This window comes from Hippopotamus amphibius, chromosome 2 (assembly GCF_030028045.1).
Source record: "Hippopotamus amphibius kiboko isolate mHipAmp2 chromosome 2, mHipAmp2.hap2, whole genome shotgun sequence".
Taxonomy (NCBI): Eukaryota; Metazoa; Chordata; class Mammalia; order Artiodactyla; family Hippopotamidae; genus Hippopotamus; species Hippopotamus amphibius.
The window spans coordinates 87,964,145-88,252,502 of NC_080187.1; the positions used below are offsets into that span (position 1 = coordinate 87,964,145).

At 39.7% G+C, this 288,358-nt stretch overlaps 1 protein-coding gene and 1 pseudogene across 2 annotated transcripts; both read left to right on the plus strand.

Annotated features, from left to right (window-relative positions):
* The first annotated feature begins 55,457 nt into the window (after positions 1-55,457).
* On the plus strand, positions 55,458-187,106 carry TTC39B (tetratricopeptide repeat domain 39B). Of its 2 annotated transcripts, XM_057720491.1 has the most exons (20): positions 55,458-55,692; positions 88,459-88,493; positions 124,497-124,592; positions 136,991-137,101; positions 139,440-139,571; positions 140,549-140,625; positions 145,475-145,542; positions 148,939-149,003; positions 156,914-157,019; positions 158,108-158,173; positions 159,720-159,828; positions 160,395-160,462; positions 160,552-160,611; positions 162,052-162,213; positions 163,381-163,472; positions 168,313-168,439; positions 171,405-171,513; positions 179,082-179,199; positions 181,691-181,807; positions 184,775-187,106. In XM_057720491.1, exons 1-20 carry the CDS (start codon positions 55,651-55,653, stop codon positions 184,863-184,865), a joined length of 1,851 nt encoding a protein of 616 aa, XP_057576474.1. In that variant the 5' UTR covers positions 55,458-55,650; the 3' UTR covers positions 184,866-187,106. The 2 variants fall into 2 exon arrangements, with proteins under 2 accessions (XP_057576474.1, XP_057576475.1); XM_057720492.1 differs by lacking the exons at positions 55,458-55,692; positions 88,459-88,493; positions 124,497-124,592 and adding an exon at positions 133,345-133,470.
* Positions 165,227-165,345, plus strand: LOC130847566 (5S ribosomal RNA; annotated as a pseudogene).
* Positions 187,107-288,358: the final 101,252 nt, after the last annotated feature.

Genomic DNA, 288,358 nt, shown 5'->3' on the forward strand with positions numbered 1-288,358 from the left:
TTACTCTCTCCCCTGATGAGTCATAGCTGATTTACATAACCCCTTCATTTTTCATTAAAAGCTGACATCTACTGGGAAAGAAAGTCAGAACAATAGTCAAGGTGGGAAAGGGTTGCTCTTCAACCAACACCATATTGATTTTCTGGTTTAAGCTTCTAATTATGATATCAGTGGGAATTCCCTGGTGGTCCAGTGCTTAGGATTCTGCACTTCCACTGCAGGGGGCCCAGGTTTGATCCCGGGAAACTAATCCCACAAGCTGTGTGGCACAGCCAAAACAAACAAAAAAAGATTTTGGTTTCTCCTGAGGGCATGTATAAAGCGGTTAAATTTTAAAATGTCAGCCAAAATTTGAAGGATGGGATAAACTGGCTAGTAAACTAGGTTTATTAGCTATGTCACACTGAACGGCACACTCAACCTTTTAAACTTGTGTGAGAATACATTTATTTCCTCCTAAGGTTGATACTTGGAAGTAGAAAACACTCTCTGATATTTGTTTACGAAGTCCTGAGGATAGTACTAACACTTTCTTTATAACCCCAGTGCTTGTGGCAAATAGTACAAGTATTGAATAAATGAATGCTTTTAATAAATTACTCACATGAACACTCATACATTGCTCGTGGGAATATAAAAGGGTGCAGCCACTTTGGAAAACAGTTTGGTAGTTTGGCTAGGTAACGATGCCCAATTATTTGGTCAAACACCAGTCTAGATATTGCTATGAAGATATTTCTTAGATGTGATTAATATTTATAATCAGTAGACTTTGAGTAAAGCCGATTATCCTCCATAAAATGGGTGGGCCTCATCTGATCAGTTGAAAGCCTTAGGATCAAAGGCTGAGGTTTCCTGAAGGAAAAGTAATTCTGCCTCAAGACTGCAATATAGAAACCCTCCCTGAGTCTCCTGCTTGCCAGTGCATGCCCTTAAGATTTTGGACTCAAGACTGCAACATCAACTCTTCTCTCTCTCTCAAGAAGGATAGTAGGTATAAATGTAGATAGAATTTCCTACTGTTTCTGTTTCTCTGGAGAGCCCTAATATACCATACTATTCATCAATCCTAGTCCTCGGCATTTACCGGTGAGAAATGAACAATTATGGTAAAATAAAGACCTTGAGGGAATGTTTCTATCTGCTTCACTCATCATCGCCAAGAATGGAAACACAACCCAAATATCCTGCAACTGGTGAATGCAGAAACAAACTATGCTTTATCCACGCAATGCAATATTACTCGGCGACAAAAAGGAAAAGACTATTGGTACACATGACAACCTGGATAAATCTCAGTCATCCTGCTGAACAGCAGAGCCAATTTCAAAAGTCTGCATGCGTCTATGCATATGAAATTCTGGAAAAGGCAGAACTAAATAAATAGAAAACAGATCAGTGGTCACCAGGGTCTGGAGTTGGGGGTGGGATTGCCAACAAAGAAGCATGAGGGGGACTTCCCTGGTGGTCCAGTGGTAAAGAATCTGCCTTCTAATGCAGGGGATGCAGATTCGATCCCTGATCGGGGAGCTGGGATCCCACATGCCGTGGGCAGCTAAGCCTGCACGCCACAACTACTGAGCTCACGCGCCTCAAGTAGAGAGCCCAAGTGCTGCAAACTACAGAGCCTATGTGCTCTGGAGCCTGCGTGCCACAACTAGAGAAGAGAAAACCCGAATGCCACAACTAGAGAGAAGCCTGTGCACCACAACAAAAGATTCCACATGCCTCAACCAAGAGCCTCTCAAAAAAAAAAAAAAAAAAGCATAAGGGAATTTGTTGGGGGTGATGGAACTGATTTAATCTTGATTGTGGTTACATGACCATATGTACTTGTCAAAACTTATAAATCTATACACTAAGAAGGGTAATTTTACTGTACACAAATTATACCTTAATGAATCTGATATTAGAAAAAAAAAAACCCTCAGTCCTCTGGTCATTCTTGTAATCTCTTATTCTGTGGGAAGACATGGTAAAAAAAAATAATTCTAATAAATCATTGCATTTTTCAGGGAGACAGAAGTACTTGATGGACTATAACATAAAACATTTTTTCTGGGATAACGAAAATTTTCTGTGAAATAGAAATTCTCATTTATTTGAGATTTATTTATAGATTATTTTAGAACAGGAACATTTTGTAAGTATTTAATGTAGTGGAAAAAAATCAACACGTGAATGGTAGGTTATATTTAAGCTTAACTGAAGTTATGTTTAGTAAACAGAGATTTGCTTTTTAAGTACCTGTATCCTTTGACCTAGTGATTTTCTACTTCGGAGTGTATTCTAAGAAAACAGTTTGACAAGAGTAAAGGACATTCATGGAAGTTTTGTTTATAGCAGTGAAAAATGATGAATAACCTAAATGATCATCAGTAAAAGATTGGTCACTTAAGTAATGTTGTATCCATTAAAAAGCTACAGGTCTCCCAGCATCAAGTAAATCATAGAAATAAGCACCAATTCATGATATATATATGTATCAGTAAGCAAATATGCCCAAGCACTAGGTATAAAACACTCATTGTTATGCTCGAAATTACTATAAGATCAGAAAAAGTGACCTGAAGATATTAATTTTATGAAGAGTCCTTCTGTATCATAATGTACACATACAACATGATCAAGCATTCTCTAAAAGTAAGTGTATGGTATTTGAAGACAAGAACTACACCTAATTCTTCTTTATGGTTGCCACTGAATACAAGTGGTTCCCTGGCATGCAGGCATCAATAAATAAAGTTTTTAAATTGAAAAAAAAAAAAGAAAAAAAAAAGCTATCGGTCTATATTTATTAACACAGAAAGAGGGTATGATATGATAAGTGAAAAAAACAGGCCACAAAGCAGAATATATGCTATGATTTCCTTTTTTAAAAAATGCATGAGAATGTCTGTACATTTTATAAATATATTTAGGAAAAATTTGGAAGTTTAGAACAACAAACTATGGACAGTAATAAACTATTTACTCATGGTGGGATACAGAGCCAACACTTTCCATGTTGCTTGCATTTAAAAAGTTAAAATACTTTACAGTTAGAAAAACAAATCTATTTCCACTTTGTAAAAGAAATGAGACTTGTCTACTGTTGCCCCACCCATCACCAAATCATTAAAAACACAAAAGTAATTACATGGAGGTCCTGTTAATGAAAAAAAAAAAAAAACAGTTTTATGTGTATAAACATAGCTAATCCAGGCAGTGTACTCTTCATAAATATGAAATGTATAAGACGGAGGGAAAAAAATTGGAGAGGGGTGCAAGTTTTCAGCGCATGCAACAAAGATATGTAAAAATAACACAGTGGCCCAGTGACCTTAGAAAAATGCTAGCAAAAATATACTCTCTGGAAGTAAACACTGCAAATAGAAAGGCCAGAAAACCTCAACTCATTCCATAATGAGTCATCACAGGAGAGCTGGCATGACACCAATGCCAAGATTCTAAAATATAAAAAGTGAGAGCAGCAAAGCTAACCAGAGAAGGTTCAATTGAAAGCAGTGGTGAAGAAAATCACCTAATATTGTGCTATGAATTTTTAAAAATCATAAAACATGGCTTCTCTAAAGGAAAGAGATGGTGAGAAAAAAGGAGGACATGGCCAGAAAGCAGAAGGAAATGAAATATGGGTTGGAGTTTATTCTAGAGCTTTGAATATTGGAAATGTATTAATCAATTGTATCATATTAATAGATTGGAGGAGGAAAAGCACATATTTATCTCTGTAGATGCTGAAAATACATCTGACCAAATTTAACAACTATGCTTCATAAAAATACTGAATAAAATATAGATAACATGATAAAATAAGTTGATTTCAGCTTAAAACCCAATGTCATGCTTAATGGCAGAACTTTGAAATATTTCCGATAAAGTCAGGAACAAGACAATGATGTCCACTGTCACTACTATTATTTAACAGCGTGCTGGAGATTTTAGCTAATGCAATTAGATAAGAGGAAGAAATTAGAGGTATAAAAATTGGAGAGAAGAAAGTGGAACTATCACTATTGGCAGATGTTATGATTGCAAAACTTGGGAAACCCAAAATAACTGAACAAGAAACTACTTTACCCAATACAGTAAATGTTAGGTATAAGCATAATAGCTTAACATATGTACAAATCACAATCAGACAAAAGGTAGAAAACCCCATTTACAACAGCAACAACAAGAAGAAAACTAAAATACCTAGGAATAAACTAAACAACAACAACAAAAAGTTGCAAGAGCCATATGAAGAAAACTCTTAAAGATGCAAGAGAAATCTTGAACAAATAGCAGGACAAATAATGATCTTGGATGGTAAAAAGCATTATGAATACCTTAATTTTCCTTAAGGTAGTTTATAAACTTAATTCAGTCCCCACAAAAATTTATTTTCTTGAAAATCTTTTAATTTTGGAAACTTGATCTTAAATCACGTATAAAAAATCAGCTAGGAAAACCTGAAAAGAAAAGCAGTGATAGGACTGGATATTAAAACATATTAAAAAGCCTCATAATACTGGCATCTGGAAAATGTAAACATAGCTTCATATTTCACAGCCCATCCCAGGATAAATTCCAAATGGTTGAAAGATTTAAATGTGAAAAATAAAACCATGAAAGTTCTAGAAAGAAACAGAAGGAATTCCTTTAATACCTCAGAGTGAGAAAGGCCTTTTGCACTTTGATTTGAAATCCAGAAGCCATCAAAGAAAAGTTTGATGAATTGATTATATATAAAAGAAGTTTGAATTAAAATAAAACTAAAAGCAAAAAAAAAGTATGTAAAATAAAAAGACAAATGGGGAGTAACATTTGCAACTCACATTATAGACAATAGGCTAGTCTTCCTAGTATATAAGGAGTTTCCAGAAATCAAGAAGACAAAGACTAGTTATCCAACAGAAGAATAAGCAAAGAATGTAAACACCTGGAAAATTGGCAAAACTCCCAAAATTTGGTGATGTGTTCTATGGGTACCTCTGTGTGGACTGACATTCTCATACAAGGCTGGTTGTGTGTAAACTGTTACAATGCCTATAGGTGGGGTTTGGTAACATCTACCAAAATGACTAAAGCATAGATCCACATACAGCCTTTGGCTCAGCATTTCTACTTCTAGAAATTTATGCTGCAGATATTCTTACATATGAAAAAAGAAAAGATATGTACAAGGTTCATTATTGAATTATTTGCAAAAGTAAAGTGTAGAAAACAACCAAAGGTCTACCAGTGGTGGATTGGCTAAATGCATCCATGCATACACACATACATAAAATACAATGAAATGGGAAAGCAATTAGGAAGTTGTTTATGTGCTGATGTGCAAAGAGCCTTAACATATACTGTATGTGAAAAAAAATGTGGAGAATATCTTTTTGGAAGAAAGAGTGACAAATAGGAATCTATATTTATATTTGCTTGTATATGCATAAACAAATTTTGGAAAATACATAAGAAACTAAGAAAAGGGATGTCCTACGGAGTTGTGCAGATGGGGACATGGGGAGGATATTACATGCCTCCTTTCTACTTTTGGTTCTTGAACCATGTGAGTGTATCACCTGTGCAAAGAAAAAAAAAAGAAAAATTAGAAACGTTTAGAAAAATAGAGCAAGTAAGGTTTCTGTTAATGGATTTGAAGACTGAAAGACTAGATTGGCATGCCATCTGTAAAGATTACATTCAGTGAAGATAAAGACCCAATCATTTGGCATTCTGTAGAAATAATTTATAACACTTGATGTGATATAAAACTCCAGGCTGTAATTTGAGTACAGCAATTGATTCTCTTATCAAAAAAATGTTCCATGTTCTTTGAAGAAGATGGGAAAACATCGTACAGGGTATTGTTTCGTTTTGAAGCTATAATATTATTAAAGTATGATGTTGGTTGGTACAAATATAAAGTACAATATTGGTACAAGGATAAAGCATGATATTGGTTGGTATAATGTGACCAACAGAATGGAAAGAAGACCTAGAAACAGATCCATTTGCATGAAAATCTGACATGTGACAGACTTGTAGATCATTGGCCTGTTTCAAAAATGGTGCTGGAGCAATTCCTTAAGTATATGGGAAAAAATTAGATTCCCACTTCATACCACAAGCAGATAAATTATAGAAGGATTAAAGACAACTGCTAAATGCAAAACTTTAGGAAATTCAGAAGTTAAAAAAGGAGACTATATTTATGTCCTCAGGGTAGGAAAGGATTTTTTTTCTTGGTAATTTCTTTTTTAAATTGAAATACAGTTGACCTACAATATTATGTTAGGTTTAGATGTACTACATAATTGCTTGGCGTCTGTATCTATTCAGTACTGTGAAATAGAGGTCTAGTGACCATCTGTCCCTACACAAAGTTATTACATTACTATTCACCATATTCCTTACACTCTATGTTACATCCCTGTGCCTTTTTTATTATAAACTGGATGTTTATACGTCTTATTCCCCTTCACTTATTCCCCCTCTACCCACCCTCCCCCCGACCCCCACCCTTCTGGCAACCACCCAGTTGTTTTCTGTATCTATGAGTCTGTTTTTGTTTTCTTTTGTTTTGTTTGTGTGTTTTGGTTTTTAGATTCCACATATAAGATCATGAAGTATTTGTCTTTCTGACTTATTTTACTTAGCATAATACCCTCTAGAGTCATTCATGTTGTCTTAAATGGCAAGATTTCATTTTCTTTATGGCTGAGTAATATTCTAATGTATATGTATGTATCTATATCTATCACATATTCTTCATCCATCTATCAGTGGACACTTATGGAAGGTTGCTTCCACATCTTGGCTATTGTAAATAATGTTGCAATGAACATTGGAGTGCAGCAACTTTTTAAATTAGTGTTTTTGTTTTCTTTGGGTAAATATCCAGAAGCGAAATCTTCACATCCTTGCCAAAACTTTTTCTGTTCTTGTCTTTTTGATGATACCCATTCTGACAAATGTGAAGTAGCATCTCGTCTTGGTTTTGATTTGCATTTCCCTGATGGTTAGTGATGTTGAGCATATTTTCAGGTGTCTGTTGACCATCCATATGTCCTCTTTGGAAAAATGTCTAATTGGGTACTCTGACAATTTTTTCAATTGGGTTGTTCTTTTTGATGTTTGATGTTGTATGAGCTCTTTGTATATTTTGGATATTAACCTCTTATCTGATGTATCTTTTGCAGATTTCTTTTCCCACTCAATAGCCTGCATTTTCTTTTTGTTGATAGTTTACTTCACTAGGCAAAAGCTTTTTAGTTTGATGTAGTCCCATTTGTTTATTTTGCTTTTGTTTCTCTTGTCTAAGGAGACATATCCAAAAAAATAGTGCTAAGGCTGATGTCAGACAGCATGCTGCCTATGTTTTCTTCTAGGAGTTTTATAATTTTACGTCTTATATTTAAGTCTTTAGTTCATTTTTAGTTTATTTTTGTATATGGTGTGAGAAAGTCCAGTTTTCACACCACCACTTACTGAAGAGGCCCTCTTTTCCCCATTGTATACTCTTGCTTCTTCTGTCATAGATTAATTGACCATATAAGTGTGGGTTTATTTCTAGGCACTCTATTCTGTTTCATTAATCTCTGTGTCTATTTTTGTGCCAGTACAGTACTGTCTTGATTACTGTAGCTTTTTAGTACAGTTTGAAATAAGGGACCATGATACCTCCAGCGCTCTTCTTTTTTCTTGGCTATTTGGGGCTTTTTCTGTTTGCAAACAAATTTTAGAATTATATGTTCTATTTCCATAAAACTATCATTGGGATTTTAATAGGGATTGCACTGAGTCTGTAGATTGCTTTAGGTAATATGGACATTTAAACAATATTAATTCTTTTAATCCATGAGCACAGAATATCCTTTTATTTCTTTGTGTCATCTTCAATTTCTTTCATCAATGTCTTATAGTTTTCTGAGTACAGTTCTTTTATTCTTTTTTAAAAAGAATAAAAAAAGAATAAAATAAGTGTTTTATTCTTGATGCAATTGTAAATGGAATTGTTTTCTTAATTTCTCTTTCTGATAGTTTGTTATTAGTGTATAGAAACACAACTGATTTTTTGTATATTAATTTTGTATCTTGCAAATTTACTGAATTCATTTGTTAGTTCTAACAGTTTTTGTAGCATTTTTATGATTTTCTATATATAGTATATGTCATCTGCAAATAGTGACAGTTTTACTTTTCCTTTCCAATTTGTTTATTTTTTATTTTTATTTATTTATTTTTTATTTATTGGCTGCATTGGGTGGCTCCGTTGCTGCATGTGGTGGCTTCTCTTGTCAGAGCATGGGCTCTAGGTGCATGGGCTTCAGTAGTTGCAGCACGTGGGCTCAGTAGTTGTGGTTTGCGGGCTCTAGAGCACAGGCTCAGTAGTTGTGGCACACAGGCTTAGTTACTCTGTGACATGAGGGATCTTCCTGGACCAGGGCTTGAACCCGTGTCCCCTGTATTGGCAAGCAGATTCTACCACTGCACCACCAAGGAAGCCCTTCCTTTCCAACTTGGATTCCTTTTATTTCTTTTTCTTGTCTGATTGCTGTGGCTAGGACTTCCAATACTATGTTGAATAAAAGTGGCAAAAGTGGGCATCATTGTCTTTTTCTGATTTTAGAGGAAACGGTCTTTTCTTTTCCACTTAGTGAAGTACTTTTAACATTTCTTGTAAAGCTGGTTTAATGGTGCTGTTGAACTCTTTTAGCTTTTGCATGCCTGTAAAATTCTTTACCTCTCCAAATCTGCATGCTAGCCTTGCCAAATAGAATATTCTTGGCTGTAGGTTTTTTTTCTTTACATCACTTTGAATATATCGTGCCACTTCTTTTTGGCCTGCAGAGTTTCTGCTGAAAAGTCAGCTGATAGCCTTATGGGAGTTTCCGAGTTGCTTTTCCGTTGCTGCTTTTAAGATTCTCTCTTTAACTTTTGCCACGTTAATTATAATGTGTCTTGCTGTGGACGTCTTTGGGTTCATCTTGTTTGGGATTCTGTGATTCCTGGACCTCAATGTCTGATTCCTTTCAGTTATTATTTCTTCAAATAAGTTCTCTGACACTTTCCCTCTCTCTTCTAATTCTGGGACCCCTATAAGGCAAATGTTAGTACACTTGATGTTGACCCAGAGGTATCTTAAACTATTTCCATTTAAAAAAAATTTTTTTTTTTCTGTTTAACTTGGGTGATTTCCACTATTCTGTCTTCCAGTTCACTGCTCCATCCTCTAATCTACTGTTGATTCCTTCTAGTGTATTTTAAAATTTCAGTTATTGTATTCTTTGGTTATGTTTGATTCTTTTTTATTTAACTCTTGGTTAAAATTCTCACTGTTTGTCCTTTCTTCTCCCAAGTTCATTGAGCATCTTTATAATCATTAACTTGAATTCTTTATAAGGTAGATTGCTTATCTCCACTTTGTTTTGTTCTTTTTCTAAGGTTGTGTCTTATTTCTTCACTTGGAACATATTACCCTGTTTTCTCATTTTGCCTAATTCTGTGTTTATTCCCATGTATTAGGTAGGTCAGTTATATTTCTCAATCTTGGAGAAGTGGTCTTATGTGGGTGTCCTATGAGACGCACTCCCCTCTGGTCACCAGAGCTTTGTGCTCTAGGGGTACCCCAGCAAGGGTTGTATGAGCTCTTCTGTTGTGTAAGACTGACTACTGTCAGTATGCTGGTAAGTGGAGCTGGCTCCCAACTCACTTGGCTGCCAGGCCCTGCCTCATGTGGTAGCTGCTGGCATGCTGGTGGGTGGAGGCAAGGTTGGGTCCCAGGTGGCTGGTTTCAGGGCCCGGGGGACCTGATGCTGGTGCTGGCCCTCTTTTATATATTCATAGAAAAGAATACTGAGCAGTGGTGAAATGAATGGCCTATAGCTACATGTATTAACATGGATAAATCTGAAAACAATGTTATGAAAAATTGTGTACATGTGGTAAACGTTACCCTTTAGATAAAGTTTAAAACTCACAAAATAATACTATATATTGTTTATGGATATACAGATATAATAAAAGAGTAAGAACTTGCATGAGAAGTATAAACATCAATTCATGATAATAGTTACCTTTTTAGTGGGAGTGCACAGGGGGCCTTAACGGTATCTGTAATATTTCATTTCTTATTATCTGAAGCAAATATGGCATAAGGGAAAGATCTGATAAATCTGGGAGTTGGATCCACAGATATCTTCTATATTATTCCCTATATATTTTTTTCTGTGTGTTTGGTAACCTCATTATAGGTAACCACATTTTTATAAACTTTGTAAAATGCCTTCCTTTGAATCTACTGTCTCCAGAAATGATCATTCCTCCCCCTTTACTAATTTGGGATCCTCCAAGCATAAAATACTGCTTGAATAACAGCTATTCCCATTGATTAATGTGTCATCAGTTGAAGTCTTTTTATCCAATGGGTATACTCTTAGCTTTATTGTACTGAATCACATTCTTGAATCTATAAAGCATCCAATTTAGACCTTGTTTTGCCTGATGCAGGCCTCTAGGGCCACTTTGTTTAAAACAATACTGGAAAAAACAAACATTACATTGACTGCTTTGGTTTTGCAAAAATGACAGATGGTTAAAATGACTTTTAAATGGTAGCACCATTGACCAATTTTTTTCCCTCTTAAGTTAACAGTTCTTCTGTTCTGTGAGTGAGCTCTTTCTACTCTGGCTGCCCTCGGATAGTTAAAAAAGAAAAGCCAAATCCAGCTCAAACCCAGAAAAACTGAATTAGAATCCTTGAGATAGGGCCAATTGGGGCTTTTTTAAAAACTCCCATATCAAACTCTCCTGGTTCCTCTTCCTCCTCTTTCTTCTCATGAATTTTAAAAAACAAAAGTTGATAATGCATCTGAAGCTTGTTGTGTAGCCCTCCTACCCCTACAGAGGTAACCACGATCCTGATTTTCTCTTTTAACTTAGGAGATTTTTACAGGCCTTTTGACCTACAAGTCTGACATACGAGTCTTGTCCTCCTCTTTGCTGCCCTCCGAGCACAGCTCTTAAAGCTCTCAGCTAGAGAGCAGCTGTAAAGTTACTGTACTTCCTATTCTGAACAATGTCTACCGACAGATGACCATTGTAATCAAAAGCTGTTGCTTCTACTAAAATTTGCTTACAAACTGATTTGCTATATGCAAATTTATCCCAGGCTAGACTTGTTATTTTATCCTCCATAGCTATTTTTGTCCTATAATGTTATTTAGTAGGAATAAAATTGAATAAAGATATTTTAAAAGTAAATAAAGACTCCTGAGAATTGTTGACATAGTTGGGAGTTTCTCAACTCAGGGTTGAGAAAGAAATAAAGAAATAAACTTGCAATGTGGCTTATGGAAATCAAGGAGGTGTAGTCACAGCGGGAATGTGACATATCCTGGGTGCTCTACCTCCTATGGTGAATGGACATGCATAATCGATACGAATAATTGAGTTCCACAAGTTATTGACATTTGAATTAAGGAATATGGAACTCTGTGCAAAATTAACTGCAAGTGAGACACCTGACACTTTGAAAGAAGATAATTAAGATGAAAAGTAAATGTCTATAACCAACATAAATGATTGAAAGAAAACAGGGAAATTCTTTTTGAAAGGATGGTGGGAAAGACGGCTATGATACCGTAGCAAGCTCTTCTCTAGATGATTAATTATGAGAGTGAAGGGGGTCAGAGTATGCTGCCCCTCATATGCCACTTTGGCATATTTATTTTGAGCTGAAGACAGTTGAGAATCATCAGATGCAGAAAGAAGTCTTAGAGCTTCTCTGTCTGACTAAAAGCAGAAACTTCTGAGAAATGAGTACTGCCAGAAATCCCCTCTCCTGGGGGAGTTTTCTGGCCATGAAGAAGATGGGCACCAAGATGGACCTGTACAAACAAGCATTATTAAAATAATACCAAAAAAAACCCACCCCACATAGTTCGGGAATTCCCTGGTGGTCCAGTGGTTAGAACTCGGTGCTTTCACTGCTGGGGCCCTGGGTTCGAGCCCTGGTTGGGGAATTAAGATCCCGCAAACCACGTGGTGCTGCCCACCAAAAATAATAGTGATACTTATTTTCCATTAGTTTCTGCATATATTTACCTACTATCCCTAGAAGCTAAAAACTCTTTTCCTTTGTCTTGTCACCTCTCTACAAATTTATTGCCCTTTGTTAAAATGATGTATAAGCCTCTGAGTCTGACTGCCTCTTTGGGGCTTTCATTTCAATTCTGTAAGCCCCCTGCTATATGCATACATAATAACCTTTTTTTTTCTCCTGTTAAGCTGTCTTTTGTCAGCCTAATTTGTAGGACCCATTCACTGAACATAAGAGGGTAGAGGAAAAAGTTTTTTCCTCCCCTACAAACATGAAGACTAAAGAATTATCTTTTAAAATGAACCACAAGAGCTAAATTTAGCTAAATAAATTTTTGTTCTGAAAGAAAAAAACAAACAAACTTGAGTGGGAAAATATTTCTGTGAGGATTTGACCATTCAGCTAAGTGATGAACAGAACAGCCAAGAATATCCTTCTCTTCTATTAAAGAAAACTGGAAAAAAGTTGTTTGTTTTTATATATATATATATATTTTTTTTGCAGTTGGCAGTAGGCTTGATTTTCTGCCATGACCTGGAAAAAACATATTGAAGTCTGTGGCAGAACACTACTCCAAACCACCAAGTTGTCAAAATCATAGGCAGAATAATTTGCAGCAACATGCATACAACTAGAGGTTATCAAAATAAGTGAGGTAAGTCAGAGAAAGACAAATATCGTATGATACCACTTATATGTGGAACCTAAAATATGGCACAAATGAATCTATCTACAATACAGAAACAGACTCACAGACGTAGAGAACAGACTTGTGCTTGCCAAGGGGGAGCGGGGAAGGGAGAGGGATGAACTGGGAGTTTGAGGTTAGTAGGTGCAAACTATTACATTTGGAATGGGTAAACAACAAGGTCCTACCATATAGCACAGGGAACTATATCCAATCTCCTGGGATAAACCACAATGGAAAAGAATATAAAAAAGAACATATATATGTGTATAACTGAGTCACTTTGCTGTACAGCAGAAATTAGCACAACACTGTAAATCAACTATACTTCCATTAAAAAAATAGAGAATAAAAAAATGTCACAGGCAGAATCCATGTTGAGGAGCTTCTATGACAATCAAAAATTCATCCTGTAAGCATAATAACTGCTCAGACCATCTTAATGGGTCAACGCAATGGTTTTATGAGTAGAAGCCAGTATTGAGGAAAAAAAAAAACCCACAGTGGCATCCAGGCTCACTGTCTGGCTTTTCTGAAATTGTTTTGGACCCTACCAAGCTTTTCTAAAATCAGCTGTGAGTGACCTCTGGCTTTTTCCAAAATGAATAATCTTAAAGTAAATAATCCTTAGCAAATAAAAGACAAAATTTCAAGGGAGTAATCTTGAAGAGGAATGATTAAGATTATATGTGGTGTAGCAATAAGGTTTTGAGAAATGGTGTATTACCTCTTAAAACAAATGTGTGGGCTAATCTTCACTGAACATTTTTTGAGTATCCACGGCATGGAGCAAATTGCAAAGTTCTGGAAGAGACGAACACTCATTGGATGTGTCTTAACCACTAGTATGTGGCAAAACTGGTCTTGGGACCCACAGCCACCCTGACGTGTAAGCCAGGACTAGATTGCTAACACATGTTTCAGGCGCATGGTCATTGCTTGATCTTTCTCACTAGTGTTTCTCGACAACCATTTCTTGTCTATGCCAGTCCGCATACTTCTCTGTTCCCATCTCATCATTTTGTCTGTCCATGGACCACTATTCCAGGTCATATACACATGTTCACCAGAGTAATGCTTGTCAATGTACATATTTCAAAAAGGCATTGTGAAAAACACATTAAAATATGAATCTTTATGAAATAATGAAGTATCCACACATGTATTTAACTCCTTACAAAGATGCCAATCACAGTGTTGCTTAAAAATAGGGAAAACCTGGGAACAAATGACATGTCTAACACCCGGGGATTGTTAAATAAATATGGTAAATCACAACAAAGGAATACAGTGCAGCTGTTTAAAATGATGTTATAGAAGGGAATATCTTGATGTGGGAAAGCTGTTCATGATTTATAAAATTGTGAAATGCAAGTAGATGATAAAAATGCATGCTTCCTACGATCCTAATTTTATAAATTGATACATATGAATATCATTCATTGGAAAAAGGTCTGGAATGATAAATTCCAACAGATTTTATACTTTGCTCTGAAGAACTCTAAGTGCCAAGAGGTGCTTCAAGGCTCAACTTGGGGGTTGAGGGCCAACCCCTTGGACTTTCAGGCCACCACCCTCTATCTTTAACCTGTTTTACATATTGATCTCCTACATAAGATTCATTTGAAGAAAAGGTTTTGCAAATTTGAAAAATGTGCTAATCACTAATATATGCTGTGAGATTAAGTAGTAAATATAAAACATCACTAGATAGATGTTTATTTTTTATTTAAAGCCTCAAGTCCCAATAGACCCATTAGCAGGAAGTCCAATTATCTCAGGAATAACTTTCTTTTCTTCTCTTTCCTTATCTGCATTTCCAGATTTTTTTATAATGCAAAATATTGCTTTTGTAATAAAAAAGCTTATTTTAATTTTAAAAAAGCGAGTGAGAGAATAGCGATGTGTAATCCACTTGACAGTGACATTTAAAGATATTAAATTAGCAAAGCACTCAGTGAAAGGAGTTGTGAAGGGAGTTCTTATTACTGAACAGAGCACATGGTTTGTTTGGTATCTGTGGGTTTGTTTCCATAGCAGCAACTGAGGGCAATTGAGAGCAGGTGGGTTGACTTCTGTTGAATATGCAGTCTTATTATCTTGTAAATTAAGTTCTTGTCCTAATTGGCTAGATAGTACCAATGACAGGGAGAATCTGAACCAAGCTAGAGAGTACTCAGAGAACAACATAATCAATGCAAAACTATGAAAATCTTTAACAATCCCTTTACAAATAATTACATAGTATACTCCCCAATTTGTCCAAGTGTAAAGAATAGCAAAATGTTATCATGGATATTTCTGAAGTGCCCAGGATAGAGAATCCTATTGCACCGTCTTCTTTATTCCTTACATAAATAAGAAATCATCTACTAACAGATGAGTCTCATCCTGTTAAAATTTAAATGTCTCCTCAATGCTTTCAGGAAGTTAATAAAACACTGGTTCGCACTCAGCTTTTAGGAGCGATAGTGAAAGAAGTAAACATGTGGAATTGGTTAAAGTAAATCTATTTGTCTTGAAAATGTTTATCTTTTGACTTTCTGCCATCGGTGCCCATATGCCCAGGGCCAGCTACAAGGTTTTTTTCTGCATTCATTCAGCAGTTATTTATGGCGAGCCTCCTAAGTGGAAGATCAAATGTCTGTTGAGTGCTAATAATGGAGTAAGCACTGCATGCGCGGTGTTTATACCTTCAAAGCAGATCTGAGGAATCTGACGCTGACTCAGCTTCACAACTGTATGCTTAGCCACTTTAGGACTTTTCCCAGTAAAAGTGAATCCTGAACCCTTAACTTGATTTGGTAAAGAGCGTGGAACCATGTCAGCTCTTTGGGGACAAGTTTTCTGTAACTTACCTTGCCTTTCTTCCTTCTTTGGAAAAAAAGTCCTTTTTTTTTCTTTTTTCTTTTCTTTTCTTTTCCTCCTTGTTCAAACAGAATCCCTGCACTTCTGGTCTCTTAATGGCAACCAGTTCAATGAATTCTCATTTACATCCATCACACTTTATTTAACACATGCTATGCATTGCACACTGTGGCTGTAAGTGAGGTTCAAAGATAAAGACAAGGCGCAGACCCTCAAGCAGCTCGCAGAGAAGTTTGATAAGTGCTAGGAAAACGGGAAATTGGAAACAAACAGGAGGGATAGTTGAGGTGGAAGAGGGAACCCAGGGAAGGCTTCCTGGAAGGACTGAGCTGCTGTACATCAGCTTTTGCACCTGGTTTTTGTACGGATTTTAGGGGGCAGATATGAAACCCTTCAAAATGAATGCACCTAAAACTGAACTCATTTCCTTCTTCCCCTAATCTGTCCTCCTAAGTTTCCTTCCTGGGAAGCCATCATCTGTTGTCAACCCCATCCACCTGATCTTGTGAGAAGAAACCTAGGTATCAGTCTAGGTCCCCTTTCTCCCTCATCCCTGAGCTTCTTTAGACGCTGCAGCCAGCCTGCTGGGAGCACTGTACAAGTGTAGCACTGATCTCCAGCTTGGTCACAGCAGGAGGGGTGTTTTCCCACGGCAACATAGCTGGGTGGAAAAGTAGAGTCTGTCAAGTGTTTGCAGCTAGAAAAACAGGCTAGAGCACTGAGGCTGAAGCTCATGGCAATAACAAAAGCTGGAAACAAGGATCAAGGTTGGTACCTGGGAGGTTTGAAACCAAGATAGTATAAGGAGTGAACATCAGGCTGAGAAGAGTGGATCAGAAGTGAGATTTTTAATGGTGGATAGAAGATCTCAGCTCCCCTTTTAAGTAATGGCATTACTGGGTAGGCACAGTGGCATAAACAGTATCTCCACATCCTTAGTTGTGGTATTTAAAAGAAGCTGTCTGGATTGGTAATTGCTCTATGTACACAATAATTACTTTCTTTTTTTTTTTTTCCACTATATTTTCTTAGATTTGAGAATAATTGAAAAAAAAGACACAAGCATAATTTAAATGTTCTGTTTAAATTAAAACATACCAGCATATCGCAAATTTTGATATAGATTTAAAACTCTCCCTATGAGTTTGGGCCTGCTCTTGGAATTACTTTCTTACTTGAACCATGCTTTTAATTTCCACTAACACCAAGTGCTATTGGACAGGGCTGGCTGTCATCCAGATACCAAAAGGCCATGCAAAGGCCACAATGCTTTTCTTTCCAGCCTGACCTTCTGTCAGTCCTTCATGCTCCCTCTAGGCTGAAGTCACACTAATAGTACCACTTACATACCTAAACCCAACAGCTATTCATATGTCACTGCATTTGTACATGCTTTTCCCTCAGTGGGACACCCTTTCCATTGAACAGGGCCTGGTGAACTCCTCCAACTCAATCCTTTTTGATCTAACACACTTGACAATTCTCCTTGTCTTTCGTGATTCTCCCAGACATAGACACTTGTTTTGCTCTCTTTCTTCCAACAGGTCTGTGTACATAAGTGCCACAAAAACGCTTTCCACATCCTCTTTTCTCCGGTAGATTGAATTCAAGAGGGCAGGAACCACATCTTACCCATCTTCACATTGCTAGCAGCAAACCCAACTCCTGGCACATAGCAAGTTCTTAATCAAGGTTTATTGATGCGTACTATCTTCTGATAGCTCTTTAAGTGCATGTACATCTTGTGCAAGACTAGGTTCCATTCATGTGACAACCAAGAGGCTCTCTTGGGAAGGGAGGCAAGACCATGACTGGATGGGGAAGAGAACTGTGATTGTGGGCACAAGGGGGCAGCTGTGCATTTACTGATCCTGGTCTAGATTGGATTTTTTTTCAGTTTCCCTCTATGGTTACTGAACAATGCTATAATATTTGGCTCTAGTCTAAATGATATCACATGCAGGGAGACAGATTTCTCACCCTAAATAGTAATGTGACCGGTTAAAATGAATTTCTCTTTCAGGTGTATAAATAAATCAGTTGCTTGATACCCTGGCTACACATTAGAGTCATCTATAGAACTTAAGCCTTTTTAATGCCTGGGCCCCACTTCAGACTAAATGAATCAGAATCTCTGGAGCAGAACCAGGCATGGATATTTTTAAAGACCTTCCCAGGTGATTTTCATGGCCAGAGGGGCAAAGCACTGAGTTACATTGTTTGTATCTTGTCATTATCAGCTCAGATGTGAGCTTTTCTTAGTCAATTGCATCCAGAACATGGTGATGGAAGAAAATGTCAAGTCGCTGTTATTGCCAGTGGAGGGTAGCTGCTTTACCAGCTGTGTTTATTGCATGACTAGTGAAAGTCAGAGAAAATGACAAAGGTCAGCATGGGTTTATTTAGTATCTTTGGTGAAAGAGGAGTTAAGATCAAACTTGAGACTTCCAACATACCAAATTGACTGTTGATAACACTTACATGTCTCTGGTATGTGCTCACCACTTCCACCAACTCTGGGTGGGAGCAGAATCAGTAGAGATGAGATTTCCGTGCTCAAGGGAGAAAGGCGAAGGGGAGGGGAGGTGACAAAGATTTATTGCTGTGTTTTCGGCACCTCCTGTAGGTCATCGCGTGTAAGCCTCATGGCAACCTGGCACATTAAGTGTGACTATCATCACTTTACACATAAGAAAACCGATTCTCTTAGTTCCTTCTTCCTCAAAATGGGAATATTAATGGTTTTTACCTCCTTTCTTGAAGATTAAATGAGTTAATGCATTTTAAGCTCTTACCATTATTGGAACATACTACGTGCTTCACAAACGTTAGCAATTACTGTGATTGCCCAAGATCCCCAAACTAGCAGGTGGTAAGAGAGAGGGTTAGAAGCTAGGGCCATCTGATTCCAGAACCATGACCTTTCCTCTCTGCCTTGCAGCACAGGTGGGGATTGAACAACAATGCCATGATTCTGCAATATGAAGTTAAAAAGATGCAAAACACAATGAAGTGTGAAAGGCAGGTAGAGGAAAGAGCATGAGATCTACACATTTGTACTCAGCGAAGGAAGCCCATGAGTGCGAAGCACAAGAGGAAGAAATAAAAAATCTGGAGGTTTGGGTGGTGGGCGCTGCTGGGCTTCAGCTTCCGGTTGTGGAGGGTGAGGTGGCGGAGACAGCACCCTGGCACCCTGTGCCCCCCTGCTGAGGCCCAGATGGAGGTCATCAAGTGGGTGGTGGTGGGAGATGGAGCTGCAGATAAAACTTGCCTACTGACTTGGGACCCATTTTCTGGAGAACAGATCCCCACTGTCTTTGATAACTATTCTTCTAATGTTATAGTAGATGGAATCTGAGCTTATGGATACAGCTGCACAGGAACATGATGACAGATCACATCCCTATCCTCTCCACAAACAGACATATTCTTTTTTTTTTTAAACAGTGGCTCTCTTACTCGTTCACTCATTTTTTTTAAAAAAAGAAGTTGTGCTTATTTATTTATTTTAAAATATGTATTTATTTATTTATTTTGGCTGCACTGGGTTTTAGTCACGGCCTGCAAGATCTAGTTCTCTGACCAGGGATTGAAACTGGACCCCCTGTATTGGGAGCCACTGGACCACCAGGGAAGTCCCAAACAGATGTATTCTTAATTTCTTTTCTCTTGTGAGTTCTGCATCTCATGAAAATGTCCATGCAAAGTGGTATCCTGAAGTGTGACACCATTGTCTCAATACCCTCATTGTCCTAGTGGGAACTCAACTTGATCTTAGGGATGATCAAAAAAAATGACTGTGGAATTGATGGAGAGGCCGTCACGTATCTGACACGTATCCTCAATGCGTAGCCACGGTTGAGGACATCTGTGCTTTGAAACACCGGGAGTGCTGGGCTCTGACACGGTGAAGCTGCTCCATGGTGTTTGATGAAGCTCTTCCAGCGGTTCTCTCCCACCTCCCGTAAGAGGATGAGAGAAAGCCTGCTGCTGTAAATGTCTGAACTTCACTCCTTGCCCCATCCCCCCAATAACTTTTGTACACTTTGCTCTAAACACTGTGCTCTAAAACTTTGGCACCTTTGCACTGAATCCCAACTTTTTGTTACAAACTAGCTTCCCCATAAAACCATTCTGAAACAAGCAGTAACTTTAAAGTTTTGTTTGTTTAGGGGATAAGATTTCAAACTTCCATGTTCTATTAAAATTTAGCCCTAAAATGGAAAAAAAAAATCTGGGTTCAAGCCCTACCTTTACCATGTATTAGCTAACTGACTTAAAGCTTATTACATCTGTAGTGGCCTCAATTTCTTCACTTGCATAAAATAGGAATAATAATAGTACCTATTTTGTGGTATCTTTTTTTAGAAAAGATCATCTATACACAAGACTTATGCTAATTAAGTTGGTTTCTCAGTTAGGTAGAGGAAAGAATTTGAAGCTAGGACAGAAGAAACATGGGTCTGCCGTGACCTAGTTCATTTGCTTTGGGCAAATTCCCTGATATCCTTGCTTTCATTTCACCCCTTGTTAACTAAGGTTGGTAAGCAGGTAGCCGATGAATGTGGTAGGCATTCAGTAAACGTTAGTGCCAGCTTTCTCCTTCCAGTCTCTCATAAAATGAGGTAATCCAAATGGGTTACTGGTTTACAACCTGGCTAGTTATCAGAAAAATCTTCAGAGTTTAAAAAAAAGAAGAAAGAAACCGATCAGTCAGAATGTGTGTGTTCAGAGCCATGGACTAGATGATCTAAGGGATTCATTCATGGTCTGATGATTGGTTATTTTTAACCTCATGAAGAAAATATGACTTGTGTTTGATTTTAAACTATTTGTTTATTCTTTTTCTACAAATTATTTGAGCCCATGTATAATATGACATAACAATAAAAGAGACAACATATGAGGATCAGGTAACCTTGAAGGGTTATTGTGAGAATGAAATGTGATAGTGCAGGCAGACAACACAGGGCTGGTCAAGGTTGAGAATCAGTAACGGCAGCTATTGTTAAATGGGTGAATAGATCAATTATTGCTCTCCCTAAACATCTCTTTGAAAGATGGGTTTGGAAAACAGTGGGTGACTAATGGAGGTTGTGTTCTCTAGGACACAGATATTCTGAAATATTGATTAAGAACAATGCAAGGAAGTGTAGAATAGTGGGGGAATAGGACTTTCCAGAAGAAGGGACAATTTGGATGGAGTTCCCAGCTTCTACCTTGGTGTGTCTGGGTGATTGATGGGACACCCTGAGAGGTGAGGGGTGGGGTGCTGGGAAGTAAGTTCAGATTACAGAGGCCTTGAAGGCTGGGTAGAGAAATGTAAATCTGGGGGACCTCTTGAAGCTTAGTTTGATGACTTTACGGCTACAGTCACCTCTCACAAACTCATAGAGCTCCTATAAGAACATCTTGTATTTCCAAAGCAATTTTAAGGACATATACCCAGGAGCTGGGAAACAGAAGGCACTCGGAGGCAAGCCCATCTTCCAGGGGAAAGAAAGTAAAAAGAACGCGTTCAGGACAATGTGTTCCCCTCAGGCACGGTGTGTTCCTCTAAAAGGCATGATGCAAACTGTCAGACATACGTTCCTTCTGTGAATTCATGTTGGTGATGTGAACGAAGAATGCCACCTGCGGTATCATGTTGCAGCCATCAAGCCGCCACATTACAGCCACCCCAACAGCGAGTCCCGAGGGAACGCAGGATGGAAACAAAGAATGCCTGCCACCCAGCAGTAAACTCTTGCAGCCACCCCCCACCCCCATGGTGCGCACTGAGGAGACTTGGGATGAGAACACACACACACGATACTGTCCCCCCCAATAGCTGAGGTGCATATCAAAGGAACGGTTTCAATAAACCCAGACTTTCCATCTTCCCATGCATAGAAAAGCTGCTACTTTCATTAACTTGAGATGTCTGGTTTTCTTTTTATTAACAGTAATCTTTCGATGTTCCGAATACCTGGTCTTTTGTTGCTAAGACTCCTTTATCTCCTGGCTCCCTGTGCCCCTTGCCTCTTTAGAGCAGTCTCTCAGAGTTATTTGAGATGCTGTCTCCTGGGCTTGAAGTCCTAAGAATGTTCACCAAATAAAACATAACTCTCAACTTTCACGTTGTGTATTTTTTTTTTCAGTCAGTAGTGACAAGCCCTGTGCCCTACCCCCAAGTCACCCCAGAATGACAGAAGCCCGTGGCCCTCTCATAGATGCCTGATCCAGGTGCCTGCCATGGCGCAAAAAACACCTGCGTAATTGTAGCTCGTTTAAAGCTAGCTATTGGGAAGAATGTCACTGCTCCACCTGGGCACCCATTATGACGTGTGACTTCAACTTCAACAGTGGCCTGGTGGTTCTTATCTTTTTGTTTTGTGATAGAAGACTCAATTTATTAGGCACTTCTTCTGTGGCAGCTGCAGCACAAAATACTCTATACACGTTGCCTCATACAGTTTTTACAACATGAGGTGTGAAACATTGCCATTTACAGGTGGGTAAACAAACTGATATGCACAGGGCTTATGTAGATAAGTCATGGTCATACAACTCTGGGGTCGTTGATTCTAGATTCTAACCCACAGCTGCCATCTCCAAACACCAGTGTCATCCTCCTGAGACTCTGAGGCTGAGGAAGCATTACCGATGTGTCTCAGTAAATTTCACCCTTTACCCACTCTGTGACCTTGTGCAGTTGATTACCACGGATACACTTTGAGCTCCTCAGGTGTAAACACATCACTCTAACACCCTATTTAATTCATATCACATAGTTTCCTTATCTTTAAAATAAAATCCTTTATGTTATGATTTGTACCACTCCCACTCCAGGAATTTTCAAGTGATTTATAGTCTGTGTCCACATCTCAAGCACACTTTTAGGGGAGGGTCCATTGGGATTTCCTCCTTCCCCCTTTTGCCTCTTGTATTCTCATTAGTGTTCAAGAGCCTTGAGGTTGAAACTGAGAAGGATGCTGTAGGGCGTCCCCAGGGACAGACCCCCTCCACCCCGCCCTCCACCACCCACCCCTATCACCCACCTCTTGTTTGTAGAAAAGCCTTAACCTCCTAGGCCTTCCCCAAGTTCCAAAGAGCAATTTTAATCAGAGAAGTGAGAAAACGCAGAAACAAAGGAAAACAGTCAAGCAAGACAAAATAATAATAGGTTAGCCATAAGACAACATCAAGGACCTTTAGTTCCTCCTCAAGGGCTATAGATAATATCCTGAGCCATACCCTTGAGTCGTTCTGCAGAAACTAAAACCCTCAGCAGGTGGAAGAAGTTAACTGCACGCTGACCACAACCATGTAGACCCCAGACCAGTTGATGATGTTAACTCCTGAAACACCACCCTGTTACCTCATCATCAACCAATCAGAAGAATGTTCACAAGCTGATCAGGCACCCTATGACCCTCGCCGCTAATGTTGCCTTTACAAACCCTCCCGTGAAAGCCATTGGGGAGTTCGGGGAGTTCGTGCCTTTTGAGCATGAACTGCCCATTCTCCTTGCTTGGCTCCTCATCGGGTGCCTGGCAATAAATGCTGTACCCTCCTTTACCACAACCCAGTGTCAGTAGATTGGCTTTACTATGCATTGGGTGAGAGGACCCACGTTTGGCTCAGTAACAAGGTGAGGGACTGAGCTTCACTCTCCTTTCACCTGCCACTGCACTTGCCACCACACCAGCCACCAGGCTGGCCCAGACTGTGTGCATGAGACCGATAGCTCCTTCCACTGGGATTTTCACAGGCGTCTCTAGCTTACTCAGCACAGAAAATACACATTGCCTTGTCATTTATAATGAACATGGAGCTCTTTTACAGAGGATGACTAAATTTCAGTTAGCAGCCAAACTCCTGCTCTTGCACAGTGATGGTTGTTATTTTTTCTTTTTCTCAGATTAATGCTTTTTTCCACTGCCATTCCAAACTCCACTCACAAAGCTATGTGGAAATTTTAGAACAGCAAAATGAATGATGAGCCTGTAAATGCCTGTGGGTGGTATGTGCATGTGTATGACACTCTAAGCTTCTTGGCTAAGAGTTTGTGACTGTGTTGGTAGTTTGTGAGTGTGTTGGTCAGAAGAATGATCAAAACACTTAGTTGAAACTACTCTTCTAGTCATACTATGTTCATTCCACACCTTAGAGGTATAAATTGGAGTGGCACTAAACATTATAAATGATATTCAGGGATTTTTTTTTTTTTTCTTCTAAAGCCAGGTCAATTTGCTACTGATATTTTCAGGGATGGTTCCTCCTGACAAACAAACACAATGTATCCATTATGTCACTCTTGGTCAGTTTTTGTCATTTCTAGTACAGGTTGTCTCTACTTTCCTATATCACATGTTCTTGGAAAGGTGTTTCTAAGTTGAGTACCTGAAAGTGAAGTGACAGACTCACTTGTTAAAAAGAATGTTCCATTCCCAGAGACTCGAAACAGGTCAAGTTTATGCAGGGGCTCCTTTCCTTGGAAACAGGCAACTGGGCATGAGTCCGTCAGATGCTCCAAGGGCACCATGCCCTGGAGTGAGGGGAGGGACAGCAGAAGGTGAAAGGGAGATGCTGGACTCTGTCAAGTGATTCTAGATGGACTCCCCAGAGCACAGTGGGGTGGCAGCTGGGAGAGTAGGCAACAGGGTTCCAGATGTCAGGCACTGTGGGGTCTGCAGGACCCTTCAGGTAAAGGATAGACAGGAACTTGATCATGATACGACCTGAAGAAGGGGTGTCTGTGCTGACCTGAATGACCATAAACAAAGGCAAGTTTCCCTGACATCTTGCCTAAGACTGATGCTCCACAATGAAAATAGCTTATAGGTGGTGGCCAGTTATCATTGGCCAGGTGAAGTAGGAAGACTAAATCCAGGCAGATGCTTTACCAGTATGAATGCAGTAAGTCAAAGACACTTGGATGCTGCTGTCTTAGTCCCTTCAGGCTGCTATAACAAAATACCTCAGACTGATGGTTTATAAACAACAGAAATTTGTTTCTCACGTATCTGGAGGCTGGAAGTCTGAGATCAAGATGCCATTGGGGGCCCTTTTATGGGTTGCTGATTTCTTACATGGTAGAAGGAGCATGGGAACCCTTTGGGGTCTCTTTTATAAGAGCACTAGTCCCACTCAGAGAGCTCCACCCTCAGGACCAAGCAAGCGCCTCCCAAAGACCCCACCTCCTAATACCTTCACATTGGGCATTAGGATCTCAACATATGAATTTTGAGATGACACACTGAGACCATAATAGCCGCTTATCATGGAGTTTCTTCACATAACTGAACATCAGTCTTGCTATATGTAAAGAAAAATAAATATATTCCATAATTTGTGACATTTTGTTTCTATAGATTCCTGGATGAGGTTGCATGGGGAAACTATTTCAGAAAATTGCAACCCAAAGAGAAACACATCCTGGGACTTGAAGTCATTCAGAGACACGGAATATATTTATCCCCATGCTCAGTTACAGGTGTGCTTTGCTTCATGTAATGGGTGTTTTCCAAGTTAGTCAGATATAGAATTTTAACAAATTGAATCCTATGTTAGAAAAAAGTTTCCTTGTTATTTTAAGGAAAACTTTAGTGAGTGCTTGTGTTACCTGAATTTTTATGCTTATCTTTCGGGTAATTTTAATTTTGTAAAATATTAAGTCCAGTAGCCAACTCTAAGATGGCTCCTAGTGACCTTTGCCTTCTGGTATTCATGTCTTACATTGTCTCCCCTCACACTGAAATAGGGCTGGCCCTGTGTGACTTCGGAGGCTGGGTAATAAAATGCATTGTAGCTTTTGCCTTCATCTCTTGGACCACTTGGTCAGCAGAAAGTCAGCCATCACGTGGCTCAAGCAGCCCTGCAGAGAGGCCAGTGTGGAGAGGAGCCGAGGCTCCTGAACAATAGTCAGCAGCGACCTGCCAGTCATGTGTGTGCGTCCCAGGCAAGCCTTCAGGGAACTGCTCCGGCTCTCACCTGATGACAGCCACCTGGAGACGGAACCACAGCTGCTGAGTGAGAAACTTCTGAATTCCTGACTCACAGAAATTGTGAGAGAAAATAAATAATTATTATTGCTTTAAGCCACAAAGTTTTGGGATGATTGCAAATTAGCAATAGATAATGAACATATTAGATTTCTGAAAGTAGAAGATATCTGTGTTATTTAGTCAAACCATGAGACGTTTCTTATTATTTTTGTGATTTGTTTTACCTGAGAAGTTTAACCTTCTTAGATCTGCGGGTTTGTTGTTTTCTCCAAATTTGTAAAAATTTTGGTCATTTTTCTCAAGTATTTTCTCTATTCTCTCCTCTCCATCCTCTCCTTCAGTGACCCCAATTATACATATATTAGGGTGCTTGACGTTGTCCTGCTGCTTACTGTTGCTCTATTTACTATTATGTTTTTCCTTTTTGTGTTTGTTTCATATCATTTTTAGTGCTGTGTCTTCAAGGTCACTAATATTGCCTTCTGCAGTATCTAATCTGTTATTACTATCATCTAGGGTAGTTTTCATCTCAAACAATGCATTTTTCCATCTTTAGAAGCTCATTTGTGTCTTTTGTTCTGTCTTCTATGTGTCTATTTTACATGCTTGATCTACCTTCTTAGATCTATGGGCTGTCATGATAACTGTTTCAATGTCCTTGTCTATTAATTCTGTCATATATGTCATTTCTGGATCTGTTTCTATTGATTGATTTTTTTTCTCTGCATTATGGGTCCTTTTTTTCCTACTTCTTTATATGCCTGCTAATTTTCCATGGTCATGTGGCAGACATTTCCTTTCTAGTTTTATTGAGATGTAATTGACATACAGCACTGTATAAGTTTAAGGTGTACAGCATCATGATTTGACTTACATACACCACAGGTATTTTGTATTTAATCTGTTGAGTGCTGTCTATATTAGTATTTCTATAAACATTGTTGAGTTTGATTCTGGGACACAGTTAAGTGGAAACATCCGTATACTTCTGGGTCTTGCTTTCAAGCTTTGTTAAGCAGGACCAGAGCAGCATCTGATCAAGGGCTAATTATGGCCCACAACTGAGTCAATTCCCTTCTAAGTACTCTACTTGATGTCCTATGAATTATGAGGTTTTCTACCCTGTCTGGTGGAACATGAACTATTACTGGTACTCTGTGATCTCCCAGGATTATTCTTTCTAATCACAAATATAGTCATGATTAATGAGGATCTTCTGCAGATTTCCAGATTTCTCTCTCTCTGCAACTCTCTTCTCTCTAATACTCTGCCCTGTGAACTTAAGCTACTTTGGCCTGCGCATGCTTTCATCTGTCTCCTCAATTCAGGGAGGCTACTGGGCTTCCTCCAGTTTCTCTCACTGTAAGCTGAAGCCTGAAAACTCTTTCCATATAGTAAGGTTGGCCAATTATAGGGCTTACTTGGTTTGTTTCCTTTCTTTCAGGGACCACTGTCTTGCACTGCCTGATGTACAATGTCTAAAAGCCATTGTTTTCACACGTAATTGTTACACGCATTATTTTTTAGTCATTTCAGACAGATGGATAAATCTAAGCCTTCTTACTCAATCTTGTTGAGAAGAAGAAATCACTTCCTTACTGTTTTTGAGGTTGGCATATATAATGGAACTGCTCCATTTGAGCTGCAATGTGTATATATTTTTATGTTTGTTGATGAAAGTGTATGATAAGGAAGAGGGATGGGACGGTCACAGAAATCAAGATCATTTGTTTCTTTTAAAAAATAATTTTCAAATGCATTTTTGAACAATAGTAAAAAAAGATATGAAAATAATACAAACAAGTAAATAATATAAATATAGCACAGATAATAATGTGGAAGTTAATCTCTTAACTGACTCACAACTCTATCATTCAACCCCACCTTACTCCTCAGAATAGATTGCAGCTAAGTGTTTTTTGGTGTATACTTACAGAAGTGTTTCTGAATGGGAATGTAGTGTTATGTTTTCATGAAATACAATACAATCAAGCACAGTATAGTATTTTTGACACAAATAATCTTTAGAGGTATCATTTAAATTCTTAATATTCTGAAGAAAAAGAAATAAAAGGAATACAAATTGGAAAAGAAGAAGTAAAATTGTCACTCTTTGCAGATGACATGATATTATATATAGAAAACCCTAAAGACTCTACCAGAAAACTGCTAGCACTAATTGATGAGTTTAGTAAAGTAGCAGGATACAAAATTAATGCACAGAAATCTCTTGCATTCCTATACACTAACAACGGAAGAGCAGAAAGAGAAATTAAGGAAACTCTCCCATTCACCATTGCAACCAAAAGAATAAAATACCTAGGAATAAACCTGCCTAAGGAGGCAAAAGATCTGTATGCAGAAAACTTTAAGACATTGATGAAAGAAATCAAAGACGACACAAACAGATGGAGGGACATACCATGTTCCTGGGTTGGAAGAATCAACATCGTGAAAATGACTGTACTACCCAAAGCAATTTACAGATTCAATGCAATCCCGATCAAATTACCAATGGCATTTTTCACAGAACTAGAGCAAGAAATCTTACGATTTGTATGGAAACGCAAAAGACCCCGAATAGCCAAAGCAATCTTGAGAACGAAAAATGGAGTTGGTGGAATCAGGCTTCCTGACTTCAAACTATACTACAAGGCCATAGTGATCAAGACAGTATGGTACTGGCACAAAAATAGAAAGGACGATCAATGGAATAGAATAGAGAACTCACAAGTAAGCCCAAACACATATGGGCATCTTATCTTTGACAAAGGAGGCACGAGTATACAATGGAAAAAAGACAGCCTCTTCAATAAGTGGTGCTGGGAAAATTGGACAGCAACATGTCAAAGAATGAAATTAGAACACTTCCTAACACCATACACAAAAATAAACTCCAAATGGATTAAAGACCTAGATGTAAGGCCAGACACTATAAAACTCCTAGAGGAAAACATAGGCAGAACACTCTATGACATCCATCAAAGCAAGATCCTTTTTGACCCACCTCCTAGAATCATGGACATAAAATCAAGAATAAACGAATGGGACCTCATGAAACTTAAAAGCTTTTGCACAGCGAAAGAAACCATAAACAAGACTAAAAGGCAACCCTCAGAATGGGAAAAAATAATTGCCTATGAAACAATGGACAAAGGATTAACCTCCAAAATATACAAGCAGCTCATGAAGCTTAACACCAAAAAAGCAAATAACCCAATCCACAAATGGGCAGAAGACCTAAATAGACATTTCTCCAAAGAAGACATACAGATGGCCAACAAACACATGAAAAGATGCTCAACATCACTCATCATCAGAGAAATGCAAGTCAAAGTCACAATGAGGTATCACCTCACACCCGTCAGAATGGCCATCATCACAAAGTCTGGAAACCACAAATGTTGGAGAGGGTGTGGAGAAAAGGGAACTCCTCTGCACTGTTGGTGGGACTGTAAGTTGGTACAGCCACTATGGAAAACAATTTGGAGGTTCCTTAAAAAACTACAAATAGAACTACCATATGATCCAGTCATCCCACTCCTGGGCATATACCCAAAGAAAACCATAATCCCAAAAGAAACATGTACCATAATGTTTATTGCAGCACTATTTACAATAGCCAGGACATGGAAGCAACCTAAATGCCCATCAACAAATGAATGGATACAGAAGATGTGGCATATATATACAATGGAGTATTACTCAGCTATAAAAAGGGATGAGATGGAGCTATATGTAATGAGGTGGATAGAACTACAATCTGTCATACAGAGTGAAGTAAGTCAGAAAGAGAAGGACAAATATTGTATGCTAACTCACATATACGGAATCTAAAAATGGTACTGATGAACTCAGTGACAAGAATAAGGATGCAGATACAGAGAATGGACTGGAGAACTCGAGGTATGGGAGGGGGCGGGGGGTGAAGGGGAAGCTGAGACGAAGCGAGAGAGTAGCACAGACATATATATACTACCAACTGTAAAGTAGTCAGTGGGAAGTTGTATAACAAAGGGAGTCCAACTCGAGGATGGAAGATGCCTTAGAGGACTGGGGCAGGGAGGGTGGTGGGGACTTGAGGTGGGGGAGTCAAGGAAGGGAGGGAATACGGGGATATGTGTATAAAAACAAATGATTGAACCTGATGTACCCCCCCAAAAAAAAAAAAATTCTTAATATTCTGTCACTTCTTCAAGAACTAATATACTTAAAATAAAATTTTTACTTGTATCTTTTAAAATCTGCTTTGATTACATATTTTGAGGAAAGCTGAATAAAGCTACAGCAATTTCCATTGCTCTATTCATTAATGATTTAGTCTTTATGTTACTGTATTAAAATAGTAACATATGCTCATGTGCTCATTTGAAAAATTAGAGAAATATAAAAAGGAAAAACTATTTTGAATCCTACCACTCAGAGATGACTTGACATCTATAGCTGTTTGATAATTTTTTATCAATTAAATTAGCAGAAGACATCCTCATCTCTGATTAATTATATGACATAGCGCATAAGGATTATTTTGGTTGTATGTGATATTTACCTAATAAGTATTTCTTTCTCTCTCTCTCTTCTTCCCTCCCTCATTCGCTTAAATTGTGTTCTCCTGATAGGTACATGTGATGTTTAGTAAACATATGTTGATAAACTAATTAAGTAGGGCAGTTGATTTCATTTATTAATTCAAAATACATTTGTTGAGTAAAATAGTTATAGTCCCTGCGTTCATGAAGCTTTTAAAACTCAGGAGAGACTGATATTAATCAAATAATTATGCAAATAAATATACACTCACAAATTGAGATAAATGCTACTAAAGAAAAGGAGGCTATAAAATAGTAAAGCAAGGACCTGACCAAGCTAGAGGGACCAGGAAGGTTTTCCTAGAAAAGTGATTTGTCAGTTGAAAAAGTCATCCTGGGACTCCCCTGGCTGTCCAGCGGTAAAGAATCCACCTTCCAATGCAGCAGACGTGGGATGAATCCCTGGTTAGGGAACTAAGATCCCACATGTCACAGGGCAACTAAGTGCCCGTGCCACAACTACTGAGCCCACATGCCTCAACTAGAGAGCCTGCGAGCTGCAAACTACAGAGCCCACGCACTTTGGAACCTGCCACAACTACAGAGCCCATGTGCCCTGGAGCCTGTGTGCCACAGCTAGAGAGAAGCCCACGTATTGCAGCAAAGAGTCCTCGCATCACAACAAAAGATTCTGCATGCCTCAATGAAGATCCCGCAGGTTGCAACCAAGACCCCACACAGCCAATAAATAAATAAATAAATAAATAAATAAATATTAAAAAAAAGAAAAAGGAAAATTCATCCTGACAAAGGATGAGGGCAGGAACATGTTGACATGATATATGCAAAGGTCCCAAGGTGGGTGGCAGATGAACCTGGGGAAATAGAGAAGGCTCATATGCTGAGGCACTGAGAGTGGTTTAAGAGTCAGAGAAAGATCATACTACACTGGGCCTTGTAGGCCATGTTAAGGATGTGAGCTTTTAGCCTAAGGGTGGCAGGAAGCCAATGAAGGATTTTAAAAAGAGAAGCGTCAATATTAGATTTATGGTATGAAAATATCCTTGACTGCTGTATAGAAAATGGTTGAAAGGAAGCAAAAATTAATGTAGGGAGATTCATTAGGAGGCTGTTGAAGTAGAACATGTGAGAGAGAATAGGGGCTTTGACTGGAAGGGCTGTGGCCGAAATGGAGGTAAAAACCATGGCAATGGGACAATGTGCGGGCAGGGAAGTGTTAAGCGTCACACCTAGGCTTCTGGATTTCAAAAGTGTGTGGATCCACAATGTATACAAGGAATTAAACCCATGACCAAGTGGGATTTATTGCAGGCTTGCAAAGCTGGTTCTGCATTCAAAACCAATCAATATAATCTATCATATCAACAAGCTAAACAGGAAAAATCATGATCGTATCAATTAATGCAGGAAAAACATTTAATAAAATTGAAAATCTATTCATGATGAAGGGAAATTACCTCAACTTGATAAAGGGCATCTCTAAAAAGCCCACAGCTAAGATCATATTTCATGATAAAAGACTGAATGCTTTCTCTCTAAGATCGGGAACAAAGCAAGATGTCAGCTCTCACCTCTCTATTCAACACAGTACTGGAAATTCTAACCACTGCAATAAGAAGAAAAGTAAAAAAGGAAAAAAGTGTAGAAAAAAAGAAATCTGTCTTTAATTGCATATGATGTGATAGTCTATATAGAAAATTCCAAGGATTCTACAAGAAAACCTCCTAGAACAAATAAGTGAATTCAGCAAAGTCACAGGATCAACACACAAATCAGTAGCATTTCAATATACTCACGTGAACATGCAGAAACTGAATTTTCTTTAAGAACTTTTATTGAGATACAGTTAACATACAATGAACTGCATATATTTAGAGTGTACAGTTTGGTATCCCAATCTCCCAATTCATTCTGCCCCAGCACTCCCGGCTTTCCCCACTTGGTGTTCATATGTTTGTTCTCTACATCTGTCTCTATTTCTGCCTTGCAAACCGGTTGATTTGTACCATTTTTCTATATTTTGCATGAAACTGAAACTTAAAAACGCAAAATCATTTACAGTTGCCCCCAAGAAAATGAAACGCTGAGGTACACACTTAGCAAAACACGTACAAGATCTATATGCTGAAAACTACAAAATACTGATTAAAAAAATCAAAGACCTAAATAAACAGAGACACATACTGTGCTATGGATTGGAAGAGTCAACATGGTAAATATGTCAATTCTCCCCAAATTGATCTATAGGTTTAATGCAATTCCTATCAAAATCCTAGAAAGCTTTTGTTGAGATAGAGATGAGGCTTTTCCAAAATTTAGGCACAGGTCCCAAAATAGCTAAAACATTCTTGACAAAGAATACAATAGGAGGAATCACTCTACCTGATATTAAGGTTGCCTGTATATCTGCGGTAATTAAGACAATGTGAGGAATTCCCTGGTAGTCCAGTGGCTAGGACTTGGCACTCTCACTGCCAGGGCCATGGGTTCCATCCCTGGTCGGGGAACTAAAATCCCATAAGCCATGTGGTGTGGCAAAAATAAATAAATAAATAAAATTTAAAAAAAGACAATGTGGTATTGGTGGAGGGATAGACACACAGATCAATGGAACAAAACAGAGAACCCAGAAATAGACCCACACAAAGATACCCAACTGATTTTTGATGAAGTTGCAAAAGCAATTCAGCAGAGGAATGATAGACTTTTCAACAAATGGGGCTGTAGTTATGGGACATCTATAGTCAAAAAAATGAAACTCCACCTAAACAAAATTCAATCTAACACCAATATTAACTCAAAATGGGTCACAAACTTAAATGTAAAACATAAAACTGTGAAACTCTTTGAAAAAAAGATAGAAAAAAAATTTTTCAGGATCTAGGCAGAATTTTCCTAGATGATCCATGAAATGAAAAATTAATCCATTTCAACTCATCAAACTTAAAAATTTTTTATGTGAAAGCCCATGAGAAGAAAGTGAAAAGGCAAGCTACAGAATGGCAAAAATTGTTTGCAAACCACATATCCAACAGAGGACAAATATCTAGAATACCCTCAGAATCCAAGAGTAAAGATACAAACAACCCAATTAGAAAATGGGCAAAGGCATGAACAGATATTTCAGCAAATAAGATGCATAGGGGGCAAACAGACCCATGAAAAGATGCTCAACATCATTAGCTGTCATGGGAATGCAAATAAAAACGACGGTGAGTTATGACTACACACCTTTCAGATTGGCTAAAATAGAAAATGATGATAACCTCATACACTGGAGAAGGTGTGGAGAGACTGGATCCCTCATACTTATTGCTAGTGGAATTGTAAAATTGCCATTTCTTATAAAATTAAAGATCCAATTACCATACAACCCAGAGATTGCACACTTGGGCATTTAATCCAGAGAAATAATTTATGTTCACACAAAACCCTGTACACGAATGGTCATAACAGCTTTATCTGTAATAGCCAAAGCTGGAAACAACCTAGAATTCCTTCAACAGATGACTGGTTAAACATGCTGTGGTGCATGTATTTCCTGGAATACTGTTTAGCAACAAAAGAACAATTGATTGAGACATGTAAGAACTTGGATGAATCACGAGGAAGTCATGTTGAGTGCAAAAAAGTTAATCCTTCAAAATTACATACTGTATAATGCCACCTGTGGAACATTTTGAAACAATAAAATTTAAAAAATGGAGGACAGATTATTGGTTGCCAGGGGTTAGGAATGAGGACTGGGGGTGATGTGACACGGCAGGGAGGTGGGTGTAATTACAAAAGGATAACACGAGGTATCTTTGAAATGCTGATACGGTTCAGTTTCTTCCCTGCTGTTGGTGGTGGATCCACACACCTACAGATGTGATAAAATTGTTTAGAACAAAATACACAAACACACACAAATGAGTACCAAAAAAGCTAGGAAAATCTGAGTAGGTTGGTAAATTGTATCAATGCTAATATCCTGGATGTGATTTTATATGAGGTTTTAGTGTGTGTGTGTTATGTGTGTGTGTGTGTGTGTGTGTGTGTGTGTGTTTGGCTGCACCACATGGCTTGCAGGATCTCAGTTCCCAAACAGGGGATTGAATCCAGGCCATGGCAGTGAAAGCCTGGAATCCTAACCATTAGGCCACCAGGGAACTCCCCATATGAATTTTATAAAATGTTAACCACTGAAGGAAACTGGGTAAAGTGTATATAGGATCTCTTTTAAGAAAAAAAGAGGGATAGTGGGCACATTACTGAAGAGAGCTGTAGCCTGAGACGACTGGTACCAGGATAAACTCCAAATTCCACAATACAGCATTTTGCACTTGATGATAAGGTCCCAACTTATATTTTTAGGCTGTCTTCCATGACTCACTTAAGCAAACTCAGCACTGCAGTCCTCTGAGCTTACCACTTCCCCAAATGCTTAGCACGTTCTATACGGGAGGGTGTATGGCTCAGGGCATGGGTCACCCAGCCGGCTGTGTGTCAGAGTCCCTCCTTTGCCTCACCCAGTACAGGGGAGAGACTGTGATATTTGCTTAAGTGTGTAGTCACCCATGAGCTTGAAGTTCTCACCCTTAATTTTAGTAGCTTACCAAAGCATTTTCCTAACGAAGAATGTCGTCTCCCATTCTGGTGCTAGCGATTAAGACAAAAATGTCACCTTTTTGTCTTCTTTTATGGCAGTACCTCTTCCTGGCATTTCCTGCCCCCAGCTCGTCCCCTCCCTCTGCTACTACTCTTAAAGTGACTTCCTTAGTTACAAAAAAAAAAAAAAAGGAAAAAAATTCTTGTCAATTCAGCCAGAGAAAAGTGCTTCCTTCTTTGAAATCCCAAAGCCCTTTTGTCAGTAGTTTACGTTCTGTGCTATATTTTGGTTATTCATACAGCAGGTTAATGTTTCCACTAGACTATGAATGACTTGGGGGCAGAGCCCATCATCCTGTAGTCCCTCAGCTAGGTGCTGTGGAGACACACATCAGTGAAACGGGTTCTAAGTCCTTGAGGATCTCACAACCCAGTGAGGGTGATGGTTTTATCAATAAATCCCTCTACTTTTCACAAGCTGCGGAGGAGCCAAAGATTAGGGCCCCATTCAATGTTTTCTGAAGCCCTGTCACAGTAAGAGGCAGATTAAGTCGTCACTCATTGATTCTCTCTACACATTACTTTGTGCTGTTGCTGCTTCACTCAAGCTGCTGAAGCCAGAAACTCTTGGGAAACAGGAATGGCCCACTTGGGAAAAGAGATGTGCAGGGTAAAATGGCTGATGGGGGAGTTTCACCCCATCTTGGAAGATAGCAAGTCTCCAAGGCTTTGATACATGAGGCAAAAAAAAAAGAAAAGAAAATATAAACATGCATATTCATGTGGGTGTACACACACACACACATCTCCCCCACCCCCAACCCAACAACAGGAAAGGAAAGAAAACCATTTATATTGTCATACTTTTTTACTTTTAGATTTCACTTTGATAATATGAATAATGTAAAGGTAATTTAAACTCACAAAGCTCTGACTAATTTTAGAAGCCTACCACACATGGGCATGGTGGTTAATGGGAGTGGTATGTAGCTGAAAGCTTACTATTTTCAACCTTACAACGCACTCAGAAGAAAGATGGTCCTTTCATGGTAAGGCAAACTTGATAGGTTTTTATCTTATTATTGGGACTTCTTCATATAGTTCCTTATCTGGTCACATATTTTGTGAACATTTTATTTTTACCTATCCTATGTTCATTCACCCTGCTTTTGGCAGCAGTACCTTGATTTTTCCTGGGGAACCTCTACTCCCCTGTCGTAGTCCATATGTCTCCCCAGAATCAGCACACAACTTGAAGTTGCCAATCAGAATATGGTATTCCTCTGGTCACTGTAACTGGTTCTGTGGGTGGGTTTGTGACTCAATTTGGTCCAATTAGAGTGAATGCTAGGACTTTTGCCAGAACCATTGAAAGAGAGAATTACTCTTTGAGCTGAAGTTGCTGTAAGAGAGAAGAGTGTGATCCTGGAAGTGCCGGCAGCCATTTTTTCAGTAAAAGAGGAGACTTTGCCAGAAAACATTATCATACACACACACACACACCCCCACCAATAACCAAAAAACCAGAGTTGAATTATGGAAAGAGCAAGACTGAGTCCTTGATATCTAGCTTAAGCCTCTGTATCTAGCAGGCCCAGTGCTCACTCTACTCTTGGACTTTAATTTACGTAAGTTAATAAATTTCCTATTTTGCTTAAGCCAGCCTCATTTATGTTTTTTTAAAAAGTCACTTTCAAGTAAATGCATACAGAGATAATAGCTTTGAAAAACAAATGAAAACTACAGATATTTTTCGTCCCTGTGTAACTAGAACTTTTGGTGTTTGCTGGTCCATCTATTTTAGGAGATCTTACATGTGTTAGGGTAAATCACCAGGTTTGAGCAGTGAGAAATGAGGTGTTCTGTATTAGTCAGAATAGAGCAGCTAGGTTCTGCTGTGATAATAGCCTCAAAAATCCCCTAAGTCTGAGTTGCTCACACTATGTATCCATTGCAGAGTGGTATGGGACTCTGCTCTGTGGTCACTTAGATGGACTTGGGCTATGAAGACTTCACCACCTTGTAGAAGCACCATCTGGAACACATGGCTTCCTTGGTCATCAGATGGAAGATGAAACACATCAAAGTCTCATACCTAATTTTCTATATTTGAGCCCATTTATTAGAACTAGTCACATAGCCTCACTAATTGGAAAGTGGCTAGAAAGCGGTCTTCCACATACCTCAAAGGAGGAAAAACCAGGATATAGTGTGTTCTAATAATGTCTAACACATGGCCAAGCTTGAAAATATTTTTTAGATCATAACTCTGATAAGAATTATGATAATAACAGGTAAAACTATTAAGCATTTCTATGTACCAGGCATTTTATATAGATTATTGTATGTACTCCTTACAGTATCTTTATGACTTGTAATTGCCTCCATTTCCTATATGAAGAAGTTGAGGTTTAGTTGAATTAAGTGGCTTGCTAGGAGTCACAAATCAAGGGATCTGAGGTTCTGTTGGAGCCCATGTTGGAACTTGGCTGCTTACTCTGTGCCATGCTGCCTCCCTGATGTGAAGGATCCATTGATGAGACACAGAACTGGTCTCAGCAAGATCAGCTGAAAATTCAAGTGAGAGATGATGAGATGCTGTTACTCAGAGCCTGGGTGAATGGAGAGAAGAGGCATTACCAAGTTGAAATGACAGGACTTGGTGGTTGATTAAATGTGGGATTGTGGGGCAGCAATGAGTCAATGATGACTGTGTTTTCAAGTAGTTAGACTGGGAGGGGTTTGACATGCCATGAGAAATTATGTGGGAAGGGATGTCAGGCTGGCAGGCAAAACACAGATTTGGAGCTGGTGTGGAGATGCTGATTTGGCAATCCCACACTTAGATGATATTTTACCTCAGTGGTGAATAAGATTATCCAGGGTGAAAACACATCTATCAGTTAGTCTCAGGCCTCTGTCTCCATGACAACAAGGACCTCACCAATAGCAAATTCCCTTTTATGAGAGGATGTTCATCTCTGTTTGTTAGAGCATGTCCTAGCTAGGATTTTTCCATTAAACATAATCCCACCCCCCCAACCTGGATATTAATAAACTCTGATGTTGTTTTAATCTCTTGGACTTTAAGAATGGGTATTCAACTGAAAGGATTAGAAACCAGTGAATCTAAAACACAGGAGAAAAAGAATGTGACATCTTTAACATCATAGGTAAGACAAAAGTAGGTGGTCTATACTACAAAGCTACAGTAATCAAAACAGCATGGTACTGGCATTGAAACAAAAATATAGATCAAAGAAACAGGATAGAAAGTCCAGAGATAAATGCATGCACCTCAGATCAACTAGTCTATGACAAAGGAGGCAAGAATATACAGTGGAGAAAAGACAGTCTCTTCAATAAGTGGTACTGGGAAAACTGGATAGCTACATGTAAAAGAAAGAAATTAGAAAACTCCCAAACACCATACACAAAATAAACCCCAAGTGGATCAAAGACCTAAATGTAAGTCCAGATACTGTAAAACTTTTAAAGGAAAACATAGGCAGAACAGAACATTCTCTGACATAAATTGCAGCAATATGTTTTTTGATCCACCTCCTAGAATAAATAAATAATAAAAATAAAAACAAAAATAAACAAATGGGGCCTAATTAAGCTTAAAAGCTTTTGCACAGGAAAGGAAACCGTAAACAAAATGAAAAGACAACACACAGAATGGGAGAAAATATTTGCAAACAAAGCAACTGACAAGGGATTAATCTCCAAAACATACAAACAGCTCCTGATGCTCAATATAAAAAACAAACAAACAAACAAACAAAAAAAACCCAATCCAAAAGTGGGCGGAAGATCTAAGTAGACATTTCTCCAAAGAAGACACATAGATGGCCAAGAAGCATAGGAAAAGATGCCCAACATCACTAATTATTAGAGAAATGCAAATCAAAACTGCAATGAGGTATCACCTCACACTGGTTAGAATGGCCATCATCAAAAAAATCTACAAACAATAAATGCTGGAGAGGGTGTGGAGAAAAGGGAACCCTCCCACTTTTGGTGGAAATGTAACTTGATACAACCACTATGGAGAACAGTATGGAGGTTCCTTAAAAAGCTAAAAATAGAACTACCTTATGATCCAGCAATCCCACTCCTGGGCATACATTCAGAGAAAACCACAATTTGAAAAGACACATGCACCCCAATGTTCAATACAGTGCTGTTTACAATAGCAAAGACATAGAAATGACCTAAATGTCCATCAACAGAGAAGTGGATATAAAAGATGTGGTACATATATACAATGGAATATTACTCATCCATTAAAAAGAATGAAATAATGCCATTTGCAGCAACATGGATAGACCTAGAGATTGTCATGCTGAGTGAAGTAAGTCAGACACAGAAAGACAAATATCATATGATATTGCTTATGTGTGGAATCTAAAAAAAATGGTACAAATGAACTTACTTAGAAAACAGGAAGAGAGTCACAGTTGTAGAAAACAAATCTATGCTTACCAGGGGAAAAGGGAGGGGGAGGGATAAATTGGGAGATTGGGATTGACATATACACACTACTACATATAAAATAGATAACTAATAAGAACCTACTGTAGAGCACAGGGAACACTACTCAGTACTCTGTAATGACCTATATAGGAAAAGAATCTAAAAAAGAGTGGATATATGTGCATGTATAACTGATCCACTTTGCTGTCCACCTGAAACTACATAACATTGCACATCAACTATACCACAATTAAAAAACTAAACAAAACAATGGGAATGGGGTGGCTTTGTAAACTCAGAAATTCTCAACTGGGCAAAAATTCCAATTCTTCTTCCATCTTTTTTTTTTTTTTAACCATTCTCTTTGTTGACTTTTCTTAAGCTTTAACTGCTCTAGGAAATATTCATCGACTAAAGCAAAGCCATGTCCTCCTCAAGCTCCCTTGGTACTTTGAACCTATTTCTAGAGAACTTACAAAGTGTGTGTGTCCAGAGGCAGATTAACATTAATACCATGAAGCTAATGAGATTTAAACGTTTGGATCTCTCACTTGCTCAGGCTACTGTGGGTATTGGGAGTTGCTGGGAATCATAGGGTGTTTCTAAGTGGGAAGGGGGAGGTCAGGTTGCAACCAGGAAGCATTTCTATGAAAGCTTTTCTTTTTTTTTTTTTTCTTATAAATTTATTTATTTTATTTATTTATTGGCCGCATTGGGTCTTTGCTGCTGCACACGGGCTTTCTCTAGTTGCTGCGAGCGGGGGCTACTCTTCATTGTGGTGCACAGGCTCCTCACTGTAGTGGCTTCTCTTGTTGCAGAGCACGGGCCCTAGGCACATGGGCAACAATAGTTGCGGCACATGGGCTTAGTAGTTGTGGCTCATGGGCTGTAGAGCACAGGCTCAATAGTTGTGGCTCACGGGCTTAGCTGCTCCGTGGCATGTGGAATCTTCCCAGGGCAGGGCTCGAACCCGTGTCCCCTGCATTGGCAGGCAGATTCTTTACCACTGCACCACCTAGGAAGTCCCTATGAAAGCATTTCTGATAAACTGCCTAAAGAGACGTTAGAAGAAAGGGATCTGAATCTCTAAGCCTCTGGTGTTTAAAATGATTTACTTTCTCATTCTAAATAAATACTCATTTTCGGGACTTCCCGCGTTGCGCAGTGGTTAAGAATCTGCCTGCCAACGCAGGGGACACGGTTTCAATCCCTGGGCTGGAAAGATCCCACATGCTGCAGAGCAACTAAGCCCGTGGGCCACAAATACTGAGCCTGCATGCTGCAACTACTGAAGCCCGAGTGCCTAGAGCCCGTGCTCTGCAACGAGAGAAGCCACCAAACACAGAGGCATGCGCACTGCAACAAAAGGAATAGCCTCTGCTCAACACAACTAGAGAAAGCCTGTGCACAGCAGCCAAGACTCACGCAGCCAAAATAATAATAATAATAATAAATAATAAATAAAATATTTTAAAAATACTGATTTTCATACATAATTTTGTACCCCCAATTACTCTGTTGCTTAAGGAGGGCTCCCCAATCTTTACAAGTTTCAGGCCCACCAAACATGGATCTTCTGGGTGTGTGCCATTTTTATTACCAGTCACTAATGAGTAAATTGTCCCAATCCAAGCCCCTTATCTTAGCCATCTTTAACCTACAGATTCAGCATGGTGCCTTGCTCATAGTAAGCTACAATAGATGTTTTGTTGAATGAATAAATGTGGGGGATCAAATTATGAGTTAAGAAAAACCCAGAGTTTGGGAGAGGCAGTATGGTCATGGGTCCTAAGAGGCATGACAGGATGTCAAAGTACATGAACAGCTCTGTGATGGGTAAAGGTCAACTAATCTTTTAAGTAAATTTCAAGAAGTAGCCGTACAATGCTTATGTTTACATATCATTGGCTATATCTTATTTTTAAGGTTGTCACAGTTGGAAAAAAAGAGTCTGAGAAATGTAAACCTCTATGTTGGTTACTTGTGCCCAGCTAAAAATTGGACTTTCTATTGCTAAGGATGAAGAGGAGAATGGATATAGGGGTGGTAACCTCATCCTCTGCTATACCTTTTTAAGCTTCAGTTTCCTTTCCTGTAAAGTGAGAATCAAAACAGTATCTACTATGTAAGCTTTCATATATAGAATGGATAAACAACAAGGTCCTACTGTAGAGCACAGAGAATTATATTCAATATCCTATGACAAACCATAATGGAAAAAATATTTTATAGAAGAATGTATATATATGTATAACGGAATCACTGCTGTACAGCAGAAAGTGACACAATATTATAAATCAACTATACGTCAATAAAAAAAAATTGAAAACAGTCTCTATCAGATAGGATAAATCAGATGATGTAAGTAAAGTGCCTGGTACATTGTGTATGCTCAACACGTTAGCAGTTATTTGTGGAATATAAATATGTAATAAAAACTGCAAGTTACCCATCAATATTCAGTCCCAACTTCTTCCTTTTATTTATACAAACCTCTGAGTTGTGCTTTGAACACAGCTACCCAGATAGAGATTACATTTCTCATTTTCCCTCTTGTGTGACTGCTACGGCTAATGAGATGTGCGAACTGATGTGTAAAACTTCTAGGTCGTATATTTAGAAGGGTACTGTGTGCTCTCCCCTTCCTCTGCTCCCATGCTGCAGACTGAAACATAGATTTGATAGTGACAATCCAGCTTTGAGCAGGTGGACTAGGGCAACCCCCTGGAGGATGAGAAAGAAACGAAACAGAAGGAACCTGTTCCCCTAAGTGACCTGGAGGATCTGCGCCACTCAAACTTTCTGGACCACCTTCCAACCTAGACTGTTAGTCAGAAAATAGCAAACCCTCTGTATTATTTAATCTGCTGTAATTTTGCTCTTTGTTACAGCTGTCAAAATCAAGATCCAAACTATTATCTAGGAGGATAATCCCGTGTGTGTGTATGTATCAGTCAGGATTCTTAGCTGCAAGCAACAGAAACCATTTCTTGCTGAGGCAGGAAAGGAATTCATTAAAAGGTTATTAGAAAGATTGAGATTGCCATATATACATTACTAATAACAAAAAAATACCAAATTTTACACTCTAAATATATGCAGTTTATTGTCTGTTAAAAAAAAAGTTGTGAGAAGGATGTCTTGCTTGTTTTACAGAGAACCCTTAGAGACTTCACAACCAGAAATAATGTCCATTATGCCACAATGTGTGTGCCGCTGTACACAGACTCTGCAGCTCATGTTGCCAATGCTAGTGACACTAGATGGACATTGACCACCTTCACTTGGACTGTTTCTCTAGCTGCTTTTGGAAATGGCTTGTAGCAGTTTCCACTGTCACTACCCACACTGATATGGATTGTGCAGGATACCTGCTGGTTCATGGACAAGCTTTGAATTCAGCACCTGAGTTGGGCTCTTGTGATTGGTAGACCCTAGTTCACAGCTTGCATTCTACCTACAAAGGGGGCTGGGGAAGAAAGTCTGGCATTTTCAGCTTTGCAAGAGGGAGGTAAACTTGGCCTTAGGAGTTCTCTTAACACAGAGTTTTAGATGCTGGGTGGCTAAAAACAATGACAGATGATTTTAAACAGCAGAACTTCTTTACAGAATTGGGGATAAGTTTTTGTGGGCCCTGTAGTTTGTCATTAAGAGAAGTGGGTGGTGGTGAGAAAAGGATATTTACTAAGCATGCACTATAGGCACTTAGCCAGCTGTTGAGTATTTAGTTATGAATGAGAAATCATCCCTGTCTTCTAGACCTCAGAGTCTAATAGCTGAGGCAAAACTTACATAGCCAACGTAAAAAAATTTTTTGTATTACCATCTCAAATGGTGAAAATAGCTATATAGTGTAACCTCATTATTTGTGGATTCAGTATATTGAATTCACCAACTTGCTAAAATTTATTTGTAACCTCCAAATCAATACTCAAGGCACTTTTAAGGTCTTTCCTATGCTCCCCTGAACCAGCATTACTATCCTGCTGGTTCCCTTATAAATGAATTAAAGAGATTTTTAGTGTGTGCTCACGATGTGTATTAGTCATGTTTTTAACCTTCTGACTTTCTAAAATTATAACTTATAGAACTTTAACGTTATATGTTCTAAATCATAATGTACAAAGCAGTAGAAAATTTGAGTCATCCAATGCTCACGTTCCCAGCTGAAGTTAAAGGAGGCAGTACTTTGCTTTCTCATTTCACTGTCATGCTGAAAACAAGTGTCCTTTTTGTAGTCTATTTCGCGCCTTTTTATTTTTTTTCTTTTTGGTGAATCTACTGTGTAAACTGGCCCTCAAGCACAGTGCTGAAGTGTCTAAATATATAGATAAGCTTTGTTCAGGTGTAAGTTATAGGCCCATTGGCTGTGAACTCAATGTTAGTGAGTCAACAATATATATTAAATGAATGTCTTTAAATAGAAACACACATAAAACAAGGGTACCTGTACTGATCAGCCGACAAAAATGTGATGAGAAGCTTGCAGGAAAATAACCGTATATTTCCCCTATGAGCAATGGCTCAGTATTCGCTAATTCGGTATTTGTGGCAACTTTATAGAACATTATTACCATGAACAATGAAAATAAACTGTATTATTTTTCCCCATAATTTTAAAAGTGATGCAAGTCCATTGTAAGGTGATGTAAACAATAAAGGAAAGTATTTAGAAGAAAGTGAAAAGCACTTTACGCACCCCTCAGAGAAAAACGTTTCGGTACCCGGTCTGTCTTCCTGATGCGCAGGAAGCCAAATGCTGTGATGCCAACGTTTGCAGCAGGGAAAGGGTTTACTCTCCAGCAGTCAAGTGATGAGATAGGAGTGCAATTCTCGAATCCACGTCTCCTAAGGCAAGGGGCTCGGGGTATTTTTGGGAGAGAGAAGCAGGGGGGTCTAAGGCATGGGGAGCGTGGGGGAAAGGGGATTGGAAATAAAAAGGTGTGGTAACTGTCTTTCTATGAAGGCATAACAGCTACAGGCTTCCTCACTGGACACATGATCAGCAAATAGTGCATTCACATGTTCTGTGGGTGAAATTTTTGGCCCTCTGTTGTCAAAAGATCACTGGCACACACCTTGATGGAGGGCCGGTGGTCCTAACCAGTCTTAACTGGCTTGAGCTTGAACTGGACACAGCTGACTCCAAATTCCTAAAAAACAGAACAAAACAAAAAAACAAACAAAAAGAGCAAAAACCTCAGGCAGACATCTTATTGTCTAGGCTATGTGCTGCTTGGAGGACATGCAAGTTTTTTGCAGCAGCGATTAAACCAAGCTTGATCGATGAAGGCAGGTTCCAGATTTAATGTGTCTAACTGATGATTACCCTCAGTTTCAAAACCACTAATGTTAACTATTTTGGTAAAAATTATTTCAAATATTTCTTTCTTTTTCATATATGCACATCACTTAATATAAATGGAATGATATGATTGTGGTTCTAAAGTTTCTTCATTCAACATGTGAATTATAATTTTAGAATTTTCAGAAAGTTAAAAACATGACTTTAAAACCTACTGTGAGCACGTGTTTAAAAAAGTATTTAATTCATTAATAAGGAAACCAGTAGGATAGTAACACTGGTTCAAAGGAGCATAGGAGAAACTTATGTATTTATTACAGCCATAGAAAGAAAGAATATAAAATGAGGTCGATAAGCAGGTGTAAAACTGGTTAATGAACTTCAGGGCAATAAAACTCTAACCTTTGGGGAAAACTTTTCTACTGGACCGAAATTCTTAACTTATCAATCATTTACAAGTAGATATCTAATTGGGACCAGTCATTAGTTAAATTGTCAAAGAAAAATTACAGAGAAACTTATGTTCTTTAGGTAGGACTATGAAACATTGTTCTAGTAAGTAAAATATTAAGAAAAATTATAATGCAATAAATATCTACCCTAAGCTCCCTAAATTTTGTAAAATATAATCAAAATACTGTTAAACGAATGGTTTTGTTATGATAAAAAATGCTCTGTGTCACCAAAAAATTAACATGGTTATAAACAATATTTGTTTTGCAGGCAGATGTATCTGAATCAGCACCATCTTTGAGGCAGAAACCTGGTACTGATGCTCAGTACACTTTTCAAAACCATTTAAGTGAGATTCTAATATTCTACCAATTGTTTTTGGACTATAACTTAAGACTTTTTTTGAAAAGTATTTGGGGAATGTTAATATAATTTTTTTCTTATGTAAATGTTGGCTGAAAAGTGTATTGAGAAATATACATCCAAAGAAGTTTAGATATTTAAAACTAAGAGGCAGTCTACCAGAAAAGAGCAGAGACATTTTTGCAGGGTATCTCTTTACTATATTCTGAAAATTCTTCTGTCCACTCTTGTGTTCACCAACAGACAATTTCTCTCCCTGCAGGCAAACAGTGTTATCTGTTTGAAGACCCAAAGGGCTAAAAATAAAGTGACATGTGCCAAGGACCCTGGCCTTCACCCTTACAGGCAAGGCAGGGACTAGGCCATCTCTGTAGCACATGCAAAGGGAGTGAGTTCCCAAATCTGCTTTGTGACCTCGGGTTATTATCCATTTCAAGGTGGTGCAAGAAAAGACCAAGAATTCCTGAGAGGTCATTGGAATAATAAGAGCAAAGCTGATTCTAGGAGAGAGAACTGTTGTGTCCTCTGCAAATTCTCCTTCTACCCCACTCTGGAGGAAGAGGACAGGGGGATGGGGGTTGTTCCTTCCCTTCTATTCAAACAAAGGAGTTTTCAATAAAACCACTCAGAAAACTTGACAGGCATCCACCAGAGCTTAAGGCCAGAGGGATTGGTGTCTGCCTATGCTGGGGGAGATCTAGGTGAAGCCTGGCTGGGGACTTAGTAGGAAGGAGGGGCTTCGTTAGAGGTAAGCTGAGTGTCCTCTGATGTTGGGGACCAGTGTGTGTTTCTTGGACACCATTAGATAGGACGCTCACAGACAGAGCTGACTGTAGGTTGTCTTTAATAGGATCTTCAGACATCCTCTGGGAATACATGGCGAAGGGTGCCCCCCCTTGCCAAAGAAGCATTTTCTCTGGGAAGCACTGGGGATGAGGGAGGCTAAAATCCATACCTGCAGAAATCTCCAGACAACCCACAAAGGCCCCCTGTGACAGTAAGGATCAACATTTGTCATTTGTCCCACAAAGAGGGCACCAGTACTAGTCAAGTGAGAGCTTTTGTGCCCTTTATCTGTCATTCCAACCTTGGAGGGTCACCACATTTAAAATTTTTATTTATTTTTATTTTGACTTGAAATGTATTTGACATATAATATTGTGTAAATTTAAGGTGTACAAACAGGTTAATTTGATACCTTTACATATGGTAATATGATTGCCATTGTAGCAATTGATAATTAGCACCTCTTGTGTTACATAATTGTCATTCCTTTTTTAGTGGCTGGAATAATTAGTTCTAGTCTCTTAGCAAGTCTAATAATTATAATGTATATTGTTGTCAATATTCATTATACTGTGCATTAGATCTCTGGGACTTACTCCTTATTACAAGTTTGTACCTTCCAACATCTCTGTCCTATGAGGATCTCAAAATTGTAGCTAGTGATGGAGGCAGGGAGGAAGAGTGAGAAGGGGGAAAGAAACAGGCTGTCTTCTCTTTCCCCTCTATAGAAGCTTGAAATGGGGTGCGGGAAATTTTAAATTGAATGATATTTGGATTTTTATAATTATTAGGCTGGGCTAGACTGTAGAATATCCCAGAGTGATATTAAAAGCTATGGTACCTGCCTGAGTTTCCACCCAGGAGCAGAAAATAACATGACCAGAGGGGGAGGTTGGAAAGAGAATTAAATTGCTTCCTGATCGTATCTTTTTTTTCCCTGCTTGTTTGATCTATTAGGACTGTGGGTGAGTGCGCTCTGTCCTGCTGCCTGGTGCCATGTTCAGGAGGAAGGAAGCGGACACTGGGTGAAACTTGCTGCTCTTTCTTTCTCTATTTGAGGGGCAGGCATCCAAATTCTTTTTGCCCACTAGCACATAGGTCTGGGCCTGGTATTGGAGGGGACTCAAAATGGAAGAGAACAAAGGTCTAGGACCTGAAGAAAGTGAGAAGGAAAAGAGAGGCTGGTTAGGTGAAATCAGTGTCAGTAAGGGAAGCTTCAATTTCTGAAGTTCCTTCTTGTTGGCATTGGTACCTCTGCCTGTCCTGGTGTCCAGGTCATTTGTGGGTCCTTTCTACCTGTCTCTGGATCCAGCAGGAAGCTGGCATCTGGCATCTGGGAGGGAGCACGGTGCAGCCAAAAGTGTGCTGTACCCATTCGTATAGTACTTGCTGCAGTGCAAATTGGCACAGTCTTTCTGGAGAGCAGTTTAGCCGGATCTGGCAAAGGCCTTGCAGTGTTTATACCTGTGTAAGAGGATTAGATTCAACTTCAAATAACCCAAGACCCCAAATAACTGATTTTACCAAGATGGATGCTTATTTTTCCCTGATGAAAATTCTAAGAGTATGTGATCCAGAGCTGGTACTTGCCAGATCTCCAAGAAGGATTCAGGTTCCAGCTCAATCATGAACCAAGGTGAGAGAATCCATGTTCTAGACAGTGGGATGAAGTGTATCCAAGGAAGGATGTGTCCAGTGAAGACAGGGCAAAGGTCACAGGATACCCGTGTCTAAGGAAGGGTCCTGGAAGCTGCCACATAAGAGCTTCGCTCAGACCTCAATCCCATGGTGGCACCAAGCTGCAAGGGACACTGGAAAAGGCAGTCGATTCCAGAGGAGGAAGTTTCTGGCTGAAAATTTTGCAGGAAGTGTGAAAGAATATTCGAGAACAATGAACACTGGTTTGTGCTTTGCTTATTTTACTTAAAAATATATGTTGGAGATGATTCAATATCAGCCCTTAAAGAGGTTCCTTGCCTTTATGTATTTTATTTTTTAAGGCTGAATACTACTCCATTATTTGGAAGTATCACAAGGTATTTAGCTAATTCTCTGTTGATGGATAGTCAGATAGATGTCAATATTATTTTATTATAAATATTGCCAGTGAGTAACCTAGTGCGTTAGGAGTTTTACATATATGTGAGTATATCTACAGGATAAATTCCCAGCTGTGGGGTTTTGAACTCTGGATCCTCGTTGATAAACTTTTCAAAGAAGATGTGCTCATTTTCCCATTCCTACCTACAATGCTTGAAAGGAGATTACTTAAATAGCTAGGAAGCAGCTAGAAAGATAGTTTTGGAATCAAATATGCTGGAGTTTGAGTTGGATTTTTTTAGATCCTCTGAACAGTATTGAATGATTATTTTTAAAATCAGTTAATTTGAATGAACACAAACAAACACTCTTTCCCCTGACGTGAGTGGCTGCTGAGATTCCAGTTCGGTTCGTTTAACCTTATCTGGGCTGCTTGCAGTTGGCCTCACATGTGCACGGGTCAGGGGTCAGCCAGAGATTTGGGCAGGAGTTTATACTCCCAGGAGTTAACCTCCCCACCTTCCCTTTCCTGGGTATCTCTTCTCAATTTCCAGCTGCTGCGGTTGCCTTGAACTCTGTCCTCAGCTTCTTTGAACCGATTAATTTGCACAGGCCCTCCTCAGGCTAATGCCATAAAAAAAAAAGTAAGCCGCAGAGTAAGTTCTCTCTCGAGTATGAGACCCCAGCAGCCTTCAGAATCTACCTTCTTTGGGTCTCTCTTCAGTGCCTTCAGGTAGGTTTTTGGTGGCTGAAGATTGTTACCTGCAGGAGGTGCTCCTCTGGACTTCTGTCAGCCTTCTTCACAGTTTGACATTTATGATTTTTATAGATCCCTTGCGCACGATCAATGCCACAAAAATACATTTTGTGTCCACCAAGGGTCTGTCTCCAAAGGCTATTTTTTTTCCTTCCACGCAGCATATGGGATTCTAGCTCCCCAGTCAGGGATCTCACCTGCACCCCTGCAGTGGAAGAGTGAAGTCTTAACCACTGGACCACCAGGGAAATCGCTCCAAAGACTTTGGAATTGTCTATAATGACAAAATAAATAGCCAGCGGGGTGGGAGAGTGAGTGGCAGAGGGTTCACAAGTTTGTGTGGTATGTTTGTTGTACTGAGGCAGATTTTGGGGTATGTGAGTCTTTCCTAATTTCTCCAAAAAACAGCCTCCAGGCCAAAGTTGTATCCTTTATAATATACCTTTCAGAAAAGAGCTTTAATGTGTGGTTTATCCTTACTCAGTAATGACTTTGGGAAGGTCATCTAACATCTCATAGCCTCAGTTTTCTCATCTGTAAGATGTAAGTCCTGCCCACCTCACAGGGTTGTTGTGAAAATGCTTAGGATAAAACAGTTCAGACATACAGAAATAATACCACGCTGCCTCTGAGCCCAGATATAACTGCTGAGCAGAACCAGAGGTTCCCAGACTGCACCTGAGGTCCATCACCCTGGAGCTATTTTTCAATATTTAAACATGTTTCCAGAAGACGATTGGAAATTCCAAGTCAGCTAGAAACATCAAAAAGCAGTGATGGTATATAGATAGTATAGAGAATAGTGTAAATTATTTCCCCTTAAAAATCTCCACACACCCCCCCCTTCCCAAGCATATTAACTAGTATGACATTTTGGGGGAAATTACTTGAGATGCCTGGTAATTTGGGAACATGTAAAAGCACCTCCGTGGCTGCTCCCAGTCACCACATCCCACTCTCTGTCATAGCTGTGAGTCAAGAAGCGCTTCCTTCACTCCAACTAAATCCCAGGATTTTAGTCTTACAGATATGGAAAATCGTGTACTCATTCTATATTGGGCACCACAGAAAACCTGAAAAGAGTGAAGTGGATAGTTCAAAGATCAGAAATCAGGGTCTAAGGAGGTAGGAGAGGAGGCTTAATTACTGAGGGTCCAGTATCCGCGCGGGAGTCAGGCTCACCTGAAGCCTGTGCGGACCTACCACTTTTTCATGTTGGTCAATTGGACAGAAAGAAAAACGGATGAAAATGAAATGAAAGTGGTTTTATTCAATCACACAAAAATAAAGCTACAGTCTCACCACTGAGATTGTTTTCCTCATTGTTGAAAGAATACCATGGAGAAAATGGTCACAGCTTTTTGTTTAGATGGAATGTTAGTGGTAGTCCTTGTGTGCTAAGTAGCCGCGCAAAAGCACTTTTCTAGTTTTTCATCTTGAACGGTTAGCGGGTGGGCTATATCTGGCACGTAGGCGACTTGTGCCTGGGGGACTCAAGTTGCTGGCCACGATTTAGAGCAGTGGTTCTCAAGGCCTGGCTGTTGAATTAGCAGCAGCGGCCACAGCAACAAGCGAACCCCACCCTAGACAAATTCTGGGGATTGGAGCCAGCCATCCGTGTTTTAACAAGCCCTCTGAGTGATTCTGATACATGCTCAAGTTTGAGAGCCATTGCTTTAGAGACAATTAGAGCTATGTTGTACAGCTGAGTCAAAACTGATTTTAGAATGTAGATGTTACTATGTGTACGTCGTATGGTGAAGGTTTGTATCCGTGACTCCTCCTGGTGAGTATAGGAACTGCCTAATATAAACTCAAAGTGCTCAATCAGAAGTGTGGTGAATACTAGGCCTATAAAAGTCTATGAGAATAGAATTGCTGAAGATGGCCTAAAATGATTATTGGTTTACCAAAACTATGCATGAAACACAATGAGAATATCAGGGAAAAAAAAGATGCTAGTATTTTTTAGAATGTGGAGAATATTTGAATTGTAGGACAATAATGGATTCTAGCAACGTGAGGGGAAACACGCCAGAAAAGAAGGCACAACAGAACGCTAAGAGGACAAGAAAGAGGTATCTTCAGGAAAGAAGGTGTACATTGGCTGCAAAACTGATGTAAGTAGGCTACTCCAATCCAACACTGAGTAGAAGTTCCAAATGCTTCAGCTGAAATCATTAGGAAGGCATATGGGAACCCAGAACATCTAATAACACTTTGAATTAGATACTTATACATATGGATTTAAGATTGTTTGCATCTCACAGAAAACTCAGTATAATGTTGACTTAAGATAGTAATTGAAATTAATATAATTAATAGTAATTGAGAATAATAGAAATCTGGAGGTTGGTAGTCAAGTACCTGTCTGGCAGCTCCACAGTCATCAGGAATCTAGACTCTTGTCTTTTTTGTTCCACTACTCTAGTTTACGGCTTCCATTCTCAAGGTATTACTTCATGGTCCAAAGGGGCAGCAGGAACTCCAACCATCATGTCTGTTGTTGGAAGGAGGAGAGGCAGAAGGGCAAAATTGCCGCATGCCTTTGTTCAGTCATTTCCCTTTAAATAGCCTTCCTGGAAGTCAAATATAATATATTTCATTGACTGGAATTTAGTTACGTTGGCCATTCCTAGTTCTAAAGGAATTCTTAAAAAATGCAGTCTTTTAGCTGGACACCATGCCGCCCTAAAATCAGGTTCTCTAACCAATAGAATAAAGGGAGAACGAACAGCAGGTGGCAACAGCAGACTCCGCCCCAGGTTCCTCATTTATTCTTGTTTTTAAATCCTCAGTACTGCACTCTGTTTCCTATTGCCACAGTTAATCTCTGTTCTGCTTTTCTCTCCTGTGGGTCTCTCTTTCCTCATCTGAAAAAAATGATATTAATCTCACTTAAAGAGATACAGTGAAAATAAGTAGGAAGGTGTTTGGAAAAATTATATATATGTGTGTGTATGTGAAAATGTGAACAACTGATAAGGCAAAATGGGTGTTTACCCAGCTCCAAATGCCTAGAGCAGGGATATTCTTAAGGGAGGATTTCAGCCTCCACTAAATGATGAGGTTTTTTTCCCCTAGCATTTAAGCCTCTCCCAGGGATGTAAATTAATCCCCTTTAGGTCACTGAGGGACCTCTAAAGTGCTTAGCTCTTGTATAATTTTGAAAAAAATGAGTAGGCATTAAAGATAGTCATCATGCCTGCCACACTACCTAAGTAAAACAGTATTTCCCTTCTAGACTTCATGTAATTTGCATTCTTTAATCTCCCTCATTATTACTGGTTTTCTCTGTTTTTAAAAAAATCATTATGCTAGAGCATTGGCATTCCTAGGTCTAAACAAAAAACTCTGTGTACTATGAGCTTTACATATTTTCATTCGTTCACTCAATAACCATTTATGAAATCTCCATTAACAGTTGGGCACTGGGGTTTTGTTGTAGACACAATACACAAGGTTCCTTCCCTCACGGAGCTTACATTACAGTGTCTGTGTGGATGTTGTTGAGGGAGATAGACCATAAGCAAGTAAAGAGATAAATGAACAAGATATTTCAGATAGTGATAAGTGCTAAGAAGGCATCAGGAAGAGACAGTAGTGGGTGATAGAGAGGGAGTGGTAATTTAGAAGGGGAAGTTCTCCTTGTTGTGCTAAGATATGAATGTTAGACAAAGCCATTGACAAATGCATGCCTTACAATGATACAAGCATCTAAAATTTTGCATTTCTAAATGCAAAATCATTCTCTCTCCCACTATGGAAGTGAAGATGCAATTTTTATCTGACTCAAGTTATCAACAAAAAAAACTTTACATCTGCTAAGGGTAACAGGTTTAGGAATACTAAAGATGAAATTGTCTGCAATATTAGATTTAATTTGAAATCCAAACAGCTCCCAGTAGATGTATTTTCAAAATAAAAAAAATTCAGATGCTGCTTTTGCTGAACCCCTATGTTAGCTTCTTTGGGAAATGGAATGTTTGACTAATCTCACTTGACTGATAGAGTACAGCATTTTTATCACCAAACTGGCAAGGGGAATTCTGTTACAAAAATGAATTCATTCTAATTATTCTTTGAAAAAAAAAACTATTTTATATTTGTGATTTATAATCTTGTAGAATCACACATGTGTGGCAAGGGGAACTTGGCACCTGCCATGAGCACAGCAAATTTGATTAGATGTTCCAGTGGCTAGAACACACTTATTCATTCAGTGTCCATAATTGGCTTCCTCAGAAACAAGAATGTTACTCATCTAGTGACGTGAATTTAAAATACATAGGGCTTCAGATTTGATCTCTGATTAAAAAAAACAACTTTTATCTACAGGAATGATTTCTGAAAAATTAAACTTGATTCTCACTATACCATAATCAGCCTGTTAATTAGAACCAAGTTCTTTTGTATCTCTTCAACATTTGAGGAGTTGAAATTTGAAAGACAATAACAAAGCATACAGGAGAGGAAGAAGCAACCACAAGATGGTTAATGTCAAAAAATGTGATATTAATTTAGGAGTCAATGAACTTTAAAAAATGGAATCATGCATGAGTAATACAGAATAGAATCTGGACCCAGACAGGAAATCCAGCCTCAGAAAGTGAAGCATAAACAGGAGGTTGGGGGAGGAATGGAAAATTTCAGGGGTATTGGAATTAAATGACCCCTAGGTCCCTTCTAGCCCCACATATCTGATTCTAAGAGCACTGAAAGAATGTGTTAGCCTGTTATAAAAAGTGGCGTTATTGAAATATAATGACCATAAAATCCACCCATTATAATTATACAATTCAAAATGACCATAAAATCCACCCATTATAATTATACAATTCAAAATTTGTAGTAAATCATAGAGATGTGCAAACATCACCATAATCTAATCCATTTTTTCCATGTTGTCTGTGGGGTAGAAACCATTTTATTTTTCTAGCATAAAGATACATAGTGACTCATTAAAATTGTAGAGTTTCAAGGATGCAAAGGTGAATATTCACTGAAAGTATGTGTAAGAGACATGTTCAGGCAGCTGCTCTGCTGAAACAAATAGGAAAAAAGAAAGCAAAGGTGGTGGCTGGAGGTAGGTACAGAGCAATGGTTACCACCACTCCCTAGAGTCAGATTGCTGAAGTTCAGATTCTGGCATTCTTACTTCCTTAATAGCTGTCTGACCTCAAACAAATTATTTAAACTCTCTGATATCTGTAAGTTAACAGTACCTACTTCATGGGGTTATGAAGGATAAATGAAATAATTTATGCAAGGGGTTCAGCATAGTCCTTTCACATAATAAGTACTCAATAAATGTTAGTAGCTTTTATAATGGTCACTGGATGATCATTAAATAGCCCTTCATGAGCCATACACAAAAGACCATGTGCTCTATGACTGAATTTATGTGAAATTCTAGAAAAGGCAGAACCGGATAGTGATAGAAAGCCCATCAGTGGTTGCCAGAGGCCAGGGAGTGGGGGAAGGAAACTGACAGCAAAGAGGCACCGGGAACTTTTCTGGGTGTGTTCTAAATTTTGATTGGAATGGCGTTTTGTAAACATTTGTTATCAAAGTATAGACTTAAACTTGGTGAATTTTATCGTATGTAAAACAAAGCTGACCACCTCCCCCCAATACCCTAAAAAATGTAGTTTATAATTTTCCAGTTGGATAGTTTAATTATCTTACATGTTAGATGCAGGAATCAATTTTTAAACGAAGCCAAAAAATATTGTTGAGCACCTACTACATGCAAGGCCCTGTTCTGGATACTGGGGATATAGCTTTGAAGAAGACAAACAGCATCCCTACCCTCATGGAGCTTATAGTTCAAGCACGAATTATGCACATGTGTTTGGGGTTACAAAAGGGGTCGTTGTGACAGGATGCTGGGAGGAGGGGTAGAGGAGCTCTAAATTGTATAAGTACCTGTCCTGTGGTTTTCTTTTATTTTTCAAACATACACAGGAGCAAACACAGCATCTCTGTATCTGAAGACAATATCCCTGACCTAGGGTCTGGGCACTGGAATGACAAAGATCTTTGGGTGATAGGTGACCTGACTCAAGGCTGCTCTCTGCCCTCACCATTTGCGACACCCAGCGCGCATCTGGCGAGGGAAGGGGACTGGCATTAGCCCAGGGACCAGGTGGACGCTTCAAACGGGCCTCAGGGAAAGCGTGGCTTTGACCTTGGCCTTGTTAACCCGGCGCTCTCTTGGCTCCAGGCATGCTAGCCTCCTCACAGAGCGCTGGAAGCAGGTACCCTTAGGTACCTTCCCAGAGGGCGGGCCAGACAAGCGAGGTTCTAGAGTGACCCCGCCCACGAGGTGACTCCGCCCACGGAATGACCCCGTCCACGTGGATCCGAAGTGGATGCCTCTGGAGGCTCAGACCCGTTGCGAGAATCTGATTGGCTGCTCTAGTTAGAGCCCTGTAGGGGGCGGGACGAGGCCTGCAGGGGGCGGAGCTTGTGTCGAGGCGGGCAGCCTGGCGCCGGCTATAGCGAAATGGATGCTCGACTGGTCTGCGGGCGCCGGGGGCGGGGTGCTCAGCTGTGCAGCTGGCTCCGCCCGGGGCCGGGAGGGAGCGCGGAGCCGCCCCCTTCCTCCCTTGCTGGCGCTGGGCTGAGCCCGGAGCCGAGAAACTGAGTTGGCTCCGAGCTCCCTGTTTGGTTTTGGGGCGGCGGCAGCCGGAGGAGGAACATGGCGCTCGTAGGCAACCGAGCAGAGTTGGAAGCGGACGAGGTACTGGCCGGTGGGGAGTGTGGGCACTGTCCCTGGAGCCCGGGAGGGATGAGCGAGCTCGTCAGGGTTGAGCGAGCCCGGCAAGGACGGCCAAGGTCCCGCCCCTTTGGTTCCCTGTCTGGGACCTGCCGCCTCCCGCCCGGAGGAAGGGACAGGGGTTGCGGGTGCGGACACCCGGCCTTGGGAGGTCTGTACCCGCTGGGGCGAGGAGGGTCTCTGCGGCTGTCGGAGCGGAGGCGCTGCTGGAGTTGCGGGCGCCGGCACCGTGGGGTCGTAGGGATCCAGGGCACCACGCCCGGCGGGCGGGTGGATGGGCGCGAGCGCGCGGGAGCGCAGGACCCGCCGTACAGAGCACTCCTGAGCCTCACTAGGGACGCCTAGGCTTTATGAGGTCTGACCCTGAAGTCCCGACATGGGCCCTTTGGAGTTTGTGGAATCGTCTCCTGACCTGGGAATCTCACCTTCTATGGAAGTTTCCGGTGGCAGAACCGAAAGGCTTGCAGTCGAGGAGGGGGACCGCCGGAGGAAGAAGGAGCCCTCGGGGTGTCTGCACCAGCGGGCAGGGCTGCCCCGGGGCTGGAGGGCCAGGGGCCCGGAGCGAAAGCCCAGAAATTGGTGCTTTCCCCTCCGTGTTCGGGGCCCGGGCCTTTTCCCAGCAGGTTCCCGGTGTGGGGGGTAGACGGAGGGAAGGCGCTTGGAGGACCGACTCCGGCCTCCAGTGGTCTCAACTGTCTTTAAATAATTAGCCACTTCCTCTTGCGGCTGGCGCGCCTAGGTCTGAGCACCCTCGGGCAGGCACGCAGGACCTGTTGATTTACCGACTGCTCCTTTGAGCAGTTGGCAGCTCCGGAGACGCGCTCTCCTGCGCTGGAAGTTGAGGCCAGCGGCGGCGGCGGCGGCAGCAGCACCAGCACCAGAACCCACAGCTGCAGCTGCTGCCATTTTACCTGACTTGAATTTTACAAGTCGCTGCCTGAGGAGGCTTAGTTTCAAATGACGCAATAGTGGAAGATCTGGAGTTGGCGGGTTAAGATCCCTGTCCATCTCTTCAGTGTTGGGAAACTCCTGACAGCGAATACCCTGTTTTAAATGGAGCCCTTAAAAATAACAAAACAAAAACCGAACTCCAGCTCCTTTCTTTACACGACTGGCTGACAGGAGGACAAGCTGCACTGTCCAGAAGCTTCCTTACAGCCTATACCTTTCAAGGAGGGTCTCAAGACCACACATCAATGAACTAGACCTTGCATAGCTGCATCTATTGTTGACACTTTTAAATTACACATAAAGGCAAATGATGATAGCACGTTTGTTGCTATTTTCATCTGTGACAACCCTCCTTTATTTACAGCTTTAGCTGTCTTTTTGGTATGAACTGGAGCCAGCTTTTTTCATTTCTTCTGTCTTGGATCTTTTCTGTAATCAAGGTCATAGCACTTTCATGGTGCTTTGACCGTACATTCACTTTCTCCCTTAAAGATTTTTATCACTCCCTGCCGTATATTAAATTAAGTATCTGTGTTCTTGGCATGCAAGTTTCTCTACAGTGTGGTCTCAATCTGATGTTCTAGCCTTGTCCCCAGCCAGTTTTCTATGTATAACCATTTAGTTTAATCAGTGTTATGTCTGTATTAGAAATGAGGAAACAAGACTGGGAGTACAGAATTCCCTGGTGGTCCAGTGGTTAGGACTCTGCCCTTCCACTGCATGGGGCATGGATATGATGCCTGGTCGAGGAACTGAGATCCTGCATGCTGCACAGCACAGCCAAAAAAAAAAAAAAAAAAAAAAAGACTGGGAGTAGCTAGTAAACGTGGAATGAAATTTTGAATCCCTGGGCTTCTTGTTGAAAAAGATTTGCTACACTTAGGGCTATATAATTGTCTAGACCAGGGCACTGTTGGGAGAGAACGCTTGGACAATAGGTGTAAACTGGGACTGTCTTGGGTATATTGAACATATGGCTACCTTAGCTGTACCCACTGCCTGCAAGGTGAACTGAATGCCACGCGTTTGCTAGGGAGCAGGGCTCTAGCTCCGTGGGGGGAAATCAGGTTCCAGAGCAGCAGCAAGCCTGGTGCACAGATACTCGGTAATACATATTTGTTGGATGAACAAATGACTACAGAATGAAAGACAATGCTTAATAATTTCTCAGTTTTTGCCGTATCTTTCATTTGTTTTTTAAAATTCCGTAACTGTTAGACTCCTGTTACATGTTAGGTACTATACTGGTCCTTGTAAATGAGCAGAGTACAAACAATTTTTTTATTCATGCCAAGTCCAGTTTTGTCCCTCATGGTGCACGATTTCTATTGGAGTATATTTTGCAAACATTTATTGAACATTTGCTTTGTGCTTAAACTTGGTAGGTGCCTTAGAAAGGGAAGGCAGTTTTGGCTCTCTACATTTCTCAGTCTGGGTAGAGAGACATGGCACGTGAACAGGAACTCTAGAAATGAGCTCAAGGCAGGGTAAGCAAGTAAGAAGCGTTGCATTGTCGACTGGGTACCCTTGACTTATTTGTGGAAAGTACCTCACTTTCAGTGGGCTGAAGCACTCTACCACAAGTGCACAAGACCCTGCTCTAAACACTTAATGTAAATTTGATAGTCTTGGGGCTTCCTAGGTGGCGCAGTGGTTAAGAATCCGTCTGCCGATGCAGGGGACACGGGTTTGATCCCTGCTCCAGGAAGATCCCACATGCTGCGGAGCAACGAAGCCCGTGCGCCACAACTATTGAGCCTGCGCTTTAGAGCCTGTGGGCCACAACTATGGAGCCCATGTGCTGCAACTACTGAAGCCCACGCACCTAGAGCCCATGCTCCGCAACAAGAGAAGCCACCGCAATGAGGAGCCCGCGCATCACAATGAAGAGTAGCCCCCACTCACCACAAGCAAAGAAAGCCTGCGCACAGCAAAAAAAGACCCAACACAGCCAATTAAATAAATAAATAAATAAATAAATTAATTAATTAATTAAAAAATTTGATAGTCTTCGAGGCCATTATTTGATATACTAGGGAAGTAAAAGGGGACAAAGTAGTGTAGTTGGAAAAGTAGTAGGTTAGGAATTAGGTGAACTGGGCGTTCAGCTCTGTCACTAATTTACCTAATAGCCATTCATTTATTAAGTGTGCAAACATCTGACTGTGTTATGTGCCAAGACTGGTGCTAGCTTGGAGATACAACAGTGACCCAGGCTGACAAGATCTCTGTCTATAACAATACAATGACCTTGAATGACCAGTCTCTCAGCCTCTTAGGGCTCTTTTAGGTTTCCTCATCTGAAGATGGACAGGCTTTATGAGCCCTGAGTGTTCTTCCAACTTTTAGAGGTGGGGGGCTCCTTTTTTGGGAGAAAGGCTAATAATATGGGAATCCCTTTTCTTTCAGAGTACCCAGGGAGATGATGGTAGTAGAGAGGCTCTTATGATAGTTGTGGGATGCGGTGTTTTCTGAGGTAAACCGGTGTTTTTTTATTTTTTTCTCTGTAAGTGCTAGGAGGATAAATGGGAACACAGAGGTTAGGGCTTGCAACCTCACGGACAGCAAAAATTGTTTCTGGAGGGAAGCAGAAACTTCTCAGATGTTCCAGTGGTTTGTGGCCCTTCAAAGCTTGATGGACAAAATCTTATTTCTTAACATTTAAATTTCGCTCATTGTTTTTTTTTGGGGGGGGTATTACACAAGCGACATTGACATCGAGTTCATGGAAGATAAACAGAATATATGCAAGGTCATTGCTACAAACCTATGGCAAATAGATGACTGTGACTGGAGGACTTTCGGTCCATCAGTAGCTTGATCCTGAAGTCATATCTCTCTTGGTGACCTTCTTATACATATGGGCTGCCTTGGGCTGCCTTGTGGATGTTAAGTGCTTGTGGTTGGCCCTCACTGCTTTGTGTGTGACTTGGGATTTGAAAATTAGTTTATATTTTATTCTTTAATCCTATTAGAGTTACTCAACCCACCAATAACTATGTCAAGTATTGAAATGAGAAACTATTGACTATATCTGAATGAATATCTAGAGTCTGGATAAGTTAAAAATTATTATATAGAACAAAAGTTAAGTACATTAAAATAACTTTTAAGAAGTTTTTTTTTCAATTGTTTTACCTTTTCTGGAAAAATAGCAGTTTTGAAAGTCTGAAAAATTTGGTTATGTTGCTATTTTGTAGAAATTGGCAATTTTTATGTGTAATTTGATATGTCACTTTTTACATTAAAGTTACATTAAAAGTTACTCAGCAAATACAGTTATAAAATTTAATAGCTTTAAATTTTAAAATTTAACAATTTTATTGTCATTTTGAACCTATTATTGAATAAGAAGAGTAAATTTTATACTTGCTCTTTTATGTATATAGTACAAATATATCTCTGTGCTATTAACATTTCATGGGGGGTATGGTTAGGAAAAAAATGTCTAAGAAGGCTCCTGGGGCAGGGGGACAATATTGCAAAAAAGTTGAGAAACACTGGATTAGGGAAAGAAATGGTTTGGGTGACAGATGCTTTCATAGTCTGCATTTTTGGCCCAGGATTTTTTTGATCTAATTCTGATTTCGAAAATTTCCCCACTGGCATTTTAGATTAAGTTTAGATAAAACTGATTGCTACAATTTTCTTTGGATCAGATTCATTCTTTCATTCCATCAGTGTTCACTGAGCACCTACCCAGGTGCGGGCAGTCATCAGATTCTGAAAGTCACACTGAGATAAGATGGCTTGATTGTTCTGGAGGAACACATGCTCTAGCAAAAGACACAGTTTCACAAGTAACGAGTGCTGTCTTTGGGTCAGGGTAGATTTTAGGTAGGAAGGCCATATAATTTATCATCCACAGCAGGGCTCTGGCAAAGTCAATGTGGTGCTTTCAGTAATAACTCCAGGACAACAAGTGCAAACAGGAATGGTTGTTGTCCTTGTTTAGGGGCTGGCAAAGACTTTAAAGAAGAGGTGGCATTTGAACTGGGTCTTTTTAAAAAATTTTTTTGTTGAAATTGTTGATTTACAATGTTGTGTTAGTTTCAGGTGTACAGCAAAGTGATTCAGATATATATATGTATATATATATTCTTTTTTTAGATTGTTTTCCGTTTTAGCTTATTGCAAGATATATAGTTCCCCGTGCTACACAGGAGCTCCTTGTTGGTTATCTATTTTATGTATAATAGTGTGTATATAAAGGAAACGGTCCCATTTACCATTGCATCAAAAAGTAAAATACCTAGGAATAAACCTACCTAAAAAGGCAAAAGACCTGTACTCCGAAAACTATAAGGCTCTAATGAAAGAAATTGAAGATAACACAAACAGATGAGGAATGTATACTGTGTTCTTGGATTGAAAGAATCAATATTGTTAAAATGACCATACCACCCAAGGCCATCTACAGGTTCAATGCAATCCCTATCAAATTACCAATGGCATGTTTCACGGAACTAGAACAGAAACATTTGAAAATTTGTGTGGAAACACAAGAGACCCCAAACAGGCAAAGCAATTTTGAGAAGGAAGAATGGCGCTCCTTGAACTGGGTCGTGAAGGGTGTGCTGGGTGGAGCAAGGGCCATACGGCACAGGTGTGGGTGGGAGTTGAGATGGGCGGGGATGAGAGCACACGCCGGGATCAGCAGGGTGCTCAGCCTGTGGGGACGAGAGCCTCTGAGGGCTGAGATCTCCCAGAAAATGAGGACCCAGAGGACTTTTTAAAAACTAGGCAGGATACAATTATTTATTTCAGGAAGCTAAATCTGGTGACGTTGGTGCAGCCAGACTGCGGAGGCGGTGGCAAGAAGGCCAAGAGGCTACTGTGACAGTTTGAGTGGGAGGTGGTGAGGACTGGAGTGGGGCTGGAGAGGGGAGGCCAGCCTGGAGGGACTTATCAGTGAGAATTTGGAGGAGGAACTGGCCTGGTGGCCTGTTCCCCAGTTCCAGGGGCAGTGGAATGGGGGGAAGGGAGGAGCCGGTCCGAGATGTGTCTTGGCTGGCCGGTGGTGCTGTTACCTAAGGAGACGAGTGGGTAGGATTCAGCCTCCAGGTGGGTGAGGGTGGGGAGGGACCTCATGCAGAGTAAGCTCACCCGCGTGGCTCACTGTGACTTTCCTTATTGAGGGAGCACGGCCATTTGTTTATGAGTGGATGGATATAGGCATCTAGGAAAGGATGTTTGTAAATTGGTCCTGCAGATGAGTGAGAGGAAAAAAATCGCATCGGCTTACCATCAGCCTGGACGCCAGGTTAATGAACAGGCAGTTTTCCTGAAATGTTCCATTTTGAATCATTTGAAAGCCCATCTGTTCTGGGAATGCTACTTTCTCAGTGAAACTCGCCCTCATTTTCTGCTCATGTCGCCTTTGCCCCACACCTCCTACCTCCCCCACAAGTCCAGTGGTGCAGGTGTATTTCTTAGCCTGGGTTAGCTGTTGCTTTCCTTCCTATCTTAGATCCCTGTGCATGGGTGCGGTTACTAATTATCCACTGTCTGAAATGGATACTGTGAATTCTGTGAGGCTTGTGGTCTCCATCTGGCCATCTGTTGACAGCGCCCTGGCCCCCAGTCTCAGGTGCCCTGGTGGCCAGCTCAGGCAGGTCTCCTGAAGTCACTGTGTGCTCACTTCCTGGGAGATGAGTACCTGGGGACTCACCTGAGCGCTGAGAGACTTCTGGGGGAGAGCTTCCCTTCATCAAATCTCCCCTTGGTCACTGACTGTGTCAGAATGTTCCTCTTCCATCCCTGTGCTTAGTTGGAGTCAGTCACACACCCGGAGCTGCTCTGGCCAGTCGGCCGTGCTGGCTAGGTCACCACACCTCTTTAAAGGGACTCCTCACATGGTGACTGCCTGGCAGTTCATAATGTTATTGTGCATCTTCAGCTCTTTATTGAAAGACTGGGTGTGTAGTAAGAGCTTTTTTTTTTTTTTTTTTTTTTTTTTTTTCTGAGATCTGTGGGCCTGTATTTTAAAATATTTTAGTGAAAGTATACACTGTGTATATTTGTTGGATCTGATTGTAACTAGTGAAGGAGAAGGTTATTCAGTGGAACTTAATGTATCGGGTTTTAATGCCAGGTGCTTCTGCTCTAAGTGATGGTTGAGTGCAGCAGTTCCCAACCTTTTTGGCACCAGGGACCGGTTTCGTGGCAGACACTTTTTCCATGGGGGGTGGGGTTCAGGCGGTCATGTGAGCATTGGGGGGGATGGTTCAGGTGGTAATGTGAGTGCGATGGGGAGCGATGGAGAGCAGCAGATGAAACTGCTCGCATACCCGCCGCTCACCTCCTGCTGTGCGGCCCGGTTCCTAACAGGCCCTGCAGTGTACTGGTCCACGGCACAGGGGTTGGGGACCCCTGGTCTAGTGGGAGGTGGGAGCAAGTGTGTAAACAAATAGATGTGATTCTCTGTGCTAAGAACTAGAGAGGAGTGATGCCAGGGTGCTTTGGGAGGACAGAGGAGGGCATCTCACCTGGAGTCAGGGGGAGGGAATGGGTAACCAGGGATGGTTTCCTTGAGGAGGCCATTTCTTAGACATCCTGGATCTTGCGGGCTGAGTAGGGCTTAGCCATGTAGAAGAGAGCTGGGGACAAAGGGAACTCTTGAAATGCGTCCTGGGGAGAGGGAATAGTGGGCATAAGTTATGGGGTTGAAGAAGTGCTTGTGGTGCTCTGGGTGGCAGGAAATGAGGCTGGAAGCGTAGGAAGGGCTCTTCTAAGTTTTTCATGCGGAATCGTGCATATCAGGGTGTGCATGGTGTGCATTTGAGGGTTTCAGCTGAGCAGAGGTGTGGCGAGATCCGTGCTGTAAGTGGCTCCCACCGGCAGTGCGTGGAGGCTAATTGATTGGAAAGAGACAGGACTGGAGGTGGGGAGGGAGGTGGTTTTCTGGTTTTTTGTCAGATGTCTGTTACAGCCCCCTGAAGGCCCGCTCTATGCAGGGCTAGCTAGGTACTGGGATAACATGATGGGTGAGGCATGGTTGTGATCCCTCTGGAGCAGGTGATCTAGAATATGGACACAGAAAACCACTCTCACCTGGAATGGAGGGGAGAGTCTGGACAGCTCATAAGCAGGCCCGGTGCTTCTAGGAGGAGGAGGAGGAAGAGAGGGCTTTCCTGGGGTAGTCACTCACCCTGGAGGTGGTGGTGAGGCATGCCTCCCGCCCCGAAGTCAGATCACCTGACGTGGTTTCCAGACCAAGTCTTTACTGCCCAACTGTGTGACTTCATCCCTTTGGGCCTTGCTTTCCTCTTACATAACCTAACAGAATTGACATTGGTAATCTGGTTCTGAGGTTCTCAGTTTTGACATCTGTGATCTAGAAGGTGACATTTGATCTGGACGTTGAGGGGTGGGATTTTAGCAGGCAGCCACGGAGCAGATCAGGGCTTCATGCCTCCAGGCAGAGGGAGCTGCGGGGGAACATGCCCGAGCACGGCTGAAGCGCAAACTGGGCGGGAGCTGTGTGGTCGAGGCAGGAAGGCAGTGCTGTGTGTTCCAGCAGACCTTGATAGGCCTTGAATGCTCAGCTAAGGAGTTTGGGTGTTATTTTCTTCCTTGACATATGTATCCTCCCACATATGGGAAATGTGTTTCTTTTCCTATTTTTTTTTTTTTTTGTTGTTGATAAAGGAAGTAATGGTGATCCCATTACTTGGTTTCACTTTCTGCTTTCCCAGCCCCGTTTCCAAAGTACTTATTCTTGCACTGATGACCGTAAACTACGATGCACTGGTTAAGGAGGCAGACAAGTCAGGCATGTTTGAGTAATTCCAGAGGCCGTGTTTTGTTGCATAGACTCTTACCCTCAGCTAAGTTCTCAGATGCAGAACCACCTAGACCCAGGACTCCGGTGCAGTCAGCAGGACCAGTCAGGGTTTCTCTGAGGGTGTCCTTTGTCCTCCTTTTCTCTCCCCCTGCTTCTTTAGACTGCTTTGTCCCAGAGTTCTGGGCTTCCTGGTCTCTTTTCCATGCAGGAGTCACAGTCCTTCCACTCAGAACTAAAGGCAACAAACCTCAGAGCCTCACATCATTTTTTCAGGCCAAATAGGGTAGGATTGTTTTGAGAGAAGGCAGGGAACACAGATGACAGAGTGGAGGAGTCCTGAAGAGATGGGAATGAGGCCTGACTCTAGGGCTCTCTGCCAGAAGCACTCAGATGTCATCTTCTGTGCAAAATCATCACCTGACTGCTTGTTGTTCAAGAACAGCTACCCCTGGCTTGGATTCCGATTGAGGCTTCGCCTCTCGATTGCTGTGTGACCTTGGGCTTGTTCTTTAACTTGTCTGATGCTTTTCATTTATAGAACAGGAATAATGATGCCTACCTCATAAGGTTGGCAAACAGAATGAAATAAGAGTCTGCTTTACAAAGCACCTGGCACATAGACGTACCCTTAACATGCTAGTTCTCTTTTCCCTTCTGCTTTACCTTAAGGTATTGCTACCACTGTTAATTTTTATTTATTTATTTATTTATTTATTTAATGGTAGGTCTATTTTTATTTGTAATTTTTTTATTTTTTAAAAATACTTATTTGTTTTTTGGCTGTGTCAGATCTTAGTTGTGGCACACGGGATCTTTCGTTGTGGTGCGCAGGCTCTTTGTTGCAGTGCACAGGCTTCTCTCTGGTTGTGGAACGTGGCCTTCTCTCCAGTTGTGGTGCCCGGGCTCCAGAGTGCACGGGCTCATTAGTTGCAGTGACTGGGCTCTCTAGTTGAGATGTGCAGGCTCCAGAGTGCATGGGCTCTCTAGCTGTGTCTTGTGAGCTCCAGAGTGCATGGGCTCTGTAGTTGCAGCATGGGGGCTCCAGAGTGTGTGGGCTCTGTAGTTGCAGCCTGAGGGCTCCAGAGTGCGTGGGCTCTGTTGTTGTGCTAGTGTTTATTATTTATGGGTTTGTTGGAAAATCTGTTTTAGTGTGTCCAAATATAGTTTTACTTTATTTTTGCACCCTTTAGGGGAGAAACTTCTACAGAAGTACACAGCCTAGACACAGGCAGTGACGGGCCCAAGGCCATCCAGCTTGCTTAGGCATGGAATCAGGGTCAGAGGCCAAGTGCTCTAACTCTACAGTCAGTGCCGTTTCCACTAGGTCAGGGAGAGGCAAACTCTGCCGCAAGGACAAATGTAGCTTTCCTCCTGCCTGTTCTTGTAAATAATGTTTTATTGGAATACAGACATGCCCATTTGTTTAGTGTTGCCTATGGCTGTTTTTACACAAGTCAGAGTTAGTGGTTGGGAAACAGACAGTATGGCCCACATAGCCTAAATATTTATAGATTCTTTGTGGAAAGGACTGTTTGCTGATCCCTATACTAGGTGATTTCTAGGGCTATACGTGAGTTTGTTTATAAAGCGTTGTAAGCTTTATGAATTAAATTTGCTTGTTTCCTTAGTACTCCTAGAGGCATCAAAACCTCGGAAAACACAGAAATCTATTTGACACATCCCATGAAGTGCTGTGGCACAAGTTCTGGGGTTAGATAGACATGAGTTTGAATCCCTGCTCCTTCATGTACAGCCTTGGCTAAATTAATCTCTCTAAGCTTCAGTTTCTTCATCTGTCAAATGGGGCTGATAGAACCTGCTTCAGAGGGTTATTGTGGGGATTAAAGCCCTATAAAGCGCTTAGCATATGGGGTGCAAATGTTGGCCCTTAGCAGTATGATCATTAAGGCTGCACATTGTGGATACTTGACATGGATTTCCCAACCTCATAAGGAACTGAACTTGTATCAAGATCGGCCCGTCCAGGGTCCTGCAAGACTCCTCTTCCCCTTGGATTCCTCTAGGATGATGAGGATACCTCTCAGGCTAATCTCAGGACTCTATCTAGGTCAGTTCTGCAAGTTTACAATCCTCATACCTCTGCCTCCCTGAGGGGAGAGGGGAAACCACTCACCACAAAAGAGAGTATAAACATGGGCTCAAAGGGCCCTCTGTTTCAGCAGAACAGTGTTCCTATTAGTCAGCAAGGGGCTTGGTCATGTCTGTAATATTTTGAAAATGACGTTTGCCCCCTGACACCTAAATGGTATGTGTGGTAACCTCTAGTTTCTCCAAACATGTGGCTGCGTGGGATGGTCCCCTCTTTAATACTGGTGAATGTTATAACATTCTTATGACATTTTCATAAGATCATAAAGCACCGAGATGTGAATAGGAGACTGGGACCTATAAGAGCTGTATTTGTATTCAGCTGCTTGGTCTGAGAGGTTAAAAGGTAAAGGAGGTGACAGTGTGTGTATATTCCTGGGCCCTGCAGGGCGCTCTCGGCTTCTTGCTGTGCCCCAGAGCCATGTGCCATGTCAGAGAGCTCTTTTTAAACTTCAAGTCCATCCTCACCTTGCTGCTTAAAATCTGTCCATAGCGTCTTGTTGCTTTTGACGTATTAGGCAAACACCTTAGCATGGTGTATGAGGCCTCACTTAGGATGTAGCTCAGGGGTTCTCACACTTAGGGTGCATAGGTAACCTGGTTAGGGGAGTGGGTGGCTTGTTAAAATGCATGTTCCCAGGTCCGACCACAAGCCATTTTTCTTCAGTAGGTCTGGGGTGGTTCCCAGGGGTCTGCCCTCCTAACAAGACCTTTCACATCAGCCATGTTGACGTGCTTGTGGCTCCTCTTCCAGGCACCACCTCCCAAAGGGGCAGCCTTTCTCACTTCTCAGCTGTTTCATACACTGTTCCCTCACCCGGCCAATTCCTCTTCATCATTGAAGACCTCCCTCAGGTACCATTTCTCCTCCAGCCTTTCCAGATATTCCCTCCTTTTCTCCCCTGCAGGTACTCAATGATCATTTAGCATTCCTGGCTGCTTCCAAGGAGATATATTCCTCTTTTGCCATACACGCGATGACACCCAGCAGGGATAGAATGTAGGTATCTCGGTGTTCTGGAAGGAAAAGGTGGGACTTTTCCTCCACAGAAAGCAGCAAAGGAACTCCCTTCAGTGCTTTCTTAACAAAGCCTTTCATCCAGAAAGGAGAATTTACCTTCATAATCTATTAGCATTATCTCAGTATTCTTAAAAAAAAGAAAAAGCTTTATGGAGGTGTAATTTACATGCCATTCCTTCACTCCTTTTAAGTGTGCAGTTCCATCTTTAGTAAATTTACAGAGTTGTGCAGCTATTGCCACAATCCAATTTACGAACATTTTCATGGGGCCATGAAGATTCCTTGTGCCCATCTGCTCTCACCTCAGTATCCTTTTTTACCTTTAAATTGATTGAAAAATTAAAAATCATCAGGATAATATAGAATTTTCCAGGCAGAAGTAAAAATGAGCAGCCATTATATCTGGGGCGGGGGCGGGGGCGGGGGGTGGACAAAGCAGACGTGCTAGGCATGAAAAACGCAAGACCACGGAGCAGAGTGCATTTGGGTCAGCGCTGACTTGGCTCTTAACGCTGCGATGTCATCAGAAGACAGGCTCGAGGGCTGAGTGAACTCCCCTTGTCCACATGAATAATCTGTCCCATCTGCAGTAAAGCAGAAGATGTGTAGTGTATACAGATGATTCTTCTCCCTGATGGTCTAGTTCATTCCCCAAGGCAGATGCTACGTATCGAACATGTTTAGCTTGCTGCTGGAAGGACCAACAAGCAGTTACATTTCTAAGCCACTCGTAGTTGAATGAAAGCGACTGTCGCCTGAGCACAAGTCTCCAGTAGGACAAAGAGTCAAAAAAATTCTGCCTTTTTTCAGGCACCCTATCTGAATTTCAGATTTGTTGTGTCTGTTCCTAGGAAGGCATGTGGGAGAGAGGAAAGAACATGGATGGGCTTGCAGGTTAGCAGACTTGGATTGGGTTCTGTCCCTTGCAGGCACTGTGACCTTGGGCAAGTTACTGAATCTCTCTGAGCTCCAGTCTCTTGATCCGTTAGTGGGGGATTCTAATGGCCACCTCAGAGAGTTGCTGCTAACAGCCTTGGCAACTCATCCAGAGCCCTTCATTTGCATAGCAACAGTGTATAGATTTTGCTTTTTATCAGTACAAGGGTGGCTAGAATTTTACAGAGCAGGAAAGAATCCTAGTAAGATTGTATCAAATATTGCAACTAGCGTCTTGTTATTCAGTATTCATTTGCTGATATTCATTTTAAGATCTAGTTTTGGGAGAGAAGGTTTTGTTTTTGTTTTCATTCAAAAATCAAAACAATAGTAAATGCCCTTGTGGACAACTGGCTGAAGCCAGGTAACCAAGGGCAAGATACTTGGAGCCATAGCTTCCTCACTCCTGCGGTGGGATGAAGTGAAATACGTGTAATCTAGCTGGGCTAACTTATTGATGCACTTAATGCTTTTAGAAGCCTGAGGTGTTCACATTTCTAACAGTTGTTTAGGAATACTAGCATATGTGTATAATGGTATTTCTCCCAACTTTTCAAAATGGAAAGTATTGAGATGCGTGGACTTTTTCATCAGATGTCAAGCAAATTTACTCCAATTTCATAAATAGTGGAGATGACTTTATAAGGTGTTAGGCTCCACAAGTCCAATTGGATTGCTAATTGTATTGGAAATTTAAAAAGTAAGGCTTACTAGCTTAGGGAGAATCTTTTTCTTTTTTTCCTTCCAAAGGCTTACCTGTCTTTACCTCCCTTTGCAGTTTATGGTAGAGGAGGTTACATTTTAACTTAAAGAGTCCCCCTTGTTGATGTCAGAACTTTGTCTGCATGCCTCGGGGAGCAGGTGGCAATAGATTAGGTTCAACTGGGGGACACGTGACCTACTAAAATGAACTCCTATCTCTTTGTTAAAGACCGAAAAGCATTCCTTTTCAATTGTGACAATTTGGTGACAATCACCCTTTCCATAATTATTTTAGGAGCAAACACAAGACTTTGGGGAAACAATTTAAAACAGCATTACTCAACCAAAAAAGCCCTCCCCGTGCTGCATCCTTGATTTCCCCTGTTTGTTCCCTTTAACTTATGCTTGTTTTGCCTCCCACATCTCTGTCATCAGCTAGCCCTGTCGGATCTACCTGCAAAACATGCTCCTTGCTGCATACTGGCCCCTTCTCGCCATTACCACTGTGTCCCCAGGCCACACCGCTGTCTTCTTACCCTGCATGTCTGAAAGAGCATCCTCACCTGTCTCCCCGCTTCCTCTCTGCATTGTGCAGTCCACTCTCACTCTGCAGCCCAAGTGCTCTTTTACAAATAGTAATCACATTACTCCCGTGCTTCAAACTGTTTATCTAGGATGAAATCCACACTTCTTTTCCTTTGCTTTCCTCCTCCAGCTCATCAACTGCCCCTCTCCGCTTCATTCCTCTGCTCTAGTCACCCTAGCTTCCTTTCGGTTTCTTGAACACGCCCAGTTGTTTTCCACCGCAGTGCTCCTGTGTGAGTGTTTTCCCAGCCTGGCAGACTGCACCAGTTCTTCACCTGACCAGCTCCTTCTCAACTTTCCATCGTCACTTTAAAGGTCAGGTTCCAAGTGCAGCTTTCCTTGGGTTTCATCTTCAAAGCAGCCTTTCTCTTTCCTCTATTATGTGTCCTGTGTATTTCCTCTCAGATATAATCACCATCTGTATTATTTTGTTTGCTTATTTTCTTCTCTGTCATCTCTCTCACTCCATTAGATTTCAGTGCAGGAAAACTGCTGTAAGTAGTTTATGTAAGAAAGAGTTTAAGAAGGGAATCAGATGTTTATGAAATGCATGGAGGGCCTATAGGCATGTTCCCAGGCGGGGTCTCTGCGTACCCTCAGTTCCATCCAGAACTGACCCTAGGGCAGGTGCTGATATTCTGTGGCTGATGATTCTAGAGCTAGGAGTTCCCAGCACTTTGCATTAGCAAAGTGGTTGAGGGATCAGGAAGCCAGAATGGAGACGCCTCTGCTGCGACTGTCTTTTATATGCTGGAAGGTGGAGAGAGAATGCTGAGCCCTGCTGTTGAGACAATCAATTTCCTCACCCTTGCTTGACAGCAGAAAAAGTCAGAAAGGGACAGGAAAATGACCTCAGCCTTTTGGATCTTGTATGGGTATATCTCAATGGGTGTAACCTAATGCTCGCTCAGAATCAACTCACTTCCTCTACAGCCACAAATCTGCCAGGCTCTCAGGAGCGCCTGTCTCTGTAAATTGTACTGCAGTTCCTCAGATTTCTCTCGTGATTGATGAAAACGCCATTGACTGTTCTGACATGTTCTGTCGTCTCCAGATGCTTCTCAGCGTCTTAATTTTGGCAGTTCTTTATTTTCAGGTTGGCTGCAAAACTCTTGGCAGTTTTCACTATAGATAGCTCTTTCTCAATTAAAAATAAATGATTAAAGAGACTGAGTTTTAGGGGTCTGCACCGTTATTCTGATACAAATGCTGATGGGCCTGTAGGTTCTCCAAGTATTTAAATCAGCTAAAAATGAGTAAGGAAGCTCAGCTGCAGGGGGCAGCAGATCGAGCAGACCCTTAGTGTTCTCTTTTAAACCAAGTCCATTTTGTAACGTATATTGGGGTGTCAAGTATGTAGGGCAGTGGCTGCATACCTCAGTTTTCATTAGGGGACTCCGAAAAATAATTGAGTCTTAGTGGATATGCCTAACTCATAAGATTCCTTGGCAAAACAGAATTCTCATAATAAACAAGTTCTAGGTATTAGAATGTGCTCTGCGGGAGTAAAGAGTGAGACATGTAAAAGTTGCCTAGACCAAATTTGGGACCGTCTGAGCACCCAAATAAGTAAGGACAGTAATGTATTATAGACCATTGAAAATAGCTCTCCTTGAGTCCATATGGTTGATGACGGAAAGATAGATACATGGAGGGATTTATTTTCAGCAGCGTGCCAAAGGCCAACTGGTAAAAACGGAGGGAGTGTTGGAGGTGGAAAGGCAGTTCAGCTGTCCTCGTAAAGATGGAGTCAGGCAGCCGTCATTGTAGCTGATATAGGCAAGTTTGGGGGAGGAGCGTGATATTGACCTGGTCTTACCCTATCTCATCAGCAGATTCCTTATGACTTGCAAGACAAGAGTGAGGACTATGCAGTGGAGAAATCAGACACCCCTTTGACTAGGTGATCAACATGAATATCACCGCGGGGGCAGACAGCATCTGTGCCTCCAGATAGACGTGGCCTGCCAAGGACACAGGGGTCCCTTCTGTACTCGTCTAACCTGAATCTGATCACAGGGAAACATCAGAGAAACTTTCAATAAGGAAGGTTCTATTAAAAAAAAGAAGAAGAAGAAGAAAGGGCTGTACTCTCCAAAAATGTCATTATCATAAAAGACAAAGGCTGTGAAAATGTTCCAGATTAAAGGAGGCAAAGGAGGTGGAATAGCTAAATGCAATAGTTGACCTGAGACTAGCTCCTGCATTGCAGGGAAAAATGCTACAAGGGAACATTGTTGGGTCGACTGACAAGACTGGAAAATGGATAGAAGTTTAAAGTACTGTAATTAAATTTACTGATGTGGACAACTGTACTGTGGTTATGCAAGAGAATATCTGTATTTTAAAAAAATACACACGGAGTATTTAGAGGTAAATGACCACAACATATGTAATTTACTCTCAAATGGTTTAGAAAAAAATTTAATCTATCTAGATAGAGAAGGGAAACAGAGTTGGAGAAGGAAGAGCAGATTATAAGGCAAATGGGACAAGATGTTAACACTAGATGAATCTGGATAAATTGCATACAGGCTTTCTTTGTACTAGTCTGTAAGTCTGAAATTATTTCTAAATAAAAATTTTTAAAACAAGTTTTCTTGGGGAGTTCCCTGGTGGTCTAGTGGTTAGGATTTGGTGCATATGGCCTGTGTTCAATCCTTGGTCTGGGAACTGAGATCCCTCAAACTGCGCGGTGTGGCCAAAAAAAAAGTTTTCTAGAAATGGAAAGTGCTTTTCACTTATACTGAGCACAAAAGGATCTGGGTTATGAAACAAATTTAGTTGAAATGTCATTTTTACATTACTGTGCTTGAATTTTTCTCTAGGTATGTTGGATCTGCTTATCGTAAAATAAATACTTTAACTTTTTTAATATTGTTCAAATTGTTTGTTCTCTTTTTACATTACTCAAGCAATACATCACAGCATTCCTGTTGCAAAAGATTTAAATCATTCAGAAGCCGCAACTTGATTTTTCACTTTACCATTCCTTCCCTGCCTGTCCTCAGAAGAAGTCAGCATTGAGGTTTTTTTCTTCTTTTTTTTTTGGCTGCATTGGGCCTTAGTTGCTGCACTCAGGCTTTCTCTAGTTGTGGTGAGTGGGGGCTACTCTTCGCTGCGGTGTGCGGGCTTCTCTTTGTGGTGGCTTCTCGTTGTGGAGCACAGGCTCTAGGCAAGCAGGCTTCAATAGTTGTGGCACATGGGTCCTAGGATGCGTAGGTTCAGTAGTTGTGGCCCACATGCTTAGTTGCTCTGTGGCACATGGGATCTTCCCCGACCAGGGATTGAACCTGTGTCCCCTGCATTGGCAGGTGGATTCTTAACTACTGCGCTACCATGGAAGTCCCAGCATTGAGTTTTGACTGATGTAAATGGGACCTTACACCATACACCTTTCCCAGGATATTTCCCTTAATATATCTGGGAGGTATTTCTACTGTTTGCTTTACTTTTTATCTAATGACGGAAAAGAGTTAGATAATATAATTGTACCATAATTTATTTAACTACTTCCCTGTGGAGGAGCATTTAGGTTGTTTCAACACAGTGTGTACCAAAACAGATGGACCCTTGTGCATTTGTATATTTTAATAGTATAGAATCCTAGAAGTAGTATTGCTGTGTATACATTAAAATTTTTTATACTATCAGCATTTAATTTTTTAAATAAATACAGCAAGACTGATTTCTAAATAGACTGTAGCAACAGTATGTGTTCTATTTTCCATCTCTGCCAACTGTGGATATTATCAATTTAAAAAATGTTTGCCAATTCTATGGACAAAATAATTACTTTTTAGGTGCACATTTCCAAGTTTATTGGCTACTGGTTTTCTTTTCCAGCACACAGTTTCTTCATACCCTTTTTCTATGATTCTTTTGGCTATTTGTCTCTTTCTTATTGACCTGTAAGAGTTCTTTATATGTTATGGATGATCATTTTTTTGCCTGTTTATGGTGCCTTAAGTATTTTCTCCTAGCTATTTGCTTGTCTTGGAAGTTTTAAATTTTTACGTAGCCAAACCTTTTACTCTTTGCTTTATGGCTTCTGTGTTTTCTGTCTTGTTTAGAAAGATTGTCCCTGTTTCAAGGTTATAAGAAATATTCTCTATACAGTCATCTCTTGTTTTTGTATTTATCTCTTTAATCTGTCTAGAAATTTGCATTTGGGTTTAATTTCACTTTTGTCTCAATAGATAACCAATTTCTTCAGCATCATTTATTAAATAATTCATTATTCTTTCTCCAATTTGTTTAACTGAATCATAAAACAAGTTCCTATGTGTACAGGAGCCCATGTCTGCATTCTTTATGATGTTCTATTGATCAATGTATATGTATTTTCCTGTGCCATTTCCACAATTTTAATTTGGCGGAAAAAGCCTATAAAATATTTTCTCTCGGATAACTTTAGAATTACTTGTCAGGTTCCACTGAAAATCTGTTGGGATTTTGATTGGCTGAACTCTGTATATAAAAAAGTTCTCCTGGCATGATGGTTAGGAGCTCAGGCTATGGAGTCAGATAGGCCTGTCTGTAAACCAGTTATTAGCTCTGGGATGATAATTGTACCTATTTTAGAGAAACGCTGTCTGGCTTCTATGAGACAGTATGTTATATGCAAAGCATAATGCTTGGTACATAAATATACTAAAATATTTTATATATTAACAGGGCGATGTGTTCAGTAACAGTTCTGTAGCTTATTAATCAGAATAACCTTTTCATTGACTTAAGAAACTGTAGGGTATGTGTATACCTACTCACACATGCGCATACACACATGCACGTGAACAAAATTTCAGTCTACAATGATGAATCACGTATAACGAAATGCATTAGTGCTTTCTTAGACCTGCTCATTTCTTTGTTCATTCTTTCAAGTCGTATTTCTGGTGCAGCTGCCTTGTCTAGGCCCTGGGCTTGGTGCTTAAGGATATGCCTAATGCAGCCTGCAGGCTGGAGGGAAGACAGACATGAAACAAATAAGCACACACCTAACTTTGCACATAAGATATGTGGCAGGAAGTGATGTTAGGGTATCTCCATGGCTCTGGCTCAGTTTGATGAAGTTCATTTTGTCAAATAGCTCAGTTTGTTGAGTTTACAAAAATTGTTTCTCAAAAACAGTTTTAAAGGTTTTAATGAGATGGAATATAGATCATAGATTCTGAAGTAGAATTCTATGGGTTTGATCCTGATTCTGTCACTTGGATGCTTTGTGACCTTGGGCAGGTTACTTAACCTCTCTGTGTCCCAGTTTCATCATTTGTAAACTGGGGATAATACTAAGCTACTTCAGAGGGTTGTTATGAAGAGCAAAGGAGTTAATACATGTAAAAGTATATAGAACAGTGCCTGGTACATAAAGAGTGCTGTAGAAGTGTTAGCTATTACTATAATATCAGCATCCAGCTTTTTAACACTTCATATGGAAATTTTTTTAGTATTTACTTTTTCTCAAATTCTTTTAAAAACCAAGCTTATCAAGGCATAATTTACATATGATAAAACACACTCATCTTAAGTGTACAGATTGTTTTATAAATGTATACACCCATTTAACCACCACTATAATTAAGGTATTGAACATTTGCATCAACCCCACATGCATCAGTTTCCTGATGCCCCTCTGTGGTGACTTCAAGTTCTTTTAAATGCATTTGTTTTATCAGAATTTTAGTATTTGTCTTTTAGCATGTTTAGAATTTCTAATTCATTAAAATTTTTTTGGTGTGTAATGTGTATTAACTTTGACATATACACGCTGCTATATTTAAAATGGATAACCAACAGGGACCTACTGTATAGCACAGGGAACTCTGCTTAATATTATGTAACAACCTAAATGGGAAAAGAATTTGAAAAAGAATGGATACATGTATATGTATAACTGAATCACTTTGCTGTACACCTGAAACTAACACAGCATTGTTATTCAACTATACTCCAACATAAAAAGTTAAAAAAAATTGGCTGACTTTCAAGCAGTAATAAAGAGTGATAATAGGATCCAGGAAAAAAAATATGAGATACAAATTACATGATCTATTCTGCTAATCATCTCTGCAGCCTCTCCCTTCTGCTATTTTTGAATAAGTTTTCATATTTAATTGCCTCTTGTTAGAAGCAAAATGTCAGCATTTCACATATGATGGGGTTGATTCAGTTAATTTTTCGTATCGTATAAAGTTTATTTCTCTACGTAATGCAAATATGTAGGTATGCACTTGGCTTCTTGCTGAAATTTTCTTGATGTTGAAAGGGGAGTGTTGGTGGGAGGGGAGGAGAATTTAGTCCTGACGGAAATGAATACGTTGACGTTTTAGCCTTTTCTCTCTTAGACTCCCCCAGAAGAACAGATCAGAGCTCTCAGCATCTCTGCTTTGCTAGCACCTATAGTTCTCATGAGGGTATGTGTCCTGGGAGGGAAAGTACTGTCTGAGTGGTCGAGTATTTGGACATAAAATTTTCTCCTGCAGTAATAACAATGAAAGTAATCATTTACGAGAGCTGACATTGTCAAGTACTTACTATGGACCGGACACATACAAACATCTCATTTAATTCTTTCAGTCCTGCAAGTTTGGTATTATTGTTATCCCCATTTCACAAAGATGGATATGAATCTTAGAGAAGCCAGGTAACTTGCCCAAAGCCACACATAGTTAAGAAGGGATGGAACGGTTGGAGGGACTCTACACCCATGTTCTTAGCATTATTTATTTCCCCCTTGAATTTGAAGCTTAAAGGCTGTGAGTTTTTTTGGGTAAATAATTCCTACTATTTTTTTAGATTTTTCACATCTATTTCTTACTCTATCAAAATATCCAGTGGGGTAGGGAAGGAAGTTCGATGTTTTACCCATTTATGCAAAGGTAGGCAAACTTTTTCTGTAAAAGACCAGATAGCAAATATTTTGAGCTTTGTAGACGATACCGTCTCACTTGCAACTACTCAGCTCTGCAGGTGTAACAGCAATTATATAAAGACAGTATGTAAATGATTGAGTGGTAGTGTTCCAATAAAACTTTATTTACAAAAACACGCAGCAGGCTGGATTTGGCTCATGAGTTGTAGTTTGCTGACCTCTGTGGTGGTGGAGTGATCTCTTTGGGGACACTAGGACATGTCAAACAGTGGGGAGGGGGGCGGGCAGAAGCAGGCTTCCTAGTGTGAAGTGTTGTGCCGGTGAGAGTCTGACTATTGCCTTCTCTCTCCCACATTGTGGGCTTTCTCGGTTTGAAGTTACCTTTGAAGCCCTTATTCTTCAGGAACTTCCCAGCACTCATATCGAGAGAGAAGATTCGGTATTCTCTTTTAAAGACATTTACTTTGGAGCAGAGCTACAAGGGAATGCTAACTCCGCCATGTTTCTGTTATAGCTGGAAAGTTTGAGGGTTGAATAAGAGGATGCAAGAGGTTTCTTTCTGCTTGTCCTTAGGCTGCATTGGAGACTATCAGCTGTAGAATCACTTTAATGATAACAAAAGAATTTATTTGTTAGTGTTGTGTCAACACTGAGCCGGGTGCATTAAATACATTACCTCAGTTAAACCTCAAAACAGTGCTGTAAATTAAGTGGTATTATTCCATCGCACAGATGGAAAACTGAGGATCATTTATGACACGTTAGATAAGTTAATTAAATCTCCATGAGTCTTAGTTTTCTTATTTGGATATAATAATATCTCATAGGGCCATTATGAAGATTAAATGAGTTAATGCACTTTAAGGGTTTAGAGCAGTGTTTGGCACTCAATGGTATTACCTTTTATTATTGTTGTTGTTATTATTAATTAATTGATTAATTAATTTATTGGCTGCTTTGGGTCTTCGTTGCTGCACACGGGCTTTCTCAGTTGCAGTGAGCTGGGGCTACTCTTCGTTGCAGTGCACGGGCTCCACATTGCGGTAGCATCTCTTGTTGTGGAGCACAGGCTCTAGGCACGTGGGCTTCAGTAGTTGCAGCACATGGGCTCAATAGTTGTGGCTCATGGGCTCTAGAGCACAGGCTCAATAGTTGTGGCGCCCAGGCCTAGCTGCTCTGTGGCATGTGGGATCTTCCTAAGGCAGGGATCGAACCCGTGTCCCCTGCATTGGCAGGTGGATTCTTAACCACTGTGCCACCTGGGAAGTCCCTGTTGTTATTAATATTATCAGAATATAGTAGCAGTAGTAACAGTAGAGGTGAATTTTTTTTACGATTGTTTGTGAATTGGAAATAAGCATCTAAGTGTCTAACATAGTGCCTGGGTGTTAATAAATGGAATTTATGGTTATTTATTCATAGGAAGAAGCATAAGCTCTGTTCATTTTAATTTAAAAATACCTCTACTCATGTTGGTTTCAAAATTAAGCAGTTTAAAATGTTAAAACTCAGTCTTTAATTCTGTTTGTTGCTGTTTGTTTTGTGTAAAATTATTCTCCTGCAAAGATAGTATGCCCTAGATATTCCTCTGTTTACTATAGATTAGGTAGGGCTGGCACTAGAAGACAGGAGTGCTTGACATATTAAGTGATCGCCAAGGTTCATTTTACAATCATAAAAATAGTAGCTGAGGACTGTGTGCAGGGGAGTAAAATAATTTCCTCATTTATGTTAAACAAATTCAACAATATACCATTGTAAAAAAACATGTTTTGCATATACCCTCTTTATTATACACCATACACTGCGGTACAGATTTTGTGTTTGTACATGCCCATTCCTCTCCGAGGTTCTATCTAAAACCACGTGAACTCTATAATAGCAATTGAAAGTATTTGTTCAATGTCAATTTTGACTATATGTGATTTTCCTTTTAAGTACTGGCCTTAGAACTTATCCCCTACCTTAAGCTGCAATTCAACTCCATATTTATAATGAAATGCAGAAAGGAAAATATTTCCCCCTTCATAAAGTTAACTGTTTCCTTTTTAAAAAACACGCTTCTCTATGCGTTGGCAGAAACTAAAGCAGTGCTGTCCAGTTCATTTGTTATTTGTGAGGGTGACATCTGGTGGTTCTTCTTAATTCTCTCATTTTCTCAGTGCTTGGCTAGAAGTGGTTAGATATTCTAAAGAATCATTGTGTGAACCGCTTTGCCTGGTACTTAACACACTAGCTGGCTATTGAGGATTGAGTTAGTACAACTGATAGGGCTTTGAAAGCCCAGCACTCCACTTAGAGGCAGTCCCTCTGGATGCCAGCCTTCCCTGAGGGATTTTATTTTAGCATGTGTGATGGACAAACAGCTGCCTATTGAGGAGTATTTGTCTTTAATTCAGAGAACTTTGGGTTTTGAGTAAGGGATGGTATCTATGCCAACCTCTCTGCTTTACCCAGGAGGAGGCAAGAGCCCCAAGAGGTAGAATATATTAACCAAGGTCACACTGTGTTGGCCAAGGTCACTGCTCCTTAGTGGGCTGAGGTCCTGGGCTCTGTGCCCATAAGTTACGTTTATTGTGTTGAGTAACCCACTGAGTTGGAAGAGTTCGGGCATTAAAGGATAGGAGACAAAGGCATTTTAAGATCGGAGAAGTAAAGGCAGTTAACAATTTTGAGTACCTGTTTGCTATAAATATTCCCATGTTCAGCCTCTTTTCTCTCTTCCAAAAGAGGGCACAGCATCTTTAGTGGGAAAGAGTTATTGAGGTAGTACAGTGAGGGACCCCAGCTCTGTCTCTGTGAGTCCACTGATTCATCCCATATCCAAGAAGTTAGTATCCTCAGGAATTGTATTTATTGAGCCTGTTTTGAGTTGGATCTTTATATGCCATTATCTCACTAGCATCCTTCCAACAGTTTGGGGAGGTGGTTGGAATCCCCATTGCTCAGAGTCTGCAAAGTGCAGAATTACTGTGTTGGGTTACAAAGTGGATTCAAAAGGAGTGTGATGGCCCTTGATTTCAGCCAGGGAGATAACACAGGCTTTTGAAAGTCAGTGGAGGAGGATTCAGAAGGCTAGACCTTCCCAGGGTTGGGGTAGAGCTGAGATTCAGACCCAGACAGGTTTAACTTCCTGGCCTAAATTATGCTTTCCACTGTCCTATGTTGGAAATGCACTTAAGCAAATATTTGAATAAAACCTAACTCACCAACACATAATAGTGGCTTAGTAAAAATATGCTCAATTTATTTATGTGTTCAATGTAATCCTTCCAAATGAAGTGACTGTTGCTCCATATCTCCTATTTTCACTATTAGACCTCCTATTTTCACTATTAGACCTCCTATTTTCACTGATTTTTGGTAAATATTAAGCTTTAAAAAAAAAAGACAGGACTTAAAGGGGTAGTATTGGAGTACTTCCCTGGCATGAGAGAAACTAGAGAGCTATGTTAATACTGTACTTGGAGAACGTGTGAAATCATTTTCACTCTCAAGTGATGAATGTTTAAAATAAACATTTCTCAGGCACACACTTTTTTCTTCTGGCAGCTAATTTTTACTGTTTGTATTATTTGAAATTTAAAAACTATTTTTGAATAATGTTGGAAAACTTCCAGCTTTTCTGTAAGCATATCCAAAAAAATTAGATTTTATAAACCTTCTGGGCAGATTTAGAAGATGTACTCTGTCGTGTTCTTTTATTTTTGCTTTTTTGGTTTGCTGTTTTTGAGAATTCTGTTCATAACTTTGGGAAGGTCACCTTTTGTTCACTGCAAGGGCCAGATGGGGACACGGGGTGTGAGGAGTCTCTGTGGTATGGGCCCCCATCACTTTCCTTCCCTTTGATTAAGAGCTCTGTGGGCCAGTTGAGTTTTCTGTTAATCCTTAAAGGTATGAGTGGTGTCTGCACCCTCAGTAATGGGGATACTGAAGCTGAGGTTTACTTTTGGCTCCAGAGAGTATCAGGGCATTGATGTTCGCTCCTCCAAGATGAACTTTTAACAAAATGCAGCCTGTAAATTGCAACGGGGGAGTTTAAATGCTCCAGAAGGCCATGGATGGCAGATGTGAGCAGAATGAAAAATTCTCCCTGACATGAGCTGAGGGTGCCTATATTAAAAAGTTCCTTGCCCCAATTTTTTTCTAACGGCCACTTCATAGATATATAATAAAAGTGTATCTTAAATTAATTAATCCTGATTTAGAAAAATCAGCACTTTATTGAACTTATAGTAAGGAATGATATCACTTAAGTTTATGCATTTCCCATATGATTCCTTTAACTAGCAATGTGCTTTTTATGTGTGAAAAGATTTACATCTGATATTTGAGGAATTCTCCTGGTGTGTCACTAAGATAATGATAAGGTGTAACAACTGATGTCAGTCTGTTTTCCCATTTTGGAGATCTTGATTGACCGTGCGGAGAAGCGTTTTCAGTTCTTAGGACCATAATACCCATGGCTCTCAATCCTTGCCCTAGTCCTGTGGGAGGTTGGGGCATCCTCTTTGTGTCTCATCTCCCTGGGAATAGTTCAGATGTGCCCCAGAGCCAGGCATGGAATCCGTGACTTGTCAGAGTTCTCAGCAGCTCTGGGGTTCATTGAGTCCGTGGTATCAAACACACAGCTTCATTAGTCAATAGAATGGAATGTTGGGTAAAACTCCAGTGGGATGTAAATGAATGAAATCAGAACACTTCCTAACACCATACACAAAAATAAACTCCAAATGGATCAAAGACCTACATGTAAGGCCAGACACTATAAAACTCCTAGAGGAAAACAGAGGCCGAACACTCTATGACATCCATCAAAGCAACATCCTTTTTGACCCACCTCCTAGAATCATGGAAATAAAATCAAGAATAAACAAATGGGACCTCATGAAACTTAAAAGCTTTTTGCACAGCAAAAGAAACCATAAACAAGACTAAAAGGCAACCCTCAGAATGGGAAAAAATAATTGCCTATGAAACAACGGACAAAGGATTAACGTCCAAAATATACAAGCAGCTCATGAAGCTTAATACCAAAAAAGCAAATAACCCAGTCCACAAATGGGCAGAAGACCTAAATAGACATTTCTCCAAAGAAGACATACAGATGGCCAACAAACACATGAAAAGATGCTCAACATCACTCATCATCAGAGAAATGCAAGTCAAAGCCACAATGAGGTATCACCTCACACCAATCAGAATGGCCATCATCACAAAGTCTGGAAACCACAAATGTTGGAGAGGGTGTGGAGAAAAGGGAACTCTCCTGCACTGTTGGTGGGACTGTAAGTTGGTACAGCCACTATGGAAAACAATTTGGAGGTTCCTTCAAAAACTACAAATAGAACTACCATATGATCCAGTAATCCCACTCCTGGGCATATACCCAAAGAAAACCATAATCCCAAAAGAAACTTGTACCATAATGTTTATTGCAGCACTCTTTACAATAGCCAGGACATGGAAGCAACCTAAATGCCCATCAACAAATGAATGGATACAGAAGATGTGGCATATATATACAATGGAATATTACTCAGCTATAAAAAGGGATGAGATGGAGCTATATGTAATGAGGTGGATAGACCTAGAGTCTGCCATACATAGTGAAGTAAGTCAGAAAGAGAAGGACAAATATTGTATGCTAACTCACATATACGGAATCTAAAAATGGTACTGATGAACTCAATGACAAGAACAAGGAAGCAGATACAGAGAATGGACTGGAGAACTCGAGGTATGGGAGGGGGCGGGGGGTGAAGGGGAAACTGAGAAGAAGCGAGAGAGTAGCACAGACATATATATACTACCAACTGTAAAATAGTCAGTGGGAAGTTGTTGTATAACAAAGGGAGCCCAACTCGAGGATGGAAGATGCCTTAGAGGACTGGGGCGGGGAGGGTGGGGGGGACTCGAGGCGGGGGGAGTCAAGGAAGGGAGGGAATACGGGGGTATGTGTATAAAAACAGATGATTGAACCTGGTGTACCCCCCAAAAAATAAAAAAATAAAAAAATTAAAAAAAAAAAACAAAAAAAACTCCAGTGGGGAGGGTCTGATGCTATGGGGTGAGTAGTGGTTCTCATTGAGGAGAAAGGTGTCGACAGAGCCCCATCAGACCTTGTCATGTCTCCCTAAAGAACAACGGTTAAATGAGAGCATGGTGGCTTCAGCTCTCAGATCCATTGAAGTCATCTATATGAGAGAGGGAAAAATGGAGGAAAAGGCAGAGGAGGAAGATGAGGAGGAGGAGGAGGAGGTAAGGGGAGAAAGGGAGAGGCCGTAGAGAAGTGATTCCACTTTCTGGATTTGCAGTACCTAGTTTCAATTTTTATCATGTTCCTTCCTACTCCCTCTTCCTTCTTGGAGTAATATTTGCCACATAAATATTTCTTTTCATACCACAAAGTGATTTAAAATTCAGATGGGGAGGCCTGAAAAGTTTGTAAAACTATTTGGGCTCTCCGGAAAGTAATGCAGAGTGTTTAAATTATTGCTGGTAATAGCATATTTGTTATCTGTATTCTCTGCCTCTCCTTGTTAGGGCTAAAAATAATGTAAACATCCTCGTCATTAGTATCTCCATTATTTAAGATTCTTAAAGAAATAAACACTTATTAAGAACCTGCTGTCACTTAAATGCGCTTGCAGGCATTTTTACTAGTCAGAATGTTACAAAGTTAACAAATTAAGATGAAAATTGTTTAGAAAAGCCTTGGCAGTTGATGCAGCACCCGATTCCCTTTCCTCACTTCTGTGTCTGTTTCTGTGTGTCCAGAATCCTCCATCCCTCTCAGGGCAGGGGGTAGGTTTCAGGCTCTCCACCCAGCAGGGAGCAGGCCCTCTAGCGCTAGCTGGCATCTGGAAGGTTCCCCGGGGGAATCTTTCACCTCACAGGGTTAGCCCGTGTGCTGAATTGCAATGAAACTGCTCAAGGTAAGGACCTCCCATCTCAAGACAAGGGTTCTCAGCCAGCCAGACAGCCAGCCAACAATTACCTGCTAAGAGTCTTTGAAGCGCAGAGTGCTATGCTGGGTTATAACGTGGATTCAAAAGGAGTCGGATGGCCCTTGACTGCAGCCGGGAGTCAAGATAAGCTCTTGAGAGAGTCAGGCACCATTTGAGGCAGTGTGTGCTTAGGAGCCAGGTGTGGCTCAAATAAACATTGATTACATTTATGCCCAAGGGCGTGAGCGCCTCGAGGTTGGGATGGGCGTTGCGGAAGCCAGTGCAGCAGCCTTCAAGGACAGAAGGAAACACTGAGGCTTTCCTGTGAACGCATCTTCTTTGTCAGCAGCATGGGCTCTCCTGCCTTACTTTCTTACCCTGCAAGGACTCTGGATGCTCCTCTGACTGTGTTGCAACTGGAGCCCACATGGTATACCTACCCAGGACTGGAAACCAGCTGTGGTAACCACTGGGGAAGTGAAAACCAGCAGTGGTGAAGCATTAGGAAGTTGATGGTGAGTTTGGAGAAGCAAAGAGACCAGAAGTAGACAAATCTTATTATGCTCTGTGAGGAATGTATGTGGGGGTATTTAGTGCTGGGTAGGAGACTGTTGACTAGCAGTCCCCTCTAGATCAGGTGCCAAACCTAGCAGTCCTGGCGGGAATCCACAGAGGAAAGGAGCTCCGCAAGGCAGCATCAGGAGAGGGATAGAATTGGAGCTGAATGTTGGTACCTAGAGAGACAGGTGTAAGGTGTGGGAGGTATGAACAGTCTCTTTGACTTCTGGCAATTCATCCCTCAGGTGGAACCCATAGCAGCATTCCCAAAGAGCTGGGAAACTGTATTTGCCGGTACCCACGGAGAGAGTATGTCGTCACTATTAATGTCAAAGTATGATTTATAAAAATTAGAAATATGACTCATAAAGATATAAAGTGAACATCTCAAAATTTTATTTAACCCATCGACGAGGAAACCAGTCAGGTGGTAAACTGATTCACAGGGTATTTGTGGAACTGGGTATTTATAGGCTTACAACAAAAACAATGTTAGATTAAGATTGCTAGGCTACAGATAAAACTGAATAGTGTCCTAGAGGGCTATAAAACTGTAATCATTGAGGTTTTTCCATGTTCCAAAATCTGCAAGTTAACATATCATCTCGCGTATCTGCGTTCTGATCTGATAGTGAATAGCAAAGTCAAACACAAGGACATTGTCCTAGAGAACTCAAGAATCCCTGGGAGTTTGTACGGCAACCTGCAGTATGACCTGCACAGGTGTGCTGCCTCCTTCTCACCCGCCCGCTCTCCACTCCTGCCCAACTGCCTTAGCTCCAAGTTTTGGATATTTTTTATGAACATTTAAAAAATACTTTGGAGTTAAAGAAATCTGAGATTGAATCCCAATTCCTTCACTTACCAGCTGTGTCATATTGGGCAGGTAGTTACCTGAGGCTGGATTTACTTGCTGCAAATTGGGAAGAGCTTTTGTAAAGTGCCTGGCACCTGACAGGCATTCATTGAATCTCTTTACCTTGCCTTTTTTTTAAAGTGAAAAAAATTTCACCTTTTGTCTGGCCTTCAGAGACAAAGTTTTCTTTCCTTTCCTTTCCTTTCCTTTCCTTTCCTTTCCTTTCCTTTCCTTTCCTTTCCTTTCCTTTCCTTTCCTTTCCTTTCCTTTCCTTTCTCTCTCTTTTCCCCCCTCTCTTTCTCATCTCTAGTTTATTAGAATAATATCTAAAACTCTGGTGGATTTTCTCCATTACTAAGAGGCATTCTATGAGGATGCAGATGCAGAGAATGGACTGGAGGACACGAGGTTGGGGGGCGGGGGGTGAAGGGGAAGCTGAGATGAAGTGAGAGAGTAGCATAGACATATATACGCTACCAACTGTAAAAAAGATAGCCAGTGGGAAGTTGCTGTATAATAAAGTGAGATCGACTCGATGATGGATGTTGCCTTAGAGGGCCGGGATGGGGAGGGTGGGGGGGAGTCGCGGGAGGGAGGGAATATGGGGATATGTGTATAAATACAGCTGATTGACTTTGGTGTACCTCAAAAACTGGTACAAGAGTGTAAAGCAATTATATTCTAATAAAGAGTTTAAATAAAAAACAAACCAAAAAAACCCAAAAAACTGAGGCATTCTATTAAATTTTTTATTATTCACCTAAATGGAAAAAAATAGATTTTAACATTCTTTTATTAATTAAAAAATTTCCCCCAGCTTTATTGAGATATAGTTAACCTATAACATTATATAAGTTTAAGGTGTACAAATTAAGGATTTGATATATGTATATATTGTGAAATGATTCCCATAATAAGGTTAGTCAACACATCCATCACCCCACATACTTATGATTTTATGTGTGTGTGATGAGAAATTTCAAGATCTACTCTCTTAACAACTTTCAAGTATGCAATGTAGTATTGTTAACTACGGTTACCACGTTGTACAGTATGCTTTATTTAGAGAAACCTCTGCATATGACAAAACGGAGAGATGTTACTCAAGCAGAGATGATTTCTTATTGGATATAACTTAGTGTTTCTTGTTTTGAACTGGGAACAGGGGTATTACTTGTTTAAGTGTAAATATTAGCCTTGTCTTCTTTTAAAAGGAGAGCTGGCTTCCCAAGTTACCCTTTCTGAAGCCCACTCAGTATCTCAGTGTCTGCTGTGAGCCCTGCTCTGGGTTGAGGTTTGTGGGAAGGGGGTCGGATGCACAGAAGCTCTCAGGAGCTTGCTCTCTGCATTCCCCCTTCCTGGTACAGGTCGGCCCAGGTGGGTTCATAGGGATGCCAGAGGGACTGTGAGCTGGTGTCTGGCACAGGTAGCTGGTCATCACAACCAGATCTGGGTTCCCGGAGAGCATAGTCGCTGCTCTTCTCCACAACTCCTCACATGATGAACCTGTAGGCTGGCGCATGGGACACTGAGCTGTGATTCAAAATGACAAAGTCTTCTGGTTTTGTTCCAGTCACTAATCTCTGGAAAGTGAGGAATATGATGGAATTACCCTTGACTCTGCCTCCCTTACAGAGTATGGTATTGATATACATCAATAAGTCAGGGATCCCACATTTGTGAGTTTAGAATTTGGGAAGTAGTAGTATATGCTACTACTTATAATGTTGTTTCTTCTTTTTTGTATTTACACATTTTTTTCCTTTCCTGCCTAAATGCAGAATCAGTATGGTGTATACATTGTTCAACATTAATGGTCATGTGAGGGAAAAGGCCTGTAATCCTCTTCCCTCATTTCTTTGTCATAGCTGTAAATGAGGTGACGTGATCAGTGCCTTGATGGTCCAAGCTCAATTCATTCATTCATTCACTAGGCGACATGTATCTACTGAGCAGTAGCTCTGTGCCAAGCCCTGGCAACGTCTCTCTAACCATGATAAATGAGGACCTGCCCTGATGGAGACAGATTGTAACCAAGTAAACAAATAAGATTATTAGAGATTATGATATGTATTATGAATGAAAGAAATCAGATGATGGGAAACTATAAGTAAACTGCTATTCTTAGTAATTTTAATTAGGGTTATGAGAGGTGGTCTCTTTGAGGAGGTGGCTTTCGGAGCTGCAATTGGAAGGATGAGAATGAGTCAGCCATAGGAAGTTAAGTGAAGAACATTCTAGGAAAGAGAGACAGTGCAGAGAGGTGTGAGATGAATTTGGCTTGTGCACGGACCAGAAAGACATACCTGTGGCTGAAGTGAAGTGAGTAAGGGGGTTGGTGGGCGGAGAGGTGGTCAAAGGCTGGCAGGGTCATTTAGGGCTTCATAGATCATGGGAAGGAATTTGAGTTTATTCAAAGTGCAATGGAAAGCTTTTCAAGAGGTCTAAAGCGGTGGAGTGGTATGAACTTATGAATAGATGAGAAAGAAGAGCATAACTGTGGCTGTTGCGTGAAGAATTGAGTGGTGGGTGTCAAACGCAGGGGTAGGGAGACCAGTGAGGTCCTTGTGCTTGGCTGTGGAGATGGTGGTAGGGATGTGAGGGAAGGAGGCTTTGAAGATTTGACTAAGTTATAGTGGGTCCTGAATACCTGGGGGAGGAGCTTGGATTTGATTTTTGCAGCTGCGAGGGAGCTTTGGGTATATGTGTGAGTTTGTGAGAGGGTGTATGTGTGCTTGTAAGAGTGTGTGTATGACTGTGAGTTTATGGGTGAGATTGTGAGTGTGTGAGTCAGTGTATATGAGTGTGGGGTACATGTGTGGATCTGTGAGCAGATGTGAGTGTGTGTGTGTGTTTGGGTTTTTCTCCCGTTGCAGCTTTTGAACACACCAGTGGCATGAAGGAAAGGGCTGCTCTACATGCTGCAGATAAAAGGCTGGTGGCAGGGAGACTTGCTGGGTGGGTAGTGGAGTTAGATGTGACCTGAAGGCCCAGAGGTGCTAATGTGGCCAGCCATGGAGAAAGAGAAAGATATTTGTTTTATTCTGCTTCTGCGTTGAATGAGACCGAGGAGTGAAGACTCCATTAAAGGAGTCACATTCTCTTCGAATTAGCCCAGTTTGATTGCTAGCTGAGAATTTTACTAGTCCTAATTACTAAAAGCAAACAAAAAACACACTAAGTTAAACCTCACTTACATTCATGTGCTTGGTTTCTCTGAAAGGCATTCCATTGGTGAGAGTGAAGTGGAATGCTTGTACTGCAGTCCACCCAGACTGCTCCACTCTGCCCCTGAGAGAGGCGCGCACGCACACACGCACACGCACGCACACGCACACTTTCTCTTTTATATTTAAAGTTCTTGATTCTTGAAAAACTCATTGTGTTTTTTGTCCCCCGCAGGACATCTTTGAAGATGCCTTGGAAACCCTCTCTATGTAAGTAGTTACATAAAAAAGTATGTAGTAGAGAAAAATGGATGGTTTTCTTATAAAAAATGTATTTCATTCTCATTTTTTTTTGAGTGTAGTGACTATTGTTGGCAAAATTTACTTCTCTATAATTTAACAGTTAAGATATGATTAAGCTTAAGAAAGGATCTATCTAAAGTTACTGTCAAATATATTTTTGAGTCTTATTTCCTGTAACCTTAACTAAACTAAAATAAAAGAAAAAATGTTTTCCAACAAATTAAATTTTGTTTATAGCTAACCCTTTTATATCTTGCCCATATTTATCTATGTGATTAGCCTCATATTGTAGATTTTTGCTTTTGGTTTGTACTTAATTTTATTATAAGCGTTTCCTATAAGGCTACACAATTTTTGTAATGTTTTTAAATAACATCATATTAGATCAAGTGGACACCACAATTTACTTATTCATTTCTCCTTTGTTCAACACTTAGTTTGTTGCTGGTTTAAAAACTTAAAACTAAGTAGTGAATATTTTAATGTGTATAGCTTTATCATATTTTTGAATTATCTCCAAAAGTTAACTTCATTGATGTAGAATGATTGGATTTAAAAGGGATGAATATTTTTATTGCTCTTTATGTGATATTTCTCAAGTTGCCTTTCTGTGTTAGTCAGCTTAGGCTGCCATAACAAAATACCATATATTGAGTGGCTAAAACAACAGAAATTTATTTTCTCACAGTTCTGAAGCCAGGAAGTCAGAGATCAGGGTGCCAGCATGGCTGGACTCTGGTGAGAGCTCTCTTCTTGGTTTACAGATGATCACTTTCTCATTGTGATTTCATGTGACAGAGAGAGAGAGAGAGAAAGTGAGCAAACGCTCTTGGGGTCTCTTCCTATATAAGGCATTAGTCATGAGGGCCCCACTTTCAGGACCTTATCTAAACCTGATTCTCTCCCAAAGGCATCTCCAAATACCACCACATTGGGGATCAGGGCTTCAACATGTGAATTTTGGGGGAACACAATTCAGTCCACAGCACTTTCAAAAGAGTTTTACCAGTCTGCATGGCTATGAATGGCGTATAAGTGAAGTGATTTAAAATGTAGTACCATCATCCCTAGGTATTATTTGAAACCATTTTTCTACTTAAATGATACCTAATTGTTTTGTTTGAAACATTTTTTTCTAAGAGTTCCCCAGTTGCCTAGTGGTTAGGATTCTGGGTGTTCAACGACCTTGGCCCGGTTCAGTTCCTGGTCGGGGAACTGAGCTCCCACAAGCCTTGATGTGCACCCCCCCCCCAATTTTTTTTCCTTATAATCATTGTATAGTCCATTGCATTTCCTTTTGTATGAATTCTGGTCTTTTGCCTATTTAACTTTTTTCCTCAATGTTTCCCCTACATACTTATGAACTTTAAAATATATATACACCTTCATATTTTGTCCTTTTTGCTATAGATAACTTTCCCTTAAGTGCTATTTTTATGTTAGAGTTGCAAATTTTCATATTGTCCAAAAGTTTTAGTGTTTATGTCATCGAATGTGTATGTGATTCAAAAAACTTAATTGTGATTAGGATTTAAAAAAATAACCTATTGTGCAATAGTTTCAGATTTACAAAATTATTATGAAGATAGTACAGAGAGGCCTGTATATCCCACACTGGTTTTCCCTATGATTAATTTCTTACATTAGAATGGTACGTTTGTCACAATGAATAATCCATTATGGATGCATTGTTATAATTAAAGTCTATACGTATTCAGATTTCTTTATTTTTATCTAGTGTCCTTTTTCTGTCCCAGGATCCCATCAGGACACCAATTATTCATCCTGTGTCCTTAGGCTACTCTTGATTGTGATGGTTTCTCAGACTTTCCTTAGTTTTGATGACCTTGACAGTTTTGAGTACTGTCATTTGTTTTGTGGAATGTCCCTCAATTGGGATATATCTGGTTTTCTTTCTCATGATTAAACTGAGGTCATGTGTTTTTGGGAGGAAGATCACAGATGTATCATTCTCATCATGTTATATCTAAGGTACATGTTACCACTGTTGATGCTAAACTTCATCACTTGGCTTGAGGTAGTGTTTGTCAGGTCTTTCCACTGTAAAGTCACTCTTTTTTTCCCCTTCCCTTTGCATACTGTACTCTTTGGAAGATAATCTGTTTGTGTAAGGTAAAAAAGCACTTTTAAGATGAGTGCATTATTTGCCATCCAGAAACCTTATTCAGCTCTGCTGCTGCTCTGCTCTGAGTGTTGACAGGAATTGAGCTTGGGTTGCATGGTAGACTGAAGTCAAGGAGGTAGAAAAGGATCTGACTGTGGGGCTGGTGACTGGAATTCACCAGTGGAGGCACTGCTGTTCCCAATGAGAAACTAGAACATTCAACACACATCAGAAAGGGGTTCAGGTCTCAGAGATGAAAACAGGTCAGACTGATGTAATTGACATGAGCGATGGGTGGCACACATTAAAACTTGTGTTTCTGTGAGCTTTCATTGGCTGCCTTAGACTGGCAGTGGTTTTATCTTTGGGTCCGAAAGGCATTGTCAGCAATTTATAACACCTATTAGAATTAAATTAAAAAAATCAAATTATAGGGAAACAAAACCTTCTGAACTTGGCTTGTGGTTTCTGGTTTTGTAGGTAAGGAGCTTGAAGTTGCCACTCTGTCTTAACAACAAGTAAAGAGCTTAACAGACTTGGAAAGTCCACAACTTATTTTGGAGCCATAAGAAAGGGGACGGAAAAAAAAAAAAGAAAGGGGATGAGACAGGGAGGATCACCGCCCCTAAGACTGGAGAGACAGAAAGGCAAATACAGGGAGTCCTGTACAGACTTGAAGCCAGGGCAGGGATGGGAAAACCTCAGCTGTGATACATGAATTGCTGGAGGCTCAGTGTGAACAACTCTGGGAGTTAAGAACCACAGGGGGACCCACTCATAACAAGTCCCCTCCTCCCCCAAGGTGAAATTTGCCTCCAGAAGCTCTACCAGATTTACACAGTAAATAGAGGAGATAAATTCCTGCCCTGGGGGAGAGTAGTTAGTCAGAGCCTAACTGACCTGGGGAGCTGCAGCCCACTCTGGCCATCCTGTCCCATCTAAGAGAGAAGAAAAACTGAGAAACACTTGAGAAGTTCCCAGTTCAGAGGCACAGTTTCCCTAAAAGACTGAGACCTAATCACAGGACCATAGAATACTTCCCCTCCTCCACACCTCACCACCATGTGACCACAGGCCTATTTATAGCAGTTCCTTTTATCATGTACATCATGTTTAACTATCAAGAAAGATTACAAGGCAGACCAATAGGCAAAAAATACAGTTTGGAGAGAAACAGTAAGCATCAAAACCAGACATGGCAAGGATGTGGGAATTTAAAACAACTATGGTTACTATGCCAAGGGCTCTATGGATGAAGTAGGGAGACTATAGGAATAGATGGGCAATGTAAGAAGAAAGATGGAAGTCATAAGAAAGAAACAAAAAGAAATGCTAGAGATCAAAACATTCTAATAACCGAAATGAAAAATGCCTTTGATGGACTTATTAGCCTGGACATGGCTGAGGGAAAGACTCTCTGAGTTAGAAGCTATAGCAGAAGAATCCTGAATAGAGTGGAACAGAATCCTTTACAACTGAAAAGCAAAGAGAACAAAGACTGAAAAAAAAAGATCAGAATATCCAAGGACTGTGGACAACTACAACAGGTGTAACATGCATAATGGCAACACCAGAAGGAGAAGAAAGAAAGGAACAGAAGAAATATTTGAAACAATAATGTCAGGAGAACTCCCACAATTAATGTTAGATACCAAACCACAGATCCAGGAAGCTCAGAGAACACCAAACAGGATAAATTCCAAAAAATAAACTCTAGGTATATCATCTGCAAACTACAGAGAATCAAAGATAAAGTCCTGAAAGAGAAAATATACCTTACCTATAGAGGAACAGAGTTAAGTATTATGTTCAACTTCTCTTCAGAAACCAGGCAAGCAAAAGAAAGTGGAGTGAAATGTTTATGTTGAGAGAGTAAAACCACCAACCTAGAATTCTGTACTCTCTGAAAATTTCTTCAAAAGTAGAGGAGAACTAAAGACTTTCCCAGGTGAACAAAAATTGGAGCAATTTGTTGCCCATAGATCTGCCTTGCAAAAAATATTAAAAGAAGTTCTAAGGAGAGAGGGAAAATAATATGGGTCAGAACCTCAGATCTACATAAAGAAAAGAAGTACATCAAAGAAGGAATAAGTCAAAGTAAAATAAAACATTTTTTTCATATTCTTAATTGATCTAACAGATAACAGTTTGTTGAAAATAATACCAACAGTGTATTTGGTTATATATGCTTCTGTTTATATCTTATGTATATATATATGCTTATGTATGCTTACATGTAAGTGAGATGAATGACAACAATGATACAGGGATGGGAGGGAGGAATTAGGATTATTTTGTTATTATTAGGTACTCACACTACCTGTGAAGTGGTATAGTGTATTTGAATGTAGACTTGGATTAGTTGTAACTGTGTATTGCAAACTCTAGGGCAACCACCAAAAAAAGTAAAAAAAAAAGTAAAGCTAATGTGCTAAGAAAGGAGTTAAAACCACATAAGGCAGAAAAAGAGTGGAAGATAAGAATAGGAACAAAGAACAAGGGCAGCTAATAAAAAGCAGTAATGAATATGGTAGATACTAATCCAACTATATCAACAGTCACTTTGAATGTCAGTGGTCTAAATTTCCCAAAGGACATTGTCAGAGTAGATCAAAAAACATTGTCCAAATATATGTTGTTTACAAGAAACCCACTTTAGATAAGACACCTATAGATTAAAAGTAAATGGGTGGAGAAAAGTATATCATGCTAGCACTAATCAGAAGAAAGCAGGAGTAGCTATACTATTTTTTTTTTCTTTTTAACAGACAATAAACAGCATATATTTAGAGTGTACAATTTGGTATCCCAATCTCCCAATTCATCCCCCCCCAACCCTCCCCGCTTTCCCCACTTGGTGTCCATGTGTTTGTTCTCTACATCTGTGTCTCTATTTCTGCCTTGCATTTCCTCTTTCATAGTTGTTAGCATTTGCCTTATGTATTGAGGTGCTCCTATATTGGGTGCATATATATTTATAATTGTTATCTCCTCTTCTTGGATGGATCCCTTGATTTTTATGTAGTGTCCTTTCTTGTCTCTTGTAACATATTTTATTTTAAAGTCTATTTTATCTGATATGAGTATTGCTACTCCAGCTTTCTTTTGATTTTCATTTGCATGGAATATGTTTTTCCATCCCCTCACTTTCCATCTGTATGTGTCCCTAGGTCTGAAGTGGGTCTCTTGGAGACAGCATATATATGGGTCTTGTTTTTGTATCCATTCAGCCAGTCTGTGTCTTTTGGTTGGTGCATTTAGTCCATTTACATTCAAGGTGATTATTGATATGTATGTTCCTATTACGATTTTCTTAATTGTTTTGTTGTTGTTTTTGTAGGTTCTTTTCTTCTCTTATGTTTCCTGCTTAGAGAAGTTCCTTTAGCATTTGTTGTAGGGCTGGTTTGGTGGTGCTGAATTCTCTTAGCTGTTGCTTGTCTGTAAAGCTTTTGATTTCTCCATCGAATCTGAATGAGATCCTTGCTGGGTAGAGTATTCTTGGTTGTAGGTTCTTCCCTTTCATCACTTGAAATATATCATGCCACTCCCTTCTGGCTTGCAGAGTTTCTGCTGAGAAATCAGCTGTTAACCTGATGGGAGTTCCCTTGTATGTTATTTGTTGTTTTTCCCTTGTTGCTTTTAATAACATTTCTCTGTCTTGAATTTTTGTCAATTTGACTACTATATGTCTTGGTGTGTTTCTCCTTGGGTTTATCCTGCCTGGGACTCTCTGCACTTCCTGGACTTGGGTAGCTATTTCCTTTCCCATGTTAGGGAAGTTTTCAACTATAATCTCTTCCAATATTTTCTCGGGTCCTTTCTCTCTCTCTTCCCCTTCTGGGACCCCTATAATGTGAATGTTTGTGCATTTAACATTGTCCCAGAGGCCTCTTAGGCTGTCTTCAGTTCTTTTCATTCTTTTTTCCTTATTCTTTTCCACATCAGTGATAGTCACTATTCTGTCTTCCAGGTCACTTATTTGCCCTTCTGCCTCAGTTAATCTGCTGTTGGTTCCTTCTAGTGTATTTTTCATTTCAGTTATTGTGTTGCATATCTCTGTTTGTTTGCTCTTTAATTCTTCTAGGTCTTTGGTAAACTTTTTGATCTTTGCATCCAGTCTTTTTTCAGAGTCCTAGATCATCTTCACCATCATTATTCTGAATTCTTTTTCTGGAAGGGTGCCTATCTCGTCTTCATTTAGTTGTTTTTCTGGGGTTTTATCCTGTCCCTTCATCTGGTACAAAGTCCTCTGCTTTTTCATTGCCTCTGTCTTTCTGTGGCTGTGGTTTTCAGTTCCACAAGACGAAATACTGCTGATCCTGCTTGATACTGCTGTCTGCCCTCTTGTGGAGGAAGCTATCTAGGAGGCTGGTGCATGCTTCCTGAGGGGAGGGACTGATGGTGGGTAGGGCTGGGTGGGTGGAGCTCAGTAAGACTTTAATCTGATTTGGTGGGCAGAGCTCAGTAAAACTTTTATCTGCTTGTCTGCCAATGGGTGGGGCTGTGTTCACACCTTGTTGGTTGTTTGGCCTGAGGCTACTTAGCACTGGGGCTTACAAGCTCTTTGGTGAGGCTAATGGTGGACTCTGGGAGGGTTCACACCAATGAGCACTTCCCAGAACCCCTGTTGCTAGTGCCCCTGTCTCCTCTGTGAGCCACAGCTTCCCCCCACCTCTGCAGGCAACCCTCCAACACCAGCAGGTAGGTCTGGTTCAGTCTCCTGTGGGGTCACTGCTGTTTCCCCCTGGGTCCTGGCGAGCACACTTTTTTGTGTGCCCTCCAAGAGTGGAGTCTCTGTTTCCCCCAGTCCTGTGGAGGTCCTGCAATCAAATCCCGCTGGCTTTCAAAGTCTGATTCTCTGGGGATTCCTCCTCCTGTTGCTGGACTCCCAGGTTGGGAAGCCTGATGTGGGGCTCAGAACCCTCACTTTAGCGGGTGGACTTCTGCAGTATAACTGTTCTCCAGTTTGTGAGTCACCCACCCAGCATTTATGGGATTTGATTTTAACGCGATCGCGCCCCTCCTACCGTCTCATTGCGGCTTCTCCTTTGTCTCTGGATGTGGGGTGTCTTTTTTGGTGAGTTCCAGTGTCTTTCTGTCGATGATTGTTCAGCATTTAGTTGTAATTCCGGTGCTCTTGCAAGAGGGAGTGAGCGCAGGTCCTCCTGCTCCTCCATCTTAATCCTATCTCCAGCTATACTAATTTTGAACAGAGCAGACTTCAATGTAAAGAAAGTTATCAGGGATAAAGAAAGCCATTACATAATGACAGAGGGGCCAGTCCTCCAAGAAAACATAACAATTCTCAGTGTGTAGGTACCTGACAGCAGAGCAGCAAACCATGTTAGGCAAAAATTAATAGAACAAGGAGAAATAGGTCATTCTGTCACCATAGTTGGTGACTTCAACTTCATCCTCTCAGAAATAGATTCAGTAGGCAGAAAATCAGTAAGGTTATAGCTGAACTGAAAAAAAGAAAACCCTGTACTTAACCCAACTGCAGTTAATTTAGATCCCTATCCCATGCCAACCCTAAAACTGCTAGCCCACTATTCCAACACCATTTGCTAAGTCTGTGAATAAGAGAAAATTTATGTCTGATGCCTCCTTTATCAAATAATAAACTCATTAAAATAATAACGCTCTGTGTCTGGGCTTTCTGTTTTGTTCCTTTGATCTCTATGTCTGTTTGCACAAAAATTGCCCTATTTATCTGCTTTAGATGTTTCAATATTAGTATGACTGGTTCTGAGAAGAATAGCATCCAAAAATGACGCCAGTGATAGAGACGTTTTTGATTTATAACTATCAGAAACCTGTTGTGAGCTCTTAAAATGTGGAATTCTTGGAGGCTTTGCATATCTTAGCTTCTTTTATCCTACATCAACGGTATTACAGTTTTTTTCTCATCTTGAAAATGATAGATCTTTAATGCTATCTCACTAATTATCTAATATTTTCTTACCCATTCATTGCCTCTTTCAGCCTGTCTTCAGCTGCATTTATCTGCTGTTGCCAGCATTTTTTTTTTTAACTTCCCAATTTAACTTCCCTGTCCTGCTCAGTTTAGCAAACCCAAAAGTTTACCCATTCTAGAACTTGCCTAGTTCTTTGAGATTTCTGATGTGACACCTAAGACTGTTTCTTAAACAGTTTTGTGTTTCCTTTTCAATCTTGCCAAAATGTCCCTGGTACATACTTCTTTCACTTTGGTTGTAGAAACACATAAGAATAACACTTCACCTAACAGAGCACCTTACCTATTTGAAATAGAGCCCAAAGCCAGAAAGGGTAGCCAAATTAGGTATTAGAGTCCGTGCTCTAAAAATCTTGTCCTTTACTTATAGTAGAGGCTTCCATCCAGAGTTTAACTATGATGAATGCAAATATGCTTATGCTTTTTGGCGTAATTTTGCCAGAGTTCTAGGAGGTGTGGTGAGAGGGTGGTTTTAGAAGCCAGTTTGTTGATAGTAGCAAAATATGGCAGGGAAAGAAGAAGGTAAATATGCATGCAGTCATAGAACTCCAAAGCACAGCAGTATGCTTTTACCCTACTTATGTGTATACAATGAGATGTACTTTGCTGGAGAGTCAGGCCCTTGGACTTGATGGGTGAACTTGAGCACCTGTCTCAGCCGCCGTTTACTGCCTGGGAGACCTGGGACAATTTCTCTGAGACTAAGTTGCTTCATCCTCTCACAGAGTTACCGGGAAGATAAAATAAAATTTAATTTAAATGTGATAATTGGTATAAACACATAGTAGGTGCTCAGTAAATATCAGTACTTTACTGCCGCTCCCCCCCGCCCCCCCCCCCACCCAGTCACTGTCAGTCTTCACTGAGAAAGTCATGTTCATAATGCTGTCTCTGAGACACGGGAAAAAGGTAAGTTATATCCAGTATATTCTATTGATTTAAGAGGGTAGAGACTTGTGTCACATATGTTAAGAAAATTCCAAAATGATTAGAAATGTTTTTAAATAACTTTTGGAAACTAGTAGGATGTGCTTCATTCACAGGGAAAGCTCTCTTGAATGTTTCTTTTTATTCCACAATATAGAGTGTGATATTCCTGTACTAGGCCTCCTGCATTACTGACTCTTTCTGAAAGAGAATTAAAAATATTGCTGAAGTAATCTGTTACTCAGTATTTTTCTTTTAAAATATTATATATGTCGGGACGGGAAGGGTGGGGGGGAGTCGCGGGAGGGAGGGGATATGGGGATATGTGTATAAATACAGCTGATTCACTTTGGTGTACCTCATAAGCTGGTACAAGAGTGTAAAGCAATTATATTCCAATAAAGAGCTTTAAAAAAATTAAAAAAGTAAAATATTATGTATGTTTTCTCTCTGATTACGAGTATATGTTAATTGTAAAAAAAAAAATCTTTTTTTTTTTTAATGTGAACTTTCATTTTGTCCTAGTTTCAGGGTTTGCCAAAATTTCTGTCTCTTTCTCTCTTAAATTTACGATGCCACAGCATTCCCTTTGTAATCCATTAGCTGCTAAACTCTGTAGAGCTCTTTTTCCTTATGCTGATTGAACCGCATATTTTGGTTTTATATTTTGGTTTTATGTGCAGATAGCAACACTTCAAGCTCTCTGTAGCAGGATGTGGTCCTCTTGCCAACCTGGTGATTAATTTCTTCCTGTGAATAGTTATCGCCTGTGTTTCTAATGAAAAGATGCAAGTGAACAGACGAGGAAGGCCTTAAAGTGTTTCCACAAAAGAAAACTATCTCCTACTCTCCTTTTCTGCTGAATAAATTCACCGACACGATGTAGGTTTTCCTAGTTCTGGATCTTTGTGGCAACAGTTGTGTTATTTTAACTGATTAACTATTTTGGGAAGTTGCTAGATTTGCAAGCTGGTAGATCGTACAAACATCTCTAACATTTAGAACTGGAGGGAAAATCAGATTTAAAAAAAATAAAACAGTTAGTGGCACAGTAAACATGTCCTTTCTAAAAATTAAAACTGTTTATGAAGTTTCTGACATTAGACCCATCTCATGGCCTATAGAAATTTGCCGGAAGAGTAGCTCTGCCATAGCCTCTGGCTTCCTGATTTGACAATTCCATGCTGGCATGTACTTCTTGGTGCTCTGATAACTGGGCATCTTTCTTGCCCAGTGTTTTTACACAACTACCATATCCGACAATGTAGTGATGGATGTAAATAAAGTCTGTTCATAAATTAACTGTGATGTGGCATGTGAAGAATAAATAAAGTGTTTCAGGGGTTCCAAAGAGAGCTGTTTTCTGGTTGGGAGATCAGAGCGTGTGGCATTGGTTTTGGGTTTCGAGGGCTTCCAGGGTTACCTGGGGCACCTCTGGATACAATGGATTTGGGTCACCAAGGATTCCTAATTTCCATTGAGTGAGGAGAGCAGACTAACCACTTGAAATCTAGTGATTTGGTAGTGTTTTCAATTAACCTCTTTCTCATAAAAACCATAGTGGGCAATGGTACAAAAAGCTAAATAACTGGGGGCCAGGTTGGGTACTAGTAAATCAAGATTTTCTTTTTATGATAGTTTAGAGGAGTCAGAGGAGACATCCAGTTTACGTGCAAAGACAGAACAGATGCAGGTTTAATATGTTTTCAGCAGTGATCTCTTATATTCCATAGTACCTTATTAAAATTTTGAATTTATCTCTATATAGAAATTCATAGGTATTTAATCGAGTCCTGAGGCAGTGTGAATGCAGTGGGATGCGTGTGTTCACGTGCACGAACTACAGTGAATTTGTTCTTACCTCTAGATGTTGAAAGAGGCAGACGTTTTTAGCCAAGTGATAAGAAGCTTGTAAAAATATTCTGTAGTATAGCATCAGGGACTTTCTCCTTCTTCACACCTTCTCTTTTGAACCATAAAGTGTAGATTAAAATGAGATAAAGCTTTTAAGGCAACCTCCCTCCTCCACCCCCATCAGGTTAGATCAATTAATTATGGTGCAATAGTTTGGTCTGTTTTAAGGTTATTTAGGGTGAAAAGTTGAAAAACATCTAGTTAATATTTTTCTTCATAGTGGTTAAATTATAACTAGTAACTACAGGCAGAGTTAGATTTTCATTTTTCTGTGATCTTTGCTTTGACCCAACTTCCCTGTCTAGGTAGTACAAACATTGCTCAGATCTGGAGGGCGACCTCCCTGCCCCTACCTCAACCAGATTTTTCTTAAGCAGGTTGGCAATTAATTATTTTATTGGATCTAAGATGCCATTGACATTGCATATATGACTAAGGAAGGAAAAAACACAGTGGAGACTTTTACAGGTGACTTTGCATAAGGGAAGGGAAAAATAAAACTGTCATGCAGGAAGACACAGTCAAGAAGTGTGTGTATTTCAATCTTGATAATAGGTAGGGAGGGAAAAAAAATTCTCTTGAGATTATCTGCCCTCAGAAATTTAAAAAATACTTCTATTGGATTATTAACTTATATCCCATAAAAATAACTGTTTTAAATTTATGATTCATTGAAGTTTAGTGTATTTGCAGAATTATACAGCCATCATTACAATCTAATTAAAAAAAATTTATCGCCCAAAAAAAAAACCCTGTGCCCTTTTGCAGTCACTCTCCTTTCCCACTCCTATTCCTAGGCAACCACTCATCTAATTTCTGCTTCTAGATTTGTCTCTACAGACATTTCATAAAAATAAGATCATTCAATGTGTGTTATTTTATGTCTGGCTTTTGAGGTTTATCCATGTTGTAGCATGTGTCGGTACTTCATTCTTTTTCATGGCTGAATAATATTCAACTGTATGGATATACCACATTTTGTTTATCCATTCATAAGTTCGTAGACATTCGGGTTGTTTCCAGTTTTTGGTTGTTGTGAATAATGCTGCTGTGAATGACTGTGTACAAGGCTTTGTGTGGACACATGTTTGCACTCCTCTGGCACAGGTGTGGAACTGATGGGCTGTATGGGAAGCCTGTGCTTAACTTCTCAGCACTCTCAGAATTTCAATCACGAGCTAGTTTGTGGTCTGAGCATTAGGTACCAGTGTGGCCCAAACAGCTTCAAGCAGGTAATTTAAGTGGATCAGCTTGGTGTGGCCTCAGGTAACTGGCAGAAGCAAACATGGATCCTTTCCCTAAGAATTTAACTTTGATCTAGGGCAGTCAAAGTTGCTGTCGATTTTAAGATACATCTGGGTTTTGGGGATATTACATGATGAAAAACCTGGTGTTATACAGTAAATGGAAATAAATTTCGCTAAAAAGCCCAGAGTGAGCAGCATCCCAAGTGTCTTTTCCCTGTATTGAATTTCTTTTCTGTGTATTTTCATTTGTACTGCTAGATCTTCTTTAACGATCTGCTATTGTATTGGAACCTTCGAAAATAAGAAGTTCTTAAAGGCTATTGGGGGAGGTAGCGTGTATGCACATTTTAAGTTAAGGTGTGTATATTCTATGAATGCTTCCTTTCACTCTAAAGAGGAGTGACAGGATTTCATAGCTCAGAGGAAAGCTTCTTAGTGACCCTTTGGTCCAATTGTCTCATCTGACTAGTCTCAGGGGAGGTGGGAGACTTGGTGGTGGTGTTGGCAAAATGAATGGAAACTGACCCGTGAGCCCTTATGGACAGGGCCTTTGTCATTGTGATTGCCTTTTCTGCAGGCTCAGGAACCTCTCTGACCGTCACTCGACCCCAGATAGCAACACCCAAGTAGTGTCTGCAAGTCAGAGAAGCCCTGCTCCAGTTCTGACTTCCCCATCCCCTCCATCAGTGGCCTTCTGGACATGACTACTACTCCGTCTGGGACTATCTGAATAGTTGTAATGGGAAATCAGTCCAATCCTTGCCTATTTGGTCACTCACTTGGATATTTCACAAATGCCTTAATTTATGTGTTCCAAACTGAACTCTTGATAGCTGCCTCCCTCATCCCTCCAAAACCTTTTCCTCTCCCAGCCTTCTCCATCTTTGTAAAGGTCTCCACCCACTTGCTCAAGCTAGCTGCCTGGTGGACATCTTTGATTCCTTCCCTTTTCTTTAACTGCCATACTGCCAAGTCTGATGATTTCTACCTCCAGCATTTCTTTCCCATACATTCACTTTTCTCTCTCTCCTCTCTCTTAGCTCGAGGTACTGTTGGGTTTTGCCTGGATTACTTTAGGAGCCCCCAGTGTGTGTTCTTGCTTCCTTTGTTCTCTATTCTTCCACTCTCCTAACTGCATCCCACTCATTCTCCACACAGCAGCCAACGTTACCTTATTTTAAAATTTTAATATGAAAAATTTAAACATATATAAAAAGTAGACAGGATAGTAAACCGAGCCCTTATGTACTCACCACTTACCTTCAACAGTTGTTAACTCAAGGCCAATCTTTTCTCATCTATTATCCACCCCAAGTTTATTTGGAATCATATCCTAGACAATATAATTTATTTTTACCTTTAAATATTTCAGTATGTGCTTCCTGAAAACAAAGACGTGCTCTTACATAATTACCGTTAAGATATCAAGGTCAGGAAATTGCACTGAAAACAGAACTATTATCTAATCTATAGGGCTTTTATTGCATCACTGTATCTTTATTTTAGTATGCATATGAAAGATAGGTCTCCTTTTAAAAACATCACAAGGCTGTTATCACATCTAAAAAAATTAACAACATTCATCAAATATCCTGTCAGTGTTCAAATTTCCCTGAGTTGTGTCATAATTTATTAACAGCAGGTTTGTTTGATTCAGGACAGAGTGGTCCTTTTAGAAATTCAATTGGATGATGTCACTTTCTTGCTTAGAATCTCTGCGTGAGTTTGCATGTCTCTGAGGATGAAGACTCCAGTCTGCCTGAATCCTCAAGGCTTGAGGTCAAGGTCAGGTCTCCACATACTGCTTCCACTTGGTGTACTCTCACCCTCATTCTCTGCACTCAGCCAGAAGCCTCTTCCAGGGTTTGGACTGAGCTAGACCTTTGCTGCCCTAGATTTGTGCATCTCGCATCTCTGACCAGAGCAACACCCTTCCACTCCTCCCAGAGCTTCTTCCTGGTCATCCTCAGCTCTCAGGTGCTATGTCCTCCCACCTTGCTTAATGACTCCACCTGAAGAGGTTACTCCTCCCTCATTCCTCTATCTTGGCATCCTGTTTGCTCCTCTCACTCCATTTCTCATTTTCAAGTTATTTTTTTACTTGTTTTTTGACCACCTGTTCCTTTGGGCTCTTTTAAGTTCCATAAGGATGGGACTGTTCTCCTTTGCTTGTCATGGTGCATCCTGTACCCAAGCACGATGCTTGGCATATGGTAGATGCTCAATATGTATCTGTTGAATTAATAAACTTGTTGAATAAATGTACTCATTGGAAACTATAGGTGAATATTCAAAGTAAACTGCAAGGATTTGCAGTGCATTAAAAAATATCTAGCCATCATTTACTGAGAACTTAGCGAGTATAGGACACAATGATATTGCTGTGATTGTTCAAAGGGAGAGTGAGTTAAAGGATCTTTTGGGATGTGTTTTTTTTTTTTTTTCCCTTTCCTTCTTTTTAATGATGATTGCAGCTGGCTGTGTTAATCAACCCTTACATACATAATGAGGTAATGTCCAATATCCATAGGAAGAACTATGCAAGGTTGTCAGGGACTCTTTGCCATTTCTCAACACTGGGCTGACTCACTTTCCATCTGAAGTTTATGTAAATGAGCTGTCAGACTCTTAGGGGATGTAGAGAGCTTCGCTGCCTTTTGTTAACTTTCCACCATTTTTTATCTGCCTTGTTTTCTGATGCATGTATCCATCTTGATAAAAATAGCAACCTAAAATGAGTAATAAGGCATCCCAAAAGCAGATACTTGGGAACTTTGCCCTTTGAAATGTGTCAAACTGCTCTATTGCCTATGTTTTGAAAATTAATCACTCTCCGGTTCTCCCTCTCTCCCCTTCTTCCTACCCTCCCCTTTGTGTCATCATGTTTGTAGAACATTGTGGCTAAAACTCCTCAGAGACGGAGTCATGTTTGCATTAGGTACATTTATAAATAATGCATACTTCAGTATCATGTATCATATGCATTTTAACAAGGAGTCTGAAGACTTAGCCACTAAGAATCTAAAGGACTCTGAAATTGCTTAACACTGAAGAGGTATTTGGGGATTTATGTGTGAGTTTTATTTTTGTGTAAAGTAATTTCTCTGTTATTTATTTTATTTTTATTGTCCAGAGTGAAAGTATTCAAGCCAGCAAGGAGTATTTTTTTTTAATTACCTTTAAGCAGAATGATCTCACAATGTGTTAAAGCTCCATCTTGCTCTGATAAAGTAGCATTTTTAAAGGTAGAGGCATAGTTTGGTCTCCCCTGTAGGCAATGCAATTATAAGCTTTTTTAAAAAAAAATTATTTATGTCTGTCTGTCTGTCTGTCTGTCTGTCTGTCTGTCTGTGTTGGGTCTTCATTGCAGCGCACAGGCTTTCTCTAGTTGTGGCAAACGGGGGCTATTCTTCGTTGCGTTGCATGGGCTTCTCATTGTGGTGGCTTCTCTTGTTGCAGAGCATGGACTCTAGGTGTGTGGGCTTCAGTAGTTGTAGCATGAGGCCTCAGTAGTTGTGGCGCATGGGCTTATTTACTTCATGGCATGTGGAATCTTCCCGGACCAGGGATTAAACCCATGTCCCCTGCATTGGCAGGCGGATTCTTAACCACTGTGCCACCAGAGAAGTCCCTGCAATTATAAGCTTTTAATTTCTATTTATTTTATCAGCAAAGAAAGTTTTCTGTGAGGGCACCTTGACTTTGCTTTTATGCAGTTAAAAAAATTGTGTGTGTGTGTGTGTGTGTGTGTGTATAAAGCTCTGTGTGTCGTCTCCCCATTGATTTAAGAGATTCTTTGTCATTAAAAATTTCTGGCCCCAATTTAAAAGAAATTACCCCAACAATGTATTGTTTGCTTTGATTAAAATAATTCTACAAGAAAATTAATTCTGTGATTACCTATTTAAAGCATATATATTTTGAAATAGCACTCATTATCTGGTACAATTTTATTGTTTAGATACCTCGATGAAACCTATATTCTCAGTAGAACTTACTAAAATAGTATAAGGATGCCTTTTTTACAGAATTCAGTATAAGTGAAAAAATTATTTTTTAATATATATTTTTAATCCATGAAGTAGTTTATTTGAAAGCATTTCGTAAAACTGCAAAGTATAAACCAAATGTAATGTAATTTCTCTACTAATTATTTAATGTATAATGTAATATTGGGAGCATTTTGTAAAACTACTATTCCTCTTAAGGTGTAAGAAATTTTGCTAGAGCTATTTTCATGCAGTCTTAGGATGACTGCTTCAAGATATAAAATGTTAGAAAAATAAAAGTAAAAACATGAAAAGCTTTTGTGAAATTTAACAAATATTTGAGAAATGGGTAACTGTGATCCTTGTTCATTTTCCTCTTTCTGAGACCCACCTCATCAGAATGGGGATAGGGTGAGCATCCTGCTTTGCATGGTTTAACAAATGCTTGTGGAGCCCTTTTTCTACATCAGGCGTTGAGTTAGTCTGGGGGGAGAGACCTAGCAAAGGGAGTGTGGGTGTGGATGGGGGTCTCTGGGTAGTCTCCAGTCTCCCCGTCAACACTTGTTCTCCAGCCCAGTCTTGGTGCTGATGCTGGCCCAGGGGATGAAGGGCCGAGGGACAGGGGTGTGGGATGTATGGCTTTGCATGGTTCTTAGTAATAAAGAAAAAAAGTTGAAGATTTTAGTGTTTAAATAGCAAAAGCAAATTCAGGCAAATGATTCTGTGTTCTTTGGGTTGGAAGTTATGTTTTAAGCCTGACACCAATAGGAAAAAAGATTGATAGTTTTGACCATTATGACAAAACTCTCATAAATCCAGTTACAAGAGAATTTAGCTGGGGAAAAAACTTGAGCATAAAAAAAAGAGGGTTTATACCAAAAAAAAAAACAAAAACAAAAAAAAAAACCAAGAAAGAAAGTGAATATTTTGATGAGATAATTGGGAAAAAGATATATGCAGATAACTGAAAAGAAGAAATATAGGTCAGTAAGGTGACTGTATTAGTCCTATGGATGCTGTAACAAATTATCACAAACTTGATGGCTTAAACAACACAAATTTATTCTCTTGCAGTTCACAGGGTCAGAGTCCTAAATGGATTTCACTGAACCAGAAGCAAGATGAGGCCATGGCCATACTCACTTGGGAGACTCTGGGGGAGAATCATTTTCCTGCCTGTTTCTGGCCTCTGGAGCTGCATTTCTTGTATTCCTGGGTTCATGGCCTCTTCTGCCAGCCTCAAAGCCAGCAGCATCGTCTTTTCAAATCACTTTTCATGGTCACATCACATTGTGCCTTTTGTGTCAGATAGCTTTCTGCCACCCTATTATAAGGATACTTGTGATTGCATTTAGGGCCCAAGCCAAATAATCTAGGATAATCTTCCCATTTTAAGATCATTGACTTAATTACACTTTCAAGTCTCTTTTCTCATACAAGGTAACATTCATAGATTCCAGTGTTACCAAGTCCAAGCTTGTGCTGCTCGCCACACAACAGGCCAATAAATTGGAGATGAGGTGTTGAGGCAAGGAATACAACTTCATTTGGAAAGCCAGTAGACTGAGAAGATGGGAGAGTAGTGTCTCTAAATAAGCATCTTATTGGAGTTTGGATGCCAGTTTCTTTTATAGCATAGAGACAGGGAGGAGATGAGGAAGTAAAGTAAAAAGGCCATAAGTTTTACAAATATCCCCTGGTAATGGCCAGACTTGGGGAGGGGATGTGTTCATTTCCTCTTTCTTTCAGCCATCCACAGGTGGACAGGGTCTGGATGTTTCCCTGAACAAAGGCACTTTGGTTTAACATTCAGGCAGAGGGGCAGGGTTCCTCGAGGCAGGCCATTATGTAGAGACTGTCCTTTTAGTGAACAAAAGCAATGGGAAGCAAAGATTAAAGTAAAAGAAACAGATCCAACATGTAGTCAGATTTGGCTCTTCCCTGTTACAACAGCGGTTGAGACTTGGATATCTTTGGGGCCATTAGCCTAATCATAGCTTAAGAATAGTATGCATGGTAGATATATATACACATATAGATAGATAGATAGATAGATAGATAGATATGCATACACACACATTCTGTTTGAGATTTGTTATCTCTGCATGGTGGGATTGCAGGGTACATATAATTTCAAAAAGTCCCCTTTATATCTTTTTTGCACTGTCAAAACATTTTTATGGGATATGTTTTATTAATGATCAGAAAAAATAAAGTTCCTTTCATTTTGGGAAAGGGACTTAAAAAAATAGAATTTATTTTTTAGAACAGTTTTAGATTTCTAGAAAAGTTGAGTTCACATATACTCCATATCCAGTTTCCCCTATTATTAGCATCTTACATTAGTATCATAGTTTATTACTATAATTAACCAACATTCATGCATTATCACTAATAAAAGTCCTTACTTTTTTCAGGCTTACTTAGTTTTTGCTTAACTGGCTGTGACAGTTTCTCAGGCTTCTCCTTCTTTTTGATGACCTTGGCGCTTTTGAGGAGTACTAGTCAGATATTTTGTGGGATGTCCTTATATTGGAATTTGTCTGGTATTTTTCTCATGGTAAGACTGGAGTTATGGGTTTCTGGGAGGAAGACCACAGAGATAAAATGCCATTTTCATCACATCATATCCAGAGTACATGTCGTCAGTGTGATTTATATTGCTGTTGATGTTCACCTTGATCACCTGGAGAATCTTCACAAATTATTTGGATATTTAGTGAGGTTTTTTGTTTTTTTTTCTGTCTTAGATTACATCAATATGGTAAGTAAAAAAATTCAATGTCAAATTGTTTCTGACATTCTCAAGGTAGTCTTTTAGCCTTTATGAGATTCAAAGCATGGCTAAGTTAGGTTGAAGATTTCTTTTTTTAAATTTTTATTTATTTTTACTGAAGTACAGTTGATTTACAGTGTGTCAGGTGTACAGCAAAGTGATTCAATTACACGAGGGTGAGTCAAAAATTGTCAGCACTCTGGTTGTAGAATTTATTTTAATTAACTTTTAGAAGAGACAAATACATCATTTTTCGACATAACCTCCATAATCTCCATAATCTCCATAATCTCCATAATCCTCTCTATTGTCCTGTTTTTGTTCCATCGGACTTTCACCTGTTTGGTTCTCTGAAAGCAGCCCTATGAGGAAGATGATTCACTTCTGATGAAGAAGTGAAGACAGGGGTGCATTCATGGCTCGCAGCTCAGCCTAAAACATTTTTTTAATGAGGGTATACGAAAGCTTGTTGACAGATGAACAAAGTGTATTGAGAAGCAAGGAGATTATATCAAAAAATGATGTATTTGTCTCTTCTAAAAGTTAATTAAAATGAATTCTACAGCCAGAGTGTGGATAATTTTTGACTCACCCTTGTGTGTGTGTACACACACACACACACACACACATTCTTTCACAGATTTTCTTCCATTATAGCTTATTATAAGATATTGAATATAGTTCCCTGTGCTATACAGTAGGTGGTTGAAGATTTCTTAGAAGCATGTGGTAACTCACCATTTTAGGGGTGCCTGAAATTAGCTTTTGTAATTTCTCAAAGTTAGATCAATTATTCTCTTACCTATTATACATTATTCACAAAAATGTAGTTGGACTCAGTTTCTTTTGGTATAGGAAAAAAGAATATTAGATAAAAGATTGGAAAATGTAGGTGTGAAATACACTGTACTAATAATTTTGCATTTGCGCTTGCCCTTCCTTGAGAAACCCTAACCTTTGCAAGACCAAGTTGCTTCCATATTTCTAAAGAGTCCTGTAGGTCTCCTTTGAAGTACAGTACCTATCACATCTGTGACTGTTTGATGAATATCTGGCTTTCTTGCTGGACTGAGAGCTCCAAGGGAGCAGGGACCACATATGCTCTGCTTGGTACTGTGTCTTCTATGCCTAGCACGTAGTAGTAAGCGCACAAATACATGTTGACTGTCTGTCACTGCATATGCCAGCTCTTTTGAGCCCTTTTAGAAACGGGTCACATTTATGGGTAAATAGTCATAACATAATGCTGTGTGAAAAAAGTAGTGTACAAAATGTAAAACAGTAGCAATATAGAAAAAATACATACGGAGGAGGGAGACTAGAAGTAAATCTTGTGAAATATTAACAGTTGGTTATCTCTAGGTTATGAGATTGTGACTGGTTTTAATTTCCTTCTTTGTTTCCAGAAGTTTATTATTTTAAAATCAGTAAGTATCAGGGTATATTACCAGATACTTTTATACTCAGATTAAATTGTGAGCCCTATCATACAAACAGTTCAATTCTAGTATGTGTAAGAGCCCTTAAGGCAAGACAAGAAAGTTGCCAAGTCACTGACCATCTCTAAGACTACTTTATTTTTTTTTATTGTATCAAAATCAATTCAAATATTCTTTAATATTAATTTTCAAGTGCAGTTTCCATCTACATTGGAATGACTTACATTATATGTATATTTCATTCACTTCATTAATTAAACCCATTAGATCAAAAACTTCATAGAACTTGACTTTCCCTTATTTAGTGTTTTAAAAAAGTCGATAGGATGTAAAAATCCAAGTCTAACCTTGGAGCATCAGATTGCTGTTACATTTTCCTTAAAACAAAAGAGTTAATTCATTTTTATTCCTCCGTTAACCCTCTTTAGATGGTGGTGAATCCTTGGATTAGGTGAAAAGTCATTAAAAGACCATGCAGAGTTTATAAATCCAAGCCATTTGTATTTTTCTTGCTTGTTTCCATAGGATAGTTAAACAGTGATGGATTAGAATTAGGCTGCAGCAGAGATTGGGGGAAAAAAACTCCCGGCATCCCTTCCTGCAGAAGCATCAGCTTCGGCAGTGAGTGTAGCTGCCACTTTAACTGACATGTCTTAAATTCAGCCCTGGGAAGCTCTGGGATGCTGTCAGCTGCCGGGCAACTTCTTTTCTTATGCTCATTAATTGAGAGTCTCACTGGAGACCCAGAAATAAAACAGAAATTGAGGATTTTTTTGCTGTTTAAATTGAGGATTTTCTCTTCTTTTCTTTGGCTTTTAAAAAATCTGGTAGAAGAGAGGGCAAGGCATCTTCGCAGTGGGTCTATATTAATTCCTTCAAAGTTACAGCTGCTCTAAACCTGTGAGTATGTTGCATTTATTTAGCTGTTCCTGGGGGTATGATTGCAGTGTTCTCTTTGGATCTGTGAGGATTTAATTTAAGGAAAGCTATGCCGATTAAAAAAATCCTAGTGAAATTTCACTGGAGACCTGCAGTTTTTGTTAGTTGACATTGTCTTCATTAAAGCCTTCATGTCAAGGCTGCCGGGGCTCCCCCCTGCCCCCTGCCTGCACCCCCCATATCTTTTTTCTTAACTTTCTGAGAGTGAGTGCTGGAATTGGAGAAAATAGTGAATCTTGCTGCTGAGAAGGAGGCAGTCTTCCTGGGATGCTATGGCTGGTTTACTGCTGCTGCAAGGTGTGCATGGGGCTGCAGAACAATGAAAGGATGATGACGGCTCACTTTGTGTTCGCTGTGTTTGTCTCATGTCCTTTATTGGCTTCCTTATGGCGTTTTGTTTCGTTAGGGTGATTAAAACCTTAAAAATTGAGTACCGTGGCACGCGGGCAGAACAGTGTCAGTAGTTATAGACTTCACCTCTCTCTGTGCCATGTCGGGTTCAACTAGTCCCTTTGTAGCAGATCACAGTAAATGGGAGTTACCCAAGAGTGACCTTTGCATGACCACCCTTTTCTAATTGTGCCTTTGAGTCGGTGCCATTTTTTTTCCCTGGTGACGCAGACCTTTTAGTCTAAACATCTGTCCTTAGTCATTGTGTCCCACTTTCCCCCTTGGGAATTCACTGGAGGCTAGAACTATATCCTTGCTGACTTTTTACTGAATCAGTTTTGAACCTTTTGTAAAGATAGAGGTTAAATTTCAGTTCCCTTGATAACCCCTGTATGTTCTTGATTGGTCTTTGTTATATGAAAGTCTTATTATGTTAGTGATCTGATTCATATCGTCTGGTTACTGATTTCATTCCTTTATGGAATCACATTAGCTAAAGCGATTTCTAAAAGTTCAGTTCAGAGATGAATAGTCAAAATACTTTTAAATACCAACTGTTAACAGTCATCTTTGTAGATCCAGAATATATTTGACTTAAGATGACATATTATGTGAGTTTTTTTGGGAGGGTGCTAGTATTTTGACTGATTTCCTGCAGCGTAAAGAATAAATCAAGGATTTTAAAAAAGAAACTCTTTACCACCCAGAGATCAAACATCTGCTGTTTTTATTTTTAAACATTTCGTCATTCCTAAATGCAGCAACTTTGAATTCAATGAGGAAAGAGTCCTAAAAATAGGAAATTCTGTCTTACCTAGACTGGCAAAGAACTTATATTCATTCATTCCTTTTATTCATTCATCTAACAAATGTTTACATTTGTTGCAAAGCTCTTGCCAGGCTTTGTGGACGTGATGCTGAACAAGATATTATATCTGCCCCCATGGAGCAGATATTGTTAGCAGGTGAGGGGAACATTCAGAAACTACCTAATTATTTTGTTACATGTGTGGTAATTTTTCAACTGTAAATGTATTGGTACTTTGCAGCCAAATATTTATATTAAAGACATACAAATACTTGCAAGTAATTCTGCCCCAGATCTTCTAGAGCCACAGATCCTTGGTATGCTTGACCTGGAAAGAGAGTTTGAAAATAATTTAATTAGTTCAACAAGCATGTGACAGGCACTATATTAAGTGCTGGTTTTTAGATCAGTAAATAAGGAATGGGTCCTGCTCTGGAGGAGGTCACTGTCTAGTTTATTTAGAGAGGGAGGCACATTGGTTATGTTAGTATATTCTAGTGTGTTATTGATTCATTAATTCAATAAATGTTTACTGAGTGTGTGCTGTAATGTTGGGCACTGTCATAGGCACTGTGCTGGGCACAGGGGCTGGGGTGGAGAGTAAGGCAGAGATGCCCTGCCCTCTGGGAGCTCTTAGAGTCCGTCCGTGGCAGAGAAATGATAGGATGCCATGAGAGTACGCACGAGGGGGAAGGGGCATCACTACCATTTACTGAGCATCTGTAGTGGGCCAGTCACTAATTGATACTCTCTGTGTACATGAATCTTCCCTTCAATCCTATAAACGAGTTACTGTCTCTGTTGTAACAAGCAAGTAAATGGAGATACAGAGAGGTTAAGTAATTTGCTGAAGGTCACACAGGAAGTGAGTGGAGAAATTAGAACTCCGTCCCAGATGTGACTTGATTTCACATCTTTGCCCCTTCCAGTGGTCCCCAAACCTGTCTGCTCATTATAGTCACCTGAGCTCTGGAGGGAGAACAGTGTTTGTTACAAGTGTCCCTGAGGACTATGTGCAGTGAGGTTTAGGAACCATTCTTAGATGATCCCGTCAATTTACAGATTGGAGGAGAGCGAAGATAGAGATCATATAGTAGTTAAAATGGGGCCAGTAGCTAGATTTCCTAGTCACCATTCATTCCATTACAGTATCTGAGACGATACATACCAAGAAATCAAAACCAGAATCAAGAGCAAGAAACTGACTCAAACCAACCAACCAAATTAACAAAACAAAACAAAACAAAATAAGACAAAAACAAAATAATAGCAACAAGAACCTGAACCTGTAAAGTGTTTGGCTGGTCTTGGCTCTGAAGAAGAACCCCTGGCAGCCCGGACAGCCCTGATTCAGTGGTCTCCCTGTGCTGCCGGATGGTTACTACTTGAGAGTGAACTAGTTAGGACTTTAAAAAAAAAAAAACCCAAAGCAGATATTTTGGTTTATTAATATTCATTCTTGTTAATGTAATTAACAAGTTTAATTGCATACATACATATGAAAATTCACAAAGATATGTGCCTCAAGGAGGTGGTTAGAATTTGGGGCTTGTATACCATCTAAACAAAGGATGGTGAAGTGTGGAGAAGAGGCTAAATGAAAGAAAAGGGTTTGGAGGGCTTCTGGATGAGGGTAAGTTATGGGAAGATGATTAGAAAATGTATGTTCAATTGTTTAGTAAGATTTTTAGGCAGTTAAGAGTCCTCTCAGGTGATAGGAGTTATCTCTGGACTAGTTTTCTTCCTGGTATGGGTGAGGGAGATATCTTTACAAAGGGAAATTGATGCCCTGATTTTAGATAGAAAGGAGGAGAGCAGAGAGCTAATTGCCTTCAGCTCAACATACTCTTTACGTGAAAATGACATATTTTGGGGTGACGTACTCTGATTCCCTTCACCATGTTCTCTTCAGGGTTTGCGAAAAGCGTGGGAGGCCTGCAGTTCTAGTGAGGATAGGCTGGTTAGCAAAAGACGGCCAAGGGTACCTTGCTAAGAAGCTGTGGCAAAGGCTGTGATGAGCCACTGAAGTGTCATTAAAGTATGAGCAGTGAAGTCACCTTGCTCCTGGCTCTAGACTGTGCCCAGTTATTAATAATTTAGGGCTTAAATAGGCTTTGATGGCTCAGGTTGAGAGTTTAACATATTTGGGTGCATTTACATATGAATGTGCATACAGGTAGATGCATGTGTATATATATGTGTATATATACACACAAGACATATACATAGACATATATATTGGTATAGATATATATCAGTCATTGTTTTTATGGAAAATGTGTTTTGATTTCCAACCCAGTGGCTTATAAACAAACATATACGATTTTAACCCACTTGTGACTTGTGTAGTTTTTAACCTCCCATTTTTTGCATCCATTCTCTCATTTGATTAGCAGAAGTCTCTGAGGCCTGTCATGAGATAAGTCATTTTGAGGCTCTGTGTGGTCTCCTGAACAAAGCAGTGAGGGAGGTTTAGCAGCTTTTTGCTGTGGGATATCATTTTCATATCTTAGCGGAGAAGAAATGGGCTAGATTCTTTTCAAATGTCTTCTGTGTCAGGTCCAATACCCACAGAGAGTCTGTCTTTGTATCTTAAATAACAACCGTGTTAATTGATCTCTCCCTTTTTACAGAGGAGGAAAACGAGGTGGGAAAAGTTTAAATCACTTGCCCAAAGTCATTCAAAGTGCTGACTGTGGGACTTCCCTGGCGGCGCCATGGATAAGACTCCATACTCCCAACACAGAGGTCCCGGGTTCGATCCCTGGTCAGGGAACTAGATCCCACTTGCATGTGCAACTAAGAGTTCGCATGCCACAGCTAAGGAGCACACCTGCTGCAATTAAAGGAGCCTGCGTGCTGCAACTAAGACCCAGCACAACCAAATCAATCAATCAATAAATATTAAAAAAAAAGCAAAACAAAACAGTGCTGACTGTGACTCCATGGTGCTAAAAGCTGGCAGATCTGTGCTCCTACAGGCTGTTGTGTAGTGTCTTGTGGGTTGACTGGGGGAATATAGGCAGCCTCCCCCCGCTTCTTTAATAAAGTCGCAGTGCACTCTGCATACACGTGTCTTGAAAAATGCTTAGGTTTTTTGACCTCATGCTCAGAGATCTTTCTGTTGTTTTGACTTGCTTTCTACTCTTCCACGCTAAATTTACACTTACGTCTTTGGCTCATTTTAGAAAGGGCGGGACTGGACTGCATCTATGGGCAGATTTTACGAACATGAGTTTGACATGAATTTCATGCAAAGCTTGTTTTTCTTTTGATAGTTCATCAGTTCACAGGTGTGGAAAGTCTTTAGTGACCATTCAAGTGGTATGAATGGATTTCTTTGGTGATTCTTATCGTTTTAGATTAGTGGCTTATAGAATATCTTATTTCAGGTCATTACAGGCGACTATATTTTAGAAAGCAGGAAAGTGTGAGACCAAGACTTGAATTTCTCTTGTGGTTTGGGTCTGTAGTCATTATCTCTTATTTTGTGGGTGGGGCAGAATTTGAGCCTTTCCATGAGCCAGCAAACCAGGCCTTAGTACACAGCGTTTATGTGCCATCACCCCTCTTTAATATTAGCTTAGATTTTGTTTTGCTTTTTTTAAAGGCAAGAGCATCCCTGTATAACAAAACCATTTTGTGTGCCCACTTGGTACCATGCGCTGATTACATATACAGTATACCACTATGATAACAGTCACACATTGAAGAGCTAAAGAAAATTAAACTTTGGCACTTCATTACCGGAGTATTTGTATGTTTCCCCTTCTGTTTTGTTTGTCTCATCTAATGGATGTTTGTGGGGCAAGCCCTAATATTTACTGATAGCTGCTTGCTTGTGAATGAGGACGCCATGGTAATATATTCATGGTACTTTCCATGATCTGCATATGTGACATAGAATACCAAGTAATGATACTGTGTTTGGTACAAGGATGCTAATATATATAGAATAAAGACAAATGTCATTCATTCAACCAAAACTTATTGAGCTTCTCTGGGCTAAGAGAGTCCCTGTCCTTAAGAAGCTTGTAATCTACTCACAGCAACTGAAAAGTAGAGCATTCATCATCCTATGATGAGTTTTAACTTCTGACCATGGAACCCAGAACAGAGACACATTATCCAGCCTAGAAAATTTTTGGGTAGGCTTAGTTTTTCTTTCTCTTGTGGATTATGAGCCAAATGAAAGGAAAGATTGTTTTCAACATTGCTTTTTAGAAATTTCTTTTTTTTTTTGCTGATCTTTGTTTTAAAGGAAATGATAAACAGTTACCCCCATTCAGTGTCAAGCTGAAAACCTACATTTGCTCTGCATCTTGAAAAGGTCTGCATCCCTACTTTAAGGGACCAATGAAAATGGCAAAGTGCCACTAAGTGGCTTTCTGATTGTGAGTGCAGGAAACTCAACTGCTGAGTAGCAGGAGTGCAATGGTTCGTGTCATGGGTAGTTCTTGGCCCCAATCACTTAACTCTTTTAACAACATCAGCACCACATTTATGTCATGTTTCAGTTTAAAAAGTGATTTTACAAAATGGAATGCATTGCTTCCTCAGAACATCCCTGTGAGGTAGACAGGACAAAGGTGTTGTTAGCCCTCTTCTGGCTTTTGTGTGTGTGCTGCTTTTTCCTCCATTTTTTTTTTTTTCTTTCTTTTTTTTTTTTTTTGGTGCCATGACTCGGATCCATTTATTTTTTAATTGTCGTAAAATACATGCAACATAAAATTTAACATCATAACCAACACTTTAGCAGTATTAAATACATCCATAATGTGGTGCAACCATTACCACCATTCAGCCCCATAACTCCTTTTAAGACGAGTTGAACTGATACTGATAAAAGTGATCCTCTATACACATTAAACAGGAGCCTCCCCATTTCCTCCTCCCCTCCCCACACCTCCCTCAGCCCCTGGCAGAGGTGAGTGATTGGTCCATAATATTGCACAGCTAGGGTAGAATCCAGCATGCTGCCCGTATCACAGAATGCTTTCTCCTAATTCACACTACAGTAAGGAACTGAAGACGGAAAATGAATAGATCAGGTAGAAGTTTTCCACTAGAAATGAGAATCCTCCAGTAGGGAAGGGGTTTTCTTTTAAATTTAAAAAAATCAGTAAAGAAAACCAGCAAAATGAAACAGCTATATATATCTCTTGCCAACTAACATTCTGTTGTTCGTTGTTTTAAATGATGTGGAGTACAATGTGCTTTGCCTAAGGAGAGAAGTTGAGAAGATGCAGGCTGTGCATTTAGTTTCCCACTCTGTTGGTGACTTGCTGTGGCTGTGGGCTAGGAAAGCAGCGTCAGTTGGGGTATTTCTTTTTTCTAAAGCGGCTGGAAGCCCTATCCTCCGTTTTCTGAGTGAGTAGGGTCTGGGCACGCTTTATCTGTTATCCAAAAATGGATTTTTATTCTTTTCAACTGTCCTCAATATGCTGTAGAACTCTCATCTCCCTTGAGGATGGGAAAAAAACATTAAGGAGTCAATTAAAGATGTTGAAAATTCAGACAGCCTTTTTCAGAGGGATTCAGATTTTCTTGGGGGGAGCAGGAGAAGTAAATGCCCAGGCAAGTAAAAATTTAAACCCTGCATCAGGTTGACATTTCCCTCCTCAAAAGTTCTCCCTCCCTCTCCTCCTTCCCAGATGGCCTCTGGGGGCAGGAGGAGGTGGCACAGGAGTGGAGCCCTGGTCTGGATATTGCTCTCTGGTTGATGTCTCATCATTTTTTTCTGCAGTGACCTCTGTCCTTGTTGCCTCTGCCCCTGAAACACCTGTGACAGCCCGACCTGTTGGTGCGCCCATGACCCCGACGGCTTGGCTTTCTCCACTGGTGTTGGCTGGTCCACAGGTGCTGGAGGTCCAGGGGCCACTCACATTTGATCCCTGTCTCTGCCCTTTGCTACAAGAGTTATCTTTTTATTTATTTATTTAATTTATTTATTGGCTGCGTTGGGTCTTCGTTGCTGCACACAGGCTTTCTCTAGTTGATGTGAGCGGGGGCTACTCTTCATTGTGGTGCGCAGGCTCCTCATTGTAGTGGCCTCTCTTGTTGCAGAGCACGGGCCCTAGGCGCGTGGGCTTCAATAGCTGTGGCACATGGGCTCAATAGTTGTGGCTCATGGGCTCTAGAGTACAGGCTCAATAGTTGTGGCGCACGGACTCAGTTGCTCCACGGCATGTGGTATCTTCCTGGGGCAGGGCTCGGACCCGTGTCCCCTGCATTGGCAGGCGGATTCTTTACCACTGTGCCACCTAGAAAGTCCAAGAGTTATCTTTTAAAAATATCTTATTTTGCAATAACTCCATACTTAGAGAAAAGGTATGAGAATAATACAGAGGACTTCTGTATACCCTGAATCCCTTTTTAACATTGTGCCACATTTGTGTTTCATTCTCTCTCTGTATACTCCTTATTATGTATTTTTCTGAATCATTTGGGAGTAGGATACAGCTCCAGAGAAGGTGATCTAGAAGGGTAAATTGCAACCTTCCAAGCGAACAAGGGAGGGAAGTGTCTGGAAATAGCTCTCGTGTTCTTTCCCTTTCTCTGCTTTCCTGTAACTCTTCTATCTTCCAAAATTAAGCTTCTCCACCTCCTTGAGCCCTTCCTTTTATGGAAAAGCACAAAGAATTTAAAAACCACCGAAGTTCTTCAGATAATATGAAGTTTTATAATTTTGATTGAAGAAGCCTTTGTAATAAGTCTAAGCATGTATTATTTAGGGGTAGTTTATCTAGTTTATAAATTCACTAGTATCTCACCTAATAGAATAATTATATCCTGTGTTGGTGCTTGCCCTTTGGCCTTTTTCACCTTTTTAGATCTTCCCTCTAAAGGACAGGACTAGGGTGGCAAAAAAGAAAAAAATATATATATACATACACATATATATATATATAAATTTCTTTCCTTTGATTCTGATAGCACTGGTGGCAGGCTGGGGGTGAAGTTGACAGTGACATATATTTGGGGAGTGCCTAATAATTTCTGGGCTGTTCTTGCTCTCCCAGCAGCAGGAGTAGCACCTCTCCTTTTCCTCTGATCACTGGCCATGAGAATGGCTATTTGAAAACGTCAACCGAGGGACAGAATTTGGTCTGATGAGCAGTTTTCTTTAGTAAGAAAGATAAGTTGGTCGTATGGTCAATAATATTAAGCAATAGATTTCCTGGGAATCTGGTGGTGGTGTCCACTGGAGTCCTGCATTCCTAACTCCAGTGGGTACAACTCAGACTGTAGGTTATATAAATGCTGCCTCCTGGAGCATATTCGTTGGTCTTTCTTCATTCATTTCTCTTGTCCCCTAAAGAGAGATTTTTAACTTTGATGAAAAAACTTCAAAGATATTGTGTCTTTTTATTAATTTTTAAAATTTTATTTGATTTTTTTTGTTTTTTAAATGGGCTAACTTTTATTTCATCATGCAGGAATATAGGCCATTGTGTTGGATTTATTGGGGGAAATTAAATTTGAATTGATTCCGCTAATTATGAGTTTTTTTTTCTTTTTTTTCTTTTTCAGCTCTTTATTGGAATATAATTGCTTTACGCTCTTGTGCCAGTTTTTGAGGTACACCAAAATGAATCAGTTGTATTTATACATATATCCCCATATCCCCTCCCTCCTGCGACTCCCTCCCACCCTCCCTATCCTGGCCCTCTAAGTCATCACCCATCATTGAGTTTATCTCCCTGTTATGCATCAACTTCCCACTAGCTATCTATTTTACATTTGGTAGTGTATATATGTCAATACTACTCTCTCACTTCGTCCCAGCTTCCCCTTCGCCCCCCTTCAACCCCGTGTCCTCAAGTCCTTTCTCTACATCTGCAACTTTATTCTTGCCCTGTCACTGGGTTCATCAGTTTAGATTCCATATATGAGTTAGCATACGGTATTTGTTTTTCTCTTTCTGGCTTACTTCGCTCTGTATGACAGTCTCTAGGTTTATCCACCTCATTACAAATAACTCAATTACATTCCTTTTTATGGCTGAGTAATATTCCATTGTATATATGGGCCACATCTTCTTTATCCATTCATCTGGTGATGGGCATTTAGGTTGCTTCCATGTCCTGGCTATTGTAAATAGTGCTGCAATGAACATTATGGTACATGTTTCTTTTTGGATTATGGTTTTCTCTGGGTATATGCCCAGGAGTGGGATTGCTGGGTCATATGGTAGTTCCATTTTTAGTTTTTTAAGGAACCTCCAAACTGTTTTCCATAGTGGCTGTACCAACTTACAATTCCCACCAACAGTGCAGGAGGGTTCCCTTTTCTGCATACCCTCTCCAGCATTTACTGTTTCTAGATTTTTTGATGATGGCCATTCTGATCGGTGTGAGGTGATACTTCACTGTGGCTTTGACTTGCATTTCTCTGATGATTAGTGATGTTGAGCATCTTTTCATGTGTTTGTTAGCCATCTGCATGTCTTCTTTGGAGAAATGTCTATTTAGGTCTTCCTCCCATTTTTGGATTGGGTTATTCGCTTTTTTGGTATTAAGCTGCATGAGCTAGCCGCTTGTATATTTTGGAGATTAATCCTTTGTCCGTTGCTTTATTGGCAAATATTTTCTTCCAGCTAATTATTATTTGAATGAGAAAAAAAGTATAAACAATGAAGCTGTAGGCTTTTCATTTGAGAATAGTTCTATCTGGTGATTAAAAATTAGAGCACTATAAAACTCAATAATAAAAAGGCAAGTAACCCAATTAAAAAATGGCCAAAGAACCTGAATAGGCATTTCTCCAAAGAAGATATACAAATGGTCAATATGTACCTAAACAGATACTCAGTATCATTAGTCATCAGGGAAGTGAAAGTCAAAACCACAATAAGACACCATCACACCCACTAAGATGGCCATTAACACCTGTTGTCCAAGATGTGGAGAAACTGAAATTTTCATACATTACTGGTAGGAATGTAAAATCACCCAGTCACTTTGGAAAAAGGTCTGGCAACTCTTCAAAATGTCAAACATAGAGTTACCATATGATTCAGCAATTCCACTCCTAGGTATATACCCAAGAGAAATGAAATAGATGTCCGCACAAGAAGTTGTACATGAATGTTAATAGCAGCATTATTCATAATAGCCAAAAAGTGGAAATAACCCGTACACTCATCAACCAATGAAATGACAAATGAACTGTGTTGTGTCTGTACAATGGATTATTATTTGGTAATAAGAGGGAATGAAGTACTTTTACATGCAACAACTCAAATGAATCTTGAAAACATTATGCTAAGTGAAAAAAACAATCATGAAAGATCACACATTATATAATTTCATTAATATAAAATGTCCAGAATAGGCAAATCTGTACATACGGAAAGTAAACTAGTGGTTTCTTAGGACTAGAGGTGGAGGGAAATGGGGAGTGACTGCTGGTGGATGGATATAGGATATCTTCTGGGTGGCAAATGTTGTAAAATTAGATTATGGTAAAAGTGACATACTATCTGAATATTAAAACCCATTGATTGTGTACTTTAAATGACCATACTTTGTATGGTCTGTGAATAATACTTCAGTAAAGCTATTTAAAAACTTAAAAAAGTTAAAGCAGTAAAATCAGTGCAAAATAAGACACATTTTCTAGGATACTAATATCTGTAAGTGAAATACGATATACTGTTTTCCTTAGCCTCTGTAAACCCAAGAACAATATTTTTCTCTAGCTAAAAATACATTTTTTTCCTAACACTTGAGTACAACGTCTAGGTTATGCTCAGAAGTGGAACAGACAAGTCATTTTGTTCAGTTAAAATTTTACTAACTGTGCTTGCTCTGGTGGTGCACATTCTAAAACCAAAGCAGTATAAGGAACATCGAGCATGGCGTCTTTGCAAGTGTATATGTATCTCAGTGCAGTGTTTTATGTATATTTCCTTCCTTTATTGAAGGAAGTAAGAGAAGACCTGAATAAATGTGTATGGGTGAGAAAAATATAATATTGTAAAGATTGCAATTCTCTGCAAAATCTCTGAAAAGGTAATGAAGTCCCACTCAAACACCTCAGCAGGACTTTTCTTGGAACTTTACAATAACTGATTCTAAAATTTATAAATAAGAATGAAGTTGCAAGAGCAGCCCCAGACACCGCCCCCGCCGACCCCACCAAAGAGCATTTAATTAACTAGAGGACTTGCCCATTGGCATATAGTATCTGAGAATCGATATTCTTAGATATTCATTTCATGATAATGAAGGCTGTCTGACTGGTACAGACAGAGGCAGACCTGTGAATGGATCAAAAGAGTGCCTGAAACTGCCCTATGCACGTATGGAAACCTGCCCTGGGTTAGACTTTGCAGTGTCATTCAGTATATCGGAGTGTGATAAGTGTAGCGTGGACACCTGTCAAAGATTTACTTATCAATGAGGAAATCAGCAAGATGGTAAAACTGTTCCAGGAGCATTTGAGAACTGAAGAAAGAATGTTCGAAATAGATTTGTAATATACAAAACTGGTTAATCTCCTACAAGGCAAGAAAATGGTAGCCTTACCAAATTATTTGACTTTGTACCAGACAAAAAAGATCTACAAGTTAACATATTATTTTACGGAATTTAGATGTTAATCAGTAGAAAATAGCAAGTCAAACAAAGATATATCCCCTACAGAATGAAATATTCCTTGGGTGGGCCTGTTAGTGCTCCAAGGTGGCATTGAGTAGGCATGCGATCTTTTTTTTTTTTTTTCTTATTTCAAAGTTAATGAGTAGCTGAAGGATGAGTTATTCATTGCTATTGGGATAATTGCCTATCCATAGGGGGAACAATTAAATTTAGATCACACCATACCCAAAAGTGGATTCTAGATATACTTGTGTGTTAAATTATTTTCCTCCCTGTATTTTAAACATTTCTCATAAAAAAAGGGGAAAACACGTTCTTGAAAAAATACTAGATAGTAGTTTAAATGAGTGAATTAGGTTTATATAAAAAATACTACTGAATTAAAAAATCAGTTTGTAGAATGATGTACCTATTGGGATATTAATATAAATTTTAAAATACTGTAGAATTTCTGACTTCATGTACATATATATAAAAGCATAAAAAACTAAACTTTCATACCTCAGAAAAATGAAAAAAATCTAGTATTATTTTATTAATAATTATGAAGTGCTGCTAAATTCAAGTGTTTTGTGCCTGGTAAAGGTGCTGTAATTGTAGCTTTGAAACATGCAACATTTACCTGGCACAACAGACTTGATTTTAGCAGCACTTAATTAATTTAGTGTTTTATATATATATATATGTCAAATCATTGGGGTAAAGATATAGGCTTTTAAAAATTATGTTGGGAAAAATGGCAAAAGATTAAGAAAAAAGCACAGCACATGTACTCAAGTTATAAATGGACCAACACATTAAATATTAAAAAAGTAAGCAGCATGGTAAAACTGTTACATAATCTTTGTGGAGGGAAGGCTTTCCTGCGTATGCCCTCAAAATCAGAAATATTAAAGGGAAATGATTAATTTTGATTAAATAAATATTTCAATATTGGGGAGAATTTTAAAATTAAAGATAAGGCAAATGAGAAATGGGGACATTTTTACATACATTTCAGAGAACGTGTTTTTCTAGCCCTTATAAATGAATCTGTAAGGGAACAGATCGGCAACAATGGTCGCAAAGCCTAGACAGCCCTTTGCATCTGTCTTGTCCTCTTTCCATCTGTCTTGTCCTCTTTCCCTGCTTATAAACTGAGATGTCCGTCACTGCCCTGGAGTCTGGTTTACCTAAGTGCTTAGGGCTTCCTTCATTCTCCTGGTAAAATGTTCTTGTGATAGAAAATAATGTGCCTTCAAGCTATATTTCCCCATAACCATGGCTTTTTTTCTCTCATCACCCACACCCAACCACCCTTGTGAAAAGAACCTTGATTTTCCCCTAACCTGATGTATAAAATTTAAGAAACTTGATATGTTCAAGAAAAGATGAATGTTGTATATAAAATATTACCGGGTATTGGGAAGTCTGAAGGTAGAATATAATCAAACTCCACTTAATGTACAATAAGGTCATTGACATCTTAGAGTTTAAAAAACATAAGTTTTCCTAAAGGGAAGGTCAATAACCCTTTCCTTTCTTCTCTACGGCTTGTGTGCAGTTGAGGTGAATCGTCAATGGGAAGTTGACGATTCTATTATATACAGGGAAGGGCTTATTCTTAAGCTCTATGGAAATTTCCTTCTCTCCAATAGACTTGCCTCCACGTGTGTCTGTGTGGTAGATCTGGGTCAAAAAAGTGGCCTAATATTCTGCAAACCAGATCGGTCTCTTGTTACCTTGGCATTCTGTTTTTTATATATAATATATATATATATAAATATATATATATATAAAATGGGAAACAAGGCGGTTTTTAAAACATAAGACATTTTACAAAATAGTTGCCCTTTCACTCCAGAATGTATCCTTAGGAAATAATCAGGCAAGAGAGTAAAGGGGCTTATTGCAGTATTATTTGTATTGATAATTGCCAAACATTGGGAGCAACTAACGTGCCTCAAAATGAAGGAGAGGTAACAAATTATCTTACCTCTATTCTGTAGACTGCTTGTAGACAGTAACTATGATAGAGCCACTCTGGATAAATATGTATGCCTCTTTGACATAAAAATCGTTTTGAGCTGAAGGCAATCAAGAAGCAGTAAACACTGAAAAAGTTCCCTCTTTCTGCCTAAAGGTAGGATATGAATTCTCTTTTTACTGGAGACAGGCTCATACAGCTCAGAGAGTCTGCAGACAAACCTTGTTAAATTAACCCTCCTTTATTGCTAGTTATTGCTTCACCATTTACCTTCATCATTTGTTTTGCCAATCCTTCACAAATGTATTCTTTCTTTGTCTGAAAGATATAAAAGATTTCTGCTCTGGTCGCTTCTTTGGGTCTTCATTCTCTTATGAATGCTATCATGTACATGTAAACATTCAGTTAAATTTGTATACTTTTCTCTTGTTGATCTGTCTTTGTCAGTTTAATTTTCAGACCCAGCCAGGGACCCTAAGAGGGTTGATGAAAACTTTTTCCTCCCCTACAATAATATTCCTTTTCAATTAAGAAAAATATAGACAGATAGATAGATAGATTTACTTGGGAAAAAATTTGGAAGGATAACAATCTACAATGTTATCTTTGGGTGGAGAATTTTGGGGGGTGATTTCATTAATTTCTTTTTTTGTGTACTGGAATGTAAAGAAAAATAAGTTTTTTTTATTGGGGCCGTATTTCAGGAATATTCACAATGTAACTGAGTAGATTTTGCTATTTGATTTTCAAAATTGATGAGAAATGGAGGTAAGACATTATAAATAATTGAAGGACTTGTGTGCTTGAATCTATGTAGACTTTTCCTATAAGACAAAGAAGTAAAAACCTCATTGCCTTTTTATTAACAGGCCTTCTCGCGTAGATATGGCAACAGGCAGCCAACACTTCTCATCATTTGATACAAAGCAGGCATCCGGACAGCACCGAACATCTAATATGAAAAGGTCAGGAAGGGGATGTGGGTGTTCCTGGGGGACTGGGGAGAGCAGTCCAACCCCTGGGTAAATCGCAATGTTGATGTTACAACAGGGCTTTGTGTTTTACTAAGGGGTGGGGTGGGGAGAGGCCTGGGCAGGTGTAGTGCCCATTCTATAAATTAGGGAGGGAATCTTGGAGCTGCTAAGGGATTTAGTGAGTAGGTAGCCCTGTTACATAAAAGCAGAAACAAAACCAAATTCAACTCTTAGAGTACAACTCCCTTTTGAGCCTGTTTCATCTTAGAAATTTTTAACCATTTATTTTATTATAAACTAATATAACCGTATTGCCAAGCATCGGGAAAGACGGAGGAAAGAAGAATTATGAGTGCTTTAACACAGACTGTTAGAATTTGGGTATATTTCATTCCAGTCTTTTCTGTAGGCATGTGCTCCTTGATATAGATATAGCTATACCTTTTTCATTGAATATTGTATTGTGGTTATTTTTCTAATTATATTCTCTTGGACCTTTGGCCTAAAAGTGCATTTTAAGAAACATTTATCATAGAAAATTCAGGAAATATAGCAAAGCACAAAGGAGAGAGAAAATATGTATCACTATCACCATAACTGTTTTTTTGGTGTGTATTCTTTTTCTCTTCATATATAGCGATATTAATTTTTTTCTGAATTGGGATCATCTTAATTATACTCTTTGGTAATCTGCTTTTTAAAACATAATATATTGTGACATTTTTCCTTGCCACTGAATCTTTTTTATAATATCATATTTGATTGCTAAGTACTGTTCCTTCCTGCCCATTTTAGAATTATTTTGGCCAGTTGTCTATTTTTGAATATGTAAGTTGCTCCTTTATCGGTTTTTAAGGCAACTCTGTTAAAGCTTTATTTTAGTACCATGGAAAAGTGCTTTCCATCTATCCTTACATGTTTATTGAACTTTAAATTATATAGCACATCTTCTGAATTTTAGATTTTGCATTTGAAATTTCAGCTATTTTTGAGTTAGTTCACAATACTCACGGACCTGGCAGTTTATCTTAGGACTCAACCCTCACAATATAAGGAAGGAGTGCAATATTATAAGGACTGAGGAATGGAGATGAAGTGGAAATAACTTCTTGTAATCTGATGGTGTTTATTTTCCATATTAGTTTTTAATTTCATGTCTCTGCTCATGGAAATCTGAGCTATCTTCAGAAATATATATTTCTCCTTCATAGTTGTCCTCTAACTGATCTGATAGTTTCCTAGGTAACCATTGCGTCAACATTTATAATGCTGAGTTTGAAAGCTGGGATAAAATAAATTTAAAAAATATTACTGAAAGCAGTGATAAATAAAGGGTGTAGCATTCAGAGAGAGCTCTGGGCTGGATCGGTAGACTGGGAATTTTCAGCATATGTGTAGCTGCTGAAGGCAGGAACTGTATATGCTCTTCTCAAAGAGTGCAAAACAAAGGAGAAGAGAGTGGAGGAAGGAAGCTCCGTGAACACAGACATTGAAGGAACAGCTAATGGAATGATTTCAGGGAGAGCTATAGATGTGTGAGCGACAGGAAGATTCAATGAGGTGGTGGCTGCAGGATGGGCAAGGGGTGGGGGGAGAGGCAAGTTCTAGAATAAGGTCATCAGAGCCAGGTGTTGCAAAGAGGTCTACATGGATGAAGGCTGGAAAGCATCCTTTGTGTTTTGTAGTTAAGTCATCAGAGACCTTTAGCTTAGAGGGTTTCAAGGAAATTGGGGCAGGAACCAGGCTGCAGTGGCTGAAGATGAATGGGAGGAGGGGAAGTAGGGAAAGTGAGAGTCCACTCCTTTTTGAAGCTCTTGCCTGTGAAGAGAAGGAGTGGGAGAGGCTCAGGAGAGAACCCAAAATCAAGACAATGTTCTCTTTTTTGCTGGTTTTACTTTAAGTAGAAATGAGTGAGATTTGTGCGTGTTTCTGAGTTGCAAAGGGGGCAGAGAGGAAGAGGTTAAAGATATATAAAGGAAACGTAAGAAATAGTGTAAAGGCATACTCAAGTATAGTATTAGCACTTGTAGGTTTCATTTTATAATTAAGTTTTTAAAATTAAGATTTTTCTTTAAGAAAATGAAACAATAAAAATTCCTACTCTGCCTTTCAATAGACAGGTCTTCTAATGCATTTGTAAAAAAAAAAAGCACTTGTATGGAAAACAATTTGGAGGTTCCTTAAAAAACTACAAATAGAACTTCCATATGATCCAGTAATCCCACTACTGGGCATATACCCAAAGAAAACCATAATCCCAAAAGAAACTTGTACCATAATATTTATTGCAGCACTCTTTACAATAGCCAGGACATGGAAGCAACCTAAATGCCCATCAACAAATGAATGGATACAGAAGATGTGGCATATATACACAATGGAATATTACTCAGCTATAAAAAGGGATGAGATGGAGCTATATGTAATGATAGAACTACAATCTGTCATACAGAGTGAAGTAAGTCAGAAAGAGAAGGACAAATATTGTATGCTAACTCACATATACGGAATCTAAAAATGGTACTGATGAACTCAGTGACAAGAACAAGGACGCAGATGCAGAGAATGGACTGGAGAACTCGAGGTATGGGAGGGGGCGGGGGGTGAAGGGGAAACTGAGAAGAAGCGAGAGAGTAGCACAGACATATATATACTACCAACTGTAAAATAGTCAGTGGGAAGTTGTTGTATAACAAAGGGAGTCCAACTCCAGGATGGAAGATGCCTTAGAGGACTGGGGCGGGGAAGGTGGGGGGGACTCGAGGCAGGGGGAGTCAAGGAAGGGAGGGAATACAGGGATATGTGTATAAAAACAGATGATTGAACCTGGTGTACCCCCCCCCCCAAAAAAAAAAAAAAAAAAAGCACTTGTAAATTTATTGTGAAGCAGCCCAGAAGGACATCTGCAAAGTGGAGCAATGCTTCAAACTTGAACAAGTATGTGGGTAGTTAGACTGCGTAGAGAATAGCAGCACCCTAGCTAATGTATTACTTACTCCTCGTGTGGCTGTTTGCTCCACTGACACCCAAGGTATTGCTCCTCCACACAAAGCTGGGAGGCAGTCAGAGAGGGAGTCTGGTCACTATTTCACAAATGAGCAATCCTGGATGGCGGGTGACGTACCCAGGGTTCCTAAGCCAGGCAGTGGTTGGATTGCTTCTTGGTGCTCCGTCTTCTCATTTCCTGGCCAGAGCATCTTTCACGGTGAACCCATTTCCTTCCCTGGTTGTAATCTGTTTCATTTGTTTAGTCTTACAAAGTGTTTTGACAGCCATGGTTTCTTTCGCTTATACTTTAACTTGAAAGAGCCAGGAAAGAATCTTTCCACGTAAGGATCCTGATGCCCAGAGGAGTACCTGGCTAACTGAAACGCCTTGCAAAACTCTGACATTCTCTGAGTTATTGCATGTGTCCTTACAGGGCACCAGTGACAAAGTTTCAGACATTTGTTAAGTTTTGTGCTCATCACTTCAAATCTGTTGACACACAGAAGCAGTTGTGTCAAAGTCACTTTTGGAAAAAGGAGGAAAGACTTTCCACCTTGGCCCAGAGCCTTCCCATCATTTCCTCCTCTTACCGTATCTTTTTGAGTTGAGAGACGTGTTGTTCGGCTTTCCGTGGAAAATGGAATGATGACAAAGTTGCCCACTTTTAAATCTCTGAGATAAAGTATATTTTGTCTTCTTGATCCACTTGAGAAATTTGTCAAAAGCAGGAATTCAAACAGAGGTCTAGCATCTCAGGATTAAAGGAATGGAGAGCAAACCATTTACAGATTTTTTAATAATTCATTTATCAAGCCCAGACTGTAGCTCAGTGTGGACACAGACCATAGGTAGCTTTAATTACCTGATGAAAGCTGGTATGTGAGAATCCCAGAGTTATGCAGGGAGTTCTGGTCACCCAGAAGCCTGAGTTCTAGAGATTGTTTAGTAGGATGAGATTTTCAAATGGCTAAATCATTAAGGTTATGGGCAAGTTTTGACTAGAGGCTTGTGAGAGAAAGGAGGGACCCTTTCTTGGATTGTTTAGTCAAGAATGCAGCATAGAGGGAGTCGTTGTTTAAAGGGTATAGAGTTACAGTTTTGCAAGATGAAAAGTTCTGGAGGTTGGTTGCACAAGAATGTACATATATTTACATTACTGAACTGTACACTTAAAAATGGTTAAGATGGTAAATTTTTAATTATGTGTGTTACCGCAATTAAGGAAAAAAGTAATTCAGTATAGATAACCCAGACATTATTATATGGAGTTCAATCTAGCTTTCTTTGACCTCCTTTTTGTCTTAGACAGGTAGTAGATACATTTTCCATGCTATTAAGTCATCTGTATCATCTCCTCCTGGAAAGATCCTTCCTAGTTTAAGAAGGAAACCTCTGCACTGAGCTCAGGAATGCTGAGGCAGGGTTTTTGTGTGCATCTCACCTTCTTGCTGTACTTTCTTCTTATTCTTTCTTCTTGCTTATTCCTGACTTACTAGGCGTTACTCTAAGGAGTTTCTGCTTCATTGTTTTTGGTTGCCCAGAACCTTCACTAGTAGGAAAAACCAGGGCAAGTGTGCAATCCTTGCCAAAAAGAAGCCTCTTCAAAATAAGTTTTATTAGAGATGACTGGGCAAGGCTAAATTATTACCATACCAATGGGATATTAAAGAGCAGCTTTTTTTGGTTGCATTTGTTGATAGATCTGGATAGGAGGAAAACACAATAAGCACAGGTTATTTAAAGGAATTTGATGTATCATGTTCTGGTTTTATGGACTAAGTTCTTTTAAGGAACAATTGATTAAAAACTCCACTCTTCCTGTGAGTTAACATATCTACTACATGGACCTGACGTGAAGAACTGTGGCACCAGAGGGGTGGCTCTGGGTCAGAACTCTGCTGGCCTGTTTGATTCTGAATGATGAGCACATAGTTCAGGAAGAGACATTAGCCACTTTTATGCTTTTAAAAAAGAATAGTATTTACCTATTCCTTTAAATGCATTATTTAGTAGCATTTTAACCTTATATTATCTTTTCTGTTTCTCATAACAGTAATGTTAATACCTATTGAGTGGACACTGTCATGTCCTCATATCCCTTTTATAGATGAGCGAACAGAGTTGGAGAGTTTAAGTGACTTGCCTTAAAGTCTACAGAGCTTACCACAGATTGTGAATTGATTGGGTCCCTTCTCTCCCTCGGGTGGTTAATGAGGAATTGCACCAGGAGTCTCTGTAGTCTGGTGGTCTGACCGTGGGTGCTTCTGAGCCTCTGGGCTCCACACAGTTGAATCAATAGGCCTGACACATGTTGGCCTGGAGCTCTGGAGTACAGATGGTTCGCTTGCAAAAGAATCCTGAATACTCCCACACATGTTGGTAAAGGTACCTGAAGCGTGAACTCTTATCCTGCTACCTTTCTGTGCCTATAAATGCTAAGTCTTTAGTTCTTTCTTGGAAAGAACTGTCTGTTTTTGGCCTAAGTCTAAAGCCCGTTGAGATACTGGTAAAGGGGTCAGATCAATAGAGATCAAACTCTCAGCTTTATTATTCTTAAAGATTATATTGGAGTATGTAGATTAGATGTATGGAGAAATGGGCTTTTGACACACCTCTGAATGAACTTTAGACGCTATCTTGCAAGCTTTCCCTGTGAGGATGGTGATGGTGGTGGGGTAGAGCCTGCCCTTCTTAAAGGCTCACCATACTGCAGAGAGTATACCCGCTTTCCCTATAGAAAGGGGGCTGGGTCACTTATGCCCAATCATGTAATTCCTCTCCTAGAGGAGGAATGAAGAGGTGCGAGTCCAGGAGGGTTATTCCGCCAAGGCCCCCCTCAGGGAAATCTGAGGAGTGGGAGGTCCTCCTTCAACAGCCGTTACTTTCTAATTCACCTGTGAATTTCCTCGGTAGCTACGTCAACATTCATGACGCTCACTTATTACTATTGAGCCTTTATTACATAGAAGTGGATTTAAAATAAGTTCGTATTAGAGATGCTTTTGGACAGTTTAAAAAAGTTAATAACTATTCAGTTGGGTGTGCACTTATTTTAAATAATTGATTTATCAAGTAAAAGGGGGAAATGAAAAATGTGAGGAGTAATTTTCTAGGAACTTAGAAGTACAGCATTATTATATGTTGGTTTTTTTAGACTTCTCTTCATTTTAACACAAATCATAAAAATCCCCTCTCCACCTTTTAATCACTAGTTCTCATGAAGCAGATGGGGTTAATTAGATTCTGAGCAAAGTTTGAAGAAAGTATGAGTGTGTATGTGGTTCTTATCAGACGAGGCTGGGCAGTTTGACATGCCTAGATAATTATACTAATGCCTCAGCATATATAAGTGCTTATAGTTTTATTTCCATGAGCGTACCTGAATTTATAACTACCTTATAAAGTAGTAACAGCAGGCTTGACTATCCCCATCTTACAGATAAGGAAATGGAAACTTAGGTAAGTAAAGTGGGTTGTTCAAGGTTACGGAGCTGGGAAGTGGTAGAGATAACTTTTTCCTTTATAACATTATTTTCATGTTTAAAAATTTTTACAAATTAAATTTTCATCATAAAAGTAACATGAACAGAGTTTAAATAATTGAGAAAGAGGAGAAAAAAATGTCACCACTTATCTCTGTACCCAACATAGTATCAGTATAAATTGTGAGTTCTCAGAGGGTAGAAACAAAATCTCCAGATAAATAATGGAAAATGGCATTGTGGGTCTGAGATCTGGTTATCTGGGGTCACAGTTTCAGTGGAATTAGTACATATGAGAAATCTTTGATGGAGGGTCTTGAAGCAAAGGAACATCTGGGCTCCTGAATGAAATAGAAACTTCTCTGGATGCACTTAGCGAGGAGTCTAGAATTCCCATCTGCCTTCTGTAGTGTGACCCATAATAGTCCTCTTCTCTGCGCCCTCCTGCCCCCGTCCACAAATCTACATAAATAATAAAATTCTGACATGTAGATTATCATATAGGGAATATAATCTTTATGTCCCAAAGGGCTGAGTCTTCACTTCTGTTTGTTCTTATAGCCAGTAAGGTTTTAATAAGAAAAACTTTGTAACAAATACTGCTTCAAATGTTCTGAATGTAATGTATTCCTCCTTTATCTTCCATATTGACATTTTGTTCTTTCCCCACTGTCGTCATTGCTAGCTTGGCTTGTGTTCCACAATTGCTTTGATATAAACAGATTATCGTTTTAGATATTTTCCTTTTTAAAATAGAAGACTAAAAAAGTAATTTTGCCTTTAGATGAACATATCTTCTCAATCAGAAACAGGAAGAAAGATATATATTTACTGGAAAATATATATTAAGAGAGGCACCTGGGTGGGGCTCCCACAGATGGAATCTATGAGTGTATCGTCCCTCTGGGGTGGGCTGAGCACTCATAGCTTCCTGAGAATTATACGTACTTGGTTGGTAATTTGCATAGGCCTTGACAGTTCACCAGGTACACTCATAGCAACCATTGTCTTTGTTTCTCCTGCACACATTGTGAAATGGGAGGGCATTTCAAAGATGAGGCAATGGACTCAGGGAAGTGAAGTGACTTTCTGATGGTCACAGGCTAGAGAATGGCAATTCTTCTGGAATTTTCATTACATCCCATCAGGCTTGAGGAGGAGGATGCCATGATGATGAGTCTCCTGGAGATACTTGGCTGTTTTTATTTTATTTATTTTATTTTATTTTATTTTATTTTATTTTATTTTATTTTATTTTATTTTATTTTATTTTATTTTAGTGTGAACGGACTTTATTTATTTATTGGCTGCGTTGGGTCTTTGTTGCTGCGCATGGGCTTTCTCTCATTGTGGAGAGCTGGGGCTACTCTTCGTTGTAGTGCGTGGGCTTCTCATTGCAGTGGCTTCTCTTGTTGTGGAGCACGGGCTCTAGGTGTGCAGGCTTCAGTAGTTGCAGCACACGGCATCAGTAGTTGTGGCGCACAGGCTTAGTTGTTCGGCGGCATGTGGGATCTTCCTGGACCAGGGCTCGAACCTGTGTCCCCTGCATTGTCCCCTGCAGGTGGATTCTTAACCACTGCGCCACCAGGGAAGTCCCTTGGCTGTTTTTAAATAGTCGCATGCATCACTCTAGTCTGGCTGGACAGGTGTGGTGGGGCAGGGCAGAGGGGTTTGAACTTGGTGTGGGAAGAGTGGGCAATCATTTTAGGTCCTTTATCTAAGGGGCCGTGTGGTGGAACCCTTCTTTTAGAAAGAGTAGTCTGAGAGTAGTATCCAGAGAGGGTTAAAGCAAAATTAGTATTATCCGGGAACTTGCTGGGCCCACCCCAGGCCTACTGAGTCAGAAGCTCTGGTGGTGGGGCCGAGCAGTGTGTTTTAACAAGCCCTCTGGTGAGTTGAATGTACGCGAAAGCTTGAGAGCAGAGCTGGTAACAGGAAGACATTCTTGGCGACTGTTTCCGAGTTCAGACTTGAGGTGATGATAGTCTCAGTTAATGTGGCGGCAGCGGGAATGGAGAGAACAACTGACCCCAAGACGTGTTTGAGAAATCCTAGTCGAGGTTACACTTGCTCTCCTGTAGAGCGCATGGTATTCTACATTCCTTGTAGAACACGTAGTAGCACCGGGATTCTGGGGGGAAAGGGTCTTAATTTCATGTGAACCTGTTAGTAAACCGCTCAGAAGGGTTGAGTGCACTGTGTTTGGAGGGGCCGTGCGCCCACTTCTGTTTCTCCCTCTGAGCTGGGCTTGCAGGTTCATCCTCCCAGGTGCCAGCTGAGACGCAGAGGTGGTGGTTTGTGTGGCAAGGGAGCCGGTATCTGTTCCCACCCCATTTCCTGGTGACACAGGATGAGCCGTACTCCGAGAGAGCTGGTGGGAGTGGAACGTAAGAGAACAGGTGAGAGGTAACACTGGAAAGCCTAACGGTTGAAGGGAAGGGGTGATGAGAAGGGGAGTGGTGATTTCTGAGCTAAAAAGTTCCTTTTGTTCTTAGAATAAAATCCGTCTTCTCTGCCACTACGGTTTTGCCTGCTTTCTGTCCTTATTTCCACCCACTCTCTGCCTTGCTCCCCACATTCCCAGCTTAGCATCTCCCTTCTTCCCTGCACCTGGCTACTCTCATGGCTGCCTCCTTCTGCAGCACTTGGACGTCACCCTTTTCGAGAGCTATGAGCATCCTCATTAATGTTGAGCCTCATCCCACCCCCTTCCCCAAGCATTGTCTTTTCCAGACCACTCATCGCAGTCTGAGATGCTCTTAGTTACTGGTCTCCTTGTTTAAGTCTGCCCCCCCTCCCTAGCTCTCCCACAGCCAGAAATCCTATGGGTCTGCTCAGTGTTGTATTCTCAACACCTAGAAGAGTGCCCGGTGCGTAGTTACAGCTCCATAAACATTAGATGCGTGAATTCGAGGTAGAGATTTGACTTGGTGAGGGGAGGTAGGGGGAGGAGGTGGGGGGAGAAATGTGACTGTAGACACTAGGCAGAAAATGACAGCTAACTAGGCGCGGAGAGTGGAGGTGAAAGCGGATGAATCCAAGGGATATTCAGGAAGTAATTGTTGTGGTCCGAGCGCAGGTTGGAAAAGAATTTCCAGACACATAGCATTTCAGAAGAGAGTGAGTTTGTTGAGAACAAAGCAGAGTTTCGTGAGGGGCTCTGTAAAGACAGCAGGACAACTTCCTGGCAGACCAGGGAGAGCCGACCATTTCGTGGGCTCGCAGCCAGCTTTTATAACCCTAAGACAAAGAAAATTTCTGCTAGGAGGATGGCATTAATCGATTGGTCAGTGCACCATAAGGCGAAGGGTGTCATTAAGTGATAGGCTAGGATCTTATATGTTGAATACCTTCCCTAATATGGGGCCGTGCTATCAGCTAGCCTAAGTCATGAGTCAAAGGTTGCTATGGGGGTTACTGCAGCGATACCAGATGCTGACTTTGGTATAGGGCTCCACAGTAATACTGACAAAATTTGCTGCTGGACTGATAGGGGAGGTATTAAGCAACTTACTTGTGAAAAATCTTCCCAAGAGAGGTTTGTGAACTCTTAGCATTCCATATTTGACGTCTTCATTTACTAGAAACTTAAGAGCAAAGAATTCTGTATTAGTATTAGTCAGGGTTCTCCAGAGAAACAAGTCCAATAGGAGATATATCAAAAGAGAGATAAAGAAAGAGAGAGAGAGAGAGAGAGAGAGAAATTGATTTATCGCGGGAATTGGCTCCCATGATTATCAAAGCTGAGAAGTCCCATGGTCTGCTGTCTGCAAGTTGCAGAACCAGGAAAACCAGTGGTGCAATTCAGTTGAAGTCCAGTGGCCTGGGAACTGGGGGCACAAGCGAGAAGAAGATAGATGTCCCAGCTCAAATAGAGAAGAGATCACGAGCTCACCCTTCCTCTGCCTTTTTGTTCTGTCCTGGCCCTCAACAGATTGGCTGATGCCCACCTCCATTGGGGAAGGCCATCTGCTTTACTCAGTTCACCAATTCAAAGGCTCATCTCACCCAGAAGCGCTCACAGACACAGAAATAATGTTGTACTAGCTATCTAGACATCCCTTAGCCCATTCGAGTTGCCATATAAAATTAACCATCACAAATTCTGAGCTCTCCAGCTAACTCCTTTTCCAAGAGCTTGTCTCTTATCTGCACCACCCTGGAGGAGAGATGCTTGCAGGTCCCAGTCATGAGGAATTCTGTTTCTACCCAGAGCAGCGCTACCCGTCCCCCAGCCCTCCTACCTGTCCATCCACTCAACAGTACTTTCTGAGATGTACGATGTTCTAGATACAACCAAAGGCCCTGGGGGCACAGCAGTGACTAAAACAACCTCCTTGCATTTATATCCCAGAGAGGGACTATAGACAGATATAGGCACAAGATATTTTGGATGGTAATACGTGGTATGGAACAAACGAAACCGTGAGACAGGTTGGGCTGGGGTCAGCGAGGCAGCTCTGAGTTGGTGGGTGGTTCCAGAAGGAGCCAGCCATGAGAAGACCTGGGCAGAGGGTGGGTGGTTCCCTGCAGCACCTTTAGAACCCACCTCTGGAAGATGAGTGACTGAAGTGGGATTTTTGTTTTCCTGCTTAAAAAATGAATATGGAGAGGGTGGTGGCACGGAAATTCAACCTCCGGCACTTGGAAGTGAATCATGGAATTCCTCATTTCCTTACTGGCATATTTTCTTGCTAAAAGTTGTTGCACAAAACATTTTAGAGATGGCTCTTGTTTTAAAGGGCAGGATTTCTATCAATCATAAATAATTAATGTTATTTTCAGAAAAGGTAAAATCATGACTCATACAGATGTAAAAATGAACAGATGTTAAAAATTTTACTTAACTCATTAATCAGGGAGGGAACTAGGCAGATGTTAAAACAGATTTGAAGGAGATATCAAGACAGCACAAATTTATATGGAGTAAAGGAATGTTGAAATGAATGTGCTAATTCAGGCAGAACTAGCTTCTTCTACTGTGGAGGATGGAGGTCGATTGAAGGCTGGGACAGAATTTACATATGTTAAATAACAAATGCAACTGCATAAATGTGAAGATCTAATTGTCTTTTTAAAACTCTTTGTGAATCGAGCATCCTCCCATCTGGCAATAGAAAGGAGCTCCTTCAGGCTGCAAGAAAGAAAAGGTTTCTCCAGGCAGAGAGGAAGCAGGGGAAAGAGGGAAATTATTGGCAAAGAATGCATTGTTTCAGGTTAAGTTGCGCTCCTAAGGGGAGAGGGCAGGGTCTGTCAGCGGATTTTCAAGTGCTCTTCAGGAAATTCCAGTTTGGCTGGTTATAGGTCTCTTCTTGGAGAAGGTTGAAACTGTAATTAGGTTTAAGTCCTGATGGGGCTTAGCATAAGTGACTCCATTTTGAGCCTGTTTTATCTTTTTTAACACATGTCTGTAGACAACAGTTATTTTGCATTGCTGTCAGTTATGTATAATTTACAGAGCTGTAAGATAGCTCCTGTGGAATAAAAAACAGATGACCCAGGTCTTCTTTAGATTTTAGACAATGCAGTTTTCCACTGAAGCACATTCTTACCCCTACATAATTGAACTAAAACAAAATAACCTCTGCTCCGCCTCATGAACAGAGGAAGTTCCTACACTTGTGGTCTTCAGAGTGATGGGGGAACTATCATTTACTAAGTACCCGCTATGAGCATTATTTGTCAATTTGTTCCATGCTTGAAATAGCCCCATGAAGTAGATGGTGGTGTTCCCATTTTACAGATGAGAAAGTCAAGTTCCCAGAGGTTAAAGACACAACCAGTAAGTGGCAGAATTAGAATTCCAGCCTGTCCTTCTGTCTCCAGAGTGTATACACATACACGTACACACACACTCCCCATGACAACTTGCTCAAAGTAAAAACTCTAGAAATTGTGTATTTTTTTCTTGATCTTTAGGTCACTGTCAAACAAGGTGGATCTCAGGAGTGGCCTGGAAGAATGTGCAATGGCATTGAACTTATTTCTAAGTAACAAATTTACAGATGCCTTAGAATTGCTTCGACCATGGTAATCAACTTTATTTCTTTTAGAGAAAATATATTTTTTCAGATGCTTTTGATGATTCTGTCTATGATGTCGTGCTTATCTGTTAATTTTTCTGTACTTCCACCTAAGTATTTATGATCTAACTTGGTTGAGACCTCTAACTGTTGATTAGTTTTAATATCCAATTAAGAAATCTTTCTTTTCAACTTTAATTAGTAGAGCATTTCTGATTCTTTCTCCTGTCTTAATTTCTACGCTTGTTCGAATAATGACATCTTTTTAGTTTCATAGAGCTTCGTTTGGCTTTTCTTCAGTAAAATATTTTTATGGCTATTCCTCTGAAACTTAAATATCATTGAGAAAAGTCTCTTTTGAAATGGGTGTCGGAAAAACTAAAATATGCTAATCTCAGATGCTAAAAATTTAAGATAATAAAAATCTTACTGGGACTCCCTATTTATGTGATAAATCAGTTAAGCAGTTTCATTTCAATTAATAGTACCTGTTAATTCTGATGATTAACAGCAAAACCCGTGGCAGCAAAACCTATGCTTAGCCTTCTTACTAGGCCTCACTTTGACCACAGTGCCCACCTGTTCGTGTGTCTAGAGCTTGACAGGAGTAATCTTACCTTGTGCCTTCAAACAGTCTCTTACTTGGATGACGCTTAGGCCTCATATAATAATTTCAAGATGGTTACGTGGGCACAGAGTGGGACTCACATTCCTCTGAGTAGTTAGTAGGGTGAGTAGGGTGACCTGACTTCGGTCATTGACTTTGAATCTTCGAAATTAATGTGCCTACTGAGGCTGCAATTACTTAGCATTTCAGAGGTTAGGAACAGACAACCAAACAGACGGTAAAGCCCCTGGCCTGTGAAAATTGTTTCACATCCTCTACCTTGCCTGTGCCTGCCTTTTTCCCTCTGTCCTTCTTAGTCCTTCAGACCTCTCTCGTCTCTCTGTCCACCTTCTGTCTCTGTATGTCTCTGTCTTCCTCTCTCCTTTCCGCAGTCACTCTCTCTGCCTGTCTTTTTCTCCTCTCTCAATCTGCCTGCCTCTCTCCTTTGTTTTTTATTCAAAAAGTCTCCTTTTTTTCTCTCTTCCACTGACACCCAGCTGGTCATAGCATGGAATGAAAATAAATGACTTAGTCTTATACTTAGTCAAGTTTTATATTCTCTGATCTTTATGCATGCTTCACTATTAAACATGTTTTTCCCACTCAAATACCTTTTTTTCCTCTTGGAAAACCTTTTGATTTAAAATATGGGGTTTACACAACATTGTAAATCAAATACACTTAAATAAAAAAAATTTAAATGTGAGGTTTAAAACCACAATTGCTGATTCACTTTGGGCTGCTCTTATTCCTTGTGTGGTTTTTTTTTTTTCTTTCTCTTTTGTCTTTTTTGGAATAGCCAGTTCCCTCACTGTTTGGGACTAACTGCAAATTTTCAAAGGATGTTTAGACTCTTTTCATGTGGGAAAGAATAATGTGCTTGTATTTGTTTTGCAGAACAGTAAAAAAAAAAGTATTATAAAAAGTGTTATGTTTGAATTAAAAACAAAAGCATGCACTAATATTGTAAATCTTATAAATTACTAGTTAACACAGGTTGAGAAGTTTTGGGGAAAGAGATGGTGAGGTTTTCATAGCCTGAGAGTCTGGGATGTACCATCCATTCGGACTAAATGTCCTTAAGAATCAAAGCATTTCTCACCGATAACTTGATAATTTGAATTATCCGGAACTTTAATCAGGATTCCCAGATAACGGGATTAGATTTGGTAAGAGATCTACCATGAGTTTTTGTCTGGGCCCTCTGTGACTGACCTAACTTACTGCAAAAATCTTGCTTCCTCATGCCCTCTGGTTGGGAGAAGGGAGGGGATGACTTTAAATAAGCCTTGTCTTTCAAAACACGTATCAATATTTCTCTGTCACAAAATATATTTCCAGTTGCCTTTATTTTAGCATTTATTTCAAAGCGAAAGACACTACACTGCTTCCTGTACAACTGGGAAAAATTGGGTTTGCTTTGCAACATTTTCTAGGAAATGCATCCGCAGGCTGCCCCCTTGTGCTCAAACAGGGAAAAGCATCTGTCACACTGCTTCAGCCTGGAAAGTTTCGTGCTGCCTGCATGGGCTTGAATTGGAAAATCCTCAGTGTTTGAGTTTTTCAGGGCATGTCGTTCATAGTTCATGTTATTTCAGTGATCGTGGTGAAAGAATAAAAGTTGTTACTGTGAAAATCACGACATGGATTTACTAGAATTTCTTGTGATTAGTTTCAGATGAGACCTGAGTGCTTTTCAGTTGAATTGAAACGTAGTTATTTTCCATGTTCTCCCCAGGGCTAAGGAGAGCATGTACCATGCCTTGGGCTACAGTACCATTGTGGTGCTGCAGGCCGTCATGACCTTCGAGCAACAGGACATCCAAAATGGCATTTCTGCCATGAAGGACGCCTTACAAACCTGCCAAAAGTATGAGCTGAGTAATTAAATACTTGTGATACGCCTACAAACCTTTCTGTCTGTGTGACAAAATGGATGCAGTTTGCCTGACTGAGAGCTCCGTTGGAAGTTGGCCACGGTTATAGAAAAGGACTTGAGCATCACAGCTTCCTGGCCTCATGTAGTTTTATGTACGGGATATAAAAATATTTCCACCAAGGAATTATAGTATGTTGCTGGTGTGCCCGAACTTGTGGCATCTATATCTTCCACTTTTCTTTTTGGTACTTGAACTGCTGAAAAAGGCTGAGGATTTTAGTGGGATTCGAAGCAAGTCTCTCTCGGGGTCTCCCTGGTGGAGAGTTTAGGTACTACATGCCAAGCCAGGCCAAGCAAGGAGCATTCTTGTTTTATGTGGAAGATGCCGCAGATTCAGAAGGGGGATATTTTATTTGTCTAAGTGGACATATTTGAACACTTTTGCTTGGTGAAAATGACATGGAATTTCAGTTTTATTTTAATCTTTGTGTGTATAGGAAGCACCTAGCAAAAGCTGTTAACTAGCATTGGTGAATTTTAACATTGCTGAAATTATGTCCTCTGGTAATTATGTTGCCAGCACCTCAAATGAAGAGAGTTTCCAAACACTGCACTATAACTCCATTCTTAACCGGTGGTGAGGTGACCCTTAACCACAGAAACTCTGACTTTAGCCATAGAGATCAGGGAAGGTGTGTGACAGTGTTAATATTGACTTATGTGTATGTTTATGCACGTACTTGTTAGGTAAGGTTGGATTAAATGCCCACAGGATGCCAGTGCTGGCAGCTGGGTGTGCAGGATTCAAAAGGGTGGTCTCTGCCCCATAGATTTTAGGGTTTAGAGTTCTGTTTTGGTGACTCTTTGGTATGACTGTGACTGAAATGAATGTCAAATGAAAATGAGCTTGATTTATTGTTATTTTTTTCTTTCTACTTCCCATCTCCCCTTCTACTGACTCTTTGCAGATATAGGAAAAAATGCACAGTTGTAGAATCTTTTTCAAGTCTTCTTTCTAGAGGATCATTGGAACAGCTGACTGAAGGTAAGAGGCATTTAAAAGATTAGGTTTTTTCCTTTCTTTGAAAAATTAAAATGTGGTCATGCTCATAAAATTCAACACTTCAGTGATAATATAAAGTAAAAAGAATGTCTTTTTCTGTTCTGCATCAAACTCACCCTCCAGAAGTAACCACTGTTAATAGTTGGGTTTCAAGCCTTGCAGACTTTTCTGTGTACATATACAAATACATACAGAAGGTACACATAGGATTTTTGTAGTTATGCATGTATTATTCATTTTTTGCAAATGTAGAATCACATGATACATATTGTGCTGCAATGTAATTTTTGACATTGACTTTTCCCATGTCAAGACATATAAATTGTACTTCATTCTATTTAATAGCTATGTAGTATTCCATAGGCCAGGTACATAAATTACTTACTTTGTCTCCATTGAAGAACAGTTACATTGTTTTTTTCTGTTTTTTTTCATTTTTGTTTTTTTGCTATTACAAATAATGCTGTCCAGAAATCTTGTACATGTGTCTTTATCCATTTTTGCAAGTATTTCATAGGGTAGATTGCTAGAAGTGGAATTACTGGGACTGAGTATTTGAGTATTAGAGAACTTGGACTTATTGCAGTGTTGATAACAGGAGAGGATTATGACACTTATTCCAAAAGGTATAATGTTGGCCCTGAGACCATCATAGAGCAGAGTGGATTTCACTGGCCCCTCCAGGCAGCTGAAGTCCATCATCTTTTTCTTCAGAAATTGACCTCCAAGAACCCTTAAGAGTTTATTTATCCCTTTGATTTCAAATAGACTGTGTTTTCATATTTTTCATCTTAGGGCCATTTATGTAAATTGGCCCCAGGAGGCCTAAAGTCCCCTAAAGTAGGTCAGTGGGAAATTAAATGGGCCCCATAGAAATCTGACTCGTTTGTATTCCTCTGTTTTCCTCTTTATGGCTTCTCTTCAGTGGCCCATGTCCCCTGCCTCCCTTTTTCTTTGCAATCTAAAGGCTGACATTTGAGATTTTTTTTTTACCTTAGTTTACAAAAAGAATGGCATGGTATTGTTGGCATAAATATGAATAATAATAATTTAAAACATAATAATGATAATGTCCCATCTTTTAAAGATACTCTCTGTGTGTCAGACACTGTCCTTGATGCTTTCCTTAGCATTATCCAATCTAACCTGTGTAACCTCCTTTATATAGACTAGAAACTGACGTTCAGAGAGATCAGACAAATGGTCCAAGATTACCTGCCCAACAGAGCAGAGTTCAAACCTTATCTGCCTTTCCCTAAGCCGCATACCCCATACCTTCTCCTGTAGTTGGGTCGAAAAGGGCACAAAATGTGTCACATATGGATGAAGGAAATGTTGAATTATTTCTGTGTTAGACATCTTGAAAATACATGGTACCGTGTTCTTTTCATTCTGTCTTTGGGCCCGGCGTGTTTAGAAGTATTAAAAAATAAACAACAATGAGATACACCCATTAGAGTGTCCAAAATCTGGAACACTGACAGCACCAAATGCTGGTGAGGATGTGGAGGAACAAGAGCTCATTCGTGGCTGGTGGGAACGCAAAATGGTACAGCCATTTTGGAAGACAGTACGGCAGTGTCTCACAAAACTAGGAGCTGAAAACTTGTGTTAATGCAAAAATCTGCAAATGAACGTTTATGGCAGCTTTATTCAGAATTGTTAAAACTTGTCCTTCAATGGGTGAAGGGATAAATAAACTGTGGTACACCCAGACAGTGGCATATTACTTGGTGCTAAAAAAAAAATAAGCTATCAAGCCATGAAAAGACCTGGAGGAACCTTAAATGCTTATTCCTAAGTGGAAAAACACCAGCCTGAATAGGCAACCTACTGTATGATTCCAAGTATGTAAGATTCTGGAGAAGGCAAAACTATGGAGACAGTAAAAAAGATCAGTGGTTGCCAGGGGATGGAGTGGAGGGATGAATAGGTGGAGCACAGAGAATTTCTAGGGCAGTGGAAGTACTGTGTATGATATCATAACGACAGACACATCATTGCACGTTTGTCCAAACCCATAGGATGTACAACGCCAAGAGTGAACCCTAATGTAAACTGTGGACGTTGGGTAATTATGATGTGTCAGTGCAGTTGTAACAACTGTACCACTTGGGAGGGCATGTTGATAATGGGAGAGGTTATGCGTGTGTGAGGGGCAGGGGATGTATGGGAAATCTCTGTACCTTCCCCTCCATTTTTCTGTGAACCTAAAACTGTTCTAAAAAATAAGGTCTTAGTTAAATAATTATGAAAATAAATCAGCCTGTGACTTTAACCTATTCTGAAATAAGGTTTACTTAGACTTGTCTGTCTGAAGGCATGCTTAGCTAGCACTTCAGTGCATAGTGAAGATTTTTCCTTCAGTGAACTGAGGAATTTATAATTAAGAGATGTTCTGGTAGGTACCTACTTGGAAATGCCAAATGTCTAATTTTGAGAGCTAAGGGCTGCCCAACATAAATCAATCAGAGTGAAGAAATAAGACTTTTATAAGTTAAGTTGCATTTATTCCTAATGAGTTGGCTGTCGCTGCAACCCAAACAGACTTTGTGTTCAAGGGAGCATGTCAAAACATTGTGGATTTAGTGTGTGCTTTGTTTTCGCGCTTGGTAATTTCCATTTCCATCCTTGAGTGGCTGCTTGTCTGCAGGAGTCGGGATGTTTAATTAAACTTTTTGTGGGTTTAACATGGGACACACCCATTCTCCTTTCCTCGCGGCTGGCATATTGCCCTAAATGCCTTTTCCAATTGCCTTTTCAAACAGATATTTATGTACAGTGCTCGGGATGTGCAAGGGATTTAGTGTGAAGGTTCCTTACACGCGGAATGCAGAGGTCACGCTTTCTTGCCTTTTATCCCCGCCTCCTCGTTACGTCCTTCATGCCGCTCTTTGACTTGCCCATCGTTAGGTTAACTCGAGTCCGTCTGCCCTTCCGCTCAGACCTCTGCAAGGACTCACCGTTGTCGCCTGAATGAGGCCCAGACTCTGATACGCACGGTCGTCTGTAGTCCAGCCCCGGCTTAGCTCTCCAGGCTCGTTGCCCGCTCCTCCCTGTACACACCTCGGGCTTCAGCCAACGGCGCGCCGCCCCGGCCTTGCCGCGCAGGGCCCTGGGCTCCCCGCCTCTGCTGGTGCTGGTTCCCTCCCGGCAGCAGCTTCACCACCTCCTCGGCACCTGTCCCACGCCAGCCGTCTGGGTTCCTGATACTGAGCAGGCTTTCAAAGTGAATAACTGCTAACGATCGCAGCTTTGTTACACACTTCCCCGGGCAGAGGACATTCGAGTGAGCCTGTGAAAATAAAAGTTTCTCCCACCGCGCCCACTGAGAAAATCCAGGGGCACACTTTGGGGTGAGGTGTCCTGAGGGACTGAGACCCTGGCTGTTTCTGCTGCCAGAATGTGCACAGGCCACAACTCCTCGAGCTTGGCCTGTCGTCGGTTTGGCCCCGTCTTACGTGTGCTGTCGAAAGATCTTAGTTGCATTGTTGCTTCTTTGTAAATCAACCTTTGAAATGTGAGTGTGGCGGGAAGGTGAACCAGTTTGTGAGAACTAGTGGTGTGTGTGTGTGTGTGTGTGTGTACGTACTGGGGAGGGGTCCTGTGTGTGTAAGTGAAAGAAATGAAGTGCTAATTCTTACCCAGTTAGATTCAACAGTGTTCCCATTAACACAGAAATACCCCATTTTCCCGTTACTTACGTCACATAAAAATGTTCTACCTTCTGAACTTTTTAGCAAAAAAGCACCACATGGGCCAAGGGCAATAATCTTAGTGAAAGTAGCTGATGCATATCGAGGGCTTACTCTGCACAGTGAGCTCTACAGGCACCGCCTGAATGACTTCTTCATCTCTGAAGTAGAGATGCCATTAGCCGGACTTTATGAATGAGGAAACCAGCAGAGAGAGGGAAGGTAGCTTGCTTAAGGTTCTACAACTAGTACATGGCAGGGTCTTTCCTACCACACAGGCTGTTAAATACCTCAAAGCTCATTTACTTAAATAACACAGCAGTTTGCATCCCACGGATAAAACGGGAATTTGCTGATTTTGTTTATGAAAAAAAAAAAAAAAAAAAAAAAAGCTAAGATTTCTCCCTCTGCAGTCTCTGCAGGTATCATGGACTGTTTGGGAAGATAGACCACATGTTTTGGGGCACTCCACATGTCCCGAGTTACATACATAGTTTTACGTAGCTCTTTTGTGAGTGCCTTGTTCCTGCACTAGATATCTCAATGATCCAAACACTCCCAAACTGTGCTAGTGCTAACTTTTTTACATCAAGTCTTCCCTGAATGAGGAGTCATGAGCTGGGCATGCAGGCCAGTTCCTTCACCTAGAACCCTAGGGAGTTACTGCTTTCTCTTCAGGTTAATAGTGTGCCTAACCACAGTCATGACCATCATGCCTGCATATTTTAGATGCTAGGATTAGTATATTTAAGTTAGTTTTTCAATCTATAACTGTGTTAAACTTGCATGTTCCCATTAAGTTAAAAGACACATGGTTTCCTTTTTTCCAAGAAGTGCTTTTACATTTTGGTTTCCTCTTGTGAGCTGAGTTTGATTCTTGGACACCAAGGGCCTGACTCTTGGTTATATGTGAATGGAGCCAAAGATGACTTCCTGAAGCATTTCACGTATGCCGGAAAAATCTTGCTGAGGGCCTGAAAATGGAGGGCATTATTCCACTTTTTTGGAAGCACCAAAGCAACCTAGGTTTTTGTGTCTCCTTGGGTTCATTTATCTACCTGTCTTTTCTGAACATCTCAGAGCAATTACTGCGGATATGGGATTTTCCTTAATATATTTTTATTTGTTTTTAATAGAGGAAATGCATGCCGAAATCTGTTATGCTGAGTGCCTCCTACAGAAAGCAGCCCTCACGTTTGTGCAGGTAAAGAACATTTGGCTTAGAATCGGTATTGCCTGGGAAGCCCGCCAAGTACGACATAGGAAAAAATGTGGCTCATTCTATATCCGTGCTTCAGTTCTTTTGACTTAGAGTTATAATGAAAGATATTTGTTATTGCTGATGAAGTTTGGCTGAAAGAAGACCGGGGGGGCTTTTTTTCCTACTCAAATGCTTAAAAGTCTGTTTTGAACTTCAGTCTATTGGGAACCACTGCCTTTGATTATTATTATTTTTTAATTAATTTATTTTTATTATTATTATTTTTGGCTGTGTTGGGTCTTCGTTGCTGCTGTGCGTGGGCTTTCTCTAGTTGTGGAGAATGAGGGCTACTCTTTGTTGTGGTGTGCAGGCTTCTCATTGCAGTGGCTTCTCTTGTTGTGGAGCACTGGCTCTAGGTGCGCGGGCTTCAGTAGTTGCAGCATGCAGGCTCAGTAGTTGTGGCACACAGGCTCTAGAGTGCAGGCTTGGTAGTTGTGGCACTCGGGCTTAGTTGCTTTGTGGCACGTGGAATCTTCCCGAACCAGGGATTAAACCCATGTCCCCTGCAGTGGCAGGTGGATTCTTAATCACTGCACCACCGGGGAAGTCCAGAACCACTGGCTTTTAAAGAAACTGTCTTGCGACTACCACACCTAATTTCAGGGTGCTTCTCTGTGTGGAAACTGTGAGGTTACCCCTCTTTGCGCTTGCTAATGGGGAGGGCCGCACACGGGAGTGACCGTCTGGAGGAGGCTTCAGCATCCCTGGCTGTTCCCTCTTGCATCAGAAGCTTCAGCAAAGCTTAGTTGTGCATGCATTGAGAGCCGAACTTTCCATGTATACCTCAGATTGTATTTCCCTGCTCTTTGTATTCTTATTCCCCTTTCTTTTATTTCTTCTTTTGGAAGAGCAATTTTAAAAAGTCACTAAAGAAAACAATGACTCCTTTTCTCATGGGGCATTTAAATTTCACCTCTAAGAAATAAAGGTACTGTTATCACCAGTACCTTGCCTGTCATCGTAGCTTCCAGTTCTTCTAAAAAATATGGATTTCAGCGTTGTGGCCGCACAGGCGGCAGTGATGGATACAGTGGGGTAGGAGTGGGGTGGAGATGGTAAGGGGGCAGAAATTCAGCTGTAAGATGGAAACTCTTCCTCACTCTCAATGATTTACATTGAATTGAGAGTTGCTTTTCTCTTTTTCTGGAGGTTGACCTCTTGCGTTGGATTCTGGTTAAGTAAAATTAAATCAACCTGGTCTATGATCCTGTTTCCTAAAACCCCACATATTATGAAGGGTAGCTGAAAACAACAGTCTTACTGCCTCAGTAAACGTAAGGCTAGTCACTGAGGCCCCCAGTTTTTTCCGAAGTGTTTTTCGAATGAGGATTTGACAGTAAAATCCTTGATTTGGAGTTGTGTATATGTGGTTTTTTGTTTGTTTGTTTGTTTGTTTTTGTTTTTTTAATGTTTGGGGGCTTGTAATTCAACATCTGGGAGACACCCATGGCTCTTCCCTCTTCCTCATGCCTCCATATCCGGTCAGGCTCATGGTCGTGCTGCTTTGACCTTTTGAAGACTTATTGGCTCCGTTTCTTCCTCTTTATTCTGACTATAGCTGTTCTAGTGGGGGGGGGGGTCATCAGCTTTTCCCTAGACAGCATGGCAACCCAGAACCCTTGGTCTGTAGTTTCTCTTCCCACCAGCTCACTCTCCATTGTGCACCTGTGCATCCTCTCAAAGATGAGAATCTCACCTGGTCACGTCTCTGCTTCAGCATTTAGCAGCCCTCATTGACTGTGGCAGTGGTCCTGTATCTGAATATCACAGATGGGGAAGGCTGTTTCTAAGTAAACGGCTCTCTCCCCTCCAAGTTCCCTACTCCCCTCTTGCCAACATCCTCAGATGCTACTGGCAGGTATGTTGCATACTTGAGTGGCACAGGTACAACACAAGTAGCTTTCTTACTCCTTAGCCATTCCCTTCTTTGCAGTAGATTTCTGCAGCAGTGCTGAGTTGTATAAGCACAAATGACCAAGACAAGCATACCATGATCTCTAATGCTTCCCCCTGAGGTGTTTTTTTTTTTTTTTTCCCATGCAAAGTTCATATCTGCCTTGCCTTCCTTCACCTGCTTACTTCCTAATCTATCTCCCTTCCTTCCTTCCTTCCTTCCTTTCCTCTGATGCTTCCAGGAGGTTTTTGTGGACCTCTTTGTGTCCCCGCCCACCTTTGTGCTGTCATGACATCCTGCACATGTCTCCATCTGTGCATGCCTCCATCCCTTAGTGCATTGTGTTGCTTTTGTCTGATTTTGTGTTCGGGTGCCTGCTGTAAAATAGGCATTCAGCAAATGTTTGATGAATCATGAAATGAAATATTCTTATTTGAGGCAGATTTTAATCTAATTTAAGAAATTCTTTCCTGGCCAGTATTGGAATTTGTGCAACCATAAGATTCCTTAAAATCAGAAAATAAACATTTAAATTGCATAGTGAATTTTATGTTTATTGATTCTTTTAATAATTTAAATATTAAGTATTTAAGTAATCGGTGAAATTAGCAAGCTAAAATCAGTTTTTCTTTTGCTTCAGAAGGATGCTCAAGTGCACAGGAAATAAATACCAGTGCATCTTTCTGATATTAATGGACTAGAAAAGCATTCTTGGAAATGTAAAACATGGGACCGTCTCCATTAGCACCATCTATCAGGGTAGCATCTTTCAAGCAGTTATTTGATATACTTTATTCGGAGACTCTTGGAATCTGAGAATGCTCACCTAAAAGTGTCATTCATTTAGGCCAACTGTGCCCCAGTTATATGGTTGATGACCATCAGGCAAAGAGAAGTGATCTTTTCTCCCCCAAACAAAATTTGATACTAGTGACAACAAATTTAGAATCCAAATTAGTTATTTTTGGTCTGGAAATGTATATGAATGAAATTCACAATGTTAAATAGACTGCCTGCTAAAATACCCCCTAAAGAAGAACCATGATCCCATTACTTTGAGTATGATAGACAGGAAAGTCTTCGGAGCATGTCCTTAAAGTCAGCCATTTCGAATTCCGTTGAACCTAGAAGAAAGTTGCTCTGTAATTGATGATGTTTACTGAAGTAAGTTTGGACTAACCTCTATGGCCCCTAATTGGTGAGGATTACTTCCTTAATTACTTCCTTAATGCAGGGATTTTAAAAGTGTTTCCTTTTTGCTGTCCTCTAACTTGGAAGAAAAATGACAAAAAGGCATTTCAAATGTAAAGCAAGAAAATGTTTTAATTTAAAAATCACATCCTCAAAAGATAGTGTTTTGTTCTAATCACACAGCTACACAGCTGTGGGGAGAGTTTAAGAATCTTTTGCTAAATGATCTAATTATTCAATTGAATTGTTTTCAGGATGAAAATATGATCAACTTCATCAAAGGTGGACTCAAAATTAGAACAAGTTACCAAATATATAAGTAAGTTAAAAATTAAGATTTATCAAAAAACTTATAACAAGATGTGTACCTTTTTGACCACCTTCTTGTGGTTTTTAAATGATTCTTGCACTATGCACCATTTTGTACTTCAAAGTTCTCAGTAAGTACGACTAGGTTTTTCTTTATTTGGTGTTGGTAAAAATGCACTTGATTTTTGGCTTACTGAGTGTGTATTCAGTGCTATAGGATGACAGAATTTAAGTTTAAATGCAATTTTAAGAGAAAAATAGCTGAAAAGTACTTACATAATTTCTGATTAGATAATCTAAGTTTCTCTTTCCTAAAAACAATTTATAAATTTAAATGACAGGAAGGTACTGGTATGTCTTTGCTCTAGACTCTAGAACATCACTGCCCCACTGAATTTCTGCAGTGATTCAGATGTTCAGTTAAAGTGGACCATAGTGTCATTCACTTCTTCTGTATCCTTACTGATTTTTATCTAGTTGTCATATCCTTTACTCACAGTGCTAAAAATCTTCAGCGTTGATTCTGGAGTCATCCATTTCTTGCTTTTGTTCTGTCAGTACAGTATTTGCTTTGTATATTTAGAACCTCTGTTATTGGCCTTAGATATATTTTAATTGTTTTATCTTCCTAATGAATTAACCTTTTTATCATTGTAAAATGTTCCTATGTAACTCCTCATAATATTCCTTGTCTTAACATCTGTTTTGTCTGATATTAATAAAGCTACTCATGCTTTTTTTTTTTTTTAATCATGCTTTTTTATAATTAGTGTTTGCATGGCATATATTCTTTTACTTTAAACCTATCTTAGTTTTTATATTTAAATTGCATTTTTTGTAAATGTGCTTAATTGGGTCTTGCTTTTTTATTCAGTGTGACAGTTAATATGTTTGCACTTGTGAGTACCATTTTGCCTTTTCTCTTTGCCTTATTTATTTCCCCTCTTATTTTTCTGCCTTCTTTTGTTTTAAGGAGAATATATATATGTGTGTGTGTGTGTGTGTGTGTGTGTATACACACACACACACACACACACACACACACACACACCGGTTGAGTCCCTTTATTGTTTTCTTAGCTAGAGCCCTCTTTAATTTTTTTAAATGTTTTCTCTAGTGATTATAATAGCCTTCTCAACTTATCATAGTCAAATTAGAGTTAATATTGTACCAATGCACAAATATAAGAACTTTGCAAAAGTATGATTTCGTTTACTGCCTTTTGTCATTTATACTATTCTTAGGATAGTATACTTATGTATATTATAAACCCCACAATATGGTGTCCACCTTTTGCTTTAAACAGTTTCATATCATTGTCTTCACTGTTAACCCGTGTATTTACCATTTTTGGTGTCCTTCATCCATTCCTATCTGATTTCAGACTGAAGCGTTTCTTTTAGGATTTCTTACAATATGTGTCTGCTTTCAGCAACTCTCACTGTTTCCTTTACCTGAAAACGTCTTTATTTTTGTCTTCATTTTTGAAGGCTGTTTTTGCTTAGCATAGTATTCTCAAGTGACAAGATTTTCTTTTCTTCTTTCACTCCTTTAAAACTGTCAGTCCATTGTATTATGACCACTATTGTTTGTGATCATAAGTCAGCTGTTATTTTTATAATTGCTCCCCTCTCTGTAATGTGTTACTTCTCCTGCCTGCTCTGAAGACTAGTATTTTTGGTGCTTAGCAGATTGACTGATGTGCTTAAGTATAGCTTTGAGAAATGTGTAGCTATTATTTCTTCAAGTATTTTTTTTCTGTTCCATTCTCCCTTTTCTCCTTCTGAAATCTCAATTACATGTTAGTCAGCTTGATTTTGTTCATTAGGTCACTGAGGTACTGTTCATTTAAAAAAATGTTTTTTTTTTTTTTTTTTAGATTAGATATTATCTCAACATCTGGGCTTTCTCATGGTCAGTTTCTATTGCCTGCTTTTTCCCTTGACTATATATCATGTTTTTCTGTTCTCAAGTCAATAATTTTTGATTGTACAATAGATAGTGCTACATTGTGGAGACTCTAGGTTCTATTATCTTTCTCAGAAGAGTGCTAATTTTTGTTCTGGGAAGCATTTAACTTGATTAGACTTAGAGTCCGTACTCTTACTCTCTGGTAGTGGGCAGCTTCTGAAATTTTGGTTCTCCATTATTTCTTCTGTCTTGTCTCTGCTTTTCTTTGGAAAAGCAGTGCTCATGTAGTTAAGCAGCGAAGAATCTGAGTGAAGTTCTGATACTAATTTTGGTATTTCCCTCCTCTGTGGTTCTCCCCTACCTGAAAATTTGCCTATTACCTTACAGCCACTCTGACAGATTTGAACTCTGTACCTCTGTACTCCTTTTTAAGTCAGTAAGACTGTGGCTTTCTGTGTAAATTCTAGGCACCCCACATTGAGTGTACTGGGGAGTAGTACTCCCAGGTGACTAGCCATATACATGCAAAGTCCCTTGAAGAGTTGTTCCCTTCTTTCAAAGTTCTACTCTTCTCCAGTTTCCCACTACTTTTTTTTTTCTGCAGTTTCCAGTGCCTGCAAATGTATTTTAAATAGGTATTTTGCATTTTGTCCAGAGTTTATAATTATTATCTGTGGGAGAGTTAATCTAGTATAAGCCACTCTACCATTACTAGAAGCAGAACCAAGATTTAGTATTTTAAGAGATGCTTTTACCCAAAATGATTTTGGAAAATTATATTCCATTCAAAATCCTGGAGGGGGGTGGATTTTGGGAACCTGACATTGTTTTTAGTTCTCCTCTTGAAATGTTTTTTAAAAGATATAAAAGAATGTTAAAGAGTTGATTGCTTTTTCAGTCATCAAAACTTAAAAACCAAAGGAATTAAAATAGCCCTGTAATGGCACAGAAATATATGTCAGTGAAATGGAACACAGGGCTTTGAAACTGTGTGTGTGTGTGTGTATGTGCACGTGCATGTACTTCTGTGTACACACACACACACACGTTTACCTGGGAATTCAAAACATACTAAAAACCTATATATATATGTCTCTTTAAAAATGGTGGAGAAAGATGGGTACTTTAATAAATGGTTTTGGGAAAATTGGCTCTTTGTTTTAGAAGAAGAGACTATATAAAAGATACATTTCACATAGATTTAATATTAGAATATTTTTAGAAGAGTACAGGCAAAAACATAGGAAAGTCTTTCTATAGTCCTAAAGTACAAAGGCCTTTAAACTTTTGCTTTATTTTTTAATATTTTGCTTTGAAATAATTCCAGAATTTTTACAAAGAATTTTCATACATTCTTTCAATATACAAATATTAACATCTTGTAGAAACACAGTATAATTATTAAAACCAGGAAACTAACATTGATACAATGTTATTAACTACTTTATTGACTTTACTCAAATTTTTCTAATTGTTCCACCAGGATGCTGGGTGTTGCATTTAGTTGTTACATCTCCTTAGTCTGTATGAATCTGGAAGAGTCCCTCAGTTTTGTTTCTTTTTTTTGTCTCAGGACCTTGACATTTTAAAAAAAAATTATTTAATTATTTAATTATTTCTTTATTTCTTTTTGGCTTCATTGGGTCTTCATTGCTGCACGTGGGCTTTCTCTAGTTGTGCGTGGGGGCTACTCCTTGTTGTGGTGCAAGGGTTTCTCACTGTGGTGGCTTCTCTTGTTGCGGAGCATGGGCTCTAAGCGTGTGGGCTTCAGTTGTTGTGGCGCATGGGCTCAGTAGTTGTGAACTGCAGGCTGTAGAGCACAGGCTCAGTAGTTGTGGCACGTGGGCTTAGTTGCTCCATGGCATGTGGGATCTTCCCAGACTGGGGATCGAACCCATGTCTCCTGCATTGGCAGGCAGATTCTTAACCACTGCGCCACCAGAGAAGCCCAGGCCCTTGACATTTTTGAATAATACTGGACAGTTATTTTTTAGACTCTCTCAAGGTGGACTTATATAATGTTGCTTAATGGTTAAATTCAAATTTTGCATCTATGACAACAATGCCATAGAAGTGATGTTGTGTCCTTCTCAGTGTATCATATCAGTAGATATATTATGTCAATTTCAGAAGCCTTTTAAAGTGTGACAAAATCAGAAACCATAAAAGACCTACTTTACCAAATAAACATTTAAATTTTCATCATGGCAAAAATACCCCATAATAAAAACTACAAATGGAAATGTGATATAAGTGGCTCAGGGCAAATGACAGTGTGAGAAACCCAAAGGTTGTTGGGAGTCTAAACTGACAGAGTTTTTGTGGAGGATGTTCTGGCAGTATATATCAAAATTAAGAATACACATCACCTTTGATCTCAAAAGTTCTTTTTCGAAGAATTTGTCCTAAGAACAGTCAGAATGGTATAACTATAGTTATAGTACTGATAAAGGGAAAGTACTTGATGAATGTATAAGAACACTCTTAGCAGCATTGTTTATATTATGGAATATTTTGAAACAACATGAAAATTTAAGAATAGGAGTTTGGTTAAATAAATTTTTCCATAGAATGAAATAATATGCACTTGAAGAATAAGGTAGCTTTCCAAATAACAAATGCTGGAGAGGGTATGGAGAAACAGAAACCCTCCTACACTGTTGGTGGGAATGTAAGTTGGTGCAGTCACTATGGAAAACAGTGTGGAGATTCCTCAGAAAATTAAAAACAGAGTTACCATATGATCTAGCAATCCCACTCCTGGGCATATACCTGGACAAAACTATAATTCAAAAAGATACACTCACCCCTATGTTCATAGCAGCCCTATTCACAATAGCCAAAACATGGAAACAACCTAAATGTCTATCAACAGATAATGGTTAAAGAAGATGTGGTACATATGTACAATGGAATACCACTCAGCCATAAAAAAGAACAAAATAATGCCATTTGCAGCAACATGGATGCAACTAGAGATTATCATACTAAGTGAAGTAAGGCAGAGAGAAAGACAAATACCATATGATATCACTTATATGTGGAATCTAAAATACGACGCAAATGAACCTATCTACAAAAGAGAAGCAGACTCACAGACATAGAGAACAGACTTGTGGTTGCCAAGCAGGAGTGGGGTGGGGGAGGGAAGGACTGGGAGTTTGGAATTAGCAGATGTAAACTCTTATGTATAGGATGGATAAATAATAAGGTCCTACTGTGTAGCACAGGGAATTATATTCAATATCCTGTGATAAACCATAATGGAAAAGAATATTTAAAAAAGAATAAGGTTGCTTTTATGCATTTTTATGGAAAATTGTCAGATAACCTATAGAACAGTATGTACTATGTGATCCCATTTGTGTTTTTTAAAGATTGAGTTCTTAGTAAAGCATAAAACAATTAGAAAATTATGCACCAGGCTGTTAACAGTGACCATCTCTGTATGGGATGGTTGTATAGGGATACTAGAGCTTTCTCTATATTATTTGAACATTGTGTAATAATCATCTATTATCATCAAATAGAACATTTATATAGAAAAGAACTCTGAACATCATATCCATATCCTGCCATCCTGTTGATAGTTTGACATTTGATGTTTTTATGCATGTACATAAGCATATATAATTATCTTTTTACATGAAATTGTATGCTTTATGTCATCTTGAAATTTCCTTTTTCACTTCATGTCAGAAAATTTTAGGTCATTAAATATTTTTAATTCATCATGGCTTTTAATCGCTCCATAGGATCCCATTATGTGGATGTATTACATGTGTATATATAAATGTACGCATGCATGCAACTGTCTTCTTCACGAATTTCCTGTTGTTGCCTATTTAGTTTGTTTATAAATTTTCAGTATAGGTAGTAATACAGTATCTTTCCTTATAGGTCAGGTTTTGTGTGTATCCGTGCTATTTCCTTAGAATAAAATTAGATTTGTTGGTTCAAAGGTATGCATGTGTGTAAGATTTCTGATGTGCATTGCGAAATTATTGTGAAGAATAATTAGGCTGGCAAACTTTTTCTTAAAATACCAGACAGGAAGTGTTTAAGCTTGTGGGCTGTAAGATTTCTGCCCTAACCACTCAGCTCTATGACCGCAGAGTGTAAGCGGCTGTAGACTATAAGTAAGTGGGTGTGGCTATATTCTAATAGTTTGCCAACCTCTTTGCTGTAACTAACATTTACCAGAAATAAGTGAATGTATCTATTTGTTCTTACCTTTGCCAGCATTGGTTTTCCATTTAAAAAATTAAAATAATGCTTCTTATCACAAAAGGGGCATATTTATTTTGGAAAATAGGAAAATATTAAAATACATATACATGCCCCATATACTTATTACCCAGTAATTATGGCTATTAACACGTTAGTATATATTCTTTCAGAATATTTTCTACATATATCTGAAGATATATATATATTTTTAAACAAAAATGAGATCACACTGTATGTACTATTTTGTAACCTGCCTTTTTCAGCTAATAATCTTTACTTTTTTGTGTCAACAAATCTTCATTTCATGTAATATACTCAATCCATCTTTGAATTTTGCCAGTTGGCTCAAAATTTTTTTTACTGCTGGTGTGTCAGCATCAGGATCCAACCCAAGACTATCTTGAGCATCCAGTGTTTACGTTCATTAAATACATCTTATTCTAGACGAGTCTCTATATTCATGAGAGTTGTTGAAAAACCCAATCCATTTGTCCTGCAGGATATGCACAGATTTGTTTGGTGGCTTCCTTGAGTTTTCATTTAGCTTGTTCCTTGTCTTAGTCAGCTCAGGGTGCCATAACAAAATATCATATACTGGATGGCATAAGCAACAGAAATTTATTTCTTCACAGTTCTGGAGGTTGAAAGCCCAGGATCTGGATACCAGCATGGTCACGTTCTGGTGAGGGCTCTCTTGGCTTGCAGACTTTCTCACTGTGTCCTCACATGGCAGAGAGAAATCGTCCTTTTATAAGGCCACCGATCTTATCAGATGAGGACCCCACCCTTATGACCTCATTTATCCTTAATTACTTCCTCGAATCTCTGTCTTCAAATATAGTCACACTGGGTAGGGGGAATTAGAGCTTCAACATATGAATTTGAGGGAAATATAATTCCGTCCATAGTATTCCTCTAGCCCCTTATATTTCCTGTAAACTGGAAGTTAGAGTCAGGTTAGATGCATTTGGCTAGAATTCATCATGCGTGAAGTTGCATGATTTAGAATTGCATCACACCAGGTGATACATAACATCTGTCTATTTCTTATTACCTTTAAAATATATATCTGTCAATTTGATAAGCAATTTCTGGTTATTGCCAATTTTTGCATCTTTGTTATTGTTTTCATCTGCATTTCTCTGATGAAGTATTTGCCTTTTGAAGATGTGAAGGGAAAGGGAAAATGCATAGAAAAGTAATTAAAGTGAGAAATCAGAAAGATTGGCTTGGATGGAAGAGGGAAAAAAATAAGAGGACAGTTGCAGGCAATTGTGATCGAGTTTGTTCTCCTCTTTCAGTCTTTCCTAGTTGCAAGTTCTTTATTAGGTCTATTTGAGACCAAGGTGATCATACTGAAATTCAAGTATTTTGGTCAGTAGCACCTCAGTTACTCCGTGGAAAGTAGGTTGATGAAGTACGCACAGCAGCTGAGAGACTGAGCATTCCTAGGAAGTCTCCTTGGACACATTGCTGGGAAACTGTGAGATCACAGTGGTCCTCTGGCTCCTGAGTCATCTTGCTGATATTTGAACCCTCTTTTGCTTTACGCCCAGAAAGATTGGTCCTGCTAAATGTTGTAGAAATGAGTGTGTCATTTTACCTTAATGATGATTACCCAGCATTAAGAGTAAACTCAGCACAGCATCAACCACTTAAAAATTCTCTAGTATTTTGGCTAATGACATTTATCTTATGGTATGCAAATGCAAAATTTGACTTAAAATTAGTTTTTGGTGTCATAGTAAACTTACAGTATAACTGTTTTCTTTAATCCAGAGAATGTCTTTCTATTCTGCATGTAATTCAGAAGAACAAAGTTGAACAGCAGTTCTTCTATGAGTTTGAAGGGGGCGTCAAGCTTGGAATAGGGGCCTTTAATTTGGTAAGTAATCAGAAAGCAGCCAGAATCTTTTGTAAAAGAACCTTAGGTTTTCAGTGCCTTTGCCACTGCATTTGAACCTCACCCTGAACCTCTACCTGGATTTGGTTGGCAAGTGGCTAGAGTGGGATCAGTTTTCTTGTGTTGTGACCTGGGCCGGGTGGAGGGGGGGCTTTGGCCAGAATGTGCTGTAAAGTTCTGCACATACTCAGAGTAGTTTTGGATTGTACAATAAGGGGAACGTGCAGCACTCTGAAAGGACTAGTAACATGTTTTGGTAATTAGGAGCCTGAAATTCAGTTCCATTTCCATGTCAGAAATATTATTCCTATAGCAGAGGTGACTCTGAAATTGAAAATAGGTGAAGGAACAATATAGCTTGAGGGATGATATTGATGCTCTGGGGTAGATGAAGGATTTGAGTAGATATCTGTCCAATTGCTATATGATTTAGGGATTTTGATATTTGATTAAGGTTTAACTGTAATTGGTGAGAAAATTAAGTGGTAAAGGGAATCCCATGCATAAGTGTATACAGTACTGTGACCACTTTGTTCATAAGCTGGTGGGTTGATGACAGAGGTGGCTGAGGGGAGCCCTGGGAGGACTTCCCTCCATCCTACTCTTCAGGGATGTCCCAGAGATGGGCTGTAGTGCTGTAGCTGTCCACTTCTGGGTCGTGCTTGCATATCATGAAGAATGCAACAGATTGGTGCTTTCTGGAAAAGGATGCTAAAAGAAACCTTGTTTGGAAGCGGGCACCCAGAGGTTACCTTCTCATCACTTTATCATTCCACATCAAAGAAGAAAGTATTCTTTAGAGCATCCTGAAAAGGCTAGGTTTTTTGTTTTGTTTTGTTTTTAATTTTTTAGGTGTATCTTAACTAAATGAAATTAAGTCACAAGTAATGATTATAGTAGGTGCAGTATGTGATGATTGAGACATGTCTAGTGGCTTAAACTTGGTTCTAATTTTTCATACTACTGAATCATTGAAACTTTAAGTTGTTTAGAGTTTAACATTTATCTACAGTTAGATATACTAACACATAAGTACACTTGTATTTTTTTTTTTTTTTTTTTGCTTGCAGATGCTGTCCCTTTTACCGGCACGGATCATCAGACTACTAGAATTTATAGGATTTTCTGGAAATAGGGTACAAAATTAATTTTTTCTTACTTTTGACAGGGAAGATAATAAAATTTGTTGCATATGAGGGAAATACAACATGTCCTCATAACTGGTATGAGAATTATTGGCAATTTGCGGAACAATAAACAGGCATTGGGTCTTGATAATGGTTTTCAGGAGTTAGGAATGGTTTTTCTATTGAAGTTAAAATTTTTCATCTTTATTATCTAAATTCTGGGATTAAAATTTATGTTTTACTAATATTGCTGCTTGCTGAACCTTTAGTACTCATGTGAGGTTAAAATATGCTTCCTTAACATTTTTGCAGCCCCTGCAAAACCAAGAAATTAAGCTAGATTTCCATGTCTAACATTTTATAGTTTGTGTGGATCAAACATAGTTGCAGTATTTTGCATTTTCTTGTGTCTTTACAAGTTTCACTATTAAACTAAGTGAGGAAATTTGTTTTCCATGAGTTTCGTTTGCTATATTTATGTGTGGTTGTCTTTGTAGTATATAAGTTATCAATCATAACATTCAATATGCTATTACCAGAATTATCTTATTGCAAAAGTTGTCCGTTAGTCAAGAGAGCAGGTTTTGAGAGCAGTGTGTGAACAAGTACAAGAAGCTGTAAACTCCACCCCTCACCCTTTGATTCCACTGTCCAGATTCTTCATAAGCTCTTATGTATTTATGGTGATCCCTTCATGATATGGTCTATCTATTAAGACTCTGTATTTCATGGTTACCCTTCCCCTTGACCATTCATCTTCTACCTAATTTCTTTAGTGGCTCCAAATTGCCCCTTGAGTAAAGTCCAAACTACAGCATGGATTCAAGGGCCCTGTGATCTGATTCTAGCCAATGTTTCTAGTCATGACTACCTGCCCTTTTTGCTTCCCCAGTGTTTTTGCTAATTGGGCAATTGGTTGTTCTCCAGGTAGACCCTGTGTTTTGTTTCCATGCTTCTGCTGGTGTCTGTTTTGGATGTCCTCCCCAACTGGCATCCTCTCAAATAGTGTCTCTTGAGAGCGTCTCCATCCATTAGGTTTGAGATAAATGTCACCTATTCCACAAAGCTTTCCCTTATCTTCTCCCAGCGAGGCTCAAGTATTCCTAACTTTCAGAGTCATTTATGTATCTTCCTTATGACCCTCACCATATTCTAATAAAATTATGTGTTCATGTACTGTCTTTCTTATTTGATGGAAAGATCTTTGAAGACATAGAACCGTATATATTCATACCCACCATACCATTTTTTACTTAGATCCTCAATATGTTTTAATAAATTAATATTTATATAAGAGAAATACAGTATTTTCTATGAAATGAGCTCTACCTTTTTCTGTCCCTAAGATCACATGATATAAGAATTTGTGAGATTGTCTTATGCCAGTTTAAAATGTAGTTTGTTTCTAGTTACATATTACTGCTAATCTAAGCTCTTGAAAAATAAACCCCACCTTCACGAAGGGTGGGGATACATGAGCTAGCATTTTTAAAGTCTCTGAATATGATGTTTCAATCATGCTCTTCTCATTCTAAAATGCATCTAATTGCCACAGGAGTTGGGCATCCTGCAGTTACGGGAAGGAGCCTTAGGAAGAAGCATGAGGTCTCCGCTATGCTGCTTAACTATACTAGCTTTTCATACTTATATCTCCCTGATACTTGGTAAGCACTGGATTACTTTTTACATCATTGAAAGTTGATTAGCTTTCTTCTGAGAAGGTAAAAATTTAGAAAAATCATTAAGAGGTAATATTCTATATTTATTTGTTTTTTGAGTAGAGATGGAAAATAGTGACATTGGTCATAGTAACTTTTGACAGAAGGGGTGGAAGATTTCTTTCATCAAATTTTTTTTTTCTGTTGTCAGCTAAAAATAATTCTATAAAACTTGTTTAAGGTGATCTATTTTTGGCATATTATATTTCTTTTTTAGCAGAAAATTAAATTTTTGGTTAAAATAAGTTCATATTGCTATCAAAACGAGACATTTCAAGTAGGAATTGAAGGCAACTATCTCTGCTCTTAAGAGTTTGCTTTAGAGCTTTCTTAAACTAACGTCGTAGATGAGACTTGTCTTCTTTTATTTCCCAAATATTAAAATGACAAATGAACAGTTTTCATGTTTTCCATGAATAGGTCTTTGCAATATTTTAATGAAATTTGGAGAAAGAGTTATAAATGTCGACTACGTTTCATGAAGACTGAGGCTTTTCCTGTTAAATTCCTAGGTACAGGAGAAGTGAATACTGTGGAAGCAGAGCGTCTCCTTGAACCCTACCTCCAGCAGTTTCCAAATGTATGCTTAGAATTTCAAGTGTCTGTTTCAGCCATAATCAATCAGCCAGGGCTGACCATTGAACAGTCTGTCTCTCCCTTCCGCCGCAGGGCTCCCTCATGTTGTTTTACCATGCCCGGATCGAGCTGCTGAAAGGGAATGTGGAAGAGGTAACTTATGTGAGGGGGTCCTTTGGGGAGCTGTCTCTATGATGGCGTTGTGTCATACACCCATTCCACGTGAGCAAATCCAGCTGTATGCGCTAGACAGAAATAAAGGGGACATATGTCATTAAAAAGTCAAAATTTAATTTTGTGGATGCATTCTACTATATGTGGTAGATTACTGAGTATACACTACATTTACACATAAAGTACCTGAGGCAATTCAGGGTAGGATATAGAAATACAGACAGGCAATTTAAGGGACTTTTAAAAAACTTTGAGTACTATCCATCTCCGTGTTACATATTGACTCTGGAATCTAGCCCCTCCCTGCGCAAAGGTAACTCCACTGTACTACATGTGTGCTCCCCATCAAAGGAAATTTTTCACTAATTCCCTTGAAGAAGAAGAGTGAAGAGCCTTTCTAATAAATATACTCACAATTTTCTGCTACACAAATGGGGTCAAACGTATGTATTTTTCCTTGATTTGATTTTTTTATACTTACAATACATCTTGGATTTCTTTCCAGGTCAGTATATTTAAATCTTCTCATGCGTTTTGATAGCTGGGTTTCATTCCATGAGATGGATATACTATGCTTACTAAAGCAGTCCACTGTTGATAGATATTTGGCTACTATACATAATGCTGTTGTGAACATTGTTTATTTCTGTGCAAAGGTGTATTTATACAAGACAGATTCTGATAATTAGGATTTCTAGGTTAAAGATGTTTGCATTTTGATAAATTCAGACAAATTGCCCTCCTAACTTAAGGCTAGTCCTTGTAAACTCCTGTAAAGATATGAGAATACTTGTTTCCAACGCTCTTTGCCAACTCTGGTCATTATCTGTCTTTTATTTTTGCCAATGTGATGGCTGAAAAATGATAATCTAATTTTTAACTTATATTTTCCAATTTAAAAATGTCTTCATATGTATATTTGTCACTCATATCTTTTTTTCTGATTTCCTATTTGTATCTTTAACAATTTTCCCACTGATTTGTCTATCTTTTTTTTTAGGGATTTTACAAAATTGTTATATGATAAGGGTTAATCCTTTGCCAGTTATGTATATAGCAATATCTTCTCCCAGTTTGTCCATTGCCTTTAATTTTGTTTAAGGTATATTTTACCCCCTGGAAGTTCTAAATTTATTGTCAGTCTTTTCTTAAAGGACTTCTGCATTTTATGTCTTACTTAAGGAAGGAACTTTGCTACTTCCACATTATAAAGGTCCATGGCCCCCTCACAAAGTTAAATAAAGAGGCAGAACTTAACTGTATTGTTGCATGTAAGGAAAGGAATATTTTGTCATACTAAGTGGTTTTATGAGTGATGATTTTGTTCTTTTTGTACAAAGTGTTTTATGTATTTTTCCATTAGGTTATTATCTCCTTGTCTAATATCTGGATGATCAGCTTTATGCAATTGACTTATAGGCACAAGAGATATTTCGAAAATGCATTTCAGTTCAAGAAGAATGGAAACAATTTCACCATCTCTGTTATTGGGAGCTGATGTGGATTTTTGTGTTCCAACAAAACTGGAGGGAGGCATATTACTATTCAGATCTGCTTTGCAAAGAGAGTAAATGGTCCAAGGTATAGTGTGGTGGTTTCATTAATGTCCTCTGTTTGCTAATAAGTGTACAGGATGATTTTCACTTAGGACTGTTTGTTCAATAGTATGATATTGCTACTGTTTTCTCAAGTTAGAGATCCATCAAAGGAGGAAGTATGTGTAACCTGCTGTTTATAATCAATGTCCTCAGCACTACATGCTTTAAAAGCCATCCAAAGAGTCATTTTCAACAGAGGCTTTATCTCTGAATATGAGCTGTACTTATATATAAAAATTATGAAATATCAATAGCCTTGATAATTTTTGTAGACCTTTGGATGCCCTGATAACAAGACTTTTCATAATAATCAAAATTAATTCTTTGTCCATTTATCTGTTGGTGGACACGTAGGTTGCTTCTATATCTTGGCTTTTGTAAATAATGCTGCTGTGAACATTGGGATATATATATCTTTGCAAATTAGTGTTTTCATTTTTCTTTGGATATATACCCAGGAATGGAATTGTTGGATCATATGGTAGTTCTATTTTAATTGTTTGAAGAACCTTCATACTGTTTTCCATAGTGGCTGTACCAATTTACATTCCTACCAACCATATACTAGGGTTCCCTTTTTTCCACATCCTTGCCAACATTTATTATTTGTTGTCCTTTCGATGATAGCCATTCTGACAGGTGTTGCAAGATAGGGGAAGGAGATTAAGAGGTACAAAATGCTAGGTATAAAATAATTAAGATACAAGGTTGTAATGTACAGGAAATATAGCTAATATTTTATAACAACTTTAAATGGAGTGTAATTTATAAAAATATTGAATCACTATGTTGTATACCTGAAACTAATATAATATTGTAAATCAACTATACTTCAATTAAAAAAAAAAAGAGTTCTAAAAAAATTCTGATCCATTAGTGAGAAATTGGGAGGAATGAGATAATGATTTCTTACTCATTTTGTTCACTTTCTCATCCGTGAACATTATAGTTGTATAATAGGAAAATGGCCAAAATTAGGTGGAAAGTGTTGATCGTGTTTGGAACAGGCAATATAAGGCTTCATTTCCTTTTTTGTCTCTGATACCTCTTTAATATATCTGGAGGATTTGTAGGTCATTCCTGATTTACAAGGTAGAAATGTTGTGTACCTAGGATGCTCTTTGACCAGCTGCTTTTTTTTTTCCTCAAGGCAACATATGTGTTCTTAAAAGCTGCGATTTTGAGTATGCTTCCAGAGGAGGATGTGGTAGCAACTAAAGAGGATGTGGTAACTTTATTCAGGTAAGCAAAGTACTATTTCTTTCTTTCTTTCTTTCTTTCTTTCTTTCTTTCTTTCTTTCTTTCTTTCTTTCTTTCTTTCTTTCTTTCTTTCTTTCTCTCTCTCTCTCTCTCTCTTTCTTTCTTTCTTTCTAATAAATTATTTATTTATTGGGTGCATTGGGTCTTCGTTGCTGCGCACAGGCTTTCTCTTGTTGTGGTGAGCGGGGGCTACTTTTCGTTGCAGTGTGCAGGCTTCTTATTGCAGTGGCTTCTCTTGTTATGGAGCATGGGCTCTAGGTGCATGGGCTTCAAAAGTTGTGGCACATGGGGTCAGTAGTTGTGGCTCGTGGGCTCTAGAGCACAGGCTCAGTAGTTGTGGCACATGGGCTTAGTTGCTCCGCGGCATGTGGGATCTTCCCAGAGCAGGGATTGAACGCGTGTCCCCTGCATTTGCAGGTGGATTCTTAACCACTGTGCCACCAGGGACACTATTTCTATAACAAAGATCCTGAATGAATAGAGGAGCACATAAAGACTTCTTTCTTTTTCTTTTAGTGCTCACGCATGCTTCACCTTCATATTTCTCCAATTTATCTGAGTTGATACAGAAACTCTTAGAAGAATACATCTAGCTAAGAGTCAAAATATCATCCTTTTAGCAGGATTTTGCAGATATGCTGGCATAATTGGGAATCTTGAGAACACATAATTTTTTGTTTTGTTATTGGGGCTTTGCTACTGCATTTTGAACGCAGTCTCCTAAAATGGTATTGTTAGCAAAATATGTTAACTTTTGTTATAAATTAAAGGCATTGTTGTCATCAGAAAAACTTGAGAAGCACAGTATAACATTCCCTTAATTTTCATCCATATGTCAGAGATTCTGAGAAGCTCTGCTATGAAGTAATCTGTTTGACTTTGTTTAGACCAGTGTCCGTCCATCCATCCGTTTGTCCATCCATCCATTCATCTGTAACTTTTATATTGAGCACCTACTGTACGAAGCCTATGGTGTTAAGTGCTGTATCAACAGGCATGGCTCATGACCTTGTGGAGTTTATAATCCTGTAGTAGAACTAGACATCAATGAAACAATCACACAATAAATGCAAAATTATAATACATGACTGATTTTTCTCCTCCTACTTGTCTCAGCATTCCTTTTTAGTATCTTTGTAGGCTTATCCTACTTACATCTATTAAATATTGATGCTTTTTATTTCAAAGGTCAGTCTTAGAACTTCAACCTTAGGAAATCTCATCCAAGCCAAATTTAAATCCCTAGTTTGGACTCATGACTGAGCTCCAGACTCGTATATTCAGCTCCCGTTTACCACCTTCACTTAGATGTGTCAGAGCATTTAAAACTCCTTAGCAAACCTGGGGTCCTTTCCCCTCTCAGTGATTGGTACTACCAGTTGGCAAGGCAGAAACCTATAATACTTGTGTCACCACCACTACCCACTCTCCCTCTGTTCCCCAGTGGGAGGAGAGGTATGGATAAGAGCATAGAGGGAATGAGAGTTGAGATGCGGTCTGAAGGAGCTGCCAAGGCACTGGGGAGTTGTGCTGATACAGTTTCAGACCAAGGGAACAGCATACAATAGGACCCTATTGCAGGAAGTAGTACTGCATGTTAAAAGAACTAAGACAAAGCTGATATTGGACAGGACATGATGCTACATTTTATATATAGGTCAAAGGAAAATGAATGTCCAGGATTACTCAAAATATGTCTCACAGAACACAGAAATCCTTTAAAAAAATAAGACAGAGTCTATGGCCATATTACCCTGAACATGCCCTATCTCGTCTGATCTTGGAAGATAAGCAGGGTTGTGCCTGGTTCGTACTTGGATGGGAGACTGCCTGGGGATACTGGATGCTGTAGGCTTAAAAAATAAGACAAAATGTGTTTTAGTGACACAGAGATCATTGATATCCTGAGAAGGAGCTGATAAGATAATAGAACGGAGGTGAAAACCAGACTGGAGTTGGCTAAAGAGTGAATGCGATACAAAGAAATAAAGAGAGTTGAGCATGAATACAGCCCTGGATAACTTTGACTATGAAGGGAGAGATGAGGAGAGAGAGAGAGAGAGTTGGAGGGATATGTAATATCAAAAAGTATCTTAATGGGAGAAATCTGAGCATTCTCAAAAACTCTGGGAAGGATCCAGTTGAGAAACAGAAGCTGTACATATAAGCAAGAAATGGGATAATTGATATTTGCAAGGCTCTTGAGAAGGCAAGAGGAAACAGAATCCAAAGCACTGGTGGCAGGACTGGCTTTATCTAGAGGGAGGACCAGATCCTGCATTGTATCGGGAAGGAAGACGTCCAGAACAGCTGCAGAGGCATGCAAGCTTGAGCTCGGTAGTATGAGATGGAAGGTTTCCTAACTCACGGCTTCTGTTTTTCTTAAGGAAGTAAGAAGGAGGGCTATCTGCTGAGAGTGAAAGAGAAAGGAGGGGGCTGGAGGTCTGAGGAGGATGGAGAATGTTTAAGTTGTTGCAGAGAGGTGGTGAGTGAAGCACAGGAGGAGGAATGGCAGGCAGTGCAAGGGCTCATTTGAGGCTGGTGTTGATGGATTTATGGTGATCCCAACCCATTCTCAGTGCAGGGAAGATGCATACTGAGCTTCATCCAGATGAATGCAGCAACGAGGTGTTGGCAAGGGAGTTTAGAAAATAAGCCAGGCTGTGCGGCAGTAAAGATCGCCTGTGTGGCGGTCTCTGCAGCAATATGGAGGGACGGGGGAAGAAGGAGACTACTGAGTTGGAAAAAAGTTGAAGGGCAAGAGGACTGAAAGTCTTACTAGAACAGCCAACGTAGAATGAAGAGAATGGTGTTCAAAGGGTGGTGTGCTTGAATTTGTGCTTTGAGGTAGAAAAGTTACAGGTGATGAAGTGGTCTAAATTATGACTGTAGGGGTGGGTGGCTGTGGTAGAAAGGAGGAGGTGAGCCCTGGAGATGAGAAAGTTAAGGAATGGAGAAGCCCCACTGCACTCTTTAAACATAATTGATGACAAACACTTTAAAATGGAAAGCTATATTCTGTGACCATATTATGAGAAATAATAGCGTGGCTGAACCCTCAGACTTATCGGGACCATTTGAAGGTATGACCAGGACTACTTTTTCATGCTTTTAGAGAAGGTCTTTTTATTTTTTTTATTTTTATTTTTTAAAAAATTTATTTATTTATTAGCTGTGTTGGGTCTTTGTGGCTGCTGTGCAGGCTTTCTCTAGTTGCGGCAAGCGGGGGGCTCCTCTTCGTTGTGGTGCTCAGGCTTCTCATTGCCGTGGCTTTTGTTGTGGAGCACAGGCTCTAGGCGCATGGGCTTTAGTAGTCGTGGCACATGGGCTCAGTAGCTGTGGCGCACAGGCTTAGTTGCTCCTCTGCATGTGGGATCTTCCCAGACCAGGACTCAAACCCATGTCCCCTGCATTGACAGGAGGATTCTTAACTACCACATCACCAGGGAAGCCCCTGAAGCTCTTTTTAGAAATAGGACCATGTATACTACCTGTAGAATCAACATTAGTGGAAGCCATGTAGATTAATGCCACCTCCTACTGGTTAAATACATTTCCTCACTTCACACAAACAACAACAAATACAGTGGAACATTAAGATACACTGGAATCTTTTACATCTCCATTTCCTCCCCTTCAAAGTAAGTTTTATCCATGTCAAAATAATTTCTTTGAAACATGTAACCAATCTTATTTTCAGGAGAAAGCTTGCGGTCTGCTGTATGTGTGATAGCACCTGATTTGTTGGGATAATGAGAGGAGAGTCCCCAGAATGAATGTTCTCTTCGTACAGACTGTGTGATCCTTATACCGCGAGGTTTCACGTCCACTGCCTGCTTCTGACCCCTTCTCTCACCCCCCACCTCACATTTCCACTGCCTTTCCCACGGATGTTCATTCACATTAATGATGGGCGTTCTGGTTTAAACGCCATAGCCCTTTGTACACGTGGAAGGAATATCATGTCATATGGCAGTTATACCTCAATTAAAAAAATCCATATTCCCAAATTGTGCCCAGAAATAATGTAACACAAGCTTGTCTTCATGTTGGAATTTTTTTCTTTTATTGCATCTTTTTCTTTCAGCGTAACTGGATATTTCTCTAAATGCGTTCTTGGCAATCTGTTTGGTGCATTTGCAAAGTTATGTATAAGAAAGTGCCCTAGGAACATGTAGTCTCCCCCATCCTATTCTCATTTTTATGTGCTTGTGAATTTTACAGTTGGAATTTCTTAGAATTTTGAGAGGAGGGTTGTACACATGGTATATGTTCTTTGCCGATTATTTTCAAAATCACCTGTGCTTGGGAAACATTTTCTCAAATTATGTGTGAATTGATGGCTATCTTTTCAAGCCACATTATTTTATAGATTCGTGTCATACTTGCAGATAGGAATAGGAGATGTACCAGTATACCCTCTTCCCTCTCTCAAGAGTATCCACAGTGTAAGTAAATACTTTGGACTCTTTCCTGCTTGCTCATGGAAATTGCCAATTTTATATCTAGATTTCCTTGACTGTGTGTGATAGGCTGAGACACTAGCTACGTTAACTGGAAAGACACACGTGTCAGTCAGTGGTTCTCAAGCTGCTGTGTGCAGCAGAATCGTCTGGACGACTCAGTGAAATCCAGATTGCTGGGCCCCAGCTCTAGCACTGTTGATTTAATAGGTCTGCGGTGGAGCCCGCAAATTTGCACTTCCAACAGGTTTCCAGGCGATGCTGATGCCGCTGGCCTGGGGAGCACAGCGTGACAAGGACAGGTGTAAATAATGTATGTGTTCTTAATGACCTTTCACTGTGGCTGGGGCTTTTCACAGGCAGGTGGATGGCTTGAAACAGAGAATTGCCGGGAAATCCATCCCTACCGAGAAGTTTGCCGTGAGGAAGGCTCGACGTTACTCTCCCTCATTGCCCACACCCGTGAAGCTCGTCTTGCCTGCCCTGGTATCTGCCTGTATATTACTTACTGTTTGCATCCTAGAAATAAATTGTCTATTGACAGTGGCAGGGAGAATGGCTACCGTTTGTTGTGAAGTTTGCTCAATTAAAAATCATTGTAAGGCGAACACTTATAAATAATTAATAAATACTAAAAAGTATAGCAAATGTTTTTTGACTGGTTGGTATGTTCCAGGAATTTTGATAAAGGCTATTTATAAAGTATATTATTTAATTCTTACGGTAACTCTGTGGGCTCTCTTTGTAGCCTCATTTGACAAATAAGGAAATTCAGGCAGAGAGAGGTGAGTTGACTTGATTGAAATTGAGTTGAATTATAATGCAAGCTGCACATGTAACAGTACCTTTTCTAGTAGCTACACTAAAACTCAAAAGATAAAAAATTAAAAAGTATAAGGACACATGATAATCATTTTCAGAATATTTGTTTAACCCAGTTGATGCAAAATTTTGTCATTTTACCAGGTAATCACTAAAAACAGGAGATTTCACATTCTTTTATATTGTACTCATCCATTGAAATCTGGTGTGTATTCTATATTTAGCGTCTCAGTTTGAACCAGTCACGTTGCTCCAGAGCCGTAAGTGGCTGGTGGCTGTTGTGTTCTAGCCCAGTGCTAGAGCTCACGTTCTTGTATGTTACTCAGACTAGACTTCATGAAAAACATAATGTCAACTTAAATTGTCTTAATGAAGACTTCTTTAAAAAGTACTGAATATATTAAATTACGATGACTCCTTGGGGCTTTATTTTTGCATAGGTAGTCACATAGCACAGGAAAACTGTTTAGTACAAGCTGACACCTGCTGTCCTCCTTTGGGGGTTCCTGATTTGTTTTCTGGTTTTTTTTTTTTTGACTTCAGCGTTTATTCAGTTATTCCCCTTCAACAGTTATTTAGTTTCCAGTTTTTACTGCTGCAAACGTGCTATAATGAATATTCTTTTCTCTCTTTTTGTACATGGGCACATAATTCTCTGGGAGAGACGTCTGGCACTGGAATTCTGAGTTGAAGGGCTTATGCATTTAATACTGTGCCAGATTGCCCTCCAGAAAGGATGTACCAATTCAAATACCTCCCAACAGTGTTTTACTGTTTTCATGTGCGATTGAGCATCTTTTCACATGCTTATTCATTCTTATTTCTTGTTTTCTGAATTGTTGTTCATATACTTACTTCCCTAATTATTCATTGGGTTGTTTATTATTTTATCATTGACTTATAGGAACTCTTTATAAATTCTGTGAGAAAGAAAACTGCAGCCCTCACGGGCGTCAGTTGGGAGCTAGCCTGCGCCTAGTATCTCGTCCCAGGTGTTTCCTACTTGAGATAAACAATCTCAGAGATTGATATGTTCTAGGAATTTTCTTCTCTGTTCTCAGAGACCACCACCATCAGACCAGGTTGTTCTGTGCCTGTGATGGAATGAGATAAAAATATGACCACTCTGAAATCATATCTGAGCACAGATAAAAATAAGAACATCATGCAAATCACAAAAATGACCAAACATCCCCCCTTCCCCAGCTCACGTGGGAACCTGCTGCTTTTTTACCAATAACAGCTTTTAGTTCCATTTCTGCTTCATTTCTATCAAGTGATTTGCGCTGGGATATTTTTTTTGTTTCTGTGTCACAGAACTTCCCTGACATTTTTCTAGAACACCATAGTCCTTTCTCAGCCCTCGAATTTAGATGCTCGTGTCTACATAACAATGTATATCTTGCTCTGATTACTAAGGGTCTTAAAGAAGGTTAACTCAGAGCACATCTTTCTCCAGGGCTAAGGGTGTAGAATTGGCTTGAATTTGTGGGAACTAGGAATTTTACCCAAATCCTTTATTTCATAAAATGACAAGGTCAGATATGAGCTTTCCTTCTTCTGACAAAATATTCCATCAATAAAAACAAAATTTAAAAACGTCATCATCAGTTAAAATAAATATTCTATTAGTTATTGAATTGAATTCTTATTCTATTAGCAATAAGAAATTAGATGTAAAACAAAAGTACAGTGTGTGATCTTAGTTTTCAGTACCGTAAGGTAAAGATGACTTTGCTGCCACTTGACGCCAATGTACTTTCCTCTTTTCTGTGGCTTCCCTGTAAGAGGCTGTTCAAACAATATCTTTATCATGTTTTAACATTCATTTATTTCCAAGAAGATTCTAATTACTCTGCTTATTTCATACCTTTCAAAATATGAACTGCACTACCAGGAAGATTAGAAAAATATTTTCAAGCAAGAGCACATTTGCTTTTGGTCCAAAAAAAAAAAAAAAATTCTCATCTGTTAGCCTATTAAATGTAATTTGCAAAGAGAAATCATTAGCTTACATTTTTAGGGGCTGTCATTCTGCCATATGGCCTTTAAATGAATGCATTTTCTGCATATTGGATTGCATTACTGGACTGTCACATGTTTTTAATGGTATAATAGAACCTGAGCCAGGTAAAATATTTCCTATGTTCATTTTCAGTGATGTTTTCGGAAACATTTTATGTAAACAATTGGCAGATATTTAAAAATGTTTCCCTTTACTTAAGAGTAACAACAAATATTTATATTAAATAGAATTGATCATAGTATCATTTTAATATATTTACTTCCGTATCTGTAATCTGTGATCTTCCAAAAGGATTGTATACTAGTAGGTGCTTAATAAATACTTGTTAAATGTATGAGTAAATTAATTTTTCAGTAAAAGCATTATATACTATATATATTGAATTAGTTCACAGTATTAAAGGCAAAAAGCATTAAATAAAGTGAGAAAAGGGGAAATTAAGTCACTAAACTCCAAATGAGCAAAGCTAAGGAAAACGGTCTCTAAATGTTGTCTTGAGATCACTAGCAACCGAGGCAAAACACACATATGTAGTTTTGTTGTTGTAAAGAACATTGAATAACTTCACATCATTGCAAATGGCTTCTCATTTTTCCTCATTAGGAAATGATGTATGTTTGGAATGGTTTTCCACTAGTGAGCAAAAGAAAAGACCTTTCTGAAAATCTGTTGGTAACTGTTGAAAAGGCCGAGGCAGCTCTACAAAGGGAAGGTAAGTGTGAAAAGTAAGAGCCTGGAAATCTTTACTGTTATCCCTCTGCCGTCCTGTCCCTGTGCACACCTGCCATGGTAATTTCTGCGCATGATGAGGACAAAAAAGCTTGAGCCGCAGGCGTCTGGGTGATTGCAGTCAAGGTGGAGGAAAGATACCTGGTACAACATACGTGAGCCTTGGGGACCTTAGGCTCAGTGAAAGAAGCCAGCTGCAAAAGACAACAGGGTGTGTGATTGCATCCGTGTAAAATATCGAGGCTAGGTCAGTCTTAAAGACAGAAAGCAGATGAGTGGTTGTCTAGGGATGGAGAACTAGGGGTGCGTGAAAGCTAAAGGGGATGGCACTTCTTTTTGAGGGTGATGAAAATGTTCTAAAATTGATCTGGTGATGGTGCACACCTCTGTAATATACTAAAAACCAGTGAATTGCACACTTTAAATGGGTGAATTGTATGTTATGGGAATTTTATCTTAAAGCTGTTACCAAAAAAAAAAAAAGATGAAGAGGAGAGTTGACTTTTAGAGGAGCACAAGGGAAATGTGTACTGGTTTCAGTTGGTTGTGACTCTTCCCAGTGCCTCCTTTTTGCTATCTAATGACTATTGTGTTTTTATAGACACAGAGAATTGTTTGTTTTCAAGTTGAATTCTTGTCACAATTTCATTTTTTTACTCATTACTTTGATTGTACTGGAGACCCCTTTCCAGTTTACTGTAAGTTCCATTTACTGGAAGCAGCTGGCATGGTAGGAGGAAAATCAGCTGATTGCTGGGCTTTCAGTCCCAGTCCTGCAGCTGTGAGGTTCTGGGACCCATGCCTCATCCCATACCCAGGAGGGCCTCCGACTTCTTTTAAAATGGGGGTGATGTTGGACCAGATGATACCCAGGGTTTTCTTGCTCTGACATTTTCTTGCTTCTGTCATAAATAGAGGCTTTATCTTTTGCTAAATGATACCACGTGATGGCTTTTGTTGTATTCCTTATCAACCCCCAAATCATTTAGGTATTAGTCCAAGAGAGTGGTCTTATCTCCTGAAATGGTCTCACCGTGGAAGTAAAATGAAAATTTCTGAGATGATAAACATCGTAAAGGGCATAGAAATTCAGGAATAGCCAGGAAAAAAATCTAACAGTTAACTCATTTTTCTTAACTGGAAGAAAATGGGCACTGAAGGAGTACTGGCTCCAAGTGTAATATACTCCCCACGTGGGGGATTAACTGTGACTCCAGGGATGAGCCCCTCATTTGGATCATTTTAAAATCTTATTTATTTATTTATCTATCTATTTTGGAGTATAGTCGCTTTACAATATTATGTTAGTTTCTGCTGTACAGCAAAGTGAATCTGCTGTACATATACATATATCCCCGCTTTTTTGAATTTTCTTCCCATTTATGTCCCCACAGAGCATTAAGTAGAGTTCCCTGTACTATACAGTGAATTATTTTTTACTTCGACCACAGTATGGGGCTAAAATGTTTAATGAAATTTCTCTTTACAATTACTTTTAAAAAATCACATAATTACATTTGATAGATGTAGGTGAAAAAAGTTACCCATATTTTTCCTGCTATGCACAATTAATTTAGAATTTCTGTGTATACCATCCTAGCTTTATTTTTATAGTTAAAATCATAGTGTACCTGGACATGCTGTAGCCTAGTTTTTTTCATTTATTATATCATGAACATTTTTTCCTTTGAGATATAATTGGCATATAACACTATGTTAGTTTCAGGTGTACAGCATAATTTGATATTTGTATACATTGCAAAATGATCACCAGGATAAGTCTAGTTAGTATCTGTTACCATACATTGTTACAAAATTTTTTTTCTTGTGTTGAGAACTTTTAAGATCTACTCTCTTAGCAACTTTCAAATATGCAATACAGTATTAACTATAGTCACCATGCTGTATGTTGCATCTCCATGACTTATTTTATAACTGGGAGTTTGTACCTTTAGACCCCTTCATATATTTCACCCGCCCCTCAACCACTCGCCCCTGGCAACCAGTCTGTTACTCGTATCTGTGAGTTTGTTTTTTCCTTTTTTTTTTAGATTTCACATAGAAGTGAGAGAGTATGGTGTTTGTCTGACTTTTGTTCACTTAGCATATTATCCTCAAGGCCCTTCATGTTGTTGCAAATGGCAAAATCTGATTATTTTTTATGGCTAAATGTTCCATTATGTACATATATATATATCATACATTTTCTTTATCATTCATCCATCAATGGACACTTACATGCTTGGCTGCTGTAAATAAGGCTGCAATGAATATGAGGGTGCACATATCTTTTTGAGTTAGTATTTTTGTTTTTTTCAGATGAATATACAGAAGTGGGATTGCTGGATCACATGGTAGTTTATCTTAAATGTTTTAATTGTTGCTAGGTAACTCTTATAATAATTTCAAAAGCTTCATGGCATTCCATGGAGATAATGTATCGTAATTTAATCAACTCTTTCAGTATTGTTGGGCATTTAGGCTGCCTTCCATATTTAAAATAATTCTAGCTTTAGATTCCCATTAATGAGGAGAAGAAATATAAAAGAATGAAAGCTGAATCAGTGGGTTTATCTGCTAACAAGCTCAAGGTTTCAGGCTGGATAGATAAAGAATCCAGTAGAACAAAGAGCAATGTTGTTCTGAGGCCACAGACCACCACCCTCCCCACCTCCCTTCCTGAAAATACAAACAGGTGATCACAAGGAGAGAGACCAGGTGAGTGGAATATTCTACTCCACTATTGAAAAACAGTCATACGAAAAGCTCATCTGTTGATGAAGGATGAGTATGTCACCTTCCCATATTAAAGGCATCATTTTAAATAAAAGAAGTATAGTTTCCTTTCTCTTCTTTTTCCTCCCCCTTTTACAGAAAAGTTATACTTCAGCTCCTTTTGATCTGGAGGTTAGGTAGAGTAGCCGAAATATCGAAGTATTCATTTTCATGGACTGATAATTCCCTTTGATTTCTGGGCACCAGGGAAATGAGTGGATGAGAAGGCTCGAGACACTGGGACCAAAAGGAGGAATTCAAAGTTTGTACTATTTAACAAAGAACCAAAGCAGCGTATGTATAAGTACAGACTGTATGGACATTTCAGACTTTGTCTGTGTGTCCTAGATGTTCCATCACTAACATATTTTCTGTATAGTTTCTATTAATATAGAGTTATGATAACCTTCCTTACATTTTTTACAATTATCTTTTAAATTTTTAATTTTAGGAAAATGCGCATAATATAAAATTTACAACATTAACCATTTTTTAAACTGTATGGTACAGTAATGCTAAGTATATTCACTTGGTCGTGTAACCAGTTTCGAGAACTTTTTCATGCCTATTAAACAATAATGCCCCATTTCTGCCTCCCCACAGCTGCTGGCAGTCACCATTCTACTTTTTATTGCTATGAATTTGACTACTCTAGAGACTTCATATAAGTGGAATCACCCAGCATTTTTCTTTTTGTGGCTGCATTATTTCCCTCATCCTAATGTCCTCCAGGTACATCCATGTTGTAGCATGTGTCTGAATTTCCTTCCTTTTTAAGGCTACATAATATTCCCTTGGATGTTTATACTACATTTTGTTTATCTCTTCATCAACCAATGCATATTTGGGTTGCTTCCACTTTGGGCAACTGTGAAGAATAAATGCTTCTGTGGATATGGGTATGCAAATATTTTTTGAGACCCTGCTTTCAGTTCTTGTAGATACATCCCCTACAGTGGAACTGCTGGATCATATGGCATTTCTGTTTTTCATTTTTTGAGGGATTGCCATCCTGTTTTCTCTAGTGGCTGCACCATTGTACATTCCTAGCAACAGTGCACAAGGGTTTCAATTTATCTACATCCTTGCCAATGCTTGTAATTTTCTATTAGCTTTTTTAAATTGTTTTGTTGATTGGTTGGTTGGTTGGTAGTAGCCATCCTAATGGGTGTGAGGTGATTTTTTTTTTAATCTTTTTAATATGGAGTAATTTCAAAAAGGAAAAATACTTACTTTGATTTGAGTGGAAACTCAACATAAAGCCACATCATTTTGAAATTTGACTTAGATAAAACTCCATGAAAGTTTACTTCAAAAAATGAGATTTCACAAGAATGTACTTCAGTAAAATCTATTTGGGCTTTTGAGCAAATTTGTTAATATTTATTTTTGTTGAACTAATTTGGCCATTTTTCATTAATTTGTTCCTTTGAATGCTCTTAGATTTTTCATACTAGGTATAGTATTGTGATAGGCAGAGAAAGCGTTGTTCCTGTCATTAAGGGAATTATCTGTGATTAAACCCCACATATTCACAAATTAGATGGAAAAATGCATATATTTGAAAATAAGTGGGTATGTGAAAACTGGAAGGTAAAGAAAAACCTCTTTTTAGTAAGTGAAAACATTTGTAGGGCATTTCCCGCCCCCAAAAAGTAGCTTACTTCTGTTTTCCTACAAAGATAAGGGTTTTGGATCAGTAGAATAAATTCTGATGTTTGAATGTCCGTCCTTTGTGGTACAGACTAATATGTACCACTAGGGAGTAAGGGCTTTGTATACAGTCGTACCTCAGTTTCCTTGTGGAATTGGTTCTGGGACCCACTGTGGATCAAAGTCCTTGGATACTTAGGTTACAGAGTCCACCATCCGTAACCATGGATTCAGTCAACGGCGTATCCTAAACATAACTCCAGTGGGGTTGGTTGACTCTGCAGATGTGAAACCCTTGATACAGAGTACCCACTCTGTTAAGAAGTCCTGAGGGACTGTTGAGTCTTCCTCTATTTGAACAGGCTCTTCACCCCTTACCTCTACGTTTATTTTGCCCCACATTGGTTGGGGAAAAAAAAAGGATGATATTTGTATCAGACTATGCATGTAAAATGCAATAGAAGTTTAGAAAACTAGGCTGCTCTCTCCATCCATTCCTTTCTCTTTTAATGACATATTGAGATGATAGACTTTGAGAGATATTTAAGCAGGACTGGTAGGGAAGAGGAGCTTAGACAGACAGGCACATTGTACTTTGTACAAATTTGTCTTCGTATGTCTTCCTGCTGGGTTAAAAAAAAAACAAAACTGGTTTCTTTTCTGCACATCACCTTTGCTAGATGTGGCACATGAAATTTATGGTGTTCTCTTGGAGGTCCACGGTTTTATGCCAGATGATTACCTGATTCTATACTCCCACCCCCTTGGGATCTTTTAGTAATTAAGCTGTTATCCTTCACAGTGAGGGAAAAAAACCCCAAATGGGAAAATGTAGTGAAGTGGTAAACCTGAGGTGACTTCAGCCTCCACTAAACACCACCCCCAACGCCCCTAATGTGTTTCCTAAAATACATTTAGGAAATGAATGTATTTTGGCTTCTCCTACCTTTGGTAAGTGTCTCTAAAGTAAAAGATGGTAGAAGATATAATTGGTGTTCTCCTCTGACTACGCCATAGTTATAGAAGCCTGGTCAGAGATACAAAAGGAGAAATACTGTTTAAAGACAGAAAAGCACTTGGTAATATGCCTAGAGTCAGTGTTTGCTATTAATTCCAATAGTGTTTCACTTGAAATCTAACATAATTCAACATATAGCCGGAAGTTTATTCAGTAGTTCTACTTTATTGGTTATAATTAATTTTCTTGGTGAAATTATGTAGCAAGCATAATCAGAGTTACATAAGAGGAAAAATGTTACTTTATGGCTCTTTACTTTCTAAATCTATTTTCAGATTTTTCCTTTGGTGCGTTTCAACTAGCTTTTAAAAAGTTCAGTGTACATACTGCATAGTTTGGGCCTCAAACTTCCTTTTTCCTAAGCCTCCCCTCTGTTTTATTTAAGTTCAGCAGAACTTCAGTGATGAAAATGTGCTTTGGCAGCATTATTGTGTAATTTTCTTGGGGTATAAAATGGAAATCGTGTGTTGAAATGTTCATGAACTCTCCCATGAGGTTGATAGTCATGGTAAAGCTTTCATATTTTAAGGGAAAATAATCTCTGACGGATAGTGGTCTGAGGAAATAATGGTTTCGCTCTCTAAGGTTTTTAGAGGAATGTGGTGTTTTTGAATCCATTTTCCATATCCCTAAATCATGATCTAAATAAAAGTTGTGTGTTTTAATGGTACTTCAATTTTCCATGGTGTTATGTCTGTTCCTCATCAAAATTGTCCTTCACTGAGCACCAAAATGGTATGACAAACTGTCATAAAATGAGACATAGAACTCAATAGAATGCACAAAAATGATACTAAAACTTAGCATCCAGTATGGACCATAAGCCTTTGGTTCTAGGCCTGGAAAGATATAGTTCTTGAATGTATATTTCAATGAGCATCCATGATTAGAAGCATAGAATTTTTTGAGGGGGAAGGGGAATGGTCTTTAGTGGGGAAGGTAATGTGGCATTGGTATTTGATTTTCTTGGCGAATAACATGTCGGATCTTGGAAGTGAAAGGTGAATATCAACTATTTGCAGCACCTAGAAGTAAAATGACCTTCTTTGAGTTGGTTAAGTAGCATCTTTAACCTCCCATAGACAAGCAGTTTACCGATTAAAACACCAGCATGTGTTAATGGTGATTTCTGACATTGTACTGAAAGCAAGAGTATTTCAGTTTGAGGGACAACTAGAGCCTTATCACTTTGGTTTACCACCCTTCCCACCTGTATTGTCACAGCCTGAAATGTATAAATTATCAGTCTGTCCTAAAATGACTTGTTAGTTGCACTTAACTTGCAAAAGACAAAACCAAACACAAACCAAAAAAACCCCAAATTCAAAAGCGGTGGATGTGAAGTGGCCACCTTTGTTAGAGAGGTGTCACACATGACATGATTCCTTCTGTTAATATATATTAGCCTTGGGTTGTAGAAGATGAAGAGCCCTTTTCAAAAGCGAAAAAGTCCTGAAAGAAAATCCTCTACATTCGCCTCGCGTAGTTAGAAATTTGTGGGGATTTTAGGTGCCGTACACGTACTTCAGAACCATTTTGTCTAATTTTATGACATAATTTCTTCCCCAAAAGCACATAACCTGGGAGAACTGCTAAGTTGTAAACATAATGATCTGGAGAGGGTGTTCTCCTTCCTGAATTTTTAACGGGGAGAAGGCCATCTGCTTCTCCATATGGAAGCGTTACCCTCTTCTGCGCGAAGCCGGCACAGCTAGGGGCCAGAACTACAGGAAGAGGCAGGCTGCTTGCTCCTCACTGCTATACCTTTTGTAGAATGCGTAAAGCTCTTACTTTATTTACAGTTCAAACGTCCTATTATTATATCTAAGGCCACATAACTTAGAGTATGAGCACCCCAAAAAATTTTAAGTGGCTAGAGTGAACCCCTTAATAAAATGGTGTATTAATGTAATAACCTCACGATTCTTTTCATTTGAAATATTTTCACTGTATTTTATTTAGTGAGGCATAACAAATGCAAAACATTTTTTCCTCATTTTTAAATGATCCCTCTGAAACCTAAGAGTGGTTAGTGCTGCCTCTTAAATAGGATTTTTACAGGCATTTTTCTTTCTATGTGTGAATTGTATGTATTTTGCTTTAAGACTTCAGCGACTACTCTGTAGATGACGAGTGCTTAGTGAAGTTGCTGAAAGGATGCTGCCTGAAGAACTTACAGCGGCCCTTGCAAGCGGAATTGTGTTTCAGTCACGTTGTCCAAAGGTAAAAGCAGACAGTGAAACCATCTTGAGTGCAAATTGTGGTTTCTGGGGAATCACTGTGAAAAAGTGATGCTTTTATCGCGCGCCGCTAATCTTTTACTTGGTGTTACCGGAAAGAGAATCCAGTAATGTTTTCTTTATTCTCCGAGAAAAAATTATAACCTAAGTGGAACGTGGCTTTATGCCTTTCCAGCTGTGGTTCAGAGGTGACTCACAAAAGCTAAATTTACAGCCAGGCTGACAGGTGTCTGTCTAAATTCTGGCAGCAATGTATGGAACATCTGATGCTTTTTTGATTCATGCATTAGTCTGTCATTCATGTATTCCACAGATATTTGAGTACCCACTATGTGCCAGAGACTGTGATCCTGAATCCCAGGGACTCAGAGTGTAGTAAACAGACTCGCCATCATTGTGATGATAATTTGGCAGGAAAGACCGACTGTGATGAATACTCTAACTGCTTCTCTTTTGGCAAAGGGGCATTTTTCTGTAGATGAATGAGATTTATCTTCCCAGTAGCATTGATGATGATGTCCTGCTCCTTTGCTAATTAGAGAGTTGAGTCAAGGTTCTGGCCTGGCCCTCTTCTCTGCATCTGGAGTCACAAATGCAGTTATCTACAGGGGCCAGACAAGTGACCTTACTGAGTGACGGCAGGAATAGGGATTAGTGGGCATTGCAGGTTAGGGAGATTGTGTGTCTCTGAAGAATGCAGCCACTCCTGAGCTCTAATTGCTTATTGCTCTGTGCAGTGTGGGCCCAGTAGCAATAATCCCTGCAATTTTTCATTGAAAGCCTGGAATCTGAATTTTATGTAACGCCTCCTGATTTTTAAATCTTGGCTCAGTTTTTTTGGAAACCATTGTGTAAGGCAAATAGATCCCTGCCATAGACTGCCAGTTGACATCTTCTGTTCCATATCATGTGCCTTTCCATCCGTAGCTACTGATCCCCCTCTTTCTGACAATATTTTATGAGAATGTAGGAGGACTGGTGTCCTTATAAGAAGAGGAAAGAGACAATATCTATTTCCCAAATAAGTAATATACAGTCTTTTGTAAGCATGTTACAGAAGTATCTGTTGGGTTCTCTTTTACTGGTGTTTTTATTAGGATCAAAAGGATGACCCATTTGGGCTAGTTGTATTTTTTGAATCTCATGGTGAATTGCTTGCTGGTGTGTTTTATAGTTTTGGATTGTGAACTCACCTTCAGTGAGGTTTTATCTTGAGACTCCTATGAGGCTAAGATTGAGGAAGAGTCTCTCTCTAAAGTGATTTTGCTTTTCTTTCTTTTTTTGTTTGTTTGTTTCTTTTTTTGCTTTTATTTCTGCCAGATGCCCCAAAGGTTTTTCCAGCCCAGGGCCACTTTCATGTTAATTTCATTGCTTACAGGTTCTTAGATCCTTTGGGCCACATAAATTTGAATTGCAAATTCATGTGATGGCAGGCCTATTGGTTATTAATTTCCCAAGGGATGTGTTTTTTTCTTCCCACTTGGATTGCAGGCCAAGGAGCCAACTAACTGTCCTTGTCTTCCTCCTATGCCACGAGTGGGTTTTTCTCATCTGCCAGTTCTCTGGTGGAGCAGAGCCCCAGCTTTATGTAGCGGTCTCAGCCCTGGCTCTACATACTCTGTGGGCCCAAGGCCTCACCTCCTGTGTGGACACTGAGACACAAAGCCTTGGCTGATTCAGACTGAAAGAGACTTAGGAGTGCTTTGGCATCATCCACACACTTAGAGTTCTGGTTTTGTTTTGTTTTCAGTTTGAGAGTTTTCCTTATGTCCTTGTGAGCTGAGCTCTGCATTTAAAAGGGTGTTACTCCTATTTTTTTCAGTGCTAATAGATGTTTTTTCATACTACTGCTGAAAACAGAAGTGTTGACCACTTCTTTCTTGGTATTTTGAAGCATTATAAGACAGCAATGCAAGGAGAGTTGAACCTTAGTGAAAAATAAGTGGAGTCATTTTCTAGATGGAGTCACTTCCTGGACACATTCATGTTCCGGAGGGATGATCTTGACCTTTCTAGGGTTAATCTTCAAAGATCTGCATGCGTTTGTCTACCTGAAGGGCAGTAAACAATCCTCTGTGCTGGATGAGGATGAAGGAATGAAGGATAAAAGAGTAATACAGGGAATTCTCCGACCGTCCAGGGGTTAGGACTCCGCTTCCACTGCAGGGGGCACGGGTTCAGTCTTTGGTTGGGGAACTAAGCGCCTGCATGCCGCAGCATGGCCTGAAAAAAAAAAAAGTTATTAAAAAAAAAAAAAGGAAAAGAAAAAGGGGAAAAAATACTATGTTAAAAGCATCCTGTTTATTGCTGCGGCTTATTAGGTTCTTTACCTGTATAATGACAGCCTTTCTCTGATAATAGATTTAGTGCTGTACCTGTTTTCTTAAGAATGGGGAGAATTCTATATATGTTGAAAAAGAATGATATGCTCCTTGTTCAGCTAAGACTTAATTGCTTTTCATTTGCTCTTTTAGTGAAAAGCTACTGAAGTATGACCACTACCTAGTGCCATTTACTCTGTTTGAGATGGCATTTCTGTATAAAAACCAAGGGGAAATTGACAAGGCCATAAAAGTCCTAGAAACTGCAAGGTAAGTGACAGTGGCAGCTTTTCCTTGATTGCCATGGAGTCAGGAATGTCAATACTATTTTTACAGCAGCAGCAGTAACTGGATACACTTGAAAATGAACACATTAATGAAAAATTAGTCATAATGGTACCTTTGCAAATTTATGCTTAGTTTCTGCTTGTAGCTTTTGCTGGAATTGTGCTTTTCCAACCCTCTTAATGCCTGACTCCATGACTGTTTACAAATGTTGTGATTTTGGGGACCTACATGACCGATTTCTAGTCTATTCTCTTCTATATCAGGGGTCAGCAAACTTTTTCTGTAAAGTATTTTTGGCTTTCCAGTATAAGATCTCCATTGCAACTACTCAATTGTATTGAAAACAGCCATAGAAGACAATATGTAAATAAATGGGTGTGCCCAGATTTGGCCATAATTTTGGTCATAGTTTGCTACCCTTGGTGTATTCCACCATCTCTCTCATTTCCTTAAAGAGCCATCGATTTGAAGAAGCTATTTGAATCTTGAGCCTTTCTTCTTTCTGACTGCTGTGGCAGTTTTAAAGCAGTTTATCAGTTCCGAAGAACAGTGGCTCTCAGACCTCCTGTGATCATGGCTCTATTGCTGGCGGCACAAATCCTGTGGTCTGCTTGCTTTGAACACTACTTGCAGTGGAGAAAGAATGCCGTGATAGCTCTAAGTCATAAATAGCTTAATGATTCATTAGTTTGTTCATTTACTCAAATTCACCACATATTCACTGAGTGTCTATTATGTGCCAGACACTAGAAAAAAGACAACTGTGCGTAAACAGGCAATATTTCTACTTTCTGAGTTGCGGGGTATTGGTAAATAAACAAATAAGAAAAAGAGCAATGGTATGTGCTTTGTTGAGATTTACGATGTGATACAGGGTGCCTGGGTGTTACTTTAGGTAGAGTTGATTCTGGAAGGCTTCCTTGAGGAGGTGGTATGTGGTTGAGATTAGCATAATTAAAGCCAGTCCTGAGGAGGCTGGTCACCAGACAGCTGGGTGGGGAGCATTCTTGGCTAGGGGCGTGGAGGCGGGGAGAGTGTTGAGCCACTCCGTTGATACTGCTGCTTTACTGACATGGGGAATACTTAGAGGATCAGAATTGAGCAGAGAAAGGAATAAACATACTTCTGTTTGGACTGTGATACTTTGAGGTGCCTATAGGTATTCACGTGGAGATGGTGAGTTTGCAGTCATATATACGAGCATGGAGTTCAGTATAAAGGTCAAGGCCAAATGTAGATATTTCAAAGTCACCAGCACAGAGACAGTGATATTTAAAGCCGTTGTGCTTGATGAGGTCATCTGGCGAAAGTTATATAGCTAGAGGAGATCCAGCATAGAGCTTTGGGATAGGCCATCAGTTTAGAGATTAAACAGTAAGATTAAGAAGTGGCCAGTGAGTTAGGAGGACATCCGGGAAAGCCCAAGTGCACAAAATGTTTCAAAAGAAGAGAGCGGTCAGTTGTGAAGATGGCTGCCCAGAGGTCAATCAAGGTGAGACCAGGGAAGCTGGCTGCTGAACTTGGCAGCGTGAAGATCATCGGTGACTTTGACAAGCGAGGTGAGAAAGTGGAGTCAGCTATTCCGGGGAACTCTTTCAGGATGTTTGGCTGTGAATAAAGCATAGTAATGGGGCCAAGGTTTCAGGGGCACAGTGGAGCCAAGAGAGGCTTCACTGCTGTCTTTTTTTTTTTTTTTTTTAAAGTGGGGGATATGAGAGAAAGCCACTTTCAAAGTTAATTTGTTGAGAGTGAGCATGATTCCTATTTCAGCTAACATTCGTGTATCATCATATCGAGCCGCTGGGAAATTTGGGACTAAAATACTGTTTCCAAGTATTCATCATTTGGACATATTTAGTGTTATCTAAGCAATGCACAATATGGCAAATTTATAACAATGAAAATAAAAGACTAATAAAGCACTATGAAAAAGCAAGACCAGCAGTGATCAAAAGTCACCACTAACTCAAGCCAGTCCTGGTGATGCCAACATAAACAGACTTCCCAGTAATTTCAGGACTGTTGATTATCTGCAGTTTTCCTTGTGCAATAAGAGCTTTGCAAAGCTGCCAAAATTATTTCGGGAAATACTCAATTACATCCTTTGGCTAACTCTAGTATGATGTTGGCTTAGCTTATGAATAATAACCTTTATTATGAATAATAACCCTTATCAAGGTCACCAGTAAGTAACTCTTAGACCTGTATAAAGTAAAGGACTATAGAGAGAAATGAATGCCACTGCAAAGAAAGAAGGGACAGCTCTCCCAAGGGCCAAGGTGCTGTGTGAAAGCAGAGCCCAAGGTTCAAGCCATTCCATTTTGCTGATTCTGAACAATTCTAGCGAGGAGAAATCAACATGGATGATCTAAGTGAGGGTTTTAAATAATCTGTGGATTTCTAATGCCCCTCCTGACATTGTCACATAATATTGACCAAACCGTTGATATTTGCCCGTTAGATATGGAGTAATTTTGGTGTCACCAGGTAATGCTGCTATCTTTGTTGTGATTGCTGTTTCATGAGAGTTTATACACACACACACATATTTTTTTTTGGAGGGGGTGAATGACCACATTCACCTTATTTATACAGGATGCCTACAATTTCCAGTGTAGAAAAGGAGCTCAACTCTTTAGAAATAGTTCACAAAACTTGTTAAGCCCTCCTTGTAACCTTTTTGGTGTTAGTGAATGGTTTGGTAATTATGTAAACCTTGCTATTCAAAGTAGGATTTTTAGGCCACCACCAGAAAGCTTTTAGAAATACAGAATATTGTCATCCCCCTCTCCTCCCAGGGTCATAATCTGCATTTTAACAAAATCCACTGTCATGCATATTAACGTTTGAAAGCAAATAAAGAATGAAGGTGAGGGGAGGGAGAGGGTGGTGGTGCCCTGGTATATAAAGGAATCTTGACGTTACAATTTTATTCTTATTTATCTTTAGAAATAACTACAAAGATTACTCACTGGAGTCCAGACTACACTTCAGAATTCAGGCAGCTCTTCACCTCTGGAAAAAATCTTCCTCAGATTGATCAGAACATGAAGGACGGAATTTTCTCTCAATTAGTACCGGCATCTGCTATAGATTAGACCTTGTATTAAAGTGGAAAAATGATCTTGTGAATGAGAGACAAAAAACTAATTTTACTGTCAATATTTTCTATCACCTGTGTGGTTTACTATTGGGCTACATAAGTGTTTTCCCCCCCTAGGGAATGATGTTCAGTGATATATAGAAAACTCTTATATTTTGCATCTCCAAAAATAATTTCATATCTGATTTGAATTGGAGAGTGAAGAAGTCTTTTAAAGGACTCACAGGCACAATAAAGTATAATTCAATTATTTATTTTTTTAATGTGGAAATGAATATTGTGTAAGTAGCAAATGGCTTACAACCTGAGCCATTTTTAGATTTGTTGGTCAGTTAAGCTTCAGAGATATTTTGTTGCTTAAAATTTAAGTTTCAGAGGGGAAGAAGAAACACCTACATTCAAAATAGCTCAATAACGCTCAGAAAACTCCTGAAAAAGACAGGCAATGGGTGTGAAAAGGACGGGTAATGTAGGTAATAGGTTGAAAAACCTGTACCTAGAAAAGGTGATAAAATGTTATTTTTTTTTTTATTCTTCATGTAAGTTAAAGATGGTGACATTTTTGAGAGACTATCTTGTTTTTGAATGTACTTAAGTTTATTATTAGTATAACAAAATTTAAAAAACTCCGTGTATTTAAAGGGAAAAAAAAGCTATATTTTAGAAATTATCCTTACCCTTAACGATAAGCCTGAAACATATATACGTTGAGTATTTTTCTTATAAAGTTCCTGCTGCTTTAAATGATATGTAAAATATCAATACTTTTTACACTTGTAATGTTGGTGTGTAAGGTCTAATTTTCTAACCTTTCTAGTACTGTGATGGTTCCTTGTAAATATCTGGACTGTGCTTAGTCCTTTAATTTGCAAACACAATCAGGGCATGGAGGGGAAGAGAGCCTGACTCTGTGTGGTCCTGGCTCTGCTGTCAGCAGTTACCGAGGTGACCTTTAGGGAGTTCAGCGCTCTCTCCATCACCATACTTTCCTCATCTGCGAAATGGAAAAAGAACAGATGACTTTCAAGGTCTCTTTTAGTTTTATAACTGTGGGTCTGTGTTTTAGGTATTTATTTTCAGCAAACAATGTTACAACTGTTTAATCCAAACCATCCCCACTTCCTGTGTGTGTTATTTTACAATCATCACTGCCTCCCTCCCACCCCCCAGCTCTCCAATATGTATGTGCAGTGGCTAAGGACAAGATTGCACCCAGAGTGTCGAAAACTGTTCATGAATCGAAGAATCAGGGTTTTGTCCTATTTCTATGTTGAAGAATAACTTGTCGCAGAGGCCTCTGCAGTTGAACAAAAACAGCCCCAGATTGGCAGTCAGGAGCCCATCTCTGTTAGTTAATAGTTCCTCAACATGGAGAAAGTCACTGACCCTTTCTGGGACTCAGTTCCCCCAATGGGGGTAGCAACACAGCGTGGTGTTTGTGAGGGTGCTATTAGATAACGCATATGATAGCTTTTTGTAAACTGAAAGGCTGTGTGAATATGAGTTGTTATAATAGTTACGGTTTTTATGTATGGATTACAGTATCAAAACAAATGTATCAGCTGAGTCTGTGGTCTCTGATGTAAAATGGAAGAAGTGTGGAGAGTCAAACAAGTTTAAATTCATTCGCAGTGTTTGCCACTGACATTAGCTCACGTTGTGAATTTGCTCCTTGCTGTTTATTCCCTGCTGTATATGAGCCTGTATCCAGCAGGTACTTGGTCTTGTTTTCTTCAAGGTACTGATTCTTGGCCAATACCAAGGATGTTTTTCCAGTGGAAATGATGAATTCAACTCGAGTTGGAGTACCACCCCTTCAGATAACATTGGTGGTAGATTTGTCATGTGCTATTGATATGATTTATGTAAATTTACGTTAGGACCAGACAAAAGAGAAAATAACTGTCGTTACAATTAGTAGTGGAAAATCTGTTCAACAATTTCTTTGAATATTACTTGAAAAAAAGGTTTTCAAATTTCTTAGAAGAACTTTGGTAGCATTTTTTTTTTAAATTAAAAAAACTCATTGCTGTTGTGAGAAGCTGAAAGTCAGAATAAAAGTCAGTAAAAAATGCTCTTTCTGGTATGAAATGGAAACAATTTAAGCTAATGGTGGTTATTTTTGTTTTAACTCTGCATTACCAAAACAAATATAAAAATTCATATCTGCCATTAAGATTTTCCTTTGTTATTTGTTCTTATTTTGTTTGTATTTTTATTTCCTGTTCTTTTATAATTACCTGATAATCTATCCAATGCATTTTTAAATGTTGTAATGTCATTAATGCTACAAATATTCATGTTTCCTGCCATGTTCAAGATACAGTGGCAGCACTAGTTCCTTGTGACATCAGCTAATATCGCATTTTTGGAGTTATTTTGTGATTCAGGGTGTTCTGTGAAGAATGAGTACTGAAGTGACAACATTTTAGCTGCTGTTCTTAGGGGCATATGTGAGGGGGTTGGGCTGCCAATGTGTCTGACAGTTTGTGCAATTTGTGTAGTTCTTGGTATAATTGCTTTTTTTTTTTTTTTTAATGAAGAGTCAGAATTCTGACTGGTTGCATGTAAACTTAAGACTCAAGTAGAGGTTAGGCTTTGTAGTATTGGTGACAAGGCATGATTTCCACTTGACAATTAATTGAAGATAAGCTGTATCAGCTCTTATATGAACTTATATTTTATGATTTATGTAACTTTACGTTAGGACCAGACAAAAGAGATATAAGAAAGTCCCAAGTTATATAGGAAAAGGAAGTTCATTGATTCTATATCTCTACTACAAGTGAGTAGAAGCTATAGGGAAGAAATTCCAGATTAATCAGCATCAGAGATTTTTAATCATTGAAACAACATAAGAGTATAACAATTTCTTTTGCAAAGGAGTGAGTTTAGCAGAGCTACGTGACTATCATTCCTACCTGGCCTGGAAGCTTACAGTTGAATTTTGAGGTCACTGTGAGTCTTTGATCAGGCTTCCAAATCAGTGGGATGTGTGTAAAGAAGAAAGTTACCACCTTTCAAAGACAAGTGAGTGTTTCTTCTACTGAAACTACTTTTAGAGGTAGTTACACTGTGATAGGCACTAATAGCCCCTGCTATTAATACTCATGATTTCACATCTCATACATTCCTTTAAAGTGAGTCTGCTGATGTTTTTGAATAGAGATTTTTCTTTCTTTGGACATTAAAAATAATAATTTAAAAAAGTCTTTGTAATCAACTGGAAAAATTTCTGGCACTATTCTGATTAATTCTTCACTGATTTTTTTCATATTTCTGTTTTTTTCCTAGTTATCTAATCCATATTTATAAATCATAAATTCTAATACATTTAGTTAAAATAAGTGAATGAAGACTCCAGTGATTGTGCTGATGCCCTAAGATTTTGTGATTCATAGGGCATGGAATGGATCTTGGGAAAAATTTTTTTTTTTAAATTTTTGGCCACAGCACGTGGCATGTCGGATCTTAGTTCCCCCAGACCAGGGATCGAACCTGTGTTACCACTGGACCGCTGGGAAAGTCCTGGATCTTGGAAAATTATCTCATCCTCCCCAACCTCTAAAAAGTGTTGTTTCTCCTCCAGTCCTGCTCTGTCCAGTATGGTAGCCACTGGCCACATGTGGCTGTAGAGCACTTGAGACGTGGCTAGTGGCACATGTTGGGGTGATGCTGAGAGTCAGGGAGCATTCAGTGATACATGCCTCCCATGTCATGCTTCCTGGGGTTCTGGCTTTTCCTTGCTGCCTACTGTGATCAGCTAATCGCCATAGCTGCATGGTCAATCGTGGTTCAAATATATATCTGTGAGGTTTGCTTTTTCTAAGTTCCCATACATTTTTATCTCATCATGTTTATCCTGCAGATGATCATTGATCATTGGCATGTTTGAATGTTCGTATGCCCCCCTCCCCTGCACCTTATATACTAGACTGAGAGATCTTATTTTTAAGATTATTATTTAAACCTGATTTTACAGACATTCCTCACTTTTTGAGATGTAACAGCAGAAACTCTTTTAGAATTGTAGAAATGACTCTCACCTTTGAGACGTTAGTAGATTTTATGATTAAAATGTTTTCTAAGATTAGCATTCCGAAAACGTGGGTGACCTTTTCAATCCCTTTATGTTATCAATGTTTCAACATTGGCTCAGCTAGGCCAATATTCCTCTTTAAAGATTTTTAGGCACTAGTTACCTACTTAGAGAATTATTTGGCAGATAGTTTATTTAAAGTTGTATATTTATCTTTTGCTGCCTATTATTAATATTTTAATGTATGTGATACCTAAGTGCTATGCACACATATAATTGGCATATTTTAAATATCTTTAGACATTTCTTGATCTGATACATAGGTCAATAGATAGGTAGATAGAAAACAGCTTACAAATATTAAATAGACAGTGCTTTATACTGTTCTTTCAGGAGTGCAGGGTTTTCTCCTATTTCCTGTTCCCCAGACCAACTATTTACATATTTTTTCTCTATGTTGTTAGACTGCTTGTTGTGAAACCCTGTTTCTGCTTCTCATCATCGGTAGTTTTGTCCTTTATACATCCCTTAGATTTAGTTACGTCAGAATGTAGAACTTGAAATGTAATGAAAAGGACAGCAGAATTTAGCGAGAGGGGAAATACCTTCTGTGTTGAGCAGTTTGCTGTCTGACCTCGATGATGTTAAAATCCATTCCAGTCTGTTTATAAGTTCGTAACCACAAAAAGAAATGATGCAGGGATTACTTAGTAGGTTGAGAAGGCTGAGCGGGTTCTCGCCTGATCCATTCCTGAAGGGCTATGTGGATCTAGCTTCGAAGGAAGTTCAGCCCTCATTCTGTCCAGTTTACAGATGTGTCAGTGTAGTAATACTGTAACACGACTCTGCATGGAAAAAATCAAAGCAGCCTCCTCACTGTATTTTGCTAATAAAGGGTGCATACCAGTGCCTACAGATTGGATATTTCATAGGAAAACTCAAGGTACTTTAATACCTTCATTAAGTAAAACTTTGTTGTGTATTAATATACAATATACCTTGTATGTTACTCCAGTAGTTTTTAGACACACATAATTAAAATGAATACAAGGGATGCTGGTATATCCCAGTGGGAGCTTTTGTTTTATTGCTACTTAATATTTTTTTAGTAAATTAGTTTTAATTATTGGTAGTCTGTGTGGCATCATTTAGAGGGAAAAAAGTTGGTCTCAGTGTAACAGAACTGAAAGCCAGAGAAATTTTGGGTAAAATGAATGTGTTAAAGAATATTGCTTATTTCAGTTCTAAAGGAATTACATTATTTTGAAGTGCTGGAAGGTCTTCCTCATTTTGAAGGGATGGCACTCCCTGCTCTGGAGACATGCAGACCTTTTAATTCATTCTCTATTGGAGCCAAGTGTCTAGGTGGCAAATTTGGGTATATATAGTAAATTAGTTGGAACAATTTTCATTAGTTACTTCATTTTTTTCTGGAAGTGACTTTATTCTTCATTGTAAACCACAGTGCTTTAAGAAAATAATTTACATGAAAAGAGAGGTTATGGAAAACATTATAAATCTTAGGCTATTAATTTCATGGCTTTAGAAAACAGTACCATTGGGTTCTGTGTAACTAAGATTTGCAGAAGGAGAATGCATGTATTTCACTGATATGTGCTGTCCAGGAAAATTACTCAATTCTCAACAATATGTTGCATTCTCATGTTATGTTAGGGGAAAATTTTTATAACTAAGTAGTTTATTATTTTTTTCCTTTGCTAACTGCTGCCATCCAAACACCTGAATGAATACCAGCTGATTCATTTATATACTTGTGTTCTAAAATATTTATTTGTAGATGTTCATAGAACTCTTGAATTTTTGATGTAAGTTGCTCAGTCATATGTAAAGGCAAAATATATATTTAATAAGTGAGAAGTATTATTTTATTACTGAGAATTATTTCCAAAGCAAATTTATTTTGTAGGTACTTCACTTGGGAAATTTTGCTTTGCCTTAAAACACGCAAACCTGTCTAGTGATCTGGTCACATAAAAACCCTTCATGTTACCTTAACATGTAGGGGGATTTTAGTTGTAGGCCATAGTGCTTTGCAAATCAATGTATAGTTTCCTGTTGAATCGTCAAAGCTACCTGTATGTACTTTATAACAATGTTTTATTCGTAAACATTTTCAGCATTGTATCTCACTTTTTCTCTTCTCGTTGCATTTGAACTTAAATCCTATCTTCCCTAGTCCCAGCGGTCACAGTTTTACAGAGCAAAATGTTTTTAAAAATTGAAGATGTGTGAGTTCTAAGTAAGATGAATGTGTTTAGTAGCATCCATCTGCTGATCAAGTAGGCATTGGAGCTGGTACTAGAAAGTGAAATAGATTATAGCTATAAAAGCATTTTATCAATATAAGTCTAGAAGGAAGAAGAAAACTGTGAACTTCTGATATTTTTAATATCAAAACTGTGTTCCCAAATGAGTATTCGTTTGCTGATTTTGTGTTAATGTTATCATCTATGATGTGTAAGCTCATGCTGATATGAGATCTAAATTTTCAACATGAAGACATCAGTTCCTGTAGCCTATTTTTAACATTAAGACATTTTTGAAAACAGATGTCATCTTAGAAATTGTATTTTTAATTGCAGATAAATCATTCCAACTTGAAAGTCAATGTTTTATTCGTCATCCCTTAGTATTACAGAATACTCTGTGTTATTAGATGCATGTTAAAGTTGCTGGATATTCTTGGAATTCTATATTTTCCTATTGCTACACTGATTTACTTACTGTGTGCAATTGAATTGTTATTTAAATAAATCACACTTGATGGAATTACAGTCTTCTGGTTGTTCTACATGTGAAAGATGTGCACAACATCTGTTTTGCTGATATTTAATTGCAGTGTGATGTACACCTGAATATTTGTTTCTTGGTGAGACTTTTTATTGAAGTATCATTGACTTACAATACAATGTTAGTTTCAGGTATACAACATAGTGACTCACAGTTTTAAAGGTTATACACCATTTATAGTTATTATAAAATATTGGCTATATTCCTTGTGCTATATAATATATCCTTATAGTTTATTTTATATAGTAGCTTGTATCTTTTATTCCCCTACCCCTATCTTGCCCCCTGCCCTTCCTTTCCCCACCAGTAACCACTAGTTTGTTCTCTATATCTGTGAATCTGTTTCTTTTTTGTTATATTCACTAGTTTGTATTATTTTTTAGATCTCATATATAAGTAATATACAGTATTTGTCTTTCTCTTTCTGACTTATTTCACTAAGCATAATACTTTCCAAGTTAATCCATGTTGTTTCAAATGGCAAAATTCTTTCTTTTTTTATGGCTGAGTAGTATCCCATTGTATATGTATACCACACATTCTTTTTTTTTTAAAGCTCTTTGTTGGAATATAATTGCTTTATACTCTTGTACCAGCTTCTGAGGTACACCAAAGTCAATCAGCTATATTTATACATATATCCCCATATCCCCTCCCTCCCGTGACTCCCCCCCACCCTCCCCGTCCCGGCCCTCTAAGGCATCACCCATCATCGAGTTGATCTTCCTTTGTTATACAGCAACTTCCCACTAGCTATCTATTTTACAGTTCGTAATATATATATGTCTATGCTACACTCTCACTTCGTCCCAGCTTCCCCTTTACCCCGCCCCCCCAACCCCGTGTCCTCCAGTCCATTCTCTACGATGCATTCTTTATTGATTCATCTGTTGATAGACACTTACATTGCTTCCATATCTTGGCTATTGTAAATAATGCTTCAGTGAACATTGAGGTGCATGTATCTTTTTGAATTGGTGTTTTAGTGTTCTTCAGATATATACCCAGGAGTGTAATTGCTGGATCATATGGTAGTTCTATTTTTAATTTTTTGAGGAACTTCCATACTGTTTTCCACAGTGGCTGCATCAATTTACATTCCCACCAACAGTGTACAAGGGTTCCCTTTTCTCCACATCTTCTCCAATATTTGTTATGTGTGTTCTTTTTGATGATAGCCATTCAGACAAGTATGAGGTGATATCTCATTGTGGTTTTGATTTGCATTTCCCTGATGATTGGCGATGTTGAGCATCTTGGTAAGACTTTTTGAAAACCCTTTACAGGCACCTGTGAAGGCCGTTCTTATGCTATGTTCTTGGCTGAGCGCTGAGTATGAGGTGATAATGGATGATGCGGTTGTCTCGAAGGGAGGATGGCCTTCATGTTCATCTTTTTTTTTTTTTAATTTATTTATTTATTTATTTTATTGGCTGTGTTGGGTCTCGTTGCTGCACATGGGCTTTCTCTAGTTGCGGCGAGTGGGGGCTACTCTTCATTGTGGTGTGTGGGCTTCTCATTGCGGTGGCTTCTCTTGTTGCCGAGCATGGGCTCTAGGTGTGTGGGCTTCAATAGCTGCGGCACATGGCTCAATAGTTGTGACTCATGGGCTCTAGAGCACAGGCTCAATAGTTGTGGCACACGGGCTTAGTTGCTCCGCGGCATGTGGGATCTTCTCGGACCAGGGATCGAACCTGTGTCCCCTGCATTGGCAGGTGGATTCTTACCCACTGCACCACCTAGAAAGTCCATGTTCATCTTTTTATAATCTATTTAATAATTCAGAGATTTAGATTAGCTGCTAGTATGTTCAATTTAAGGAAGAATCTTTAACATTCATGTTTCATGGTAGAAAAAAAATCGGTCTCTGGAAATCAGGAGGTCTGTGTTGGAGGCTGAACTTACCTAGGAAGTGACATGTGATCCTCCTCTTCAGCAACTTGGCTTCTCTGAACTTTGCCTAACCCCTCCGTGAAAAGGGGATGATTTCACTGCTTTATCCAGCTCTAGGGAGGCTCGAAGGAGGAGGTACGCAAGAACCACAAAGGGCTAATTCAGCATAAAATGCTGTCTTCCACTCCTTCCCTGTTTGAGTTACAGTAAGCCGAAGTTTGTCACAAATCAGGCGTTCCTGCCAGTGGGTGGCTTTTCAGGTCCTGCTTCAGTAACCCAGGTTCTTTCCTTCTGGTGGCTCTGCCGTCTTCTATGCATGGCTGCTAAGGTCGCTCTGTTCTTTAGCATCAAGCTGCTGAAGGAGAAGCAGCATGGAGGGTAGAGTGAGGGGCGTGGTACATATCATCTTCTGCACGCGCTCGTTCCATTGGCTAGAGCTCAGTCACCTTGCTTCACCTAATGACAGGAGAGCCAGAGTAACGCAGTCTAGCTGTGGGTTCACAGAGAAGAGGAAAGGGGTGTGGGCAGCAGTTACCTGGTCTCTACCACATCCCCATTTGGGTTGGATCCAGCATGGTTTTCCCAATGTGTCCGTGCTTTTGCATTTGCCTTTTGGTTTTGGGCATGAGCAGTGTGATGAATTTGGGGGTGCATTAGTTACAACTCTACAAATTGAATGTGAAGAAATCAGCTTGAGCTAGTTAGTGAAAAACAAAAGGAGGAGTATATTAAACAGATAAAGGGTGTCTTGTGGAACCCAGGGGAAGGAAAGTGAGAGATCCTTAGAAAGTGTTTGAATTCAGAATAGAAAGCTTTAAAGACTTTTGGTTCCTCTGTCTCTCCTGGGCATCCACTTCCTTCTCAGAAGGTGAACCTCTGCTGGTGGTTCACAGGCTACATGATGGGAGGGAGATGTCCATGACAACAAAGGATTATTTTTCTCTCATGTTCCATCTCTATTGCAGGCCGGTGAAGGATATATTCCATATTGTCCTTGTCCAAGGCCCTGGGCCGTTGGAGTCTTTGCCATCTGGCATGAGAGGGGAAGGGAGAATTGGTGTACAAGAATTGGCTCTAGGGCATCAATTGTATGGTGACACATGGTATCTAGACTTAAGGTGGGGATCATTTTGTAGTGTATACAAAAGTTGAATTGTTATGTTGTACACGTCATTAATATACTGTTATATACTGTTCTTCATAAAAAAAGAATTGGCTCTTAAAGCCTGCACCTACAAGTGACACATATTTCATGTTCAAGGCAAATCACAGAGCTTTACCTAACTTCACCTGGGTGGAAAATTGCAGCCCTATCAAGTGCTTGGAAGGAGAAGTATCAGAAATACTTGTTAATGACCACCATGGTCTAGACATTTGGTTCACCCTCCTTCCTGCACACAAAATAAATTCATCTCTGCCCCAAGGGAGGCAGCCCCTAGATCCCATCCAGTTGTGACATCTTTGTGACATGCCTTGTAGTCTATTTCAGATCCAAATGTGGCTCTGATTGATCTGGAGACCATGAACTAAAAAGATATTTGCCCTCTGTGCACAATTTATGTACTGGTTGGATAGAGGCAGGGTAATCACTATAAACACTGCCATTCTGAAAGTGAAAAGTGAAGCATGGGAGACACACAGCAAACACTGGTCTGTTACATTTCTAAAATCCTATATTTTGAGGCTCCCACCTTGGGGATGGAGATGCTTCTTAATTAGGCCTTGATCCCATTTTCTGGAAGGAGCACCCTTGTCCATTGTTCTCTGTGGCATCTGGCTTCACCTTCTGAGAGATTCTTTATTTTCCATAATTTTTTGGCCATGCATGTTTGAAGTAGCCATCAGGGAAATTGCCCTCTTTAGGAACCGAGCAACTTTCTCAGCACTTTCCTCCCCCATACTGGGGCCAAAGAATCATTTTAAGGCTCAGAAAATCACATCTCTTTCAGTGCAGGTGGTTCTTTGGCAGTACTGGTCTCTGAAAATTTAATGTGCTTTTAATCTATTTGATTCAGCACCAAAGTATTTCTAAGACTTATTCTCTCCCATATCCAACCTCCCTTGACTTAATTGACTAAACTTAATATTGACTAGAGTCAATATCATCTCTAAAACTGATTTCTGTGTTAATCAAAATGGGCTAGGATATACTATAGTAACAACAAACTCCCAAACATCAGTGGCTTAAAACAACAACAGTTTGTTTCTTGCTCGTGCTGTATGCGCATTTGAGGTCAAGAGAGAACCCTGTTCTGCACTGTAGAGGCCGTTGGAACCCCCATCACCTGGAATGATACTCATCACTACGGCAAAGGAAAAGGGAGCCTGCCAAATTACACACTGGCTTTTTTTTTTTTTTTGTAAAAAAACACATTTATTGAGGTATAATTTAAATACCATACAGTTTACTCCTTTGAAATATGCAAGTGTACATTTAGTAAATGTACACTCTTGTGCAACCGTCACCACAATCCAATTTTAGAACATTTCTGTCACCTCAAGCATTTCCTATTTGCCTATTTGCTGTCAATCCCCACTCCTAACTCCTGGCCCCAAGGAAACACTGACCTGTGTGTCTCCATAGTTTTGTCTTCAGTATAAGCTTTATATCAATTGAATCAAACAAGATAATAGCTTTTGTTTCTGGCTTCTTCCACTTAGCGTAATGTTTTGGAGCTTCATCCATGTTGGATATATTTGTAGTTCATTCCTTTCTATTGCTGAATTGTTTTCCAGTGTATGAATTTACTACATGTCAATCATCCATTCTCCGGTTGATGGCCATTGGATTGTTTCTAGGTTTTGGCTTTCGGGAATAACAGCACTATGAACATTCACGTACAAGTCTGTGTATGGACATAAGTTTTAATTTTCTTGGGCAGATGCCCAGGGATGGAATTCCTGGGTTATATGTAAGTGTATGCTTACCTTCTTAGGAAACTGCCTGTGTTCCAAATGACTACCATTTATATTCCCATCAGCAATGTGTGCGGGGTCCCATTTCTTTACATCTTCAACAATCCTTGATGATGCCGTTCTTTATTTTAACCATTTTGGTATGTGTGAAGTGGTATCTCATTGAGGTTGTGATGCATACTGTTTTTTTTAATTGAGCAATAATTCACATACTATAAAATTCATTACTTCAAAGTGCACAATTCTGTGTATACAATTCAGTGGTTTTTTTTAAGTATATTCATTGTTATATACCCATCACCACTATTAATTCTAGAACAGTTTCATCACTCTAGAAAGAAACCTTGTACCCCTTGGTCAGTCCTGATTCCCTCTTCCTCCCATCTCCTGGCAACCAACTACTGATCTAATTTCTATCTGTAAGGATTTGTAAATTCTGGCCAGTTCATATAAATGGAATCATATAATATCTGGCTGTATCTGGCTCTTTTACTTAACATAATGTTTTCAAGTTTCATCCATGTTATGGCATATAATAGTACTTTATTCATTTTTGCGGCTGAATAGTTTTCCATTGTATGCTCATACCACATTTATTTCCCTCTGTTCACTAGCTGAGGGACATTTGGGATGTTTTCACTTTTGGACTTTTATGAATAATGGTGCTATGAACATACATGTATGTTTTTGTGTGAACAGATGGTTTATATTTTCTTAGGTATGTATCTAGAAGTGGAACTTCTGGGTCATATGATAATTCTACATTTAACTTTTTTGGGGAACTGCCAAACTATTTTCCAAGTAACTGTGTTATATTACATGCCCACCATCAGCATATGATCTCCACCATCTTTCATTTTCCAGCTTTTGGCTGTAGCTGTCTTAGTGGGGGTGAAGTGATATCTCATTGTGACTTCTTTGATTTGCATTTCTCAATGATGAATAATGTTGGGGATTTTTTCTTATGCTTGTTGGCTCTTTATATATCTTCTTCGATGGAAATATCTATTCAAATTTCTACCCTTTTAAAAATTTGGTTATTTGCCCTTTTCATTGTTTAGTTGTAAGAGTTCTTTATATATTCTGGATACTAGACTTTTATCAGATATATGATTAGCAAATATTTTCTCCCATTTTGTGAGTTGTCTTTTCATTTTTTTGATAGTATCCTTTGACACACAAAAGTTTACTTTTTCTGAGGTCCACTTTATTTGGGTTTTTTTCTTTGATTCTTTATGATTTTGGTGTCATATGTAAGAAACCATTGCCTAATTCAAGGTCACAGAGATTTCCTCCTATGTTTTCTTCTAAGAGTTTTATAGTTTTTAGCTCTTCCATTTAGATCTTTGATCCATTTGAAGTTAATTTTTGCATATTGTATGAGGTAAAGGTCCAACTTCATTCTTTTGCATGTGGATATCCAGTTGCACCATTTGTTGAAAAGCACACTGGCTTTTAAAGCTTTCACCCAGAACTTTCATATACATCACTTCCTTTCATGCTTCATTGGTCTAAGCAAGTCAAATGGTTACTCCCAGCTTCCAGGGGACAGATAAGTACAATTCTACCACATGCATCCATAGTTCTAAGTTCACGTGTCATGGTTCCAGCCACACAGCTGCCTGGTTTTCTCAGTCTAGGTTCCAGGTCCTTGCAGGGGGAGTTTTTATTGGCCTAGCCTGGGAGAGGTGCTAACTTCCCTCACACGATTGTGACCAAGGGAACATAGTCATTGGGAACAACCGTGGCTGCTGGCAGTTTACCCCTGTGGACTGGTGAGTGAGGCTCATTATAAAGTTACATTTATCTAACTTTAAATCAAATATCATCTGTAGGGCTAATATAATTCCGGTTTAGGTTACTTGGAAATTGATCTGTACGTTCCCTGATTGTACTTTTGTTGGGCAAATAATTTATTGAGTTCCTACTATTTCTTTCAGACACTGTTCTAGGCACTTGAAAAATATTTGAGACGTAAAGATTTCTGCCCTCATGGAGCTTATATTCTAGTGGGGTAAGACAAACAATAAATGTGATAAGTAAGTTTATAGTATAGGGGCTGACAATTTAAGACCTGCAAGCCAGCTGCCTGTTTTATTAGAAAAGAGCCACGCCCATTCATTTTACATATTATCCATGGCTGCTTTCCAAACACAATGGCAGATCTGAGTAGTTGCAACAGAGACCTTAAGGCCCACAGACTTAAAATATTTACTACCTATCTACTGTCTGGCCTTTGGGAAACATTTGCTGACCCCTCTATAATATGTGGAAGGTGAGTATGTGCAACAGGAAAAAGAAAAAATAGAGCCAAGTAAAGAGACCTAGGAATGTTGAGGTAGGGAAGAGTGTCTGTTGTGATTTTAAGTGAGATGATTAGAGCCCGCCTCATTGAGAAGGTGAAACTAGAGTCAAGACTTGACAGAGGGGAAGGAGCTAACTAGATACACGGGGGAAGGATATTTCGGGCAGAAAACAAAAGTCAACGCAAAGGCGTTAAGAAAGGAGTGTGCCAAATGTGGTCCAAGAACAGCGAGAGGACCACGTGGCTGACCGGAAGTGAGCAAGGGGGACTGTCATAGGAGATGGGTCAGAGAGGTGTCAAAACTGTGGAGAGTCTGAGATTTTGCTCTCTTTGCAAGCTAACAAGTTTAACCTGCACGGTTTTGTGGATTCTGGCAGAAGACATGAGATTCCTGAGTCAGAGGCAAAAACCCCCTTAGTACTCGTGGCACCTTGGGCAGCAGGAACATCAACATATTTGTATCAGTCCCCTCCTCTCTCCAAGCCCCATGGAGGGTGACATGAGGCTCCCAGGTGGAAGCTGCTTCCCCAGTGGATTTCCATCACCACTGGGAACCCTTAGCTCAGGGAACCTAAGTCTCTTATAATGGATTACAAGACAACTGCTTGCCCTTTGCTCTGGAGGGAGACATTATCATTGTCACACTGGACAGCAAGCATACCTGCCCTCTGTTTTGGAAAGAGACACTATATTTTGCAAAACTGCTCGCCATCCAAACATTTTTGAAGACATGATCTGAAACAAAGTTAGTGCCTCTTCTTGCAAGATATGCAGAAAGCAAGACCCATGGAGAATTGTCTCCCTATGGGAGGTTTATAAGGTACCTTTGTACGGTAATGGGATCCTTTTGAGAACTTTACCCTGACTGAAATGAGGAGCCATTACAGAGTTTTCCTTGATGGAGTGACACGAGGTGATGTGTTTTGAAAATGTTACCCTGGCTGTCATATTGAGAATAGAGTGAGGCGGACAAGGGAAGAACAGGGAGGCAGGAGGCTATTGCAGGAATACACACAAAATGCTGACCCAGACCAGAGTGTGATGTTTTGCATTTGGTCCTGGACACCTGGAAGGCTGGAGTTCCATTAACTGAGATGGAGAGTGTGGCAGATGGAGCAGATTTTGGGGGGCTGTTCAGAAATCAGGTTGGGGCAAAATGAGTGTGAGATATCTATTAGATAGATGTCTTGTTATTGAGAGGGCAGTTGGATAAATGACTCTGGAATTTGGGAAGGAAGAATTTGGGTTGAGATTAAAAAATTGGGAGTCCTCGGCCTACAGATGGCATTGAAAGCCATGAGGCTGGAGACTTGTAAGGAGAGTTCAGGGAGTGCCCGTGGTACTTCATCTGTAGTTATGAATTAGGGTGAATTACATGCTCTGTTCACTCTCAAAGCTGCCTCGCGCCTGTTGAGGTTTAGAGTGAATAAAACATAATGTAGATGAATAATATTAACCGCTTAAAAATGAACTCTTCTGCTAAAACAATTAGGGCCTTTATCTAGCTTTTTGCAGATTCCCAAATATCTAAAAGAGGCAGAGTGTCATTTGAGCTTTAAAGGGAAAAAAAAAAAAAGCCAAGCATAAAATCTGAAATTTTAATTAAAAATTTTGACAATGTTAAACAAGAAGCAGCTGTGTGGGGGAAGATCTGTGTGCATTTTTAGCCCCACTTTGAAAGCCTCAGATTGTCTCTGGAGCAGAATGCAGCAAACTGTCACAAATCTTGTTTTCTGAGAAACTGGTTATATCAACATTACAGCATGCCACTTCTACAGCCAGCGTGCCAAAAATAGCACGAAAAGAAATGACTGCAAATCTAGTTAGAATTAAGCCAGTAATTATTGCGTTTGTGATCATTTCCAAGAATTGTTCTTACCCAAATATTAAACGGAAAAAAGGAAGACTTCATTCCAGCCCCGAAAGTTTCCACTTCATTTTTTCCCTTCACTTAATGGTTTCTGCTAGTAAACTATTAACAGTTTTAAACAGAGCGCTTCTATGTTGAAATTAAAAGCAAAGTCATTTTAATAATATTTTGGAGACTACATTTTTCTTTATCACAAGAGGAAATGTTTTCTCCTTTTGTTTTTATTTTTTTTTCGTTTTAAGTTCTTTAGAATACTAAAGCTTCCTAAAACCCTGATGAAAATGTAATCTTTTAAAGTCCTGAGATACCACCTTTGTTTTCTAATTTCCCCTCCATTATCAGATAAATAAATCTCAATTTGGCAAAATATCTATTTGGCAAATGCTGGGTGACCATGGAGGTAAGAATGGTGATAATGGAACAATGCAGGGACAGAACTAAAGAGTCTTTTCTTTTGTCCATAAAATGGCTTCTCTGAAAAGAGATAGAATCTTTATTCCAGGAAAAGTAGAATTGGTTTTTTTTTTTTTTTTTAATTTTTATTTTATTTTATTTTATTTTATTTTTTTGGCTGTGTTGGGTCTTCGTTGCTGTGCGCGGACTTTCTCTAGTTGTGGGTGCCCTGGCTTCTCATTGCAGTGGCTTCTCTTGTGGAGCATGGGCTCTAGGCATGTGGGCTTCAGTAGTTGCAGCATGCAGGCTCAGTAGCTGTGGCTCAAGGGCTCTAGAGTGCAGGTTCAGTAGTTGTGGTGCACGGGCTTAGTTCCTGTGTGACATGTGGGATCTTCCAGGAGCAGGGTTCGAACCCATGTCCCCTGAATTGGCAGGCGGATTCTTAACCACTGCGCCACCAGGGAAGTCCCAGGTTTTTTTTTTTTTTTTTTTTTTTATTGATGACAGCATAATTATTTAGGAAATCTCCCTTTACTTAGAATTTGTCTATCTTCTTCTCCCATGGTTTGCATATCCCCCGTGCAAGTTAGATCCACCAGCAGACCATGTAAATATGTATGGTGCCCATTAATCTAGTAGGAAATACATATATTCTGACATTTCTGTACCTTAGGGGATTCGATTTTTCTAATCCTTGTCAGAGATTTATGCTTAACTCTTATCCAGTAAGAACAGCACACATTCCTTCTCCACCCTTTCTTTGATGTTCCCAAGGCCAAATCAGGCAAAGTCTGATCCTGAAAAGTAATTTACTGACTAGCTATCAGAAAGATAAATGTGTCTTTTAAAAACAGTTGTAAGATGTTCACTGTCAGTGAAACCATGGCTCTTGAAAGGGAGCCTTACATTTGGAAACTTCTGGAAAGGTTCAGCTCATCTGTAGAATAAAGATAGTTATGGGTGTGATGCTCTTTTAGACATCTCATTTCACTTGTTTTCAGGACTGAAAGCTGTCCCTCAGACATTCAGTGATTTGTGTATGGAGTAAATATCCTACATTTTTTTCCCCCGCATCGCCACGCATGTGGGATCTTAGTTCCCTGACCAGGGATAGAACCTGCGCCCCCAGTAGCTGAAGCACAGAGTCTTTACCACTGGACTGCCAGGGAAGTCCCAATGTCCAAGATTTTGATTAACAAAATCCAGGGCTGGATAGTGATTGTTGGGATATATTGTCATATAGAAAGTAGGGACCAAGGCAGCACAAATTCTCAATAATTGGTGATAAAACCTAGTATCTGCCATTGGTTTCATTCAAAAGAATGAAAATGGCTATTTACAGAAGAAAACACAGATACCAAAAGTGAAATACTGAGAAAAGAGTAGAAAGTCTCAACTAGGACATTGAATCCTTTGATTTGGGAAAAGGGGCTCATGTCACATTTCCTGTCAGTTGCCAGTGGACACAGGTGTTTGCTTCTTAGTTCCAAAGCTTCTTTTCTGAGCAGGCCTTACTCAGAGCACACAGCTCATCAGACAGATGTAAGTTAAGCAAACGGGTTTTATCATCATTTATATCCACCCCTTGACCTGATGGGAAAGGGGAAATAAGGAATAAAGCTTACAGCCCTCCCTCTTCAAGGCCAAGCCCTGTACAGACCTGTGGTGGGGAGGGTGGCTGTCACACCACAGAACTCACAGGTGTGCATTTTCTTCCCCACGTGCTCAGGGTAACAGTTCTGCCAGTGGGACTTTGGCAGGTCACCGAGGAGCATGGGTCAGCGTGTGCGTCTCTTATTTCAGGACGCCTCAGGGGAGGGCAGGATGCCTCTGAACAGGACTGACTGGTGGTCGTCCTGGCACTTATCTGGAGTGGCTAGGCTTTCACAGGCCAGATCACAGGGGCACAAATACCCAACCAGTCCTTTCAAAGACAAGTTTCACTAATCATTCAACACAGTTTAACTCACTGTACTTTAACAACCTGTGGTATCTGTGATGTCTCTTTTTTTGTATACTAAGGCCTGTAGAGTTCAATTCAGAAGACAGTCTGTTGGATAAAGAGAAAAATCCATTTCCAGGTAGCATTTGCTTTGAGTTCCAAGGCTCCCCAAGAGATTTTTTTTCCTTCCTAAGATCACTACCAATACAAAGTGGGTATACATGCGTGTGTTCTGTGCACATGAGTACACACACACACATGCATGCACACACACGTGAGGGAAAGTCTTTGCCTTGTGCAGAAACAGTCTGATGTTGCAAGGTTGAATGGGCTGTTCTGTGGCTTTCCCACTTTCCCACCTGTCTCAAGGCTGCAGAAAGTTCATCCCCAGGAGGAGCCTGTCCTACTGGAAGTCTCCCTTTGGTTTTAGTGCTGCAGGGGCAGCAGGCTCAGGCAGGGACCTAAATCTGCTTTGTCAAGCCTTTGGCTGTACTCCAGCTGGACCAAAACACCGCAGTGTTTTCTGCTTTCAACGCCACAGAGAACTGATGTGCAGGGACAATTTAATGGCTACCTCTTGGTCCCTGCATGATGACCTTCATACCAAAAATTTGCTGGTGCAGGGACTTTGAGCAGTCCTTTGCAAGCAGCCCTGGTAAAGCATGGGCCTTCAATATGTGTTGAATGATGACTGGTGCCAGGAGTCCTTTTCTGGACTTGCCTCTTCTTGGTGGACCTCAGGTTGAGTTGCCTTCTAGAAGGACTATATAGAATAGCTGGAAACAGAAGCCTAGAAGGTTCCTTCAGGCTTGACAGATGACTAAACATGCATGTGGAGGGGGAGGTAGCAAGTGAAGGCCGTTCCTCTTTGGGCCTGTGAACAGGCAAAATGGTTTTGCTAGGCAAGGTGAATAAGCTGTACGGGGATTGCTGAGGCGATAAACCTACGTTGGTTCCCTGATGGTAGATCATTGGTTTTTGTTGTTGTTGTTGTCGTTATGTCAATATTAGCTGAGATTCAATAGAAATCATTCTAGGTGCTTAAGAAGAAAGGGATTTAATACAGGAAACGAGGTGCTTACAAAATCATTAGACGGATCGGACAAGTAGATTCTAGGCTGAGCCTCCAGGAATGACTCTGGAACATGGAAGAAGCAACTCACAAGGGGACATAATCAGGAAGGTGAAGCATTACAGAGCTACCACACTCAACCTTGAATTAGAAAACAGGCTGTGTAGCTGTCATCCTGGTATCAGGAAGTCACCTGCTCTCTAGGTGATGCACACAGACCCTGTTGCAGAAAAAACCTGTGTCTCCCTCAACCTTCATGCCAATGTGAACAGCCCAAAGTTGCAGGAAGTTGGGCCTCACCTCTGCTCTCAGATCTCCTACTAGGGCACCTAACCAAATTCATGCCCAGATCCATAGCAGCAAGGGTATCTGGGAAGTGTAGTTTTTAGCTTTCAAGCTTCAGTCCAGGAAGCCCACCAGAAGGAGGTTGGAATGGATGCTGAGTAACAGTTGTCTAGCATTCAACACACATCCAACGAGGGCTGGTCCCCGCAGCCTGGCAGCAGCTCAGCTTCCCGGGCAGGGTGAGCGGGTGTGAGCTCACTGGATGTTAGCAGGGCAGATTCCTTTAGGGAGCCTGAATGGCTGGGACAACAGTGAGGATGAAGGTCGAGGCAGTATCGGCCATGAAGACAGCAGCTCCCAGCTGGGTGAGTGAGAAGCCATGCCAACACCCTCAGGGTGGTGGGTGGTCTCAGTGACGGCTGGCACCTCTCTTGGTATTGGAAGTCCCCATCCTCCTTCTGGCAGCAGCTCTGAGGGAGGAGCATGGGCAGGCAGGAGGGAGGAGGGTATTTGCTGACTAGCTTCTCTCCAGAAGTGTTAGCGGTGAGAGTCACCCTGTGGGCTTTTTCATAAGTGTTTGAGTGGGCGGATGGGGAAGGTGGAGTGGGTGCTCTGAGGCCTGCACGTTCCTCTGGCGGTGCTGGTGGTGTCGGTACAATGAGTGTATGAGTGGCGATGGGTCACCTGTGGGCAGTGTTGGGGGTTAGTGGTCCTGACAAGTCCACTCAGAGAAGGTGAGTGTTTATGGGCTGGCTTCTCCCAGCACCCTCAGGTTCCCCTCTGGCTACAAGTCTTGGCCCTGGCCGTGGGGCAGGAGGCTATGTGACCACACTGAGAGAGTCACCTCCTCGCTGGACCAGGGGGCACTGCCTTCATGCAGATTGTGCAGATGCCTGCTTTAAAATCTCCTGTGGCTTCCTATTTGCATGAGACAAAAGTCCGAGGGTTCCTGCTTGACCACCGAGGCCCTGCGTAATCGGAGTCCTAAGTCTAACTTTCACTCCTCCTGCTGGTCCTTGCTCACTACGTCCCAGCTGCACTCACCTTCTCCCTGGTCCTTTCATAGGTCAACTTGTGTTGACCTCAGAGCCTTCGCCTCATTATTTTCTCTGCCTGGGGTGGTCTTCCCTCAGGTCCCTGCTTGGTTAACTTCAGCTCATCAACTGAGTCCTACTGTCATCTGCTCAAAGATTAGAGTATCTAGTTCCCTTAACAAGGAATGGGTGAGTCCTATGTGAGGAAAGCCCCAACATTTTAGTGGGAGAGATAGTAGAAGATTTAAATAAAAGAAGAGATGTACCAGGACTTCCCTGGTGGTCCAGTGGGAAAGACTCCACCTTCCAATGCAGGGGATGTGGGTTTGATCCCCGGTCAAGGAACTGGGATCCCACATGCCGGAGGGCAACTAAGCCCACGTGCCACAACTACTGAGCTTGCGTACCTCAACTAGAGAGGCTGCATACCACAAATGACAGAGCCCAGAGGCTCTGGAAGCTGCGCATGACAACTACAGAGCTCATGCATCCTAGAGCCTGTGCACCACAGCTAGAGAAGAGAAAACCTGCATGCCACAACTAGAGAGAAGCCTGTGCACTGCCACGGAAGATCCCATGTGCTACAGCTAAGACCTGACGTAGTCAAAAAATAAAATAAAATAAAATAAAATAAATAAATAAATAAATAAATAATATACTGAAAAAAAGAAGAGATGTACCATGTTTGTGGGTAGTAAGATGAAATGTTGAAAAGGATATCAGTCTTTCACGAATTAATTTTACCCATTTAATTTTCCTCTCCCAGTCAAAACACAAGCAGCATAACAAAATGATTCTAAAGTTGATAGTGAAGAATCAGCAGGCAATAACAGTTGAGAATTAAAAATAACAGTTGAGAAATTAGAAATAACAGTTGAGAAATTAGAAATAACAGTTGAGAAAAGAAAAATTAAAGGTGACTTGCTCTATGAGCTAATAAAACATAAGGATACTAAAATCGAAAAAGTTTGGTATTTGCAAAAGAAGTGACAGGACCGTGATAAAAATTAGAAAATCCTGAAACCAATTCTTATAAATATAGGAATTTAATATATCATAAAGAATCACAAATCAGTGAGAAAGAGATTATGAAAGAAAAATATTGGTGTCTCACTCCTAGGTATACGCCCAAGAGAATTAAAAACATGTCCACATAGAAACTAGCACATTAATGTTTATAGCAGCTTTATTCATAATAGTCAGAAAGTAGAAACAACCCAAATGTCCATCACCTGATGAATGGATAAAATGTGTATATCGTTACAATGGAATATTACTCTGGCAAAAAAAGAATGTAGTACTGATACATGCTACAACACGCGTGAATCTTGAAAATATTGTGCTTCGTGAAAGAATCCAGACACAAAAGCTACATATTGTATGATTCCGTTAACATGAAATGTTTAGAATAGACAGACAGCAGCTTAGTGGTTGCCAGGGGCTGGAGGAAGAGTGATTCCTAATAGGTAAGGATTTCTTTTGGGGGTGATGAAAACATTTTGGAATTAGATGGTGGTGATGGTTGCACAACTTTGTGAATGTATTAAAAACCACCAAATTGTACACTTTAAAATGGTGGATTTTATGTGAATTATATCTCAATTTAAAAAGTATTGGGGAAATTGATAATATAGATAATATCAAGTTAGATCTATACATCAAAATAAATCCTAGATGAACAAATCATTACATTAAATACACATGAATACTGAACTACTCTAAGAATTATAAAGTTTCCACACATAAAAATAAAAGTGAAACCTCAAAGGAAAATATCACTAGATTTTACTAAATAAAAACGAAAAACTTTTGTATGCCAAAACACATGAAAATCAAAAAGTAGTAATCTGGGATGATATTTTTCATAAATGTGGCAGGAATAAGGTTAATATTCTAACATTTTATCATCTCAATGATAGTTGATAAGAAAAATTCTAAGACCCTAGCAGAAAAAAAAGGACATAGGCAATTCATAAAGGAAGAACTATAAAACACCAATAATGTGAAAAGGGAAAGGTAAAATTTAAACAGCAAAGTGTTCTTTTCTTCTACCAAATTAACAGCACTTCTATCTCACAGGTAAAGTGATATTTCTTGAATCCCTGGCATTGGAAGCAAAATGTGAGTGAAAATTTACAACTGAGTTGTGAGACAGGAGATGCACTGGTATGGATGCCATGTGGATATGCACCATGCTCTTTATTTTTAAGAAAATTTCTAATGTGCAAGTTTCTTCCCCGTTAGATTTAATTATTAAAACTGAACTTGATATAAGCTTGAATTTTGTTTTTTTAAAACCCTAATGTAGTATTAATTTTTCATAAAATTTAATATATGTTAACCAGGGTTTCACAGGAATTCATTGATTATAATACTTATATTTTTTTCCCATAAAATCAGAAAACATCACCTGTAAGAAATGCTAAAACTTGACAGTGCTCTCAATATTATTAGAGTTCCTTTTTTTTCGCTTTCTTGCTTATGTTGGCAGTAAACTATACATACTAGATATATTTTTAATGGAGAAAGCAAAGAGGCAGTCCAATGGAAGTCCTCTTTTCCCATCCATCTTCAGGCTCAGTAGAAGTGGGAGAGTAGTGTTGGAAATAGTAATGTAGACTTACAAGCTTATAAAGATGAGCTACACTGCTCCCTCTCCACTCTCCTGTCTCTGTCAGACTCACATCCAGTCATGTCTACTGTGATTCAGAAGAGCTCATCTCAGATCCAGAAAAATTGGGGGTTAGTTCTACACTGTATTAAAAGTAACTCAGGAATGTACAATTTCTTTTCTTTTCCAATGATCCCTTTTATTACACAGGGGACATTAAATTATGCATAAACATTATCTGATTTGAACATAGTCTCATCTTGAATGGCCTCTGTGTTTCATTGTAAAAGTAGCTATTCTCTGCTACAAACAAAATTCCAGAATTCAGTCTGACCTGCATACTCTTGAGAAAGTGGTTCTGGGAGGATGTTGTGAACATCTTTGGGTATGGACATCAACACAAAGTTAGGGAAAAGCAAGAGGCAGCCTTTTGTCTATTCCTTGTCCTTGCTGTCTAGCTAAGGCTGCATCAGGATAATGAGGCTGTTCTATCAGAAAACTGCACTAATTAGTTGCAATTTCTCAACATCCTTGGGCTGCTTCTGAAAACTAATTACTGGGAACCAGAGAGTGAAAGAGAATACACACCCTGCAGATATGTAGTTAACACACACACCTCTCACGGGTGCTGATGGGACAGGCTACTTAATTTCCCCAAAGAGGATGCATTGGGTTTTCCCCTCCCCATCTTTTAAGTTTTTCTTTTTTAACAGCTTTGTTAATTTAGGGTAAGTGGTTTGGTTGTCATGGAAACCAGTATTCCTTTCAGGATGATTGTGTCAAAGGCATCATTAATCTGTTTTCTCAACTGCCTCTTCCTCATCCATCTAATTGCAGTCTCCCTCTCCACCCGCTTCCTTTGGATGACATCATTTTGGACATTTTTAGGACACCATATGTGAGATTCAGCACAATTCATTTTCTGTTCAAATTCCATATCACTATATTAATTGTCATATTCCCACCCTGAAGGAGGAAGACGCTCCCCTATGTAGGGGACATAACACCTCCAAAGGTGAGGCTGAAAGTCACTTAATTTAATACACCTCAGGTGCAATTCAGCTTCCTAAATAACTCGCTCCTTTTCATCTCCTGGGTTTTCTTCTTAGGATTCTAAATCACTGTTTTGGACGTTGTTCTGGGAACCATGGGGTAGGGAAGAAGGTGGATAATTCAGGTAACACCCTTCTACCGAGATGGCCTTGAACCTGGTGAAAGAATATAGAGCCCAGTCTATTTTCTGTTCCTCTCAGATAACGCTCTTCATGTAAAATGCTGTGTCATTTGTGTCCTTTTGCTATGGTGTCCATCTTGACACAAACCTGGCCCAAAATACAGGGTGGCAGTGGCTGTTTGCCCCCTGCAGCTTTGACCCATGGAATGATTCTCAAGTGCTTTGTTCTGTGCTACTTTGATCGGTGGATAAGGTTTTTCCTGCACAGCTCTGTCTCTGCACAGGGTTTCTAGTTCTCTGCCCTCTACTATGATGGGCATGGGAGCATCAGGACACTTTGGCTGTGAGTGGGACGCAGGTCAGTGGGGTGCAGCACTTCAGGATGATTTGACACACGGTCCATTCACTCTGCTTCCTGGTCCTCTTGATGGAAGAATTTTGAGAATTGCTGCCTTATCACCATCCTCTTGGGAAAACCAAATCTTATCTTTTCCGTATTTTGCTACTGTGTTTTATGGGGCGGTGCCGAAAAGCTGGGAAAGAATGTGTATTTGCATTTTACGTGCAGTCACATCATTTACACATAAATCACTTATTAGGATGATTTTTTTCCGTATTTCATAACAACAGACACAAATGATATTCCTAACACTTGTTTTGTGATATCTATTTGATTCCAAAGGTTTGTATCCTTTTCTCATCACCATTCCTTAGGTAGAATTCATGGTCTCTTCCTCTATTTCCTGATACTTTTTATCCACGTATTTGTTATAGCATGCATAGCACTTAATGGTTAACTTAAAAGTATATCTCTTCAAAACATGAGTTATTTGAATCACAGTTTATGCCCAGCAGAGTGCCTGACACATATTATTTAGTCAGATTATCTGTTGGATAAGTAAATGTTGACTTAAGACCAAAACAACTTTGATTTATAACTGCATCAATTTGCAACAGGAAAATATGTCCATTGGTTTTGATTGTTGACAACGGTGGTAGAACCGATCAGATTTTCATGTGTTAACTCTCTCAGAAGCATTTCTATTTTAGGCCAAAGGAATGAAGCAATGTGTAAGAAAACTGCACAAAGCCAGTTGGTGGCTGTCTTAGCCCATTTGGGTTGCTATAATAGAATATCATAGACTGGGTGGCTTATAAACAACAGAAGTTCATTTCTCGTAGTTCTGGAGGCTGAGACGTCAAAGGGCAAGGTGCTGGTGAATTCCGTGTATGGCGAGGGCCCGCTTCCCGTTCCACAGATGGTGTCTTTTTGCTGGGCCCTCACACGGCAGAAGGGGCAAGGGAACCCTCTGGGGCTTCTTTTGTGAAAGAACTAATCCCTTTCATGAGGGCTCCACTCTTGTGACTGAAGTACCTCCCAGTGGTCCCGCCTCCAAACATCATCTTATTGGGGGTTAGGTTTCAACATGTGAAACGGGGCGGGGGTGCGCCACACACTTCCCGTCTACAGTAGCGGCTAAGGTTTATGCTCCTGCTAGTCTGCGTTTAGCAGATTGGGTGACACCTGGTTGCATAGGGGGCATGAGGAAGGACCTAGAATGACCCCGAGTTCTCTGGGTTAGGCTCCTGGAGGGAAGTTGGCAACACAGGGGAGAGCAGGCTTGGAAGGTGGAACGGGAAAGATGGGTGGGCGTGCTGGAACGAGGTCAGACTAACTCTGAACTTTCAAGCACCGGTGCAGAATGAGTTGGGCTTTTCTGAGTAAAAGACAAAGAAATCCTTCCGTTATATTCTTCTCTGATGGCTGAATCTTTAATGCAACCACGGAAGCAAAGTGGCCAGTATCATGTTGTTCTAAGCAAGAAGCCCTCTCAATCAGGCCTGTTGAGCCCTGGAGAGAAATAAGGAAAACAGGCAACGAGAGTACCAGGAATTGGTGCAGCATCGAAAGCCATTCAGAGTTGTAAGAAAGACTTGCTATCAAGATTCTTTTTGTGCTCAAGAAATCACTCAAACTATCTCTGTGAAATTTTTTAAAAATTAAAGAACAATTAGGCCCACAGAAGGGCAGAAATTAAGGGTGGTCACTTCTGTCCTTTTCCTGCTCCTGGATGTCTCTATCTTTTTTTATACTTCTTGGCCTTTCTGACATTGCTTTCATCCTTCTGTCTCCTGGCCAGCTTTGTCCGTATCTTCATAGACCCTGATTCCTCAAAACTGGGGTGTGTACAGGGCCCATTTTGGCTGTCCCTATGTGTCATGGGATGCTTCCTCTTTCAGCTCTCCAGATAAATGACATGATGTTTTATTCTCCCAAATGCCAGGATTCTCAGGAGAGAGTGCTTATTGTCCATTTCCTTTCAAAGCTCCGGGGAGTACGGGCAGGGCTAGCTGGCTGCCACCCATTTACCAGGTGTGTGGGTGAGGAGTGCTGCGGGGCAGACCATGGACAAAAATTCACTGAAAGCATCACTTGAAGATATGCCGTACCCCTTGCGATCAAGAGAATTGGCTCTTTGCCTAGTTACTTCCTCTGTAGAAACAGGGACTTATATCACAATAATTCTTTTGTCATTATTTTTAATATAATGCGTAACATAAGTTTTGAGCAGAGGTTGTTAAATCTTAACATTTCTGGGGGCCTTTTTCAGAACTCATATAATATCTTTATGTTGTCACCAAATAGTGCATAAAATCCAGGCTTTATTTCCTGCCATAAGGAGGTGTAGTAGGACTTGGAAGCCACCAGATGTCACTATTGCAGATAGCATGCCAAACCCTCCAGCTTGTATCTGATATGGCTGGTGCAAATATTTTAGTAACAGTCCACAGGCCCCAAGAAGAAGTCCAGACTGTCCCTCCTGATGGGAAGCCACAGTGGACGGTGGTGGTTTACCTTTAATGATCCTCAGATAAAGAGCACGTTTATGAAAGCACCCATCTCTGCGGGCCGCTTACAGGACAGACGCCAAAACCAGCTGGCTGCAAGGTTCTTACACTCTGAATATCTGTGAGTCTGAGATTCTAAAGCCAAATAGCCCTGGTCTCTGCCTGCTGCCCAACCTTTGTGTGCTTTTGCTTTTGTCAAGATTTTAGTAAATGGTGCATTGTACATGCAAAATAGCAGAATCCCTAACAGTGAGAAACATTAAGAAAATATCACAGTGATGGCAAAGGTTGGCTGTGTATTTAGATGACTTCCTTTGGCTTAGGAGGCCAAGGCTCACAGGCTGAGGGCCTAGGGGAAAGGGCAGCATTCAGGACACTGGTCAGCTGCTCTCTACTGCCTTGAATTTAACTCAACTCTGAGATTATTGTGGAATGTGGCAGGGCAGCGGGGGTGGGTGTTAATTGTGGTTTTACATCTGTTTTCACCATGTATTCCTTTTTATGTTGTCTTTTCAGTTTCCTCTTTCCTGTCCCTTCTTCTGGGTTCACCGCATCTTACCTCGCCTCAATTATCCTTTCCCTTTTTGTCCTTAGTTCTCACTGGCTTCAAAGGCATTTCTTCTCTCCCTTGGTAGCAATGGCTGCTCAAGAAGTTATAATTTTGGAAGCTGGTTTCTTTTTTTTTTTTTTTTTTTTAGGTTGATTTTTCTTTTCTTTTTTTTTTGGGGGGGGGGTACACCAGGTTCAATCAACTGTTTTTATACACATATCCCCATATTCCCTCCCTTCCTTGACGCCCCCCCCTCGAGTCTCCCCCACCCTCCCTGCCCCAGTCCTCTAAGGCATCTTCCATCCTCGAGTTGGACTCCCTTTGTTATACAACAACTTCCCACTGACTATTTTACAGTTGGTAGTATATATATGTCTGTGCTACTCTCTCGTGGAAGCTGGTTTCTTGTCCCTTGTCCTCTTCTCCTAATAGTTTCGACCACAAACAGACAAGTCCCAGCTACTAAAAATGGATGGCCCATTAGGAGAGTGGAAGCTAAAGAATACCATGGGAGACCTGGCTGGAGAGGTGTGGCCTTCCTAGGCCATTGCTTCCCAAAGTGGGTTCCGTGTAACATCACTCCTTAAGATGTATCATGAAGAAGCAGTTCCACCCACACTGGACGTGAGAAATGGCACAGTCCGTACTCTCTTTGGGGAGGTTTACGTCGTACATAGGGCAGCCAAAATTCTAGTATGTGTTCCTGCAAAGAAACTGGCTTAACTTTTCTCAGCCCAGCATTAGCCACTTTCATTTGCCTACAGACTCTATCCTAAGCCATTTCTGATCGTGCATGCCGTCCACTAGTGACCTGTAGAACTGGGATTCTGTGGAAGATTCTTTGGGGACTATTCCCACTGCAGGGAAGGTTTATAAATCCAATTTTAGCAAAGAAGCAAAATTGAAATCCCTTTCCTAAAAGAGGATCAAGATTTTTTAAAAAAATTTTTATAGGAGTATAGTTGACTTACAATGTTTTATTAGTTTCAGGTGTCAGAATCAAGCTTTGATTTTTGTATTCTGAGATATTTTATTTAAAGCAAGTAGACTAATATATAGGGGATATCACTTTTCTATAATGTCATTTACACGACTAGAAATAAATACTGATATACTGATAAAATTGTAAGATTTTCCTTGGAGGCATTTTTGCTTCTTGAACTAGTTATAGCTTTAGATCACTTAATTTAATATTTATTGAGTACCAACTGTATGCCCAGTGCTACCCAGAGAAAGTAAAGACAAATAAGACACAGTTCTTGTTCCAAAGGAAATCTGGGGGCAAATCTTATAGTCTTTAACTCTTATACTCTGTTAGTTCTGATGCCTGTGCCTAGAATAGAGTAAGCCTTAGGTAAATAATGGTAGGCATTTTTAGCTATTTAGTTACATGCTTTGAGTCCAAGAGAACGCTATAATCATCTAGACCCTTCAAACTCTTTATGTTGTTGCTTAAGAAAACTAAAAAGCAAATCTCAAATGTGTCTTCTAATCTTGTGGTTAAAGTTCTCTTTTCAATGTGCAACACTGAGCCCCAGAGCCCCAGAGCTATGGGGAGCCTTCCTTAACCCCCCACCCCATCTTCCCTTAACCCAGGCAATGTGCCTGCTTTGGGGGGATACCTGTGACCACCTCATTTGCCATGTATCAAGGCAAAGTGGAAGTCTGGTTGTATTTCGGGGGATGTGGCCAGTAGGGTTACCCAAGCAGATCACAGACATTCTGTCACTCTCTCACTTGGGTCCACCACCTCTCCAAGGCATTCGGTGCTATTTGCTTAGATTTTGACTGATTTCAACGTCCAGGTTATGCCATTTCACAAGTATCCTGCCTTTTTGCCTTCACAGTGGATGTGGGGTTCTCCTCGTTTGGACTTAGATGAGCCATTCAAAATAATGTCACCCCCTTGCCTCTCTTGTGGTTGTGCCCTCAAGTCTCAGACACAGTGGAGTGTCGGAGTGAGGCCCTCAAAGACTGCCTCTGGGAGCCTGTACAAAGCCTCCCACACTGTTCCACTCTGATAATTAACTGCAGCACACGCCTGGCAGCTAGGTTCAGGCTTCCTGCCCTTTGCAGGAGATGGCTCTCCATATTAGCCATGCCGGAACCAAAGGCAATCATTATTTTCTTACTCCTACTAGGTCTAAGGTCAGAGAAAGCCTGTAAATGCCCAATGAATTGATCTATACATGTTGCCCCTTGAAATATTGTGAGAAGCTCTTAAAAATGGTCTCTTCTTTGAGGATAGATTTTTGTGGGATGTTGGCAACTTCCTTCTAGATAGATCTGTGGTTCTAAAAGGGCATAATCCCACTTGGGACAAAAGCCAACTTCAAAATCAGTTAAAGCTTAGCTCATGCACAGGATGAACAAATTCTAAATAGAATTTAAGAAAAATCCTTTTCAAAGCTTCTCTTTTTTTATATGGACCTTATAAATATGACCCTTGGAAGATAGCATGTAGGATTATGGGATTTATTTTGTGTGTTTGCCACGAGGATGAAATAGAGGATTGGAATAATTGAGGCCAGACGCAAAGGGAAATTAAATAAGCTCTGTGGATGAAAAGAAATTTTTAAAAAGTGCCCTATAAGACATACCAGGTAATAAAGCACCAGGGCCAGATGGATACACAGCTGTATTGTACAGAACATTCAGTCATAAATTACTTCCAATTTTAGAAGAGGTTTATAAACATGCTTCAGAAACTAAAGAAACCTCTACTTGTTCCAATTTCACTGGCAAGAAAAAAGAAATGTATAGGCTATAAACTCATTTCACTCCTTAACTAACTCTGACCAAAAAACCATGATTGTTAGATTTATAAAGCTGTTATGCTATTTGCCTTGATCAAGTGGATTAATTCTGTGGAAAATGTCCAGAAAATAATATTTACTATCTACTTAATATTATAAATATAGTACTAGATTATAGAAAATGGGTATGGATAAGGCTTTTACCTAGTGAACTGAGGAGCGGAGAGAGCACCCACCTCAATGAAATAGTCATAGAAGGTTTTTGTAGAAATTTCAAAACTTTCCTGAACCCAGGCAAGTAAAGAGGACTTTCTCATTTTTAGGAATATATCCTTGGAATAATCATGAGTAGATTAAACTATTTAATATCACGTTTCTAAAAAATGAGGTTTGAAATAGCAACAAACTGGAAAAAACCTATATGTCCAAAACCAGGTTTAGTTATGGTATGTTCATTCAAAGGATATTATGCAGTTATTGTAAATAACACAGCGTATTTAATACCAGAAAGATGGCCATCATATTTTTTTTCAGTGATAAAAATGGCTTTCCAAGCAGTCTTTATGGTATGATTTGCTTTTTGTAAAGTAATAGAAAAACATGTGTTTATGTGTCTGCAATGTCTACCCAGGGGTCTTGTTAGAGTCAATTGGACATTAAAACTCAAGATTATCAGAGGATACATCTGGCCCGGGCTGCTGTGGAGGGTGTCACACAGGAATCACAGCTTGTTTGCAGGGCAGTGGCATCAGGCATTCTTTTTCAGTGGAAATCTTGCAGTAGCACTGCTCTCGCACAAGGATGGGAGAAACACAGCAGGCAGGTCAAGAGCTGCCGTGGCTTGGAAGCCTCAGATCTCACAGTAGCTAAATGTTTCTTAACACAACTCAGTATGCTTCCTGGGTCTCCAAAGGACAATCCAGTTATGAGAGTCACCACACTCAGGGAGACCCACAGTTACTTGTCTGATCAGATTTTGAGAGCTCATTTATAGTCTCTCGCAATTCAGATGCGATTTACCAAGGGTCATCTTGATCATTAAATATGTTTGTTTAGTGCTATAGACGTCATATTCATGTCTCCCCCCACCCCCCACCCCCCATTCATATGTTGAAGTCCTAGCCCCCAAGGTGATAGCATCAGGAGATGGGGCCTTGGAAAGTGATTAGGTCATGAAGACATAGCCCGCAAACGTGGAATTTGTGCTCCTATAAAAGAAGACTGAGAAAGCTTCTTGCCCTTTCCTCCACAGGAGGGTACAGTGAAAAGATGGTAGTTTAGGATGGTAGTTTCGCCCAACATTGAATCTGCCAAAGCCTTGATCTTGAACTTCCCAGCCTTCAGGACTGTGAGAAACAAGTTTCTATTGTTTATAAACTGCTCAGTCCACGGTATCTTTGTTACAGCAGCTTGAATGGACTGACAGTGTCACAGTGAACATTGCACCTGTTGAGCAATCAGGTGTTTAGGTGGTCAACTGAAGACAACAAGCCAAACTGAGAATGATAATCCAGCCTTTATTTACTTCTTGTGACAGTAATAAATAAGAGAAATAAGAGGTGCCTGCTCCCCAGTGTTCTGTTTTCCCCATGGAGTCAGACCCCTTACCACCTTGATCAGGTCTCCAGAAGACAGAGCTAAAATGTTAACCAAAGGGCCAATTTTCATAGAGAAGGGCCTTTAATACTTTACCTGTACTCGTAGTATTTGTTATATTAACCTTCTTTGTTTACTCTTTTTTACCCTTTTTTTTAACCTCTGCAGATTCACATTACTTTCATGTGTGATCTCCTTTATATCTGTTCAGTGACTTGGCTGGAAGTACCACCCGCCCTGCCTCAAGGTAAAGCCTCTTGTGTTAGACCTCAGAAGGTGCAGCCTGGGACATGCCCACTGGCCCCCTGGGATGACAGTGGCTTTAGCAGACCTTGCTTTTATTGTTTTTCCCCCTGATTGCTCTATGAGGCTGTTCACCTCTGGTGGTATCACACACAGCTTTTAGGCTCTACTAATTTCCAACTGCTTGCTCTATTGCTTTTAACAATGTGCTGGGACATACATTGCTCTACAGTCCTATCTAATTAAATTTGGGCCCTTGTGCAGGAGTAAAAGTCTTTGAGGTTTGTTTTGACTCCAGGAGGGCTGTTCTTAGCTGTCATCCCCCCTAGTTCTCCCTGTTAAGCCTGCACTGATCTACAATTTAGCTTATCCATCTTACAAAGCTATCAGAGTTCCCTTAACTGCTTCCCACCAAAATCTCCACTGTTTTCAACAGCGCCCTTGGGCTTAAACTTCCCCACATCCTGTTCCAGATAAAATCATTCCTTTGAGAGATTCAAAGCTCTCTGTTCTCAGGGCTTCTCTCTCCCCCTGGGCAGAACCTCTGTGCCACTACTCCAGAGCTTGGGGCAGGGACATTGGTCCACTTCTCTCAGAATGACACTCTTGCTGGACAAGCAGTATGCTGAGTGGGGGGAGCATCCTGGGGTCTTTTCAGCTGTTCTCCTGGCATGGAATCTCTGCCCACAAGTAGGCTGGGATCAAGGGGGTCTGGCCCCAGTATTCTTAGCCTATCATGCCTGGAACAGAGCTTCTGCCCTGTGGGTTGAGGGTGATGGAAGGTAGCCCTGAACTTCACAGCTGTTCTAGCCTGCAATAGAGCTTCTGCAACCTGAAGCTGAGGGGATGAGCAAGGCTGCTGGCCTGGTCCTCCTGGGGAGATTCTGTAGCTCCAGACTGAGAGCTGGGGAAAGTGGGGACCTGTGTTCTTGGCTGCACCAGTCTGGATTGGTGCTTCCATCATGAGCTGGGGGTGGAGGAAATGCCACCAATTCTTGTGGTCCTTACTGAGATTTAGTAGATTTTCTTGAATAAATTTTTCTCTAAGGGATCTCTCAGGGCTGTTTGCCCTTAGGAAATTTCTAGAGACTTAAGCAGTTTAAAAAAAATAATTTTTCCTAGTTATGATTGTTTTGCTGGGAGGTTTGTGGAGCTCCTCATACTGCCATTCTAGAAATTTATTTCCCTTTCTTGTTTATAATTTATGTCTAAAGGATCATTAGCCTGTAGTCATTTCATTAATACTATACATTTATTAAAAAGATGGAAAAGATACACAGCCACTTATTAATGTTCATCTTTGGATGAGGAATTATGTTGATTTAAATATTCTTATTTTGCTTATCTGTAATTTTTGCCTCAAACTTTTTTTTTGAAATGAGAAAAAAGCTTTTAATAAAAGAAGCAAGTAAAACAAACACTTTTTCTCTTGGTGGCTGGGAAGGAAAGAGACAGCACGAAGACTACAATTCATTTCTCTCTCTTTTACTGTGAGACTTGCTGGAAAAAAAGGTAAATCTCCTATGAATGTATTCATGACAGACCTCTTAGCAAACACACTAAAGGTGCTCACTGATGGGAGAGTCTCAGTTGCGGAGAGTTTTTAGCATAGTAGGATGTGCCTGGCCTGTCTAGAATTGATCATGGGAAACAGGCCAGGGATCTATGGATTTCTGGGGCGTGGCTTTCTGGAAAATGTCACATAAGCTATTGTTGGGGGAGGTCATCGAGAGGATGTGACAGAACGTGACTGCTGATTGACCAGCGAGTTGGACCCGGGCAAATGGAGCCTCCTCATCCCCTCTCCTGTCCTTGAAATATACATTCTACCCACCATTTCTGCAGCCAGAGCTCTTTCAGAGATGCAGCCTTGAGAGAGTAAGACGGTGTTCAGTCCACCTGGACTGAATATGTGACTGAACCCAGGTAAGACCTCTATATAAACTTCTAAGATTCTGGTGGGTGGATGAGGAGATATACTTGTCTTTCCACCACTCAAGACGAGCTGCGTAAGTAAGCTCCCTTGCTTTTAAACCTGACAGCTACCAATCTGGAGTGATCTGCCTCTTTCTTTGATCTCTTTCTGCTGCCTATGTATGGGGGCCAGTTTGTGAACCAACAGCCATGTGACTACAGGACTATGAAAAGGAAATGTTTTATGAGAGAAATAGCTTTCTTTTGTGAAAGGGAGTATTGCACAAGTTAAATATTGCCCACTGAGGCAGGAAAGGACCTGGGAAGCTGAGTGGGAGGATCTGGACTTCTGTTCGGTAAAGACTGCTAGGGAGTAAGATCTCTGGTTCTGTTGAGTCTGATTTGAGAATCCAATCCTTTGTAATGTTTCAGTGTTAAAACAAGAAAAAGAGCCACTGTCCTTGGCACCCTTGTGAGTTTAAACACTATTTGAAATGGCCTTAGAAATCACTGAACTGTTTTCAGGTAAATAAAAAGCAGTTAAACTCAGCAGAAGCAGGGAGATGGAGGTTGTGTCTGCTCACTGCCAGCACTGCTATTTACAACATAAATTAGGTGTATTTCATCAAACAATTGGGCAATGCAGCTTTAGGTCTTTTTTTTTTTTCCCCTGAAAACCAATTTGCCCTAAGTCAATTTGGCAATTTACTGAAATAGTTTTCTGGGAATTGATTTTCAGTGAATTGGACTGTTTCCAGGCAGTACAATTAAAGAATAAAAATATTTACCCCAGTTCCTCTAGCATTTCCATGGTGCCTGAGTATAAAGAGGAATTATTAAGAGTTGTGGAAAGTGAATACCTTTCCCCTCCCCGAGCTATGAGAAGTTTCATGTTTTTGGTCTGTTATATGCCTTATTTTGGCCCCCCGTGGAAAATTTTTTTCCTCTTTACTTTAAACTTATACATCCATCAAAGAAAATTTGAAAAAAGAGAAAATATTAAAAACAGGACACCAGCCATTTTTATACATTTTTAATAAAATTTCCTCCAATCGTTTTTTTACATGTCTGAGTCTTTCTCACGTGATTATAAATCATTCTGAACAGAGTTAAAACATTTTAATATCCCAGAATTCTTTATGTAGAATATTCACTTCAGTTTATTTAAAAAATCAACCCAGATATCTGACTAAATTTCCCAGTTATTCAAAAGGGCTGAGTCATCAGAAACTCTCCAGATTACTTGTTTTTGTTTCTTCACAGCATAGACTGGTCCTGTAACATAATAAAAGACACAGAGGAGAAAAAAAAGTCTCATTTAGCTAGAGGCAGCACTTTAATGGGATGTAGGAAAGGAAACTGATTGAGTGGTTTTAGCCCTGGGTGCACTTACCTATCACTGGGTAAGTCATGTCATTTCCATGACTGTTTCCCAGGTGTGATGAGGGCGTGCATCACGATATCACTATGGTCCTTTCCAGGCCGAATAGCTAACAGCCATCAAAAGGCATTACAGCTGCTTTTCATCGTATGTAAAACATTGGTCTCACTTCTAGAATTCTTCTGTGTGAAGGAATTGACTGTCACCAATTTATAAATGCTTTGTGTTCAAAAGGATTTTTTTGGTTAACTCAGTTTGGATGGGAACGCTTTTTCCCATAGACATGATGTTAAATTAATGGTTCAATTCCCAGCAAGGTTGCTAAGCGTGAGTTCTAATAGCATTATTAGTTTTATTTGCTTCTGTGTCATATTGGATACTATGATCTATCTGGAATCATAAAGTTCAATAATATATCACATATCAATAGCTCACAGCAATGCCAGTCTTTAAATGCACATCTCCTTTCCTCTCCTTCTTCGTTGTCCATACGCCACATAAAAGCAGAGAGGATTGATAACATCAAAAATCATACCAGCTAACACTTATTCTAGGACTACTATGTTCTAGTCATTTTGCTAAGCCCTTTATGTGTACTTTGTCGTTTAATTCCCACTACTTTCCTCATTTTATACGTGAGCAAACTGAGACGAAGAATTAAAGTGACTTGCTCAGAGAAACAGAGCTATTAAAATGTGGAACCAGACCTGACGTCGCCAATCCCTGTGCTCCTGCCTGCCCCTTGTGGCAGCAGTGTGCAGGCTTTCTCTAGTTGGTTGCGGGGGGGGGGGGGGGGGGGGGTGTTAATCTTCATTGTGGTGCCTGGACTTCTCATAGTGGTGGCTTCTCTTGCTGTGGAGCATGGGCTCTAGGTGGAGCCAGCTTCAGTAGTTGCAGCACGTGGGCTCAGTAGTTATGGCACACAGGCTTAGTTGCTCCACGGAACGTGGGATCTTCCCAAACCAGGGCTCGAACCCATGTCCCCTGCACTGGCAGGCGGATTCTTAACCACTGCGCCACCAGGGACGTCCCCTACCATAGCGTTCTTAATTGAGTGTCATTTACGGAGGCCTTGCTAAAACTTCAGGGGTTTCTTTTGTCTTCGAAAAGTCCTAAGGCATCAACCCAAAGCCTTTGGTACTGAATCTCGTTTCCCGCAAGTTCCCAATGCAAATACTCTGCCCCAGCTAGGCTCATCTGCTCCCTGGACCCTGTCCCTATCATGGCTTTTTTCATTTCTCTGCCCCCAAACTTTTCCCTCCACCTTACATGCTCCCCTCACTCCCATGCTAAAACCTAATGGCCCTTAGAAGGCCCAGTAAGCACCTGCTCCACACAAGCCTTCCAGATTGACCCATCCCGTACCCACAGCTATCTCCTGCCAAGTCGCTGCCATGCCCCCTTCTTGCCTTCCTTTGCCATAGGAGTCTCACCCAGGCACAGGATCACCAGCTGCTTTTTCCTTATTCCCCCATCATTTCCCCCTTGAAGCCAGCTGTAGTACAGCATGTTCTTCGGTAGGTGGCAACCTTCACAAACAGAATTCAGGCAATTTTGTTGCTTTGCTCGACAGGACAGTATCCCTGATGAGAGGCACAGATGCCCCGAGCTGCTGCCTCCACTGATCTTGTTCACTAATTAGAAACATTTGCTTCCTTGGAGTCACAAAAATGTTCCCACTATTATTCTGTTTTGTACGGGGAAACGATCTGAGTTGTTAAGTGGTTTCATTTTCCAGCCCTCACGAGTTTAGAAGATCAAAGGGTATCAAAACAAAGCTCTCCTTTATCATGTTTTTTCAAGGATTTAGGGAAAAATCATGATTCTTTTTTTTCAGTTTTGGTATGGAATTTTTACTTTTCCAAGATGCTGCTGCTGCTGAAATTTTGTGTAGGTTCTTTATCATTAAAAACGACTAGAGAATGTTTTAAAAAACACAAGGGTAGACTGCTAATTGAAAACAAGGCCATTAAGAAACTGGACATATTGTTCAGAATTCATTTTCTCTTTAACAAGAAATTTCTGAGTGTTGGTTGCTTTACACAGTGGAGAAATTGGTACACGACATTGGTACATTTGATACCTAGACATTTCTGGAATAATGACATGGGCATTGCACCTACTTAGGACCACTCTTCCTCTGAGTTCATACCTTATTTGTTGCTAGTTACTAAAGCATCTTACTTGGAAAGTAAGTGCACTCCCTTTGTTCTTGCTGTGTTCCTCCAGAACTTTGGTTTACCAGTGTGAATTTTACTTCTGGTGGGAAGTTTTCCTTGGGTCATCCAATCCCTAATGTCACTTTTCCTTTAGACTATCTTCACTTACATGTACAAAATAAGTGCATTATAAATAAATGAAACTGAATTTTAGCACGTGAATTGAAATGCATACTTCTAAATATGCACTGTGCTCTTCAGAGAAACTGTGGAAGGCCAGGTATTTATTTTAACGATGATTCAGTGACTTAAAGCATTTGAAAACTCCCTTTGGTCTTATTTCAGAGCCTGTTGTAACGGGAATGTCCATTCTGGGGTCATTCCATGGGTCCTGAGTCCTTAGTTCTGTGCATTTCTTTTGCAGTCTTGTGCTCTTCCGATGGTATTTACCTCATGAGCTGTGTATCACCCTATTTTCTTTCTAGCTAGGGTTTGCTGGGCTCCCATCCTGGGTTTGTCATTTAATTCTTGAATCCCCACTGCTTCTGGATTACACAAGCAACTCTTTGAGCATAATTTGATTTTTTAAAAGAGTAACTGTGCATTATTTTGCAACATGTTGTTTTTCAAAGTCAAAGTTTATTTTACGGACTATTAGATGGCAGGAAACCTCAAGGTGGTGGGCTATTTCAACAGTGAAAATATGTTTGTGAAAATTGAAAAACAAAAAGAAGATATGTTTATGAAGAGGTAGCTAGATAGCAGTAACATATGCAGCCTTACCATTCAGAAGTCTCCAGTGCAGCAAGAGCCTTTTAAATTAGAGCAATTTTCTGGTGTGGTTAATTGCTTTTGTAGTCGGTTCTGGCATCATCATAATTTGTTGTTCCAAGTCATGCCATGGACCAGAGCGTTCTGTGCCTTTTGCTCAGCTCAAACAAGGCAATTTACACTTCATTGTTCTAGTGAAGATGGAAGTGAATGTCCAATTAAAAAGGTGCGCATCAACCAAAAAGAGAAGGGAGGGAGAGAGGAACAGCAAATGCTGAGCAAATGAAGCCAGAAGACAACAGTTTAGAAAATTTCCTCCCAAGAACACACTGTGGGGTGCGCGTGTGTGTGTGTGTGTGTGTGTGTGTGTGTGGTGTTTGAATGGTTAAAACAAAGAGTCGGTGCATATTAGCGTTCTCTTAGAGGAACTCTTTCCTTGAACTTTTCCCTTGGTTCCAGCCAGCGCAGATTTCTATCTGTGACATATGTGATGGGCCCTGGACCTCAGGACTTGCTGAGGGTGATGAGCATGTTTGTTGAGAATAATTATCCCTATGCTGTGGAAGAAGCCATGAAAACCTGATGTGCAAAACACAAAAAAAATGTACAGTTTTATTCCTTTCCAGTTTCCTTCTCACAAAGGAATTGATAAAAACTCTGAACCAGATGTGTTGAGAAAGTGGTCTCTCTTCTACCATGTCTGTGTTTCTTTTTCTCTGGCTGTCCTTATTCTGGTGGTCCCAGCCTGCTTTAGGTGACCATTTGTGGGAAATTCTTCATATCTGTACTCACTCAGAGTTCTGTATTTAGTTTGATTAGTTTTGACTTCAGCATTAATTATTGTAGCAAAATAATCCACATGCATATATACACATAATGAAACAGGACAAAAAACTTATAAAAGGAAAAGCTCTCCCCTCTTCCCTTCCTCCCACCCTCCATCCCAGCCCCTCTGAAAGTGATCACAGTAAACTCTTGTAGCTGTTGCTTTTAGTATTTATTATATTTCTAATTAAGATGCTTGTGCTGATATTTTATATTTTTTAACTAACTTTAGATATTATTCTTTTACTGTGGCTGACGTTTTAGCTCTTTCTCCTCTGTCCCCACTGCTTCTTCTGAGCCTGTCCCCTTCCTCATAATCTAGTTATGTCCAAATTTTGCATTAAATTAATGCTCAGTATTTACATTATTAGGACCATATCAGTTGTTTCATGCAGAAGCAAGTAATATTTTATGGTTGCATTTCCTTTCATGTATAACTTTTTAATCCTAATGTTAATAATTGCTCTATTTTTTTCATCGCCTTCGTTTTCTATGTATGCATTGATACTTTGTTTTCCAAATGCTTTGATTTGTCAAATAGCTGTCAACATGTTTTAAAACAGTCAAACCAGTTTTACAAAAAAAGAATCTGTGGGTCCCCTTCCCTCTTCCCACCCACCACCCCATTTTCCCCAGACCTCTGATTCCTCCCCGACCCTAAAGAATTTGCTCTGTGGGCCAGCAACACAGGAATCATTGCGGGACTCCTCTGGTCTTGGGACCCTGTTTTCCAGAGCCCATGCCTTTCCCACCCCTTGATTTTCTGAGCTCGTGGGCAGCCTGAAAATGTCTTTACACCACACCTTGATTAATTAATAGTTTGGCTTGGTTTAGAATTCTGTCCCCATCTGCCAGAATTTTGAAGGTCTTGTTTACTGTCTTTGATAACCTAGTTTTTTTCCCTCTAGCTTTACTGAGGTATAATTAACAAATACAGTGGTAAGATATTTAAAGTATACAAGGTGATGATTTGACAGACATATATATTGTGATTGGATTCCCCCTCCCCCCATAGAGTTAAGTAACACAGCTATCACCTCACACATTTACCTGGTTTTTCCTTTTGGTGAGAAACGTTCTATTCTTTTAGCAAGACAATCTAGTTTTAATAATCTGTTAAAGAAGTGGATGCTATTCCAATTCCCATTTTCTTTGTGCAAGTGAATTATTATTGTTGTGAAATCTGTGTAATCCCTTAGAATTTTCTATCTTTGGGATTCCAAAATTTCATGGTAATGTGCTTTCATGTGGGTTTTTTAAAATTCATTTTATGTGCACTTGTGGGTTTTTTCAGCATGAAGACCCATGTCCTTCAGTTTTGGAAAATTCTTTAATTTTATTTCTTTAGCATTTCTTTCCTTTTCTTTCTCTGCTCTCTCTGTCTGGAACTTCTATTAATTGGATCATGGATCCCAATTCTAATTTTGGCCAGAAGTAAGAGTCAATCCTAATTTTCTTATCTTCTATACTATTATCCTTGGCTTTTTCATTCTACTTTTCCAACTCATATTGAATTTTAAAAAATTTCAGCTAAGACATTTTCAATTTCAGAGAGATCTTTGTTTTGATTTTTAACACTATATTTTTCACTTTTGCTCTGTGGGTGTACATCTACATTTAACCTTAGGGTATTAAGGATAGTTTTATGTTGATCTTATAATCTGTTTCTGCATGAATACCTACTATGTGTTTGGGATTATTTTATGCTTAGAGATGTAGTAGTGCATAAAACAGAGTCCCTGCTTTCACGGCATGTATAGCCCAGATTTTTTGGTCTGAGCTACTTCTTTTCTTCTGTATAATGTTTTGGAAATTCATCCATGTTGTATCTATTCTTTTTTTTTATTTTATTTTTTTTATTTTTTATTTTTTATTTTTTTTTTCTATTCCTTTTTATTGCTGAAAAGTCTATAGACACGCCACTTTATTTATCCATTTACCCATGGACATTGAGGTGATAGAGGCATTCAAGCTTGGAATTAAAATGAACAGAGTTATAATAAAATTCACATGCAAGTTTTTAATATATGTTTTTATTTATCTTGAGGAGGTACTTAGGAAGCAGTTGCTGGGTCTATGGTAAATGTATGGTTAACTTTAAGAAGTGTATGGTTACTTGCCAAGTGGTTGTGCCATTTTACAACCCCACCAGCAACGCAGAAGGGTTCCAGTTGCTGTACATCCTTATCAGCCCTTGGTATTGTTATTTTTTAAAAAAATTGGCTACTCTACTGGGTATGTAGTGGTATCTCAGAGATTTTAATTTGCAATTCTTTAATGAGTAATGATATTCAGGATATTTTCATATGCTTGTCATTTATTTATCTTTTTTGGGTAAATTGTCTATTAAAGTATTTTGCTATTTTTAAAAAACTGGGTTGTTTGTCCTATGATTGAGGAGTAAGAGTTCTTTTCTGGATACAAGTCCTTTGTATATTGTCTCCCAAACTGTGGCTGACCTTTTCAATTTTAAATCTGTCTTTTAAAAAGAAAAAACTTAAAAAATTTAATTTTAAATATAAATTATCAATTTCTTTTAAAGTGGGTATTTTTTATGTTTTGTATAAGAAAAATCTTTGCATATTCCAAGGCGGTGGGATTTTTTTCCTGTTTTCTTCTAGAAGTTTTATGGTTTTAGCTTTTATAAGTTAATTTTGTCTGTAGCGTGGAGGCAATTTTTTCCCCATAGGAGTATCCTGTTGTGTCAGTACTATTAACTGATAAGACTGTTCTTTTCTCAGACAATACCTTTGTCGTTAAATGAGGTTTGTCAAGACTCTGCTTCTGTTTTGTTGTTCTGTGTCTGTCCTACGTGAACGTGACTGCAGCTTATCACAAGGTAGCAGAAGGCGGCCAATTTTGCTCAGGTGTTTGGGAAGCTTTATTACCTTCTCATTAAAACAACAGTCACTTGAAAACAAACTGGAAGTTGGTGGTGGAGTATGTGGTCTTTGGGCTGTGATCTGACTTTTTCATTAAGACACTCAGTATTAATGCCTGAAGAGTTTTTCCCTCTCATGCTGTTCAATTTCTTTAAACAGGAACATGTTGATACCTTTCCTAGAGGATATATGGTTCCCAGCAGCAGGGTAAGGAGACGTAGACCCAATATTTACTATGAAGGCTTTCTTTAATCCTCTATTTTGAGCTCCATGCTTCAGGTCAGCTTCCTCACTACCTAATATTTTTGAGTATCTCTGGTCCATTTTTCCCAGAGGGCAAATTTCCAGTCTCCTAAGCTATGGGGAGAAAGCCAGTGGCCTGGCTACAAGGAATTGAGGGAAGGGAAAGAGCTCTTAGTGTTTGATCACTTCCTACTCTGCATACAGATTTTTCATTCCCAGGTCTCCTCTTACTTTCTGATTCTTGGTGCATCTACTCATGAGTCTTTCCATGGTATTGCAGGTGATTTGGCTTTGTTTGTTTATTTATTTGGCTGTACCAGGTCTTAGTTGTGGCATGTGGGCTCTTAATTGTGGCATGCAGGATCTAGTTCCCTGACTAGGGATTGAATGCAAGGGCCCCTTGCTTTGGGAGCTTGGAGTCTTAGCCACTGGACCACCAGGGAAGTCCCTGTTTGTTTTTTAAAAAATAATTTTTCTCTATCTTTTATACTGGACTCCTCCCCTTTGCTAGAGCTGTTAATACTCCATCTGCTTTCCATCTTTGAAAATTTGTTGATGTCATTCATTGATGGTTGTCTCTTCCGTTTTTTTCTTTGTCCTTATGCACTGTGCATTTTTAATTCCTTTATTTTAGTGGCATTTCAAAAGGTGGTAGATAATTGCCCTTCCTCATTCCATCCTGTTACCAGATGTACCCTTTTTAAGCCCTTTAAATAATAAATACTTCATGAATGGGCTTCCTAAGGAGGTTTGCCGTCCACAGCATGCTTTGTACAATGCCTGTCACTGACTACCTGATAATGACTTATTTTTCTACTTGCTCAGTGTCACAGTCCTGCATCTCTGGCTTCTGAGTTTTTTGTTCTTCCCATGTTGCCCCACGGTGTTGCATGGTGATAACAGATTTTGCACATGTGATTTCTATTTCTTTTGGTGTAGTGTCAATTCCTAGCTAGAAATGATTTTCCCAGAAACATAGATAACTTTAAACATCACCTTGGACTTGAGCAATTCTTAAGGATTTTTCTTACTTCCCTGTGGCCTACATATGCATATTCAAAGATTTAAGAAAATGTGTAACTCACATCAAAAGGAGAGCCCTTGCTCCTTTAATGTCTAATAAGCTTACTTGAAAGCCTCAAAACCATAGCCTGTAGAAACCCATCCTCAGCAAGATTTCTGCAAATTCACAAGGAACTCACATTCTGATGATCTTCCCTAACAAGTGCCTTTATGTTTTTCTACGACCTACACTGCTGCAGCCTAGATGTGAAATGCAGACCTCTTCAAATTCCAAAAACTACCCTCATACAAAGCACCTATAAGCAGAATTCAATTTAATTTAGGGAACTCAGTTGAAGAGAGTTACTTAACTTTGAATTAGATTGAGTTTCAGCTGATTCAGGTATTGAATTGAGAAAGGTTTTAGCTGAGTGGAGACTGAGTCAAAAAGAATTTGATCTGAGTAGAAGTTGATTTGGGCAGAGACTGAGTTGAGAAAAGACTGAGTTGTGGAGAGGCTGAGTTTTATAAAGACCGAGTTTTGCAGAGAATTAATTGAATAGTTTGGTAGACGATTTGGGTGACATATGGACTTGGGGTCATATTTCACATAGGGGAGTAAACACATTAAAAGTCTATAATAAATTTTCCAAAATCCTTTTGGGCTCCTCCTCTTGGGTCATCTTTTGACTCGCTCCATATAGAAAAGGGGGAAAGGGCTTTATCACAAGGTATTCTCCTGGTTCTGCTCTCTTTTCCTTTCTTTCTCTCCTCCCCTCCCCCCACTCATTCTATAACAACAAAGAAATTCCTTTCCTTGTTTCCCCAGAGCAGTTTCAAGATCTTCTCTGACAGCTAGATCCTTACTGTTTCAACACTGCAAGTGCTCACCAAAGTTTCTCAGAGACTATTCTATTCCTACAAAGGTATGGTAAAACTGCTAAAATGAAGCATTTTCCCCTGCCTTGTTACCTTTAGTTTCACAAATGATAAATTTTTTTTTTAATTTTTATTTATTTATTATTTTTGGGGGGGTACACCAAGTTCAATCATCTGTTTTTATACACATATCCCCGTATTCCCTCCCTCCCTCGACTCCCCCCCCACCCTCCCTCGAGTCCCCCCCACCCTCCCCGTCCCAGTCCTCTAAGGCATCTTCCATCCTCGAGTTGAACTCCCTTTGTTATACAACAACTTCCCACTGGCTATCTACTTTACAGTTGGTAGTATATATATGTCTGTGCTACTCTCTCGCTTCATCCCAGCTTCCCCTTCACCCCCCGCCCCCTCCCAAACCTCGAGTTAAAATGTTTCCTCTGTCCCTGTTTTTGGAGTACATTGAATTGGCTGTGTTGGGTCTTTTTTGCTGGGCGCAGGCTTTCTTTAGTTGCGGTGAGTGGGGGCTACCCTTCGTTGTGGTGCGCGGGCCCCTCATTGCCATGGCTTCTCTTGTTGCGGAGTATGGGCTCTAGGCACGTGGGCTTCACTAGTTGCAGCACATGGGCTCAATAGTTGTGGCTCACGGGTTCTAAAGCGCAGGCTCAATAGTTGCGGTGCACGGGCTTAGTTGCTCCGTGGCATGTGGGACCTTCCTGGAGCAGGGATTGAGCCCGTGTCCCCTGCATTGGCAGGCAGATTCTTAACCACTGCCCCACCTAGGAAACCCTGGAGTACATTGAATTGAATGCTAGGATTCTATTTGTCAATATCGACATGGAGAACAAAAAGGAAAACTCAATATTTGCTCGTTGGAAAACACGAAGACATACTTGTATATCAGCCCATAAATTGGTATAGTTATCTGTGGTTCCACTAAGTGAACTGGCCACAATGGCAATGATAGTTTATTTTAAAGCAAATAAGTCAAATTGACTGTGATGAAAAGATGCTGCTATACTGTCCTGTCACAACCCACCCTCCTAAATTTTTCCATATGAAGTCATGAAATTCCATTTGGTGAGTGTACAAAGAGCCAAAATAGCAGTTCTCACATTAGATCTAACATTTCAAAGCAAATGAAGGTAATAGGCATTTAAGGTTTACTAGGTGCTTTGCACTGTGCTGGAGATAAAAGTTGCATGAGTCACAATTCTCTCCCTAGGGGAAGTTGGGACTCTTATTAGTGAAATAAGACATATGTAGAAATAATTTTTAGATAATATGAAAGAGCATAGATTTAGGGATGCATTTGTGGGGTAAATCTCTGTTATGGGATTTTGGAGAAGGGCAGGTTTTTAGGGTTTAGTGAAAATGAAAGCCTGTGTGAGGGGACTGGACCTTCCCCTGTGCCCCGGCAGGTGAGGTTGGGCTTACCAGGTGAGGAGAAGAGTTTGTGGGAATGGGTTGAATGAGGGTGAAGAAAATAAGGAGATGAGATCCATGGTAGAGAAGAATTTCTTGGGGAATACTCACAGCTGAGGTCAGCTAGGAAAGGTTGCACTGATTGGGTCCTAAGAGAAAGAGGCTGGATTTTGCCTCACAGAGAGGAAGGAGCTGCCAGGGTATGACTGTACACGAAAAGCAAAGAGGATGAAATTGTTTATGAGTCCATTTCACAAGTCGCAGAATTCTTCATTTGCTTTCAGCTCTTTCTCAGCAGAAAGAGGGAGAACAGCTTTTTACTTTTTCAATGAGAATAATGTGAAGAAAAAAAATAAGAACTTTGTTTCATATATTTGGATTAAAATAAAAATGTGGATTAAAATAAAGATGCTGTTCACTCTGTAAGATTTTGCCTGCTGAATTGCTAGCCCACCTGGGAAGGAAATCCACTTAAAAAACTTATTTTCTCTTCAAGAGGAGCAGGCTCGTGAAGCTTATTCCGTGAGGTTGCTGAAGTCTCAGTAAAGGTGCCGGTGCCATCAAAGGTCACCTTCAGTTAATTACTCAAGCGAGGAAGCCTCTTTTGCTTGCTGCATTCTTTTGTGTATATTCAGATACTTCTATAACAAATTACTTTTTCCTATGAAAAAGGGTCAAAGTGTACCTGCAAGTGAGTTTCAGTCTTGTTAGGTACGTCTGGCAGACTGAGGAGGCTGGAGACAGTCAGAGGAACCAGACGGCAGGGAGGGATGCCTATTTTGACCTTCAGATGGACAGTTTTGACCTTCCGAGTTTCTCAGAGCTCTTACTTTAAAAAAAAAATTTATTGGAATATAGTTGATTTACAATGTTGTGTTAGTTTCAGGTGTACAGCAAAGTGAACCAGTTATACATACACATACATCCACTCTTTTTAGATTCTTTTCCCACATAGGCCATTACAGAGTATTGAGTAGAGGTTCCTGGGCTCTACAGTAGGTCCTTATTGGTTATCTATTTTATGTATAGCAGTATGTCAGAGCTCTTACTTTTGGAGAACCCATCCCATATTGTTTAATAAATGAAAATTCACCTATATTCTGATAAATGTCTTCATATGGAAATACTGTTTGAGTTGATGTTCTATTTGGTAAACATTTTAGTTGAATATTCATTTTAATTTTTGCAGGGTTTAAAAAATACTTTGGGACAAACAAATACTTCTTTTGGGTCTGTGTTAGGTCTCAACATTTTCACAGGCTATTGACTGAACAGCTGGTGGGCTGCCGGCACTGTGTCTTCAGGGCCTCGTCAATACAAAACCCTGGAGGGAGGGCGGCTCAGAGAGAGTTTCCTGTGGAGGACGAAGGGGACCGCCGCGGCAAATCAGACTCGGCAAGCAGCTTGCCTGTTGGGCGCTGGCCCTTGTACCCACCCCAGCCCTGCTACTCTGACTTCCCACGGGCACCCCAGGGAGAAAGCGGAGACATGGCTCCTGTGTGCCTTACCTGAAAACCTGTTTCACCTGCCACTTTAGCCTGCAGCCATCCTCAGCCCCAGTCCATGACCACGTGGTGGAGAGGGACCGCGCCTTTGCCTTCTCTGTGCTCAGAAGATCAGCTGTTTCCACGCAGCCAGATTGGAGCCCTGAGGAGACCCCGCAGGGATCTGGGCCTGGGGGGAGGGGCTGTTCTCAATGCTGTGGGGCAGCTGAGCTATCTGGGCGGGAGGCGTGGCCTTAGACCCACGAGAAGGGAGACGTGGTAGTCAGGACCGACTCGCGAGTCCGCGGGAGGTGCAGCCTGGAGAACTGCACAAAGAATTCCACGGAGCTTTGCAAGGCATTGGATTCTGCCCCGAACGGCGACACTGAGGTACAGTAGGCCCTCCCCGCTTTCAAATCTGCGGGCTCAGCATGCGAGGATTCAAGCAACTGGGGATGGAAACTATTAGAGGAAAAAAAAAAAAAAACCTCTAGAAGGTTCCAAAAAGCAACACTTGAGTTTGCCAGGTGCCAGCAACTATTTACATAGCATTTACATTGTAGGAGGTAGTCTAAATAATTTAGAGATGATTGGGGGTATACAGGAGGATGTGTGTGGTTGATATGCAAATATTATGCCATTTTATATAAGGGACTTGAGCACCCAGCAGAATTTAGTATCTGAGGGAGTCCTGGAACCATTTCCGCCATTGATACCAAGGGACGACTGTGTTGGTGTTGGTGAAACCTGGAATATGTTCATAGGCTGATGAGATTGGGGCTCATTCAGGTGCTTCCATAGGCCTGCTTTCCTGTCTCCTTTCCTCCTAGCACTTAGGGCTCACTCGTTCATCGGGCACGCTTCACATTAGACGGTAGTTGCACAGATGAAGAGTCTAAGTGCCTTACCTTTAAATTACTCCTGAATCCATAGAGGGGCTCTGCGTGTGTGAGACTGTGCAGTGGGGGTAGCTCCTAACAGTGCCTGGGGAGGGGAGTGGTGACCAAGGAAGGCTTCCATGAGGAATTTTGAGTTGGGTTTTAAAGGAAGGATAGGAGTTCGGCAGGTTTGTGGTTGGAGCAAGTACACGGAGCACAGTTTCAACAACAGACACACTAACAACCTGAAAGTAATACAATATTGTAAATCAACTATACCTCAATTTAAAACAAGTGTGTTGAAAGTTCAGCAGGTGCCTGGCATTTTCCTAAACACTTACAGACATTATCTCACTTAATCTATCAGAACCCATAGATGAGAAGCTGCTCTGAAGTAAATGTTGAGTGGAACTATATTTTGGAGTTTGCCCTTTTTGGGGGGCATCCTTTTATTTTTTATTTGATTTCTTTGTATATTTTAAAAATTGAAGTATAGTTGGTATATAGTGTTGTGGTGTGTAGCAAAGCGACTCAGTTATATATATATATTCTTTTTCATATTCTTTTCCATTATGGTTTATTACAAGATGTTGAATATAGTTCCCTGTGCTATACAGGACTTTGTTGTTTTTCTATTTTATATATATTATTAGTATGTATCTGTTAATCCCAAACTCCTCATTTATCCATCCCCCCACCCTATTTTCCTTTTGGTAACTGTAAGTTTGTTTCTTATGTCTGTGTGTCTGTTTCTGTTTTTACATAAGTACAAAATATCGTATTTTGGATTCCACATATAGGTGATATGTATGGTATTTGCTTTCTCTTCACTTAGTATGATAATCTCTATGTCCATCCATGTTGCTGCAAATGGCATTATTTCATTTTTTAATGGCTGAGTAATATTCCATTGTATACATGTACCACATCTTCTTTATCCATTTAGTTGCTTCCATGTATTGGCTATTGTAACTAGTGCTGCTATGAATATGGGAGTGTGTGTATCTTTTCGAATTAGTTTTCTTCAGATATTCCCAGGAGTGGGATTGCTGGATCATATGGTAACTCTATTTTAAGTTTTTTAAGGAACCTCCATTCTCTTCTCCATAGTGGCTGCACCAATTTACATTCCCACCATCAGTGTAGGAGGGTTCTCTTTTCTGCACACCCTTTACAGCATTTCTTATTTGTAGAGTTTTTGGTGATAGCCATTCTGACTGGTGTGAGGTAATACCTCATTGTAGTTTTGATTTGCATTTTTCTGATAATCAGTGGTGTTGAGCATCTTTTCATGTACCTATTGGCCACCTGTATGTCTTTGAGGAGATGTCTATTTAGGTCTTCTGCCCATATTTTGATTGGGTTGTTTGTTATTGAGTTGTATGAGCTGCTTGCATATTTTGGTTATTAAACGCTTATTGGTCACATCGTCTGCAAATATTTTCTCCCAGTTGGACACTTTTATTAATGGCTTAATGGAGGCATTACTTTTCCTGTTCTCTGCCCATAGTGTGGCATTTTATACTTCTTGGCACTGACATACTTACACATCTCTTTTATCAATTGCCCTCTAGCCCACCCTATGGGCAATTAACCATACTCTCCTGGTACATCTCTTTAACAATGGAATTTTTCAAGTTTGTATCTTTTTCCCTCCAGTAAGAACATAGGCCCCCTTTTTTTGTTTCCCATGACCCCAACTCAGAGTCGCACCCAGGGTAGGTTGGTTGATGCTTTTTTAGGACTTCTTACCATTTTGTCAAATGTTGTCTGAAAACTGTGGAGTAAAGGAGTGTGATTTTTTTTTTAAGGCTCAGAACAAAAACTTCACATGCCTTACATGGCAGCCATGTGGTGTACGTCAAGTGCCTAGTTTACAAACTCTAATATAGAACATATTTGAAAAGACTCCCAGCTAATCCACACTGAGAATATCTATGTGCTTTTGGGGGGATTTTGGCATGGGCGTTTCTTTTCCGGAACAGGTGGTGAAGCTAAATTTGTTTGGTGTGCTTGACATACTTGGAGCCTGATATTAAAAGACTTTAGTGGCTGCAATAAACAGTTCTTCCCTTCTTTGTTTACAGGGAATTGGGACTTTCTCTGGGGTGTTGGATTTCTACTTCTGCCCGCAGGCAGGCTGGAAACCATCCTTGGCCTACATTCTTCCACAAGGACAAACAGCTGGGCTGATTTAGTTTGGAAGCCTTGTTGCTTGACTGTGAGATGTGGCCCCAAGTTCTAACATTTGGGTCACAACTGATTTTAAGTGATTCCTTCATGTTCACAGAAACAAAAGAAATTTGTACCATTTCTTCAAAGTCCCCATGTTCATATAAAAGTGCTTCCTAACAGGGTTTCCAGGTTATAACGCGGTGGGGAGGGGATGAGGACCCAGGCAGAGGCATTGATATAAAAACAAGGCAAGAGCGCCTGGTCACTGGATTTGAAAATCTTTCAGGTCTGAAAGCAGATGATTTGGTCTTTGTTTGTTTTGGCCAAATCAAATGACTGTCCCCAAATCAGCTTTGTGATGGAAAGCAAGGCTGTCCTGCTGAGAAGGAGGGTGGCTTGCTTAGTTATGTCCTTGAGGCAGGCCAGCCCTGATTCTTTCAAAGTGTAGATTTTGTATTTAAAAAAAATTTTTTTTTAATTTATTTTTTGGCTGCGTTGGGTCCTTGTTGCTGTGCACGGGCTTTCTCTAGTTGCAGAGAGCGGGGGCTACTCTTCGTTGCGGTGCATGGGCTTCTCATTGGGGTGGCTTCTCTTGTTGCAGAGCACAAGCTCTAGGTGCATGGGCTTCAGTAGTTGTGGCACATGAACTCAGTAGTTGTGGCTCGTGGGCTTTAGAGCGCAGGCTTGCTTGTTGTGGCACCCAGGCTTAGTTGCTCTGCGTCATGTGGGATCTTCCTGGAGCAGGGATGGAACCCGTGTCCCCTGCATTGGCAGGCAGATTCTTAACCACTGCACCACCAGGGAAGTCCCCAAAGTGTATATTTTGGACAGACAACTCTTCAATTTCAGGCTCCAGAGTGCTTCTGGGATTGGCTGTTAGAAACACTACTGGTCAGTGGAGTGAAAAGTGGCCACAACCAAAGCTCCTTGGTGCTGCCACATGGGACTTCAGCTGGGAAGTGTCACCTATATGGTGTTATCTCCATGGATTGTTTATGACGGTTGCTTTCTACAGCAAACCTGAATCCAGCCCTTATCTGTAACTGTCAGACTTGTGCTTGTGTAGTCAAAGTTGATGGAAAACACTCGCTCCTTCCAGCTGTTTATTGATGTTTTCTTTCAAGATCCAGAGGCCTGACCTTTCAATGTGAGGTGGTACAGGCTTGTTGCAGTCATCAAAGAGCTGAAATTAGTTTGCATTTAGAATCTTCTCTGAATGCCAGCTTGACCTCCTTCTGGTATACTTTCCTCTTTCGGTTTTTGCGGGCACTACTGTATGGTCCGTAAGAAACTGGGCTTTGAATTCACAGGTTTGGGGTCAGGTAACAGGCTGTGTTACTCATTGAGGATGTGACCTGGATAATGAATTAGTGACAACATGGATTCAGCTGTTGCAGCAAAGGTCAAAGTACAGTGGCTTCAGTGGGAGAGAAGCTTCTCTCTCTCACATAGCACAATATAGGCTTTAGAGTTGATGTGACAACTTCATGGTGTCTGGTCTCTTGTTCTGCCATCTTCAGCATACAGCTTCTGTTCTGTGGTCCAGCTCCCACTGCCAAATCTGCCTCCTGGGAAGGGAAGAAATGGGGTGGGGGAGATGTCCATTTTAAGGGAAAGACCTAGAAATTAAACGTCACTTTAACTCCGAGCCTGTTGCCCAGGATTTAATTGCATGGCTGTTGTGTTATGTTTTTATCCATCCAAAATTTGTATGTTGAGCCTCAACTCCCAATGGGAATTAAGTAGGTTAAGATGAGATCATGAATGTGGGGTCCTCATGATGGAATTAGTGCCCTTAAAAGAAGAGGCCAGAGAGCTTGCTCTCTCTCTCTCCTCTGTAAGGATACAAGACAGCAGTCTGCAAGCCAGGAAGAGGGCTCTCACCAGGAACAGAGTCAGTAAGCACCTTGATCTTGGACTTAGTCTCCAGAATTGTGAGAAATAAATTTCTGTTGTTTAAGCCAATCAGTCCATGGTATTTTGTTAAAGCAACCTGAGCTAAGACAATGGCCATGCAAAGGAGTTGGGAAATGTTATCTTTAGTCAGGTGGTTGTGTGCCAGACTAAACTCAGACCTTTCTTTCTTTCTTTCTTTCTTTCTTTCTTTTCTTTCTTTTCTTTCTTTTCTTTCTTTTCTTTCTTTTCTTTCTTTTCTTTCTTTTCTTTCTTTCTTTCTTTCTTTCTTTCTTTCTTTCTTTCTTTCTTTCTTTCCTTTCTTTCCTTTCTTTCTTTCTTTTCTTTCTTTCTTTTCTTTCTTTTCTTTTTTTCTTTCCTTCTTTCTTTTTTCTTTCTTTCTTTTTTTTTTTGGAGAAATGCTGTTCTTATTATGAATCCATTTTTATGTCCAGACTGATGTGGCATGGGGAAGCAGAGTGCTCAAATGGATTGATAAAAGTAGAGAGAGTTACCTTGGTGTTAATGTTTGGAAAATAATAGAGCAGAGCATGACATAGCTTATTTGTAAACATAAGGAAAGAAAGCAGCGATCATGGGGTGGGAAAGCTTGGTGGGGGTGAGCTGAATAATGTGCCCCGCCCTTGCCTCAGAGATATCAAATCCTAACTCCTGGACCTTGTTAATGTTATAAGGAAAAATGGTCTTTGCAGATGCAACAAAGGACCTTGAGACAGATTATCCTGGATTATTTGGCTGGACGCTAAATGCTGTTATGCATGTCCTTATAAGAGACAGGCAGAGGGAGACCTGCACACAGAGAGAAGAAAGTGAAGTGAAGACGGAGCAGAGAAAGATTTGAAGATGCTGGACTTGAAAGTTGGGGTGATGCGACCACAAGCCAAGGAATGCCAGTGACCACCAGAGCTAGAAGATACAAGGAAAGAATTTCCCCCTAGAGCCCCCAGAGGGAGCACAGCCCTGCCCACACCTTGATTTCCAATGGATGTTCATTTCTAAAACAAGAAGCAGATAAAGGGCATTTGGGGACAAATGACCTCTTCCAATGACAAATTATTTACATTTACTGTGTCTAATTTCCTTCACCTGGAAAGTGAGATTGATCTCATAGAATTAAGAGACAAGTGAGATGATGCTTATAAAGCTTTTAATATGGTGTCGGGGACAGAATAACTGTTCAGCTAGCTGTGAGTAAAAGAAACGTGGATTGGTTTAGATTCTTGCCTTTTGTTAAGGTAGTTTTTATTAAACTTTTTTTTTCGGTTTTTATATTTATCTTAAAGCCTTATCCCCCAGAAGAAGACGCACTGTATCACAATGGCAAAGTGATGACTTCACCTTTTGTATCAATTTAGAGCTTTATCTAGTGGCAAAAAGAGCTAGATTTGAGGTGTTTGTGAAGGAGACCTTGCATTCTTATGAGTGTTTACCATTTTCCCCTTTATCTCATCAAGAATGGCCTCATTTGCAGCCTTCACAGAAATGCCATAATGTAGAACTCTAGTTTCTGGAAATGAGAAGAGAGGTTTATTGCTCATGAATCTCAGAGTCAGAGAATGGTTGCTAGAGCTTTTAAGAAAGAGGCACCTTCTGGAACCCAGTGAAGGGTACTGTGGCCTTTGTTAACCTGTGATGGACACTGACATCTGGTATCTGATAAAGCTGGGATCTCATGTTTCTGAGTTGCTCTGATCTCTAGAGGGAACTAATTAGCTGAATCTGAGGTTCTGACGTGAAATCTGTGCCTCTTCCGTAAGGTTTTCATTATCTCAGTTGATTGTATGTTGCCATCTATGCTCATTACACAAGTTTTGCATTTAACAATTAAGGATTTATTCCCACTGGACTGCTTTGAATCACAAGCCAGACTACACACTAGTACAGATTACCAACTGTTGCCTGGATCTGTGGTCTAAGAAAACAAGGGTATACCAGTGGGTCCAGACAGGGTGGAGACAGCCTCCACAGACTTGCTCATGTGGGAAGGAGCAGTGGAGGGTCAAGAAAGGTCTCCTCAACCCCTGAAAGGTATGGAAGCTGACAGCCTCCGAGGCTGCCACGCAACTGGTAGCCAATTTTGATTTTACTCTACTGAATTGTTTATAATTGTGAAATAATTTGGTAAGTTGTGATGATCATTCTTTAAAAATTGAAACAGAATAGAAAATACCAGAGTGCATTACAGGTTAACAAGACAAGCATGCAATATTTATTTTAATTACCTGTCTCTCTATATGTATGTGTGCTGAGTCATGATGTCAGTATTTTCCTTATTGTGAGCCATGGTCTAAAAAAGTTTGCAAGCTCCTGTTCTAGTATAAGATGTGCCAGTGTTATCACTGTAGGGCTGATTTTCTGTGGTTGGTTTTTATTTTTCTCTGAGCAAGTCAGACTGTGGTCATGGGGAGATTGGCACTTCTGGGTTTTGTAATCTGTATCTCCCCCTTTCACAAGAGGCGCTGAAATCATCATAAAGTCTAGATAGCTCCATCAGTTCCATTCCACAGATCATAAACTTTGTACAGACACTGTGTTAGGGGGTGTGGGAGGTACATAAAACCCTTTGCTGCCCTCCAGAGGCTTGTAAGCTAGTAATGGTGGCAGAAGATAAAGAAATACGCAGATAATTCAACCAGAACACTGACCGTAATAGCGAGTATAACTAATTTTGATCCAAACATCATGAATTAACTTTCAAAATTTAATTTAGATAATTAAAATAGTCCTATTGCCAAGAATCCATTATTTTTTTTTATTATTACTCTTGATTTTAGAAGTTCTGAAATTCATTATAGGCAAAGGTTCGGTAAGGTGGGTACTCACCCCATTGCCAGTGGGAATGCAAGTTGGCATCATCTTTGTGGAAAGCAATTGATGGGCAATAATTGGCTTAAAAATACAGTCTTTGCAGTAATTCCATTTCCAGGCTTCCTTTTAAAAAAAATCAGAGATTTGAATAGAGATTAATGTGCAAAATGTTTATCGCAGCTTCATTTTTTTTTTGGAGATAGTTTTCTTCTTCCTTTTTTCAATTTATTTTATTTTATTTTATTATTTATTTATTTTATTGGCTGTGTTGGGTCTTTTTTGCTGTTCGCGGGCTTTCTTTTAGTTGCGGTGAGTGGGGGCTACTCTTCGTTGTGGTGCATGGGCTCCTCATTGCCATGGCTTCTCTTGTTACAGAGCACGGACTCTAGGTGCTTGAGCTTTTTAGTAGTTGCAGCACATGGCCTCAATAGTTTGGCGCACGGGCTTAGTTGCTCCGCGGCATGTGGGATCTTCCTGGAGCAGGGATCGAACCCGTGTCCCCTGCATTGGCAGGCGGATTCTTAACCACTGCGCCACCTAGGAAGCCCACGCAGCTTCATTTTTTAGAGTGAAAAATTAAAAACTAATGATTTATAGGAGGAATCTATGTAAGGAAATATTACATATTGTTAAAGGTCGCATTTTCAAGAAATAGGTAAAGATACTGGAAAGTGTTTACATGACTTAGTAAATGAAAAAAGCAGAGTCAAATACTGAATAGACAGTATGACCACAATTCTATAAGAACTCCTATTTGTACATGGTGGGGGGCGGGGGGAGGAACTAAAAGGAAACCCATCAGTATGTTAAGTATATTTAATCTCTAAATTGTAGCATTTGGGTGATATTTATTACCTTCCTCAAAACTTTAATAGTGTTTAATACGTATTTTCGACAGTATGCACTTTTTTTTTTGTTTTACAATCATAAATAAAAATACAATTTTATAAAAACTATAAAAATTACATTAGTTCTAACATGCCAAATTGAGTATGTTATTTTTAGAAGAGCCTTTCTTGGACTGTAACGCCATCCTTTTGGATTTAGTGGGTAGGCCTAATATTTGCCTCCTTCCTTCGCTTTGCCAGTGGGGGAGATATTTGCTATGGCAACAGAAATGATTAGAACAGCCACTCATTTCCTTTTTTAAATTTAACTTTTAAGAAGACTAGAATGTGAAATGTCTTCCGAGCAGTTGGCCCTGTCTGTATACCCATTTATGTTTCCTGGAGTCCCTTTGGACTTAGCCACCTAGATCAGGGCTAACCCTAAAGACCTTCACACTCAGTCATGGGACAAAAATGAGTGGTTAGACTTAATTATGGATCTATTTAACTCATCCATGCTGTACCTAGTTTTCCTCTACGCTGGGCAGATTTGACAAAGAGACTACATTGCCTTTGAAAGAAGAATTTGTATTATCCTTTTTTTTGTTTGGTAAATTCTCTAAAGACAGGAAATAATAACTGCTAACGACTACTGAGTGATTTTTCAGTGTCTTGCCTTAACAGTCCAATGTAATTTATTTGCATTGTCTCGTTTAATTCTAACAATAACCCATCAGGTAGTTCCTTTCATTTTCCATGTTTTATATACAAGGCACCTAATCTCTAAAGAGGTTAAGTAACTTGCCTAGAGTCATATCAATAGTAAGTGACAGAGCTGGGTCCAAGTCCATGGGGAGCCAGAGTCCATGTTCTTAGACTCTATACCATTTAGTGTTCCCTTTTCTGCCCTGTGAGACCCACTGAGACCTTTGTGTGTAGACTCGGTAATTAAAAAAAATTCCAATGTCAAAAGAGACATTCTACCATGACTATCTCTATAATGGCAAAATTATTCTGAATTGATTAGGGATGCCAGCTGCCTTTAGGTTCATTCTATTGAAGTAGGTTCATTCTATTGAAGTAGCTTCCTTACATATTTCTGCCCTACTCTTGATGAGACTCAAGTTTTAATCTTGCAATTCCAGAAAGGAAAAAAAAAAAAACCTAAAATCATTTTATTGCCAGTAAAAATCTTCCAGGTTTAGTCAAAGCGAGTTATAATTTCTGGTGCTCCTTGGCTCATTAGCTCTTCCAGATGGTGCGTGTAAACGTGGCAGGAGCTGCAAATTGTGTGAAGGCCGAAATGTAAATCAAGAAATAAGTATTCATTATAATTTGTATGACAAATGGAAAGCCCATAAAGCGAAACAGTGCATTGCTCAATCAATTTCATCCCATTACTTTTGGGATCCCCCAGGGACTATTTTCGGAAAAGGACTTCCCTGATTTTGTCAAGGTCAATTGTCATTTCAGTGTTTCGAGGAGTCCTTAGTCTAGCTCAGATATGTTTGGGGGCATTGTAGCTGCATTCTTTCTGGTCTTGATGATCTATGGGCTGATTTTAGTTCTTCAAGAAGAACTGAAAGAAGAGAGGAAAGTTCACCTTAAAAATTTGAGGGTTATTTGAGAAAGAATAGGAGGAGGGTTGCAAGTGTTCTCATGCCCACTATAGTGGTTGTGATGGTGCCCTGTCCAGATGCCGCCCTCTCTGGGACAAAGGTACGCATTCTGCTCTCCTGCTGGCAGAGATGATGGCGGGTGACTCTCAACTGAGGCCCTGAAGAAATCTTCCTGGCCCAAAGGCAAATGTCTTCTGAGCAGTCCGGTCCAAATATATTGGCTGGTTAGTGTGGGAATATAGGGGTTCAGGTTCCCCATCTCACCCACCATCCCCCTCCTCAGCTCAGGACAAGTATGAGTGGCCACCCCAGAACTTGAGATCTTTATAGGGTTGGCTGAGACCTTTGTTGCTACTGAATTGCAATCCTACTTTCTGTGCAATTTTTAATAATTTAGCACCCAACATAAGAAGCAACAACATGAGGTGGTAGAAAGGGCATGAGATCAGGAATCAGGAAACCTGAGGTCTAATGCAAGCTTTGCCTCTGTTAAGCTCTAAGAGCTCAGACAAGTGATTTGTCTGCTATGTTCCTTATTTTTCTTATCTTTCGAGTGTAAAGCCTGGCCTGGATCAGCAATTCTTACCCAGCAATCTCCCCAAGGGAGTGTCCCTTGACTCTGAAACTCTGAAATCATACATGACGTCTATGCATTTTTGTGACAAGAGGAGCCATGACTTTCTCAAAGGGCTCCACAGAAAGTTTAAGAGCCAGAGCACCAGGTGATTATCAAGTTATCTTGGGCTCTGGCTAAAAAGTGGTGCTTCTATGAATACTACATGAATTAAGATGAAAATTATAGAATCTGTAGTGCAGAGGCATCTTTACTGACTCTGCCTCCTAGAATCTGGGTCTAAGTAGGGAGAAAAGAAATTTCAATCTGGTGAGAGAAGCTACAAAAATAGGCTTTGTAGCAGTTCACAGGGGGAGTTTCTGAAGAAAGCTGCAAAGAACCCTGGTTCATTTGATCCTTGGAACATGACTCTGAGGGGTCAACTTCATCAATCTGAGGGCCTCTGGCTGCATATCGAAAGTTATACCTGTGACAAGAGCAAGCTGACGTCTGTACTGGGGGAGATTCGAAGAGCACCTCTATGCAGCAGCGTATGGGAGAGGATGAAAGACGTATCCGAGATACTTGCTTCCTAGGAAGAAGAGATGGAGCTTATTCTGCAGAAGGGAAAACATAAAGTAGGCATCAGAATATAGCATAGGTGGAGAGTTTCCTACCTTTGCAAGTGTTTAAGCAAGGCAGAGAAATCACTTGACAGTGATGGGAGAGGGATTCCTACCCTAGAAGGAAGGTTGGACTAAGCTGTCTTACGATTGTCTTGGTCAGGGTTTTTATGGACCTGGTGAAGGATTCTGATTCACAATCATTACATATGGAAGCTACAATTAATAGAAGGTCTATGACAATTAGAAAAAGAGATAATGAAACCAATCAAGAGATGACACAAAATTTCCCCGAGTGAAAATATTGTCTGCATGACCCAAACTTGGTGGATCCAGCTAAGGCTCAGAGTTGTGTTTGTTCGTTTGTTTGTAATACATCTATACATTGTGAACATACTTTCAGTTTATATGGCATTACTATTCACATCCAGAAGGTGGCTGACAATATCTTACTGAATAACAGAGGATGCATGGGACAAAATAGAGGTGAAGAATAACTTCTCTTGGATTTTCCTGCATAAATCACATTGAATGCTCCATGCTGATGATCAGGGACCATGGTGGAGATGTCTTGGCTTATGTCGAAGAAAACATGTGCTGTAACGTGCTGCAGTGTTTCAGTATTCCTGTCAGTCTCACGGTGGCTTCTTCACTTTTCTTGAACAGAGTAAGCCTATTGCATTTGTAGGAACTTGTTATTTAAAACTGGAGATTTGGTTTTCCAGGCTCCAGTTTTGCTGTTATTGCCTTGATGCATGGTCTTAGATCTCTTGGGGGCTCTCTGAGTCATTGTCTTTCTTTTTTCTTTTTATAGTTTGCATTTTTATTGAAATTGGCATTAATGAAAATTATTGGAGGTACAGAGATAATAATGCCTTTCCATGCACTTGTGTCCACATTAATTAGCAATTTAAAGGATGCAGTATGCATGTGTATATCGTGTGTTTTAGAAAAAAGATTCCTTAGTGTTCCTCAAACTAACAGTGGAAATGTGATTCTCTCACTACCCATTATTATTGCCAGGAACTGATCTATATGCCTCTGAACACAGCCCTGCGTGTGGTGGTCTGATCTCACAGGTGTGTTGACATAGCTGTTGAAAGAAGGTAACAATATGCTGCATCCTCCCCACCCTGTGGATGGAGCTAAGAGCTCTTCGCTGTAGTCTTTGTTGTTAATTGCACATATTTCTGGATCACCAAATTTACTCAAAGATTTTGTCTTTCTCATTGTGTCAATCACACATCACTGCTTGTGTTCCACTGAAATAAACTTCTCTGAACATGTCAAAACTTTAAATTGCCTATTCCTACATCAGGCTAGTCTGTTTATCTTTATAAATTCAGTACCTCTGTCTATTAATTTTCTGTTAGTAAATTCATCTAACGACAGACAAGAATGGTCTTTTTCTTCATATTTTTGAAATCAGATCTACAAGAATCTTTAGAAACACATGATTTATTTTTATCGTCTGATTCTTTTATCTTTGGATATTACTTTATAGCTTAAGTTAATAAAATTATTTAAAATTATTCATCAGTATAATTTTTTCCTCTAAATTATGAAATCATTTTAAATATCTTTTCACACTATGTAAAGAGATGATCTTACTGGCAGATATGAAAAAAGTGTTTCTTCCTGAAAAGTTCATTCGCTGAATTCTCATTTCACTAGCTTTTTTTTGCAGCATGCCTCAAAAATGCATCAAACAATACTTGAGTAAAGAATGACTGGAAAACTGCGTGCAGAACCAAAGACACCAACAATATATCCATCATAAGTTATCTTTTACACTTATTCTGATTACCAGTGGCTATGGAAGCATATTCTCTATATGTATGGACTCATTAAATCCTTCTGCATAAGCATTACAGGCACATTTGCATAAATCCATAACATCTTGTTTCCTTTACCATTAATCAACCCCCAAACATCATGGTGAAGTAGTTGTCTCCCTCCCTCTTTCTCTCACTCTGTCTCTCTCATCACATTCTCACCATCCCCACGCTTAGCTGAGGCCCTCATTATTTCTCACCTGATTACTCTAGTAGCCTCTGAGCTGGTATATCATTCTCCACCTTGCAGCTGGCTTGTTGTTTCTAAAATACAATAGTGCTCTTGTATTAGTCAGGTTTTTTTGCTTCCAAGTGAGTGAAACCGAATTCAAACTATGTTAAACAAATGATGTGGGGATTTATTGGCCTGTATCTTTGGGAAATCCAAGAGATGGCTGTGATTAAAGGCCCAGCATGATGTAGGGTTTCAAATATACCCACTGCTGGGTAAGTTGGTCACTGGCAGCCCAGGACGCAGACTCTAGCAGCTGCACAAACCAGCAAAAGCAGAATATCTTCCTGCATGGTTTTGGCAGAATGGCCCCAAAGAGGGTCTATACATGAACCAATCACTGAAGCTCGAGTCATGCGGGCCTTTCTTTGGGCCGACCTGGGCTTGGAGGACAGAGTCGGCTCCACCAAGATCCCATAAATGGGTCCTGTTATCAGCTGAAGGGGAGAAGGGAGCCTTTGCAGGTGAGCACAACAGATGTACATGCCATTCCATGTTGAAAGCCTTACTACCACTCGCAACTGTCTTTGGATAATTGTCAGACTCCTTAGTATGTTATATATGCCTGTTCTACCTGTATGGTTTTATTTCTGCTTCTCTTTGTTTTTGACTGACAACTTGTCTAAGGTTCAATTTGGGCAGTACTTCAAAACTTCCTTCTAGCCTGTCAAACTGGATTGGGGATTCCTTGTGTGTGATTCCAGAGCACCCTAAACCTCTGCTGTCTTAGCCCTGAACACACTTTTTTTTTTTTTGTAATTAGTGTTTATCAGCCCTGAAATTACTAAGGGATCCTCTGCTCAGGAGCTTAAAATATAGCCATTCTCGAGCCCAGTGCTAGTTTAAGTCCATCAGAATCTCGGGATGGGAAATGTGGGGGCTGCCTCTGTATCTGTGTATCTATCTATGTATCTGTCTATCATCTATTATTGTTTACCTATCCATCTATCTGTCCATCAACCTACCGACCTACCTATCATGTACCTATCTCATTTTTTTCTTAAGCTCCCCAGGTGATTCTGAGGTACAGCAAGACTTAAGAACTCTGGCTTCCATCATTAATGTTTCATCCAGATCCAGAATTCTGTGGTTGTAACCCAAGATTTGGTGTGAGGATTACTTACTCTTCTTTACCTCTCTCTTCTGCTCTTTCCTCTGTTCCCCTTCCTTCCTTCTATTTCTTCCTCTTGCATTAAGAGATATCAAAGCCAGAGTTTTACTAAAAAATAAATACAAAATATTTTCTCTTCACTTTAATTTTAATTGCCCTTAGATGCTTAGAGGCTATCTCAGTAACACTGAGATTATCTGAGTTATTAAGAAGTGAGTTACTTTGGCCATTGCCTCTCTATCCTAGCTCATCCCAGTCTCTCTTCATACGGGCCCAGCTCTGGAGCTATGCCTGTGGGCCCCTTATAATGATGTCTCAACAGCACAGCCAGTCAGGCCTACAGGGAACAGAGTCATTTGAGGCGCTTTCTGTAATGTTTCAAACTGTTGTGTTGTTGACATTCAGTGCATGTGTTTGTCATTGACACACAGGCCCCCATTCCAGCTGGAAAGCCTTGCCTTTCATGTCGAAGCTCTTTAAAGGAAACGTTCCTACTTATCTCAAAGCCAGAGAGAGGATGGGAGGGAGGAGTTTGTTTGCCCACATCTTCAAATGTGCTGCATTTTGGGGATGCCAACAGGACGGTTTTCATTTGCTCCCCACAAGAGAGATCTCTGCTGCTCTTCTTGAGATCCTGACAGAAGAGTGTTTGTCTTTAATGTCATGAGATGAGATACTGCAGCTGTGTTTATGGTGGGAGTTACCTGTAATTTATGTTCTAACTTAAACATGTGGGAAGATTAGCTGTTTCCTTTAATTTAAAGACCTGAATTCTTTCTTGCTTGCTTGTTTGCTCAACTCTTACAGATTTTTTTAAGCACCAGGAAGGCAGTTGAAAAATCAGGACTTCTGGTATCTGGTACAGAGCTGGAATTATTGAAATGGCGGCATTTTAGAATGTGAACATATACTTAATTTCAATCCAGAAAAGCATAAGCAAATGAGGGAAAACTCACCTGGCTGGTTTTCTAAATAAGGGCAGGACTTTTCTTAGAGGGTTTGTGACACCCAAGCTGATCATATCATGTGCCTCCTTCTCACTTGCTAATCAGCTCCTTTCCTTGTGTGTGTGTGTGTGTGTGTGTATGTGTGTATGCACGTGCGCAAATCATGCTATATTTTATTATCCTGAAAAATTGACTTCTAAGGACTCTGGGGAAAGTGAGCTGGGTCAGCACCACTTAGGTTTGGGGACTGGGAAGAGGAGTACAGGGGATAGTGATTGTGCACTGATGGAATCTAAAGGAACTCCAAGTGTTTGTTGTATAAACATCAACAGTTGGATTCCTCCCCTCGCCTGACCCAGTGAAATATGGTTTGTTCTCATCTAGGACCTTGAGAGGAAAAATCTACTTGTCCCTCCTCTGCTATCAGGAAATCAGAGCCATTCGTTCATATTTATCTTTAGGACCCTTTCTCTAAAAACTAACCTTCCACTGAAAATTAAAATGTCATATCGTTTATTTATCAATTCAGTGAATACTTAAGTGCCCACTATGTGCAAGCATGATGGAGGGAATAAAAAGATAGGAGTGAATGCTACATCTGTATAAATGCATTTAACAAACTCTGATACGTGCTTCAGTAAGTCATTGGACAGAATTGCTACTGGTCACAGACATCAAAAGACATAAAGCACTTGGATGAGATCTAGATTTAGTCTATGATGTTTCCTCCTTCTATGATTCTTGGGCCCCTTTGACGAACATCAAAGAGGTTAATCTGGCTGGACTCCTTTTTGTGAGCCTACATGATCTCATGGTATTGCTATTTTCTTTAATAAAATTTTCTAAATTCTGAGTAGCAGTCAATTCTAGAATTTTCCTGGGAATTGATTGTCACTGGTTTGTACTTTTCAAGATCTCTCTCTGAACATTATTTTGATCATTTATATTTCTCTAACTTTCCTCTATAGGCCACGCCATCCACAGGGGATGGAGAATTAGTATTGCAATTTTATAACCAAGCAATATGGGAACTCACAGTCCTACACTGGCCTGGTAAAAGTCAATGTGACTGTTGGATTTCTGAGCTTGCACAGAAGTGTACCTTGTGCACATCCTCCCCACAAAAGACTTTGAGAATTGGTAGACAAATTCCCCTTGGCTACCTGAAAGCACACACCAAAATGCCTTCCTAGGTTTTATGAGTTCAGTTTGAATTTGTTTCACAGTTATTACAAAGACCTCTTTGTACTGATAAACACTTTCAGATAAGTCTAAAGTTACCTTAGAATAAAAAGTTAAAAAATAATATAATTTATTCAACTAATTATTGATTGTTAGACCTTTAGATTGTTTTTAAATTTTCTTTTTTTGAATAACGTTGTAGTGACTATCTCTGCCATAAATTTTTGTGTATATCCTCTCTGTTTCCTTATAATACATTCCTTGAAGAGCAAATATTGGGTGAAAGTGTTTGCATATATTATCTCTTTTTCTCCCTTCCATTTTTGTTGAGATATGATTGACATACAGCATTGTATTCGTTTAAGGTATGCAGCATAATGACTGGACTTAAATACATCATGAAATGATTATCACAGTGAGTTCAGTGAACATCTGTCAGCTCATACAAATACAAAATTAAAGAAACAGAAAAATAATTTTTCTTGTAGTGAGAACCCTCAGGGTTTGCTTTTTATTTTGATATATAACACATATGAAAGCGGTGTTAATTATATGTATCATGCTGTACATTACATCCCTAGTACTTAGTTGTCTTACAGCTGGGAGTTTGTACCTTTTGACTGCCCTCATCCAGTTCCTCCTCCCTCAACCCCCTGAGTCCGGTAACCACAAATCTGACCTCTTTTGCTATAATTTGTTTTTGAGATATAACTGACCTGCAACACAGTGTTAGTTCCTGTTACATAACATAGTGATTTGATGTTTCTAACGATCAAATTTCCAAACGATCACCGTGATAAGTGTAGTTACCATATGTCACCATACAAAGATACCACATAGTTACTGACTATATGCCCCACACCATACATACCTGTAACTCATTTATTTTACGACTGGAAGTTTGTACCTCTTAATCTCCCTCACCTATTTCTTTTCTCCCCTCGACCCCCTCCCCTTTGGCAATCACCTGTTTGTTCAAAGTGTATGCATATTTTTTGATGTGTGTTATCAAACTGTTCTGTAAAGTTCCTCTTAACACTACTATTGGCTGTTTAATTTTAAAGGTACTTTCTAGTTTGATAGAAACAATGATGCTTCATCGTTGTTTTAATTTGCACTGCTTCTACTCCTCAGGAGAGTAGTAATCTTTTTATGTTTATTACCCATTTGTACTTTGTGTGTGTGTGTAAATTACCTGCTTATGACTTTCACACATTTTACTTTTGGCGGTACTCCCATTTATCTTAGTGATTTGTATCAAGTCTTTCATGTGGTTCCAAATCTTGTCCTTGTGTTGAGATTCTTTTCTCAGTTGAAAACTTTGGAGGTTTTGTGTTTAATTTGTTAAGAGAGTTTGACAGTTCTGTTAAAAAAATGTTCTCTCTTCAGGAATTGGAAGCAGAACAGTATGTGAGCGGCAGCATCTAAGTAACATCCAAAATTGAAATCTGCACTGGTAATCAATCCTTATCCTTAGACTTAGTTCAAACACTCCAGCTCTTTCCGATCAGAAGATAAGTTTCTGATTCATGCCGGTCTCTCAGGCTGTGGTAAGGGCCTGAAAATGAAACATATAGTCCGTGTCCTACCCAGCTCATGTTTCCAACTGTGCAAAATTCAATGCAGGACTCTTCGCTCTTTCCAAGCCCTGCCTTCTCTCACTTGTGGTTTTCTGAGAGTTCAAATAAGCCCTGTCACTTCGTTTCCCTCCGGTCCTGCTCACACACAGACACCTCCTGTGAGTTGGGTTTCTCCCTGGCCCCACACCTTTTCTCTAACGACTCTGTGTCACTGCTCCCACCCTCAGTTAGTTTGTCCAGAAAAGTCCCCTTCACTCCCGGCTCCACTCCTCCGCTTGGAAAGTTTCTGCTCATTCTCAGGACTTCAGCTAAAGGCCACCTGTGAGCCTGGTTCGAGGTGCGTTGGGTGTCAGGGGGAGGGACGCACAGAATCCTTAGAGAAGTTTGAAGTCGCAGATGAACAGAAGTGCGACTTACGGCTTACTATTTATGCAGGGGATATAGTTATTTTGACATTTCTAGCATACTATACTTAAAATTTATTTCCTTCCTCTGAGAAGTTGGAGGCCACGTTTGCTGAGCCCCAGGGACTCACACTGCCGTCTTCTTCAGTGTGACGACTTCTCTTGCTTCTTGGGCAGGTTCCCAGTGTCTGCTGGGTGTACATAGCATGGTGCACGTGTCTCTCTCAAAATAGTCTCTTGTTATCCTGAAAATTCTCCTTCAATACTTTTTTTTTTTTTGCCTACTCTACTGCAAGCTCTGTCAGAGCTCCTTCTGGGTCTTACTCATTTTTATGTTTTCTTTATCCCCAGTGATGCCTGATATATAGAATGTGCTCAATAAAAGTTTAGCACTGTTAGTCCTCTCTTTGTAGAAATTACATTTGTAGCATGCTACAATTGAGAAATATGAATTTTGCTTTATATCCAATAGTTTGTTAATCACATAGTACATGTATATTATGAAAAAGTAGAAAACGTTGTTAAATAAAAAGAATAAAAGGTAAGTGTTCTGTACTTACACTTCTCAGACATTATCACTGTTAATATTTGGGCATATATTCTTCCCGAATTTGAAGAAGTTGCTGAAGAAAAATACTGAGTCCTCGCTGTGTGCCAGGCTTTATGCTAAACGTTCTACTTGGATTTTCTCATGTAATCCGCATGTTAACACTGTGAAAGGGCAGTTATTATTATCTCCATTTCATAACGGGAGACACTGAGGTTCAGGAAGGTTAAATAACTTGCTCAAGGTCACTTGGCTGAGAAGTAGCGTAGCCTAAATTTGAAACCACACAGTGTGAGAGCAAGCACAGATGAGTCAGAAAAGCATGCTGATCAAAGTGCGTATCTCCAGAGCCAAACTGCCTGGGATTAAACCCCAGTTCCTTCACTAACAAGCTGTGCGACTTTAGGCAAGCTAATTAATCTCTCTGTGCCTCAGTCCCCATTCCCTCATCTTTAAAATGGGGTTAATGATGATATTGACCCCAAACTCTGCAATGAGTTGTAAGAGGGTAAAATGAAATAATTTATGTGAAGTCCTTAGAATAGAACATGTATAGTAAAATATGAATTGTTAGCTTTATATTACTGTGTATATGAAAGTCCTCATACAGTCTTCTATGTAAACTTTTTACTTACTATACTGTGGACATTACTTAATAAATATACTTGTACCACATCATTTATAGGACCATACAGAATTCCAGCTCTCTGAATACACTGTAATTTATGTAACCAGTTTCTTGTTTCTCCAGGATGTGAGCTTCATGAGATGGGGACTGTTCGAAGTACTGTGGCAAGGCTAGCATAAAGTAGGTCCTCAATAAATATTTGTTGAACGATTGAGTGAATGAATGTTACTGAAGTTATTTCCAGTTTTTCACTATTGATCATTTTTAAGAATTCCTTTATTTGCAGGAGGTTTTGAAGTTTTAAAATATCCCTGTGCAGTAATACATAACCTTCTAATCATTGCTTAAGAACCAAAATGTAATTCTTACACTGATGTAAAGACATGTTAAGTCTAAGGATACCCATTTGGTCCAAGAGAAAAAATACTGAAGCTAAAGTGAAGGTAGATGGTTACGTTTAAAATAATATCTTTCAAAAGTCTCTTTCATAAAATTGTTTTCAAAGAGTGTTTTACCATGCGGGTAAATTTTAACAAAAATTGCTCCAATTAACTCCAAGTACAGTGACATGTGTAATGCTTTGATTACACATGTGAAATTCATTTAGTCAGAAGAGACTTTGAGTAGGAAAAATGCAACTTTGTGAGCAAAAAAAACACCCATTACGATAATGATAGAGTAGTTCCCCAAGATCTAATCACATGCACATTTAGAAGAAAGCATTTTCGCTTCTTTGTCACAGCAACATCTGGTGACTTTCTAACTATTCCCAAATAACTTCTCTCTGCCTTCAAACTACCATTTTGTATTATACAAATCTGTGAAGTTGCCTGCAGAGACTGAGGAAACTTGAAACATTTTCAACTTAACTTGAAAAATGTACTGCTATTCCTCAGTCCCTTGACCTAGAATAGAAAATAGTGATGAATGGCGAGGCAAGATAAACTGAGGTGAGGAGAGCCATTTCACGTATTGTTCTGATGTAGTAAATACCGCAGAAGAGTTTCTTTCAGCAGGTGATGAGCCTGGCTGACGGAACGTGGTGACCAGAAGGAAGATAAGTAGAGGATGACTAGCTTGAAGAACAGCTGTAGCAAAGGATTGCTCCAGAAAGGGCGGAAATCTGGGATCCAGCCAAGGATATCCTTTCTTTCAGTTGAGATTGTGTCACAGTTATATTATGCTTCTAGATAGATTTAACTTTATTTTATTTTTGGCCTTGAGCTGAAGTGTAAAGCATATAGTCCAGCCTGTGTTGTAGGATAGCATGGAGGTTGCTTCAGATCTGAGTGTCAATTTCTCTTTCATTTTACTTTTGTTCAGCATGAAAATGGTACTCCCTGGCTACCTGCTACTGTAGTTACATCTCTGGGAGCCAAGACTCTGGAGACAGTAATAAGAGACATTGGAGACCTGTGAATGATGGTTAAACAGTTCACTAGGCATCGTAAAAGGAGGTAATCTATGGATATTTTGGCCTGAAGTCCACTCACAACCTAACTGAATAGCAGAGTGTAATGTAAAAATAATCTTCCTAGGGTTGCCTTTCCTTTGTCTTCTCTTTTTATTTGCGTCTCAGTTTTTTTTCTCTTGTTCTCGCCTTCTGATTCTTTCTCTTCTTTTCTCCTCTTCCCCCGCCTTTAAATGTCTCTCTCCTTTTCCCCTACATCCTCTTTCTCCCCCCCCCGCACCCCTACTGCTGCCCCCCTTTGCCTCTCTCTTTTATTACTTCCCCTTTCTTCTCCACGCCTCCCAGGTTTTTAACTGCCAACCGTTTAACTTCATGGAGTTGAAGTTTTATTTTGATGGTAATTGCGAAGAAGAATTTTACTGTTTGTAATTTTAAAAATAGTTTGAGGAGAGTGTTTATTTTCCCAAGGAAAAAAACTGTTCTCCACTTCTTCTGATCTTAGTTTTATTACCTAATATAAAGCACTTGAATAAAGTCTGGCACAGGAAAAGCACTACATTAAATCTCAACAATTAGTATCCCCTTGATTCAGTTTTTTCCCTCTGGATCTGTTGACCTTGAGAGAAAAAAGATTTCCTCTGTTTTCCCTAAACAGATTAAGATGGGCAGTTGCTGTTGCCCTTATAGGTGCTCTTAAGGATGGAGCGCTCACCCTTTCTCCAGTCCTGTTTTAGTGGATCTTAATTACCATGTCTACCCAAACTGTCTTTCCACATAACTTAAGCTCACTTTCTTTCTTTTGAGCCTTACCAGAAAGAACAAATAAACAATGCCTCCTTGAGGTAACAGTCTGAGTTCTAGAAAATGGCTCTTAGGTCACCTTTGGACCTTTTATAGCATAGTCCACGGACAGAGTCTGGACTCTGGAGCCTGACGTTCCAGTCCATGGGCAAAGCATTTAACCCTCTCAGCATCTGATTCATCGTCTGTCAGTAAACGTTCAGAGGACCATTGTGATAATTAAAGACATCCAAGCTGACATGACACTTAGCCCAGAGCCTGTGTGTGGTGAGATCCTGATAACTGGCAGCGTAAACCCCCAAAGCTCCCACGGTGGGAGATTCCGCTCATGGAAATGCTGCTGATTCTCCCTCCTGCCTATACACAACCTGTAAATAATGAGAGAATAGTAAAATCAGATCGAAGATCATTAGGTATGGGGAGAGAGGGAGAAATAGAGACAGCCAGTCGGCCTATGTACCTTGTACCTCTGGGCACAGAGACTGCCTCTTTGGCAGCTGAGTGACTAAACTTGGGGGCTTCCCAGTATAGAGCCAGGAGAAGTAGTGGGCTTATCATTTGCTGAATTAACTTCTTTCAAAAATCTTGTATAGGAGGAACTGCCTCTGGGGTTACCCCTCCTCCACCTCCCCGCAAGCCTTGCACAAGTAACTGGCTGGTGGAGAAGCCAAGCAAATGTGGTAAACTGTCTCTCAAGTGCAAGGGTTACACAGGACAGTGTGCATGTGTGTGTGATAAGGTGATAGCATTACACCCTTCGCTTAGCAATACTTGATGTGCCCCTAAAACTTAAACAATCTCATGTACAGTTTCTTGGTACTTTCCCCAAATTAACCTAAAAATGCTGAGACCAAAACTGATCCAGTCAGGAAATGTTTTTATGAAAATTTACATTGGATACACTCTTAAGTTTTCAAGGGCTCTTAATTGCAGGTCAGTGTTGACTGCTGTGCTGCCTGAGGTCCTCTGTGAGCTGGGCTGCCAGCAATGTAATTGTAACATTGTTGGTAGTCAAGTGGTCAAGCTTGCAAGTAGTTTACTTTCTAACCAAATAGATGAAAATGAATTCAAAATTTTCTCTACCATGACATCACGTTGACTTGCTTTCCTTATGCTTTTCTGGGTGAAGAGAAAGAGGGTGGCATTATGGTTGGCAGGTGGGAATCTTCCTTGACCCAAGAGTCAAACATCATTGGTCATGGCTGTTGTGAATAGTTACACAAGGGTAAACCTCTGAGAAAATGGGATGTGTTGAACCACTATTGATTCTGAGGTGGAACTACATGCTTTAATAATTCAGTGTTTTGCTTGCTCAAATTCATGTCTCTCAGGTATGCCTATAGATAGTACCTTGATGACGAGTGACAGTCTGAGAAAATAGATCTCTTAGAGGATCTGTATATGGAGGTGTAAGATGTTTCTAGTGCTGTGAGGATAACAAGGAGAGAGACAAAAGTTAGACACCAAGAGGGGAGCAGTTTAAATCTGTGGGTAGCTAGTCCTTTTTTTTTTCTTTTTTAAAGCTCTTTATTGGAGTATAATTGGTTTACACTGTTGTGCCAGTTTCTGTCGTACAACAAAGTGAATCAGCTGTATTTGTACATATATCCCCATATCCCCTTGCTCCTGTGACTCCTTCCCACCCTCCCTATCCCAGCCCTCTAAGTCATCACCCATCATCAAGTTGATCTCCCTGTTTTACGCAGCAGCTTCCCACTAGCTATCTGTTTTACATTTGGTAGTGTATATATGTCAATACTATTCTCTCACTTCGTCCCAGCTTCCGCTTTGTCCCCCCTGCCCCGTGTCCTCAAGTCCGTTTTCCACATCTGCATCTTTATTCTTTTTTTAAAGAACTTTTATTGAGATACAGTTAACATACAATAAACTGCATATATTTAGAGTGTACAATTTGGTATTTTTTTTCTTATTAGTAATGTATATATAGCAATCCCAATCTCCCAATTCATTCCACCCCAGTCCTCCCCGCTTTCCCCACTTGGTGTCCATTTGTTTCTTCTCTACATCTGTGTCTCTATTTCTGCCTTGCAAACCAGTTGATTTGTGCCATTTTTCTATATTCCGCATATATGTGTTAATATACGATATATTTTTTCTCTTTTTGACTCACTTCACTCTGTATGACAGTCTCTAGGTCCATCCATGTCTCTACAAATGTCTCAGTTTCATTCCTTTTGACAGCTGAGTAATATTCCATTGTATGTATGTACCACATCTTTTTTATCCATTCATCTGTTGATGGACATTGAGGTTGTTTCCATGTCCTGGCTATTGTAAATAGCATTGCAATGAACATTGGAGTGCATGTATCTTTTTGAATTATGGTGTTCTCTGAGTATATGCCCAGTAGTGGGATTGCTGGGTCATAAGATAACTCTATTTTTAGTTTTCCAAGGAACCTCCATACTGTTCTCCATAGTGGCTGTATCAATTTACATTCCCACCAACAGTGCAAGAGTGTTCCCTTTTCTCCACACCCTCTCCAGCATTTACTGTTTGTAGATTTTCTGATGGTGCCCATTCTAACCCGTGTGAGGTGGTACCTCATTGTAGTTTTGATTTGCATTTCTCTAAGAATTAGTGATGTTGAGCAGCTTTTCATGTGCCTCTTGGCCATCTGTATGCCTTCTTTGGAGAAATGCCTATTTAGGTCTTCTGCCCATTTTTTGATTGGGTTGTTTGTTTTTCGATATTGACCTGGATAAACTGTTTATATATTTTGGAGATTAATCCTTTGTCTGTTGATTCATTTGCAAATATTTTCTCCCATTCTGAGGGTTGTCTTTTCGTCTTGCTTATAGTTCCCTTTGCTGTGCAGAAGCTTTGAAGTTTCATTAGGTCCCACTTATTTATTTTGGTTTTATTTCCATTACTCTAGGGGGTGGATCAAAAAAGATCTTGCTGTGATTTATGTCGAAGAGTGTTCTTCCTGTGTTTTCCTCTAGGAGTTTTATAGTGTCTGGCCTTACATGTAGATCTTTAATCCATTTGGAGTTTATTTTTGTGTCTGGTGTTAGGGAGTGTTCTAATTTCACTCTTTTACATGTAGCTGTCCAGTTTTCCCAGCACCACTTATTGAAAAGGCTGCCTTTTCTCCATTGTATATCCTTGGCTCCTTTGTCATAGATTAGTTGACCGTAGTTTATCTCTGGGCTTTCTATCCTTTTCCATTGATCTATATTTCTGTTTTTCTGCTAATACCATACTGTCTTGATCACTGTAGCCTTGTAGTATAGTTTGAAGCTAGGAAGCCTGATTCCACCAACTCCATCTTTCCTTCTCAACATTGCTTTGGCTATTTGGGGTCTTTTGTGTTTCCATACAAATCGTAAGATTTCTTGCTCTAGGTCTGTGAAAAATGCCATTGGTAATTTGATCGGGATTGCATTGAATCTGTAAATTGCTTTGGGTAGTGTAGTCATTTTCACAATGTTTATTCTTCCAATCCAAGAACATGGTATATCTCTTGAACTGTTAGTGTCGTTTTTTATTTCTTTCATTAGTGTCTTATAGTTTTCTGAGTACAGGTCTTTTACCTCCTTAGTTAGGTTTATTGCTAGGTAGTTTGTTCTTTTTGTTGCAGTGGTGAATGGGATTGTTTCCTTAATTTCTCTTTCTGATCTTTCATTGTTGGTGTATAGAAATGCAAGAGATTTCTGTGTGTTAATTTTGTATTCTGCAACTTTACCAAATTCATTGATTAGCTCGAGTAGTTTTCTGGTGGCATCTTTAGGATTTTCTATGTATAGTATCATGTCATCTGTGAATAGTGACAGTTTTACTTCTTTTCCAATTTGGATTCCTTTTATTTCTTTTTCTTCTCTGATTGCTGTGGTAAGGACTTCCAAAACTATGTTGAATAGTAGTGGCGAGAGTGGACATCCTTGTCTTGTTCCTGATCTTAGAGGGAATGCTTTCAGTTTTTCACTGTTGAGAATGATGTTTGCTGTGGGTTTGTCATATATGGCCTTTATTTTGTTGAGGTAGGTTCCCTCTATGCCCACTTTCTGGAGAGTTTTTATCATAAGTGGGTGTTGAATTTTGTCAAAAGCTTTTTCTGCACCTATTGAGATGATCATGTGGTTTTTATCCTTCAGTTTGTTAATATGGTGTATCACATTGATTGATTTGCATATATTGAAGAATCCTTGCATTCCAGGGATAAACCCCACTTGATCATGGTGTATGATCCTTTTAATGTGTTGTTGGATTCTGTTTGCTAGTATTTTGTTGAGGATTTTTGCATCAGTGTTCATCAGTGATATTGGTCTGTAATTTTTTTGGTAGTATCTTTGCCTGGTTTTGGTGTCAGGGTGATGGTGGCCTCATAAAATGAGTTTGGGTGTGTTCCTTCCTCTGCAATTTTTTTTGGAAGAGCTTGAGAAGGATGGGTGTTAGCTCTTCTCTAAATGTTTGATAAAATTCACCTGTGAATCCATCTGGTCCTGAACTTTTGTTTGTTGGGAGATTTTAAATCACAGTTTCAATTTCATTACTTGTGATTGGTCTGCTCATAATTTCTATGTCTTCCTGATTCAGTCTTGGAAGGTTATACCTTTCCAAGAATCTGTCCATTTCATCCAGGTTGTCCATTTTATTGGCATATAATTGCTTATAGTAGTCTCTTATGGTGCTTTTTATTTCTGCGGTGTCCATTGTAACGTCTCCTGTTTCCTTTCTAATTTTATTGATTTGAGTCCTCTTCCTCTTTTTCTTGATGAGTCTTGCTAGAGGTTTATCAATTTTATTTATCTTCTCAAAGAACCAGCTTTTAGTTTTATTGATTTTTGCTATTGTTTTCTTTCTTTCTATTTCATTTATTTTTGCTCTGATCTTTATGATTTCTCTCTACTAACTTTGTGTTTTGTTTGCTCTTCTTTCTCTAGTTTCTTTAGGTGTAAGGTTAGATTGTTTATTTGGGACTTTTCTTGTTTCTTGAGGTAGGATTGTATTGCTATAAACTCCCCTCTTAGAACTGCTTTTGCTGCATCCCATAGGTTTTGGATCATTGTGTTTTCATTGTCATTTGTCTCTAGGTATTTTTTGATTTCCTCTTTGATTTCTTCAGTGATCTGTTGGTTATTTAGTAGCATATTGTTTAGCCTCCATGGGTTTGTGTTTTTTACAGTTTTTTTCCTGTAATTGATTTCTAATCTCATAGCATTGTGGTCGGAAAAGATGCTTGATACAATTTCAATTTTCTTGAATTTACCAAGGTTTGACTTATGACCCAAAATGTGATCTATCCTGGAGAATGTTCCATGTGCACTTGAGAAGAATGTGTAATCTGCTGTTTTTGGATGTAATGTCCTATAGATATCTATTAAATCTATCTGGTTTATTGTGTCATTTAAAGCTTGTGTTTCCTTATTAATTTTCTGTGTTTCCTTATTAATTTTCTGTGTGTGGTGTAAGTAGGGTGTTAAAGTCCCCCACTATGATTGTGTTACTGTCGATTTCCTCTTTCATAGTTGTTAACATTTGCCTTATGTATTGAGATGCTCCTATATTGGGTGCATATATATTTATAATTGTTATCTCTTCTTCTTGGATCGATCCCTTGATCTTTATGTAGTGTCCTTTCTTGTCTCTTGTAACATTTTTTATTTTAAAATCTATTTTATCTGACATGAGTATTGCTACTCCAGCTTTCTTTTGATTTCCATTTGCATGGAATATCTTTTCCCATCCCCTCACTTTCCATCTGTATGTGTCCCTAGGTCTGAAGTGGGTCTCTTGGAGACAGCATATATATGGGTCTTGTTTTTGTATCCGTTCAGGCAGTTTGTGTCTTTTGGTTGGTGCATTTAGTCCATTTACATTCAAGGTAATTGTCGATATGTATGTTTCTATTACCATTTTCTTAATTGTTTTGTTTATGTTTTTGTAGGTCCTTTTCTTCTCTTATGTTTCCCGCTTAGAGAAGTTCCTTTAGCATTTGTTGTAGGGCTGGTTTGGTGGTGCTGAATTCTCTTAGCTGTTACTTGTCTGTAAAGCTTTTGATTTCTCCGTCAAATCTGAATGAGATCCTTGCTGGGTAGAGTATTCTTGGTTGTAGGTTCTTCCCTTTCATCTCTTTAAATATATCATGCCACTCCCTTCTGGCTTGCAGAGTTTCTGCTGAGAAATCAGCTGTTAACCTTATGGGAGTTCCCTTGTATGTTATTTGTTGTTTTTCCCTTGTTGCTTTTAATAACATTTCTCTGTCTTTAATTTTTGTCAGTTTGACTATTATATGTCTTGGTGTGTTTCTCCTTGGGTTTATCCTGCCTGGGACTCTCTACACTTCCTGGACTTGGGTAGCTATTTCCTTTCCCATGTTAGGGAAGTTTTCAACTATAATCTCATCCAGTATTTCCTTGGGTCCTTTCTCTCTCTCTTCTCCTTCTGGGATCCTATGATGCGAATGTTGGTGCATTTAATGTTGTCCCAGAGGCCTCTTAGGCTGTGTTCAGTTCTTTTCATTCTTTTTTCTTTATTCTTTTCTGTCTCAGTGATTTTCATCATTCTGTCTTCCAGGTCACTTATTCGTCCTTCTGCCTCAGTTAATCTGCCATTAGTTCCTTCTAGTGTATTTTTCATTTCAGTTATTGTGTTGCATATCTCTGTTTTCTCTTTAATTCTTCTAGGTCTTTGGTAAACTTCTCTTGCAACTTTTTGATCTTTGCATCCAGTCTTTTTTCAAAGTCCTGGATCATCTTCACCATCATTATTCTGAATTCCTTTTCTGGAAGAGTGCCTATCTCCTCTTCATTTAGTTGTTTTTCTGGGGCTTTATCCTGTCCCTTCATCTGGTACAAAGTCCTCTGCCTTTTTATTTTCTCTTTCTGTGGCTATGGTTTTCAGTTCCACAAGACAAAATATTGCTGATACTGCTTGATACTGCTGTCTGCCCTCTTGTGGAGGAAGCTATCTAGGAGGCTCATGGGTGCTTCCTGATGGGAGGGACTGATGGTGGGTAGGGCTGGGTGTGTGGAGCTCAGTAAAACTTTAATCTGATTTGGTGGGCAGAGCTCAGTAAAACTTTAATCTGCTTGTCTGCCAATGAGTGGGGCTGTGTTCCCACCTTGTTGGTTGTTTGGCCAGAGGCTACCCAGCACTGGAGGTTACAGGCTCTTTGGTGGGGCTAATGGTGGACTCTGGGAGGGCTCGTGCCAATGAGCCCTTCCCAGAACCCCTGCTGCCAGTGTCCCTGTCCCCTTGGTGAGCCACAGCTGCCCCCCACCTCTGCAGGCAACCCCCCAACACCAGTAGGTAGGTCTGGTTCAATCTCCTATGGGGTCCCTGCTCCTTCCCCCTGGGTCCTGGTGAGCACAGTATTTTTTGTGTGCCCTCCAAGAGTGGAGTCTCTGTTTCTCCCAGTCCTGTGGAGGTCCTGCAATCAAATCCTGCTGACTTTCAAAGTCTGATATTCTGGGGATTCCTCCTCCCGTTGCCGGACCCCCAGGTTGGGAAGCCTGACATGGGGCTCAGAACCCTTACTTTAGTGGGTGGGCTTCTGTGGTATAACTGTTCTCCAGTTTGTGAGTCACCCAGCCAGCATTTATGGGATTTGATTTTAACACGATTGTGCCCCTCCTACCATGTCATCGTGGCTTCTCCTTTGTCTCTGGATGTGGGTTGTCTTTTTTGGTGAGTTCCAGTGTCTTTCTGTTGATGATTGTTCAGCAGTTAGTTGTAATTACAGTGTTCTTGCAAGAGGGAGTGAGCGCACGTCCTCCTACTCTGCCATCTTGAACCGTCTCCCTGCATCTTTATTCTTGCACTGTCACTGGGATCATCAGTACCATTTTTTTTTTTTTTTTTTTAGATTCCATATATATGAGTTAGCATATGGTATTTGTTTTTCTCTCTCTGGCTAACTTCGTTCTATATGACAGACTCTAGGTCCATCCACTCACTACAAATAACTCAATTTCATTCTTTTTTATGGCTAATATTCCATTGTATACATGTGCCACCTCTTCTTTATCTAGTCATCTGTTGATGGCATTTAGGTTGCTTCCATGTCCTGGCTGTTGTAAATAACGTGGGCAGCTAGTCTTTAAGGAAGCCAAGAGAAGGAAGGACAGCCACCTTTCCTCCTGGGTGGCCATGGAAGAGATCCTGTGAGATGAGGACACTTATTTCTCACAGTCTGAAATGGCATAAAAACCTCTGAGTTTGAGGGATTCTTCTCAGGCTGCAGACCTCAAAGATGTGACAGGTTAGACTGGAGGAGGGGTCTCAGTCTACTCAGCCGCGTTTCCCTTTTCCTGCAGTTTCAGGAGACAAAGGAGGATTGGGTAAGTGAATGGGATAGTGAGAAGAAATAATGGGACAGACAGTCTTCCGTAGGCATCGTGTACTTCTGCAGTCTTTGTGAGCGTGTCAGGAACACAAGGCAACGTTGCTTTGTACCCAGGCCATTGCTCAGGACGGTGTTTGCAGTGAACAAGCTTGAGGCAGGAAATCAAATTTTGTCTGGGCCATAGGGCAGCCTTGCTTATTGCTTCCCGTGACATGGTAAGTTCCCAGAGCTCAGCATTCCTCTCCTGTAGAGGAGTGCCTGCCACCCACTGTGTGTGGGCATCCATCTGGGCCTCCACGTTGCCTCTATTTGGAGGCCAAGTGGAATTGTTGCAAACAGTGCTAATGCTCACACTGCCTGCTGTGTGGTAAGTCAAGTCCCACCTCTCTAACCAGATATCTCGTGTCTTCTGCTAGCATGCATCAAAATAGTAGCAGGGTAAGTTGTTAGTTTGTAGACAGGTTAAAATCAAATCTCAGACCCAACAGGAAAGGAATACAAGAGTTTAGAGAGATGTCTTGAAAGAACTTGAACCTTCACAAGAGCACTTTCTTTTTCTATGTCCTTCATGAAGTTGCTCACCCATCCTTAGAAAACAACAGTAAACTCTGAGGTTCTTGGCAAAGCTGTGGAATTCTTGGACTCCTTAAATTTGACCTCGAAAGTCACTAAATTTGCTGAATTCTTCCCTAGGCACAAGAAAGTTGTGATGAGAGCGCTGATGCAGTGTGTTTGATAGCGGGCAACTGGGGTCTTGGAGAGGTCAGCCAGCCCTTCTTGCCCTTAGGCTATACTTAAGTCAGTCCAATTTTCAAACCTCTCCAAAGAGTGAGTGAGTTTAGCCACATTCCCTCAGGAGCCCGTTGTAATATTTTACCTTTTCCCTTTTAGGATATTTTTCTGTTTTGTAATTTAAATAGAATGAAAAGGCTTATCATTAAAAGTTTTTTATTTTGTGGACTCCTGTGGGTATTTAGAAAACTGGTCAGACCCTGAGAGAAAAACAAAACCAAACCTCTTGAAGTTCACTGTCATTGCCTTTTCTCAAGGCTGAGTGGTGTTCCTGTTTTCTTTAAAAATCTTTCTCTATGAATCTCATTCCCATAACTTCTCTGTTGGTTTCTTCAGGGAAAATAGGAAATGAACTCTACTTATACCGTCTCAAGATCTTCTTTCCAGCTTGCTAACTCTTACATACTCTTTTCTTTTTCTGCCAGCGACTTCCATGAATACCATCTTCTAGGGATTGTATGAAGTGAACCCCTCAGTTGGGGCACTGGAATGGTCAAGTTCTAAGATCAAGTTCTAGTTCCAACCCAAGGTTTTTGAGTTTATAGTATTTGGTGAATCCTACATCTCCAGTTAATTATACCTGTGTAGAATATCAACGACTCGACCCAATGTTGTTCAAGGTAGCATGAAAAATTGGTCATGATTTGTCCTACAGAGCATGTGCTTCCAAGGATGCGCTCAACAGAGACACCCTCATTTCCATAAGAATCCCTTGTAGATATGCCGTGTCTTTATGTTTCAATTTTTAGTAAACTCATTACTATTGATATTGTTATCTTGTAATTAAGAAAAATCAGTCTTTATTTTAAAAGTCAAAATGGAGTACGTATAATGTCCCATGTAGTGACTTTCTACCACAGTATGATAGAGAAATAACTGAAACCATATTGTTTTTTCTCCTTTTCCCTTGAATTTTTCAAGTTGTGTAGCCAAATGCAAGTTGTGGTTTTCCTTCTTGACTTCCTTAGTTATTCACTTATTAGTCAACACATGTTTATTTGGGCCTTACCTTGTGCAGGCAGCTGAGATTTAATTATCTGATTGAGTATAGTAATTTAGCCTGTAGCTGTTTGCCATAAATTATTTTTTTCCCCTTTAATTTCTTAGTGACACTTCTCTGGCACAGGATTTCCTGAGTTAGAGGTGGAGTTAACATGAGTGGGGAAAATTGTGCAAGATCCTGAGAGAGCATTAAAACTTGGCTTAATTAGGTACTTAGCGAATTTTATTTCTACTCTTAGAAGTGCTACTTTGGCTGTGACTATAATCAACCATTTTAAGTGGTGTCACTATCCATACACTGACCATTAAAACATTATATTATGTCTGTGAATTTAGCCAAATTTTAAAAGCTTAAATGAAGTCAGAATAAAGATGTTGTAGAATGACTTTCGTTGATACGAAAAAATGTTTGTAAGTGATGAGTTACATTTTCTTTATTTTGCTCATATCCATTTTCCAATTTTTCTATCGTTAACACTTGCGAAACTGATGTGGGGTCTATTGCTCCGAGTTACATTTTTCAATTGCTGAAAGGGTCAGTAAAACCCAGTGAGGCTTATGGTGATCTTGCCATATTGTGGAAAACTCAGTTTCACTGAAGATAATATTGGAGTATCTGAAAAAAAACCACCGTTTAGAATTTGAAGAGTAATAAATACCTGGTCCTTTTTGTTTTGTTGTGTGGACATATTTCTGCTTTGAAGACCTATCTTTAATATATTTATGTAGCCTCTGAAGCAGCTCCCAGTACTTCTGCTCATTGGCATAGCTCTTTTGGGGTCTTAGAGCACTTAAAGGTCAATGGAGACTGTTTGGACATCCTAATCTTAAGAGTGTCCCCTAATGTGAATGTTTTATATAATCATGGTACAGTCATGAAAACCGGTGCAGTGCTACTTTGGTGCAGTGCTACTAGTAGCTAAATTACAGACTGGATGTCATCAGTCATTTCATAGCTAATTCCCTTTTCTCTTCTAGAACGCCACATTGCATTTACTTGCCATGTCTTTTTAGTCTCCTCTTCAGTCTGTGAGAGTTTCTTGACTTTTCCTTATTTATGTATTCATTTTTTTTGGCCCTGACACTTTTGAAGTGTGTTGGTCAGGTTTTCTGGTTTTTAAAAAAATTTTTTTAAATTGGAATATAGTTGACTTACAGTGTTGTGCTAGTTTCAGACATACAGCAATGTTGTGTTGTTTTCTATGTCTTTGAGTCTGTTTTGTAAATAAGTTCATTTGTGTCATATTTTAGATTCCACATATAAGTGATACCATATGGTATTCGTCTTTCACTGTTGGTCAGGTATTTTTTAGACTGTCCCTCAGTTTGGCTTTGTCTGATGTTTTCTCATGATTAGACTGGAATATGGATTTTTGGAGAAGACACCACTCTTCTCATTGCGCATCACAGGTATATAATATCAACGTGACTTTTTACTGTTGATGTGAACTTTGGTCATTTGGTTGAGGTGGTGTCTTCTAGGCATGTCCACTGTCATGTTATTATATTACTCTTTCCACACTCTCTTCTTTAGGAATCAGACACTAAGTGCAGCCTTTTCTCAAGGGGAGGGAGTTAAACTCCACTTCCTGAAGGGCAGATTCTCAAAGAATTGGTGGACACATGTTAAAACCTCTACAGTAATAAATATTTGGGGCACAATACTTTGAAGCTATGTAAATGTCTCATTTCTCTATAAAGTTTTCCTCATAATTTTAGCCTTCATCAGTGAATCTTGCCTGCAGTAATTTTTACTGTAGTGTTCTAAGGTGATTTATTATAATCTTCATCACTGTGTTTAGTACCTGGAATTCTTCTGGAAGGAAGAGCCATCCGTTCTCCCTGATTTGTTCATTTATTCAATCATTTATATGTATCAATATGGGCTCATAGATATTTGTTTTTATTCTGTTTCTAGCTGAAACTTCTTACCAACTTATATACCTCTGGTGGCATCTGCCCCATGTAAGCAAGTGCTGGAGGTCTCTTTCTCACTCCTGGTACCTGTTTCTCTCAGATTTCATTATTCTTTTGCCCTGTGATCTCAGTTGTTGGATGAGTTCAAGAAAAGTTGGTCATTTGCAACTCAGCTTTTTGGTTGTTGTAAGTGTGTGAGTGACACTTTTTGCAGCTCTTTACATCTCTAATCTGAAACCAGAACTCTATATATTTTAATATAACATATAATATAGTTCAGTGCACTACAATGCAATACAATAAACAAACCAAATGTAAAAAGATATTTTGAGCATAAGTAGAGGAAACTATAATAGGTGTTAGATGATATTAAGGAATTCTTATTAGTTTTGGCAGATGTGATAATGGTATTGTAGATAATGTCCTTTGTTTTTAGGATGGCTTCAGGATTTGGGATGAAATAGCATGATCTTTTTGTGATATTTTATTTTGTTTTCACAGGGTTTTTAAAGTAACTGTTTGATCATGGGGTCCTAGAGATTTAAGTTGAAAGGCAGGTAACCAAGATCTGCTCAGTATAGCTGAAAATTTGGGACCTGGTTTACTGTAGGACTGCCTGAATTGAGCCAATGGTTTAGGGAACTGTTACTGTTCCTTCAGTCTCTAGACTGACTCACGTTGTAGACTCAAAGCCCTTTGAAAAGGAGGCAGGTGCACTTGAGGAAGAAAATTCAATAATATCACAAATACATATGGGGACTACTTCTCTTAACCTTCCCCAAAAGGACCTGCAGACATTTTTCATGGTCACTGCACACTGAGATTAGGAAAATACCTCAAATTTCTAGGAATTATTGAACACTGACTTGTAACAACACTGGTACCTGGGGACACAGGATGCCATTGTAGCAGGAGTTCATGGAGCTTAGGAGATAAATGGGTTTTTAACCAGGATATCTCTCAGAGGTCTCAGTGTAACCCTGATTATAACTTATGGTTAATTTTCTAGTTTCTGTGTGGTAGTTGAAATAGCTACTCTGAGGAGATAGTAGAATCCTCACTTTAGCTCCCAGACTCTTACAAAAAAGGCTGTTGCAGTCTAAAAAGACCAAAGGAAGCATGTGGTGTTTCACTTCCCTAAAAAAAATAATAAATCAAAAGCAATACTACGTTACTTGGGGGAACTGCAGGTACTAGAATCACCACCAAAGATGTGAAAGGGGTAGGGTTGTCTTACCACATCCTCATTTCATTTTTATTTATTTACTTATTTTCATTTCTTTTTTTTTTTAATTTTGTTGGAGTATTGTAGATTTTCAATGTTGTGTTAGTTTCGGGTATACAGCAAAGTAATTCAGTTATACATATACACATATTGATTCTTTTTCAGGTTCTTTTCTCATAGGTAGGTTATCACAGAATATCACAGAATAGAGTTTCCTGTGCTATACAGTATGTCCTTGTTGGTTATCTATCTTATATATGGTAGTGTGTGTATGTTAATCCCAAGCTCCTGATTTATCCCTCTCCCCCACGTTTCCCCTTTGGTAACCACAAGTTTGTTTTCAATGTCTGTAAGTCTGTTTCTGTTTTGTAAGTAAGTTCATTTGTATCATTTTTTAAAATTAGATTTCCACATATGAGTGATATCATATGTTATTTGTCTCTCTGTCTGACTTCACTTAGTTGATAATCTCTAGGTCCATTCATATTGTTGCAAATGGCATCATTTCATTCTTTTTTATGGCTGAGTAATATTCCATTGTATATATGTATCACATCTTCTGTATCCATTCCTCTGCCGATGGACATTTAGGTTGCTTCCATGTATTGGCTATTGTAAATAGTGCTGCAGTGAATATTGGGGTGCATATATCTTTTCAAATTATGATTTTCTCCAGATATATGCCCAGGAGTAGGATTGCTGGATCATATGTTAGCTCTATTTTTAGTTTTTTAAGGAACCTCCATACTGTTCTCCATAAGGGTCATACCAATTTACATTCCTACCAACAGTGTAGGGTTCCCTTTTCTCCATACCCTTTCCAACATTTATTGTTTGTAGACGTTTTGATAATGGCCATTCTGACCAGTGTGAGGTGATACCTCATTGTGATTTTAATTTGCATTTCTCTGAATTAGTGACATTGAGCATCTCTTCATGTGCTTTTTGGCCATCTGTAGGTCTTCTTTGAAGAAATGTCTGTTTAGATCTTCTGTCCTTTTTTTTCTTTTTTTACCCATAATCATAGCAGTTCTGTCCAGTTTTTGATTGGCTTGTTGTTTTTGTTTTTTGTTATTTTGACATAAAGCTGCTTGAGCTGTTTGTGTATTTTGGAGATTAATCTCTTGTCAGTCACTTTGTTTGCAAATATTTTCTCCCATTCTATGGGTTGGTTTTTCATGTTGTTTATGGTTTCCTTTGCTGTGCAGAAGCTTTTGGGTTTAATTAGGTTCTATTTGCTTATTCTTGTCTTTATTCTTATTACTTTAGGAGGAGGATCAAAGAAGATATTGCTGCAATTTATATCAAAGATTGTTCTGCCCGTGTTTTCCTCTAAGAGTTTTATATTGTCCAATGCTACATTTAGGTGTTTGATCCATTTTGAGTTTATTTTTGTGTATAGTTCAAGGGAGTGTTGTAATTTCATTCTTTTACATGTAGCTGTCCAGTTTTCCCAGCATCACTTATTGAAGAGACTGTCTTTTCTCTGTTGTCTTGCCTCCTCTGTCATAGATTAACTGGCCATATGTGTGTGAGTTTATTTCTGGGCTTTCTATGCTGTTCCATTATCTGTATTTCTGTTTTTGCACCAGTAGCATACTGTTTTAATTACTGTAGCCTTGTAGTGTAGTCTGAAGTCAGGGAGCCTGGTTTCTCTGGTTTTGTTTTTCTTTTTCAGGATTGCTTTGGCTATTTAGGGTCTTTTGTGTTTCCATATAAATTAAAACATTTTTTTTTTCTACTTCTGTGAAAAATGCCATTGGTAATTTGATAGGGATTGCATTGAATCTGTAGATTGCCTTGGGTCCACATCCTCATTTTAAATCTCCCATTTGGCCAATGCTAAAGACAGAAGGATATTAGAGACTAACAATGGATTTTCTTAATCTTAATTAAGAGATGACTTCAACTGCATCTCCTTACCTGGGACAGATTGATTCTTTCTTGGCTACTGGATTTAAAAATTGAACTGGCATTTCTCTCCAGGATTCAATTAGTAGAAAATATCAGGAAACATTTGCTTCCAACCTGAACAACAATAAACTTTGGCTAAATCACCTCAGGTGATACCAATTTCATGACTCTGTGCCACTCTACAGTGGCCTTGGGACCTTGGCCACTCCCACTCTTCACCAAGATGTTATACTGGTCCATTGCATTGATGACATCAAACTGGTAAACTTGAGGAGCAGGAAGTAGTGAGCACTGTAGATGCTTTGGTAAGACTCTTATGTGTTGGTCGTAAGACACTTGTGTGTCAAAGGGTAGGAAACAAACTCCTGAAAATACAGGGCTTTCTTGTTTATACTTTAAATCCTCTCCACCTCATTGGCCACTGTTGAATAAGATCACCAGGTGTGTGTGGGCAGTAACCAGCATTATGCAGGTACAACCTAACAGTGCCTCATCCTGAACATGTGGCACATGCCTCTTACTCCCCACCCTGGAGATTCTCTGACACTGTTGCCTGCGACACCTGCAGGCACCGCCTTGACATTCATGCATGTGTAAGCTATTAGGGTGATTGAGTTATGGCCCCATAGAAATGTGACCCTGGATTAATCCAGTTGGGCACTCCTGCCTAGGACTTTGACTCTTGAAGGTGTGGCACAGAGGTTCAGGGACAGACAAAGATTATTTACATGGGAGTGGAGGTAAGAGTCTAGGGGTGTAACGATGAGTGTCCAGTGTTGGCGTCCCCAGTGGTAAAGTCCAAAACAGTTCCCTTGATATGATTTCAGCTGTGTCTCAGTTGGCTACCTTCCTTGGCTCCTGACCATTTGTTCAGCTTTGTTTTTCAGTCTTCATGTGGATTCTGTGAACTACCCAATAGCTTTCCAATATGTAACTTTTCTGCTTAAGTAGTTTCTAATGATTGCAACTCTGAACGCTGACTCTGAAAAATAAGAGTTAGACTAAATGACCTCTACAATGATTACCTCATCTTTTTTTCTCCATTCTGTTATGTTGCTTCTGTTTCATCATTGGGTATGCTTTTGTGATTTTTTTTTATTTTAAGAAATAAAAGCACCTGAAACTAATATGATGTTGTAAATCAACTGTTTTGATAATAATTAAGAAAGAAATGAAAGTGATGCCTTAGTAGCCTTAAATTTTCAGTTTTTCTTGAGGTTGTCTTTGAGAAGATGAATGTAAAGAGCAGAGAAGTGAGTAAATATCAGTATGATTCTTAACACTCATGAGGATTTTTTATTGGATGTTTTGAAATAATTTTTTTCGTATTCAAGTGGCTGATTTGTTGTGAAGTTAATGGTGTAACTTTTTATTGGGTAGGTCAGTTCTGGGTGTTAATGCGCACAAAGGCAAAATGTAAAATTTTCCACAATAAATTTTTGTCAATAAGAAAAAAAGTAAGGTTTTGTTGTTATTACTATTGTTAAATACTGTTAACTCAGTTTAACACTTGGTGACTGAAGGATCTGATGTTTGCTCGTCTTTTCACGCATGAAGGTAGTATGACGGATCTGGTATGAACCTAAACCGCTTTGGTTAAAACAGGAGAGAGTTGCGGGGAAGCGCAGAGGAAAGATCACAGCCAGGTGCTGTAGCTTGAGGAGATTTGAAGTCCATGTGGGAAAAGGTAGAGAGAGAGGTGACCCTTTGGATGGTAGCTGAGGTTACATTTTGGAGAAATGGAGATGTATAATGGGGATTTTTGGAAAGAAATACTTTGTGTGTGATATAAACCATCTCCATCTCCCCCAAGAAATCATAAAGTCCATATTGCATACTGATGCCTGTGGGTGGAAGTCTCTTTATTTTAAAGGAGATGAAGTGTAGGGTGAAAATAGAGACAACACGCAAAGGCAGTCAACACTTGGATTACAGAAATCATTTTTATAAAATCCTGTAAATGTCATTTTTTGCTGTCCTTAACTGAGGCTCAGTTGAGCTATAGTGGGATTCTTGTTCAGAGGCTTTTTTTCTTAAGTTGTATCTATGTTCACACAGATTTGGCCCGTTTCCACCAAGAGAGGAGTAGCATTTCCTGAGGTCCTACTGTGCACCAGTCACTAAGCCAGTTGTGTAGCAAGGTCAGGGAGCAGCACAGTGGGAGTTGCCTGCCTGGGTGAGAGAAGTAGCTGATCACTGAGTTTGTTTAGGATTGTCTGTGCATTATAATAATAAAAAGCAAGTAAACTTTGTCAGTTTTATTATTGTTTTACAATTCTCTATAGATAATGTACCCCTTTTTACTTGCACCTGGGTGCATATCTCCTCCCAATACCCCTTTGGTATGCCACTGCTCTATATAGTATCAGTTTTACCACTTAGAATAACTTTACAAGGTGTTGTCACCCCATATTATAGATGAGCCTTGAAGAGATTAAGAACTTCTTTGGAGACAAGAGCAGAGTCAAAATTTCTGCCCAGCACCTCAGGCCTGCAAACCTTTTCTGTCTCCAACAAGGCAACCTGGACAGTATATCAGGGGCCAGTTTTTTTTTCTAGTCTAGGACTTGGTAGATTATCGTTATTCTCTCTTCTGCTTCTACCCTCATGAAGGGTATGGGACCACTTTGGGCAATGGGAAAGTACTCATTCTGTCCCTGGTGACAAAAATAATTTGGTTGTCTTTGGTCTATAAAGCTCTTAGAATGTCAGCTTTGATTGTGAAAAGGACTATAGAAGCAGCAACTAAATTTGGAGCCACAGGACAAGAAAGCTGTCCTACTTCCTGATGCGTTTGGCTCACCCTCAAGAAATAAACATAAATAGCACTGTAGCTTGTTTGTGATTAAAGACAAGTCTCTTGCATGAAAAAGTTGATCTTTTAAAAAATAGCTTCAAGCAATCCAGCTATCCTGATGAAGTATCACAACTAATTTACCCTTGGACAAAATGTGCCCTTTCTCTATGCCCCCAGTGAAAGGATACATGCACGAGAGCAGTGAGTTAAGAGTTCAAAACACTTGGGAATGTTTGCTTTGAACCGAACTAAACATTAAGCAGCAATAGAAAAAAGTGCTTCTTAACTGCTTTTGAATTGCAACCTTCTTTTTCCTGTTTTCCCCATTTTTGGCCTCCTGTCTTCAATTCTGAATTTTTATCACTAAAATATACTCAAAGCAAAGGTAGATTCATTCTTCTTTGTGGTTTTCATGGTAAAGAGTTTCTCTTGCTTATAAATTAACACCCAAAACATTTTTGACTCAAGTCTAAACAAGACAAACATATGGATTAGATTTGTTTTGAAATAAACATGGCTTTAAGGCTTGTCTGTGGTAGTAATAGCACAGACAGAGGGAGAGAAAAATACATTTTGGCCTTTTCTAACATCAAAACACTTAGAAATATTTGGGGTCAGGCATAACCCCAGCAGCCCAGATGTCTTTATTCTTTGAAATATCCTGCCATTCAGCCAGAAACCTACAAATCTAGTCAGTTGCCGGGGGGATTGGTTGGAAACTTTCTTGCTCACTTTCCATGTACCTCCCCCCCCCCCCCCAGCTTATTTTATGGTGGAAGTTAACTAGAGCTATCAACTTCTTAACCTAATTTTTCAGATTAAATGATGCTGCTGTCTTTAGTATCATTTTTGTCCAAGTGTGATCCATAGACCCCCTGCATCAAATGACCCAAGATGCGTATTTGAAATGCAGAGCCCCAGGCTCGACGCCAGCCCTGATGAATCCATGCCTTCATGGGTAGAGCTCAGGGAGCTGCATTTTAACCAGATTCCCAAGCACACTGAAGTTTGAGATCTACTGTTCCAATCACTTAGTATTAACTAAAGGTTTCCCTTGTTAAATTGTTAGCCTATGATATCCTTGGGCTGTATCTCGGTAATAATAATTTTAGTACTGCTTAAGGTTTCAGTTCTACTAGTATTTATTGATCCCCTACATTTGTGCCGAGCCTTTTCATGTTCATGATAATGATAAAATAAATCCAGTGAAGTATTTTATCCCACAATAAAGATGAGGAAACTGAGGCTCCCAGATATTAAGTGACTTGCTCACCAGAGTTTATACAACTAGTTAATGGTGGAAGTAAGATTTGGATCAGGTTTCTGACTTCATAGTCCAACTTATATTTCTACTATAGCTGTTCTTTTGGTGAAATACAGGTGTTTACTGAGGTTCTACGACAGACCATTCACTGTTCTAAATGCTGGAGATGGAATGGGAGCAGATGAGACCCCTGCCCCCCCGGCCATGTTCTAATGGGAGAAGACAGACAGTAAACAGCTCAAATGCACATAAGGTACCCACATTAAAGAATACGCAATAAATGGAGATTTTAATTCAGAAAAAATGTCATTCTTATAATCTTTACTGTTACATAAAATTAAATAAGACATTATTAGTCTTTAGGACTAATAAAGTTCTTAGTTATTATATCTAGCAGACGATGTAAGAATTGCCCATAAATGTTAATTAATGAGAATTGTTACGAAGGAAATACATAATCTGAAAATTCACGGCTATCTCATCAATAATCTTAGCTACCATCAACTGGTCAGGCTGGAAAGAATTTTCAAGCTTTTTAAGCACTTAACCGTGTAACACATCAGGCAAACATTCTTCACCAATCACCTTGAGCATCTCAGCCTCTGGAAATGGATTTGAAAAAGAACAGAAGTAACTGTCTCCACTCTTGACTCAGTCATGGAGTCACATGAGCCTAATGGTCATTATATTTTGAAAAAAGCTTGAACAAATGCCTTTCTAGCACTTACCAGAGACCACTTTTATTTATTTATGTTACTTCATTTGTGGTTCTGCTCCTTTTGAAAGCAAAATTAAAATGAGTTACTCATGAGAGGGAGAGAGAGAGAGAGAGCTCCCACATCTTTCCTTGAATCTGGTGAGGTTGCCTGGAAACAATGCACTTAAGTTCCCTTCACCTAGTTCCCTGCTGAAGTCCCTTCTTTGAGTTTCACTCCTCCATGCTGTTGAGGGAGTTGATGAAAGAAATAATCACTTGAGGACTTTTTTTTTTTTGCCTCCTTTCAAAATAGCTTTTGAGACATGGCTCCTTCTGTTTCCCTGAGCTGTTCTGAGGATCCATGTAAAGAGTTATTGGAACTTGATGCCCGGAGAGGCTTTGTTCTCCTGATCCACTCTGCCTGGAATGTCTTTCTCTCTGTGAATGCCTGGCTAAACCTGCGTTTGTTCAGCTCAGTCCTCTCTTACTCACTGTCCCCCTTCTCAGGAGCTAGTCATCCCGCCTGCCTACCGAAGCTCTGCATCTTGAACACAGCTTCTGCAGCTGAGGTTTTCAAAGTTTCCTTGTCTGTCCTCTCCAGTGTTGCTCTGAGTTGCCGTGAGGATACTAATTATGACAGAGCCCTCTCTGAGCCCCGTGCACTCATCACAGCGGGAGCTGCGCATAACATTTTTGGAATTCAACCCAACTGGTGTAAGTTTGAGAATAAGACTACGGTTTGAATACTGAGAAGAAGTTGTCCTAATAACTGAGAGTGACTGGGAAGGCATAGAATCTGTCCCAGATGTTACCAAGGGACCTACGACTCAGAAGGGGGCACGACACAATCAGGGGGTACCTAATGGAAGAAATTAATCTCTCTCCTGTGAATACTCCTAGACGGTTGAGACCACTCAACAAACAGGTTGCAGTCAGGGTGGCTGTAAGGTATTTTATTCTTTTTGCTGTGATGGTAAATGAGATTGTTTCCTTAATTCCTCTTTCGTTGTTAGTGTATAAGGAATGCAAGGGGTTCCTGTGTGTTAATTTTTTATCCTACAACGTTACCAAGTCCTTGATGAGCTCTACTAGTTTCCTGGTAGCATCTTTTAGGATTTTCTATGTAGAGTGTCATGTCATCTGCAAACAGAGACAGTTTTACTTCTTCTTTTCCAATTTGGATTCCTCTTATTTTTCTTCCTTGATTGCCATGGCTAGGACTTCCAAAACTATGTTGAACAAAAGTGGTGACAGTGGACATCCTTGCCTTGTTCCTGATCTTAGAGGAAATGCTTTCAGCTTTTCACCATTGAGAATGACGTTAGCTATGGGTTTGTCATATATGACCTTTATTATGTTGAGATAAGTTCCCTCTATTCCCATTTTCTGGAGAGCTTTTATCATAAATGAGTGTTGAATTTTGTCAGAAGCTTTTTCTGTATCTATTGAAATGATCGTATGATAGTTTTTATGGTTTTTATTCTTCAGTTTGTTAATGTGATGTGTCACACTAATTGATTTGCGGACACTGAAGAATCCTTGCATCCCTTGGATAAATCCCACTTGATTGTGGTGTATGATCCTTTCAATGTGTTGTTGGACTTGGTTTGCTAGTATTTTGTTGAGTATTTTTACATCTATGTTCATCAGTGATATTGGCTTGTAATTTTCTTTTTTTGTGGTATCTTTGTCTGGTTTTGGTATCAGGGTGATGGTGGCCTCATAGAACGAACTTGGGAGCTCCTCTGCAATTTTTTGGAAGAATTTCAGAAGAATGGGTGTTAAATCTTCTCTAAATGTTTGATAGAATTTTCCTGTGTAGCCATCTGGTCCCAGGCTTTTGTTTTTTGAAAGTTTTTAAATCACTGTTTCAATTTCAGTACTTGTGATTAGTCTGTTCATATTTTCTATTTCTTCCTCTTCAGTCTTAGAAGGTTGTAGCTTTCTAATAATTTGTCCATTTCTTCTAGGTGGTCCACTTGATTGGCGTATAGTTGTTTGTAGTTCCTTTTTCATTTAGAATTTTATTGATTTGTGTCCTCTCTGTTCTTTTCTTGGTGAGCCTGGCTAAAGGTTTATCAATTTTGTTTATCTTCTCAAAGAACCAGCATAGTTGGTTCTTTGCACAGTTGAAGGCTAAGGTCCATCACTGGACTATGGCCTCACCAACACAATACTTGAGTAAGATTGGCCACCAGCCCCAGTTTTCTTGATGTTTCTGAAGCTGTCTCATCTTTGAAGTACCTGGTGGAAGAAGAAAATCTATCTGGAGCTTAACCTTCTTGCTGTACCTCAGTTTCCCTCTGTATTCCATCTACTCCTTGACCCAGGAAAATGGTGGATATTTTTGTGCCTATCCTCCCTGATAGGCTGAAACTTTTCCTCTCTCATTTTCTCCTCCTTTCTAGCCTCATGGCTTATTTAGCCTTTATGATAAAACAGGATCAGGAAGAAAAATTATCTTCTCCTTAAAGGAAAAAAAATTAGGAAGCAATTGAAAATGTTTGCTGTACTTGTCCCTGATTATAAATCAGAAGCTCCTAGAATATGACTCCTATTGAGTCGTACCATTCATTTTTACCTTACTGGGAACAAATGAACAAGGTACTTTCTTTGAGAATTTGTTTTGCTAGAAGGAAGGGAAAAGAAATCTTAAAGTCAAAAGTATCTATGACCAAGAAAAGTGCAAATGAGAGGTTAGGGAGATAAACTTACCCACTTCCTGTTGAAGATACTGAATGGATCTGACCCTACTGGTAAAATTATTGGTTTCCTCCCTGGATTCAGATATAGGACCAGCCTTATTCACTTATAATATTTATTTATGACAGTGCTTCATGCTGAGCTGTTTGAGAATCCAGTTGTGTTTTATTTTCTGGTATTTTGAGCTAAGTCAGGATTTTTCATCCCTTACCACTTTAGTGATAAGAATACTTTATTTTCCAGACACTGGTTTTTTACAGACATTTCCATTCTGTGCATTGCCTGGTCTGGCTTTTGTCTAGAAAAGACAGTTCAGTCAAGCCCTTGCCAAATGAGAGATAACGATGGAGACTTTCTTTATGCCCCTGGGGATAGCACATTGAGAAGAGCTAATGGGGGAGGCATGGTATGTGTGTGTGTGTACACAAGATCTTTGGTTTCTCCATTCTTTAAATCTCAATTTATTACTTAAGTTGGGCAGTAAACGTGGGAATTTCCTGGTTCACCCATAGGAAGGATGAGAAACATGAGAAAGTGGAGTCTTCATCCTTTTAGGAATAAGTGAATTCCTAATAGCTGTTCATAAAATTAGTGGTGGATTATTTTTCCTGGTAGAGAAGAAGCAATTCCATTACTGGTGCAAATAACAGTGTAGATAGAAACCTGGCCTCCACCACTTCACTCCAGTGGGTAAAAGCCGTCTTTCTCTGGGAGTGGAAGGGAATGATCAATTGGTTTGGAAAATGTGGGGTCATGGCCATTACTTGGTGAATGAGAAAGGCATGATCTTTGGGTTCAGACCTGGGTTCCAGTCCAGGCTCCATTATACACTAGCTGTGTGACTTTGGGCAGTTTACTCACCTACTCTGAGCTTCAGTTTCTTCATGAGTACAAAGGCAAAAATAGTACATACCTCACAGAACTGTAAAAAGGGGATAGTTACAGAGCCTGGTTCCTAAAAGGGCTTCATTGAACACGTTTCTGTTGTGGATGCTGCTTTTCTTTGCAAAGAAGGAAAGCTAACATCCAGAAAATTAGTGAAGACAAACTCACAAGAGCTGATTTTCTCTTAATAATCATCTACAGTAAATGGCAGGTGGCTACTTTCTCAATGCAAGGAGCTTCATTCTATGAACTTCCCTCCTAAAGAATCTTAAAGTGGTCTCTCTGAAAATTTGGTGTGTCATGTCTCATAGAAGCTAGTTGTAAGGAAATGCTAAAAATTTCATAATGTGTTAAAGGGGAAGAAAATGAGGAACGCTGGGCACGTAGATAATAATAAATGGTGTCTTAGTTCAGGCTGTTATGACAAAGTACCAAGGACTGAGTGGCTTGTAGACAGCAGAAATTTATTTCTCATATCTCTGGAGGCTGGGAGTTTGAGATCAGGGTACCAGCACAGTTGGGTTTTGGCGAGAGCCCTCTTCCAGGTGGCAGCCTGTCATTTTCTTGTTGTATCTACACATGATGGAAGAGAGCAAGTGAACTTTCTGGGGTTCCTTTTCCATTCTTGAGGGTGTTGCTCTCATGACCTCATTACCTCCCAAAGGCCCCACTTCCTAATACCATCACATTGGGGTTTAGGATTTTAACAATGGATTTTGTGGGGGGCAAGAGGACACAAACATTCAGTCCACAACAAATGGTGATTTTGTAAAAAATTTGCCCACATATGGTAGTTTCTCCTTGGAAAGGAAATCACCAATATTAACAGGCCATCAACTACATGCTAGACATTTTCATTACACATACCCTCTTTCTAAACATTCTAAATTTAAACATTTGCCTGCAACGCTTACCAAGAAATACATTTTAATTATGTGTGTGTGCATATATAACATAATTATATACTTATACATGAAATTAAAGCAAAAATTTCAGGCAACAATACTTACCCTTACGCCATGGAATTCACCCTTGATCTTTTCTATTCTGTACCATTTTGTTTGGTTAAAATGTTGATTATAACTCAAATTGGTGTTATGACCTGTTAATGTGTAGCAAATTGCATTTTGAAAAACTCTGCCCTACATTCTAGGTACCGGTATTCACGTTTTGTTTTTTATAGCAGAAAGGACATTCCAAGAGTGTGTAAGATGTGCTCAAGCCCACACTGGCCAGGAAGCGTCAGAGTATGGATTTGAGTCCAGAGTTTTGATTCTGAACTCCATGTTGCTTATACCATAGTACACTGCCGTTTGTGGAGTTTTCCTCTCTTCGTGTGTGTGTGTGTGTGTGTGTGTGTGTGTGTGTGTGTGTGTGTGTGTGTGTGTGTGTGTGTGTGTGTGTGTCTCCCACACACTCTCTATTCAGAGACCATGAAACCATTTGTTAAACCAATCCTGGAAGCCATTAAAATAATTCCACTGGACATGAAAAGCACAGCGTTTAGAACTTTTCTCCTTTGCAGGGTTCTCACTAAACATACTCTACATGCAGAAAAGCTGGTCTCTTTATTCAGAAGTTTAAAAATATCATTTGATTTTTCTTTCCAAAAGGAGGTACAAGTTGCTGGTTGAAACTGGAAAGAAAATATCTACTTGGTTTGCCTTTTATTTTGCATCCACTTGGCCTAGAAAAATGAACAAAACCTAGACACCAAAGTAAAGAGGGCAGTGTTGCACCCCCAGATTCATTTTGATGATTTTTTTACTAACACCTTAAAGCAAATCAGAGAATATGACACATCCACATTTTATAGCCTATCATGTTATTCCAGTGACATGTTATTTTCTGGAATTCTTAAAAATAATAAGCTTTACAAATACAATGTGAATAATAGCTAGTGTGTTTATTGAAAAATATATTTTATTCAAAGATTCTGGAAAGACTGTTACATTGCCTTTCCCCTTTTGCAGTTAGATGAAGGCATTTACCTTATCAGTGAGATTTTTCATTAAAGAGCTCCAAGCATCTGACAAGCCAAAGCCCGTCAATGCCTCACAGACAGCAATTGCCTTGATAACTCTGTTGTGTCCAGAACTAAGCCTAGTTAAGTCAGGCATATATTTTGACATTCTAACTGTAAGCCTTCTAATTCAAATGGCCAGAATGTATACGTGATTACCACAAAATACTGTAGTTTGTTTAAAAAAAAAAGAACAAAAAAGGAATGAAGAAAGAGATTGCAGGGTTTGATATAACTTAATAGCGAGTAAAGATTGGACTACTGCCCAGAAGACCAGAAAAATCTCCATTATGAATGGTCATTCATTCAGTCAATAAATATGTATCAAGTATTTACAATCAGCCCTCCATATTCCCAGGTCATGCATCCATGGATTCAACCAACCATGGATAAAAAATATTCAGAAAAAAAAATGCAGAAAATTCCTAAAAGCAAAACTTCAGTTTACTGCATGCTGGTAATTACTTACATGGTATTTACATTGTATTTTCAACTACTTACAGAGCATTTACATTATATTAGGTTTTATAAATAATCTAGAGGTGATCTAAAGTATATGACAGGATGTGCCTAGGTTATTATTGCAAATACTCAACCATTTAATATAAGGAACTTGAGCATCTGTGAATTTTGGTATCCACAGGAGTCCTGGGATCAATCCCCCATGGATATTGAGGGATGACTATACTATGTGCTATATTTGGTGGCAGGCTGTTTATTCTTGAGGAGCGTATTCATTGCAAAATTAATTTCTTTATGCCTCCTCTGTTCAGAAAGCATTTTGGGTGATTGGGAGCTTCCTCTGAGCCACGTTTCCGGTTCTGATGCAATGATGCGATGGCATCTCATGGAAGGTCGCTGGAGGCAGAGTTGAGATTATAGCAGCAGTGCAATTGAGCAGTCTTCTTTCCTCTTATCTTGTTTAATGGGTTGTTGTCTCCATGCATGAGGATGAGAACAGTGACTGTTAAAAATTCACTTTGCTCTGTAGAATAAGAGCCATTTTCTTAGACCTTTAGAGTTCAGAGAGGTTTGGGGATTGTAGTTATAAATTGAAGGGATACTGATTACGTCTAGCCTTTTGGGGTCTGTGTATGTATGTATTTTCATTCATTCATTGATTTTTAAAAAAAGAGGCAAACAAAATTAAAAAGCCACAACCAAATCATCCCTACCCTCAGAAGCATCTATGTACTTTTGACATAGTAGTACTCAGTCCAGGGCCATGTTCCTGGGGAAAACTAGTCATTTCATAGGCTTCTTTACAGACTTTTGGTTTCTCTGGAATAAAGAATTCCAGGAAACAGTGGGCTACATGTAAGAGAGCACAACGGGGCTTTTTAAAGATTCACTGAACCAACCATTGTGTTGCAGTTGAGTTTTAGGGCCAGGATCAAGAGCTCTTCTTTTAAATAAAATTTTATTGAACATCTGTTTTGTGTGAAAGAGATCCTACAAAGGCATAATACCTGGAACACAGTAGAAGCCTCATAATATGTTTTGAAAAAATAGATGGATGGTTAATTCTTGGTCCCAATCTCAAGCTTGAAATCTAGTGTTGAAAACAGACACTGATTTTAAGTGAATCATTTATTCAATAAGTATTTATTAAGTGTCTATTATTGACTGGTACTTTTCTGAGTTCTAGGCAGCAAGATTATGCTAACAACGAGAAAAGTATTACCTTTGGGACCATTAACCAACCTTGAAATTGTAAGTCGAAACCTTAGTGTCATAGTAATGTCAGTAATAGATAGCTATTGTTCAGTGATTATTAGGTACCAGCTACCATACTAAATGTTTTGCATAATTATCTTGTGTAATCCTTATGACACTCCTGGGTGGTATTGTTATACTATTTTAATTATTGTGTCATTTTTACTGTTGAGGAAACTAGGCTTAGAGAGGTGAAGTAACTCACCCAAAGTCATAAAGCAAAGGAGCTGTGAAATTAGGATTTTCATCTTTGTGGTATTTTTCCATTCCTAATAATTTTTCAACCTAAAAGCTAATAATAACTCTTTGCAATTAAAAAGTAGTCTCAAAAAAAAAAAACAAAAAACCCTAAGAAAAAGGAAGTCTCATACTCTTTTACTGAAATCATCCTGTAGATAAGGAGGCAACATTTTAGTTGATGGTCGATTCTGCTCTGTCTTGTTAACATAGGATTCCAGGCCGGTGCCTGCGTTTGGAGACCTTGGGTAATAGTATGTGAGTGTGAGTTTTATTAGTGGCAACTCTTTAGTTAAACCTTAGGCGTCTGTGTAAGTCTCATCACAAATGAGACTGAACCTTGTTTTGAAATATTTCTTTCTTTTTTTTTTTCATGTACTTAAAAGCTTCTCCTGCCAAATCCAGAGCTTTTAATTAAACGTGCAGTGCCCTGGAAAGGATGAATTCTCTCCCCAGCCCTGCTCAGACCTACTGTTTATGGTTTCGTAGGAGGGGAGAGAGGCTTATACAGCTGTAAAAACAGTGAAGTGGTGGTCAGAGAGAAACAGTTTTGGTTTCCTTCATTTTCTACTCATCTGATCCTCAAGCACCCATACAAATGCTAGCGTGGCTGCAGAATGCTGTTAGATGTTGAGGTTTAGTCAGATCATAGGCTGATCAAACTAGTGGTCCAACAACTAGGGAGAGTATTTGTGATTTTCAGTAGTCTTGCTTCAAGGGAAATAGGGAGGCTGGATTAATAATATTTATAATCCTCAGTGCTGGGCTGATAATTATTTTCTTGGGTTAAACTATCTGAAACCATTTACCTCAATCCCTCTTTCCCTATCAAAGGTCAAAAAAAGAAAGGTCCAGCTAGATGTCATTTATTTTTATTTTTTAATATATTTTTATTGAGATATAGTTGATGTACAATATCATATAAATATCAGGTGGACAGTATAGTGATTCACAATTTTTAAAGGTTATACTCCATTTATAGTTATTATAAAATATTGGCTATATTCCCTGTGCTGTACAGTGTATCCTTGTGGTTTATTTTATACATAATAGTTTGGACCTCTTACTCCCCTACCCGTACATTACCCCTCCCCACCTTGGGAATTGGTCAGAGTGGCACAGCTACCTCTGGTTCCTTGTCTCCGTGTTCTCTCTCTCTTCCTCTTCCAGTCCTTCTGTCGGTCCCTTTCCACCATCCACTTAGAACAAAACCTTTGTTTGATGCCAAAATGTCTAGTCTATGTAAGTAGCTACCTCATGCAGCTGTCATGAGAATGCAATGAAATAAATTAAAGTGAAAAACTTAGGAAGAGTTTGAAGATGTCAGTCACAGGATTGACTTTGTGGGTGGACGGCCTGTGAATTTGCCCAGAAACCTGGACTTAGTTTAATGCCCTGTTACGGTCTTGAAATTCTTAACAATTTTTGAACAAGGGTACCCACATTTTCATTTTGTAACTGCATCCCACACATTCTGGAGCTGGTCCTACTTAGCGGAAAAGAGGCAAGACCATGCTTTTCTGACGTACTGTCCTTTAATGCAGTGATTGTTGCTGACACTAACATGACTTAATATCCTGAAGATTTACCTTTATGAATGTGTGTTAGCACACCAAACTTCCTTTTTTCTCTGTGGCCACTGCAGGAGAGCTAAAAATAATTGCCTTGTGGTATGTTTGACATAACTGGCTTTTACATACCACAAAGAAATTTGAGCTCTTTTAAAATTGAAGGATCAGCATTGTTAGGGGATTTACAGTGCTTTTCAAAAAGCATGCCCCCAGGGTCACCTGCTTTTCTGATTCCCAGGACAGAGGAAATTCTGGAGAGAAGCATTGAGAGCTTCTGCTCTCACATTATAAAAAGAACCACTGTGGAGTGTCATCTTTATTCATGAATCCATAAGTCCCACAAATATCTTTTGGGTGCCTTTGAGGTACAAGATACTCTCTTATCCACTGAGGTTCTAACCATGAACAGAACAGACCTGGCCTCTGCCCTCCCCAGGCCCCCAGTCTAGTGGGAGAGATCAGATGTTACAAGAGGTGCTGTGAGGAAGAGGTATTGAGTGCTATTGTTATCAAACCAAACTTGGGTTCGCTCCCTGTGCACAGTAAAGCCAATCTACTGACACCGGGTTGTGGTGAAGGAAAGTTCAGCATTTATTGTAGGTGCCAAATAAGAAGTCTAGGGCAGCTAGTGCTCAGAACACTTGAACTCCCCAATGGGTTTCAGGAAAGCATTTTTAAAAGCAAGGTGAGGGAGGGGAGTCCCAGGGTATGTCATCAACTTGTGCACAATTCTCTGATTGGTTGATGGTGAGGTAACAGGGTGGTGTCACAGGGGTTAACATTATCAATCCTTAGGTCTGGGGGCTACATGCTCATGGTCATCAAGTGGTTAATTTCTTCCATTTGGTAGTGGTTTTAGCATCTGTAAAACAACTCAGGAAATGTGTGTCAGATACTATTATCTAGGTACTTCAGAGAGGAGCTACAGCAGAGGCTATGGGGTAGGGGTTCTGTCCTGGGAAGCCCACATAAGGTCCTGTTCAGTTACATTATAGTGGTATGTTAGGAAACGTAAAGCAAGTAGGGAATCAAGAGGAAGTCCTAAAGGAGGGGACTTCTAAGTTGATACCTGAAGGATGAAAGAACAAGAGGAATGTGATTCCCTTAGAGCTGAGTTTAGGGACAGCTGGCCCAGGGGAGTGAAAGGACCTTGTATAGAGCTATACTGAGGATGGCTTTCAGGTCAGGTTGACCTGAGTTTGAGTGTTCTTTTTGTTGCTAATTAGATGTGTGAGTGCATAGAAATTACTTAACTTCTCTGAGCCTCTACTTATCATCTGTGAAATGGGCATAATTATGGTACCTATTTCACCTGGCTGTGGTGAATATTGAGGAGTTAATTTCTCCAAAATCTAGCAGAATCCTTGGCAAAAGTTGTGTTAAATAAATATTGGCTGTATTGTTTCAAGACATATTAGCTGTTTTCCTGGCATAGCGGCTGTTATTTTTGTGATTAAGACATGAAGTTCTAAAACAATACCACAGAGATTGATTTACTAATAAGCTTGGATCCTTGTCATTTACGGTTTGGGTGCACATTCACTGCTTTTTAGTGCCTCACCGTATCTGAGCAGCCTTTCTACTGCGAAGAAGGAGTTTTCCCTTGTCAATGGGGAAACACAGTGGCCAGGGACCTCAGTGAGAGGGTCAGTTAAGACATGAGATCCACTGTCCTAGGGGACCCAGAGGTCTGAATCCCATTCATTGTGTTCAGTTGCGTAGCAAACAGGAAATGATATGGTCATTCTCATAAGATTAAAACCAGGGATCCTTATTAATATGGATATTCAAGATGTTGAGGTCATAGCCCTGAGGAAGAACTGGGAACCCTTATAATCCTTTGGAAAAGCATTGGTTGTATGCAAGTTAGTTGTGGTTTTAGCAGATAGCATCTAAAGGATGCTGAAAACATAAATGTCAGTACTCACCCCTGTCACCTGGTCTCCTAATTATTACCATCTGTCCTCACTTCATTGATTCCCTGGGACGGTCATACCTGCTCCTCAATGGCCAAACCAGGTCAGTTGGAACAACAGCAAAAACCATGACTGTTGTTTGTGGCACTCTGCCTAACAGTCTGCTCATCAGAGAGTTGATTTCCTCCCAGAAACAGGATGCAGGACTGTTTGGTTTTTCTGGCCTAAGGTTTAAAAAAGTTCTGAGCATAGGGCCAGGAACCTTTGGCTCTGATTTGGATCATCTACTTTGCAGAATTTGTTCTGAAATGTCAGTTTCAATTTCTTGAAGTGCTTTGGACTTCCTGTCCATAGCTTTTTTTTCTTCTTCTTACTCATCCACTAACAAATAATCAAAACCTCTGTCCAAAGTACTCTAGAAGAAGAAAGCTCTATTCTCTGCCATCAAGGACTTACAATCTGATTACAGAGATGGGGCAAGCTCATATGAATGGTAATTTGTGCATCTGTGGCTGATATGTGGGCTATTAAATCTCTCAGTTAATACAATGGAGGATGGAATTTATGCTGCTGCTTTGATTCATATCTAATTCTAAGATTTCACTGGTGAAGAATTCAAGGGTCTGATGGAGAAGCCTGATTCACCATCTTGCTTAGTAAAACTGAGTGATTAAACAAATGCTGCTGGTAATAATATCCAGGTTATCTGTTACTCACCTAGGGCACATCTCAGCTATTATACGTGTAATCTTCCCAACAACGCACATACTATTATTACATTTTCACAGATGAGGACATCATCTCAGAGAGACTGAGCAGTTTATTCAAGTCCACACAGCAAAAACATGGCAAAGCCAGGGTTGGAACCCACGTCTGCCAGTCAGTGATTTGTGAAACGTGTTGCTTCCTGTCTGTGTGATTGTGGGCATGTTGTAGACACCTTGAAGACAGCATTTCCTTTTCTGTAAGACGAGATAAAAAGTCAGTTGGGTTGTTGTGAAGATTAAAAGAATTGATACATCTAAAAGGGTTTGGAAAACTGTAGAGTGCTATCAATATATAACTTAATATTATAAATAAAACTTGCAGGTAATCTCCCAAACTCATAACTGGACTGTTTGATGCCAAAGCAGGTCTGGACTCCCTCTCTTAGAATTTGTTGGTGACAAGCTCTGCACGTGTTCAACAACTTCTGTGACGTTTGCCACCAGATGAATGGGTCAGTGGTCACATTTGAGAAATGTTTATTGAGCTCATTTGTGTATCGAGCAAAATGCTGGTTGCCCGCTATGTGGTGAGGCACATGTAGTCACCACTCCTGCTTTTCTAGAACTTTTAGCTCCAAGGGGGAGGTTAGGATTAAATCCATACATTTGCAAATATATATATATGAAAATTTTGATGAGTTCTCCAAGAGGGAAAAATGCCATTTTTTTGTGAGAAAACCAAGAGGATAGGCATAATTAAAATGGACCAGGAAGTAACTTTTGAATAGGTGATATATAAGCTGAAACTTGAAGGATCAGTTGGGAGTCAATTGAGGAACAGGCAGCACAATCCAGGCATAAGAAAGAGCAAATCTGAAGGCCCAGTGTAAGGAAATAATACTTAATTATAGTAATTATAAAAGCTAACATTTAGTGAACTCTTATTTGTGTGCCAGCTACTATACCAAGTGCTTTACCAATATTATCTCATTTTATCCTCAAATGCTCTCTGGGGTAGATGCTATTTTTATTCCTGTTCTACTAATGAGAAAATGGAGGCTAAAGAGATGAAGTAACTTAATCCAAGTTCATGTATTTAGGTCCTGGAAATTCAGCCAGGATGATTACAAACTCTCATTCTAAGCAATGATCTTGGCTCAGCTAAATAATGAAAAGTTGGTCAGTCCATTTGTCAGGGCTCGCTTGTAGACAACAGAAACCATCTTAGCTAGTCTGAGGAAGAAGAGATTTACCAGGCACTCAGTGGTTTACAAAATCACTCTTGGGCTTAGAGTCCAGGCCAAGCTCCCAGAGACAACCTCTTACTCCTGGAACCACATTGTTACTTCTGTGATTAGGAAAACTGCTGCTGCTGCAGGAAATCACCAAATCTGGAAGCAGTGACTGCAGAACCGTGCTGATGCTGGCCCAGTTTATACCAGCAAAAAGTCCCATTCTCTGCCTCTCCCCTGCTTAACTGGGCTCCCAAGTCAAGTCTTTTGCAAGTGGTTGTGATTGGCAGAATGAAATGCTGGTTTCTAGCTGCAAGGGGGATCCAGGAACTGTATTTCTTAGCTTTCCTGACATGTGATGCAGAGAGGCACGCTAGATGTGAGTGAGCAGTCAGTCCACAGGCTCCAGCTCTCCCAGTGGGGTTGGAATGCAGGAGTGATGGGGAGGGTAGATGGTACCACATCATGAAGGATGTGGCCATGTTAAGGAATTTATATTCTATATAAAATACAATGGAAAGCAGGGGACTGGCAAAGTCAGATTTTTTTTTGACATACAATAAACTGCATATATTTTAAGTGTACAATTTGATATTTTTTTTCTTATTAGTAATGTATATATGGCAATCCCAATCTCCCAATTCATCCTACCCCAACCCCTCCCCCCCCCGCCCTGCTTTCCCCACTTGGTGTCCATATGTTTGTTCTCTACATCTGTGTCTCTATTTCAAAGTCAGATAATTTTTTAAAAAGATTAGCCTGACTGATGCGTGGAAGGTGGATTGGAGAAGACAGGACTGGATGCAGGAAGATTATTTACAGGCTTTAAGGTGGAAAGAATTGGACAGGTTTGAAATACGTTTTGGATATTGAATCAATGTGATGTGGTATTGAGTTAGATATGGGAAGATGAGAAAGAAAAGATGACTCAGTTTTCAGGCTTGAGAAACTGGGAAGATTGGGGAGAATTTGGTGAGACAGAAAAGGCTGGGGAGTGACTTACTTGGGTGTGTTAGGGGAAGAATTGGAGAATCAGGAGTTCTGTTTTGTAGATCTCAAGTTTGAGATCTCTCTTAGACCAGTGGAAATGTTAAATGAGCAGTTGTATATGACTCTGGAGCCCAGAGAATCAGGACTAGAAATA

Coding starts and splice junctions, on each gene's coding strand:
- TTC39B (XM_057720491.1), top strand. CDS start 55,651: ATGGCGCTCGTAGGCAACCGAGCAGAGTTGGAAGCGGACGAG. Junction 157,020..158,107: donor GAATAGGGGCCTTTAATTTG/GTAAGTAATCAG, acceptor TTTTGCTTGCAG/ATGCTGTCCCTTTTACCGGC. Junction 168,440..171,404: donor AGCTCGTCTTGCCTGCCCTG/GTATCTGCCTGT, acceptor TTTCCTCATTAG/GAAATGATGTATGTTTGGAA.